We start from the raw sequence: 288,358 nt of genomic DNA on the forward strand, positions 1-288,358 counted from the left end.
CTTGAGTGAACATGTGTCACCTCATGCGACTGGAATGCTCCTCTTCCAGAGCAAAAGCTGAAGCAATGGGAAGCATGCAGCGAGTCACTGCATGACTTAAGCAAGCTGCATATCCCACGTTCATACACAGCAACGTCACTTTCCAATGCTGTACACACACAGCTATGTGTGTTCTCCGACGCGTCCACAAAGGCCATTGGAGTTTAGGCTAAGCTGGCCCCACAGTCCGAACCTACCATTCCTTGGTTGGAATTGTGTGCCGCAGTATTAGCCGTGGAAGTCGCCAAACTCATCCAAGATGAACTGGACCTGAAGCTTGATGCGATCAAGTTCTATTGTGATAGCAAGGTCGTGCTTGGATATATTCACAATCAGACAAAACGCTTCTACGTCTACGTTCACAATCGAGTCCGATGAATTCGTCAGTCCACAAGACCTAACCAATGGTTCTACGTCAACACAGAGGACAACCCGGCTGACCACGCATCCAGGTCAGTTTGTGCGTCCCAACTGACAAAGACTATGTGGTTCACTGGACCAGCTTTTTTGCACAAACCAAATCCATCTGACAGATACAAGCCGGACGTTTGAACTTGTTAACCCAGAATCAGACATGGAAATACGACCTGAAGTCAGTAGTTTTCTTACTCAGACTCAAAACCGAGGCCTTACTGCCACGCGGTTACAGCGCTTTTCATGCATCAGCTCTCTCACCAGGGCTATTGCCCTACTCATCCATATAGCCAGCGCTTACAGACACAACAAGTCCAGTGAATGTAAAGGATGGCACCACTGCAACCTCCCACGCACTCCGGATGAGTTGTCTCAGGCGGGACACATCATTATCAGAGCCGCACAAGTTCTTGAAGGTGATCTGATTTGTGTTGGTGGAAGATTACAACATGCTTGCATTCCTGAGTACTCAGGAAAAAAACCCAATCATCTTGCCCAAGACCAGCCATGTTTCTTTGCTGTTGGTGCGACAGTATCATGAAGCGGTAAAGCATCAAGGCCGCCACCTCACCAAAGGGGCCCTGAGCGCAGCGGGCTTCTGGGTCATAGGTGGGAAACGACTTATTGCCTCTGTCTTGTACAACTGTGTAGTGTGCCGAAAGTTACACCGAAGAACAGAGGAACAACTCATGGCAGACTTACCTCCAGAACGCTTGCACACATGCCCACCTTTGTAGGAGTGGATGTGTTCGGACCATGGCAAATCGTCTCCAAACGTACACGAGGTGGACAGGCCCAAAGCAAAAGATGGGCGATGCTCTTCTGCTGCATGAGCTCCCGTGCCGTGCACATCGAGATCATCGACTCCCTAGACACGTCCAGTTGCATTAATGCATTGAGACGTTTCTTTGCCATACGGGGACCTGCGAAGCAGATAAGATCGGACTGTGGAACAAACTTTGTAGCCGCTGCAAAGGAACTGGGACTAAGCCAACAACAACCTGACATCACAGTGCAGAACTTTTTGAGTCAACAGGGGTACTCATGGGTGTTTAATCCCCCTCATGCGCCCCATATGGGAGGATCATGGGAACGTATGATAGGCCTATCAAGGCGGATCCTCGATCCAATGCAATCCTGCTCCGAGAGAACATCCAACTTACCCACGACGTCTTGTGCACACTCATGATGGAAGTGAAGTGATTGATTGAATCAATGCCAGACCTCTTGTTCCAGTCTCTACTGACCCAGAGTCACCGTTCATATTGTCTCCTGCAATGATACTTACCCAGAAGGTTGGAGTTACCCCACCGCACAGAGACTTCACAGATAAGGATCTTCTCAGCAGACAATGGAAACAAGTCTGCTGAGCCAGAATCTGCTGAGCCAGAATCTGCTGAGCCAGAATCTGTCAGCAAGAGCTTGCTCTTGCTGACAGATTCTGGCGTCGGTGGTGCCAGGAGTTCCTCCCGACTCTGCAAGCCCGCCGGAAATGGAGAGATGCCCAACAGGATCTCAAAGAAGGGGACATCGTGCTCCTGAAGGACAGTCAAGCTGCACGTAACGTGTGGCCTATGGCGAGGATCACAGCTGTCTTCCCTGGGAGAGACAGCAACGTGAGGAAGGTGGAGCTGGTCGGACCAAGGTTCTGCGAATGTGTTCTTGAGACCAGTGTCAGAAGTAGTTCTTCTTCTGCCCGAAGACTGAAGGTTCAGAGACATTTGATAGTTAATAGTGACCTTTAAGGTCAAACGGGGAGTGTTCTGCCCTTCAGGCATTTAAGTTAAATTTGTATGCATTTAATTGGCATACTTTCAGTTTCATGCAGACTCTTATTTTGACGTTCGTTTACTGAGCTAAAACAGGAAGTAGTTCATGCTGACTCTTATTTTGATGATTGTTTACTGAGCTAAAACCGGAAGTAGGAAATCACGTTAGAATTCACCACGTTAGAAACACATTAGAAACGACAGACTGGTTAAAAAATGCAGACGGTCATTGCGCCAGGGAAAATGCCTCCTGCCCGTTGACTCCCCAGCAGAAGCATCGCTTGTATGTATATAATCTTTGTTCTGACTAAGTTAACTTTTAAGCATATTGATTTCATGCTGTAAAAGTAATGATCATAAAGCTAGTTGGCTTAGCTAATTACCGTATTTTTGCTGTTTGTTTCCTAGTTTCACTCTCTCGTCTCTCATCACTCATCTCATGTGTATGGATTCAGCACAATGTGAAGAAAATAAATCTGCATACAAGGAATTCAGGACTTCTTCATGTTCATGAATAGAGAGAGTTTAGCTCACTGTTTAGTTGGAGTTGATACATCTCAGCGAGAACAGTACAAGAGCAATCATTTTATTTTTCACAACTGCCCTCCCCCCCTGCTTCCCTCTCTCCCTCCCTGTCTTTTAGAGCAGGAGATGGATGACCACTGGTGGAGAGGTTCAGGCAGCATGACCCATAGACCTATCCATTGCCAAGGGCGAGGAAATAGCCCAGATTAAAGAGCTTGTAAATAATGGCCTATAAACATCTGCCTGTTAGCCCAGCCAATCAATCTCAGTCTCCCATCTGGTCCTCTCTTTCTCTCGCACTCTCCCGCTTTTGATTTCCTCATTGCGAACGGTCCACAGGGCAAATGCATCATCAGACCAAAGTCAGTCATATTCCAACACAAACAAACACAGCGATTGACCCTCGGGTCGTGTACAGTTCAAATCCCCACCAGTCACTGAACCCATGACTCAACCAAAAGACAACAAAGGAAAGCATTAGCTTTGTTTTCTTTCCTTGGGCTTTCTTCCATTTATTAGAGCCTCGTGTATATTGCTTTGTTAGATTAGCATAAGGCAAACGTGAGTGCGTGTATGTATTTATGTACAACTACAGTCATGAATTTCCCTAATTATTTTTACATGATTACAGTTGTTTTACAGTCCACCCTCCTCTAAGTCGAACCTTAACTGGGGCTCTTATTAGCAGGGCTTCATCAGAACTCCTCCCTAATTAGTCATTAGGCATTGTTAATGTTGGACTCCCAACATCTGCTCCGAGGACTGGCCACTTGCACTCTCTCAGATCTCCTGTGAATAGACCCCTGGCTATTAACCACCTCAGTCATGGCCTGACTGCAGGTGGCAAATTAGACCAAACAAAGGGCCGATTGCAGGCAGACCAGGGCTGTGTTCTCGCCATCAAGCCTCATGTACGGTAAATGCTTTGGCTTTTATGTCACATCCGAGATTCAAACAGCTTCACTGATGATTGATGGCTCAGGCAAAGTTAAGGGATCACCAAAGTTCTTACCGAGGGGAACATTGAGAGATATTTCACTCTGAAACAAAGTAGTCGACCAACCTACATTTTTACCCGCTAGCATGGCAAGAAATGTTGCTTAACGGAGCTTTGAGTGCACATGTTTTTATTGTCTCAGAATCTTCATCCATAAAAATACAAAGCTGTAGATAAATGGTAAGTATGTGTGATGAAATTTACATACAAAGTAAAAATCTATCTATTTATCCTGTCTTCATGTGTATGCTCATACCTTATGCAGTTATGTGCTTACCTTGACAAAGCAGCTCCTTAGGTGTCTGACGGGAGTGGTTTGGAAGTAATTGTTATCTGCAACGCATGCGAAATTGAAAATGAGTGAAATGCAAGCTCAGAGAATCATAAAATAAAGTATTGATCCCATTGAACTTCGTAATTGTAAAACTAGCAATCTTGGCCTTTTTGTAATAGCTGAGCAGACCACTAACGTGTGACTTGGTGTTACAGTATGTCATGTAGACCAAGCATCAACTTGTTATTAGGTCTTTGAAAGAAACAACAACTTTGAATCAAGACCAAAGTCAGCCCCAGGTAAAAACAACACTTGGGGCTGTATTAGTGGTGATGTGTTGCTTTGAGTACTGGTGAAATCAGAAATATGATCCAGAAAGCCCACTTTAATGAACAGATCTGTGAATTTCAAGGCTTCTCATATGACAAAACACTGCACAGCGGTTTATAATACTATGAGACAGGATCTTACAACTCTGAAACATTATCATGGCGGCAATTATTTTATCTTTCGATGTGCCAATCACAAATTAAATTGTAGGAATATGATGTTCACATTACAGTAATCCAGCAGGAATGTGCACTTGCACGTTTTTCATTGGCCAATGCAGTGCCTTGCTGAATGACGTGTTGCTGCAGAAGTTGAGCCAGAGCACACAGACCCAAAGTCGGTCTGAACGGGGCCTGTGACCTGTGACTTGCACATTATACCGAATTTTAGTTGGCTACTTACCAAAAACAGCAATTTGACAAAAGAAATCTATAAAAAATGATTTTACTACAACTTAAAGTAACTTTCAAGCTTCTGCCAAAAAATAGTTAAACAGACAACAAACCAGAAACGTTTATAGCTATGATCTGGGCTACACTGTGGCTCTGACCAGCATTTAAACATATTGCATATTGAGTAAATAACACTGGTAAAAGGTATTAATTGGTGTCATTCACCAGATTACACTGAGTGTAGCCTACTATGGTAATGAGAGAATGCTCTCAATAGTGGGGGAAATATAAGAACTCCGTTCATGATTTTGAAACTCCAACAACACTGTTTGCACATCAAAAGTGGATCTAGAGTAAATATAAAAAACGCCGGCCTGTTTAGTGAAACATTTCATTCATGACTGGACTGAAATGATGAATTTTAGTTCCAAACAAAGTTTCACAAACACTCTTTTGCAACGTAGTGTGTTCAGAGATGGCAGTCAGTCATTCTACTCAGTGACATTCAATGTCACAATAGACCGCACACACAAGAAGACTTATAAGTTTGAATGAGAGGCAGGTGGGTAGATTTTCCAGGCAGGTGAGCTGAAACTAAAGCTTCCTGATCTCACATCACAGAGAGGGACACTGGCCTTCACTTCTTAAATGAGCCCTCTAACCTCACACTGTCAAAATGACTGATATATCATCTTAGCGCTGGATCTCACTCAAGGTAAGGTGTCCAATGATCGCACCTTATGTGTCTTGCTTTTATGCATCTCAAAATTGCACCACATTCTTCTCTAGATTGTTTAACTTTTTTAAAAGCCATCACATTTTTCATTCTGAAACCTTTTCCCACAAAATCACCATTTCCTCACTTCCCTTTTTAAGTCACCCATCAGCCTCAATTTATGAGCTGCCATTTTTGACCTAGTAAGTGACCCCACACCTTAAATACATTCCAATGGAGCCAATGCATTTATATGGTAGATAAATCATTGCTTACGGTACCAAATGCTGGTGGTGTGCAAGGTCAAAGTTGTGGAAGGGGATAAAAATGAAATCCCAGAGACAGTGGGTTGAGCTGAGTGCCTATGAGTTGGTGCTTACACACAATTTAAATAGAGATTTGAGACACCCGTTGTTAGTATGTAGTTATCTAAACCAGGTGCATATGGAGCAGGTCTTGATCAGTATCCTCTTACATGATTGACTATAGTATCTATCATTTGTCCATGAGCAGGGAAATATCTTGACTCAACAAATTTTAGTCAGTTGAAGAAATTTCTCCTGTCTTCTTCCAGTCTCCAGTGTTCAGTAATTAGAGCTACAGTCACACTAGTCTCGCTTTGCCAGACCATCCACACGCTGCGGAGCGGAGGAGAGTTTGGTTAGTCCTCAAAGCATTCCGGGATATGAGAAAAACATGCTCTGGTTTATTGGCATTTCTTTAAACCAATCACAATCATCATGGGCGGCGCTAAGCTCCGCATGGAGGAAACAGACATTGGCCAAAATACATGCATCCGGTGGAATTTCCTGCAGCACCGGAGCAATTCCGGAAGTGGAACGTCAAGGATATAGACTACAGTCGCACTAGTCTGGATCAACGAAAATTAATTTCCAGGATAAGCGCTGCCGGATGTACCGGCGATGTGTGTTACTGCTGTCTAACTCCGTTCTCTTTGGGAAACTAGCTAGCAAGCTACACCCTGAGTCGCACATAACTAACATGTTAATGAACCTAGCACTCTTAGGCCTGTTCATACTAAAGACAAATATAGCTGTACTCCTCATATTAGCAGCAGTAATGATACTTGTGCAAAACAGATACTTCCTTAATAAATTTGCTTGGCTGGACGGGAAGGGGAGATAAAACTGGTACTTTTGTGAGGACCAATATGAGTTTCAGACCTTGAGGTCTTTTGAACAAAAGTAGGAAATATTGGCCTGTCCTTGCTCTTTCAAAGAGTTGTTTGAGGGCTACAGCTTGTTGTTATGGTTCAAATTAAATTTTGTTTAAGGGTTGGGGTAAGGCACATAGTTATGATGGTAAAGGTTAAGGTTGTGGGCTAGTGAATGAATCATACTAAGAAGGGGGACTCACAAGTATAGTAATATCATATTAATAACGGGGACTCACAAATATAGTAACAGTAATGCATGTTTGAGTTTGTGCACATACGTGTGTGCTTTCATGCGTACTTGTCTGTGATTATACTTGGGAGAGGGAGGTTAATGCATTTGGGTACCACTGCACCAGGTAGCTATTTCTCATCTCTATGCACATCATTTTAAAATAAAATGTTTCAAATTACCTTTTCAAATGCTCAGAGTTGGAGTCATGAAGTCAACTTTCTATCTTCAAAGACCGTCAGTAGCTCAAGTAATTTACAATTAACAATTACTCATCATTTCCATCTTCCACATAACGACAAAAATGTAAAAACACACCAGAACTTCACATACTGTGCAAGTGGACACCCCATAGCATTTAAACATGTGAGATCTGAACTGCAAGGTATGCTTTATTGTTAACTTCTCTACATATCCACAGATCAAAAAACACAACGCTGAATCAAATGAAATGTGCAGCCACCTCATCTAATTCTTCATGGGTGGCAGTTTTAAAGGAGATCACCAGGGGATGCTAATTTGATTTGTCTGACCAATCGCCCAATAGGGCGGCTTATCCATAACCTCTGAAACTGTGAGTTTTCCAGTTGGTTGATCAGGGCAAGAACCTTCACTTGACCCCCAGCCTCAGCCTGTATGGTAATGTCATTTACCAGGGGGAGGGGCACAGATAAGAGGAAAAGATGTTGAGTGGTGCGATGCAGCATGAGCTCAAGGCCAGTAGCCTCTCAGCATCTTATCATGTCAAAAATATAACTTATGTCCATGAAAAAGCTATCAAACAGAAATCTGATGAAAACATTTTTACTGTATATAATTTCAAAAATATATGTGCATCAGTAAAAACAAACAAACCACTTAAATCGGTGGAAACGTTTTATTTCTCCGATGCACTGCTTTTATTGCCCCTGGCGCTCCCTCTCTTCAGTCACTCTCTACCTCCCTCGACCACATAATGGTACTGCGCACGCGGGTGCTCGTTGAGCCTCTGTCTAAAGCCGACCAATTGACAGTTTGTGAAAATACAACAGAAACACTACACAGACACACACACAGATGAATGGTGAAGGAAGATTAATTCAACGTAGTGAGTGATGAGTGCTATGTAAAAAATAGTTGTCATTATTTGGGGGTGCTTAGGCTTTAGCCCCCCTAAAATAGGCCTAACAACTTGATAATCCCATGCCAGGTATCGACAATGATATTAGGTAGACAGTAAAGGGAATATCCTGCTCATACTCCAAAGCCCTGTGAAAGCATGCAGGGATTTGCATGGAAGTGCTGCGATCAGAGCACTGGAGCTCAATTAGCTACTGTTGTGGGTGTGGGGGGGACGGGGGGAATGAGCAGAGGTCCAAATCCTCTCTTGCAGGCCCAGCTGGGGGGATTAAGAATGGTTCCTGTCCCATGGCTGACCTCTTCAAAGCCTGCGCAGATGTCCTGATCCCCCTCCAAACACCCACCGATCACCAACACACAATCAAATACCCCCTCTCCTCGAACCCTCTCTTGACCCCATAACCAAAACAAAGCACTCAGGTGACATTTCTTATCACAAGAGCACTCACCCGCTCTTTGATTTGGTATCTCTGGTATCTCCTCTCCTCTGCAGTACATATTTCTTTCTCTTTCTTGGTTCCCTCTGTCTTTTCTCTGGTGCTGAGAGGGTTCCCTCCCAGTATCGGCTGTTGTTTGACACAGAGCATGGTCAGATTTCTGAATGACCTTAGCATGGAAATTAGCCTGTCACGCTCAATACTCTTCCGCCCTTTGGTTGCAGTGGGTTTTCAAATAGGAAGCCAAGGTCAAGAGGTACCGGCAACGACACTGAGCGTGAGATTTTGAATGATGCATCTAAATCAAAATAGGAAATAAACACTTTATATGGATATTGCTAAGAGGTCCTCTGAGGTCGGTGGTGGTCCTTTAAGGTTTTGACCCTTTCTGGGGGCTATAAGTCATGTCTTGATCAAAGTAATGGCCACCCAATTGGAGCTTCATTTAAGGCTAAAAGGGGCACGGTGGACAATGAATGGATTAAATCACTCATAATCCAAGATTACTTTCAATCAGTAAATACCCTCATATGTCTTCTAAGAATAGCCCAAATGTTAGATTAGGTGATTAGATTATTATAATCTGTATTAGTGCCTTTTTTGGTTCGCTGAGGCTTTATGTTTTTCTAAGAAGATGAGATCTGTCGTAAGAGAAGTTTCCACATTAGAGATGACACAAAGTTGTTGATGAGCACTGTAAACCATTATTTAGGTTTCTAAAAAGTCAGTGTCTAAGATTTGTAGACGAATGCTTAGCTCTGTGATTCGTATGTCATGGCAATACATGAGAGGAACAAACTACTGGCAGCTTATACTACTGCCACTTAGGCCCAGCTCAGGCAAAAAGAGAAGCTGTCTTCAAACCATTTACTTTTTAGTTCGTTAGTCATTAAGTCTGTTTTAACAGTGAGAGTTAGCCTAACTTTTAGCACCTGTAGCATAGTTTGCTATGGATGTCTTTAGAGTAGTATATTTGTCAACGATAGATATCGTTAAGTCATATATCTCATTTCGAATTATTTAAAATAAAAAAAAATAAAAATAAAAAATATATATATATATATATATATATATATATATATATACAAAAGGTATAAAAAAAATAAATAAAATGTATAACAAAAAAAAACAAAAAAAAATTTCAACATAAGTCATATATCTCTGAATGTCTCTCTAAGAGCTGTTACACACCAACCAGACGGCCGACCGTTGGCAGAAAAGGCAGTCGGACTGATCAGTCGGGTCCCCGACGCCGATTTGAGCATACTCTCTGGGCAGCCATAGCAGCAGGCGGCGCTTCTCTGTATTGTTTCCCAGAAAATGAAAACCGGCAGCTGATAGGACGAACGCGTCACGTGGTTCTTTTTTCTCCGGAAATTCACAGCCAGACTGTCATGGCGGCTTGTTCAGAATACAATCTCATATTGTACTAAAGTAGTTCACCGAAACGTGTTTCTGAAAACATTTTAAGCGAGAAATAGGCCATGCAGTTGCTGAATCTGTCTTCATTTCAGATCGACAAAGGTCAGTTTAAAAGATTTTCGTCAGATTTTGAGAGGCTCATCCGCTCGCCATTTCCGGTGAGTCCCGACTGCCCTGTCTCCGACTGAGCATGTCGGGTCGGCCAAAATAAAGGCCGACAGCTCCTCTGACGGACGACGGCACCGAACACACTCGAACAGACTCGAGTCACTGACCTCGCCAGACTGTCCGACGGCCGACAATTGGATTGGTGTGTCAGAGCCCTAAGACTGAGCAGATGGTGTCAGAAACACATGGAGCAGAATAAGTATGTTTTGTTTCTTGTGGTCATCAGAACAAAGTGCCAAGATGTAGATGATGTTTGTAGCCTATGTTTTGAGACTCTGTTCTTTAAACCATCTGCTCCAATATCAGCTCCACATCTCTCTTGCTCATCCTCCAATCTGTCCATTTTCAATTTCCACTGTCACTTCTACATTCATCGCCTCCGCCACTCCATCCCTGCGCTCTTCCTCATTCCTTCCATCTCTCCCTCTCCTCCCTCATTACCCCCCACCTCAGCGCAAGGCTGTCAGAGTTTTAGGGATCCGGTGAGCTGTGAAATCGCACAAATTGCTGTTGCTTTGCGTCTGGCCCGGCAACAGAGGGGGGAGATAGACAGAGAGACGGAGAAAGAGAGAGATTTTATGCTTCAACACTTCTGAACCTGAATCACCCCCCTCCCCTCCTTCGCTGCCCCTTCCTCCCCTTATTCACTCAGACATGGACAAGCACATGCACAGCTGCAAGACTGCATATCTACCCCCTACAACCCAAATACTTCCCCCCAGCACACACACACACACACACACACACACACACACACACACCTACCGCTGAACATGTGACCGCACCACCACCCTCGCGATAAAGACACCTCAACCACTTTGCTTCAGTGTGCGGGTCACTTCACAGAACAACTCGACAAGAGCCTGCAGCCCTCGAGAGGGATGAAACCCCTTCTCAACCTGAGGAAAGCTGTTTCAACCACCTCTACTAAAAAGAGCAAAGCCCCCCCCCCCACACACCACACACACCGTGCTCCCGGGAACACCCACTGAGATATGACAAAAATTGGCTAAAGGTCACAAGCATACATGTTGTTTTTGCACTATTTATAATAAATTATTTTTTCAGTTATATTGTTCTACAGTACCTAACAAGTAGGTGCCACACAGTGTGGATTATTGTATAACTTCTACTGGACAACTGTGTCCCTTAATATGTTATGATATTTCTAAAATTTTAAAGCAATGGAATTTTAAAAATGGTAGTCAATGTTCTTGCATATTTATTTATGTGTTTATTTTACATAAGACATATAATTAAGTTCACAGTACTGTGAAGTGCAGGGAAATCCCCCAACACCAACTGGACTTCTCAAGTAGTTTATGATATACATTTAATTTTATGTAAAAGACTTTACAGCAAAGACATGGGACTCATTAATAAAGAAAAATGAGTAGACAACACAAACTGAGACTAGGAGAAAGTAGTTTGACATTGTTTGCCAGTTGAAATGAATTTGAATGTGTGCTGCCTGCATTTAGAACTTTTCGTACTACTCACTAATGATAAGTCATGTGTTAGGTATCCTGTTATTGAAAGCACATTTTTTGCACTGCATTCAATATATCACAGTCACTGACAAAAGCACTGATGCACAGTGCAAATAAACAAACAAACAAAAATAGATAGATAGAGACTAGTAATTCTGCTCTACTACATGTATACAAACAGACATTGGGACACATGAGGCTGTCCAAACACATGGATGTTTTTGCTCTACATGAAGCAAAATCATCTATACTGCCCTCCAGTGGAGCAAGTCATCCACTGTTCCACACTGATATGCTCTGCAGTGCAGCCTCTCACAACTAAAGTTGAAACATCTGCATTTTATTCTGTATTTTTGAAATATTGCAAAGCACTTTTTGCATAGCCTACAGATGACATGTGATGATCCTGGAATTAAAAAAATATGATCTTATGGGGAATTATTACTGATATTTGTTTTTTGAATAACACTTGAGTAAGCTAGATTACTGGAGTAAAGAGGATATGGTATTGATTCACTAACTCTGTTCAGTATTTAGTGTCACTGAAATCCTTTAAACACTTAACATTTACAAAAAATATTTTACCAATTTGTTTTACTTTTTACGACATTTTGTACATGTACAGTGCACTGGCAGTTAACTAAAACATGTTAAGTGTTCTATTTCAAATCTGAAATTGTGATTTATAATTTGTATTATACAAGGAGAGAAGTCAAGCATGTTAGATGAGTAACAAGGATAGCACTGATGACTCAAAGGCATTTGTCAACCCCAGTAAAAATAACTTTCAGCAATAAAAAAAATAGTTGTAGTCGTAAAAGATATAGGGCTACCTTATAATGGCAAACAACTAACTCTTTTCAAGGTCAAAAGGCTATGGCCTACTATTGTAGATAATGTGTAGTAATTTATGAGTGGGTATTATTCATCATACAGAGAAATGCATTATCACATTCTCCAGTGGCTTCTCAGGTTGGCTTTATGTCTTGCAAAGGGATCGTGGCTACTTCTTATTTCCATTATAAAATAAAAGGAAGGAAAATAATAAAAATAAGTATTCAAATTATTTTCTGCTTTAAACGTAAAAGTCCTGCATTACATTTTAACTAAAGAGAAAGAGTTTGCCCTAAAATGCAACGTATCAAAAGTAAAATGACTCATTGTGAATAATGGTTAATTTCAAAGTGTTATTGTTATAGGCCATAATCACTCTGGACACATTTTTAATGCATTAAGTACAGATGCACCTTCAACAATATGTGTTTGTGTTGCATTGCGTTTTGGACTGCTTCTTCACACTCTAAATATACTGTAGGGGTTAATTTGTTTTTACCAGTGATAAAGGTTAACTTGTAACTACATCCTCTGTATGGGATCAGTTCCTGGATTGAACAACAACAGCTTCAGTCAGGAGAACGCTACTCCCTGTGTCATCGATTAAATTGTAAGTAATTTAATGATGTAGCAGGCCTGACCACTCCAAATATTGTGGAGGAATCTAAACTCACATTTTATATGCTTTTTGTATTATATCTGTCAATTTTCACTGCGTATTAAACGTAGGCCTATGATTAAGTTGCACTGTGATTACATCATACGTTGGCAGCGCTGTGGGTTTACAACGTCAAAAAACGTAGCTAGCTACACAAAGAAGTCGTCAAGCCAACGCCGTTAACAACGTTACTGCTGCGGCTGCCTGTAGCAGTTGAGGCTATGGTCCTTTCAGTTTTGATTTGTCTCTTGGTAATTAAAGCAAATTGCCAAAAATAGACATTTAAATGCTCACAAATATCCCGTTTGTTTGGACAAAAGGGCGCTACGTTATCAGTTAGCTACTGTACCTAGCAGTTAGCCAGTAACGGACTTTAAGCTAGCCAGCTGTCATTTGAAAATGAATGAGGGCTCAGTTGAGAACCTAACGTTAAAGTCGAAACGGTTAGCTACATTAACGTTACACAAGAGGAGGATGTTTTAAATAGAAATCAAATAGATTTTTTTTTTTATGGGTGATGCTAAATTGATAAAGGGGATGGTGCTGGCCAAAAGGGACAAGTTGGAGCGAACTCAAAATTAACTGATAAAGGGGGCTATCAGACCGCCGTGCGGTAACTCCCCGCGTCCAGCCATTTCAATGAGGGAAAGCGATTTTGACCACGGCGAATGAAGCGATTGCCGCTCACGTGAACGCGCACAAATGAATTTCTGTCGCCTAGAGTTCACCGCATAGATGGGCCATATGTACGTATTTATATCTATGAGTTCAACCTTGCTGAACTTCTCCCAAAACTTTTAAAAACGCTTTTGTTTTTGGGGAAACGCTCTTGCAGGTAGGCGGTTCAGTTGTCAGGGCGGGTGCGAAATTAGCATACTCTGTTGATCAGAGTCGCAACTGATTCAGATCATGAGAGACCACAATGTGAAAACGAAACGAGACGTCATAACGGAATTCCCCAGTGAGTACACGCTTGGATCATTTTGTGCTTCTACTGTACTGTATATCCCCGTTACATCATTAGAGTTCAACAATAATAATTTTGATGGCCACAGTAGTAATACTGATATTCTCCTTGGGGACTGTTTTTACTCCCCATAATTCCAGAAGATTCCCCCAAATTTAATCTAACGTTAACCACAGGATGCACCCTTTGAACAGCTTGAGCAGCTGTATTTTATTCCACCAAACAACGAATTTATCAGTTTTCACTGATGGTTGTATCACCCTTGAACCTTTTGAATAAAGTGAGTAATATAGAATCATTCACTGTTTGACATCCAGTTTTTACAGAAAGGCTGTTTGGCCTACTTCCCCCTCACATGAAGACATGGTTCTCTCTTTGTTCAGAAACATTATTTGTTCTCTCTCTGTTGAAACAGCAACGCCTCCACAAGTCTCTGCAGATCGAGTGCAAAGATAGCATTTCACATTCATTCAACGCTGTCAATTTATGTGGCGCATCTTCAGCAAGATACATCCACTATCCTCAGTGAACACAATAGTCTTACATGCCAGTAATGTCACCAGCCCTGTGGTAAAAGAGGAGTTACCTGCCAATGGGACACGTGTGAGAAGAGGTAACGTTAGCAGAATCTCAAGAACAAAAAGTAGATAATCACTCCCACAGCAAGATTTTCCCCTTGATTTCCAGAAGCTGTAACTCAGAATGTCCTAATTTGTAGCTAACAATGTGTCTGTCATCATGTATTGCCATAGTGCTTTGATATTGTTGTACGGGTGGTGAGGGCGCAGTGGATGTGACACATACCTTTGGTGTGGGAGAGCTGGGTTCGATTCCCCCTGCGTCACATCAACCATCTACATCAACCAATGTGTCCCTGAGCAAGACACTTAAACCATAGTTGCTCCAGAGGCATGCAACCTCAGACATATATAGCAATTGTAAGTCACTTTGGATAAAAGCGTGAGATAAATGACATGTAATATTGAGTTCCTTCTGCATTTGACAACTTACACAAAGATGTAACTTTTTGAAAAAGTGTGACATTGTGGTTTCATTATACTGCACTCAGTCTGGGTAACGCCTGTATATATAGAGCTTTTACCAAAGCCCACCAAAGAGATGCAAGGCAAAAGATCTAATGCTGGAGGTTTTTAACATTTCAATCAATAGAAAATTGAGGAAAATGTCAGCAATAAAATAGCTTAAATAGGATCTCTAATCAGACCTTCTATATGTTTAATAATAAATATATTAATATAACATACATAGTCACGAGCATTAAAATGGGCAGATGTGTCAAGTCAAGTGGGTTTTATTGTCATTTCAACCATATACACTGTATATAGTGAAACTAAACGTTTCACCATGGATCAAGTGGTGTGACACATTTAAAATATATAAAAACGACATTATATAAAAACGACATTCGAGACTACATTTAGTAGTGCACACACATTATAGACTATACATAAAGTGCAATTACTACTTAAAGTAGAGCATTTTAGACAGACAAGGGACAGGACAGACATCAAAAGACAGGGCATAAGTAGACTTTAACAGAGCACTGATTGTTATAAGTGAGGTGAAGGTAGAATATATAGAATTTAGCAGCAGAAAAAAAAGTGCAGGAGTGCATTTCAGTTCAACGTGAAAAATTTGCATTATGTTTTGTTGTTCAACAGTGTGACAGTTGCACATAATGTGGGTGGTACTGCATCCATCTAAGTAGTAATGAAAATGACCTGGTTCGAAATGACGAGCAATAGAGATGCTCCCTCTGATAGAGATATACTACACATTATGGTCTTAAACTTCAGTTACAGTTAGAAACACAATAGATTTAAGAACAGGTGACAGACACAAAAACTGTGTTCCAGTTTGCATAACAGCAAAAGCGTGCTCCAAAAGGTGGTGTTGTATTCTCAAAACTCTTCATACAATCATCAAAATTACATACTGGTGTCTCATGAGAAACTGCTGTAACAAAAACCTCCTCACTCAAGACAGAAAAAAACATACAACTTTCTTTTTCACACACAGGTCACAAGTTTACATCAAGCAAAACTGAAAACAAAACAAGAACATATTTTAGGCACATGTGTACTTTTCCACATCTCATCTGTCATTTACATTATACCATAGACTTTCATCCACATCACACCACACGTAAGAGACACCCACCTCATTTTCCACATTCCTACATCACAGCTGGATTTTCTGGTCCTTTGGCTTAGCATTTATTTATTTATTTTTTTTACACATTTAAGGTAACCAATGTGGTCTGTTTCTTTACATGTGACTACAATACTGATTATGGCTATAAAGAATGAGCCAACACAACAGTAACCAATTTCTCCTCTTTGGGAACACGGTCTAAGAATATTGTAAGCAGAAGACTGTAATGTGAAATCTGCTCATGTGTTAAATGTTATGCATTCTACTCCATGTGGTAAGTGTGTTAAATAACTGTGCAGAAGTGAACAGTAAACTGCATCAGTTAAAGTTAAACCTAATTTACAATGACCTCTAGTGGCAGTGAAGTGTTTGTACAACATTTAGACCATTGGCACATGCTCTAGGCTCATTTTGGGCATTAACCTTCTATGGAAACAACAATTGGTTTTAGACCACCGGACTTGACTTTAGGCTCTAACCTGCACCTATGCTACTGTATAATGACAGAGCAGCAGCAGACAGATACAACCCTATCAGCACCTTACAAGGCAATGCAATACAAAAGCATGGCATTAAGTTATACTTTATTAATTCCGATGGGAGAATGTATCCTCTTCATTTGACCCATCCTAACCAGCAGACACAATGAAGAAAATAAAACCTCTGGAAACAAATAACTAAAGTCTCGACCTCATGGTGATATCATCAAATGTGTTGTCCAAGACTTACTGTATGTCCAAAACCCCAAACTATGTAATTTAATATAATGTAAGATAAGAAAAGCAGCCAGTTCTTCATTTGAGAAGCTGGAGTTGTCAAATGTTTGGCATTTTTGCTTGATTGAAATAAATGATAAAATATAGTTGCAGATTAATTTCCTGTTGATCAATTAATCGATTAGTGGACTCTACACCTGCACCTGCAGATCAACCAGAGTTTTAAGGCCATTGTCTTGCCACAAAGCAATTGCAAGAAAAGCTTTACAAAATACAGTATTTAGTGTTCAGCTTGTGCTTTTGTTGCGTGCCACTAACCTGGCTCAAAGCACTACAGGTGCTAAGCTTTGGCATGGCATTTGGCTTTGACTAATACTGTTACTGATGACATTAAGTGAGAGGTGTCTGCACACCTACTGGGTGATTTGAATACCACAAAGGCCCACCCATTGTACAAAACAAAAAACTGTCATTGAGTTATAATATAGTTTAGAAGGAACGTTATATAGGCTGCACGTAAATCCTGATTCTTATGCTTCAACTCCTGGAGAAAGTGTACATATAGCTCAACATGCTCGGAGTTAATAACATTAAGAGCTAATTTAATTGATAAAAGTGAGCTCTGAGGGGCTCCACTGCAGGGTTATGACTCATTTAGCTTCAAACATTCATAATTGAGTGGAAACTACTAAAACACCCTGAGAAACTGTTATTGTAGACACGTAGGTGTCTAAAAAGGGTCTTTTGAAAGGCATCATAAGCCATCTCTAGTGTTACTGTTTCGAATCATCTCAGTACTGAAACATATATGTATTAGTCGTGTTGTGAGTAAATGTTGAAAATGATTGGGGCAAGTAGGTGCGTTGAAATAATACATTTTGTGACAGTTTCGTTAGAATACAAACTATTTGGGCAAGAAGAATACAGTATATCTGTATATTTCTGTCATTTTCTTCAACCGAAAATTGATTTTGTCGCTTGTTCTTTTTTTTAAAAATTCTTATTTTATTTGTCTTCCTTTATTTAGGTGACACAAATATGACACAATTATTTTGTAGAAAATAGTTTTAGTTTCCTGTTGACTTTTTTTGTTCTCTGGTTAAGTATTGCATATTCATAGCAGCAGTGTGGATGTGGTGGGAAGGCACCACACAGACACCGCTTAGAAGGTCTGAAACCACATCCTTAGTCACGCCACTGATGATGATGATGATGATGATGCCTTCGCAGTGACAAACCGGAACATTGTTCCACTGAGCGTTCTCACACAGACGTCAGTGCATTAGTGACTTTGTTGGCTTGTCGACTGATTAAGTGGCAGCATTTAAATAAAATAAAAAAGGTAAGATGGTTAATTCTTTAAATGTATTAAACGTGCGATCAAAATATATCTTTTATGACTGTGTATAATTATTGGTGTTCATGCTAATGATGGTGTTCATGGTCGATAGCTTTTTTGAGCCTTTGTGTTTTTAACAATTTAGCAGCAAATCCCAGAGGAAGGCTCAATCTTTTTTTAATTTCTTTTAGACTTGAATACTACTTTCTTTTAACTACAAAAGAAACTTATAACGAGTATGTCTTGATTTAGTTTCAGCTGCTGTGGTTCCTTTTGTCTCACCTGCGGCTGATAACTGGGTTGTTCCCATGGCTCTCAGACCTGTGTTCTTAATGTTGCTGTGGTACCTCACTTTGTCTGTTCATAGAGGTAAGTTGGTTTATCTAATCAGTATCTTTGTTCTTGTATTGATAGGAATTTCTAAAGGTACTTACCCACATTAATGTACTCCACTTAAGATGAACTTAGTATTTGACTCTTATATGTTGTTGTGTGTTTATCTTGATGCTGCGGCCAAGTTTTCCTTGAAAACAAGTTTCTTAACTTCAGTGAGATTTGCCTGTGTAAACAAATCATTTAATGGGTTAGACGTTTGTAGGCCATCATTGTTGAATATAATAAGTGCAGTTAGAATTGACCGCACTTTTCTTTTGCGCTGCAGTCACGTCTTTGTGCAATGTCACCTGCTCGACGGACTACGAGACTTTACTGAACTGTTCCTGCTCAGGCTCTCTACTGACCTATTCATATTCGGTCGAAGTCATATGCAGGTATAAACTGTCTGTTGTGTAGCTGTTAAAATATATATATATATATATATATATATATATATATATATATATATATATATATATATATATATGCTTTATGTTGGTGCATCATACTGTTTGTGGCTTCATCTTAGCACAACTAGCTTTTATTCAAATGGAATTCTGGGACCTAGCTATTGATTTTGCCCTTTGAATTACAGGATCTCCAAGTTGGGTCATTTTGAATATTGTGCTCTTATTATAATATTAGTAACACAAGATCTTGTGTCGTCAGTTGTTATTGGCTTATGGGCAACTTTTAAAAAAATGAGTTGATTTGATAAAATGGAAAAATTGCAAGGTGCCAAATAGATTTTTGACCCCCAGGGTGGTCTTTATTGCACCTTCCTCAGAGCTTTGCCCATCAGAAATTGTCATCAGAATGTTTTCAATAATAACGTCCTTCACTGATGTCATAATATGAAATTGATCTCATGTTTTATTGTCATTGGTGTAAGGAGTAGAGCCCAACTGATATTGATGTTTGAGAGTTCAAATGTTCAATAACTATGGGCTACATTACATGCTGTTAATTGATTATTTTAAACATAAAAGTATGACATTTTTAGAAAAAGGATCCCTTTAATTTGGTTATTTAAGGCTTGCGATCTTACAGTTGAAAACTGAACTCATAAGGGCTGCATACTGTACATGGAGAGGGACTTGTGCTGTTAAGTGAAACACACTAATAAGAAGCATGACCATGAGATATGTAATGTTTTGTCTATGAACAGGTAGACAGGTTAACAATGCTAGGCTTTGCTTTCGCTCTCCGGTGTATTTTTGCTCTAAAGAGACATTTATGAATTGGAGCTTATCATATACCTGTACTGCATCAGTCCAGTTGTTAAAAAATCACGTGGAAACTACAACCTTTGGTGCTGAGACGTCGACTGATGTCACAGGGCATAACAATAATTATAACAAACTGTTTCTCTGTCATAGGGATGAAGAACTTGAGGTTAATGGCAGCTGTGAAGTCAAACCACCTCAATCCTGGTGCATAATGTATCCGGAAAAGCTTGATGAAGTTGCAGGCGTTGAAACCATATGCACTGCGACAGTCAGTCAAGTATTGATGAATACCAGTGAAACATCCAGCTGGTCACTGTGTGATGTGGGTAAGTTAAACTGAGAATAACTGCGTGATTTGACATTCTAGTGTTAGCATAACACAGAAACAAAAAAGAGGTCACAGATGACAGCAGATAGATCGCATATGACGTTTAGTGGCATTAAAATATGTGTGTGAAAATGGTTTGTAAGAAGTTAAATGTTAATTTATCTTAATTCCAGCATTAGGATTATTTTACATATGATAGACGTGTAAAACATGTTCCCTCTGGTTAAATACAGCCATCACATTACTGTAACTTAAACCATTTTCTGTTTTGTTTGAAAGTTCAGAGATGACAAGAATGATACTGGCAACTTTCCTTGTCTTTTTGGCAGCAAACCCCCTCCCACCTGCTTTACCCTCCAGATAAAGACTAGAGCTAAAAATAATGTTCAACTGCCACTCTTGGTGTAGAGCACACACACATTTTCAATTTCATAATATTACCCATGACCCCTTGGGGCTTAACTTTCACAGTGAAGCCTCTGCCTCCTGTCGATGTTAAGGTGACAAACACTGACGAATTCTACAACATCACTTGGGACCACACCAACAAAAAAGACTGTCTCACATACGGAGTGCGCGTAAGAGAAAGCAAAGACTTGTCAAAGGTATTATGTAAGCAAAAACACCTAAAACAAAAACAAGCAGTTTTTGCAGTATATTATTGTCGATAGTCTCTGCTGAGGACTCCCATCCAAATCCGTTTTTATTCCTTTCTTACAGGCTCCAGCTCTTTCCCATTCAGTGACAGTAAGGTACTTTATGATAGACCATAGGAACCTCCAACCACATGTCAACTATACTGTGGATGTTCAGGCCAAATTGTGCCCTAAGAATCTCTATGTTGGTCCATGGAGCGAGTGGAGTTCCACTGCAGGATGGAGGACTAGAGGAACTTCTGCTGAGATTGAAGGTAAAAGAGCATGGACCTTCCAGCCTGGAGCCATGGTCTAGTTGACTTTTGTCACATGCTAAATCAGACTGTTGACGCCAGTCACTGGTGCTATTCTGTTGCGTTTTCATGCTTCAAACCATCATACAAGTGTGTGTTTCTGCATTGATCCTTCATATAGAGAAGATACAGGAAGTGTGAAGTTTATCATATCATTTATTTCAGTACATATTTCATACCCTGTCTCTCCTGTACAGGAATGAATGGCTGGTGGTGGTACATCTCCCTGTCCGTCGTTCTTGTTCTTGTTCTCCTGATGCTGGGTTATTCACAAAAACCGTGAGTATTGGAAACACTGGAGTTACTGTCTTTTTCTCCAAGTATGATACTTTGTTTTTTTGTAAAGCATGTGTAGACCCCAGTGAGATTTGAGCCTTAACCATTGAACCTTGATCCTGTTGGTGCTGAGTTACCTGCAGAACTGTTCTCTTGATTAACAATTCTCAATGGTCCACCTTTTCATATTTCCCAAAATAAAGTTTGCCACTTGATAACGTTTACCATGAAATCTAAAAAGGGAAATGTTTTTAAACTGGTGGTCCTCAATGTTTAGTGATTAATACTGGCTTTTGGAGAAGCTTGCAGAAATGAAAATATATTTAGACTGAACCAACTAGTATCATAATAGAAAGAAAATGTGCAAATCATATTAAAGGTACATTTATTTTGAATTTACACATAACAGAATCTGCATTCATTGCACACAAGAAATATTAGCAAAGTGAAACAAATGAAGTCTTAAGGTCAGCAACACTTTGTCTTCCAGTAAATGATTAGCAAAGCTTTATACTGCTTCACTCTACACTTTCCTGGCATCACCTCCCACATATAGGGAAACCACTGCAGCACTGTACGTGCAGCGACACATTGCACTGAAATGGCTAGCAGACATAGGAAGTCATGCAGAACATCAGTGTCTGAGAACTGAGAGCACCTCACTTATTAAGGGCACACAGTGACAAGAGAAAAACACAAGCTTAGAAAAGTAAATTAAATTAGCACTTCCACTATTTTCTCTATGTTTCTAACCAGTTTAGAGGATGATACAGGATGATATCTTCTGTGAGCCACTTTGGTTTTGGTTCAGTGCATGACTACGCTTGCAAAAGTTTCCAGTGAATCTCATTAGTAATATGCAGTCTGAATATGCTTCGCAGACATTTTGCAGAGCCACGCGCGCTGCATCCGGAGCTTAGCACTGCCTAAAGGGCTTTTCACATGGGGAGCGGGGTCACTGCGCTCCTCATGTGAATTAGTCTCACTTTGCCAGACCATCCTCCACACGCTGCGGAGTAGAAGTGTGAACCTTCACTGATCTCCCGATTCGATTACGATTATCATGTCTTCGATTCGATATCTCGATGCATCGCGATGCGTCAAATACATTTTTCAATTAAAGCCGTATAGGATATTTAATTCATAGCTTTTCAAGCTTCAAAAACAAAACATTCTGCAGTGCTCTAATACTAAATAAATTGGATACATAAAACTACAGCACTGAGCACATGGCACTTCCTGAATGTGCAAAACATAACAGAAAGGATGTTAGGCATACATTAAATTGTAAACATAAATAATTGTGTTTACAATTGCCTGCAAATTTGAATTTCCTGCGGCACTGGAGCAATCCCGGAAGTGGAACGTCAAGGATATAGACTACATGTGAATAGACAGGTGGACAACGCCCTGCGAGTAAACACCAGGCGATCAATGTGTGGTAACCATGGGGATACTGTGCACTACTGTATCCCTGCCGTACAACTGAATGAGATTAGCTGACTGTGGTATCATATTGCCTATCCCTAATCATAGGCCGATTTATAACAAATAGTGGTAACACTAGTCTTTCCTAATCACAGACTGTTATTCAGGGTTCATACGTTTTGAAAAAACCTGGAAAAGTTATGGAATTTAAAAAATGCAAATTCCAGGCCTGGAAAGGTTTTGGAAACATAAAAAGATCCAGAAAGTTTTGGAAAAGTCATGGATTTTTTTTTGTTAACACAGCATAATAATATGTGATTAATAAATGTATTTCACGTCGTCCTAACCTCAAGGTTCTATTCGGGGCGCGATATTACGAATCCCACTATGAACCACATAAATTGTCATTCATTGTATTGTTAAACCTCTGAGGGTAAACTTTAACACAGATTTTTATTCTTATTGTATAATGTCGACTGACATTTTCAGGAATACATAGTCATGGAAATTTGCCAAAAAGTCATGGAAAAGTATTGGTTAAAATGCGTTTGAACCCTGGTTATTGTTGATAGCTAAAGTTAGCTAAATTAGCATAGTCATAATTACAGACGGTACTCAATAAATCCAGTCTTGTGCCGATGCTCTGACAAGCCAAAGCCCCACTGTCTATGTCCTGATAACTGTTTGGAAAACAGTTTTATATTTTAGTGAACTCACAAACAGCAAGAATCAGTCACTTGTTCATTGATTTGCGCTGTGCGTCGCTTGCGTAGGGAAAAGTTCAAGACAATTTTTTTCTCTATTGCCATCTGGGAGGCGCTACAGAGCACTCTACGCCCGCACCAGTAGGCTAAGGAACAGTTTTTATCCACATGCAGTTGCACTGATGAACATACTCCACCTCCTCTACCCCCCACCACACCAACCTGTGTGGTAGTGTTAACACATTGGTCACTGCAAACTATTTTTATGGGTACAAGGGAAGTGCAACTTGCATATCATGTGTAACTATCTATTTATTTAACTTATTTTGTATTTTAGTCTTTTTTAGCTGTGGGCATCTCAGGTTTGTTCCAAACAATGTCTCGTTGTATCTGTGTACAATGACAAATAAAGTATCTATCTATCTATCTATCTATCTATCTATCTATCTATCTTGCAGCGGGTGCGCGTGTGACGAACATGAGCGCAACAGTTGAATTGCACCTGCTCGTCGCGTCACTGCAACAGTTGAATTATAGATGTCATGTTATTTTTTTCCCTTCTATTTCCATTCTTTTTCTGATATCATTTCCATTTCATATTTGTTTCAGGTGGTGGCAGAAAAAACTCCGGCGGATTATATACATCCCCAGGCCGGATGAGTTTTTCAAGCCCCTCGACCTCAACTATGGAGGGAACTTCAAGGTAAGAGAAAGCAAAACAAACGTTGGGCTTTGTGTGTAATTTCCAAATTACCCAGCAGGTGTTGCCCTAGAGGGGACTTTCAGCACATCTGGACCCTGCTTGATGGGACTTTCCCTTCACTTCACATTTAAGGGCCTTCATGATGTGAATGACTCAGTGTGTAGGGGCTTTAAGAAGCCTTTCGTTTTTCATCTGTCTCACAGCCCGTGGGTAGATATTTGTGTATGACAGCCCAACCTGTTCCACCCCATAGGAAAATACCCTCAGCTAAAAACAGCCTGTTAATCACCTAATAGAGGCACAGGGTGAGAATGATGTGGTTAATATTTTTTATCGACTTACTGATGTTTTTATGATTATCTTTTTCATCAACTTTTTACATTTTCCCCTAATGTAAATTCTTCATCCTATCTTTTGACACCCAGGGATAGACTGATTGTTAATTTCACTTATTATTTCACTCTTACCTCACAAAAGAAATCTGAAACAGGCTCAGGTTTTTTTTCTTCACTTTATTAAGCCCTGTGACTGAGCATCTGCTTGGCGTAAGTGTCCATTTACTGCTAAACAGCTGTTTAGCAGTTGAAACCCAGAAAAATAGATCACGTTTTCTAGGTTTCAAACATACTAAAAAGACTTTTCAGCAACTTCAGCCATATATTTGAGTGTTGCCGTCTTATACAGTGAGTCACAATAATATCAGTATCATCAGGGGTGTACTGTAGATGTTGTCTGGTATCCTATTTAACTTAATTGTAAGATTTTTAGGGTAATCTTTTCCTGGTCTTAAATGCCTTAAAGGTGAATTTTGGTATACAAGGACACAAGAACAATGAATGCCTCACCTGTTTTGTCATCAAGTCCCTATTACTGTATATATGATTGCTCTTATAGTTTTGTTGTTTTTAAATACTGTATCTGTTAAAAACACCAATAGTCACCATTACACTATCATCACATTGTCTTTTTTGAAGTATTCTGTCAAAAATATTGGGACATTTGATCATGCAACTATTGCTCCTGAACAGACAGTTACTTGTGAGTGAACCACATCAAGCTCAACCGTCCCCCATAGCTTGAGATCTGCGTGCAGTTGTTTGTCAACAGAGTGCGCTACTGCTGCAAATAACAAAGAGATCATACTTTGAGAGAGGAAGTACTAGAAAGAAAGTGACATAGTTCCTTATTTAGCACTGATTTCCTGTACTTGTTTTTATTATGCTACATGCTGAACTGGGCTAAATGAGGAACATTTTATGCTACGCGATTATATTCAAAATACTTTGTCCCTCAAGTGGCAAGGAAAGCTTGTTTACAACCATAAAAGGACACAGAAATACAATTCGATGAACAGTTTATTCAAAATATGATGAGATAATGTAAGGGTAAACTGACTATCTCTTTTACCTTGGCTGTTAACAAATCTCACGGCTTCTGAAAGGAAATTAAACTTGCTTGTTTTAAATATATATATATATATATATATATATGCAAGCAATATAAAACAAATGCAGAAGCAGACGACATTAGTTTATAGAAGACATAGAGCACATGAGTAGGATTATTGATACAGTATGTGTATGCCTTTTTGAGGACTTCAGTGGATTTAGGACCAATTTGGTAAGTTTGTTAGTTTACAAATGACATCTTGTAAAAATCAATGTTCCAGTTTGACTGCATTATCTTACTCTTGTGGTGCAGACTGCTTACGCTTTCTCAGCCAGTCAGAGATGATGCATTGATGCTGTGAGCGCTGTACCTCAGGATGTGGTAGCATTTGCAAAAAACAAACCTATTCATGCTTATCTGGCCTTATCACCTTGCTGAATGGAGACTATATGTGGCTGCAGAAGGTTTACATTACAGCATGTACTGGATGTGTTGCTGCCATGGAAATCACAAATATAACTTATTTGAGCACAAAACAAAATAATGAATTCCTTTTATTACAGACTGCATACCTACATACTTGTAGTCTGTCCATGGACTGCTGAACTACTCCTGCCTACTACTACTACTGCCTAAAATAGCAGTATTTTCAATCCAAAGTTAGAATGTGTGTCATGTTATGTCTGTATGGAGCTAACTATTAGTTGTGTAAGGACTTTTACAATAGCTTAATGTTCAGATGTATCCTGCTGAACACTGGGAAATTCCCTATTAATATGTTTATGTACTTGCCCGGGTTTCTCACACTTCAAAGCAGTATTAGTGTTTAAAAACGTATGGTAACACTTTACTTGAAGGTATCAACATAATCGTGACATGACACTGTCATAACTATGACATGACACTGTTATGAACGTGTTATAAACAAGCCATAAACGTTTATGACTTCTGTCATTAAGTGTCATTCGGTTTTTGTCATGACAAGTTGACATTCTTTGGGTTGTCTTGATTATGACAAATTGACATTAATCAAAGTGACATTACCAGAAGTTGTCTTAGTCATGACAAGTTGACATTAAGTTTGTTTGGGATGTCTTTGTAATGACAACTTGACATTAACCAGGATGACATTACCAGAAGATGTATTTGTCATGACAACTTGACATTGCATTTCTTTGGAGTGTCTTTATTAAGACAACTTGACATTAAACAGGATGACATTAGGTCAAGTTGTCATGACAAAGACATCCCATGGTAATGTCATCCTGGTTAATATCAAGTTGTCATTACAAAGACATCCCAAACAAACTTAATGTCAACTTGTCATGACCAAGACAACTTCTGGTAATGTCACTTTGATTAATGTCAAGTTGTCATAATCAAGACAACCCAAACAATGTCAACTTGTCATGACAAAAACCGAATGACACTTAATGACAGAAGTCATAAACGTTTCTGACTTGTTTATAACATTTATGACACGTTCATGACAGTGTCATGTCATAGTTATGACAGTGTCATGTCACGATTATGTTGATACCTAAAGTGTTACCAAACATACTAAAAAGAACATTAGATAAGGAGTAGGTTGATGAGGTGTATAATGTTTTTTTTAGAAAAAGCTATTTGTCATTGACACATCCATGTCTGTCATTTGCTTTCTTTCAGAGAGTTCGATGGTAAAACCAATTACCACTCTGCTGCTGCTTAGCTTAGCCTCACTTAGCTTACCTTAAATACTGGAAGCAGGGGGAAACACCTAGCCTTTCCAAAGGCTGAAAGAAACCGGCCTCCCAGCACCTCTAAAGCTCACTAATTAACACATTCTATCTGGCTGGTTTAATCCATACTGAAACCAAAGTGTAAAACAAAAGTTGTGGTTTTACTGTGAGTTGCATGCTAGAACTAATGCTTGATCAGCCCAAGAACCAGGCTAACAGTTCCTCCCTGTCTTTATGCCAAGCTAATGCTGGCTCCAGCTTCATATTTATAGCGGAGAGTGGTTTCAATCGTCTAATGGAACTCTATGCAAGAACACAAATAAGCAACTATTCCTTTAAACTTGTATTGATCAGTTTTACCATTTATTTAGGCCAATACTTCAATTATGTTCCATTTGCTCTGTTGCAGGAGTGGGTGAAGCCTGTATTCAGCGAGTACGATTACCTAAAGGTCAACTTACGTGCTGAGATGATAAGCAAGAAGCAGCATGACGTCCTTCAATGGAACGACGAGAAACAAAGCTACAGCAAGGACAACGAGATGAAACAAAGTGGTCATTTACTCCACATGCTGCAGCCTCACAGCAACTCACTGCTGTTCTTCCACGACGGTGGCAGTTCCCAGGGCACCGGTCACTCCACCGGACACGTCTCCATCCATACTGTGACTCTGTCTGGAGAAGAAGAGTTTGAGGAGGAAGTTGTGTCACAGAGCTCTGCACACACCCTCAGAAGTTACCAAGATGGAGAAAGCTTTGGTTCATATGAAGAAGACAACAGAGAACACGCTGGCTATGACTTAGAGGAACCTCATAGGCAAAGTGGGATATTACCACAAAACCAAATATCGAATGACTTATCAATGGAAAATATAAACTTTCAGCCAAGTGCCCAGCTTTATGAACCAGAGAGGGTATCACTTGACTCGTTCGCTTTAAACGAGCAGTCAGAAGATGGCTACCCTCACGTAGACTTGGACACTATTGACAGTGGTTTTGGAGAGTGCAGCAGCCCTGGAGCCTCAGATTCAAACATAGCACAGCAGATGGACTCTAATTTATTTCATGAGCACACAAGCTCAAATTCTAACTACGTCAAACAGTGGATGATATGTAGCACTATTCAAGAAGACTGTAGCACCTCAGAGAACAAACTCAACAAAACATAGTGATTAGCGCTGCTGATTAGCTGCCACAATCACAGTTTGCAGTGCTGTGGGACACATATTTAACAAATGGACATTATTGTTGACATTTTAAGAAAATACACTTTTATTCGAAGTAAATTGGAAGTATCTGCTCAGCATATATTCCTGTAAATCTTGAAATGTTAGTTGTGCACTTTGTACTATGTAAATGTAAATAGTCTGGTTTCTTTGTTTTCAAAACCTTTATTGTGTTTTTTTTGCTTTTGAAAGACAGTTCAAAGAGGCAGATATTTTGTTGGCGAGAGAGACAGGAATGACTGATTATTGATCATTTAAAGACAGAAAAAAGAAATAGAATTACAATTCACAAATGGAATCTTTTTATGATTTGCGTAATTTGAATGGGAAATTTAATTAATCAAGTTATATTTTGCTTTTTAAAATATATCAATTTATACTCTCACAAAGCACTGAGAAAGTCACTCCAGACGCCATAGACATGCAACAAGGGATACAAATGTTGCGTATTGCTTTGATTTATACTGCTAAAGGATGTTTTTTTTTTGCCATGTGTTATTGTATTCAGCTTAATATTGTCATGGATATGCACGCTTCTTGCTTGTACTGTAGCACCAGCATGCATTCTGCCTTATCATTTTGTCTGATAACATATGCTGTCCTTGCACATGCATTTTCTGAATAACCGCTGTAACCATCTTTCCGTTTTTTTTTGCAATGTCAGTAAAATAGCAAACTTAGAAGAAATTATTATCACCTGTACACAAGAAAACAATTGAGAAACAAAAACTTTTACCTCTTTACCTTCAGTTATATAGAGAATGTTGGGAGTATATTTGTCTTTTTTTTTTTTTTTTTTACCAAATTGCTTGTTTCACATTTATATAGGTTACTGCGCATAAACAAAGTTCTGTGGGAGTGCAGTATTTTACCATTCTACTGGGAAAAACAAACACTGACAACAATACATATTTTTTGTGTTATACTTTTCTGGGCCCATGCTGGTTAATTTTGCTATTGTAGTGCAACTGTAGTTATGACATAACATCCTGATATTAAATTAATTCACAGTTCAGGTTTTTTCCTGGCTCAGAATGAGCCTTGGGCCCCAATTCCTCTATGCAGGAAAAACCCTGGAGTTTGAAGCTACTCATTCACCAGGTTCTGGTAAAGTTCATTAACTGAAAAATATCTAACTGTTAGAGGATTGTTCCCTACTCAAAGGGCAGCTAATGGTAGCTGTAGTGGGAAGGGGAAGCAGGTCTCATTTACTTTAACAAGTCCAGAGTTTCTGTGACAGCTAATGGTCTCACTGTGTTGATTGTTGTTTCAACCTGGACCCTTTTTCCCCATGCATTTGTGTTTAATTAGTCAAAATCCATGACGTTTCACTTCCAGGATTGCTCCGTCAGATTTCACTCTTTTCAGCCGGATGTCCGTTACCTTCCGTTTTGTTTGTGTTGGAATTTTAAACTCTGGTCTATTCATAAGGATTATGATTAACTGCTCCTCAGATCTCTACAGGGTTAACCAAGGGTGTTTCCAGGACTTGAGGAGGTTCAGGGCTTAGCCCGGACCTATTTAAATAAACTGAATGCAATGCAAAACAGCAACTGGCTTGCCCAGCTTTTTACAGTTTTTCTCAGTCGCTTTAGTACATTTCTCGAATCATCCTCGACACTGGCAAAACAGTATGTGCATTTCTCAAAACAATTCGTACAAATAGCAAAACACCATGGATTACCTACAAAAGCCAGTCTCTCGCTCAAAATCCTTAGTTCATCTCTCAAAAGTAAATATCTGTGTCAATGAACATGTCAGTGCCATCAGAATGACAAGTCCTTGTGTCATTGTGTACGGATAAGACAGTCAAATTGCTTAGTCATGTTGTCAATATAACGGTGTACTCTGGAGGGATGTTCTGATGTAAACTATGGCTAAAGTTTTGATGACAATTATTGTAAATTGTAGGTTACACCTTAGTGTATGTGGGAGTTTGATTGCAAGAGACTGGACAAGATTCACATAACGCTTTTACTGTTTGTACTGTAATTTGTTGACAGACCATGTCATTGCGATACAGAAAGGACAAGATAGCACTGCATAGCACAAAGAAAAAAAAAGAAAGAAATGTTAACATAGGACATCTCCTGTACAAACTGTACATGCAGTGCTGTAGGAATTACAGTGCAGTCTTCCTACACCTCCTGACTTTCATTGTAACATATATATATATATATACAGCCTGAGCGCATATATGTTACAATGAAAGTCAGGAGGTGTAGGAAGACTGCACTGTAATATATATATATATATATATATACTTGCCAGTTGATGGTTCATGAGATGCATGTTCGTTAGAGAAAGTCAAGATTCACCTGGGAGCACTTTACCAGTTCAGGACAGATTTAGAAAAAAATTCTAATGGAAATGTATAGAAATATGCTTGAGATATTATGACAAGTTGTTCAACCATTTTGCATGTAAAGACTTATGCTTTGAACTAATGCCTACATGTTGTGGGGGGTGAGACTATTCAACAGAGACCCATTATAATAACTTTTTGATCAACATGACATAAACAATTAATAATGTAGGAAACAGCAGAGAATTGTACATAATCATTTGCATGGATGTACCAAAGCATTTGCAACTTGTTCAAAGAAATGAGAAACGGCTACACATCTATAATTTACTCTTCCCTCCTCTTTTGCGTCTTTTGTTGAGGAAGTAACCTCCTTAAATGTGCACGTGACAATTATTCACCTCAATTATACATTAATTCATTTTAATGAATTAATAAAGCCCTGGACTGTAATATTTCAGATGTGTTTGCGCAAGATTTCTGCTCATGTTCAAAACTTTGTGCACATTCAAAATATAACTCATCCCATCTGTGTTCTCTGAGATTTGGAGGAGTCGTGGAGGAGTACTTAAACTTATGTTGTCCTTTTCTTTCACCTTATACTCAAAACGTATTATTTATACACAAGGTGTAAAGACACATTAGATTCATCCCCAAAACATGTAGGCTAAGCACTGTAATGCAAGGTTAATAGAGCTGAGTCCTTATAGTTGCAATTCCCAAGTTGAACCACTTCTCACACCACTTTAACTTGAATGTAGCCTAATGGTAGAGCGCTTCTTGGCTTCAGCTTGAAAAGTTGCGCTTTCAGCACAGTCTAATCACCGTTGCTTGCAGTCCCTGTGGCGACAACACGTCATGGGGTTTGCTTATGAGCTGCTGGATCATCGAGTCGGTAGCCTACCGCGGCGGCGGTCTTGTAGTCTCTCCTACCCGTGCTGAGCGGGCGAGGTCTCACTGTAGGATAGTCTTGATTTCTCACAGCGAGACACGCGATCAGGCAAACGGAGAGACCGACGGACGGACAGAGACACACACACACACACACACACACACACACAGCCACATATAGGCTACAATTACCACAGTTTTCCCAACTCATCCTGTCTCTTCCTATCGGAGAGAGAGAAAGAAGAAAGAGAGCAGCAGAGAGGGGAGGGGTCGCGTTGCACGTAAAAGTGCTCGTTTTGCCACTGACAGGCTCAGAATAATATTCTAAGTGTCTGACAACATTATGGAAAGGATTTCTAAGGCGGTCGACCTTTCTGTTAAAGATAGGGTGACCAGACGTCCCGGTGTGACCGGGACAGTCCCGATTTTGTATTGCGTGTCCCGAGTCCCGACAAAAGCCTGTCGGGATGCTAAAATGTCCCGGTTTACACCAGGAGCGGCGTCTGCCGATTTTGCCATCATCATAGCCAAATCAGTCTAATACATTGATGCCATCAACACAAAGTTTAGGAGCGCAATACTAATGATTTAGTTTGAAGTTCCTGTGCCGTGACGTTTTCAGTCTATGGTTCAGACTCAAACACACGGAGCTCTGAAGCAGACCTGTGCGTCGCTTAGTGTCCACTCTCGCTGTAAAATGCAGGGCAGCTTCAGGTTTATGGACGCGCTCAGCTGTGTTGCGTTTGTGCTCCGTGTATTTCTGTAGCAGTAGTTTCGGGTTTCCACCTCCGACGTAGAGCAGCGTACAGCCACTTCCCTAGCTAAACTATTTGTCTCATTCAGAGACCAGAGACCCAAACGGGGCTCTGAGTCTGTCAGGAGGTCTGAGATCTACCGTATCAGCAGAGCAATCACGTAATGCACTGCAGACTATGGTGCAGGTAGATTATTTTCTGAAATATAGTGACTTTATTCTTGTAATAGCCTATTATAACTTTATTTTTCTCAAAATATCAGGACTCCTCCAAATCACAGAGAACACATGTATTTTGAATGTGCACAAAGTTTTTATACAAATAGTAAAGTAAATATTACAGTCCAGGGGTTTATTAATACATTAAAATGAATGAATGTATCATTGAGGTGAATCATTGTCATATGCACATTTAAAGAGGTTACTTCCTCAACAAAAGACACAAAACAATTAGTTTAAAGTAAATGATGCATAGGCTACATGTGTGCTGACTCAGATATAATTAGAAAAGTCGATCCAAGGGAGAATAGTTGAATGCAACACAGAAAGCCTGAGACCCTTACTGCAATATATTCCATTATGTTTTTATGTTTGGATTGTAATCTATGTTTCTCTTTACTTGCAGCATACATTGATTCAGAAAAAGGTAGAAATAGGTGGATAAAAATGTATAGAAATTCACCACAATGCAGGAAATTAAGTGTTTAATGCTCAAATTTTCAATAAATCATTTTAATTATTTTGGTGTTATTGGAATAAATAACACTTCAAAAAATAACAACAGAAATTTCACACTAAACTGAAAAAGGCTGTTGCTGCAATTCTGTTAATTTACAGGAAAAACACTGTTATTATTAGATGAGGAGCCTACAATCAAAGTAATGAAGTTACTGTCTGGGTCTATGTCTGACCTGTGCTGGCACATGTTCACATTAAAAAGCGTGTGCGCGCGCAAGCACTACTGCTAAACTGTTAGCAGCATCAGACTTAAGCTAACGTTAGCTATCCATCAATAGTAACTGTCACAGCATCATTTACCATACTGACTGAGAATATTCACGTATCTTATGAGCCTCATATATCAGTGTGAAAGTCTCGATTAACTAGCTACACAACAGCTTTTTCGGCATTTTCCTGTTCCTCTCCTGATGTGACCGATAGGGAACCTTGATGCCGGTCTGGTCTAATAGCCTGGCGCCAAACCCCATCTATCAGGATCTTTTTTAGGACATGGCAAGAGGACAAATCGAAGACCAGGGTTTTTGGATGTATTGTTGGTGCAACAAACTACTCAGCAACTTTTCGGCATAGTTATTAATTGTTTAAAGTAAAAGTTTGGAGCAATTTACATTTCCTCTGTCGTTTACGATGTTGTCTTCTATGGGGAACGTGGGACTGTTTTCCCCAGAAAGGGGCATGGTGATGAGAGCTTCCCTCGGATGATTGCTGGCCTAACATAATAGACTGATGTGAACAAAAATCTTTGAAATTGGTCCAGTATTGAGCGAGAACGCAGTGACCAGTTGTCGCAAACCGCTGCAATGCAAAATGATTGTTTTTGCCACTGAAAGCTCAGATTGCTATTGAAGTGTCTGACAACATTATCGATCTCACGAGGTGACCTCTTGTCCGAAGACAGCGGTGTGGGGTGTGGAACATCAGTCGGGTGGAAGGCGTTCTGTGAATTTGTTGTTTAGAGTAGGTTACAGAAATTATAGGTTGTCAGCCTGGTTCTTCTTACGTTATGCAAACCAACGGTACAGTAAATTATCATTATAACTTTTATTTAATCAGAGTCAGAGTCTCATTGAGATGAAGATTTCTTTTACGAGAGACCTGAGTACAGAAGGAGAATAGAGAGAAGACACAGTCAGTCACACACAATCACATACAAACAGTATCAGTTACAGTTACAGACTTTTCTGCATAGGTCCAAAATTACAACTTCCAATTCATCCAATGGTATGAAACTGAAGTAATCCATTAATATGCATGTGCAAAGTAGTGAAATTCCCTTCCCTTTCCAAGTATTTACATAAGACAACTAGAGTTAAACAGGCCTGAGATCTGGGCTGGTAGTGGCCTTAAATTTAGGAAGAGGTGTGCAATACAGGGGCAGCTTTGAAGACATTTGTAAACTAAAATGATGGGCGCCTGCTTAGTTCACCTGGTAGAGCAGACGCCCAAATATAAATGTTTACTCCTTGACGCAGCGGCCAAGGGTTCGACTCCGACCTGCGGCCTTTTGCTGCATGTCATCCCCATGTATTAAATCTGGTGAAGATCGGATCAACCAAGTTAAGGCCTTCCAGGCATTAGGGGGCACTATGGAGCCCACTTACAGGTTTGGGCCAAATTGCTGGACAGTCTCGCAAAGCTCCCAGGTGTTCATGTGGGCACCAATTTTTGTGAGTTTTCGTATATATTGAGGCCGTCAAAAATTTGCCAAAGGGCTTAAACCAATTTGGGTCCCATAGGCCACGCCCACTTTGACTGTTTTTTTTTAATCACTACACGCAGTTCACAATACACGGTTAGTTAGCATAGTTAACACCACACACAGTGAAATTACGTGTCCTGTTTTTATTTCACGCATAGGCTACTATCTGCTGGAGTGTGTGAAGCTATGGGCTGAGCTCTGTTATCTCAGCGCAGTTTGTTTTGGAGAAGAGATGTCAGGCAAAGTGGAAGAGTGCGTGTCACGGAGGATAATAGCAATGCCAGTAAAATTGTTATAGCACTTTTTTTGAAAATAGTTTAATGAGCTTAAAATTTCACATTGCAACTGTTATTTTGAAAAGCTGGTTATTTATTAATTATTTAAATTTAATATTTAGTGTAATGTGTAGTACAGAGTCTGCACTACAGAGATGTATTAATTATATATTTAAATTTGATATTTAGTGTAGTGTGTAGTACAGAGTCTTTACTACAGACTCTTTTATTTCCTCTGTTTTCTTTGTAAATGTTGAGTTAGGTTTTTTTCCTGTCTGTGTTGTGAGTGTATGCAGGCAGATGACAAATTAAATGAAATACAAATGCTTCCATACAAAGCATAGGGGCTCACTGCATGGTTTGATGACTATGAAATATATGCAAGCGCATATACCAAAGACCAAGAAAAACTGTGACGTAAAGCGTTTGACTTCCTGTGATGCAACCAGTGATAAGTTAAACCTCAGGGCCATCTCTCATTCACTGTCTAAGACATCAACAGCACCAGGACAGCCCCTAGGTAATAGCACTTTTCCATTCACACACATGGCAACTGTGGATGTTCTTGTCTTTTTTAAATAATGTAAACTAATGAAATATTATTCAATTTGTGAATTTGTTATATTCATGTCACCAGTGTATATTACAGAAAGATACATTTCTGTGAATGTTGGTGTAGACTGGAATGATAATGTCTTGCATTACAGAGAGGCAGTAGATTTAATTCGACATTCAAGAATGAGAAGAAATGTTTTATTCATGTCCACAGTGTGATACCTACATCCATGGAGACATGAAGTGTTTGCCGTTCATGTTCGTGTGTTGGTGCTCCAGCATCCTACCAGTGACCAGCTGCATCAAAGGTACAGCTCACATCTTCTGAACTTCTTCTGTGGAAAATGCTTTAATAAGGCAACTTGTGGCATATCTCATCTCATCTCATCAGTATTCACATGATTAAATATTCTCCTTTGTATGATTAACTCTGCCCACATAACTTATTCCAGTCATTAACCACAGTAGGAGGGGGAATTATTAAACTATAGAAAGGTCAATTAGTAATTCATACCATCTCTTTGTCATCATTATCTGTCTGTCATTTGTGATTGACATTTTGATTATGCCGCTGGTGGAAAGTAACTAAGTACATTTACTCAAGTACTGTACCTTAATACTTCTTGCACCACTGGATTATTCTGTATTTGAGTAACTTATTATGTTGTGTTGTACACATGTATGTGATGTATGTGACAGCACGCAATTGTGTAACTTTAATACATTTTGCAATATCATAAATTGTGTCAAAATTTACATCACAATTATCTTTTCTTTCCACTTTCATCCTGTAGTTGATGGATACTCATGTGTGACTGCCTTTTGGAACACAATTACTTGTGTCTTGAACATCACTGGTAATCCCGTGGGACCGTCCAACACCACCTACAGCCTGAAATTCATTGACAAGTAATTGTTCTTCTCGCAGAATTTTATTGAATAAATGAAAATGTTACATTCTTCTTACAGAAATTAATGTTTGTGTTTGTGCCACACAATCACATGTTAATGTTTTGTTATTGTTTATTGAATTGTAGTGAAGAAAATGAAAGGATTTCCTGCCCACTTGTGGTGACGAATCACAGCTACAGCTGTGTCTGTAAGATCCGGAAAGACTTGCACATTTTTTCAAGTTATGATGAATATGACTTGAAACTTTGTTATGAATCTAGCTGTCATCCTTTAACAGAGCATTTTCAACCAACACAGAACAGTAAGTATGAATGAATTTAAATGAATAACTGATTGTATGTGTCTGAGTGACTTACATGTGTTGATGTTTGTGTTTCTTTGTCTGCATGATATTGTACCCATAGAATTACACAAAATGTCATGAAATTAGGATCAATATAAAGCACAGTATCTTCATTAATCAGTTGAGATACTGAACAAATGGGTTATGCTTTGATACTGTAAATGTGTGTGATCAGTTGAGCTGACACCTCCGCATCAAGCTGAGGTCCAAGAAACACCAAAGACTTTCAACATCACTTGGAAAAGTGGATATGAAGACCATCAGTACTTGGACGATTGCCTTGACTACGAACTCTTACTTCAAACATTTCAAAGCACTGAGAAGAAAGTAAGATCCATTGTTATAAATAGCCATACATTTAAATTAAAACTATGTTTTGCTATAATAAGATCAAACAATAATCGTTTGTTTAATTGTTTCAACTTTTCCTCAGATTCTTTGTTACAATTTACTCAAGAGTTATGCATCGATCCAAAGGTCAATACTTAAACCAAATACTATATATTGCATTAAAGTGAGATCTATACCTAATAGTGTTGACTATAAAGCAACTTGGAGTAAATGGAGTCCATTGACATGCTGGAAAAATGAAGCAGCAGAAGGTAAAGTGCCCCTTTTTCTTTTTGTATAAAGGCTTTGTGGCTCTGACAAATAATACATGTAAATGTACTGATATGTACATGTAAAGTCTGCTCTCTGCTGTCTTAAACTGTGTGTGAGGTCTTGTTGTCCCTGAATTGTGTGTCTCTGTGTCATCAAGAACAGTATTGTATGTAAGGGATAATGTAGAGAGAGGTTGTTATAGCGAATACAACCCCGTTGCTCTGCTAAGCATGGCAACGGTATGTTATACTTAGCAATGGTCTGTTATCAAGAAAATAACAGACTGCAGAATGCAATAGAATTCAACCAAGCCATGTAATAAATTGTGTGAACGACTTGAGACTTGAAACAAACCTTTTTTTTGTATCACCACATTCGTAGAATAATATGAGTAACTCATCCCCCACCTAAAAAATGTACCAGTAGTAGTCATCACTGTAGTATGACTTACTAATTCTGTATCATTTCATGAAACTTCTGCAGAACAAGATTATACATTAGTCATTTTGATCAAAACTTTGGGTCCAGTGTGTGTTGCTGTTGGAGTCTTGCTGTTTGTATTCTACAGTCCTGCTGCAAGGTAATTCATCGGTTCGCTGAAACGTTGGTGAAAGGGGAAATTTAAGATTTTCACAATCATTGTAAACTGCTCTTAATAATGGTTGCTTGCCTAAAAATGCAAATGATTTGTTTTGAATGAATTGATTGATCTGATCTGTCATGATTTGTATGACAGACTGAAGATAAAAACTCTGTCCCAGACACCATCGCCTGCCACTTTCTTCCAACCTCTATTTCAACAACACGAAGGCAATCTCCAGGTAAGGTGTTAATGCAATGTCCTCTTGTCCATTCTCTGTCTTGTTGTCTTATTTAAGGCCATCGGCGAAAAGACGCTGACGAGCGATCCCGGAACATGTTATTATGCATCCCACATAACTTCTAGGCAAGTCCCACCCTACGAAGCAGCCCGATTGGTTGGGGTTAGGCATTGACCTTGAGTGGTTAAGGTTAGGATAGCCGATAGGTCAGGGGATAGGACCTTGTATTAGTATATGAATGCTATTGAAGGGCGGGCCTTGCCTCAAAGTTGCGTGGGTTCCATAATAACGCGTCAATAATATATATGAGGCAAAAAACAACAGAGATTGCCAACTAGCATCCTGGTTACCAAAAGAGTTTGTGTAATAATCTGAGAGGAAATTATCATGCATGGTTAAAGAGTCTGTAGCATGCTACAGTGGAAATGAGTCATGCAACTTTATCACACCTAATGTATCTCAATGATTCTGAATTGCAGAAATGGCTTTCACCTCAACACCAATTTGTGCTCACATACAAAACTGAGGAGACCTTGACAACCGATCCCGTGATTGTTGTGCCGAAACCCATTAAAAAGGACCCAGAGGAGAACCAGGACTTCCACAACCCGCCAGTAACACAACTGGCATTCCATCAGTGTCAAGCCCCTTATGTTGGCTTACCCGGGATACACGAGGCCTCCCCGCCCTTAACTATGGTCTGTCCAGGGGACATGCCTTACACTCAGCTCCCTTGCTCTGTCTGGGGTGTTGGCATTAAAGAAGTAAAAGTTGTCTGCACTCCTCCTGAAGATTTCCTCAACATGAGCCGTGGGGACTCTGGCTGCAGCCGTGAGGACCTGACCCAAAGCCCAGAGTGCAGTTTACCGAACAATCCTATTGATGACAGTCCAGCACCATGTTTCTGTAGGGATTACTGCATTCTCAACAAAACCGCAGAAGGTTTTGCGCCTGTGTTAATTGGAGCAACCTAAATGTTCCATCTGATTCCCTGCAAGAGTGCAAGAGCTAAAATTAAGAAGTGATCCTGTCAGTTGGTTTGGAGAAAGCAACATTTATATTATGACTGGTAACAATGGCTGTATATTGCATTGCAGGAAAAGGTCATAATCAGACAATGCTTGCATGCTCACATACACACATACTGTATGTTATGTGTTCCAGATAGCACCTTTTATCACTTGAATTTCCTACAACATCTATAAACCATTTTAATGTACCTCAGTACCTTTCTTTTTATAATATAAACACAACATATTTGCAATACTAACTGCAGAATGTGATGACATGTGAATGTGCGTTTAATGCTTAGCCTAATATTTTTTAGTTATGTACTTTGCCTTCAAGTTTTATATGAAGTAAGTAATTTCTGAGTTGAAAAATCCAACAAAGTCAAATGAGTAGCTTTGCAATTGTTTTACTGGCTTGAGAGAGATGTTTATAGTGATTTGCTGGACCAGCATCCATTTTTGAATTCTTGCACTGCTGGTGTTGATCAACTAAAAACATATTGCCTGGGTGAGGCCTGTTGACAATGTTCTTTAAATGAATAGAATGGGTCAAATGCTCAAAATGTACAGTATTTCTCCAAGAAGATCAATAAAGAATAATCTTAATATGAATGTTTCTCTGTTACTTTCTGCATTGATGTTAGCAAATAAACACATCAGTGTTTCTTCAGGCACTATACTGATAAGGAAGCTGCTCGACTTGTCTTCGACCTCCCCAAGTTCTCTCACACTACAGCGGAGGAGCACACTACACCGCTCCTCCGCTCTCTTCACTGGTTACTAATTGCTGCCCGCATCCGCTTCAAGACACTAGTACTTGCATACAGGGCCGGATCAGCCCCAGCATACATCCAGGACGTGGTCAAACCCTATACTCCAACCCGCCCGCTCCGCTCTGCATCAGCCAACCTGCTTGCTGCGCCCTCACAGCGAGGGAGAACTAATCCCAACTGATGCTGTCCTGGCTCCTAAATGGTGGAATGACCTCCCTATTGACATCAGGATGGCCAAAACCCTGTGCATTTTCCACCAAAGGCTAAAAACACATCTCTTCCGACTACATCTTGAATAAAGAAGGAAAAAAAATAAAAATAAAATATATATAAATATATATATTTTTTATATATATATATATCTTGATGCTGCACTTTCATATTGCTCTTTGTAGCATTACCGATTTAAAGCTAATGTACTTGCACTTACTACTTGTTGGAGTTTGAACCAAAGCCGATTCCAATGACTGCTGTTCCCAGCAGCAGCAGCAGCAGCCATAAGCCCGCCCACTGACTCTATACACAATGTGATTGGCCTGGCCAGAGTTTGGTTTTTCCAGCTCGCAAGCCAACGGAGAGTTGCTAGACTGACCCTGGCTGCAAATTACATTTGCTGCCGCTAGGGTGAGTCTAGATTTCTATATACTTGTTAGATAATGTTTCATAACAGGGTTCTCTGTTGATTTGTGTTTGTGGCTGAATGCTCTTGGTGGAAAATGAATGTAAACAAAGTCATAAATGCAATGCGTCATAACGTAAGTCCCTTTTGGTGTAGGCCTACCGTTGTGTTTAATTTTCAGTTGTAGCTCAAAAGCAAGTTCAGTGAAGTCATTTTTTAACAAAAAACTCATGATTTCCATAAATTGTGTAGTCTTGCCGCTGTAACTTACTGTTAGCTGACACAGGATGGCACCGCCATGTACGTGTGGTTACCATAGTTACGCATCTGGTCTGAGGCATGTGATTGGTGAGATCCAGGTTCAACCTGGCCTCCTTGTTTTTTTTATTTACAATGAATAGACCATTCAATGTCGAGCTCGGTCAAACCTGGCCTCAATCTGATTGACTGAAAATGTTTCTCTTATGGATGCCAGGAAAAGCTGGCCTCCTCTGAGCATTCGTAGCATTTTACTAACCACTAGACAGAGCACAGACAGGACACGCACGCAATGGCAGAGGGGTGCTATTTCGCTCCACAAGCTAAAGAAGAAAATGATAATGGAATGTTTTGATAAGGGAAATGGCAATCAGTAAAACACACAACCGTGGGAATCATAAATTTAGTTTTTATATTTTAAATTATGTTTTATATTAGGACCAGGCTTCCTTTGGCCTTCTAGAGAAACCGTGGCGAACGTTTGCCTGTTATTGGGATAAAAGGTTTTTGAAGTTATGTAGTAGATAGTTAGTTGGTGCCTTCTAGAACGAGAAAAGCCAGAAAATGTATTTTTGGCTCATGTGGATGAAAGACAACAACTCCCAGAATGCACTTCCTTCGCTTCCCTACGAGTCCACTCCCAAGCCACGCCTACTGCTTACAGACATAGACACATAGCATAGACAGGCAGTCAGGTCAACTCAAGTGTGTTTTATTGTCACTTTAACCATATACACGAAACAACGTCTCACTGTGGCTCAAGTGGTGTTACACATTTAAAATATACAAAAACGACATTATATAAAAACGACATACGAAACAGGCTACATTTAGTGCACACACATTATAGGCTCCGTAAAGTTCATTGGTAGCATTGGTAGCATTAGCACTTTAATGGGCTGTAAACAACGAGTATAAACACAGCCGTGAATTTGCGTGGAATGTAGAATGGTCGGCATTTAACAGTCACAAACTCCACCAGCGGTTAGCAGTAGTTGGATAAAAGCACCCCATTTCTGCACCAGTCCGTGTCCGTGTTAACACAGTCTACCTCCACGAGTCTTACCCAACAGAGTAGCATCTCTATCTGCTCGGAAAGCTAGCAGGCCTGGTAGCTGGATAGCGGAGTCCATTACACTGTTGTTCAGCCATGTTTCCACAAAAACACAGCAGTCTCTGAACTCGCGTTGGGAGTTTCGTTGAAGTTGGATGTAGTCCAGTTTGTTGTCTAATGAACGGACACTTGCAAGCAGGATGGATGGGACAGCTGGCCGGGTAGCGTTAGCTTTCCACCTAGGTCGAACTCCTGCCCTCGTCCCGCTTTTCCGCTTTCATGCACACCGCTTTCGATATCCCCTTACCCGGCTAGCGGCATCAAGCATAACCATCAACGCAGGCTGAGGTGCTGGTCTCCGTAGCAGGCGAAGCTTGCGTAGTGTGTGGAGTATTCCGTCTGTAATAAAGTTTCCTGCATATTTTCCAATCTGTACCAATGTATCCAAAGCACAAAATGCAAAAATGCCTCCGCTGACGTTAAATGACGATTTTTGCGTCATCGGAGGCTTTTTTCCAGATCCACAATACAGAGATCTCTCGTCTCAGGGGGACATGAGGGAGGGAAGCACGGTCATTCGTAAATACTACCGGGTTTCTACTGATACAAAGCTTAATGCTAATCGGTGAAGTATCCCTTTAAGGTAAGCTAGGTTAGCTTCCTTGTGCACGCTTCTCAAAGGTACTTTCAAATTCATGGGATTTTTCCCTTTAATAAATTGTCCACATATTTTACCACCTTCCACTGCAAGGTGCTTGCTTTTATCTGACACAGTCATAATCAAATAGGACTCTTTCTTCTGACGTTCGGTACCGCCATGATGCCAGGCGAGGGGCATGGATTATGTTGTGTTCAATTTGACATGGAATGTCGGAATTTCTGGGTTCCCAGTCAGAAACTATATATGTCTATGGCATAGACTGTATAAAACAGGTCTATGGTCGGAAATGTCAACTCTGAAAGATATAACGTTATTTGCTCTATAAAAAAGACATTGACAAAGACGAAAACTAAGGACATTTGCTTGTTAATTTTATTTTATTATTTAGCCGATTTTAGTTAGTTTTGCAAACAGACATTACAGTTTTAGTTAGTTATCGTTTTTTTTTGTAATACCTTGTTTTTATGGTTTTCTTTTTCAGTTAACGACAATGTTTTTTCCTAACCTGACTCTGACCCTGATTTGCTCTGCATATCCATCTGGGAACTTTCCATTGGAGAACTTTTGGGAAGGGGCAAAAATACTGGTTAGCTGATTGGATAAACCATCTGTCTATCACTAACCTGACTCCGCCAGAAAGCTCGCGAGATCAGGACGGTCTCACGAGGCTAATTTTCTTCACGACAAGCGGAGCCAGTTGATATATCAAACTCTTGCTGAAACCAGTCGGGAGAAGAGCAAAAACATCTTTTCCTCCGAGAAAAGCCTCCAGTGCCGTTTTTTGCTCTTCTTTCAATGAAGAAATACTTTCTAATTCAGATAAAACTTGCGCGATAGCTACGCTCATCTCATCCATGGAAGCCGCCATGTTGTCGCTTCTCGTTGCGTCACACCTAAACCCGCCTCAAAACCAACGCTGATTGGTCGGTCGTTTGACAAACGGCTCCAAATTTTCTCTATCTCAAGATGCTAGACTGATCTGCGAGTGGAAAACTGGAGCTCGCGAGATCAGGACGCTCTCACGAGGCTAGTTTTTTCCCACCTAATATTTCGTATGTTTTCGTTAACGATTATAACTTTGGCTGAAACTAATGCAGAGTAGCAATACTTCTTTATATTTCTACCCCATTACAATTCAGAGGGAAATATTTTACTTTTTACTCTTTACATTTAATTGACAGGGGTAGTTACGTGTGTAGTTACATACACGCTTCTAAAAATACACTACAATACATTATTCAAGACATTGTGGTATTACTACTTTCGCTTAAGTAAAGGATCTGAGTACTTCTTCTACCACTGCTAATAAACTGGCAGTTGAAGTAATTTTTTTCTTAAAATCATTATTTTTAAACTTTTTTGTTATCTTACTTTATTATTATTATTATTAATATTATTATTATTATTATTATTATTATTATTATAATTATTATTATTATTATATTATTTGCCTGATGTGATCTCTTCTGTTGCCAGTTGAGGTCATTTTTGTTTTTAAATTAATTGTATTATTGTTTTACTTTTTTATTTATTGTACATTTTTCTAATCTATTATTATTATTATTATTATTTTTATTATTATTATTATTATTATTATTAGCCTAATATGATGGCTCTGCTTATCATCCCCTGCTTACATTTCTGACAACTACAGACACTAAACTGACTGTAGACAATTTCTCCAGAATAATTTTGTGTCGCTCATTGCTCATTACTTCTAACAGAGTACGTGTACACTGTTGTAATTGCTACTTGTACTAGTACAAGATCTGAGTACTTCTTCCTCAACTGCACGCAACACAACATCTCCCCTGAAGAACAACATGTGGGTGTGCTCAGGAAGTCATTTTTCTGTTCATTTATCTGTTCATCAGGTGCAGCAACACCCACACACATTTCCCCCAAGTGCCATGACAAAGCGGCGGCCTTTCCACACCAACATGTCATGGGAAAGTGGAGGAGCAGCTGGAGGACAGCCCTTTGGCTGCATCACCTCCCTGATTAAAGACTTGGAGGCAGTCATTAAATGGGAAGTGTGTAAGGGGAGTTTGTTGAAATAACAGGAAGGGTCATCATGGGGCTGAATGTCATCAGTTTTCAGATTTATTGTACCTAAATTCTGTACCTCAATTGATTCTGAAATGAATAAGCATTACAAGTCAAAAAATAACAGGGGAGACAACCTCGCTCCCACACAGCTACAGGTTTCAGTCACATCGTGTTAATTTACATCAAAGAATAACCTGGGGAAAAGGTGATCTAATTATGCTTCAAACAAAGTCAGATCGTATCGGATAATGCAGCATCTGAAACCCCCGATACAATTCTACATCACGGGAGGGTTTGAACTTCTCACTCAAGCGCTCTTTTTTTCCTTCTTCACACGCCAGGTGTACAAGTATAAACACATTTTACATTGTCAGACGACACATTGTACAACCTAGTTCATTTCAAACATACTAAAACCTTTGCATCCATGACAGCTCTGGGCTTTTCCTCTGTGAAATCAGTATTGTTGCAAGTATTTGCTGCAAGTATTTATGAACACTTTTCAGTCCACAACTCTGCAGATTTAGATGGCGGGATTAACACCCAATGCATAATTGGTTGACAATAAAAAAAACAGTGATCACAGTGGAATTTACAAAGTGTTTAGAAGAAACACAAACAAAATATAAAAGAGGTTGGAAAGACAAAAGTTTTCATTCTATTTTTGTCATTCTATTGCTGTGTCCCGATTCCATACTTCATCCTCATTGTACATAGTATACAGCACAGCACTACAGTGTATACTCAGCTTCAATATAATATACTGTTTTTGCAGTTAGTACAATATACTGTTTTATACTAACAGAAACTTGAAAATGTTGGTACAACTCTATATTATCCTATTGTCAACAAATCCAACCAACATTATTACTGTTGGTTAGTTCATTACCCTGTCTGTGGCTCTCTGCCAGCAGCAGATCTATTTATAAACTTTAACAAAAAAAGGAAGTTATAAATTCTATAGTTTAATTTGAAAAAAAGCTTAAATAGTTTCCTGAAACAGCTGGGCACTAAAGTTTTTAGCAAACATTACTCAAATATGAGTTAATAGTGTCTTTATTAGGAACTATTTCCAGCAGAGGATATATAAACCTTTGGTGCTCTGGAGAGTATTTACAGCAGCAGGATGGTGTGTGGAATTTTTTTAACCAGACAAGTTATTAGACAATAATTACAGTGCCCATGTTTATCATGTAGGAACATGACACCCAGTTCGACGTTGTGGCTCATTCATGTGTTTTTATTAGTTTTTGGACAACAATGGAGCTCTATGGCACAGAGAAATAAGCTATCTGGCTTTGGCTGCACAGATAATACTTAATATTGGATCAATTTAATGTTGGTTATGATATTTTCATGGTATTTGTTGACAATAACAAGAAGAAAAAAATACATATTTGTGTATATATAAATATAATATAGCCAATTTTATCATTTAATGAGCATACAGCTATTGTGTGCTATATGGTTATTACTAGCATCTATTAAATTACTGATACAAAAGTGTTATCACATGTGAAAACAGTGGAAAATAAAGTGTGTGCTACCTGCAACTGATTCATGTAGAAGTCTTCCATCCTTTCTCTGTTTGGTGTTCTTATTAACAACCAAAGACTGCATGCAACAATAAAAACTAGAAGGGTACTTGGAGAGCGCAGACCTCCGCCAAGGCATGCCCTATCTCATGATGTTAATCCGCCCCGTGATTCGGACCCAAAATGTATTGGGTTTAATTGGAAAAAATATCCTCCTTACGGAGGTAATATTTAACCCAGGTATGATGATTATTTTGGATTCTGCTGTATGGAATAATAATAATGGTCTAAAGCAAAGGAACAGTCTGTGTAATGTATTGTACACTTTACATTAAATCCAAACAAGCCATTGTTGTGTGTAGAAAGTAGCCATAATAGTATTTCCTTTTATTATGACTGTGAAGCATTGAACTGCTTCTGTGCATGGCATAAAGAAAAGCTCCAAAACTATGCCTTTACACGTAACCTCACTGGTCTTCAGGATGTGAGGTAACAACTTCCTTCCAGGTTCAGTAAGTTGCTGTTTCCTGTGATTTTCGAAGGAGATACAGATGACTGTTTTAGAAGTTTCTGCTTTTTAGGCAGTGATTTCAGTATCAATACCTGTAATGTAAAACGTGTGGTCATAATGTGTGACATTTTACTCCAATTTGACAGAGATAAAGTATCATGTTGCAGGTCTTGTGGCCATCAGCATTCAGTTGTGAGTAATTAAGAAAGGTCAAACTTTGAATCGTTGTTGACTAAACTCAGTTGTCAATTTTGAGGCTATAGTTAGTTATGGTTTTCGACTGCACAATATAAAGGATGTTTGTGACCGATAATTTTTTTTAAATTACTTAAAAAATAATTAATCCAGTGGGTATTTAAATGGGTTAAGAAGTTTTTATGAAAGTATTATAATCATCATGTTTCAGTAATGTATATAATGTTATGTAAAGGGTGGACACAATATAAGACACACGTTTCAATATAATTTGTTCTAATACAATACCACAAACTACCTCGAAAGGCCAAATTTATTAGTGAAATTAGTGTTGTATTGATATTGTATTACATTGCACAGAAGTTCATATTTTTGTGGTCACTTCAAGTCTATATGATCAGGTGTTAATCAGGATTAGGTATCATTTGGAATTTTTGAGTACCGATGGCCGAAATGGCTTAATTTCTGTATCTACACTAGAGGTGTGAATCTTCACTGATCTCCTGATTCGATTCAATTACGATTATCATGTCAGCGATTCCATTCCATTCGATATCTCGATGCATCACGATGCGTCAAATACATTTTTCTAATAAAGCCATATGGGATATTTAATTAATAGCTTTTCAAGCTTCAAAAACAAAACATTCTGCAGTGCTCTAATACAAAATAAATTGGATGCATAAAACTACAGTCCTGAGCACATGTCACTTCCTGAATGTGCAAAACATAACAGAATATGTAAACAGAAAGGTTGTTAGGCATACATTAAATTGTAAACAGAAATAATCGATTATGGCCCGGCCGATTATCGATGCAGCATCGTCCATGTCCACGATTCGATGCATCGATTATTTGATTAATTTCAACACCTTTAATCTACACCAAAGTGATTACCTGCATGGAGGAATATCAACATGTTTTTTTTTTTTGTCAATAATAGTGCAACTATTATTATTGATTATATGTTATGAAAGAACGGTACACTTTTGTGTTATGTTTATGTCAGATCCTACCTTATCTCCAAGACACTTCATTGACAAAAGAAGAGAAGTGTAGTTTTGTGTGTATGCATGCATCTACATATGGCTGTGGAGGTGTTTGTTAGTGTATTGCACACTAATACAGATCACATGACTGTTAAACATGAGATGATATGACTGAAATCAGTCATGCGGACATTCTTTGAAGGGATTTTTTCTGCAGTGACCCATTGTGTCTATGAGCAAGGGTCAAAATGAATGTGCTCATTTGAAAGATGATCATCCACGGCATCCTTACAGAACAAATTCTGCATGACTGCATCTGCAGGAGTGGAGGGTAAATGCAGGGTAACCTCATTAAATCATCAGTGATAAATGTCCTACTACACTGAGTTTGTCGTCATCGCTCCCTTGGTATTCTTGTCTGAAATAGCCATCAGTTTGTTGCAGCCTGCATACCAAATCAAGTTTTAATGTTCTTACCAAATCATCACTTACAAGTTACTCCTCCATGATGGACGACTCCTCCCACCCCATGCAGCTCCTTCCATGACAGGCTGCTGCACCCCCGCTGCATCACGGAGAGATACCGCAGGTCTTTCCTGCCTGCTGCTGTCAGACTCTACAATCAGCACTGCTCCCACATTGTACACCACATTGACAAAACACACACACACCAGGGCTAAGGATAAAAACCTGCAATAAAAAATGTGATTGTGCAATACTGTAAATATATTTTACTATTTTAACATTTATTCTCTTTAATTATATTTTTCATTGTGTGTTATTCTGTTTTCTACTTTTCCTATTATCCCTTGCTGCTGCAACAGTGTGAATTTCCCCATTGTGGGACTAATAAAGGATTTGAATCTTACAGCATACTCACTGAGGATCATTTTTTTGATGGTAAGGTTCTTGATTTTCAGCTTGTTATTCCTTCCCATCCAGTTAAGTAAGTTATTAAAATTGTTGCTCGCTAGAGTCCATTATTTATTGCACCACATTTGTTTTTTAAAATCTTATTTTGATATCAGTTTATAATGTTGTTAATCCTATGTATTTTTACTCCAAAGAATATGTTTATTGTATTCATTGGATTCATTGGATTCGCTATTCGGCATGCATCATTGCAGGAAATGTATTGCAGAAAATCTGCAAGAGTTACTGTTGAATTAGTGATACCAATAAAAACACATCATCAATCAAAACAGTCAGTCAGATGAGTCAATCATTTTAAAAAGAGAATATTTATTTGCAGCCCAAATACCAATTCTTATTCACTTTTTCAATCACTAATAGGGCCCGTAATGTCATTGAGGTCAAACACCAGGTGGCGCTGTGGCCGCCAGACTAACATCCACTGACAAGCGCTTTCTCCGAAGAAGTGGACGAGTAGGAAGCTTTTACAGTCAGGAAGAAAACCTGCATCTGGTGTTGCAGATTCAACGTTAGCTAGCTAAAGACAAGTTTGTCTAACTCGGTTTTGTTTGCGCTTGTTTTACATTACAGCCTTGGATTCCTCCGGTTAAATATGACTATATTGTTTTTAAGGACAGTGTGCGAGCAGCTGGTGTCTCAGTGAGCCGCGGCTTCTGGTAGCCTAGCATCCTTGTAGCTAACGTTAGCTTGCTACCGTCAAACCTGGTTTGAGTTTGAAGATGAATTTGGTCAAAAACAAAACGTTGCACCCACACTTGCGCGACGAGGAAGCTCTTGTGGTGGAAAACGCCATCCGGCTGGCGATAGACTCGATAATAAACGTGCTTTACGGTGTCAACAGTTCCAGGTCTCATGAGTACCAGCGGATGGTGGCTGACAGGGACAAAGAGATCCAGCGGCTGGAGGACAGGCTGACAGAGATCGAGCACGAGCTGCAGGTGCTGCGCCTACAGGGCTGCACCTGCGGGCTGTTTGGAAAAGAGAACAGCCTCGTTGGATCCCAGCCCTCCGGTGAGCCACAGACGGGAGAGCAGAGCGGGTTTGGACCATGCTGCGTTGACACTGAGATGACAGCGGAGCAGCAGCAGTGTGAAATGAGCATCTCTTGTAAGTAAACATGATTACTAAGAAATTAGAGCAAGAATACATCCTCGCTACTGTAACTTCATAATAAAACATGACATTACATTACATCCACACTGGTCAGTCCCACATACCCTTTTGTTATACATGTGAAAATAATCATATTATTTTAAAAAATCAACTACTCTGACAAAGAGGAAAGAGACATACAATTATTTTACAGAACTGTCATACTATTAATTCTCAAAGCATAGTACACAAGACAAATGTCCTATCTATAGGTGCATCTCATAATCCTTAAATTGCCTCCTTGACTCCTCCACTTGCGTCTCTTCCTTGCGTCTTAGTCCCTCCCACCGAGGAGGTACTGGAGAGAGGCGAGGAAATCATGGGAGGAGAGAGGAACCGAGGAAATATACTTTTAGAGGGTTGAGACGTCCTTCCCTCTGAAGTGTCACATGAATTTGTCAGCTGTATGGATGGAGTTAGCAACTCCTTCCTCTGCACGGCTTCCGGAAAGGCTGCTCTCGTGTATCCTCGCTCATGGCTCCTTGTGATCCCTCCTCGATGCTCGCTCCTCGGTCCTCTGGGCATGAAAAAAAAAAAAGGTTATTTGAGATAGCCTTCACAGAGGAGGGACAAAACAACTTCCGGTTCAGCCGACGAGTCGAGGAGCTATCAAATAAGGTTTATGAGATGCACCTAATGTCCCCTTCTGTTGTGCTCCCTTCGGCCAAGGCTGCTTCCTATCAGTCCTGGCTTCTCTGATGTTGATAATTAAAAGTCCCCTCTGCTTGCTCTCCCAGACAGTCCAAGGTGTTTGACTTCTTGGCTTTAGCAACATTTGTTGACATTCCCACGAGATCAGACAACTTTTCTCAGAGGCATCCTTACACAAGATTCAGAATGATCCAAGCATAGGAACCGTTAAACATTACAGTATACAGTAAATAATTCAAATGTGATTGAGCATGCAATAAGCTGTGTGTAATAAAGATATTCAAACATGATTATGTGCAATTTGTAATTTATCTTGCAGTTTCCTTTAAATACTTTTTCTTTTCCTTGGACCTTATTTACCTTAAAATAAAGTGGCCATAAAGCATTGTTATGGCACTAAAAAAAATGTCTTGTTTATTCGTTTAAGTCATTTATCAAATACGTTTTCTGTTTAACGACTGATTTATCAACTTGTCGTTTCCACTCTACATCTACTACTTGAAAATAACTAATTTAAAATGTACACTGAGTAATGGTTACTGCATTACTTTTAGTCTTTTATCTTTTATCTGTGTGTTATACACTCAAAACGTACAAAAATAACTTTAACCGTTGTAAATGTAATCTTTTACTTCCATCCCTGAGAATTATGTTTTTTTTTGTCTCTTTTCTCCACAGTTGGCCTTTTTGCAACACCCCCCTCAATTGTGTCTTCCAAAAGCCACTCCTCAGCTCTCCCATCATCCCCCAGCAGAATGGCACTGGAAACGTGCACCTCCCACTCCTCAGTGTCCTCAGGTGTATCAGAGGCAGCCAGGAATCAGTCTACATCTCCCAGCAGCCTTGTCATCAAAGAGGAGCCGTGTGACATCGACACAGTTTTAATCAAGTGGGAAATGAGTGAAGAGAGATTCGTGGAGCATCCGGAGAGTACATGCAGCCCGTGTCAGGAAAAAGAGAACCCCAGTGTAAAAAGTAATATAGCCTACCTTTTTAATTCCTATTTCACATGGATATTCATAACATTGCAGGGACTAAAATACTTTTACTTTATACTTTACTGATCGTAGTTTTGCTCATTTTAAACAATTAAATTATTATTAAATATGGAAAGCCCTTGTATGGCTGCTTTGTGCTGTATCAAAACTGATCACTGTTGCATTTGAGAACTTTGGCTTATTTTGTTGAACAGATAAAAAAAAAAAAAAAGCATGTTTATATTTAACAAAGTAAAAATGTAATGTTTTAGATTTAGGCCAAATAGGCTAGCTTGTAACATTTAGGCACCGGTATTAAACATTTTCAAACAATACCCAGGTCTGTGTAACAGCCTGAAAAAGAGAGAGGCATTGGCTAAATGCTGTCCTTGTAAAAAATAAATTAACATGGCAGTGAGGTGGTATGACTTAGAACATGTTCATCTCTTCTGATCCATTTAGAAAAACTGGAGAACAGCGGGAGAAGGAAGTTTAAAGAGAAACCTCATGCAGATCCAGACGAACACAACCCTCATGAAGAACAGCCGAGGTGAGCTACGTCATAAATAGAAATGAGCCAAATTATTGCATGATGCCTACAGTTACCTCATCAGGATTTCTACCTCTTTAAGAGAAAATCCACCCCAAATCCTTGCATTCAATTGAGGGTGGCAAATAAGGATTATTTACATTACTGGTGTATCTGTTTCATTAATCATTTAGTCAATTAAGTTCTCATCACAATTTCTCACACACCAATGTGACTTCTTCAAATTCCTTTTATCATTTTCTTCTTTAAATGTATTTATTTATTGGGCATTATTAGATACAGTAGGACAGTATAGACGTAGACATGTAACAAGAGGAGAGTGAGGAATTGCTAGTTTTGTCCGACCAACAGTCCAGAACCCAAAGATATTCAATTTTTAAATCCAAGAAAACCCTAACATATGAGGAGCCAGAACCAAGATTTTTATTTTTATTTTTATGCATTTTGCTTGATAAATAACTTAAATGATGACTCCATTATTACAGTTGTCGATTCTTTTCCTGTTTATCAACTAATTAGTTAATCTGCTAATCTTTTTAGCTTCATTGAAGACATAGCCTTAATAAACCAGACTGCAATGCTGTCAGAAGTACGGTGGCACTGACAGCTCAATGCACTGCAACTTAAAAATAAAACAAATGCAAATAGACAAAACACAAGCAAATTAAGAAAAAAAAATCCTTACCAATTTGACAACACATGCATGCCGTTGTCATCTCTGCTACTTGCCGCGTTTCTGTATTTGGTTGTGTTTTCTGTATTTGCAACGCTTTGACTAAATGCTGCACGTGTTGTCAAATTGGGGATGTTTCATAATTTGCTTGCGTTTCGTCCATTTGCATCTGTTTTTTTCAGTTGCAGTGCATTGAGCTTTCAGGACCACCGTACAGATCCCATGTATACCCTTACATTCACCTGTGATTGAAAGCATGATTGTTTTCGAGAGATTGTCAAATAATAGGATGGATAATAGTAAGAAAAAAAATAGAGCCCAAATGCTCCCAGGGTGCACTGAAAATCAACTGATAATGTCCAACAGTGCACAGGTGTCTTATATGGGATGTGTTCATGCAGTACTCAGCTAAAATGCTATACTTACAAGCAGCAGCATGTGTCAGTTGGGAACTGTTGCAGTAGTTCAAAAGTATCTATTTTGAAATACTAATCCGATTTTTTTTTCCTTTGATGTCTACTATAATTGCAGACGTTACTCACCTTGTGAAACATATGAATCTGTTTTTGTCAATTTTTCAGTAGATTTAATTGAAAAAGAAACTATGGTATTTGCCCATACTTGCATCAAAACAAAGCCCTCAATAAAACTCCATACCTAATCATTTGTGTGATCCTTTCTTGCCTCTTGACCTCGTCAGGAACAAGAAGAAAGGCGTGCCGATGTCAGAGCTGCCGGATGAGGCTCAGAGACTGAAGAGGGCAGCCTGGAGAGCAGCTTCCAGGCGGTACTACGCCCGAAAAATAGCCCGCCAACAGGCAAACCCCTCACGCTCCGGCCCTTTCCCCTTCCCCTCACGCTCCGGCCCCTTCCCCCCACACTCCGACACCGGGTATTCACAACCCATCTCTTTTGTGGATAAGAAAAGAAGGACACTGGTGTCTGAGTTACCTGAAGAGTCTCAGTCGTTGCAGAGGGAGGCGTGGAGAGCCGCTCGAAAAAGCACTGACCCTCAGACCGGGTCCGCACAGTATGCACACCTGCTCCAGAACATAGAGCTGTCTGGAGAAACACTTGGACCCAACAGAGGAGGCTCCAACACCAACAGTGGAGAAATAATGTGCAGCTGATTGACAGTTATGCTGTTGATGAGATTTTCTATTCTGCATATTGAAAGGTTAATTCCATTGCATTATGTTATGTACCCTAGAACATTGGACTGGATGTGAATGTTTACTATTTTTAGCTGATTTGTACTGATGATGTTGAGATTTACCTCAGATCTTCTCAAATGTCCGAATAGTTTGAACCTAGTGTTTTAAATCAGTCATCTGTGTTTCTTTGTAGTTGAATGATGCAACAAACAATGAGAACAACACTTTGATCATATTACCTTGGTTCTAATTTCTCAGCATTTTATTTTTCTTCATTTCAGCCTTCTTTAGTATACTGCATTGCATGCCTATAGAAAACGCTAACTGCAAATGAAGATTGAATAAATGTATTCTGCAGCAATATGAAGATATTGTAGAGTAGTACTCATGTGACAGCCACTGTATCAATACAGTCCGTCTGTAACTACAATCAAATCATTATTGGTCAATTATGAGATCAACATTTCTGTGTAAATGACAGATGAAAGAAGTAGGGTTTCATTTTACTGGGATGACTGACTTAAAATGTATTTTTGTTCCTTTTTTGGAATCTTTGAAATAAAGATAATTTAATAAAGTTGTGTTAGTGTTGTAATAAATATATATAAATAATAAAGTAAAAAAAAAAGTCATGTCTGTCTAATTTCATTTTTATGACATTTCTATGACTTATGGCATACACCATGACATCTTTTATGACTTATGACATTTTATTACTTTTTTATGACATGATATACTATGACATTTTTATTACTTTGTCGTGACATACTATACTATGACTTTTTTATGACATACTATATGTATGACTTTTGTAAGACTTTTTTATGACATACTGTGACTTTTTATGACATACTATGACTTTTTATGAAATACTGTACTATTACTTTTTATGACATACTATACTATGATTTTCATGACATACTATACTATGCTTTTTATCACATTTTGGAGACATACTATACTATGACATTTTTATGACTTATGACATACTATGACTTTTTTTAATCATATTTTTGTGACATACTATACTATGACTATTTTTACTTTTCTATAACATACTATTATATTACTTTTTCATGGCATACTATACTTTTCGACATAAATACCATGAATGTTTTTCGACATACAATACCATGAATTTTTTTTGACATACTATACTATGACTTTTTTACAACATACAATAGTATGACTTTTTTACGACATACTATACTATGACTATTTCATACTATACTATAACTTTTTGGCTATGACATAATTCATGACTTTTTTATGACATGACATATACTATGCCTTTTTATGACATACACTATGCCTTTTTTATGACTTAAGACATATACTACTTCTACTTTCTATGACATACTATACTATGATTTTTATGACATACTATACTATGACTTTTTTACGACATACTATACTATGACTTTTTCATGACTTCATTTCATACTATACTATAACTTTTTGGCTATGACATAATTTATGACTTTTTTATGACATGACATATACTATGCCTTTTTATGACATATACTATGCCTTTTTTATGACTTAAGACATATACTACTACTACTTTTTATGACATACTGTATTTTTTTCCGACATACTATACTATGACTTTTATGACATTTTATGACATACTATACTATGCCTTTTTTGACTTGTTATGATATACTATACTAGGATTTTTTTATGACTTTTCATTACATACTATACTATAACTTTTTGACTATGACATAATTCATGACTTTTCTATGACTTATGACAAATACTATGCATTTTTTATGACTTATGACATACTGTAATATGACTTTATGACATACTATACTATTAATTTTTATGACATACTATGTTATCATATTTTTGTGACATACTATACTATGACTATTTTTTTTACTTTTCTATAACATACTATAATATTACTTTTTCATGGCGTACTATACTTTTCGACATAAATACCATGAATGTTTTTCGATATACAATACCATGAATTTTTTTTGACATACTATGTCTTTTTAATGACTTTTTTTCAACATGCTATACTATGACTTTTTTACAACATACAATAGTATGACTTTTATTACTTTTTATGACATAATATACTATGACTTTTTTATGACGTTTTATGACATACTATACTATGACTTTTTAATGACTTTTCTATAACACATTATAATATGACTTATATAAGATTACCTTTTTGACTTTTTTACGACATAAATACTATGACTTTTTTTCAACATACTATACTATGACTTTTCGAAATACTTGTACTATAACTTTTTTATGACATTCTATAATATGACTTTTTCATGGCATACTAAACTATGGCTTTTAATGACTTTTTTACGACATACTATACTATAACTTTTTCTGACACACAATACAATGACTTTTTTTTCGACATACTTATACTATGACTTTTTTCAACATTCTATACTATGACTTTTTAATGACTTTTTTCAACATATTATACTTTGATTTTTTACGACATACAATACTATGACTTTTATTTTTATGACATAATATACTATGACTATATTATGACTTTTTTTATACATTCAATACTATGACTTTTATTTTTATGACATAATATACTATGACTATATTATGACTTTTTTTATACATTCAATACTATGACTTTTATTTTTTTCTACATACTTGGCTTTGTCTGTATGCTTTTTTCAACACACTGTACTATGACTTTTTATGACATACTATACTTACTATACTTACAATACAATACTATGACTTTTTTATCATGTTTTTGTGACATACTCATTCTCTAATATGACTTTTTCATGGCATACTAAACTATGGCGTTTTATGACTTTTTTTCGACATACTATACTATGACTTTTTTCAATGTTCTATACTATGACTTTTTTACGACATACAATACTATGACTTTTATTTTTATGACATAATATACTATGACTATATTATTACTTTTTTTTCGACATACAATACTACGACTTTTTTCGACGTACTATATTATGGCTTAAGACTTTTTTTGGACATACAATACTATGACTTTTTTAAATCAAATTTTTGTGACATACTGTACTATGACTTTTATATGACTTTTTTTGACATACTACACTATGACTTTTTTATGACTTTTGTCGACACATTATACTATGACTTTGTGCAACTTTTTGTCTTCAGTTGCATAAACAATAAAGGCAACTCCAAACTATTGCTTTGTTAGCTTCACAAATAGCTCAGTGAGATAAGCTGCTAGAAATAAACTGAAGATTTTAGGTTGCAGGTTCAATTCATTTTTCGACACACTATACTATGACTTTTTTCGACATTATATACTATAACTTTTTTTCGACATACTATACTATGACTTTTGATGACATACTATACTATGACAGTTCAAGACTTTTTACGACATGCTATACTATGCCTTTTTATGACTTTTTTAGACATTCTATACTGTGACTTTTTTTTAATATACTATACTGTGACTTTTATATGACTTTTTTTCAAATTTACTATTCTATGACTTTTTTTCAACATACTATACTATGACTTTTTTTCGACATACTATACTATGACTTTTTTTCGACATACTATACTATGACTTTTTTTCGACATACTATACTATGACTTTTTTCGACATACTATACTATGACTTTTTCCCCGACATACTATACTATGACTTTTTTTCGACATACTATACTATGACTTTGATCCCGACATACTATACTATGACTTTTTTTCGACATACTATACTATGACTTTTTTCCCGACATACTATACTATGACTTTTGATCCCGACATACTATACTATGACTTTTTTCCCGACATACTATACTATGGCTTTTTTTCGACATACTATACTATGACTTTTTTCCCGACATACTATACTATGACTTTTTTCGACATACTATACTATGACTTTTTTCCCGACATACTATACTATGACTTTTTTTTCGACATACTATACTATGACTTTTTTTCGACATACTATACTATAACGTTTTTATGACTTTTTTCGACATACTATACTTTGACTTTTTTTTCGACATGCTATACTATAACTTTGTTATGACTTTTTTTCGACAAACTATACTATGACTTTTTAGACATTTTATACTAGACTTTGTACGACTTTATTGTCTTCAGTCTTATGAACGATAAATACAATTTCGAACCATTGGTTTATGAGCTTCACAAATAGCTCAGTGAGATGAGCTTCTAGAGATGAATTGTTTGTTCTGTTTAACCTGTTTGTTTAACTTATTTTAGAGAATGTGTGACATGCACCTACAACACTAAAACAAATTCCTTGTATGTGTAAAAAACGTACTTGGCAATAAAGCTTTTCTGATTCTGATATTTGAGGTTGCGGGCTCAATTCTTCAACGTACTATGACTTTTTTTTCGACATTCTATACTATGACTTTTTTCCGATATACTATACTGTGACTTTCTTCCGACATACTATACTATGACTTTTTTTGTCATACTATCCTATGACTTTTTTTTTGACATACTAGACTATAGGTTTTTACGACTTTTTTTCGACATACTGTACTATGAGTTTTTTAAGAATTTTTTTGACATTTTATGCTATGACTTTATACAACTATTTTGTCTTCAGTAGTGTGAACGATAAATACAACTCCAAACTATTGGTTAGAGCTTCACACATAGCTCAGTAAGATGAGCTTCTAGAGATGAAAAGAATATTTGAGGTCGCGGGTTCAATCTTTCAATGTACTTTGATTTTTTTTTTTTACATTTTATACTATGACATTTTTTCCAATATACTATACTGTGACTTTTTTATGACTTTTTTCGAAATACTATACAATGACTTTTTTTGAGGTACTATACTTTGACTTTATTATGACTTTTTTTTTGACATACTATGACTTTTTTTTGACATCCTATACTATGACTTTTTTATTACTTTTTTGTGACATACTTTACTATGACTTTTTTATGTCATACAAAACTTTGACTTTTTTAAATTGTATGGCATAATGTACTATGACTTTTCATGATTTTTTTTAAATGACATACTATGACTTTTTATTACTTTTATGACATACTATACTATGTTTTTTTTAAGACATACTATACTATGATTTTTTATCACATTTTTAAGACATACTTTACTGACTATTTTTATTGCATACTATACTATACTATACATTTTTCACATTTTTATAGCATACTATAAGACTTTTTTATCACATTATTGTGACATATTCTATGACTTTTTTATGGCATACAAAACTATGACTTTTTATACTATAAATTTTTTTGGTCTTGGTTTTTTGGTCTTTTTACAGTTTTATGGCATACTATACTGACTTTTTTTTAATCACATTTGTATGACATACTATAACTTTAAAAAAACATTTTATGACATACTGTGCTGACTTTTTAATGGAATACAATACTATGACTTTTTATGACTTGTGTTGCATATTTTACTATGACATTGTTTTATGACATGTATGACTAATATACTATGCCTTTGTTATGGTAGACTACATATTGACTGTTTTATGACTTTTGAACTTACTGACCCCAGAGTAAAGGAAGCTTTCTATGTTCCAAAGTGTCTTATTTTGTTCTGGAAAATCTTCACAATAATAGAAAAACAAGATTTCCATTTATTTTATTTTGTATTTCAGAATATTCACACATTGAATGATGAAATCAAACAACACAGTAACCTGTATGCTCAAATAATTGTTTTATTCAAATAAATAAGCTTTCAATAAGAGAATAGGCAATCCAAATCACATACAATGATTAATACGAAATATTACCGATATTAACAGGGAGTCATTGCAGCTGATTTGTACTAACAGTACTGTGCTTCTTGTTTTGTTCACACTTACTGCCAGACATAATTAATGCGGCTTTCAAACCGTCAACAGAGCGCTCCTCCTGGCCCCCAGCTAAAAAAGCAAGACCGTCTTGCCACAGAAGCTGTTTGTCACCCTGCAGCCTAAATATTACGCATTTTGACCACCAACCGACGCACAGCTGATGTTGCACAAGTGTGGTTATTACAGCATCATATGTAGGCCTATAGGACCTGTGAGTATTCATCGCACTGTGACTTGAGTGTGAAATATGATCTGTTTGACAGCTGCTGCGGCAAATGCACAATGAGGACAGGCGTGCGTCCGTCCGGCTGGAGCTCCGGCTGTGCTTTGGTAGCCTTCTGAATAAAGAGCTACACATGCGTCTGCTTTTTCCAGCAATACTGTCTGAGCGTTGATGTGGACGGTCATTTCTGAGCAGATAAAGAAGGCTTTATTGTTTCCAACGGACACTCGTCTTTATATTTCATTTTTTTCTTCCACTAGGCTACAAACCGAAAATAAGACAGGACTTCTCTTGTGTTGCTGTTGCCTGAGGCTTGGTATCTCAGTGAGGGGATGCGGGGTCTTTAACCTGCTAGAAGCTCAGGTCTGGACACGCAACGAGGCAAACGCCCATCATATTTGTGCCTATGTGCTGTTGTTATGTACGACGTAAACATCACAGGCATCAGTCAGGCTTTGAAGGGAACAGGATTGTCCTTTAACGCTTTGCTGGAAGCTGCCAACATAATTTGCATAGGAGTTTATTTTGGGGAAAACAGCTTCAACTGCCGGCGCAGTCTTTCCCCCACCTAATAATCCATTTTATCTGTCTGCAAGGATTTTAGACCATGTTTCTTTTGTGCTTCAGGACTAAATTGTTGGTTATTCAGGCCTGGATGAAGAACCAGACTAGGGCTTCTTTGGCGCACTGAGTTGGTGCGTTGATAGCTCCGGTTCTAGTCTGTTTGGTTGCTCGGTCATTTCAATTTGTGAGCTATATGCTACAGTGCTGTCAGTATTAACACAAACATATTTAAGCAAGTTATATATTTAAATATGTGAAAATATTTAAATATTTAGAACGTTACGGTCTAAAGTGCCAGCTGCGCCATTTGGTAAGTTTTTCTCGATGCAGTTAGCTTTCAAATGCACTTCAAATTTGACAATCTTTGAGTGTAGCTTTAATGGTTGAGTAATATTGGTCAAATCTAAAGATAATTGCTATCATAATTACCCTTTAAGTCGGACAAACTTCTTCTTTTTTTCTCCTGAAGCCATAAGAGAGTTTTCTGTGCCTTTGGATGCACCTGTGCACTTTTGGAGAGGTCCATTTGGATCCATAGCTCTCTCTTTGCCTGGTTAGATTCTACGCAGATGAACATATTTTCCTTCCGGTTTTTAATGGTCAAGTTCACAAGAAAAGGGTCTCTTTTACTCATAAATACCACCAATGGACTATTTGTAGCCTTCCAAAGATGCTCCAGGGCTTGGCAAACGCACATAAGGCAGCAAAAAGCGCATGAGAGTTCAGCTGCGCACTAACTGACAATTGTTCTTCAGTATCAACTGTATGACTACTGGATGGACCAAAATAAGTTGAAACCATAGGGGTGGGACATCATGTATTTGAGGAGTGGGCTTTACTCTTTTATGTCATTGGCATGCCATTTTAAAATGTCAATTTGGACCTTGATGATATTTGGGGACAAAATGGCAATGTCTGGGTTTTAGGGGCCCTCTGGACTCTTTAGAATTAGTTTAGTCCAATTTGATCACCCCTACATATTCAACATACATGGAAGTGTCCTTTTTTGCAGGGATTGCTGGGAAGAAGAAGGAGGCTGTCGAGGTTGGGACTTTGAAGAGGAAGGCATAGCCACAGACACTGTCAAAAGGTAAGAAATTCTCTCTTCTGCTGTGGCCAATGGTGCCCAATGTTGGCTGGATGGCAGATGGAGAGTATATATTTCACATTTAGACAGAGAAAGTGAGGTTTTGAGGTATTTAGGTGTCATTGCTGTGTGATAGAGCAGGGAGGGTCAGGGCATTATGGTGTGCATTAACAAGGAAATATGGAGGCACGGCTAGGGGGAGCCATAGCTGGGCAGGGAGGCAGCTGTCTGGCCCTGACATGTTAGGAGAGAGAATGTATTGCTTGTTTTAGTACTCACGAACAGAAGAACTCCGTAAAATACTACATTGTCTTATGTTAGTCTACATTTATATAGTTATTGTTTGAACTGCAGTATCCTCAAGGGTGTACACTTCCTTAGAAAAGTGCTCCCAACTGCCCCACATGCTGTGATCTGTAAAGAGAGAGCAAACTGCCAATGTAACATGAAGAATTGGCAGAAAATCAATCAAATAAGTCATGAAAACGTAAACTATGTACTTTAGGGACAATTTCAATAGAATATAACATGTAAATGTGGAATAGCCTAGCATTGCTGCTATCATAGAAAACATTCAAGATGGCCACTCCACTGCAGAGAAACAGGTGAGAGCAGCCTGTCACTTCCTGATTAGACAGACAGAGCTGCTTTGTTTACACCCAACACGTAGTCAAATCTTTCTTCCCAACAATGACTAAAAGTTTAAATTTTCTTATAGCTAGTTTTTGCGTAGATGCACAGTAATGCATAAGCTGAGTCACTGAGCCACAACTTTAGGCCGAGACTCTGTCTGAGATGTGGGTGTACTGTGCTTTCTTTTTTTCTTTAAAGGCCATGCTGCTATGGAGCAGGGATTGGTTAACCCACAAAGAGCTGTTTTAGGTCTCATTTATTGACCCTTAATTAATATTTGTATTAAAATATGAAACCTATATGATTATACATCAATCCTTGTCTTTAGATTGATTATACAATGGCACAAATGAATCAATATCACTCGTTAAGACATGTATTTAAAGGTGAAGAGTCAATTTAGAGATATTTTTTAATTGGACAAAGGCTTAATTGTCTGTTGCAGATTAAAATGCATCTGCAGGAAGCTGCCAGATTCACCAAGAGCATCCAATTTGTGATAAATATAGCTCAGATTATTGTATTACTTCGAAACAATACCACCATAAAATGAAAATAAAAATTCAGAGACCTAATTTTTGTCAAAAAAACTGTAATTAACCCTTTTATTACCTGCATCTCCTCTTGCGGATTGCTGTATTATGTTGAGACATGGAGTGTTTTCTGTTGCAGAACATCCTCTGTGAAAACAAGGACAAAAAAGTAGAAATATAATGCATTTTGAATGTAATTGTTTATTATTTAGTAGCTATCAAGTACAACTATGAGGCAAATAACTCTTTCTCGGCAGTCATAATAGGAAAATGCCACCCAAAAAAGGACATTTCTCGGCAGAGCAGATGGCTTTCAGCTCAAATGCTGATGGATGTGATGAAAACAATTATAAAATGTGGCGACAAAGTGACATTTAACAATCATCTGCTGTAGATTTCTTCTCAATTTACAAGATTTTTCAAGTGTAAATTACACCAGTATTTAAATAAAGTGAAACATTTGCTCATGTTTTTATTGAATTTGTCCATTTAAACACATTATCTACAGTTAATCTGAAGCTAAAGGGTTAAATCCTGCTCCTGAGCGTCACTGCTTTTAGTCCACAGTGATGGTGCTGAAATCAGATGGTGGATATTATGGGTTTCTTTGTCGTCATAGGTAAATTACTGCCCCCTCTGGTGGACACGGGTATTTGATTTGATTTTTAAAAGGGACGAAAGCAAAAACACACAGACCTGTGTTTCTCAGGACCAGTTTGATCTTGCCCAACCTTGTGGCCGTGAGCTGTGTGGGTCCCCATTGTTGTAATCTCAAATTGGTATGTCTCTGTAGTACCAGAGCACCCATGCCGAGCCATAACTGACTTAGGTCTAAGGTGTAGCGGAATATAACAGACACACAAACACTCTTCCTTCCTTTTCTTTTGCCAGTGCTATGAGTCCATGGACCATTTTTAACTCTGTGGCTGATGTCACTGCCTCATATTAGGCTTGTGTTTGTGGGAAAACACCCCTGTATACTGTAATCCTGTTTTTCTAAACACAAGTATCAGATGTCAACAGAGCTTTTACTGCTCCCTCTAGTAGCCTTCAGCAGTCAGTCAGCTCACACACATTTTACTTACTACTATCTAAATCCTGCCCCTAAAGTAGCTTGATATATTTTGTAAAGTAATGCGTTATGTGATAAACAACAGCTCAGGCAGCCATTGCACATTTGTTTTCCCATTGTACTGCAGCTCTCTGTCACGCCCATTAGCTGCTGCTATGGCGTCTCAACATGCCTTCCCACATTTAGCTCGCTGCTGCTGAGGAGCTATCAGCTCGGTCCATAGAAACACACAGAAAGCAGAATGGTGCTGAAAGGCTCGAGTGCCATGCAGAAGCAGAGAGGCTGTTAACTCCTTCACTGCTGAAAACTTCAGCCAGCAAGAGACAAAAATCAGCTCACTTCCTGGTTCACAGAGGCAGAATGAACCAGAATCAGTCCTATGCAACTTCTGTTTGAAATGTCTGAATTGTGTCTTGTGTCTGAATCTCTGTTTGTCTTTTGTTTCAGAAATCATCCTGATTAAAACCAGAGTCCCTTTTCTCACTGTAGCATCTCCAGGAGGAGGTTACTGTGTGAGCTTGAAGATAAGACATTTGATGTAAGAAGCTTTAACTAACTTAACACTTAAACGGCAGATTAATTTCAACATCATATGCCTATCATGGTGGAATCTTCTGTGAAACTACCATTAAAAAAATGCTTGTTGCTGTGCTCTGTGGCTGTCAAAGCACTCAGAAAACATGTCAGGCTGAAAGGAATGAAATAATCAATTAGATTGATTGGATCAATTAGCCAGTGTAGAGCTGAACTGAATATACATTTCTCTGTGTAAAGAGTAAATGTTGTTATTATTATTATTATTATTATTATTATTATTAGTATTATTATCAGTTTTGCTTGTAGGCTTTACGCTGATTTATTGAGCAGCTGATAAGTGATTTAACTGATTTCGAGCTGTCAAGCTTTTAGAAGATAACAACATACTTGTTTCACCTTTTTTAATATTTGGTCTTTGTTCATCAGGCTTTTTAAGGTAAATATTGGGTGGATGTGAAAAATGTTGCTTTAAACAAAGATCAGGGAAGCAAATTAGTTTTTCCAGCGGATGGCGAAGGCATGTCCCGCCCTACTCTGCCTCTGATTGGCTAGTACTCGTTGGTGGAATGCCCCTTTAATACTACACTTTGATACACAAGTAGTAACATATGTCATGTGAACAAACAGAGTGCCTTATTTTGATAAATGTGGCTGCAGCATCCTAAATACCATCAGTTTTAGTAAACTATGCTCTTTCTCGCTTTGTCACAGACGTCCACATCTGCACACAGTGACCATAATCCCTGCACCACCTGGACATCATGATGGATGAGGAGATCATTGAGGACCGGGCCAAGCTGAAGCAGGGCCTGGTCAAAGTGCTCCAGTGTGTGGCCACCATCTCCTCAGCAGCATCTGTGGTCAACCCCATTTTTGGCGTGGCCGGTTCCCTGATCCGGGTGGTGCTGCACCAGATTGATGACGAGGACATCCGCACCCTGAAGCGCGAGTTCGGCTCAGTCAACCGGGCGCTGGACGAGCTCTCTCAGCTGAATCGCAACACGCTGGTACAGATCAAGAAAGAAACGCTGGATGGGCAGTACTGTCGCGTGGAGGAGAACCTGAAGAACCAGTTCAGAAAGTTCATGGAGATGGTGGAGGCACGGCCGGAGCACCGCGAGCGTAAGAAGGACGACTTCGAGGAGAGCTATTCCAATGACTTGGGAGACCAGAACCTGCACACGCTTTATGACGGCGTGGTGGGCAAACCCAAGCTCTTCAGCAGACCCATCCTGGAGGTCTACCTGAAGCACTCGCAAGGCGACCGCCACACCATGGAGCGACTCTGCACACGCCTCACCTACCTGTTCTGCATCGGCCTCATCGCACTCATGGGCTACGCCGCCGTCATCGGAGATGACGAGGAGGGTCTGAGTGAGGAGTGGGCCGAGAAGATGGAGCATGTGCAAGAGAAGATGCAGGAGGCTCTTTCCAGGTGCAAATGAAGACGCAGAAGCCTGAAGATGAGCTTTTTTTCTCCACTGCTGCTTTTCTCTTATAGTCAGGACACACATGTCCACATTCCCTCTTCCTCTTTCCCTTAGCTTCTTCTATCCTTATAAGCACTTTGTGAACATCTACAGTCACTGCGTGAAAGCCCAGTGATAATGAGTAACAATATGGCTCATTCTTTTCAAAACTCCATCTGTCCAAACTTCGGTCACAGAGTCACAGGCGTGTATGTTCTGTCCAGGATGAGGTAAAAGACAACTCAATAATGTTTCACAATATTTTGTATTGGCTTCACACCCCAATTGGCTCAAATTCACAGATTAAGTCGTTCAATTACGTGATGAATCTGGATAAGACTGCAGTGGTTTCAAATAAGACTGAGCACTTTGAGATAAGTCAGCCGTGGGCTCATTACAATTAATCACAAATATACTTTGAAAGCTACATTTTGAGCAATGTAAGGACATTACGTGCTATAAATCATCCGATTTAACATAAATGCACCCAGCTTCAGTTTGTGATATTGCAATGAACTGTGCCCATTTTGCACTTTTGGAAAATATTCGCCATTTATTGTAGTTACACTACAAGTAAATCAGTTGGTTGGAACGAGAACCTCGCCTGTGTAATATCGCAACATGCGAGAAAACTATACAGTTCATCTGGGAGCTTATGCCATTGATGTAATAACTGCTATGAGACAGAATTTCTTTGCCAACAGAGGGATATATCAGTTGAGCTATAACTATAATCTATAATATAAAAAAAGCAAACCAAAACAAGGAACAAACATCCCAAAGTTTCTAGAACTATGAATGTAACTACAGACATACAATAATCATTATCATACTGCAATGTGCAAATTAACTAAATACATGCCACATATATATTGTATGTTGCTCATGCATGGACTTCATGATACACTATGCATACTTGTTGCTGTCGAGCACTAAATGTAATTTTACACTAATTTCAGGTGCTGCTGTACCGAGTTCTTTATTTTTGAACATTTGCAGTTAATTGAAAACACTAACAGCACACATAAAATTTGTTGTAACACTACATCTGGCAAAACCCTTCACCACAGAAGGATACACTAAATATAATTTGCCATTTATGAGGTCAAATTAAACACATTGCGATGTGTGCTTCCATTTTCACTCCCCAGAATTGTTTTACGTTTATACACAACTGAAGAATTTGACTTGTGCAACTCGGCCACTCTTTTATTTTCTATTATATGTGCTGGAGGAGCACCAAGTATGGTTGTAATATGTAGGTAACATTGCCAATGGGTTTCTTTGGTGTACGGCCATTTAGAGCCTATAAAAACATTTAATATCCATTATTTGAGGGTTGCTTTTTTAAACGTAGGCATCAGCATCAAGGTTTTTTAGTTCTTCTAATATACTCCCTCGTCTGACCAACAGTGCCTAAATGTGCCAATACTTTGTATTATTTGTTTTTGAGGGTTTTTGTCTTAATCATTTAGGTATTTTATTGTTTAAGGCATTATGTTTGACTGGTCTACACGCTGCAGTTCAGATTTTAAACTTGTGGTTAAAATAATGTTTTTAAATGTATATTTTTTTTTTTGTTTTAGCAAACTGGTGGTATCAGTTATGTGGGTTTGGATTGCTGCATCAGGACCGTTCAGAGACAGCAGAGCAGTAGTAGACAAAACATGTGATCACAAAACTATCTAATTCGATATTTTTTCCCATTTTACACAGTTCTAGCCCGTTTTACTCTCATGCTTTCAGTACATAACTCTGTCCTAAACTGGATTATAGTTCTGTGGCATTGTGCCATATCTCCTATTGTTACAACAGATTCAGAATACGCTACATAAATATAGTCAAAATGCTGTCAATATGGAGGAATATTATATAAACCTCTTAAGGCTTTTTAAAAAAATGCCATATATGTGAATATGTTGCCTTTTTGTTATGAATCTTTGATGCCTAGTTGTATATGTACCACTACAAATAAACATGAGTAAATAAATACTGACATGGAGTTGTCAATTATTTAAGACTGGCCCGCACAGAGGTCTGACCTCAACTTTTGGGATGAACTGGAACGCCAGCTGCGAGCCAGTCGTCAGTCGCCGACCTCACTAATGCTCTTGTGGCTGAATGGCAGCAAGTCACTGCAGCCAGGTTCCAAAATGTTGTGGAAAGTCAAACAGAATGGAGGGTGTTGGTGCACCGTTTTAGAATCAGATCAGATGAACTATTGCATATGAGGGTAATGTTTGGGTGTCCATATACTTTTGGCCATATAGTGTATTTAGCTATAAATAAATAAATTCTAATGTATCTTCTTGAAAACACAAAGCAATTGTCATTAATACATTGCAAGTATAGGTAGAAAATCAATATAAATATATATATATATATTATTACATGTACAGTATATGTACAAAATAAATAAGTATGGTGGAATAAAAGACAATATTGTATATGCTGTCTTTCCATCAGACTTCCCCTTAGTCGAATAATGGTCACCCTCTACTGCCAAACAGGCTTTAATGTTAAATAACAAAGAATAGGAAAATAAACTAAGAGAAATCTAGAGTAGTGAAATGAAAGTGAATAAAATGTTTGTTTAGTTTCATGGTAGGTGTAGGGGTGATTTTTTGGTTTCAAATTCTTATCAGTCACTCTCAATGTAATGGTTTTTGTTTGATTCTTTGGATATTTTGTTCAATCATATCAGAGCAAATGTAATTCCATTTACAGCAGAATAGTTGTGTGTAAAGCACCTTTATCTCAAAAATCAGTCAAGGAAGTTTTTTCCACAATTTGACAAAGTCATAAATATTTAGTTACCGCTTGTTCCAATAATGTACTGTTACGCCTATTTTATTATGTGATAGTTAGTAGTCAGTAGACGGTAAAATATTAAAACCCAAGACAACTTGTTATTTTTATGACAAATCAAATATTAAATTGAAATATTAAGGGTTGTGTATATTATATTATTTGCCAGGAACATCTATTTGGTATCTTTGGAAAATAAGAGATCTTTATGCAAATGTAAATAATTTAGCATTATGAAAAATGTTCTCAGAGGAGAGGATCATGAGGCCAGTAAGGGCTGTAAAGGTGCAATTTACTGGTTGGTACAGCAGAGGGCGTGAGTACTTCACTTGCTTCAACATTACACCTGTTTTCACGGAACTCCTCGGGGGCCCACAGGACTGAAGCATCACATCTGCGTCTCCAAACTGACGGGCTATTAAATACTTCCTTCTTAATAGGGCCCAAACAGATCTGTTACATGACCTGCGCGAAGGCAATCCAAATTAATTTAGAGGATCAAAAGATGTTTTACCTGAGGTGAAGTAAAATGGGCACATGGCCTAGGTTAATACCTGTGGTATGGCCCTCATGCATCCTTTTCCAGCAGAACAGGTTTGACTAACAGCTCAGAGTTGGGGAACCGAAACAGGAAAATGTGCATTGCTGGCGTTTGAAATGCAGATTATTGAGACACAAAGATTTGTGGTTCTTACCTGCCCCGCAGACTGAATGATGACTGTCTTTGAGCCACCGACGCACGTCGTCTATCATGTGATGGAGCTCGTTTTTCTCTCCATGACAGGAGCTCGTTTCGGAGAATCCATTTCCAGCTGGACAAATTAAATGTGTATTATTTCTAAATTTCAAATACAAGTCTTGGGCATGAAACAAAAACAAATATTCATACATGGCGTTAAGCTCGTCATGGTTTGGAGGAGAAACGATTTGCGTAATGTTTTTTTTTTGGTGAGGGAGGTTCAGCTTGGGAGCTCACAGGGCGCGTCGTGTGCGCTCAGATGAGGATGTCAGGTTTGATTTGATCACCATAAAGTCATCTGACTGATAAAAAACACTTTATTCGTTGTTCATTTCGATTTTAAACGCACGTTTTAACCTGATTTATTTGTGACAAATCGGAGTGGAGAGAGGTGGCGCGCATCTGTAGTTATGAATACTGTGCGGTTGAAACAAATTCGCTCCCTGCACATTCATATCTCCATTAATATGATATAATAGATTCTGAATCTTATTACAAATCCCTGATCACACAGCTGTGTGTGTGTGTGTGTGTGTGTGTGTGTGTGTGTGTGTGTGTGTGTGTGTGTGTACACATGATATGAGATGTGGTAAAAATAAAAAAAAGATGATGATGATGATGATGATGATGATGATGATGATGATGATTACATCAAGTTGGCGCATACAGACACTAAAAAAAGACTAAAACGCAACAATAGTTTCCTGATCGTCTTACCTCAAGTTTGGATCATTTCACATTCAACAAAAGCTGAAGAGCAGAACGATGATGAGACATTTGCACCAAGTGCGCAAAAAAAAAAAACTCTCAGAAAAGCATCTGTCGAAAATATGTTGGAAATGATGAACAGCAAAACATATTTAAATGCAGCTCCGTTTTGTTAAGAAGAGACTGAATCGTCCTTTCATGGTGATATGAAGACTGATAAGAAAATGGAACCGAGCACATTTCACCTCTTGCAGTTTGCGCTCTGTCAGTCAGTCAGTCTCTCTCTCTCTCTCTCTCTCTCTCTCTCTCTCTCTCTCTCTCTCCTTATCTCTCTCTCCTTTGCAGATATTGAGTGCGCATTTCTTCTTTCTCTCTGGGTCCTGCTTTTGGACCCCTCCTCAGCTCCCCAGTGGTGGATGAGATAACCGTGGGAATTTTCTCAAACTTGAAAGGAAAAATAAAACTTGTTTGCAGCTGTTAGAGCTCATCAGCCGTGAAGGAGCAGCAAAGTCGTTTCATTCAGGTAAAGAAAAGCAACGCTGTTATTATAGGAATGTGATGAATGTCCTGATCTTCCATCAGAAGGGGTAAAAATGCTTTAAGGTGTGTCCGATGCTCTCAGGGGATTTGTGCGTAAAAAAAAAGCCTGCCGTTGCGCATTTCTTTTGGGTGCGCATGACAGTTAAACATGGTGCAGTTTGGACACATGACAAACATTTTTTTATTTTATTTAAAGGATGGTTTTGTTCACACACTATTTATTTGGTTTTCAGATATGTGCCCTTCTTTATTATAAATATAGAAAACAGCATTCAGATGCGAATAAACAAAACTAATGTCGATGTTAATGTGTCGAGTAGATGGGTGACGTAGCATCTGTGGTCCATCCACAGAAAAACATCTGAACAGAGAAAAGGTAATTTATGTATGTCAGATTTCAAGCGAGGATGTAAGGGGATTTTTAAACATGGTTTGGCCTTGGTCTGTTCTGACATGAGTCATACGCAGACCCAAGGGCATTTGTGTCATTTTCTCATCCCAAGTAATCTCAGGGCCCCCATTTTGTTTAGATGACATCATTACCTGCATCCTTTTTGGTAGGGAGGTTTTTCTGAATATAATCTTCATGTCACAGCTGACAGGGTCAAGGTAAAGATTCTTACTTTAAAGCCTGCATTTGAGCCTGACATTTTTTACCTTCACATGTATCGCCAGTTAACAGAAAACAGTTTCATGTATTTTTTGCTAGAGGTATTCTAGGGCAGCAACCAACGAGTCGTTTGTTTGGTCTATGAAATGTTAAAAGAAAATAGTGAAATTCCCTTTATAAGTTAGTAGTTTGTCTGCTTCAAATGTCTTGGTTTGTCTGACCAACATTGCTAAATATAAATATATTTATGTAATATATATATAAATATATTTGTGTATTGTCACACAAGACAATGAAAAGCAGAACATCCTCACATTGGAGAAGCAGCAAGCAGAGGTTTTTTGGCATTTCTGCTTGAAAAATGACTCAAAGATTCTTCAATTATCAAAATAATTTCAGATCAATTGTCTGCCGATTGATCGACTACTTGTTTCAGCTCTGGAATATTCAGATTACGGTTCACCAATATATTCTATAACCTTAAAGGAGAAAGCTTATTCATGTTAATACTAGTGAGTTTTATGAAGAAAAAAAAGGAAACAGAGGTCAAGATTCTTTGAAAAGCATTTAACTTCTACTCTCTTTAGTAATTAGCTATGTTAAGTTGCTCTGTAACACAAATATCGTATTCTTTTTCAGGTTTATTTATATCTGACTCCAGATTTTGTCCCTCTGTGTTTCAGAACATGACCACTTCATTGGAGAGTGTTGTGGCCCAGAAGAAGGAGGCCATCGAGGCAGTGATGGATATGTTTGAGAAGGGGGCTGAGGTGTTGGCCAGCGCTGTGGGCGAGCTCTTCCCCCTATGTGAGGCCGCCGCCCCGGTTCTCCGCCTGGCCTTAAACAATGTTCACAGCAAAGAGGTCTTCTACGTTAAAGAGCAGTTCCTGACGGTGAGGAACAAGCTTGACGTGCTCTCCACCCAACTGGAAGACATTGACAGTGAGATCAAGAAGGGGAGACTGGATTCCCAGTACTTCTCAGTGGAAGAGAACATTAGGAACCAGTTTCGGAAGTATATGGACATCTTGGAGGCAAAACAGCAGTTCCGGGAGGTGAAGACCAAACTTTTTGTGGAGCACTTTGCCAAAACTGGAGGAGAGAAGAACCTATTTGTGCTGTATGATGCTCTGATGGGAACAAACAGCTTTGGAGAGTCAGTTTTAGAGGTGGTCGAAAGGTAAACGGTTATATTTCATCACATTTATGTTTCTGGATTCATTGCAGCTTTCATTTATTGCTTCTGTGCAGGTTTTTGACACCATTATCACTGCAGTTCCTCTGGATTGGAGCACCAGATAAACTCCTTCCTCTGTTTTGCAGGTATGTAGCGAGGAACCGTCGTCTCCTTGAAGATTTCTGTGTCCGGATGAAGGAGCTCTTCTGTTTGGGCCTGATTGCTCTGCTGGGCCACTGTGCCTTAACCCAGGGCCAAGAGGAAGAAGACGACAAAATCCTAGAGTGGAGCAGAAAAATTGAAGAAGTTGAGTCCAGGATGAAGACAACCATCGAGTCCTGTATCGCTGCCTTCCCGGAGCAAGCAAAATTAGATGCCAAGCACCTCCTGCAAGAGAAAGAAGAAGCGACTCTGCAAGATACGACTCAGCAGCTTCTTGAGTTTTTGGTGAAAAAGTATGATTGGGTCAGCTGGTCAGTGCGGCTAATCAACCATTCAGGGAGCACATACCGGAACTGGCGAGCAGGGGAGCACTTTCACCACGTGGCGGGACAGAACTGGTTCGAGGTGCTGCAGGTAAACAACATCAACCTGGTGGTGTCGTACAGCACTAAACCGCAGCCGGTGCCTCGCGACTGCATCCAGCAGGTGATGGAGGGCCAGGGGAAGAAGGGAAACGCCCCGGTGGTGGTGGAGGTGTTGGAGAAGCAGCTGTGCGGGTTTGTTGTTCACGCCGTAAGTCGCCACAAGGAGTCTGCAGCCGCATGGAGCTTTCCGGAAGACTGTCACTACTGGGAGAGACACAAGAATGTGGCAGTGTGTGTGCACTCAGAGTAAAGGTGACACGTGTTTCAGATTTTAGGATTTTATCGCAGAGGGGTGTATTTCAGTTGAGATACTGTATATGTATCTTGCTTGTCCAGAGAATATCAGTATGTAAGTTTACCTTAAATGAAAATAATGAACCTCAGAAACTGGGGATGCACCAATCCAATAGGCTTGATGGGTGAATGTTCAGCACCACAACAATCCCATGTGCACAATGTTATCTTATTCATCAATACTTGTCGGCAGTTTTCACTCTAGTCACCCAAATAGCATTCTTACAGCAGGGTGCCTGATCACTTTATGTTCTGCTCCTTCATTTTTTTCACATAGATCCCACTTATAGTTAAGAAGTAATGTACAGTCAGTGAAGAAATAATCTGATCCTTTACTTACTAAACGTGTCAATACAACAATGTAAGAATAGTCCATTACAAGTAAAAGTCCTGTCTTGAAAATCTTCATAAGTACAGAAGTATTATATCAGCAACATTTTAAACTGACCCGATGTGTGCAAATATTATATATGACATTACTAGATTGTTACAATTGAATACATGCAAAGCATTTTACTGTTGTAGCTGTTTGAGGCAGAGCTTTAACTACTTTTTTTTTTAATATAAAGTGAGGTCATTTAGTCCAGTGGTTCCCAATTTAGGAGTCTGGCCCCTTTTGAAGAGTCTCCAGATAAATCTGAGGGGTCATGAGTGTTATTGGGAGAGGAGTGAAGAAAATACAGAGTTTTGCTACACAAATTTGTAATAATTGTTTCTTCAAAACCTTTATTTCTTTACTGGATAAGTGTACCTCTTTGAGCATCTTTGGTTGAACAGCTAACAACTACAGACATCTAAAACATGACACAGGGCCATAGACAGTAGACACTGCTTGTCTGTAAAGGGTCACAAGACAAGCCAAAAAGGTTGGGAGCCACTGCTTTAATCTTGAGCAATACAATGTATTTTATAAGCTTATATCATTTTTTTTAATACAGTTATATCCTTACGTTACTTGTACTGTAGATGCAAGAATGGCTACCATCAGGTCCATGCAGTAAGGCATAAAGATTTTAAATTGGGGGGGGGGGGAAATTGGTGCATCCCTATCAGAAACATTGTATTTCAGATTGTTTGTTACAATTATTTTATCACAAATGCACTTTTATTAGCTTTCTGGGTTGTGTGAACTTTGTAAACATGTAGATATTGGATTTACAGACATTTGATGTAAATGTATTTTATGTTGTAGCTCTTTAAATATTAACTGCTTGCATAACTGTGTATCTTTTTATTTGTAATTTATGAGTTACTAACCACTTTGTTTATAACTATAAGACACCTTATAAGACTAACACTGTATAATGGGACATGTCTTGTGCTTTTACCTCAGCTGCATACAGTATTAATCCAGTCTCCCATGAGAAATGGCTTCTGCACCTACAGCTCTAAAGAGATGGTTTTGCTGAGGCTGCATCCACCGAGCTGTGCTCCCATTTTGTCTCTGCTCAGCAGGCTGGCCTACATAACTCTGACGGGGGGACACTTTTTCAGGCGTGAAAAACAAGAGGCTTGGAGTTTGGCACTGGAGATGCGACAATGTGCCTTGTGTTTTAAACACATTCGAACCCCCGAACCAAAACAACCAAACCTCAGTGCTTACCAAGTGCTGTGCCTATAATTATGTAATGGATTAGCAGTGATTTCGTCTGTAAGATTCTTCATTTGTGCATTTTATTTTTGTAACGTTCGGTGATAAAACCGCTGCGTTGTTTTGCATTTCCCAGCCAAATTTGATGCATTTTTTATGACTTATGTTTGCTTTTCTGTCTATGTGTGAGGCATTTTTCTTAGTTACCGCCGCGAAGGAGGTTATGTTTTCTGAATAATCTCAAAAATTAGTTCCCCGACTGGGAATATTCACACTGCATTAACATTGTGAGATAGGGCATGCCTTAGCGGAGGTCTGGTCTATCCAAATGTCCTTCTAGTTTGTTATGATATCCTGCTCATACTAAACACTCACACTTCCATTTTGGTTATTTCAAACAAACCACTGTGACTTTTGCCAGAAACTTTAAATCATTTCACTCCCTGTGCTCAAAAGTTCTTCCCTAGGGAAGAGGAATCTATGTCATGTCCACAACAGCTTCTTTCTTCAAAGAAATAAAATCAATGCATGATCAATGTTCATCATACTCTTTATGCTTTATGACAATTAATGACCAAGTACAAATAGTTAATGGATGTGTAAACAAGTATAATCTAATATCTGCCTCTCTTTTCTTGTACAAATGTGATTTACGCAGCACTGTTCACGTCTGTGCCCATTAAAACCAGGCAGTGCACCCTCAGCAACAGGCACTCCGACTAATTTAATTGATATTTACACATAAGTCAGCATTTCCTGACCGCAGCTCTGGTTTGATAGTCTATGAATAACCTTTGGCTGAGCTAATATTCTGCAGACGAGCAGCAAAGTGCTTGGCTTAGCAGGATGGTATCAGTCATAATGCTCGGTGTAGGTGCAGAGCGGGTAGAGATGGCCATCATTTCATATCTCAGTGGATCTGGAGGGTCTTAAATCCAGCCTGTCAGAATCCATCAAGTGCTATCTGTAATATGCAACGCAGTGCAGGAGAAGTGCACTGTGTTGAATCATCTGAGAGGTTTCTGTGTCTGCGGTGGGAAATAGCTGCTGGTGGGAAGATGAGGTTGTTATGGGGATAAAATGTGTCCATATAACCAATTTTAAGCCAAAATTATCAATTAGATTATTGATTGATAGCCTGGCTCTGTCTAAAGATATAAAATACGCCTACCAGCACTTCTAAAAGCTCAGCATATCATCATGATGCATTTAGTTTGTTTATTTTGTACAAAATGGTATGAGAAACAACAAATGGCCATTTCCCAGACAAGAAATAGTCTGGCACAAACCCCTCATAAAACCTCTAATTGTCCCTTTTACACATTTCTGTAAATATTAAACAAATTAAATGTTAATTGGGGTGCTGATGGACTGATTTTTATTACATTTGGACAGAGCCAGACCAGCTAAGCTAACCACCTGCTGGTAGTATATAGCTTCATATTTAGCATACAGATATGAGAGTTTTCTCATCTTCCTCTCAATAAGAAAGCAAATTGGTGAGCTTAAGCTGTGTTGGCAGGTGTATTTCTGCACTGTATAGAGCTAGGCTAGCTGTTTCCCACTGCTTGCAGTCTTTATGCTAAGCTAAGCTAATCATTTCCTGACTCCAGCGCTGCACTTAACAGACATTAAATGGTATCAATGTTGTCATTTAACTCTCTAAAAGAAAGGTCCTCGAAATGTTGACCTATTCCTTTTTTAAGGGTGTTTACACCCATAGGTGAACAGTGTAGAAATTGCAACTTTGTTGTAACACCTTGAACTGTATTAAAGTTTAACTCTGATGTGAACAACATAAAAACATCCTTATTTCTAAAATGCTTGTCACACTCGTCATTGTTTCATTCTAAATCAAATATGCTGGAGTACAAAACCAAAACAAAGGAAAATGCGTCATTGTCCAACTACTTATGGACTGTAACACGCAAAACTGCACCTGCTACCTTTTTTGGCACAAAGCCTTTTTATAATTAAAAATCCCAGACAGGTGACTAACACTCTTTACCACCTTTGATTTGTGTCAGTACTTTAATCCTACGTTGAAAAAACAGAAAATGTGGAGCAGACAGAGAGATGGGTGTGCCAGACAACAGTTCCATCTTCAAACACACCATAGAACCAGTCCGAGGGAACAGACCACTGAGATGTTGCGACACAACAAACAAAACCGGAAAACTCGCTGCAACAATAGGCCAGTTCACCTACTATGATCTGTTTATGGTTTATCTAAATAAAACTCATCCTAATTGCTTCACTTTTATCTTTTATTTCAATGTGCTAGATGGATTTAGATGCTAATTTCTACATTTCTACCAGGAGTGTTAAGTATTTTTTAGGTTTTTCTCCTGCGTAGACATAAAGAGCAGCAGCTGCCTATACTGTAAGCCACTGGATTCATTAGTGGTCATGTGGGCTTTGCCTAGGTAACAACTATTGATCCAAGAGGCTCTTCCCCTGCATAAAAGGCTTTGGCTGTGGTAGCCCGTCAATCCTGACTGTCATTATGGGAAGACTAAAGCATCTGTTTACTGACATGATCGACTGCATCCATCTCGTGCCACAGGAGCCAAAGATAGCTTGTCTTGTGGTTGAGGGAAGGTTAAAGTTAAGTTTTTACGGATGAAAGAGTGAGATCTGGTGAGGGAATGGTACTAGTGGTAGTTTGCAGACAGAGGGCGCTATCAACATACAGATCTAACAGGCAATCATGTTTTTAACAAAACCAATAAATCATCTGTCAGGCTGTTGCTATGGGCCATCTTGATACACAGAAGAGTGTGCATTGCTTTTGGGGCTGTTTCATGTTTTGGTTAATTTATTTAGAGTTAAAAGATCTAAGTCACTCTCACACTGGAGCTTCTATACACAGTTAAAGTGCAAATGGTCGCAATGTCATATGAGAGTGTTGATCACTGATTTTTACCATTTACTAGAAAACTTAAAAGAAAGCAGGTACAGATGTTTCCCTTTTCTCTGCTGGGACTGGATAAATAAGGCTGTTTTTACAAAGGAAGTATGACACAGAAAGCAAAAGCTATCATGATGTAATTCTGCATATAATGAACTGATTACATCCCTGCAAGAAAACAAACTACTTTCAGTTCACAAAATCGTTTTCCAGCATTTCTAAACTCTTTCCTTTCCATCAAGCCGAGATAGAAAGCCAATATCAATATTTCATAAACAAATGAAAGATTGGATGGAGGCTAGCATCAGAGTGGCCCTGGAGGGGAGAGTCGATCAATGGTAGGATAGCTCTGTCCGCTGCTGTCTGCCAATCCACAGGCCCACACAGGATAATGCTATTACCCATCAGTCCGAGTGGACCATCGACCAGCCGGCTGCTCTTTGAGTGGACTAATCCAATAAAAAGCATTAAAACATTTGTTCAGTGACACACTGAGCCCAGAACTCAGGACTGACGATCCCACCTGGCTGACTGTTTTAGACATAAAGGCAGCGGGGAAGAGTAACAAAGTACATTTACTCAAGTACTGTACTTGAGTACAATTTTGAGGTACTTGAGTATTTCCATTTTATGGTACTTTTCCACTAAACTTCAGAGGGAAATAATGTACTATTATTACTAACTATTAGTAATGATGTATTATTATTGATAATGATAAGACTTAATTGATTCCTTGCTGAAAATTTGCAAGCTACATAGTAATATGTTTTGTATTTATATATATATATATATATATATATTATTCCGAAATGGGCCATTTCAGGCAATTTAGTTAATTAAACGGGCAACTATGAGCCACTATTAGCTTCTGTGCATTTTGGCCAGGATCATAAGCTGAGCTGCTAGCAGCTAACTAGCATAACGTGGTTTAACTTAGAAGCTGTATATCTCAAGAAAAATGTATCAGATGAGGGCTCAGTTTTGAAATAAAAATGTTGTCAGTCTCTAAAATCAAAAACAGGACAGGAAGTTGTGGTGCCTATACTGACTAGTGTGTTGAAAAAAATTACTATTTCACCTTTGGAGATGCGTTCAGAAGTACAAAGCTGAAGTCTTCCAATATGGCCGCCACATGGTCAGACATTATAGAAAGAGTGTGTTGACTTCACCTCTCAACTAGGTGCTCAGGTAACCCACATTTGGTCCTTCCTCAGGGTGTTTCAGAGAAGATTAAACAAAACAGATGGCTGAACCTTTGTCAATTATCCAATGAGAATTAAGCACATAGAGGGCCAGCCCCTAAAGGATGCAGACATTTTTCAAACTAAAAGCACACAACAAAATGTTACATAAACATACAGATGTATCACACGGTCATAAGATATATCATAGAAATTACGTTTCTAAAATTCTAATTTTGATTTTTACCTAGGTTGTAAATATGATCCTTATTTGCTAGTATTAGACTCTTCCATATGGTCACATATCATATGCACATTACCTACCTTTATTTACCATCACAATTGGTGTAGGTGCAGGTTTTTATGTGTTGCCTGAATACAATTCCTCTTCTTGACAGGGTTAAGCTGAATTCTGTAAATGTATACGCATTCCAGTGGTGGAATGTAACTAAGTGCATTTACTCAAGTACTGTACTTAAGTACAATTTTGAGGTACTGTTCATTTACTTGAATATTTCCATTTTATGTTACTTTATACTTCTATTTCTACAATAGGGAAATATTGTGCTTTTTACATCGCTACATTTATTTGATCACTTTAGTTAGTAGTTTTTTTGCAAATTTAGATTGTGAATACAACACATAAATAAGTAATGATTTATGATATATTATTATAAATTACTGTAAGCTACTGAGCAGTAGGTTACATAAAGTAGTTGAAATCAGCCCAACCTTTGCCAGCTGCAACAGTAAAGTGATGCTTACATATAATAAATATAACTTTTGTGAAATGGACGACTGTGCATTATGATCTTTTTTGGTAGCTTTTACTTCTGGTGCTTCAAGATGCTGATACTTTTGTAATGTTTACTTAAGTAACATGTTGGAATTCCAGCTTTAACAGCAGTTTTACCTGCTGTATATATCTGTAGAGGACCTACATGTGTCTGAACGCAGCTGGAATATCTGAAAAATCCATTTGTCAGTAAAGCTTTTAAGTGGAAATCCACCGGGTGGTAAACACGTGTCTTGGCCATCTGCAGCGCCTCGAAATTTCCCTCATGTTTTCCAACACTTCCCTTTCTCCTCCGATGCCATGTTTGTCTGGCTTCCCTCTTCAAGGCCCCATGTTGCTTCACTCAAACCCCCAGCACTGTTGCAGTCTAAACCCCCCCCCCTAACACACACAAAGTCAGATTCTTCTCTCCCTCATTTGCAGCAGGTTGTCGGCCCTGTCAGCATTGAAGAATCTCACAATATTAATCTGTGTTCTTGTTCACCCTGACCTTCACTTACCCCACTCTCTGTTTCTGCTGCTAACCTATCTGTCTCTCCTCATTTGTAGTCCTGCAGCTCTTTACCTGTCTATCTGTCTTCTCTCATTCTGTCATTGTTTCTTAAACAGGTAGGATAAAAGACACCTAAAATCCTCTATGTTCTGAAAAAAAATCCCCAAAAAACATATTTTTGTGATCTGGGAATAATAAGTAAACATTGCCAGACTGTCATTATTTTACTGGTTTCATCTGGTAACTGAAAGAAGGAATGCTTCAATATTTTAAAACAAACTTCATTAGATAAGAAAAAAAACACTATTTTGGTTTCATCAGTAGGCTAAAAGAAACAAATCAGCTAGGTGAGTCTGGTTGTGCAACACAGATGGGGGAGGTGACGTTGTGGATAAAGACCCCGAGGGAGTGGGAGGTGAATAAGTAAAAGCGTGAGAAAGAGGAAATGAAAGAGAGGAGAACCAGGAAATGCCACGTCACAGAGAGTCATTGCCTTCAGTTAATCCCTCACAGTCTGCATCAAATCCTCATGAGAACATCAACAAATACAGAGGATCAGATGCAGGAGCGGACTAAATGATTTAAAGGCGCAAGGCAAATACCAACATGGGCCCCCCCTAGAGTCTGAACTCTACTTCTGAAAACAAAGACAAAGAGTGATGCTGGAGCTGACATATCTTGACTAAGAAAAGTGGAACTCTGTCTCCTAGAAATTACAATTATACAGCCTACTGCTCATCTTTTTTGCCAAATACATTTTAAGGGAAATATAATTGTTTCCCAGATTGTTCAGTGGGTGCACAAAGGGTAGGACTTTGACTCAAACTTACCCTAACTTTAAATGTAACCGTAGCGGTGTGATATTAAAAAAACATGTCTATTTTTGATAGGTGAAGCGTTCTGTCGATAGTAGTGTTTTTATTTAACTGTTGTTACTGTTTATGGTGAACATTTTGCAGATAGCTTACATCCCGGATGCGTCTTCCTCTTAAAAAGAATAGACTCTAATAAAAACTAATGACAGTGCTTTGCATTTATAATCGCAAGGCCTATTCTGCCCTCTGCTGTACAACACTGAAACACCTCTTTACTTTGTTTTCTGTGTTGTATTGTATAATCAGCAGATTCATCGATAATGAAAATAATTGTTACTTGCAGCCCTATTCTTAATCTCTTAACAAGTCATAGATATGTGTGGGCATGTGCCTTGGAGGAGTGTAGAAGTATGGCTGTGAAAATGTGCACTCGTACTTGTGAAATGCTGTATTGTCAACACATCCGCTACCAAGGTGTGTTTGGGGAGGGTTGGTGAGGGGAATCGGGTAAGGGTGAGGGTTTTGTAATGCAATGTGTAAACTGTATTATACCACTCCTTTAATAAAAAGGATTGTAAAAAAAGTAATGGCGAACAAGTTTTTTTTGGACAAAGTTTACTGTGCATGTCTTTTGCAACAGTTCGAGCAGGATGCTGTTACAGCGCATGTCAGCGGCAAGTACAAACTGACACACAGATATTTATTTCAGATTTTTATGAGTCTCTTCTTGATTGTTTGATTCATTGTCCATTTGCTGTATCAAGGTTCAGTTAGGCCTTGAAGGGGTTATCCTTGGCCATTTTTACACATAGCTGGATCTCTCTACAGTCACAATGTAAAACAATTAATTTAGTAATTAAAGACAAAAGGCTTAATAATTGTCATGTAACATGTGTTTTTCATGTAATTGTTACACAGTTAATGCATGTATACAGAGCAAAACACTTTATTTCTGTGTTGGATTTTAGTTTTTATTTAGACATTAGAAATCTTCCATATTTTCTTATCAGTTTGTGCATTATTTGCCTTTGGCCCTCACCAACAGTTCAAACAGAGCCAACGTTTGTTTAGTAGGACTTTATTTTATAGCAGTCATAGTAATAGTTAAGGCAGTGGATGTACAGCAGTGGACTCTGTGTTGAAAACAAATTTGAACACAACTGAGAGTGTTTATTCAGTTGAGACTTAGGGCTGATATCTGACGTGGATGTCAGAGGAAATCGAGGTTAGTTTAAGCAAGGAGCTCCAACATCAGATCTTTTTAATTAGAATTTTTGTGTAGGAGTCCACTCTGTAACTAGCAGTGTGGTTTCCTGAAGAAGCAATGGTATAATTTTAGAAGGAGGCTGAGATGACGATGTGTGACTTCAACATTCAGGAAGGTTCTGGGAGATTTCCCCCCCCCCCCAAGCGGGAGTTTAATAGTCCTCCAGGCATATTTGTCTGTCCACAAAAGCATTAGTGAGATACAGATGTAATTGCTGTATTGATCGGCGAACATGTTCTATCCCCTAAATCAGTATCTTTACATGCCACAATAGGCTCTGTGAATAACTGTATGATAGAGCTGATTCCTCTACATAAAGGACAGACATGGGATCATGTAGCAGCCACACATTTTATTGTGGAATGTAACAGATCTAAAATAATATATAATATAATATAATATAATATCTTTAAGCTTGTTAATATAATTAGACAATATTTAATTAATTTAACTTCTGTAATATTTATGTGCAGCAGTCTGACCTAAAATTTGAGCTTAGAGGCCTTTTTGTAGGTTCTCGGTGAATTAGGAGTACAACAATATGATTAACCAAAGGTTGCCAGCAAGAGTAAATAGATTTTCAATTTACATGGAGCTTAAAGGTGGTTTGTGTAAGGGCAAGGATGGACTCGATGGGGGGGGAATTGCCTGCAATCAATAAGTCGCCTTCTCCCAGCCTCTGAGCCTTTATCTGTTTCGTCCGATCTAACCCAAGTTTATATTGATCTGCGTGAGTGACAGATGGGCCTTTCGCTGCTGGAGTCACTGTTGCGCATACAGATCGTTGGTGCGTGACTCAGACTGGTCAAAGTTCAGTTGTGTTATAGATCATAAGCAAACTGTAGCCTACACAGCAACTCAAGAAAAGGAGGGTAAAGAGAGGAAGAGAAAGTGTTGGTCCATGATACTGTAAATGTAACAATGATAAAACTTATAGTGGTAATCTTTGTCTGCCATTGTGTGTAAAACAGTTTCTTTTACGGAGGGAATAACTTGTGAAAATCTCTCTGCCCTTAAAAGTGCCTCCTTAATCATTCCCAACTGAAACATGTTGTCATTCAAACAAGGACCTTCGACCCAGTGCTCAAGGTACAGCAGATAAGCAGAGAACAGTCAGCGAAGAGGAACTGAAAGCAGTTCTGTCACTTTTATTTTCCATGAAACCATCCTTGAAATGAACTCCCTTGACTTCTTTAGCCCAAGTGATGCTTTAGTCTGTCACCAAACGCCATGTTCTCTGTGACCTGGAAACATCTGGAGGGGGGACGGGGAAGGCCGGCGATACTGAAAACACCACCTTCACAACAAAACTAGAGACTGTTAAAGTACAGTGTATGCGGAGGTTCTGGGTTGTGTTACTTCATCACAAAAAATCCCTGAAGGCCAAATTGAGACACAAAGAATAACTGACATTGCTGAAATTTCAGTCTCAGCATGAAGAGTATGTGTTGGCGAAGTGATGGATGGCAGGATGCAGCCTTCGGCCCTTTTGGTTGTTCCACGAGCCAGGCTCAAGAATAAATATGACTGTGCTTCTGGATATAATCGTTTTGATGCTGATATTGTTTTAAAGACTTGTAACATAATCACTCTGTGATGTGAGCATTTGTCATGACTGCAATGTTCACCTTCACCCAATCTTAGGCTGTGGCAGCCAAAGCAGAAATGCATTCATGCACTATTCACAACTTCAAAAGGAAAAGGAGGCACACTCTTACTCTTACTCTTTAAAGACACAGATTATTTTGTAGACGTATTGGAGAGAAAACTGGCTATGAGATTCCCAAAAAATAGATCTTCACGCTGCACCGAGCAAATCTTCATCAGGTTATAATTGTATCAAGCACGTGTAAACACACCCCATCCTGACATTCAAATCAATGCAGTTTCGAGGGAAATTTTAATAGGTGATAACATGGGCACGCACCAACTTTCTGTCTGCTGTTTGGGGCCTCTGGCAATATCCCATGATCAAGCACCCATTACACAAGGAAAACATTTGTCAATCCTGCCCACATTCATTTTCCCATGGGAGTCAAATCCGGCATGACGGGTACTAAACCCTGTATCTCCCACTAACAGCTTTCTCTTTATGAAGCAATCCTTCATTACACTGATGTAATACTGAGGTGTGGATATACAGAAAATGAGAGCAAATGTCTGTAAGCACATACAACCCTTTTTCTTTATGTGACTACTTACAACTAAAATGGTTCCCAAAACTAACTATGTTGTACAGCTTGTGCAATTAAATAATTGGCATTAAATCCTGGTCTAGGCAGGTCATCAACATTTTTCCTGGCTTTGTTTAAAGCTCTGCCAAAAATAAGTTTTGTATTTCAGGCTGAGCGTCTTTATTTTCCTCTGTAAAGTTCTGTCTTATGAACATGTCTCTGCATCTCTTTTATTATAATGATCTGTCTTTTCTTAGTTTCTGATATACAGCTATACAAATATTCTCTTATGTAGAAGTGTGAAGTTTCTCTTTTTTTTCTGTCTCAATTAGTGCCATTGATGTTTTCAAACACCGACCCTTTTCGAAAATGCTTTGTATATATTCTACCATGGGATGAGCCACCGGTGGCTTTTCCTGTGAGCTGAAGAGACATCTTGTGGTGAGGAGGAAACATTAGCCCTTGGCTAAGGTCAAAAAGATAAAACACGGTCAATAGCTTCCTCCAACCAGGAAGTCCTTTATCATTTCAGCTTCTAGACACAAACAACAAAGACGGCACAACCTCAGTTACTGGATTTTGTTATTAGATTTAGTGCCATGAGACGAAACAGTCAAGAACTTCACATAAAATGACATCAATGTCAAAAAAACAACCATTAAAAGGTATCGTTTTATAATTTTTTACAGAATATAGATTTAAGACGCAGCTGCAATTCACAGATAATGCTTGACGTTTTACTTTCTTGCGTTGAAAAGAAAACATTTAGTTACATTTAGATCCAGAACATCTTACAATGAGTGCATATATTTATACTATTGGTGATATTGTAGGAATCAAAGCTCCTGATACTGGAATTATTAGTGCCCGTTCTATCCTAATAAATGAGTGCATCAAAAAGCAGACATAGTACTCTGTATAACACAAAATCATGAAAAAGATCAGTTCAGCTTGTCCAACATGCTGAGTGGATGCATGCTGAGTAAAGCCAGACAAAACAGCTTGATGCACACAAAGCTTTCCTCAGCTGGCTGTCATTATCTCAAATATTTTACCCATGTTTCTACCTGGCGAGTCTGAAACCACAAACAACAAAGGCAAAACTTTTCGACAAATTCAACACTTTTCCATTGATGCTGGAGCCAGAGCTTCTTCAAAGACCGTGTTGTTTGCTTGTTTCCAATCTCCAAATGTCAGGGCACTGATGCGTGTTCATTTTCTCTGCCAACATAAAAGAAATCCAGCTCTTTAGAAAGATTTGTCTGGAAAACAAACACCCAAAGAAAACAAAGCGAGGTCCTCCAGCTGAGTGACGTCACGTTCAGGCCTCTACAGTGTGTGTTTACCAGCATCGGCCTGTACCACCCATCACGCCACATACTGTTGAGTCCCTGCGAAAGCTACTCTCAACTTTCTGATGGTTATAAGTGTGAGATCTGACAGAGGGACGACACAGGAACAAGGCGGTGGCGGACGTGCTCGCCTAACCCTCCTCTGCTCGGCTGACCAGTATCAATTTTCTGCAGACATCCTTCCCTCCTCTTCCTGTTCCCGCCTCTTTATGCTCCATTAAGGAGCACAGTTGACAGTGGCATCGGGCTGCATGTGTCACGGCCTGCTTAATAAAGCACAAAGGCCATGAGTGAGCTCTGACTGTCATGGTGTGTACTCCAAACACAGACTGTCTTTCACTGGGTGCCACTGTGACGGACTGAGTGCTGCCCCTGCAGGGCAAATGTCATCCCAATTTGCAATGCTTGAATCCAGCAACCAATAGGTTTCCATCACTAATTATCAGCTTCTGCGTGAAGTAGGTCAACATTCACAAAATCCTCTCAAAAGCATTTTCTTAAAAAAGTATTTTTCAGAAAACAAGTCTCAGCATGCATGTCTAAATAATGTTTTATTTTGTTATTTAGGGTACTAACTTGCTGTGAATCCCAACTTGTTGCAAACAGAGGGACCTGAATTAGGCTTTCGAGCATGCACAGTGTCACAGAAGTTAGAGGAACCAGTGCAGTGGCCATGGCAACCTTATTCGAGCCACAACAAGAGGGGTTTTGTCTTCATGGGTCGCTTTGCTGAACCCTACTGCGATTGGTCTCCTTATTATTCTCTTTCTCCCTCTCCTTGTCTGTCTGTTTCTCTTTCTCACACATATATACACACACACACACACACACACACACACACACACACACACACACACACACACAGAAACCAATCTTTTAAAAAAAGTTTTCCCAGGGTGCATGGTGTCCCTGCATGGGGAGTGTTTACAGGATTTTATCTGTGTCAGTGCCGGCCCCTCATCCCTCTGAGTGGGTTTCTGAGGAATGCTGGAACAGGATGGAGGAGTTCCAAAGGGGGAGTGACGAGAGACAGACAGATACCGGGAGAGAGAAAGGGAGCGAGAGAGAGAGAGAGAGAGAGAGAGAGAGGGAGAGAGAGGGAGAGAGAGAGAGAGAGGGAGGGAGAGAGTAGAGAGAGAGCGAGTCTATATATACATCCCAAGGAGGCTGGTGCTCACTGGCACAGCTGGACTACTGGATAACTGGACTGCAGCCTGGACTGCAGCCTGCTGGATATTTAGCTACAAAGGTGAGTTATTTTTCTGCTCTAATTCTTTATTCAGCATCTCCATCATCTATTTCACCACTTTAGCATCATGTTTAACGTTATTTTTATGAAAAATAAGGAAGGAAAAAAAGAAAGAAAGAAAGAAAGAAAAACTCAATATTCAGTTTTGTTTGTTCAGTTCTTCTCACTATTAATAAAGCTGGTCCTCTTTAGAAACTATGAAAAACTGGATTTTCCTATTCTTTAAAAAAAAAGTCATGTATTTCCTAAAAATGTTCTTTCTGCGGAAAAATGAATTTAAGTGACGTGAAGAGGTAGAGATGAGTTATTTGGGGAAGTGGTCTTGTTAAGGACTTACGTATGTGGTTCCTATAAAAGCTCTGTAGCTGTTGACCGTTGTTTGATCAAGACTCCTTTTTTCCTTTCCCAAAAATATATTTCACTTTTTGTTGCTAAAGGAAGACAAACTTTTTCTATTATTTTTTTTTTGTTTAACAAGGGAAGATATTTTCAAACACAAACCAAGATAATTACTCAGTAAGTATAACAGTTATTTTGTCTCTTTCAATTGGAGTGGAATTTTAAATCTGTTATGTAATTACAAATTCAAATTTTGAATGGTGCACTTTTTTGTTATTTTCAACACATAGAAATGTGGGGGGGGGGGAATGTAAAAACACTGATGGCATGTGGCTGAATAAAGTAATTCTAATTAGCTCAGTGATAGGAAAAGCTGTAAAATGACACCACTGATCTCATCACTGCAGCAATTGGTGAGCCTATTTTCTGTGGTTACACATATAAACCTGTATTTGTTTGTTTTTTTCATACCAAACAAGAAAGCCACATTTGTATGTTTTTGGTTTTAATTACATTGAGGCTGTAATGATTAGGGAAGTGTGATTGCATTATTTGACAAGTGCATTGGTGGGGATTTTCTTCTCTCAGACCTGGGTGTGCCTTTTTTCTAAACTGGATATGGGCTCCAGGGAATGAGTTAGATCATCTCTCTGGTGTATTTTACATTGAAAACCATACTATCGTTACCAAAGTAAATCCCCCTCTTTTACCATGTTGTGAACATCTGTGTTTGCTTTGGGTCTTGGCTATTGTTAAAGCAGTTTAAAAAAAAAGACATCCCAAATGGCCAATACTGCAATGTTGCACAATACTCCACGTCATAATTCATGAGTACACACATCATGTTTGATATTTATTCTGAATTGCCATCCATGTGTGCCTCGTTTGTGTACTTTCATGAGCTTTTTCCTAAAATGTGTCAATGCCACCAAGGCTTAAAAACGAGTCCCTGTCATTAGCTGAGGCTCTGAGGGTGTGGTTTGAAACAGGATGCCTACATGTGCAGACATGACCTGCTGTTTTTTTTCTATTGTAGGGTTATGTTTGTCAGGGAAATGTCCTGTTAGAAAAAAAAATACTAAATGTCAGCTCATTACATTTGCTTTGCCAAATGTAACTGAAAAAAAGAAAAAGGAGCAGCCATATTTTTTTCCTGAAATGTCTTTAAATCCCACTATAATGAACAATGAACTTTCGTGTGAATGAAGGGTTTCATGTTTCTTCTTCTTTCAGGCACCAGCAAAGCCTCTGGCAGTGGAAAACACATTCAGTTAGTTAGTCTGAAATAAATAATACAAAGATGAACAGTGTGGCAGATTGGCTCGTGCAGAACAGGGACAAGATCGAGAAAGGTGTGGAGATCATGGGGCAAGCCTCTGAGGTGCTTGCTGCCACCGTGGGCCAGCTTCACCCTGTCTTGGAGGCTGTGTTCATGGCTTCAGCCGAGATACTCAGCAACCCGGACAGCAAAGAGGCTCGCTACCTGACTCAGCAGTTCGAACTGGTCAACCAGAAACTCGAAGGAATCCAAGATGAGATTGATCAAATTGCCCGGGAGCTGCAGAGGACATCGATGAACAAACAGAACTTTGATCGAGAGGCACAGATGCTGAGCCAGTACGAAAAGTTCCAGGACTTTGTCAATGCCAAGCCAAAGTTCAAAGAGAAGAAGATGGAGAAGTTCATTAGCCATTACGAGAACACCGATGCCGACTTGAACTTGGACGCACTCTACAATGCTGTCACCGGGGAAAGCACCTCAGGAGACCCGATGCTGAAAACGGTATTGGCCACAGAGCAGAGAAGCAGAAGGGCCGTTGAGGATTTCTGCGCCCGGCTGAAGAAGCTTTTTGTGGTGGGCATTATCGCCGTCATGGGCCATTCTGCCCTCAAGGAAGGAGTGGTGGGGGAGGATATGGTGAAGAAGTGGCAGGGCCGGATGGAGGATGTGGAGAATCGAATGAAAGCAGCTGTGGATGACTGTACAGAGAACTTTGCCGATCAAGCCAAGTTAGACATGGAGCACCTGCTTCAGGAGAATCCCGGCACAGTCGACCGTGAGTTCACCAAATCCCTTCTGGATTCGCTCGTTAAGAAATACGACTGGGTGAACTGGTCCATCAGGGCCTTCGGCAACAGGGAGCGCATTTTCTTTTTCAACTGGCTGGCAGGAAAGAAGTGCCATGGAAGTGGAGGAGCCAATTGGTTTGACATTTTGACCAAGAGCAAGATCAAAGTGGTGGTCTCTTTCTGTGTCGACCCCAAGCCCATTAACAAGAGTCAGATCCAGGAGCAGATTGAGAGTCAGAAGATGAAGGGGGACATGATGGCAGTGGCTCTGGCTTTGAATAAGAGCTTCCCCAACTGCCTGGTCCATGCTGTCAGCCATTACAAGGAGGTGGTGGAGACCAACAACTTCCATGAGGATTGTTACTACTATGGAAAACACAAAAGAGCCTACCTGTGCATCCACTCCGAGTAGGCTCACAGAAAAAATGAAGCCGCATGCATCCGCAAGAAATGAGCTACACATAAATTCATGAATGTCTTTACCAGAGACCTACGAAATTGTTTTTCATTAAATATAGAAATGTATTCATAAATAGTGTCTGTATCAATGCATAATCTGCTCTTTAAGAGATCTGGTATGTGATTTATTGTCTTACTTGTAATGATTTTTATGCTTTTACATATATATCTTTCATCTCTTGATGATACAGCTGCTTCTGGGTGTTTTTTCAGAGTCGTTCATCTCCATGCCAGCTTTGACTTAATGTTATGAAACTTATAATGATTCTGTCCTCATTGGATTATTATTAGGGTTGGGCAATATGAGGATATTAGTCTGTTATAGCAGCCAGAGACTTTACCATACCAAGGCACCCTTCCCCTTTAATCTCTTTAACATCTCGGACCATTGTGGGCAGTGCTCAACATTTAAAGGAACATTTCGACATTTTGGGAAAAACAATCACTCACTCGCTTTCTTGCCAAGAGTAAGATAAGAAAATCGATACCACTCTCAGCTCTATCTGTAAAGTTTGAGACTACAGCCAGGATACAATTAGCTTAACTTAAGCATAACTTGAAACAGGAAGTGTAAAAACATCAATTTGCAGGTTGTGCCGGACCGTTTTTGGCGGGGAACAGTGACTTTCTGGATCTTGACTGTAAAACCGCAAAGTACACTTAGCTTTATATGGCAAACAAGAATTAACATGTCAATTAGTAGGATTTTATCACCTTTGGATGGAGCCAGGCTAGCTGCTTTCTGACTTTATGCTAAGCTAAGCACACCGTCTCCAGGCTGGAGCTTCATGTTTAGCATACAGACATGATAGTGGTATCATTCTTCTCATAACTCATTTGATATGGTCAAAAGCCCCAGCATGTATATCACAAAGAAATAAATGAGTTATACTGTGGTGGCGGATTATATCAATATATATTCTAGATTTTTTGCTGCTTTTGGTGCAATATATTGCTGCAGGGCAAACGTCCAAAAATACTTATTCCACAATCAATTCAACACGATACTTGTGTATATTTTACTTTATTTTGTAATAAACAAAAAAATATGAATGATTTTGTCATCATTGGCCAACATTAGTTATTTAAAAGCACTTTTTGAGTTACTACAATAATTGAAAATCATGACTAATTATGAAGCATAGTGTTCTGCTGACTCAGAACAAATCTCCTTCAACAGTAGGCTAATAACGTTTTAATAACAAGTCATTGTTTATCAAATGGGTGGAGGTTGATCTGTAATAATATTGCCACCTCAGCAACCTATTATGTACTATTTTTTCTGTCTGGTATGACTGGGTGTGCCTCTCCTCTGTAACATGAGAGCCACATGACCAATAGGAAGACAAACAGTCTGGAAGTTAGTGTATTTCTTCCGCAAACTTTTTAAGGTGAGTCCATTTCTGTTCAGAATGTTTCATAGTGGACAGGATTATATAGGTTAACTGTTATATGTAATAGGAATGATCGATTCAAATGTATCGACTCCAGTCGATAGACATTCCAGTGTCTCGTTACATAATGGAGCATTTCTTCCTCTTTGACGCACCGTAGTGCTGTAAAGGGTCAAATACGCATATTTTGTTAACGCAGCTTTCATTTAATAAAGTGAAGTGGGTGATTAGATGAATCTGCGAAATTTAATGCAGTTTAAACAGAAAAAAAGTTTCGACTTTTATGGGCGTTGGTTGCCAGATCTGCCGCTTCACTTCTTCCAGGAAGTGTCAAACTTTTTAAACGCGTTATCCACTTGTGTTGCGCTGTAACAAAAAACAACAACCTAATCTGTGGTGTTAACCTGCGATGTTTGTTTGGCTCTCTGTCCTTCGGCTGTAAAATGATACAATTAGAGAGCCTGTACACGGACTGATCAATACATTCTCCATTAAGAGGGCGCATTAACAGAGCGTTTAGTTCTCTCAGTGGTCACACTACTGTAAGTGGTCAGCTGTAAGAGGGCTTGGTCATCTTTGTGTTCAGCAGGAAGCTCTGCCACATAACATACATGAATCATGAACTATTTGAACAGTAGTAGTAGTAGTAACTATATAGCTGTTAAAGAAATGCAGTGGAGTAAAGAGTACAATGTTTCCCTCTGAAATAAAGTAGCATAACATGGAAATACTCAGGTTAAGTGCCTCAAGGTTGTACTTCAGTAGAGTAAACATACTTTGTTACTTTCCATCACTGTATATTACTGAGCATAGGTGGAAAAATGACTTGTTATGCTTGTCTGTAGCCTGGACTTCATATCTCTGGTGAGATGCACCTCCAGCTCTCTGTCTCTGAAAATGTGATTTCTTTAAGCACTTTTATGTTTAAATCGTGTGTGTGATGGTGCTTCACATGCACTCAGACTGCAGTAACAACCCCAGGGACCCTGAGAGAGAGAGAGAGAGAGAGAGAGAGAGAGAGAGAGAGAGAGAGAGATCATCAGTGGAAAACAGGAATCACAGTTTTAGCTCAGTCAAATCAAATCAGATACAGTAACTGTAAATGTTCTAACATCCTGCTGGAATATCCTTTTATTCGTGGTGTTTATTGTCAAGTCTAGTCTAAGGTAATTATGCAGATACATGCTGGTATTTATAACACAATTGTACTTATTGGCTTTCTTCCCAAGAGAAGATGAAAAGATTGCTACCACTCTCAGGCTGAGAAGTGACTGTTATCTTCTCACTGCAATCTTCTGCAGTCTAGCTAGATAAAGATAAACCCCACAGAGCAGACCTCAGCAGAGGGACGAACAAGCTGACAGATTATTTTCCATTGTCTTGTTGCCGTGGTAACTTGCTGAGTTTCACTGGAAAACGCACCCTTGCCCAGCAAGTTTAACCTCTTACACTTAATCACTTCCCACGCCTGCTGCTCCATTATCGACTGGGCTGGCTGAGGGAGAAACAGGACTGCTGCTTCTCCTCCAGCCACAACTAAAAAGAAAAACAACTAAACATGAACAACTCTCAGAAAGCCAGAAACATGAATTAAAACATGTGATGATGACAGCTAAAGCTGCTGCGTAGACAATGAATGTGAGACTGAGTTTGTGAAGCCAGTGGATGACCAAAATTGGATTTTCTCCCAAATTACACATTTCCATTTTTGCAAAAGGGCATGTCTGAACATGCCCAGAGAATAAATCTGGGTTGCTCTTACAGTCAGCTTTTTCTCTGTTTCCTGGCCTTCAGGACGAGGTGTTTGTGTGAAATAAGATTTTCCAAATCCAGTGGACCTCTTGTTTTTTAAGTGCAGCAGGAATTCATTTCCTTCATAGCAATAATCACTTAGAATCACGTAAGACTTGCTTTTTAACCTTTAGTGTTATTATGTTATATGATTTTGAAAACATTAAATTACAGTCCAAGTGAAAAAATGTAGCAGATTTATTTAATGGCAGAATAACAACAGACTGTTTAAGAAAATAATTCTAATCCTAACTCAAGATCCACTTAATCATTTTTCCCAGACCTTTCAACCATTCGACATGGTTGTCATCTTTGGATGGAGTTTGCTCAGTTGTCATGAAAATAAATCTGTTGATGCGAGCTCAGTAGCTGTTATGACCATGATCATCCATAGCATAGGCGTTGTCTTAAAGTTAAAGCAAAGGTTTGACATTTTGACATATGCTTATTCACTTTCTTGCAGAGAGTTAGATGTTTCCAGTCTTCATGCTAAGCTAAGCTAACTGGCTTGCTACTGGCTGTAGCTTCATATTGTAAGAATGGAAATTATAGTGGTATTGATTTTCTCATCTAACTTTGGTCAAGAAAGCAAATAAGTGCATTTCCCAAAATGTCAAACTATTCCTTTAAGCATAACATTTCCTTATTGAGCTTGAGAATAATAGGCAGAGTGGCTGACAGGGAGTTAGGAGAGAAAATGGAATTTATAATTCCAAGCACATTTAGTTTTTCCCACACATTATTTTAATGTGTGTCTTTGCGAGTTGTCTATATTCAATGTGAGCCTTGTTCATGTCTTTACATTCTAACACTTGACATTGTATGAGATAAATTACGCATTGCTTGTTTGAGATAAATAACAGCTAATCGCCTTTAGCTATTCTCATAATGCCCACAAAGAAGAGTTAAAAATGTCATTCCGTCTTTTAATGAAACTGTTGATTTTCCAGCTGTAAACTTACAAAAAAAAACATACACAATTCAACCCCTACCAGCCTTTCGTCACTGCTGAATTCTCTTTACATTGTTGACTCATTGCTCACTGGGTGTGGCTAGCAGCCAGCACTGAACTCACTTGGCTGTTTCCTTCTTTCCTTATCAGTTTTTGCTGTGTTGTAAGAGGAGCAAGAGAGCAGGCCGCAGTCCAACAACACTGGAACAGAACTGTAAGTACATCAAGAAAACCCAACATTTGTTTCTATCGGTAAAACTGAAATGTCTGATACTTTCTGCCTCATTTGTGTTCAGTTTTTCACCTGTATGCTTGTTCCTAGAATATCTTTTCTTGCTTAAATATATCACAACAGACTGTTTCTGACCATGTCAATATTTTTTCTCTTGTTAGAATCAGTCTGAGAAACAGCATCAGCAAAGATGGCAAGCCAGCTACAGCAGCTTGTAGCGGACAAAAAGGATATGGTGGAGACTGTGATGGAATTGTTTGAACAGGGAGCTGAAGTGGTGGCCAGTATCGCCGGCGACCTTTTCCCCATTTTCTCCATCGCTGCTCCAATTGTTAAACTGGCTCTGGATAATGTGGAAAGCAAAGAGGCTGCGTTCATGAAGGAGCAGTTTCAGAAGGTGCGAGAGCGTCTGGAGGTGGTCTCAGAGGAGATTCAGCGGATCAACGATGAGATCAAGAAGAGCGGGTTGGATGCTGTGTATTTCCCAGTGGAGGAGAACATCACTAACCAGTTCAGGAAGTACATGGACATCCTCAACGCCAAACCCAAGTTCCGGGAGGTCAAGAAGAAACTTTTCCTGGAGCATTTTGCCAAGACCGGCGGTGACAAAAACCTTATCACCCTCTACAACTCTGTGACGGGAGAGAACTTCTCTGGGGAATCTGTGCTGGAGATCACCCTGAACTATGAAGAGAAAAGTCGCCGGCCGGTGGAGGACTTCTGCGCCAGGCTGAAGAAGCTCTTCTGCATCGGGCTCATCGCACTTTTGGGCCACGCTGCTCTGAAGGGATATGATGAGGAGGACGCGCTTCTGAAAGACTGGGGTGAGAAGATGAACACTGTCCAGAATAAAATGAATGTTGTCATTGAAGACTGCATCGTCAGCTTCCCCAAGCAGGCCGAGATAGATTCCCGTCGTCTGGTGAGAGACGAGTCAAACTTAACCAACCAGCAGCTAGCTGATGCTATCATAGAGAAACTCAAGAAGAAGTATGACTGGGTTGGCTGGTCCGTGCGTATATTTAGGACCCCTTCAGGCCTGTTCACCAACAAGAAGGATTACCACTGCCCGACAGGGAAGAGTCGCTTCCAGGTCCCTTCGTCAGATGAGAAACTCAATGTCTGGGTGTCCTACAGCTCCTCGCCTGAGCCTGTGGATAAGAATCACATCCAGCAGCTGATCCAGAGTCAGAAGAAAATCTCGGTGGTCGGTGTAGCTGAGGACCTGTTTGAGAAGTTGCCTGGTCACTGCATGGTCCACACGGTCAAAACCAGCAAAGACCTGGCCTGCTCCTGGAGCTTCACAGATGAGCTCCACTACTGGGAGGAGCACAAAAACATCTATGTCTGCGCTCACTCTGCTTGAAGTTTTAAGACGCTGAAAAAACTCTCAAAAGTCAGTCATTCTATGATTGTAGGTTGCTTCATATTTACACGGATAATCACAGAGTTGATTGCTGCCTCCCTGCTTGGCCTTAGCAGTGAAATACTACACAGTATGTTCCTTAATTGAACCTCTCCAGTAGTCGTTTTTTACAGAATTATTCCCTTTTTCTAAGAGTGTTTACTGTTACAGTAGTTTCTTGCCGATGTGAAGGTGCATCATGTCAAGTACATTTTATTTAAATAGCCCAATATCACAAATCACAAAGTTGCCTTAAGGGGCTTTGCAATCTGTGCAGCATACCCCTCTGTCCTTAGACCCTCAATTTGGATAAGCGACCCCCCCCCCCCATTAAAAAACTTTAATGGGATAAAAAAAGCAAGACATCTCAGAAGGGATCCCTCTTCCAGGATGGACAGACATGCAATAAATGGTGTGTGTGTGTGTGTGTGTGTGTGTGTGTGTGTGTGTGTGTGTGTGTGTGTGTGTGTGTGTGTGTGTGTGTGTGTACTTTCCACAAGAAAGTAGCATAAACTACATTCTTTAACTAAGAATAATGACCTTTTTCATCCCATGCAGCTGGGTTTTGTTTATTTCTCGGAAGAGACAGAAGAGCTTTGCCCTTTTGTTTAGGCTTTATTATATCACAGTGTCTCCTCTTTTTGTAATGAAATTGGTAAATAGTGTAACGTAATTTGTTGCTGAAAAATTGTGGTATAAGATCAACAAATGTGTTGTTTTTTTACATTTGCTGTAAATGTCAGGAGGACAGGGTTGTTTTGTTTTGGGAAAGTTGTTGATTAAGAATTCAGCTGTCATACGGAGATTATGTGCTACTGGTAGAGATAAGCGGTGACCTCGCCCTGTTGAGGACATATACACCAAAGCTATGAGAGAAAAATGCCTGACTCCAGAGTCTGTGACAGAAACCTTCATTTTGATTTCACTTCTTTTACTCATCTGACAAAAATAACAAATCTTGTTACTGGCTGCTGTACAGCATGAACACAGCACAAAAGACAAGGCCTCAAACAACATTTGCTGTGGTGACACTGCCCTGAACATGCCGAGGCGTAGTGACAGCAGCACTTTGTTTACATACAGATGCCTAGCACCACTATTTCTGTCACGTCTTCACCTGTGTGGTTGTGCAACACATACTGGAAAGTTGTACCCGCTCAGTGGTTGAGGATTTACTTCTATATAGAAATAAATAGTTGAATTTTGGACAATGTAAATCATGGGTCTGGGATCTTTTGTTTTTTTCTAGAGATTTTGATCAAAATTTGTATAATTTGACCATGATCAACTACAGTATGTCATGGAGACACTGCTGAAAGACACCACTGACCTGTTTTAATAGTTTTAGATCATTTGTTCTTTATCGTAAACCGCTGTAATTTATGTTTCTTCTTTGTGCTGTGTTGTTTAAATGTTATCTCTTTTAAGTTAAATACATTTCCTTCTTTCTTTTATTATTTGACCAAAACAAGCAACATATTTACTGTAGAATTATTGATAAAAAAACATTTCTTACACTCTTTTAGATATTTCTATTTCCATACTTTATATATGGGTTTTCAGTGTCTTAGATTCAAAATCCTGTTGGTAAACCAAAGCAATGATTGTATTACATCTTCCAAATAAACTCAGTTATACATCATTTTCTTGTGATGTTTTGTGAATGACTTACAGTTTGTCTGGTTGTTATAAAACACACATCGCTGACTGTTTGGTTACAGGACTGACTGAAAAAATGAAGCAAATCTGCTTTGTATTTTCTGGGATAATTGGTTTTGTGGTGGGCATACTATGATATCTGCTAGAAGTAAAACAAGACCTGTGAAATTGCTCAACAGCAGTGTTATTCATGAATGTATTGTTCAAAACAAGAACAATTACTCCACTGAAATGTCATTGAGCGAGGAATTCAACACCCAGCTGTTCTGTAGAGAAATCTTACATCTTAGTAAAAACAAAAAGAGAAAAAGGATATTATGGTTAGCTAGTTTGGAAACACCCATAGTGCTCTATAATTATGTGGTTGTGGCTTTTCTATCTTCGGTGTATGAAGACTCATGGCCCTGCAGTGCATCACCCTGACGGGTCAAGTGCTCTTACCGAAATGAACAAGTGCAAAGGAAAACAAGTGGGTCAAAGATTGTTGTCTAGATGTATTTTTACTGAGATCAAATTTAAACAAAAGAAAATTCTGATTAAAGAAGTGAAGAAAAGTCACTAAAGGCTTTTCAAAAAGCATGGATGACATTTTATAACAAAATATATAAACCTAGATTCAAAATTGTAATATTTTGATTTTACGATGTTGAATTATTGATGGAGATGTACAGTATGTCTAAACAACACACAATATAATCACAACACCTGCTACCTGTAAGGAGATCTGATCATTTAATCCTCTATAAAGGCCAACCCAGTGAACTCAAGCTAAATGTGACCTCTGACGTTTCATGATAAAAATAAATAAAACTCAAACAACAACAACAAAAGACGTATTCTTCATCATTCTTCAAGCTTCATCACATAATGACACAGAGGTAGTACAAGTTTTGTGTTACAAGATGATGATTTCTCCTGTTCACCAGAGATAACTGCTGCTGGTTTTCCCAACAGGTTAAAGAGATGTCAGTTTGCTACACTGGTTTCCAACTCAACCCCCGCCTGGGGGTCTGCCCCCAAACAGAGATAAATCTGAGGTGTCAAAAATCAGGTAACAAGTTAGGAAAGAATAGAAAAAAAACTGCTTCATCTCGTCTTTGCTCTTTTCTTGTGAATATTGTATGGTTCCACTTCTTCGGGCCTCTAGAAAATGTGATGAATATGATCATGCTTGAAATGCTCCCAGCTCATATGTAACCTCTAGCCTGTATATGCGAGGGGTTGTGAGATGGGTGTTAAGCCAAAAAGTTTGGGAAACTGTGGTCTAGTCCTCTCTATCTGCATCTACTCCACCACAAGTTCATGTTCAGGGTCATTTAATTTATTTGTATACAGCAAGTCACAAGCAAGTCTCAACAGAAGCCAAAGAGATAAGAAACTACAAAACAGAGAAAAGAGAACAGAATAGAAAGAAAAGAAAAACCTACTATGCTACCCTGGAATACCCTGAAAGACATGCAATAGCTGCAGAACAAAATGTACAATTGCATGGATAATGACAGTGAAAGAGTTAAAGCATGAACCTAAAAGACAGATGGGCCTCTGTCCAGTGCCAGCATAAGAAATCAAAGAAATTCTAACAGCAGGAACTCTGCCATACATTTTGGGGGCTCAGACTGTCTTTTGATGTCTGGAAAAATACTCAAATTACTAGACCTGGCTTGCAGTTACATTTCGGCCATTTGGGGAACTGGAAAATAGATAATCATTTAAGTTAAGTAGCAACAATATAAATCATTTGAATTTGTATTTTCTGGCTGTCTGATGAATGTTAGTCCAATACTCTCTCTCTTTTAGCTCTGTTTTTGGTCTCCACCAACACCTGAGGCGAACATTTGGCTCTTTAGCTGCTAAATGCTCAACTATGTTCACCAGCTAGCTGCTAACTGTGTCTGTCTGCTGTTTGGTGCTGATCAGGTAGTGTACAGTGGATTTTTAGACTTTTTGCTCAGAAAACAGCTGCCTGCTGCGGCAGAAAATTACGTTATGAGAGCGGTGACGTTAATAAGTAGGTTTAAAATGTCAATGATTTTACATTTTGACCTAGACCTTGAAGAGTCAATAAGAAGAAGAATGCACAACACCAAGAATTTGACTTGCTCAAAAGAAGCAGCGAATAACAAAAAGCTAACATAAAAACACAGAAATGAGGGAAAAAAATCCATAAATCGCTAATGAGCCAATGCGGATTTTAACCCATAAATATCTAAATGTAGGCAACTAAAAAATTGTGAATCTAAATAAGACCTCTCTGCAGGAGTAAAATAATCAAATAGAACTAATTTGTTCAAGTTTTTGGCGTGATCCTTCAGCTGTTCTCCCTCTGTTTGGAGGCCACTACAGGCCGGTTTCTGTCTACGGCCAGGTGGGTTAAAGGGGCTGCTGATACAAAACATTTGAATAGGGGATGTGATGCTTTTAATCAGACTAGAATTACTCTTCCATGAATATGATTTGGCTACACAGCCCTGCATTGAGGGCGGCCCATCAGGTGACCTCAGGAACGCAGAAAAACATCACGTGGCAACGAAAAGATTCGCCCGCTTTGCAGGATTACATTGTGCTGCCACCCGTCACCTCAGTGTAACCCTCAACGCTGCCTTAATTCAGTCTCAATGGAAATAGCAGTCATTTTGGTAAAAGAAAAAGTGGTCACATATTTTAATCAGGTGGTGCAGGTCATATGGAGCGTGGGAGGGGCTAGTTTTCTGAGAGGCATCATCTGCTCAGGGCTCTGAATGCAGCTTACTTTAAAATTGAAAACCAAATATGTTTGGGTTCTAGGAAGCTGAAATAGTCTGTTGATGCTGAACGAAGTAAAGGAGACATCAAAGAAGACACAATGAAGTTAGTCGGTTACTAATATGCTCCCACGCAGAGCCAATGTTTGAATCCTTAATCTTCTTTGAAGGACTTCTTTATGGCTCAGCTACTGTGTTTTACATCCGAACTTAGTCATATTTAATATATTTCAGTTAAGTATTCAAGCAGTGGTACTGTTGCTTGTCTTTACTAATTATTTTATTCCAAAAGGTATGGGAGACCAATAAATGCTGTATCCATTTGTAATTGTTTTATCAGTTGTATTTCATATTCTTGAAGACTTGCTTTCCAAAGCGTGCATTATCTGAGAAATGTTCACTTCTGTGGATATATTCCTAAAATATATATACATATAAGTTATTACAATAACAAACAGTAATAAAGTAAATTAGCTGTTGTGTAATTCATCTCTGCAGCTCTTGTATTGCTTGACAGTGAAAACGTGGAGTATATGAGAAGTTTGCTTCTAGCTTTATAGGATTGTACTACTCTTGAGTAGTCAAATATGTAGTAATCAACATTAAAAATGTTTCTTTCAACACATTTAAATTTCCAAATAGTCATAAAGCTGCAATGACTAGTTATGGACTATACCTTTATCACACGATGCCAACAATTTGATTATTTTTTAAACCGGCTACATTTAAAGCTGCTCTAGTCAATATATTTATATTACCAGTGGATCAAATGTGTAACGTGAAAAGAGAATTATCACCCGACTCTGCAGTTCCTCGCAGCTCTACGGAGCATTTCAGTGTTTTTCATCTCATTGGTTTGGGTATTTAGGTAATATGTCAGTTTGCAACGTATCCTCATATATAGCATTTGCAAATGGACTCAAAGCATACAGAGATTAGGGTTCTCTACAGCAAAGAGAAAAAAAGTCTGTTACCTGCTGCTTGCCTTGACCACAGGTCTTTGGTATTGAAAGGGCAACAGTTTCTGAGATGTCAGAGGAGATCAGACGATACTTTTGCTGTCTAGCACCTGTGACCTTTTTTTTTATCTCACTTCATGCATATTCTGAATGTATTTTTCCACTACAATAGTCCTATGTTTGTTAGACCCATCCATCCACCTGACTGCCTCCCTGCAGACTATGTCTGCTCTTTATACTACATCGCCTGACTTCCTCTTTAGAGGCATCCCTCCAGGCCCTGGCTCCTGATTAAGTAACAAACAGTGAATGTGAACAGCCTATAGTTGGCTGCCCTTCCCCCATGTTGAAATCAATTGATTCAGGTTAGAATTAATGCATAGGTGTCAATGCTTTATGACTTCGGCATCAAGTTAACTAATAGCCTTGAATAATTTGTGGGGAATCACCCTCTAAAATCACAAACTTCTTGACTTACAATCCCTGTCCTCAAACACCAGGTTTTCACTCTCTGTCCCCCTTGTTACTGTGATCCTCTGTCCTCCCTGCTCACATACCAATGTCAAGGCAAGACCCAACAAGCTTATACAGCACTGCTATCTATGTGTCAAAGAAAATCCTCTACTATGGAGCTTTAGAGATGGTATCAACCCTAACCCATAACGTAACCTAAAGGCATCTTTCAGATCCTTTCGTACCTCTTGCCTTTTTAAACATTGTATATGCAGTGACTCCAATGTCTGTTTTGCAATATTATAAAAAACAATGACACTAGCACAACATATCCTTCAGCCATCATCATCCACCTCTTCAGTATTTAAAATAGCTCCTGACTGGTTTCTCTCCCATTACGCAGCAAACCAAAAGGTTAGAAAAGAGACACTGACTTAAGCAGAGCACATAGTCCCCAATTGTGGTGCAGGAAATCTGTGGCAAACAGTTAAATAACATTGATCTGGTCCGTTAAGTAAGTAATGTTTAATGGAAGCAGAGAATTATTGCTCAGAGCAAAGCTTTCTTTTATGGTAAAAATGTTAACACATTTGATACCCCTTAAAAAAGCACATGTATCACATATGAAAAACATTTAACATGTTTATCACATGTTGAACACCATTTTAATCATATAGGTTTTTTGTACATTTCAAACGTGATAAATTCACATCATGTTGGTGCTTGTGATTTCCGAACATTTCACAAGTAAAATGTAAGAAAATACATGTGAAATCAACAATTATACAAATATGCATGTGAAGTATTTGGACAATTTATATAGTACAAATGGTATGTATTTCACATGAATATTGTATATTTAATGTATGAAAACAAAACATGAATTCAACATGAACTTTTTCTTAAGGGAGTTGGGGGTTGTGGTCTGCTCAAGGGCAGCTATGTGGTAATAATAAGGGTACTCCTCAGTGAGCGATATCAGCCTCCAATCCTGCGTTTTGATTTTGGCCCTGGAACCTTTAAACAGGTTAGGTAGACTTTTTATACCTCATCATTTAGGATCAATAATACTTTCAAAAACACAGACATACCTGTGGCTCTGCCTTAAGCCACTCTGTGTCTTTGTACTGTAACTATGTTGTGCAACAGGAATTTAACATGAATCAACAAGAACATTCGAGGCACCTGCTGCAATTTTAATGAGAACAGAATAGTGTAGACACAAAAATAGGACAGGTGCCTTCGTCATGTTCAGATATTTGGGAGTCTAGACTAAAGCTTCCTAGAATAAAGCTCCTGTTCTGACAAAAGTATGTATCTGCTTAAAAAAGAGCTTGCATTGTTATGTGTTGCAGTAAAGATAAAGTGCCAAATAGCTTCCCAGAATACCATAATTTCTGCTCAGCTTTGTGTTGCTATTTTAAAACAACACAGATTTTAAAGTGTTATTTGGGAGGGAATTTGGATTTCAGGGCTATAAAAAAATAAAAAAATAAATTAAAAAAATCAGGGATTGTATCTTTAAAACTCAAAATATAATGTTACTTGGGTGTGTTGTTAGTTGGATGCATTGTGCTATTTAGGGATATTAAGAGTGCTTTACAGGTTTCTAAATTCACCTATTACAATACAGGCCAGCTACAGTAACCTATGATTGACTCACATTGTCAGCTCAGCTCTGAATGAGGTCAGAAACACTTTATTTTAATCAATCTTGCACCAGATCTGTAAAATAAATGCATTTCAAACCAGATTATGGCTCAATTTTGAATCTTAAAGCAATGATTCAGTTTTGTCATGGTATTATCTATCAAAAATGAGTAAAAACACAAAAAAGTGCAACAGAAATACACGGAAGGCTTGTATCGTGTGACCAACAGTTTTGTTGTCATTACTTAGAATTCCCAGCAGAAACTACAAACTATAGCTTTAAAACATATATCATCAATATTAAAATACTCTATATTCCTATTGGGATCTGTTTGTTCACTGTAATCACTGTTCCTTTCTCAAGAAAATGAAACACTGTACATGCACAAATAAGGAAAAACCCAGCAGGTAACGTATGTGTGTATATTTTAGGGCATGACCACCACCTAGTGGCAAACAGTGTCATCACAGATTGAGGAAATGAATGAAATAAACACATGCAGCCTCTCATTGAAGAAAACACTTAAACCATTAGCTCAACCATTACCTTAGCATTCAGCTTTAAGACAGTAAGGTGTAGTTCATATAAACCCTCTTATTGCTACCAGCACAGCTTTACATGTGGCGACATATGTAACAATGTAAAAAACACATGGAACACAGCCACCAGATTGTTTCGAGGATTATTTCTTTCATTTTGTATTTGCCCACATAGTGGAGTTATCAGTATCAGTTGGTCTGAGTTTTTTTTTTTTTATTTACAAGTAGATTTCAGGTAAAATATTGTGCATGAGTTTAATCCAGATGACTGACTTGTATTATATTTTCTGATATACATTCCAGGCATTGCAGACTGGCTGCCCTCTAAATTGGAGAGGTCCTCCTTATACTCTCCAATCACCGAAAAAACATTACACTTAATCTCCAATCCGTCAAATCAACCAGAATGGAACATTTTTACATTGTTACATTTCGCCACATGTAAATCTATGCTGGCAGTACTTTAAATCTTTAATTCACTTCAATAACAAAATATATCTCACTAATCAAAACAAATAATCTAATTGTATCTAGTGAAATGAGTGATTTGGCAGGGGAGTTTAACTCTTTTGCAAGGCACTATATGCATGTCACATTCTCATGAGAGGCTGAGCCCCCCTAAAAGGTCTGATCGCTGAAGTGACCCTGTGGATAAATTACTATTTCCCCAGTAAAGGTTATGGTGGAATGCCAATTCTTTCAGCCTTTTCTGGTAATTGTGTTTGTTTGGTAAAACATCAGGAAAATTCTTGCTTTTGACATCGTAATCTTTAGTACAAAAGAAATAAATATGCTCTCAAGGTAATATCAACAACAATATTAGTTTACCAAGGCACCAAGCCAGTAAGCAGCTCCCAAATTGGCAAAATCCCCAGGATATAGGCTTGTTCGTCCTGGCCCGAGTCCGATGTTGAACCATTATCTGTATAGTCTGAAAAAGATTCCAAACAGTGAAATCTGTGTTTTATTTAAAATCTTAAGACCACTAGTTAACACTGTACATAAATGAATAGATTTTAGTTTCTCTCCCCCTAAGAACTAAAATGTCATTGCTCTGCATCAGCAACGTACACTGAGCAGCAGATGGGACGGTAGCAAAAAGCCTTGAGGATCTGACACAGCGGCAGTAACATGCTCTTACTACCACAGTCACTCCTTTGTCTTTGAAAGAAGTGATGTTCATCTGTCACACCTGCAACATGACATGGAGATGGTTTAATAGACGGAGTACTTATTCATCCAATTGGGGAAATTGCAGTGTTACAGGGCAGCAAAGTAAGAGACTAGATTAAATTAGACACAAAACTAAAAAGCGATGCAATACAACTACAAAGAGACACAACACTACAGAAAGACAAAAGAGACAAAAAAACAACTACAGACAGGATTATTAATAAATAAATAAATAATTAAAAACTAGGGCTGTCAAACGATTCAAAAATGTAATCTAATCAATTACATACTCTGTGATTAATTAATCGAAATTAATCGCATACATAATTAACGGTGCCTGAACCGATACTTTTTAAGAAAGTAAAAAAAGAAAAGAAAAAAAAGGGTACTAAACAACAGTTGGTGATATTAAAGAACGGCTTGTTTATTGCTAAGGCCATATGGTCAAAATGAAATGATTTAATAATAATGTATAACAATAACTAATTTCAGTAGTAAATTGCTGTTGAACCATCAGATGGGAAAAGGACATTTACAATAACTTCAAATGCACCACGAGGCTGTAGTTTACCAGTTTCAGTTGTTTCTCCGACGGCAGCTGCAGATTGTTACATACCGGTGTTGAATCCTCTACAGTAAAACACAGTCAAACTTTACACCGTTTAGCATTAGCTGTCAGCATTTTAACCGTGTTTAATCCAGCTACTAGCTAGCGGTAAGCTAACGTTAGCTGCTGTCGAGTATAGTGTTAACTAGCGTCATGTGCAGCGGTGTTTGTGTTTCAGAGCATCAGAGAGAAGTGCAGACATATCAGTGGCACCAGATTTCGGTAGCCAGGGTTGGCAGGAAGAAGATGTTTACAAGTAAATGTTCCAATTAATAATCCAGGCAGAACATTCTCGTCTCCCTTCTTCATTTTACAGTCCAATGGTGGCTAGAACGGTCCAGGTCAAACGTCAATATGGAATGGATTAATCTGCGTTATTTTTTAACGCGTTATTTGTTCTCAGATTAATTAATCGAAATTAACGCGTTGTTTTGACAGCCCTAGTACAAACATGTTTGATTATCCGACAAGAACAATCAGTCTGAATTATATAACTGATATTTACGGTCCACACCTAAAATTTTACAGATAACCGAGCGTATAAGTGATGGGTTTTTGTTGAGCCATCCACATTCTGACTATTGGAGTGGTTTGCTGTGAAATCTTCCTGGCTATATCGTACAAAAATCAATTCCTTTGACCTCATTCTGGTAATAAAAACCTTCCAAGTGTATGCTTACCTTGGATAATGTATTAATAATGTATCCATGCATGAGGGATTTTAATGTGACATACAGAATTCTTTTTTAGATTTCTCATCTTTCTGCAAGAATGATGGCTGGTCACAAGTGTCTCCTTTCCCACTACATTTTGCTGTCTGTTGTGTAAGTATAATAAAGTTTTGAAAGTAAAATACAAGAATATATTGATGGTTTTTAGGATGCCAATTTCAATTTGTGGCTTTGGAGTTATTATAACATCACAAAATCATGCTCTAAATCATCAGTGGTTTATGCCGTGGAAAAGACCTGTTCTTCAGTGACGATGGAAATCTCATACTCCCGGGGTCCTACAATATTCCATGGATGGCAGGCATCGAGAATTTCCGCACCCTCTCTCTCATCACCCTCCCCGGTGCCCATGACAGCATGGCCCTGTACGGAGGTCCAGAGGCTGAATGCCAGGCCTTGTCCCTGAAGGATCAGCTCAGGGCTGGCATTCGTTTCCTGGATCTCAAAGTGTTCGGACTGGGTGACACCCTCTATGTCATGCATGGGGTCATGTACCAGCACAGCACTCTCAAGGATGTCCTAGCCACTGTCCGAGCCTTCCTGACAGAGTTTCCGACTGAAGCTGTGCTCATTAGAATCCAACCAGAGTCTTTTGAGAAAAATACTGTCAATCAAATGGTGCATAGTCTGATTGGCAACGACCAGCATGTCTGGGTGACTTCTGGTATGCCAAATATGGGTCAGGTCAGGGGGAAAATAGTCTTTTTGCAGAAGAGCACCTTCACACTAGGAATTCCACTCATAGATACAGACGGGAAAGGTCAAACCAAGGTTAGCAACGTTAAAGATAAAGACAACAGAATTATAAAGCAGCTGAACCAAGCCACTGAAGCCTGTGGGGGCGATAATGCGGTTCTGACTTACACTAGCGGCACTGGCTTTGGTACTTTCTGGGGAATGTTTCTGACTCCAAAGAGAGTGGCTGAAAAGGTAAACCCATGGCTCAATCAATACCTGAGACAGTTTTACCCCAATCAGCCCAGGCCATGCTTTGGTATCATCGCTATGGACTTTCCCGGCATTGACCTCATTCAAACTGTTATCAATTTAAACTGGTGGTAATTGTGTACAATGCCCCATCATGTGTTTGAGAGGTTGAGTATTTGAATCTGATGGATGACTATGAAGTCTTTCCTGTATTGTCATGGTTCACACTTTATCGATATATCTAATAATAAAAAATGTAATCTGAAAAGTGATACTCTGCTTGTCTTTGTCAGTTGTATCATGAACTGTGTAATTTTGGAAACAATGGCATTTATGACAAAAATAAATTTAATTTCATTACCTCCTCATTGATGTGAATGGTTACTCACTGATTTTGCATCTCACTGGCTTTGTATTTAGTTTAATGCTGCCTTAATGTGCTCCTTATCAATACATTGTTGGAATAAGTACACAGATTTATTAGTTTAGGTAAAGTACCAATACAACAACACATCAAAATCCTCCAGTAAAAATACCGCATTTAAAATCTTACTTCAGTAAAAGTACTATTATTAGTAGATATATATTATGCTACTTGATATTCTGAATGCTTCTTAGACATGTATGAAGCTGTGATGATAGCAATATTATAGCACAGATAGAATCGTTTGCATTTTTTTTTAGGTCGTAAAAATACTATAAATAAAAGCAATCAACGCGGAGTATTCACATTTATCATTGTTTAACGAAACAAAGGGTTAAGTTTCTTTATATTTTCCAGATAAGGGGAGGTACTTCTGGTAACAGCTCTGTCTCTTCTTCCGGATTTCACTACAATAATAACTGCGCAACAGCCTTATAATCGGCCAGACTTTGTCAGGCAGAGTACATTTGTTCAGATTTTTTTTCTACTCTAACAGACACAAACATGTAAGTCTTTTTGTCATGTTTGATTACGATTGTAAAGGACTCTATTCAATTATAGCCAATCCTTATTATGGTCCTGTACTGCTATGTAAGTGAACCTATACCCCTACGCTACAGTTAGGCCTACGATATTAGTGCTCATAAAGTGTGTTTTTGGAAACTTAACAGGAGAGAAAACGTGTATCTCAGGCGAATATTAACTATTAAAAGTACGCTTTAATCGGATGGCGTACGGCAGATGTGTATTAAAATCAATGCAAGCCATGTAAAAACCAAGATGGCATAACTTCTTCTTCGCTCACGGATTGCAGGGCTCAGTGCTGCCAATGGAGCATACTAAACTGTTGCAATATTGGACAAAAACATTTTGTTGGAGCCATTATGTAGCCTAACTTAGTTTTTTATTTATTTATTTTTTTATGGCACGCTGGTGACTAGAATGCATATGATGCAGTTTTGTGTTTTATCACTGGGTGGAGCATTGACACAGGGAATGCATTTAGGCTAATCAACAGCGTCAGTACAGGTGTGTGGCAAAGGGGAGCGCAAACAGTTTTTTTACTGTGTCCGCGTGGCTTGACAGTCGTATTGTTTGATTGTATTTAATTGGAAAGACGAATGAAACTTACCTGAAATGAAATGGACAAAATATAGCCTACCCTACGGTGAATGCACCGTCATTAAAATAAATGGGTCAACGATGAAAGATTAAAAGATATTTAATGCAAGCCTATTGGACATTGGTTTATTGACAGAACACGCGTCCGAACAACTTCTCCCGTTCTTGTACCGCATTAGCCTAATGTAGGTCATTAATGTATGTTTCTGTCAAATAAAGATCAACGTCGAGATTAACCTTGCTGGACTTTACAGACTCCCCGGGACATGATTTGTTTGTGTATTTACTTTGTAGTTGTGTGTATGTGTACTTGTATGTGTTGTTTGTAACTGCAAATGCTTTCAATAAATTAATCGAAGGAAAAAAAGATCAACGTTGACGCTATAGCTCAGTAGCTAGCTATAGCTTCCGACCACCGGTGGCAGCACTGAGCATAATTGCTGCTGAGTGAGCAGCACTTCGTGTGCACACCATGGATGTATTGAGAGAACGTCCAAAGTCGGTTGCCATTGTTTTTTTTTATACAATTATCTAAAACTAATGCAGACTTATCGAACAGCCATGCAGATCCTCCCTTCATGAAGGGTATTCATTTAATGGTCAGTTTTTGTTTAAACTATTTTAGAGATGTTTTGAATCAACTAATGGTTAGTTTGGAGGATGTGGTGCGATGAACTGGATTGCATCCTACAGAGAGGTGTTTCTGTTATTTAGCCTATACCAGAAACCCACCAGCTAGCCTGCCAGTGTCTCCTGCACATAGATACTCTAGACCAGAGATCTTCAACAGGGGGTCCTCCAAATAATTGTCAATTTTTGTCAATTTTTTTCATCAATTTAAATGTCTTTACATAATTCTAACATATTAGCAAATATAGATCCCCAGTGATGATAGGCATAGTGGCCTATAGGTAAGGTAGTCACTAAAGTAGCCATCTACGGATACAGATAATCCTAAAATTTACAGTGCCACATGTATGTGTAACATTAAAAGATGATTTATAAAATCATGGCAACAATTATTGTTTTAATAGCTTGGTATTCTATGCAAAAAAGGTATATATAAAGGCTTTAGTTTAATATGCAACTTCATCTGCTACAATATATGTAGTAGGGGGTTGCTGCTCCGTCTCTCTTTCAGTTAAGGGGTCCTTGGCTTAAAAACGTAGAAGACCCCTGCTCTAGACATTCAGTATTGTACTTCCCTAAAGTTTGGTGAATCAAAAGAGACGGATGTAAAAAAGTAAAGGGACAATCAAAACCGCAGAGCTCGTGATATCCTGAGTTCTTAGTATGGGTCAAGCTCTAAAAATGCTGAATCGTGCAATTTCTAAAATGCAACTTGATACATAGGCTACTTTATTAGATCTTTCCTGCCTGGTAAATGTCACTTCCATAGTTTATCATGAGGGCTTTGTGTTAGAAACTTTAAACCTTGAGCCTAATCAGACATAGCCCTGATGAGGTAGTTTTTCAGACTTTAGAAAACTCCCTCCAGAGCCATATGACATTATAGGCTCTGCAGCACTCCTCCTGCTAACTAAACTGATCTTTTTGTGCAGAATTTGTGGGGTGCCCCTTTAACTTCACTCACTATCACACCTCTTAACATAAGTCTGCAAAGCCTAAGGTGCGATGCTGCTAAAAAAGCCCACACATGGATTAAAACAAAGCCTAGGAAGCACTAAAATAGGGCTGTCAGATCATTCAAAAAATCACTACTTAATTTTGTAATTAATTAATAATAATAATCGTTTAGATTTTTTTCAGGCTTTTGATTCACATCAACCCCCAATTTATCAACACAAATGACGTTTTTGTAAGTAACGAGAACATTTCATATCGTTTTTAAACAATATATTACTATAATAGTTACCATCAATCATCCCCAATCATTATGTGTTGTGTACATCAAGTTTAACAGCCCGAGTTGTAACAGTTAGAGATTTGGAAAGTGAACTTACCATAAAAATCCCTCCCAGCTTCAGGACCAAATCGTCCGTTTTACACAGCCGTGGAACAGCGGGTCTGGGGGAATAGAAGACAAATCAGCACACATCCTTTAACGTTAAGATGCAGCACATAGTTATTTAAAGGTCAAAGAATCAGCAACATCAACCATGACCTGATACAGTAACATTTAAAGTTTCTTTACTCTCTTGTTTCTTTCAGTCTACAGGAGCAGGCAGGATGTCTGTGACCATGACCAAGGCCGATGGGATCACGGTGTTCACTGTGACCTCTGACCCCCAAAGTGTTTATCCTCCTCTGTGCCAAATCCTCAAAAGCCTTTGCTACAGCCCTGTGTGCTGCTCTGTGTCTCAGCACCTGAGAAGGGTCCAGAGAACTTCTCAGTCAGTACTGGGGGTGAGTTACAACCTTTATATGTGTTTAAGTTGTCCTGTGAACTTCAGCTTTAAAAGCTTGTGTATGCTTGCTATGTACTTTGTCTTTCCCCACTCAATTCTGATTTCATCTTAGAGTAAATCATCTATTTTTGATCTACTTTCGGTAAAGCCAACACGGAAGTGCCAAAAACTGCAGTTCCTGGAATGGCTACTTGAGGCTGGCTCCAAAAGGGAGTCAGTCTCCATAGACCCCCATGTTAAAATGCTCAACTTCACAGCACAAATGAACATTTGCCTGGTACAAAAAACGGTTTTGGTCTCTATAGCTAATTTCCCTTTATGACAACTGTACAAGGAGTGAATTTAATTATAAAACTCAACCGTTTAAATTATATTCAGGCTTAAAGTTATGCATAATTAAGGGCGCTTTGAGTGACAGGTGGCTGCCGTCACAAGAGGCGAGCATAGACTAAAGGCTTTATTTGGCCGCCTCAGCTCCATCCACGATCCACCTCTTTGGCCATTTTTGGCGACAGCCAGAGTCACCGGGAGCCGCCCACTTTGAGCTTTCTTTTGACTCTTCAGAAACCTATGGGTGATGCCATGTGGACCACTCTACTACTCCATGTTTCATACAGTCTATGAATTAAACTAAAACAAATTCTTGATCTCTGCCAAAAACGTTATTGTCAAATTTTTCAAACATTTTTCCATTACACACCCACGGCTCTGTACCTGCCTTGGAGCTCCAGGTAATGTTATGTTTATATAGGAAAGCTTCATTTAAAAAAGAAAAAACACTAGGAAACTATGGGGGAAAGTGATCCAATATAACAATAACAATTGCAGCACATGGGTGCTCTCCAATGACCACCTGGTAACTGCAGTTATACTGTACATGTGTTAGCTGTTCATGCTGTGTTTCCTCCTGCACAGGCTCTGCACATTATGGTTGGATTGCTCAACATCTGCCTTGGAACGATAATCATTTGCGGTGTACGTGCATGGTCTCTGTTGGAGTCAACCGGATTTCCTTTTTGGCTTGGAGGATTGGTAAGAGAGATACTGTTGAGATACTTGTATTTGTTCTTTTGTGTCATAACTAATGTCCAATATAATTTTTCTTACAAAATGTACATCTGTAAACTCACAAGTCTCTCCCAAAGTTAGAGTGAAGACTAATACAACTTTACAACTTGGGGCTGTTCAGTTGATTCCAAGGAGAACCACCTAACAGCTGTCTCATACAGTACAGTGTAAATTAAGACTGATCTCACTTTGTAATGCCAAATTATATTAAATACATAAAATTCACTACAGAGTTCCGAGTCCAATCCAAGCATATTTTAACTGATCGGTATTAGCTACGCTTTTTTGATGTTGGACTACCTTACAGAATTCAGAATATTGTTATTGGACATCTTAATCTCTTAGTTCTAAGATGACATTGAACAGTACCGGTTGCTTTGCCTCTTGTCTGCCATTGTGATTGATGATGAGGGTTACCTAGTTTCCCTCTTGATATTAATAATTTTATAATAATAATATTCTTCTGTATGAGTACTAAACATCTCAAACAGCTGCTTTTTGTCCTCTCATACAACTAACGTTAGTTACAAGACCTTAATACACTGGCCCAAATGCTGTTCACTCGACATTTATGAATTTTAGTGTTTGTTCGGAAGAATGGAAGTTTAAATATTTTGTTTTCTTTTGTTTGTTCCTCTAGTTTATTTTGTTTGGCACCATTGGCATTTTGTCTGAGAAGTACCCCAGTCCATGTCTGGTGAGTAGTTCAGCCTTATAACATCCTCATGCTATCTTAAAATTACTTCTTTCATTTTTATTGTCAACTTACATTTTTTGATTTAGATCAAGACAGATAAATATTAATATAATAATTTTGTTCTTGGTACAGAATATACACACCCACATTGACTCACATTGATACAGTATGTATATTAATTGGAAAGGGCAGAATATAGGTTCAGTGTCTTCCACACCATAATTATTATACTGGCCTGTATGTGTGTATATTGGCATATATACATATTTTTGTATGTATATATAAACATTATTATTATTTTATTTTGATTTCCTTTTTCTACCCATTTAGGTATGTATTTACTTATGTGTACATGTAGGTAGGAATAAATGTGTATATTTGTGTATCAGTAGGTATATTTGTATTTACTTTTTATTTTATATTTATTTATTTTTCATAAATACTCAAAATATAGAACGAGGAGTATTGAGGTAATGTTGGTTTTGGATAGTGTTAATCATATAAAATGTAATGTTATTACTCTGTGTCATGAACAACAAGAAATAACTGGAAATGTCATGGACATACATGCAATAATCTGAAAAAAAGTAACCAGCCACACAGCTGTTATTAGTGTAAAGGGTAAGATAGTCAGTGACTTTTAAATTCCATGAATATTTATTCTAATATTGTCTTTTATTTTAGGTCATCATCAATGTGATCCTGAATCTAGCAGGAGTTGCTTTTGCCATTACAGGCATCATCATCTACAGCATAGATATGGCAAACATTTATATGTGGTGGATGTGTCGCAATTACGACGATAATTACTATTCAGGCTACAGCAGACAGACTACAACTCCTACTCCTGGGGAGGACATCATGAGGGAGAAATGCTTGGAGGGCAAAGAACTGGTTCTGGTAAGTGTGGAAAATGTCTTCCAGCCGTCAAGATACAAGTTGTACAAACTCATGAGTGGAAAGTAGAGGGCTTTAATTATTATTGTTGATGAATTAATTAGTCCACCGACAAAAATCAATCACCAACAATTTTGATGATCAATTATTGTTAATTTGTCACTATCAAACAAAAATGCCAAACACAAGCTGGTTTCAGCTTGTGAAATGTGAGGATTTGCAGCTTTTCTCTGTTTTTATGATTGTAAACTGAATATTTACAATATTTTTTTTTTTTTTACTTTTGTGAACATGATGCACTTCTGTAATAGTTGGTCGCAGCCCAAAATAAAAGTCTATTAAAAATTTAAAAAATAAGCCACACTTGAATGTAGTGGGTCAAGTAAGAACCAATTACAGTATACTAATTTTATTAAAGTGCTCATATTATGCTTTTTGGCTTTTTCCCTTTCCTTTATTGTGTTATATATCTTTTTTGTGCATGTTATAGGTTTACAAAGTGAAAAAGCCCAATGTCCACTCCAAAGGGACTTACCATCTCCAACAGAAAACACTGTTCACAAACTGCTCCAAACAGCTCTATTGTAGTCCAGCCTTTACTTCTGTGACGAACGTGCGTCCCTTTGCAACACGTTATAATGCTCGCCTAGCTGCCAGAGCACGCCCTCATACGCAACTGACTAGCTAGCAGTGCTTATCTAGCTACTGCGCATGTGCGACTCCCAACAAAGATGGAACAGAAGTGAGATGTCTCACTCTGTAGCTAAAACAGAGAGCTCAACACACAGGGTGAAAAGAGGAGCTGCAGCAATGTGTAGTACAACAAAAAGATGGTGTTTTTTGAAAATTAAACCATGTAAACCTGTTATGATATAACCTCTAAATACAATTATAAACCTGAAGATGAGCATAATATGAGCACTTTAAATCTATACAGAACAAACAAATGTGTTTCTTTGTGTCCAACCAGATGCTTTTGAGAAGCATGTATGCTGTGCTGATTGTCCTGTCAGCCCTGGAGCTCTGCCTCACCATCAGCTCTGCCGTCATGGCGATCAAGGCTCTAAAGAGCAGTGAGAAGGGAGAAAAGGAGGTAGAGTTTAGTAAAATCACATTTCACTGTTAAACCTGTTCATCCAGGTTGACTGAACACAACCACTTTATTTCTTTTCTTTTTAAGTCCTTTTATTGTTTAAATGTTGTATGTGTCAACAGAGCTAACTTTCAAATGGTGCCCCATTTGTAAGGAACATATGCATTTATGGAGTTGTAATGGAAGTTTCTGGTCCAGCAGGGGTAGAGGTTTCAAAGTTTAGTGAATGTAACAAATAAGACAGTCGGAGAACTGAACCAAGTTAGGGTTTCGTATTTATTAGGATATATTTGCAAATATAGGAAGAATAACAGAGTCACAAAAGCACAAGCAGCTCAGTGAGTACCGATTCTTCAAATGAGTCAAGGAAACACTGAGCTTAAATGCACATTGGGAAAAGGGGAGTGACAATTCAAACATGATCTACCTACAACAATGGTTTACATTTTCTCACAGTGTCCAGATAAGGTTAACAGGTTATAGGTTAACATGCACCTAAAGATAAAGATCCTGCCAGATACTTTTCTAAATCTCCCAAGGTGTCATAAACCCACTTCACTTTATCCCGTCCCCCACTTTCACATCTGGGGTCACATTCCCCGGACATCGTAACTGTCTAGGGAGGAACGGATCTGGGAAGGAAGATGGTTTATAGTGTCCTTGTAGTTTATCAGTTTAAACAAAGGGCCTATGCTTCGTCTCCCAGACTTTCTGTCTCAGCAGTTTAAGCAGGATCAAATCAACATGATAAGGGGAGACAAACTGTTCTTTCAATAGTGCTGAGAGAAGGCTATGTGTTAATAAAAACATAAGAATTAAAAGGAACAGTGCTCAAGTGTAATTTTTGCCATTAAAGGATGAGCAGCAGCGCTGAGTATGTGGGTTGCGGCCATGAAAAAATTGCCAAATCTTCTCTGTCAATGCCAAACAGCTTATTCTGCCATAGACTCGTTTGGTGGATTGGATGATTGAAGTTTGAAGAAACAAGACATATTGGCAATTTAACAATTTATTCATTTCACAAACAGGAGCCTCAGTAGCGTGTGGAAGAACCATACACAGCCACAACAGCGTGGCACCTCCTCCTCATGCTGGTCACCAGCCTGGTCACACACTGCTGTGGGATGGCATCCCATTCTTCAACCAGCATAAGTCAGCCAACGTGGTTGTGTTGGTCACTCTGGCACGAACAGCACGCCCAAGCTGATCCCACAAGTGTTCAACGGGGTTGAGGTCAGGACTGCTGGCAGGCCATTCCATCCTCTCCACTCCCACATTCTGGAGGTAGTCTCTGATAAACCCCGCCCTGTGGGGGCGAGTGTTGTCATCTTGGAGGATAGAGTTCGGTCCCAGACTGTGGAGATATGGGATTGCCACTGGTTTCAGAATCCCATCTATAAAGTGTCAATAGCAACAGCAAAATAACCTGTTTGGCATTGGCAGAGAAGATTTGGCAATTTTTTCATGGGCGCAACCTACATACTCAGCGCTGCTGCTCATCCCACAAATGCATGTTCCTTACAAATGGGGCACCATTTGAAAGGGAACTAAACAGGCTTTCCAACGGTATAAGACTTATTGCCAAAAAGCATTGTTACCACAGAGAAATAATCTACCAAACATAAATTTCCGTACTTTTTGTGCTAAGTTTATTTAGTGTGCAGACACTAGATTGGTATTGATCCTCTCATCTAACTCTCAGTAAGAAAGTCAATACGCTTATTATGTTAAATGTTGAACTTTAAGAACTGCCAAGTTGTATTTTTTTCCACATTCTGAATTTCACAATAGTAAAAAGAGTGGTAACAGAAACGTAAACAAAAATAAGTATTCAACAGTGTATCTCTGCAGGACATAGGACAGCAGTACAGTTCATGAGTGTATGTAATGTGTAAATATGTTGTTAAAGATTTGAGAATGTTCACACCTTTTTATCGACCTTACGATGTTATTTTTCATTTTTTAGAAGACTGGTGACCCAGAACTCTACAAACCACTGCTGGAGGAAGTCACCTGTAACCCCACAGTCTGAATGAAAATGTAATCTATGTTCTATATCTATATCACTTATATTTTGATGAGTATGATTTTCTATCGAATAATGTGCCTTACAATCAGCTTGTGTAGGTAAAAGGGAGGTTCATGAATGTGAGTGTGTGACATTGATGGACAGATACGTTTTTTATTTGCTATTTTACAATATTAAGTCATGTTAAAAAAAAAAAACTGACGTTTTGTTGTTTGTGCTTCTGCTGTGTACTTTATAATAAACCTTAAAGCCTGACAAAGATGGAACAGAAGTGAGATGTCTCACTCTGTAGCTAAAACAGAGAGTTCAACACACAGGGTGAAAAGAGGAGCTGCAGCAATGTGTAGTACAACAAAAAGATGGTGTTTTTTGAAATTTAAATCATGTAAACCTATTCTGGTACAACCTCTAAATACAATTATGAACCTGAAAATGAGCATTTCATGAGCACTTTAAGGGAAGTGTATTAATTAAAAAATAACTGCTATTTAAGGAGCAAAGAAGGCATATCATTTCTAGATCTGATTTTATTATAGTGGGGAAACTGTACTTAATGTTACAACTTTTTAAACAGACTGATTTGAATTCATAATTTCCAGACTAATGTTATATGTAATATAAAACTGTTTTTTCATGGACTACTGGGATGTATGTGTATGATTGTGTGTATGTAATGTTATGTATGTACTGGTGCGCCTTTTTGCGTGCATCTACTTATCTTCATCTGTGGTAATTGTGTATTCTATAGTCTGTACCACTACCCTTTCATGAATCATGGGCCCCCACCTATAAGCTTTTCTAGCTTCTTTGGGGGACCCATTCACTCTACTCTACTACTCTACTCTATATTCTAGCGCCATATACTAGGTGTTAATTTATGTTACTAACCCTCGTAGTTGTGGACCTAACTTGATATGTCCCACTTCAAACCCTGATGGGTGCAGGTGAAAGTGCGTCTACCATTCTGTGCACATTGTTGACATATAGTAATAATAAAGCGATGGACGGCGCGGGTAAATAAACTCGGTTACAGAGCAGCCGCCCGCAACAGACGTTCTAACGTAAAGCAAACGCACCCTCAACAGGCAGGGATCATTTCATTGGTCAACACTACACCTGGTATTCTATTGGTTGGGGAATTTTGATAGGATTGTAACCATAGGCTGTTAATCCTGCTGTTAATACAGTCTATGATTGTAACACAAAAAAAATCCGCAGGAGAAATCCGAGAGTAGAAGATTTGCAAGAGTGCGAGGAGAAGGGCCGAAGCTGAGAGCAAACACACTACACTGTCAAAGTGTAGCAGAGTTAATAATTCCACTTCCACTTAAAAGGTAACTTTTCATTTGGCTAGTAGTTTCCATTTGAGACAGGCTTTTTCTGTAACATGAGCGCCATCTATTGATGCTATTCTGCAGACTTTAGGGTAAATTCTTACACACCATCACCAGTCTGCAGTAGCCTGTTTCATGGTAAGTCATAATACTGAGCTCCACAGTTATAGTTAGGTAAATGTGTTCATTGTGATAACATGTTAGTATGCATGTAGTATATCCACACGAAAGGTCTCAAATTTTATAATAGAGACCAGTTTTGTTTTGTTTCTTTTGTTTTAGCTTAAATGAAAAAGCTCACCACGTTGTGCTAGCTTGCTAGTCTGGTTAGCCTAGCTTGATAACCTAACTTTTATGATACAACCGTGGCAACAGTAAACTGAATAATTTCTGTTTTAATTTTAGCTAACTGGAGCTCTTTATAGTGACGAATGTTATTGTGAAACACTGTTCTGCTATTTATCAGGTACAGTTGTCTACTTTTGTGATTTCATACTGGTATTTTGTTAATGTCATGTGTAATACTGTTAACCAGTCTGCAGTAGCCTGTTTCATGCTAACTGGAGCTCTTTATAGCGACGAATGTGATTGTGAAACACTGTTCTGCTATTTATCAGAATAAACGGCTGTCATAGCCAACGAAGAGCGACGGCTTTGTCTGTAACACAACACAACGCAAGAGAGAGAGTACACACTCGCTACACAAGCAACAACATATGAGTCCAAGCAGAAAGTTTGAGCACAAGCAGAGCAAATCAAAGCGCGAGCAGTGACTATTTGAGTGTGAGAGCAAGGTTTTGAAGGAAATTATTACAAAATCTGAACATAATATCAGTGAGAAATGCTCTCAAACTGAAAGAATGCACTCTTGAATAAAGATAGGAATATAACCCCATAATAAGTAACATACATCATATACCAAATTTTTTTTTTAGCATTTCTAAAATTGCTCCCTTTATCTTAAAAAAGAGAAACGTCAAAACTGGATACCTACTCTTGCCAGAAAACATTAAAAAACATGTATTCATTTTTTATCTCTGCATATTGAAGTCTTGTTTCTTGTAATATGGGCTTACTTGCAGGTACAGAAAATCATGAAGGAGACGAGGGAATCCAAGGGAAGTCCAACAGACATTAAAACAGGCAGGTAACACATTTCAGAATCCATGTTTCAGGTAACAGACAACGGATTGCAAAAAGCACAGACATGAAGAGCATGTCAACTTTGACAAAATTGCCGTGAAAGAGTGAGAATGGCCCGGCTGAATATCTGCAGGGCTGATGAGGAAGGAGAGAACAGGTGTGTAGATGGAGGGGGGGGGGTTAGGCAAGTTAGGTGATGGGGAAAGGAGTCCGAGGGCATCTGGTGGATGGGTGGGAAATGGCAATGGAGGGACCTGGGGAAGAGAGAATGTGGCTCGAGAGGAGGGACATACGGGGACAGTTTCTAGTGGAGTCAGTCCACCATAATGATTCTTGATGTCAGGACTGCTGCTCAGTGTGTTTGAGGATGTGGAAAGCACAGCTTATACATCCATCCTGTGCAGTTAGGTCACTTCTTCCTTGAACTTGAACAGTCATAAAAACGCTGGTACAGATTGTGGTGCTTTAATTGAGCAATACACTAAAAACCTACACTTTCAGTTACCTCTTGTGGTAAATATGCACATAGTTATCTGCTGAGATTTTAAAATATCTGGCTTTACCAATACAGCTGAAAACTGTCTTTGTTTTTTTTTTTTAGCATGTTTTATTAAATCAAGTTTACTTCAAAAAGTTATTGACAAGCAGAAAGAACAAACGTGTCCTTATGTTATATAAATCAGTTTGATTACTTTCAGAAAGTGAGTGTAAAAGCACAAGTATTACAATGCCTCATAGTCATGCTTCCATGTGCTTAGTTGAGTTTATTTTAGGCACAAGGATTGGTCAGGAGGACTGCATTCAACTGTTGCTGCTGATCTTCAACATCACCCTGTTTGCACAGACACAAAAATGACATTTCATGAAGCAAAAACAAATTCAAGTTGAGATTTTTGACAGTGTGACTCTACTGAATTTAAAAATGTGAATATACTGCCCCAGAAATGCAGCAAAATGTAATCCCCACTACAACAACTACAGCTGTTATTGTAGCTCGTACTACTAATACTTTGCTTCTTCAGCTTTCTGAATATACCACCCAGCTGTCCTCTAATTCATGTGGACTGTGTACATTGTGTGCATTGTCTTCTTGGTTCTTACCTCTTCCCTCTGTCTGTTGACCACAGCCTTGATGCCCAGAACAGCAAAGCTGATGCAGACACACAGCTGAAGAACAGCCAGGACGATCATAGTAATGTCCATGGTTGTCAACAAGCGCTGACATAGACAAGAAATAAAGAAAGAGGTCAGATTCGTTCAAAAAGGATTTTCTAGTAGTAGTTTCTAGTAGTAGTTTATTTTGAACATATAAAAAAAAAATTCCCATGTTCAAAAAGGAGTAGGAAGAAGTTCATAATCAAACTTTTCTAGTCCTACCCCCTTTCTCTATTTTGATCCTTTAGTTAAATTTCACACACACACGCACACACACACACACACACAGACACACACAGTAGTTTATTGTGACTTAATCCCACATACAGCATCCTGCTGCAGTAAAAACTCACTAAAGCTCCAATTGTGTATTAATCCGCAGCTGTAAAATAAATGTATTAGTGCACCATTTATTTATTTATAAATGTATGTCTTCAGTAGGAACGAATGAGCTTGGGGATGATGAGAGCCACAGACAGGGAAGAGAAGTTGGAAGGTATTGAGAAACTGACTTAAACATTGGTTTTCTTTGTTGACAATAAGAAGACTGTAGCATAAAACCAGCCTTATCTTTTAAAAGCATGCTTACCTGCACATAATATGCCACATGTTCACAGTCGCCATAATAACTGTGACCAATGTACAGGTCACACATCCTGATGGCAGGGGCATCTACCAGGTCTTTGGCATTCAGCGCGATGTCAACAATGGCGAAGACGGATCCGACTATGTTCACAAAAGCAGCAAAGCCCACCTGAAAGAAAAGAGTCCATTTTTTTGATTATTTTGACTTCATAGTGTACATTTTAGTCTAAAGCCCTTTTCATAGATGAAATACATAACATTGCTGGCTACACATCTGTTAAGTATGATTCTTTTTTTGTCATTCAGACATCAGTGTCTTTTGCATTAATGTTCCTTACAGCTTTCAGACATCAGAGGAAATTTACAGAAAGAGCCACAGTGCTCGCGTGATCTTTGGCACCTGGTGCGCAAGAGGGAGCCGGGAGGAACTGTTAGGATAGTGAGGAGGAACCATGTTCTTTCAGGCCTGTAGCCAGCCTAGTGGCAGGGGGGGGGGGGGGGTTCTTTTTGTTCAAAAAGTGGACATTTTGCAGTTTTTCCCTCATTTTGTATTTAATTATGAGGTTCAAATACTTCATTTTGATGTCCTTGGCCTCACATATTTTGCTATGTGTGCATAAAGTTAGTTGTGTGGATTGTTGATACGTTAGACATTAGATTGTTACTTGTCGCGTGCCAGTTAACACATGAACAGAAGTGGTGCTTTAAACGAGATTAGGGCTTTGGTTTAGATTATTTTTATTTCGTGGGGATTCAAATTATCGACAGACGTTATTTAATAAGACACTTTAAAAAAAAAGGACTAAAATGATAGACGTTTGGCAGTGGGGAGGGGAGGTTAAACCACCCAAAACCCCCATGCCTACGGGCCTGTCTTTGTTCTTTCACAAGCTGCATCACTAACAGATTTAACATAGAGGTGTAAGTGATGCTCAGCCACACTTCTCGCAGTGAATACACACATATCAAGTTAAAAAAGAATAAAAAGTAAAAAATATAAGAAGAAATTGTTGGTCAGATTATTACTGTTGTACAGGGTTCTTTTTTTTAACCAGACTGCGAGGGGATAATTTGGTTTTACCGATTGATTCATTCAAGTAAACAGCTCTTTCACAGTGTGTCATGGGTTATTCAACTGATGATGAGATATTAAATTCATTACAGTGATTTAAGAAGGCGGTATGTTACTGTAAAGGGTGCTTATTCAGACATGAGACCAGCAGCCATAACATAAGGGGGTGCATTTCTGAGAGGGCCTTTACTAGTCTTTACTTACCAAGCAAATAGAGGAGAACCGGCCGGCAAGAATGGACATGATTCCAGCTATGGTGAACTGAGAAAGAGGGGACAGCTCAGTTAAAATAATTACAATTATTAACACAGTTTTTACTTGTTTCTTTTTAAATATATTATAAGAAAGAGAAATAAACAAAAATCTATGTAAAAAACAGTAATACTTCCATGAACAGAACCAGAAGATGTTGTTATATCTTATAGGAAATCCTAAATCATTTCAATCCATTTGAAAAAGTTATGGCAATTGAAAAAGACATCAGGAAATTATATATATATATATATATATATATATATATATTGTTTACTATTTAGTGTGGCTTTAGTACTGTTGAGCAAAATAAATAAATATGCTCTCAAAGTAAACAAAAACAACAATGTTATTTTACCACAGCACCCAGCCAGTAAGCAACTCCCAGGCTGGTCAGATCCTTGGGATACATGTATGTTCGTCCTGGCACCAGTCCAATGTTGAACAGGCCCACCATGATCTGTATAGTCTGTAAAAAAAAAAATCAAAACAATTAAATCTCTCTGTCTTAACATCTTAAGACCACCAGTTAATACTGCACACAAATAAATCAGTTGTTGAAACGGTTGATTGTTGGAGCAGACGATGCAAGAAGAAAATTCTGTGTGAACAGACAATAAAGTTTGATCTTATCTTAATTTTAGTTTATCTCACCCCAAGAGCTGCAGTCACGTTGCTCTGCATCAGCCCCTTGTACACTGAGCAGCACATGGGACTGTAGCAAAGAGACTTGAGTATCTGACACAGCGGCAGTAACATGCTCTTACTGTCAGCCGCCACAGTCGCCACAGTCACTCCTTTGTCTTTGAAAGAAGAGATGGTCATCTCTCACACCTGCAACATGACACGGAGATTTAGAGATGTAAAGTTGGACAGATTGAAAGATACAGTACTGTATTAGTCCCAACTGCAGTGTTACAGCAGCCAAGTGAACCAGCCTAAATAAAGTCTAATGGAAACATAGCCTAAATAACAAATATGTTAACTACAAACTGAACTAAAACTAGGACAGGATCTAAATATACACATTGATACTGCCTAGCAATATTCTGTACATGATCAGTGCTAGGGGTGGGAATCACCAGAGGCCTCACCATACGATATCATCACAATACTTATGTCACGATACAATATTATTGAGATTTTCGACATTTTGCAATATTCTGCGATATATTGCAATTTATTAACTTATTTATTCCAACTTCAAATGTTTCCCAATTTCAAATTATGTCCCCAAAAGGAAACTTTGTCAACATCTGTTTGATCTAAAAAGATAAATTTCTCTGTTTGTTCAGGTGTTTGGTGTTTTAAGCCCCCAACGTTGTAGGCACTAGGATTAGGCAATGGTTAGGGTTAGGTTTGGGTTAAAACGCAACGCAGGGTTGGGGCACGGGCACAAGGGGCCCACTCGTGTGAAAAACACTTAAAAACCTCCTTAAAAAAACGGGTTCGGTTATATAAAAGCTGTTTAAAAGAATGCCAGATATTAAAAGCAGGTTAAAAGAACCACTGGACAGGACGGACAGCGGGAGATTAAAACTTTAAATAACAGGTCACCTCCACACCTGCCCTGGTCTCCCTTCTGGAGACATTACAAAATAAATAATTGAAATAAATAAAATATATATATATATATATATATATATATATATATATATATATATAGTTATGAAAATAAATAGCCCGGCATCACAATACAAAATAATTTCTATCCCAATATTAAAGACATTATTTAATCTCAAAAAATAAAATAAAAACATATAAAGAGTCTAAAATACTGTCTGAATTACTTGCCCTTGAGGTTAAGGTTAGGGTTAGGGTTAAGGTTAGGTGCCTTGAAGTCAACGTTGGGGGCTTAAAACACCATTGAGCGTTTGTTCATCTCACTTCAATTTTATTGCTGCAAAATGGGATTGTCAAGCAGACAAACTGACCAACACACTCACTATCACGTATATAATAATAGATCGATATTTGGTGTCTGTGTATCGATACAGTATTGCCATGGAAAATATTCGCGATACTATACCCCCCTACCCCTAATCAGTGCAAGTCTAGTATAACCAACCTTACCTTGTATTGGTACAGCAAGGTAGCAACACACGTGTGTGTTTGTTGAACTAATGGTTAGTGTATCTGTCTCAAAACTGTATAAGTCACTTGTATCTGTGGAAGGAATGTTTTGTTGAAGAAAACTTTACTTTTCAAATGGAAGAAAAGAAAACAGATGATTATGGTGGTGGAGCATTTCATGCGGCAGTCAGAAACACACACACACACACACACACACACATTCAAACACAAGCGATAACTGCACTTTTCTACTCTTTGTGGGGATTTTATACATGTTGTCCGAGGTGACCAAAAGGCGGGGGGATTATACACGTCGGTTTCACAAAGACAAAAGGTGACGTAAGTTTGGGGCTTACTATAGATAAGAAAAAATTACACCTCAGTGTTACTTTTGTTACTATTGTAAGTGTATTGTAATAGAGTCCCTTGATAGTTGGTAGTAGGGTTGACTCCCTGCTAGCCTGAGCTCTCTTCACAACAACTCACTACACAGGGGTCTGATAACCAATGTAGGCATGGTTATTAGAGGTTATTACAGAAATGCAGGCAAATAATTCACAACACACAAAAACAATATCAGGGTAAAATAATAAAATAACTGTATGATAGGCTATATTTTCTTCTACATTTTGATTAACCAGGGGCGGGGCTGGAGGGGTGGAATCTGATGCTGGTGGTGGCCACACCTTTTGTTGTTGGAATGTCAATCAAACGACAAAAACAGATAACAACTAAAAGGAGACATAAAACAACTCAATGGAGACACGTGACAACTAAAAGGAGACATAAAATGAACACAAAGACACTCAAAACGACTAAAGACACAACTGAAAAAAAGACTACTGATTACAGTAAATGAGAACAAGTGAAAGTTATGGACTCACTGAATAACATTCACATCTATACCAGTTGTTATTCGAGTTATTTGATAGGCCACCTGTGATAAGGTTCACAGCAAGTAGGCCATGGCATCTATCATGATGTTAAAAGTAAATTTTACAGGTTTAGGCACAACGGGTTTTGTGATTTGGACGGAGGGAAGTTTAGTTTACAGTATTGCACTTCGTTGTGTTTGACATCTCAACCTCTTGTCCTAAAGCTAACACAAAAAAGGATGCAACAGAAACTTTCACAAAAATGAAGAATCAGGGTCTTGAATGTCGACCAACACACACACACACACGTGTTAAAAATGTATATAAATAAATAAATAAAATAAATCAAGTTTATAACATCTTTCTTTCCATAACTCCCCTCTCTCTTGCAGACCGTAAAAACATGATAACCATTAACAAAATATACATATCACCCAGTTCAGCGCTCAATAAACAGGTTGTCTTATTGTGAAGTTCAAGTTACTGTCAATGAGGCTATGTGTTTGTTTGTGTGTGTGCAGAGAACTCACCTGGGTCCGTGGCTACAGAGTTATAACTGTGACCGTCTGGTTTGTCGATGATGATTTCAGGTAGAAGCAAACAAACTGATAGGCAACTTCCTGTCGCACGTTTGGTTTCTTCAAAATAAAAGCGTCCGTACCAACATATCTCTTCAAATGTAATTTGCACACACAAATCAAAATAAGTAAATCCTATGGTATAGGCTAATTAACAGACCCATGCACATAGTTTGGATTTTATTGAGATTTTGAGATATCTGGCCTTTGACATGAATAGAATTTCATTAGTGAAACATTACAAAGGAAGTAGTCAACAGCAGTGTCTTTTTAGACAGTTTTCACCATTTTACATGTTTTAATTTAAGCAATTTTACTTTAAAAATAGATAGAAAAAAACATATGCTGACTAAAAAAACATGTCCTTGTGACATAAAGCAGTTTTGATTACTTTCAGCAGTTGAGTGTGTCAAAGCACAAGCAGTACAAGTATTCAAAGTCAGTAATGTGTTTAGTTGAGTTGATTTTGAGCACCAGGACCGGTCAGGAGGACTTCATTCAACTGTGGATGCTGGTCTTCAACATCCCCCTGTTTGAACAGAAAAAAAATGACTTAATAAAAACAGAATACAGTACAAGACGTGGCTAAATGGTATCCCTACTACAACAACTGCTGCTGTTATTCCTGCAACTACAGCTGGTATTACTGCTCCTACACTTGCTTTACATTCCTGAATATAATTCAAGTCAAGTTCATTTTATTACAGCCCAATATCACAAATTACAAATTTGCCTCAGAGGGCTCTCTTAATCCTTTGACCCTTGCATCGGATAAGGAAAAACTCCCTAAAAAAAGAAAAATGGAAGACACCTCAGGGAGAGCAACTGAGGAGGGATCCCTCTCCCAGGACAGATATACCACCCAGGTGTACGCTACTCCATGTGTACTGTGTGCAGTTTGTGTATTGTCTTCTTGGTTCATACCTCTTCCTTTTTCATGTCACTGCTCAGAGACTTGATGCCCAGAATAGCATATCTTATACTGACAAAGAGCTGAAGAGCTGCCATGGCGATCAGTGTGTTGTCCATGGATGTCAACACAGTCTGATGGATGAGAAAACAAAAAAATACATATATATATATATATATATATATATATATATATATATATTAATAAGGGTGGGAAACACCAGAGGCCTCACGATACAATATCATCACAATACAATATTATTGCAATTTTAAACATAATGAAATATTCTGTGATATATTGCAATTTATTACATTTTTTTCCAATTTCAAATTATGTCCCCAAAAGGAAACCTTGTCAACATCTGTTTTATCTAAAAAGATAAATTTCTCTGTTTGTTCATCTCACTTCAATTTTATTGCTGCAAAATGGGATTGTCAAGCAGACAAACTGAACAACACGTATATATAATAATAGATCGATATTCGACGTCCATGTATTGCCATGGAAAATATTGCGATACTATGCTGTATCGATTTTTTTCCCCCCACCCCTAATATTGAATTAGATTGTGTTTTGGAGTTTAACTTTAGAAGTCTGCTTACCTGGGCAAAGAGCGCAACTTTTCTGCAGTTGTCACCAATTTGATCAGCATTGTTGCTGCTGCTCCCACACATCCAGAGGAGAGAGACATTTCCCAGGTCCATGGCATACAGCACAATGCCAGTAATTGCAAAGATCGCTCCAACAATGTTCATAAACACAGTGAAGCCCATCTGCAGAGGAAAGATCCTGTCACTTAAAAGTACAATTTAAGCAGTATTTGATAATATTCTATTTACAGGGCAGTGCATATTTTATTTTATTAGTCAGTGGAGTCACTCTACTTACCAAGACGGGAGAAGGGAACTGTCCCGCCACAATGGACATGATTCCAGTTACGATGAACTGATGAGAAGTCATGCAACAGACAGCTCATATCAGTGACAATCAAGCAGAAACTATTGTATTTGCTTTCCAGTAGGCGTTGTTATATCATAAAACAATCTTGCTCCATTGTGTACCTCAGCAATTTCATTGATGAGGTAATCCTCTGACAACAAATTTTAAACGGTGTGGAACTCCCTGCATGTGTAAAAGTTTCTCATAACACAGCTAACTCCAATATTGTAAACAAGAGACATTACAGTAATATGCTCTAATATTAACAATATTTTTTTTACCACAGCACCCAGCCAGTACGCAGCACCTAAACTGGTCAAATCTCCTGGATTTGTACTGGTTCGTCCTGGCCCCAGTCCGATGTTGAACAGGCCCACCATGATCTGCATAGTCTGTGAAAGATTCAAAACAATTGTCTTATACTTGATCAACTTAAGACCACCAGTTAATAGCTGTATGTGAATACATCTATTTTAATTCCTCTCACCCCAAATGCTGTAGTGACACTAGTCTGCATCAGCCCGTGGTACACCGACCCGTAGAATAGACTGGAGCAAGGAGTCTTCAGGATTTGGCACGATGATGGAAATATGCTTTTACTGTCAGCCGCCACAGTGATGACAGTCATCTTCACAGTCCTGCACACACAACTGGAACACAAAATGGGAAGATTTTTCTCCATTCCTCTTAACCAATTCTGTTCTTGGTTGAAGCTCTTAAGTCACTCATTTTGTTTTGCTTGTGTGTGTGTGTGTGTGTGTGTGTGTGTGTGTGTGTGTGTGTGTGTGTGTGTGTGTGTGTGTGTGTGTGAGAGAGAGAGGGGTGGGTGTTTGTAGAGGAGAATGGAGAATGTCTTAGAGTCTTTAGCAACTGCCAAAGTAAACAGAAAGTCACTGGTATCTATCAACAGCCCTATCAAATCCAAATAAAAAAAATATGCAGGTGTATTACGGCTGTGGTTCTGCTATAAAGCAGCAAGATTACACTTATTGTCCCTCGCTGGAAGTTCTTTATTTAGTAACTGAAATATGCTGCAGAGGGTTTAGCTGGAAAAGTAAAAGCACAGTGTGTCTCACTTTTATAACTGCTTATTAAGCTTTCTCTAAGGAGGTGTCTTAGCTACAAACAGTAGTTATTTTAAGTATTTGTCACATTGTTGTAGGGTGTACTTCTATGACATTTAAATGTAGCGCTAAATCTATTGAACCTTTTGCAAAGACATACAAACTATGAAAGTTTCATTATCTGGAGGCTGGTTGGTTTGTTTTTCTTTTTCTTCTTTTAAGCAAAAGCTCACCATCTCAGAAAATCCTGCACTTTCTGTTTTACTTAAAAGTGTTTTTTTCAAAACCACTTTCTGAGATATCCCACCACCATATCGCACCTCTTTCTCACCACAGAAACAATATAACATAATTCAATTTTGGCAAACTAACCAAACTTAAAAAAAAAAAAAAAATCATTTCAGAGCTCACTTAACATGTTGTCTCCTTTAAGCTATTGTCAGTCATGAGTGTCTTTGTGTCAAGAACTCACCTGTTTAGGGTTTGATGCTGTACCTGTGACGGTCTGGTTATTCTGCCAGCAGCCCATGTTCATTATCAGCAACAACAATGTTATTTTCCATCCACTAGAACATTTCTTCAAAAATAAAAGCCTCATTTCCACAAACTGCAAGCAATAAGCAGTGCTGGAAGAAGCTTAAGAAAAAGTTGCAATGCCACAATTAAATAATACCGTGAAAGACCTGCAGTGGAAATTAGACTTCTTTCACCGCAAAGTGGCATTAAAAGTTGCCGAGACAATGCCACAGAGGCTGAACTATTTTCATGGATTCACTCCCCAATCTGCATGTTAACACCAATTTAATGTAGAGGAACATTAGGTCAGGGGGTGAGTCAGTAAAGGTTTTTAATTTAGTTCAGTGTTTTTATTAAAGCTTTAGTACGTAACTTTTTGATATTAAAGCTATAGTGCTTACTTTCTGTCGCCCCCATGAGGAATTCTAAGTAATGACAACAACACTGTCAGCTTAAATGTAACGGACGTTCATCAAAGCTTTAGTGCGTAACCTTTTTATAATAATAAACGTCTGTTACATTCAAGCCATCGCCAAATGAGTTGCTACAAAGCTAATTAAGACTTTCAGCTCCACACAACTCTCTCTGTATTTCTCAGGATGGCTGTGTTGACGCGCCAACAGTTTTGTTGTCATTACTTACATTTCCTCATGGAGGCGACAGAAGCTACGCACTATAGCTTTAAGCGGGCTTTTAGAATTAAAATTAATTTACGGCTCAAGCAGCCTACGGTCAATTAACAGGAATTCCAGTTAATGTAAACATAATGACTTTCTCTAATTGGAATTTCTAAAGATCGAAAACCAGTTGAATTCAATTAATTTCAATTCAATTCAATTCAACTTTATTGTCATTGACACAATGTACAGGCACATTATGTAACGAAATATAGGTCGTCACTCTCTGCACATACACAGCAAGATTAAAAGACACATTTCAACAACACAGACTTATTTACAGGCTCAGACATAGTACTTGTGCAATGGCATAGTCAAAATAAGATACATTAAAGCCCAAATAGCATATTGAAGTGATTATGATGCAATGTTCTCCATACTAGCAAATAAACTGATTTCTGTTTAAATGTGAATTTACTGAATTAGTATAAAATTGATCCAAAATCACTCCAGATAAATGGATTCAAACGGCTCAGTGGGCATTAACATTGCTAAAGAAAATATGAGGCAGAATAAACAGCCTTCCAGTAAATGTTTTTAGCACGAAGATAAAACAGGCCTGGTGTGATTGTGCAATTTACCAAAGAACAAGCAGGAAATTCCTGGCCAGATTACACAAGACACCAACCACAACAGACTGAGGGGATGATGAGTGCAATGTTCCTCCAGACGAAGAAACTGAGAAATGTGAACTTAGGTAGCGCATACTACCAAACCCACAAGACAAAATATTAAGTTGTCGCTTCCCAGTGTGGATGTCAGGGCTGGATTATTCTTCATCAGATGTAAAACACAATTTAACCCTTGTGTGGACTTCGGGTCACATTGACCCGTTTAAAATTTTTGTTTTATATCAGAAAATATGGGACGTAGAAATAAGCGCTGAAAATGTGTACAAGAAAAATAAAAAAATGTAAAACGTTGGAAAAAGCAAAAACAAGGGTTAATAACACTGTACTTGTATGTAAACACAGGTGCCTACATTGAAGAAATTGGTTAGTTCAATATGAGGGATAGATGCAGTATGCAGAAGGCCATTTTAAAATATTAAATTTGAGGTCATCTTTTTTGAATAAACCACTTCTGCATTTCCAACTAGTCATTACACCCAAACTGCCCCAAAACTTTCTTGGACTTTTAATTAAAAGTGACTAATTTGGCATGCATTGTAGCTGCTTTGGAGTCATTTATTTGCATATGAAACTATCAAAGCAACACCAAAAGACACAGATCATTAGGCAGGGACAGTGAGACAGGCCAATGTCCTCTACACGGTGGTTTGGCTGATTTGTTTCTGTTGACAGTTTCAGTTCCTGCTGACAAGAAAAATGACTGCGTCTACAATTTCTCTGCACTTTATTGGCTAGAATTTGTACTCTGTGATTAAAACCCAGATCTAAAAATAAATTAAAAAAAATAAACTTTAAAAATACATTGAAAAGAGTGTCTGTATCTTGAAGCATGAAAAAAAATAAGGCAGGTTGCTGCACCAGTTGTTGTTGTTGTTGTTGTTGTCGTCGTCATCTTGAAACAAGATGATTCACAATTAAAACATATTATAATGTTCCTATACACACTTTTATCAGAAAATACAAGTTTATTCCAGACTAAAATAACTATTTGTAGTGAAACAGAAGTATAAAGTAGCCTAAGAAAACTTCACAACTGTACTGTTCAGTTACTATGACTCCGGAGTATCCACGCATACAGTAGGCTATATTACATGTACTACTGGTTAGCTTAAATACTATACCAAACATTTGCATGCCCTATTTTAGATTATGTGTCAGGAATATGGGGTTACAAAATGTTCAAGAAAGATGAACTTGTCCATAATCAGGCTTAGATTCTTTATGGGACATAAATATATGCTGTTTTGAGCTGCTGGGTTACCAACAAGGTGGCTATTGGGTATCTGAAATATTTGATTTACTAGAAGAGTGTATACTTGCAACCCAGTAAATCCATCGAATTTAAATAAAATAAAAAATAAAAAATTAATAAAATTTAAACTGATTGAATTTTCATGTCAGGCTTTAAGGTTTATTATAAAGTACACAGCAGAAGCACAAATAACACGTTTGAACAGTTTTGATGATTTTTTTCAACATGACTTAATATTGTAAAATAGCAAACAAAAAAACCTATCTGTCCATCAATGTCACACACTCACATTCATGAACCTCCCTTTTACCTACACAAGCTGACTGTAAGGCACATTATTCGATAGAAAATCATACTCATCAAAATATAAGTGCAAGTATTTTTAAGCATACCACCTGAATTTGACTAAATAATTGACTTTACATAGATATACAGTCAATGGTATAAATGCACAGGATTATACCTGGTAACTTAGAGTACAAAGCAGATATTTTCATTCAGACTGTGGGGTTACAGGTGACTTCCTCCAGCAGTGGTTTGTAGAGTTCTGGGTCACCAGTCTTCTAAAAAATGAAAAATAACATTGTAAGGTCGATAAAAAGGTGTGAACATTCTCAAATCTTTAACAACATATTTACACATTACATACACTCATGAACTGTACTGCTGTCCTATGTCCTGCAGAGATACACTGTTGAATACTTATTTTTGTTTACGTTTCTGTTACCACTCTTTTTACTATTGTGAAATTCAGAATGTGGAAAAAAATACAACTTGGCAGTTCTTAAAGTTCAACATTTAACATAATAAGCGTATTGACTTTCTTACTGAGAGTTAGATGAGAGGATCAATACCAATCTAGTGTCTACACACTAAATATGTAGCTACAGCCAGCAGGTGATTAGCTTAGCATTAAGACTGGAAACAGGGGGAAAAAAACAGCTAGCCTAGCTCCCTCCAAAGGTAACAAAATCCACCAGGCAGCACTTCTATCCCAAAATGTTGAACTGTTCCTTTTATTGACATGCACTAAGGAGACGATTTCAGGTCGACAATTTGAAAGGTGGCATCCTAAAAGTTAGCAATGTGAGACCAGAGATTCAGAACCTTGTGGCCCTGTTGACACAACATTTAAACAACAAAAGAACTTAAAAAGAAAATAAATAAAGTGGTTGTGTTCAGTCAACCTGGATGAACAGGTTTAACAGTGAAATGTGATTTTACTAAACTCTACCTCCTTTTCTCCCTTCTCACTGCTCTTTAGAGCCTTGATCGCCATGACGGCAGAGCTGATGGTGAGGCAGAGCTCCAGGGCTGACAGGACAATCAGCACAGCATACATGCTTCTCAAAAGCATCTGGTTGGACACAAAGAAACAGAGCTAGCTTTAAAATCTGTAAAGACATTAGTTTTTTCTGTATAGATTTAATAAAACTAGTAGAATTGGTTTTTACTTGACCCACTTCATTCAAGTGTGGCTTATGTTTTTGGTACACATTTTGATAGCTTGGATGCATTTCTGATGTATGACTTTGTATCTATAAAGCATCCCATACTGGTTTAGCTGCTCCTGAACGAACAGACTCGTATTGTATTGTCACTCTTAAAGTAGACTAAAGCTTTAACATCTCTGAGGGTCAATTTGGCTTCCAGACAACAGCCAATTAATAAATACTAAAATAATACAACAGTGTCTAATATATAAAACTCTACACAGTAATGACGTGCAGGATACTACTGCTTTATTTCACGTCCATCTACATACCATTATAATGGCATTAAGTCATCAGGATATCTGATTGGTTATTTAGTCAAGGCACGGAATAGCATACTAATAATACCACCATATATATTACTCTGAAATAGCAATGATTGATAACCACACTTCCAACCACTTTCAGAAATATTCTATTACTATGTATTTTTCATATTCTTTGTCAAACCAATAAATAATTTTTTTAATAAAATTTCTGAAATTGTAAAAATATATAAATTGGGGGTGGCAGTAGCTCAGTCCGTAGGGAGTTAGGTTGGGAACCGGAAAGTCACCAGTTCAAGTCCCAGTACGGGCCAAAGTACACAGTGTGGATTGGTAGCTGGAGAAATGCCAGTTCACCCACCCCTGAGCCCTAGGTAACGTCATTAAATTGCTTGTTTTGTCCAACCAAGAGTTAAAATATTCAGTTTACAGTTATATAAAACAGAGCAAAGCTGCAAATCCTCACGTTTCAGAAGATGAAACCAGCTTGTGTTTGGCATTTTTGTTTGATAGTGACAAATTAACAATAATTGATCATCAAAATTGTTGGTGATTGATTTTTGTCGGTGGACTAATTAATTCATCAACAATAATAATTAAAGCCCTCTACTTTCCACTCATGAGTTTGTACAACTTGTATCTTGACGGCTGGAAGACATTTTCCACACTTACCAGAACCAGTTCTTTGCCCTCCAAGCATTTCTCCCTCATGATGTCCTCCCCAGGAGTAGGAGTTGTAGTCTGTCTGCTGTAGCCTGAATAGTAATTATCGTCGTAATTGCGACACATCCACCACATATAAATGTTTGCCATATCTATGCTGTAGATGATGATGCCTGTAATGGCAAAAGCAACTCCTGCTAGATTCAGGATCACATTGATGATGACCTAAAATAAAAGACAATATTAGAATAAATATTCATGGAATTTAAAAGTCACTGACTATCTTACCCTTTACACTAATAACAGCTGTGTGGCTGGTTACTTTTTTCAGATTATTGCATGTATGTCCATGACATTTCCAGTTATTTCTTGTTGTTCATGACACAGAGTAATAACATTACACTTTATATGATTAACACTATCCAAAACCAACATTACCTCAATACTCCTCGTTCTATATTTTGTCCCTTTCCAATTAATATACATACTGTATCAATGTGAGACAATGTGGGTGTGTATACTCTGTACCAAGAACAAAATGAGCCTCCATTTTATCTGTCTTGAACTAAAACCAAAGTGTAAGTTGACAATAAAAATGAAAGAAGTAATTTTAAGATAGCATGAGGATGTTATAAGGCTGAACTACTCACCAGACATGGACTGGGGTACTTCTCAGACAAAATGCCAATGGTGCCAAACAAAATAAACTAGAGAAAAAACAAAAGAAAAATATTTAAACTTCCATTCTTCCAAACAAACACTAAAATTCATAAATGTCATTCACAGTATCTTTGATTTAGTGAACAGCATTTGGAGCACGAAGAGGGAAACTAGGTAACCCTCATCATGTCAAGTCCTGCATCAGCCTGAAAGGGTTCACGTAACGTTAGTCGCTGTGGGCCAGTGTATTAAGGTCTTGTAACTAACGTTAGTTGTATGAGAGGACAAAAAGCAGCTGTTTGAGATGTTTAGTACTCATACAGAAGAATATTATTATTATAAAATTATTAATATCAAGAGGGAAACTAGGTAACCCTCATCATCAATCACAATGGCAGACAAGAGGCAAAGCAACCGGTACTGTTCAATGTCATCTTAGAACTAAGAGATTAAGATGTCCAATAACAATATTCTGAATTCTGTAAGGTAGTCCAACATCAAAAAAGCGTAGCTAATACCGATCAGTTAAAATATGCTTGGATTGGACTCGGAACTCTGTAGTGAATTTTATGTATTTAATATAATTTGGCATTACAAAGTGAGATCAGTCTTAATTTACACTGTACTGTATGAGACAGCTGTTAGGTGGTTCTCCTTGGAATCAACTGAACAGCCCCAAGTTGTAAAGTTGTATTAGTCTTCACTCTAACTTTGGGAGAGACTTGTGAGTTTACAGATGTACATTTTGTAAGAAAAATTATATTGGACATTAGTTATGACACAAAAGAACAAATACAAGTATCTCAACAGTATCTCTCTTACCAATCCTCCAAGCCAAAAAGGATATCCGGTTGACTCCAGAGACCATGCATGTATACTGCAAATGATTATCGTTCCAAGGCAGATGTTGAGCAACCCAACCATAATGTGCAGAGCCTGTGCAGGAGGAAACACAGCATGAACAGCTAACACATGTACAGTATAACTGCAGTTACCAGGTGGTCATTGGAGAGCACCCATGTGCTGCAATTGTTATTGTTATATTGGATCACTTTCCCCCATAGTTTCCTAGTGTTTTTTCTTTTTTAAATGAAGCTTTCCTATATAAACATAACATTACCTGGAGCTCCAAGGCAGGTACAGAGCCGTGGGTGTGTAATGGAAAAATGTTTGAAAAATTTGACAATAACGTTTTTGGCAGAGATCAAGAATTTGTTTTAGTTTAATTCATAGACTGTATGAAACATGGAGTAGTAGAGTGGTCCACATGGCATCACCCATAGGTTTCTGAAGAGTCAAAAGAAAGCTCAAAGTGGGCGGCTCCCGGTGACTCTGGCTGTCGCCAAAAATGGCCAAAGAGGTGGATCGTGGATGGAGCTGAGGCGGCCAAATAAAGCCTTTAGTCTATGCTCGCCTCTTGTGACGGCAGCCACCTGTCACTCAAAGCGCCCTTAATTATGCATAACTTTAAGCCTGAATATAATTTAAACGGTTGAGTTTTATAATTAAATTCACTCCTTGTACAGTTGTCATAAAGGGAAATTAGCTATAGAGACCAAAACCGTTTTTTGTACCAGGCCGTAAACATGTTCATTTGTGCTGTGAAGTTGAGCATTTTAACATGGGGGTCTATGGAGACTGACTCCCTTTTGGAGCCAGCCTCAAGTAGCCATTCCAGGAACTGCAGTTTTTGGCACTTCCGTGTTGGCTTTACCGAAAGTAGATCAAAAATAGATGATTTACTCTAAGATGAAATCAGAATTGAGTGGGGAAAGACAAAGTACAGAGCAAGCATACACAAGCTTTTAAAGCTGAAGTTCACAGGACAACTTAAACACATATAAAGGTTGTAACTCACCCCCAGTACTGACTGAGAAGTTCTCTGGACCCTTCTCAGGTGCTGAGACACAGAGCAGCACACAGGGCTGTAGCAAAGGCTTTTGAGGATTTGGCACAGAGGAGGATAAACACTTTGGGGGTCAGAGGTCACAGTGAACACCGTGATCCCATCGGCCTTGGTCATGGTCACAGACATCCTGCCTGCTCCTGTAGACTGAAAGAAACAAGAGAGTAAAGAAACTTTAAATGTTACTGTATCAGGTCATGGTTGATGTTGCTGATTCTTTGACCTTTAAATAACTATGTGCTGCATCTTAACGTTAAAGGATGTGTGCTGATTTGTCTTCTATTCCCCCAGACCCGCTGTTCCACGGCTGTGTAAAACGGACGATTTGGTCCTGAAGCTGGGAGGGATTTTTATGGTAAGTTCACTTTCCAAATCTCTAACTGTTACAACTCGGGCTGTTAAACTTGATGTACACAACACATAATGATTGGGGATGATTGATGGTAACTATTATAGTAATATATTGTTTAAAAACGATATGAAATGTTCTCGTTACTTACAAAAACGTCATTTGTGTTGATAAATTGGGGGTTGATGTGAATCAAAAGCCTGAAAAAAATCTAAACGATTATTATTATTAATTAATTACAAAATTAAGTAGTGTTTTTTGAATGATCTGACAGCCCTATTTTAGTGCTTCCTAGGCTTTGTTTTAATCCATGTGTGGGCTTTTTTAGCAGCATCGCACCTTAGGCTTTGCAGACTTATGTTAAGAGGTGTGATAGTGAGTGAAGTTAAAGGGGCACCCCACAAATTCTGCACAAAAAGATCAGTTTAGTTAGCAGGAGGAGTGCTGCAGAGCCTATAATGTCATATGGCTCTGGAGGGAGTTTTCTAAAGTCTGAAAAACTACCTCATCAGGGCTATGTCTGATTAGGCTCAAGGTTTAAAGTTTCTAACACAAAGCCCTCATGATAAACTATGGAAGTGACATTTACCAGGCAGGAAAGATCTAATAAAGTAGCCTATGTATCAAGTTGCATTTTAGAAATTGCACGATTCAGCATTTTTAGAGCTTGACCCATACTAAGAACTCAGGATATCACGAGCTCTGCGGTTTTGATTGTCCCTTTACTTTTTTTACATCCGTCTCTTTTGATTCACCAAACTTTAGGGAAGTACAATACTGAATGTCTAGAGCAGGGGTCTTCTACGTTTTTAAGCCAAGGACCCCTTAACTGAAAGAGAGACGGAGCAGCAACCCCCTACTACATATATTGTAGCAGATGAAGTTGCATATTAAACTAAAGCCTTTATATATATACACACCTTTTTTTCATCGAATACCAAGCTATTAAAACAATAATTGTTGCCATGATTTTATAAATCATCTTTTAATGTTACACATACATGTGGCACTGTAAATTTTAGGATTATCTGTATCCGTAGATGGCTACTTTAGTGACTACCTTACCTACAGTGGTGTGAAAAAGTGTTTGCCCCCTTCCTCATTTCCTGTTCCTTTGCACGTTTGTCACACTTAAGTGTTTCGGAACATCAAACCAATTTAAACAATAGTCAAGGACAACACAAGTAAACACAAAATGCAATTTGTAAATGAAGGTGTTAATTATTAAAGGTGAAAAAAAATCCAAACTATCATGGCCCTGTGTGAAAAAGTGATTGCCCCCTAAACCTAATAACTGGTTGGGCCACCCTTAGCAGCAACAACTGCAACCAAGCGTTTGCGATAACGTGCAATGAGGCTTTTACAGCGTCCTGGAGGAATTTTGGCCCACTCATCTTTGCAGAATTGTCCTAATTCAGTTACATTAGAGGGTTTTCGAGCATGAACGGCCTTTTTAAGGTCATACCACAACATCTCAATAGGATTCAGGTCAGGACTTTGGCTAGGCCACTCCAAAGTCTTCATTTAGTTTTTCTTCAGCCATTCGGTGGTGGACTTGCTGGTGTGTTTAGGATCATTGTCCTGCTGCAGAACCCAAGTTCGTTTCAGCTTGAGTACACGAACAGATGGTCGGACATTCTCCTTCAGGATCTCTTGGTAGACAGCAGAATTCATAGTTCCTTTTATCACGGCAAGTCTTCCAGGTCCTGAAGCAGCAAAACAGCCCCAGACCATCACACTACCACCACCATATTTTACAGTTGGTATAATGTTCTTTTTATGAAATGCAGTGTTCCTTCTACGCCAGATATACTTGGACACACACCTTCCAAAGAGTTCCACTTTTTGTCTCATCGGTCCACAGAATGTTGTCCCAAAAGTCTTGGGGATCATCAAGATGTGTTCTGGAGAAATTGAGACAAGCTTTGATGTTCTTTTTTGCTCAGCAGTGGTTTTCTCCTTGGAACTCTGCCATGCAGGCCATTTTTGCCCAGTCTTTTTCCTGATGGTGGAGGCATGAACGCTGACCTTAACTGAGGCAAGTGAGGCCTGCAGTTCTTTGGACGTTGTTGTGGGGTCTTTTGTGACCTCTTGATGAGTCGTCGCTGCGCTCTTGGGGGTAATTTTTGGGCGGCCGGCCACTCCTGGGAAGGTTCACCACTGTTCCATGTCTTCGCCATTTGTGGATAATGGCTCTCACTGTGGTTCGCTGGATTCCCAAAGCTTTGGAAATGGCTTTATAACCCTTTCCAGACTGATAGATCTCAATTACTTTCTTTCTCAATTGTTCCTGAATTTCTTTGGGTCTCGGCATGATGTGTAGCTTTTAAGGATCTTCTGGTGGACCTTACTGTGTCAAGCAGCTCCTATTTAAGTGATGCCTTGATTGTGAACAGGTGTGGCAATAATCAGGCCTGGGTGTGGCTAGAGAAATTGAACTCAGGTGTGGACAACCACAGTTATAGTATGTTTTAACAAGGGGGGCAATCACTTTTTCACACAGGGCCATGATGGTTTGGATTTTTTTTCTCCTTTAATAATAAACACCTTCATTTACAAATTGCATTTTGTGTTTACTTGTGTTGTCCTTGACTTTTGTTTAAATTGGTTTGATGTTCCGAAACACTTAAGTGTGACAAACATGCAAAGGAACAGGAAATGAGGAAGGGGGCAAACACTTTTTCACACCACTGTATAGGCCACTATGCCTATCATCACTGGGGATCTATATTTGCTAATAATATGTTAGAATTATGTAAAGACATTTAAATTGATGAAAAACCTTGACAAAAATTGACAATTATTTGGAGGACCCCCTGTTGAAGATCAGGGGGTCCTTAAAATATCTTTTAATCTTTCATCGTTGACCCATTTATTTTAATGACGGTGCATTCACCGTAGGGTAGGCTATATTTTGTCCATTTCATTTCAGGTAAGTTTCATTCGTCTTTCCAATTAAATACAATCAAACAATACGACTGTCAAGCCACGCGGACACAGTAAAAAAACTGTTTGCGCTCCCCTTTGCCACACACCTGTACTGACGCTGTTGATTAGCCTAAATGCATTCCCTGTGTCAATGCTCCACCCAGTGATAAAACACAAAACTGCATCATATGCATTCTAGTCACCAGCGTGCCATTAAAAAAATAAATAAATAAAAAACTAAGTTAGGCTACATAATGGCTCCAACAAAATGTTTTTGTCCAATATTGCAACAGTTTAGTATGCTCCATTGGCAGCACTGAGCCCTGCAATCCGTGAGCGAAGAAGAAGTTATGCCATCTTGGTTTTTACATGGCTTGCATTGATTTTAATACACATCTGCCGTACGCCATCCGGATTAAAGCGTACTTTTAATAGCTAATATTCGCCTGAGATAATGTTTTCTCTCCTGTTAAGTTTCCAAAAACACACTTGCGAGCACTAATATCGTAGGCCTAACTGTAGCGTAGGGGTATAGGTTCACTTACATAGCAGTACAGGACCATAATAAGGATTGGCTATAATTGAATAGAGTCCTTTACAATCGTAATCAAACATGACAAAAAGACTTACATGTTTGTGTCTGTTAGAGTAGAAAAAAATCTGAACAATGTACTCTGCCTGACAAAGTCTGGCCGATTATAAGGCTGTTGCGCAGTTATTATTGTAGTGAAACTGGAAGAAGAGACAGAGCTGTTACCAGAAGTACTCTCCCCTATCTGGAAAATATAAAGAAACTTAACCCTTTGTTTCGTTAAACAATGATAATGTAGAATACTCCGCGTTGATTGCTTTTATTTATAAAGTATTTTACGACCTAAAAAAATGCAAACGATTCTATCTGTGCTATAATATTGTTATCATCACAGCTTCACATTGTCTACATAGGCCATTCAGAAATATCAAGTAGCATAATATATATCTACTAATAATAGTACTTTTACTGAAGTAAGATTTTAAATGCGGTATTTTACTGAGGATTTTGATGTGTTGTTGTATTGGTACTTTACCTAAACTAATAAATCTGTGTACTTATTCCAACAATGTATTGATATGAGCACATTAAGGCAGCATTAAACTAAATACAAAAGCCAGTGAGATGCAAATCAGTGAGTAACCATTCACATCAATGAGGAGGTAATGAAATTGTCTATTTTTGTCATAAATTTCATTGTTTCCAAAATTACACAGTTCATGATACAACTGACAAAGACAAGCAGAGTATCACTTTTTCAGATTACATTTTATTATTAGATATATCGATAAAGTGTGAACCATAGGACAATACAGGAAAGACTTCATAGTCATCCATCAGATTCAAATACTCAACCTCTCAAACACATGATGGGGGCATTGTACACAATTACCACCAGTTTAAATTGATAACAGTTTGAATGAGGTCAATGCCGGGAAAGTCCATAGCGATGATACCAAAGCATGGCCTGGGCTGATTGGGGTAAAACTGTCTCAGGTATTGATTGAGCCATGGGTTTACCTTTTCAGCCACTCTCTTTGGAGTCAGAAACATTCCCCAGAAAGTACCAAAGCCAGTGCCGCTAGTGTAAGTCAGAACCGCATTATCGCCCCCACAGGCTTCAGTGGCTTGGTTCAGCTGCTTTATAATTCTGTTGTCTTTATCTTTAACGTTGCTAACCTTGGTTTGACCTTTCCCGTCTGTATCTATGAGTGGAATTCCTAGTGTGAAGGTGCTCTTCTGCAAAAAGACTATTTTCCCCCTGACCTGACCCATATTTGGCATACCAGAAGTCACCCAGACATGCTGGTCGTTGCCAATCAGACTATGCACCATTTGATTGACAGTATTTTTCTCAAAAGACTCTGGTTGGATTCTAATGAGCACAGCTTCAGTCGGAAACTCTGTCAGGAAGGCTCGGACAGTGGCTAGGACATCCTTGAGAGTGCTGTGCTGGTACATGACCCCATGCATGACATAGAGGGTGTCACCCAGTCCGAACACTTTGAGATCCAGGAAACGAATGCCAGCCCTGAGCTGATCCTTCAGGGACAAGGCCTGGCATTCAGCCTCTGGACCTCCTTACAGGGCCATGCTGTCATGGGCACCGGGGAGGGTGATGAGAGAGAGGGTGCGGAAATTCTCGATGCCTGCCATCCATGGAATATTGTAGGACCCCGGGAGTATGAGATTTCCATCGTCACTGAAGAACAGGTCTTTTCCACGGCATAAACCACTGATGATTTAGAGCATGATTTTGTGATGTTATAATAACTCCAAAGCCACAAATTGAAATTGGCATCCTAAAAACCATCAATATATTCTTGTATTTTACTTTCAAAACTTTATTATACTTACACAACAGACAGCAAAATGTAGTGGGAAAGGAGACACTTGTGACCAGCCATCATTCTTGCAGAAAGATGAGAAATCTAAAAAAGAATTCTGTATGTCACATTAAAATCCCTCATGCATGGATACATTATTAATACATTATCCAAGGTAAGCATACACTTGGAAGGTTTTTATTACCAGAATGAGGTCAAAGGAATTGATTTTTGTACTATACCTTATAGCCAGGAAGATTTCACAGCAAACCACTCCAATAGTCAGAATGTGGATGGCTCAACAAAAACCCATCACTTATACGCTCGGTTATCTGTAAAATTTTAGGTGTGGACCATAAATATCAGTGATATAATTCAGACTGATTGTTCTTGTCGGATAATCAAACATGTTTGTACAGACTGTGGTGTTTGTTTCCAGAATGTTTAAGAAGGCGACTCCCTAAAAAACAACAACAATTGGATCAGATTAGATTTGATTCCTAACAGGAATTATCTCAAATGCAAGCAGCCACACCAGTGCAACAAAAAACACAATGACTAAGCCATGGAATATATCATCTTTACAGCATATGTGGTGATATTATTGAACATTTGCCAGTAAAATAACTAAAAGCTTATCACATATTTTGGAAGTGCCAAAAGATGAAAGATTATTGGGAAGAAGTATGGGGAGTATTAAAGGAGATGTTAGGTTATGGGATGCCTAACACCGGCTCTGTGTTATATCTGGGGAATCTGGCACAGGAAAACACACAGGGTGGGGACAGATACCTGATCTAAGCACTGCTGGCAGCCAGCAAGAAAACTATAGAGCATGGTGCAAAGCAGACCCACCTATGAAGGAACAATGGCTGGGTGGAGTAGAAGAAATATTTGACATGGAAAGATTCACACACATATTGAGGCTCCAGAGGAGAAATTTGAGTCAAAGTAGGAAAAGTGGGTTGAAGAAAGCTGAATGACACCACAAATTACGAGGCTTGGAATCAGATCATGATGTTGCATTTGAAATAAAGGAGAAAGCTCACATCACTTTGTTGATTTGATTTTAGATTTTTTTGATTGCCAATTTTTATTTTTTATTTTTACTTCAATTTAATTTTGTAATTAAAAATATCCATACATGCAAGACATTATTATTATTTTACTATATGCTGGCTTTATTCAAAGCTTTTTGTTATGGGTCTTCAACTCAGTTGTAATTTTGGCTGTATGCAGTTTTGTATGTGTACAACATTTTCAATAAAAAATTAAGTTACAAAAAATAGCTTATCACATAATGAAAACAGGGCAAAACTGAGAAATTGTTATGAAATAGGCTTAATGTATACTGTATGTCAGCTAGCAGTGGTGGAGTTGTAACTAAGTAGGCAAAACGTAAGTACTGCAGTACTGCCTAGATTATAAAAAGAGTCGCGTTCTCGTATACAGGCGGCCGCCGTCTTGGGAGCTACGGTCTTTATTATCTATCTTTTTAATAAACTGTCTGTACATTTACAATGTTCTTAATGCTTCGGTTAACACGTAGGGACCCTCATTATGCTACCGTTGAAGTGTGGTGATATTTTGAGCCTTTTTAGTGGTATAAATAGCGATTTGTTTTTACTTTCCCTGTGCCCCGTATAGTAGCGTTGTAAGCTAATCAGTGGTCCGCGCTAGCTTCTTTCAAGCTACAAACACATTCGATTAGCATGAAAAAATGTCCTTACATGTATTATTGTTATTGTCTATTTAATCTCAGCTGAGAGTGGTGGAGGAAGTATTCAGATCCTTTAGAAAGTAAATAAGTACTCATGTAAAAAGTACGAACCAAAATGTAAAGCTGTTGTTTAACTAATGACCGCTGGGTGGCGGCAACACGCCGATGGACCAGACCTTATTGTTTATCTCTGCCGGAAGTAACACAGAAGAAGAAGAAGCAGCAGAAGAAGAAGAAGAAGAAGAAGACGAAGAAGAAGGAGTAAAGCAGTAAAGATGGCGGAAAATAACAGCACGGAGCGTACGGAGGATACCAAAATGGATAAAAATGTTGCTCCTGGAGAATCTGCGATGGTGATCACCGTCAAAACCCCCAATGGAAAAGAGGAAATTTCTATTTCGGAGGATTCTTCTGTCTCCCAGGTGTGGTAACTGACGTTTCAACATCCGGCAGCAGAACTCACGCTATCATCATCATGATGCGTTTCCTATCAAACATTAGGGGAAAGGTCGAAACGTTGTTGTTTTTTTGCCTGTTGTCCAGCAGCGGGTTGCGTCTTCGATGGTATTTTCGTGGTCTGACAGATGTCTACTGTCTGCCCGCAATATTCCAATATTTGCTTGGTGCGAATTTAACGTTTAAATCCAATATTTCCTGAGGCGGCAGACATCTGTGTGATTACGGAAATAACCGGAAAATGTAGCGTCACGTTATTAGAGCTAACGTTAACATTGCAGTTAGCTGAAACAGTAAATATGTATTTAAAAGAACACAAGTGACGTTAGCTACATCATCAGTATGAACACACATAACCGTTCATACCAGAGGTGCATATACAAAGAAAATAAAAAATAATAGAAAACGTCATACGAATTTAAATCAATCCTATCATCGGTCCATGAGAAATTTAAAAACACAAAATGAGTCTTTACTTGTTTAAGGTCTCCTAAAACTTAGTGTCGCCATAATGATGCAGTTGTGGATTAAAATGTTTAAAGTTTGGTTTGGAGTCCGCCGATATTTTCTTGTGAATGTGGAATTATCCCAATAACAAAAATTGAACTGTACAAAAAACAACATATTTTCCATCTTATTACCTTCAAACATATAAGAATGTCTTCATCCTGAAATTGAATTGTTTGCTCAGTTTCCTTTTTATATATGTATATAAAGGAAACTGAGCTATATATAGCTCAGTTTTTATATATATAAAATGAAAATAATAAAATATAAAATATAAATTGAAAATCAGCCCAACATATGCTGGTACAGTGATAAAACAAATGATTGATCGTTTCTACTTTTAGTTCACAGAACGTGCAAGACATTTTCAATATCTAATATCGGCATTGAAGCTAACTAACTATTACATCATTCTAACGGGGAAACTGCAGTGAAATTAGTGTCGTTTCAGTTTGGGTAGAGTGATAACGAATTAACGTTATCTTATATTATCCGTAGGGACAGGTCGCTGATAGAATGTGGGTGGGATGCTGTTGACCAAGTTACAACATTATTAAACAAGTCGAAGTAACGTCACTAATGATATCACCCACTCTTTGATACTTATCTGTGAAGCTAAGCCTATTCGCTGATTTCACGGCAACAACCATGCTTGTGCATTAACCTGTTTAACCTGTCAGGTGCTACTGAAACAAAACAGAAAATGTTTTAGTTTCATTATTACTTTGTGTGTGTAGCAACAAAATACATTACAGTTAAAGACAGACATCAGACAGCAAAGTGATCCACAACAACATCACCAAATAAATGCAAGTGGCATCTGTCATATCACAAGGAATAGAGTGAGATACATCAGAACCTCTCGCGGTGTGAGGATTGCCAAGCAAGAAATACCAAGCAATAAAACAAAGTTTGAATACCCTCCAACGATGGAAGATAACCAGTATCTGTCTGTCCACTCCAAACGGTCAAAATATAATCATTGTAACATCTTCTCCTGTGAATGACGCCTTTTTGTTTAAGTTCCATGATCATTTTAAATTAATAATTAGATATTTTATTCATTTACAGCTTCTATAAAGGCACCATCAATAACTACATGTTGGTGTGTCTTTCTACTTTGAAAAAAAAAAAAAAAAAATCTGGTTCAGGATATACAATCCTCTATTCCAGACTCAAGCATCACAAAACAAGTATATTCACATTTTAACATGTTGTTTTCATAAAACGCATTCATTTCATGATTGAAATTTTCTAACAATTCATAAAAAAGTTACATAAATTACTGACAAGCTTTATAATTATACAGTAGACCTTTTGACAGGCAAAATGCATCCAACCTATTCTTGAAAGAATTAATTGAAGGGGAACGCACAACTTCTTCTGGAAGGTCATTCCATGATTTTACCGCACGGCGTGTGAAAACATTCTTTCTCTTTTCAGACAGGCATGTTCTAGGGTCAAGTTTTAAAGAATTTCCTCGTGTCTCATACCTATATTGCTCCAAAACTGAAAGGCTCAACTGTTACATCATATATTCCCTGTACAAGCTCATACACCCGAATCAAATCACCTCTGTATCTCCTAAATATGACAGTCGGTAAACTTAATTTTCTCAATCTATCTCTAGACATATTTTTCATTCCTGGAATTAATTTAGTAGCTCTTCTCTGGACCCTTTTCAATTTTTGTTCTACATTTGATGAAATACACTTAGGAATAAACACCATGTGGGCACATTATAAACTAAAGTAATTACGTTCCAGAACTAGATTCTGACACGGCACCCCTCTTCAAAAGAGGGCCACAAGATGACATAATAATGCAGGACCCAGTTGATATTATATTTATCTTAACAACCACTCAAGTTACCACCTCTTCTGGGGACCTCCGAGCAGTTGCTCACTTGCTCTTGTCTCATTTGTCCAGTTCAAACAGGAGGTGTCCAAAAAGTTCGAGGCCCCGCAGGACCAGCTGGTGTTGATATTTGCTGGAAAGATTCTGAAGGATGAGGATTCTTTAAACCAGCACAAAATCAGAGATGGCATGACCGTTCATCTTGTCATCAAGACTGCACCGAAGTAAGTACAATGCATGAAATGTGTTTTGTAGGTAAAGAGGCAAAGCTCAAGCCTGGTGAGATTTTTATTTTATGGTTGCTTTCTCTTCAAAGATCAACAGGTGATGGTACATCTCAGACAAGTTCCAGTTCTGCAACGCCTCAAAATAGCAGCAGCAGCAGCAACGCCACTGTAGCAGACAGAGCAGGAAGTGGCACGAGTCAGACACCAACAGAGCCTGCTAATGCAATGAGTAAGAATTCTATATATTTTAAATGACTCGCTTCCTTTTTGCTCTACATTGAGTTTAATTCTTGTGATCCTATCGCAGAGATCAGTGGTTCCCAAAGTTGGGTCCAGGAAACCCCCGGGGATCCTTGGTTCACCATAATTCCATCCATAAGCTAGCCTGACAAGTCAGACCCACATCAAGATGTTTGGTCTGGGAACTCACCATTGACAGGGCTCAATCAGAGGGGGGGGATAAACGGTTGTCTTTCAGATTCCCTCTGCACGCAATAGGATAGCGCTACAACCAGGCAGAGCAACAAAGAAGGTAGCAACGCTAGTTGATAGATTAAACTTTTGCCGTATCCAGTCGGCAAAACTCCGAACACATCTTCCTTTTTTAAGAATGACTTCAGTGCCGTTCTTTGTTCTTTTCTCAAAGAAAAGCTCAACTCCAAGTCTTCCAGAGTCGCGGCCAAAACCGATTCGAAAGACAGCTGTTCGCCAGCAGCAGCAGCCATCTGCTTTGTTTTCAAGTAGCAGGGAATTCACGCGGAACCGTCGCAACTCTGCCGTCATTATATTAAGCCCGTCCACCGACTCTGTACACGATGTGATTGGCCTGACCAGAGTTTGGTTTTTCCAGCTCGCAAGCCAACGGAGAGTTGCTAGACTGACCCTGGCCGCAAACAACATTTGCTGCCGCTAGGCTGCGTCTAGATTTCTAGGCTGTCCATAAACAACACAATGACAGAATGTGTAACTATTTTGGTCATGGGGTTCATACACTTTCCGTAATAAAATCCTCTCAGACTGGGGACCCTTTGACAAAATCTTATCAAATGGGGGACTGGGTCTAATTCATGTCAGTTTTGGGGGGGTCCTTCACATAAAAACGTTTGGGAACCACTGGCATAGATTATGTAGCTGTAATTAGGGTTGCGAAGAGGATTAACAACCTATCCCCATGGTGCAAAGACAACATCTGGACCCATATGCCTCTCGTTGTCTCAGCGAGACATTCCAAACTTTTAACTACATTTCCACTCAGACTTTGAACAAGAAACCATCACGAATTTAGTCATTTAAAAAACTTCTTGGGCGACAGCACGTACGTTTTGGGGCGACTTACACAATTAATGAAATTCTATAGCAAAAATCTCACAATGGTGTTCCCTGTCAACACGTCCACTTACCTGAAAGCAGAGATGGTTTAGAAGCGAGACCACCCAACTCTGAGTCATTTCCTGCATCTGTGTCACGTGGGCTCTGCCACGGCCACGCCTCTTTAGGAGACCAGCGGCAGGTCACGAGTGTATTGATTTAAACTAATAATATTACGGCCATTTTTTTTCCACAAGCATTATATCTCACGGACATTCTGACACTAAAATGGCATTTTTCAGATGGACATATACAAATATAACGTTTCATCTATACATCTATCCACACGAAATTCCCATTTTCAAACGAGGCCACGCCCATTTAGGAGACAGGACGTGTGTACCGTTTTTAGGGGTGTCACTATTCTCCAAATCTTCGATTAAATTTTTGATTCTAAGGTCACGGTTCGATTTTTACGTTTTATTTATTTTTTTAAAGCACAGGTTGCTATGCCATTTTTAGACTAGACCTTTATGCAATATAATATCTGACCCTTGTTTGCAATGTACCACACTACATTGTCAAATTTTAAAACATTTATTAACAACATAATGTAACAATAACTTATGTCTTCAGTCAATTGGAAACTTAAGCAAAATAACCGGCCATTTAGTTTCTCTTTCGTAACTGCGGTCTTCTTCACAGAAGACGACTTTCAAGTTCACAACAACAACAAAAAACCCAATAAAACCGCCATGTCCATAGTCTTCTCTGAACAATTAAGTGTCTTAACAAACTATTTTAATATGGTACACGCACATAGCAGAGCTTGCAAACTGTGGCTTTTTTTTATGCGAACGTTGTCAACATAACTCACTGGAAATCCAAAATACTTCCACACCGGCGACTTCAGTGAAAGAGGAGGGGGTTCAAGTTCTGTCGATGGGTCTCTTGCATCTGCAGTTGCCATGCTATCTTTTGACTGGCTGTAGCTAAGTTAGAGGAGGTTGACTGACTCGCAACACTTCAACACGTATGTGTTTTTTTTTTTTGTTTTTTTTCACTTGGCAAGCCGACCGGACGTGGCAGCATCGACGATTCAATTTTTTAATTCGCAGTTCGAGATTGTGACTTCATTTCGGTCGATTTCGAAATCATGACACCCTTAACCGTTTCATACCATTGGCGCTGCGTGTAATTCACTATCTTTAGTAAAAGAAAATCTTTGCTGCATGGAAGTATTCTCCAGCTTTCCTCCTCCTCCTCCTCAGGTGGACTCGGTGACCTGTCCGGCTTGTTAGGCATGGGCATGCGTTCATCCAGCTTCATGGAGATGCAGCAGCAGGTGCAGAGTCAGCTGATGTCCAACCCACAGATGATGTCGCAGATGATGGGCAGCCCCCTGGTCCAGAACATGATGTCCAACCCAGACCTGATGAGACAGATGCTCGCGGGCAATCCCCAGATGCAGCAGCTCGTGGAACGGACCCCGGACGTCTCCAGCATGTTCAGCAACCCTGACCTCATGAGACAGGTCGGTGCAGAGTTGCTCTTTGACAGTGCCCTGAAACGCCAGGTCAACCTCAGAGAGCTAGCACGGATTAATGAAACGTCTTGTGTGTCCTGATACAGAGGTTTCCCCCACCTTGCTTGTTTATTCATTTTTTTTTCTCTCACAGCTGCAAACTCATCACCTTTTGGCAAATTCACCGCTTTGAATGGAAACGATGGTACCCGCATGATTTGTGTACAACCTAAGTTTTTATTTGGGGTGGTCCACGTCTGTGCGAATCACGGGGGGGGTGCTTTTCCCTTTATTTCATAGTGACAGTGGATAGACAGGAAAGGTGGGAGAGAGATGGGGGATGACGCACAGAAAAGGACCGCAGGTGGGACTCGAACCCGGGCCGCTGCAAAGGACTCAACCTACATGGAGCACACGCTCTTGCTGGGTGAGCTAGAGGTTGCCCCAGAGACACCTGCTTTTGATGCTGGCCCGAGCTTGGCCATGTGTTTGGGATACAAGCGTTTTTTTTGCGGTTGCTGTTACTAGAAATGTTGCTGTTCATCTGAGCAAGAACGTTAGCTAGTCCAAGTACTGTCACCTTTTTCTACCCACTTAGAGTTTGCAGCTATGTTTTTTTACATCACAGTTGTTATTTCTCTAACTGTCCCCTACTCCTTGATGCTGATCTAGTTCCTTTCTTGTTCACTCCTGCAACTTGGAGCGTCCGTGAATGTCCCAACAAGTTTAGGATTGACACTGATGGCCACCGTTCCAGCCAGAAGCTTGCTTCTTCTTCTAGGCCACCTCAGCTCTCACTGTTCGTTTTTGTTGTCTGAATCCTCTCGTCCCTTGACGGACCATAGAGTTGGCAAACATCCAGCAATGATGCAAGACATGATGTATAACCAGAACTGGGTGCTTGGTAACCGTGAGAGCATCCTCTGGGTTTATAATGCTCTATGGAGAGTGTATGCAGACAGACATCCAAATTGTTATCTTGTGTGCACAAGATTTTATTTTTTATTTTTGAAGTGTCATCTTTCTGGACGTTGGGGGCTCTGTTGGGTTTTAGAGTTGACTTGTGTCATGTTTGTCATTGAGCAGATGCAGAATCCTGAAACACTGTCTATGCTGACCAACCCCAGAGCCATGCAGGCCCTCATACAGATCCAACAGGGCCTGCAGACCTTACAGACAGAAGCCCCGGGATTCATGTCCAGGTACCGACTGTTATATACTATATATTTCAACCCTGTGTAATTGTCCTTATCTGGCGGTCAACTCGGAATTAATCTGAATTCCTTCTGTTATTTGAATCATGAAAAGAAAAAGATCCCAAATTCTTAGAATAAGTCATCGAAATGTTGTTTTTGTAAAAGAACGCAATATGTAAACCCAACAGATTGACGTATACTGTATGAATTCTGTTTAAGTGAGCAATTGGTAGTGGTCATTTGAAGTACCAGTTTAACAGGATGACGATAGAGAAGCGACCAAGCAGCTTTTTGTTTACATTCAACATGGCGGCCACAGAAACGCAGCAACCCGTTGATGCCGCTGTCGCTGCTACGTTGGTCTGATTGGTTGAAGGACTATCCAATTGCGTACAGAGTCATTTGAACTAAGCCCGTTGATCACGCCTCTTGTGCAGCAGAAAACACAGCGCAGACGCCCCAGACTAATGTTCAATCTTAAAAGAATGAGCTTGGTCTGGTGATAGCCAGACTAACAGTTTTCTTGATTGTTGACATTTCTTTCTCCTCTAGATTGTCTCCCGGAGGTCTCGCGGTTCCTGCAGCCACAGGGGGCAGCATATCCCCAGAGATCCCTCAGCCGCCTGCCATGGCAACCGGATCCAGTCCCCTCTCAGCCAGCAGTTCCTCTCAGCAACAGCTCATGCAGCAGATGTTACAGATGTTTGCAGGCGGAGGGCCATCAGTATGTTTTATCTAATTGCCTAAATTTGTTGCGTTTTCTAAAATCAGAGCAACATTTTAAAATATTAACACAAAATGTTGAAATATTCTGGTGGAAGCAGCCAGGTGGCTGCTCTCCTGTCTCTGGACATATCGCGGCGCTTTCATCCCCAATGTAAACCCGCTGTAAAGCTTACAATATGAAATTGCGTGAGAGGATGAGTTTGTCTATATTTTGTATAAGTGGGTATAGGTAGAATTAGTGCTAAAGTGCTTAAAGTCAGTTTGATTATATGTGAAAAAGCAAATGTGTCAAAATCAGCTGGTATAAGTATAAAGAAACATTTGGTGGAATATCTTAACTCACTAAATAATCAGAATCTGAAAAAGGAGGTCCACTGTAAAAAGCAGTAGCTAACCTAATGCGTGGTCTCCTCCCTCCCAGCTCCAGACCCCAGAGGTTCGTTTCCAGCAGCAGCTTGACCAGCTCAACACCATGGGCTTCATCGACCGCCAAGCCAACCTGCAGGCACTCATCGCTACGGGAGGGGACGTCAACGCCGCCATCGAAAGACTGTTGGCCTAACCCACTCGTTTCATTCTGGGGGTTGAGGGTGGAAGACGGGGTAGAGTTGGGGACTGGCGTGGGCGATTTGAAATAAGTTAATACATAAACACCATCCTACATCAAATAAATAAGTCTGACCTGACACCCAGATAGACGCAGTGGTATTCCAATCACTTGTTATCTCTTCAGCTGATCTGTAAATCATAGGAAGGATAAACGGGGGAGGATGGGAAATCCTAGTGGAAGGATGTTGTTGGTTTCTAACAGAATTGGTCCTATGCTAAAGCTAAAAGCCATGGCAGATGAGATATGATAAGCCTTTATTGATCCAAAAGGGGAAATTCAGGTGTTGCAACAGCACAAAGACCGAAACAAGTACATATAAATAGAGAAGTAAAAAAAATAAAGCAATTAAGAGGTATATACAACTAGTAAACTGTGACATGTGAATTTCCGTCCGGGGATAAATAAATGTATATATAAATGTATCTATCTAAAAGTTATGAGGTAACTAAGTGACAAATTAAAGTGACAAGTTACGAGGTGAAGTGACACGGTTGATTAATAGCAGCCTGTCTAGTATATATGTAAACAATGTACACCAGAATAATATATACTGTGATTAAGTGACGGAGTGTATGTAGTACTGCTACAGAGAAATAACGCCACAACTCTCCTTGTCGCGACCAATGAGTTACTCCTGCCAGGCCAGTCGGAGATGATTTCAGACACGACAAGTGCTCATTCACTGGATGTCTGCACAAGGAATTAATTCTAATAGTTACTAATTTTACATCCATTTTAACAGATTGTATTTGGTGGTTAGGTTGTTGTACTAGGTTGGATGATGGTCTTCTGTGCGCTCAGCTTGTTTTTACATGTTTTTTTTTTTTTCTTTCAATCCTCTTGCCTGGTATTTATTTAAGTTCTCTTCATGGAAGTTTTTCACCCTGGCAGGTTTGTGACACCTTGTATTTCTCCCCCAAAATGTTTCTCAGTACTGATTCTTGTGGTGGTTTGCACTGCTGCCTAAATGTTTAGGAGGAGGACAAAGTCAAAGTTTTTTGATTTTAGGACCAAGTGTGTGTAATGTGTGTGTGTGTGGATGAGGGTTGGACAATGTGACATTTAAACATAGTGAGAAGATAGACTTTTCAACTGGTAGGACATTTGCTACATTGAGATAAACTAGCGCTGTGACGTTGGAACGGGTTGATTGCTCGGCCTGTGCTATTGGACCCCAAACTGCTATAGATTTATTACGATGTTTAGATAGGAAACCTATTAAATTACTATTCTAACCCATACCCTGAAATAACTAACAAAAGGCCCCAAAGCACTTAAAACATGTTCATCTCAACTGTACACTACTCATTTTGTACATCTACTTCAGAGGAGAACATTGTACTGCTACATTTATCTGACAGAGAAATGTAACTGGTTACATTGCAGATTCAGATTTTACTCACAAAGTAATTAATTCAAATATGATGCATTATTATTAATTAAGCTATCCAGCATTATATTAGAACTGAAAGCTTGAAATTTTGATTTTCAGTTGATCTGTTTAATATCTCTAGTTGTATTGCCGATAGTGTTTCCAGACTGTGATACTGGATTTACAGAATTTTCCTTGAATACATTTATTAGGTTTTTCATTTGCAGAATTAGCCAAAACAGTCATTTCCATCTGATTGTTTTAATCTATAAAATGTTCTACAATCACAATATAGCCTTAAAATGTACGTATGCCATGTCAGAGGTTCATATCACCCACCACTAGTATAGACCGTCATTGAAATTTACTTTCTTAGCCGACAGGTGTGGTTCAAGTTGATTTCCTGTAGACGAACTGTGTAAAAGTAAATAAAGTAAATACACTTGCACCCAGTTTGATTCTTTGTTTTCAACTACTGTATGAAATGGTCTCTATGAAGTGTCAGTGCCCTGGTGATACTATGATTTATTGTGGTTATGGTAACTTGTTAAGAAAGCCATAAGTGGATTTGTTTTTGAAGTCATTCACAAATGAACCAAACCCTTTCACAATAACTGTTGTCCACACAATAAGCAGTATAGTGCCTGAAGATAATGATGCGTTCTACAATATATTGTAAAATAATCTGAAATCTATTCTTCGTCTCCCTTTGGACAGATAAGTAGCCATTTTCTTTTTATCTAATAAATGAATTGTGAATAATTTACTTTGGCAATGCAGTTTTGACAGCTGTGTTATGTTGACTTTGCCCTTGATTGATATTTTCACTTGTCCTGGCAGTGTTTTAGCCTATCGTCTATAACGGGTTGTTTGATGGGTGCAGTGACATCTAAAAAGTTGTACAAGTATATTAAGAAATCAAATACATTTAAATAATGTATTTGTCGATCAATAACAGTCATCCCTACAGCTATTTGCAGTGGCAGAGGAAGATGGGAATTAACTGTAGCAATACCAGAAATATATATTATTACAGTTACAATAAAAGTCTTTATTCTGCCTTTATCGAATCTAAATACACAATTTTTTTAATTATTAGAAGATAAATGACCTATTTCTTTATGTTGCTCCTTTTTAATGTGTTTTTGTATTTAATGTATTCTGAAAGGTTGGGTAATTTATACATACTAATCTTATGAAAGTTTCAAATCAAATCTTAAACTGCAAACTAGTAGCTACAGACATCAGATAAATGCAATGCAGTACACATTAAATCTTTACCTCTGAAATATTAGGTTCAAGTTATTGTATTGTCATGTACACGACAATTACAGTGAAACAAGTCATTGGCAATGAAAGTCTTACTGTAGATCTCAGGCTCCCTCCCACTCTGCTTCTACAGATATATAAAATGTATAAACTAATGGGCAGTATGTATATACATAATGAGAGCAGATTATACATATAATAATATATACATTATCTGCAGGTATGCATATATATATATATATATACATATGTATATATATATATATATATGTATATATACATACTGTAATGTGTATGGGTATAAGCAGGTACTAAATAAATAAATATACCATATACTGTAATTTGTACATAAGCAGGTAGTAATAAAAGTGAACAAAAAGTGTAAAGTCTCAAAAATGTACCCCGTATTTACTCTAGACAAGTAGGCTACTGTACTACAGTTACAAGTGACAATTTCCATTTTATAGTAAATATTAAGTAAACGGAATTAGTAAAGGCATTATCGAAGCTGAGAAATGAAGAAATGGTGCAAAAGGAACTGGAGTATTACAAGATCAGAGTTTCTGCATGGACAAAAAGGTGTTTTTGCATTATTTCCATGGTAATACCAGGGTAATACATTGTGCTGTCAAGATACATGGATATCAGTAAGAATCAAGATGGTGCTGGACGCTGCTAGGAGATTTCTGAACATATGGGGACATATCGGGTGAAGACCTAGAAACTACACTGGGGAGGGATTTGCATAAACTCAGACGTATGTGTAGTATGGTGAATGTCATGAATGGGATCCATTTAGGTGGTCACTGTGAATAAAACTTACTAGCAGAAGGTAGCACAGTAAGGACATTAAAGAGATTCAAACTTGATATTGAATATTCTTGTACTTTCTGTGAACTAGAAAAAGAAACAATCTGTCATTTGTTCTTTCACTATATGTATACTAAAATATTTTGGGTTGATGTTCAACATCTTATAAGACGGAATACTGGGCAATTAATTCAATTTAAGGATAAAGCTATTTTTATTTGTTTTGAAGGCAATGAGATGGACAATGGTGTTGTTTATTTTGTTCAATTAATCTCGTTATTGGGAAACAATAAGAAATGGGCGGACTCCAAACCAAACTTTGAACTCTTTTTTTCAAGAACTGCACCAATACGGCAACACTGTAAGAGACATGAAAAATAAGAAGGCAATTAAGACTGGAATTATGTTTGATACATTTCTCATGTATCGGTGATACATTTGTTTTAATATGTAGGCTACTACAATTTGCTTTTCTACTTTTTTATATATTTTCTACACATTTTTTTCTGTATATGCACCTCCGGTATTGACTTTTTGTATGTGTACATACTGGCGATGTACCTATGTTGCACAGTAAAAGACTAGATCCAGAAGGTGGCAGCAATGCAACGGATACCGACTGCCTTAAAAAAAGAAGAAAAAAGATGACTTCTAAGCCTACAATTCCCACAATGCATTGAGAAGACACCCGGAAAAGGACGAAAACATCAGCTGACGCCACTGTGGATGAGTAGTTTTTGACATTTTAAAGGCAGTTATTTATTCGTTTAAAATATAGTTGTTTTTTTATTTTTGCATTAGCATATGTTAGTGAGTAAGTAGCTATGTTACGACCAAAGGCGTTAACGCAGGTTCTGAGCCAAGCGAACACAAACGGAGTCCAAAGCACACTGTGAGTAACGTTAGCTAGCTAGTTAGCAGCATGCTAACGAGGTAATATGGTTTTTGAACATTATACAGTATGTTGTTGTTGTTGTTGTTGTTGGAAAGGGTACAATGGTGGGCTTTTTGACATACACGGAAATATAATACTAGCTAAATATCAAGAGTCTGCCAAATATCGGAATACTGCGGTACAGGTAGACTAAGATTAGTAACATCAAACTGCATGTTTTACATCTCTGTGCAATATGATATTTAAGGAATACTGTGGGCAGGGCAAACCTTAACCTTACAAGTTGTTTGCAATAGTTATAGTTAGTAATAGTCTAAAATGTAGGGCTGCAACTTAATCTAATCGTCTCTCTCTATTGAAATTCTCTCTCTACTGAAATTCTGTCTAAATTCACTAAGTAACGTAAGGTCATTTTGAAATTCCTGCATTTCTACACATGCTTTCATTTGTAGTTCCTTTATGGTAACAATATGATCTTATTGCCAATTCAAATTACCATTACAAATGTTCCTTAAGAGTCTTAAAAACTGGCAGTATTTGGATTAACTTTGATAAATTGCAACACGATTCATAACAATTTACATATTTGTACATAGTTCAGACTGTTTCATATTACTTTATAAACAGTATATATACTATGATTATTAGGTTTGTAGATATGGCCAACATTGTTGGGTAGCTTCATGGAGATACCCTGAGTAAAATCCATTCGTTGACAGTCTATAGTAAAAATCATTTCAGGTGTTCATGTGCTGGATACTGAAACTTCAATGTTTACATTTTCACCAGCTTACTGAACAATGAAGGTTCACTTCTGGCTTACTCTGGATACGGGGACACTGACGCCCGAGTGACAGCTGCCATCGCTAGCAACATCTGGGCGGCCTACGACAAGAACGGCCACCAAGCCTTTAACGAAGACAAACTTAAATTCATACTCATGGATTGTATGGTAAGAAGTGCAGTTCTTCTAAAACCATTGCGGTTGTTCTCGGGTTCTCATATGATGAGTGATTTTGATATGAACAGTTTGAACTGGGGCACTTTGTCACTTTCTCTCCTTTTATCTCTCAGGAGGGAAGGGTGGCCATTACTCGTGTAGCCAACCTACTACTGTGTATGTACGCCAAAGAGACGGTGGGTTTTGGAATGCTTAAAGCCAAGGTGAGAGTTTTTGCAGTCAAAGCTGATTGTCAGTCATTGGTTTCCCATCAAACAATGTCCTGCTTTTCAGGCTCATTTGTATATTCAGGGTTAAAGCACAACAACACAGAGAATAATCAATACTATCATAAAAATAACAGAAAGCTATTAAAGCTGTCTGATTTGGGGAAATTATTTGATCAATAAATTAGAATAATAAGGATGTAAAAGAAAATATAGTTATGTAAAACAATCACAAGGAGAGGTTGTGAGATTTAAAATCACATTCCTTAAATGTCCAAAAGGTACATTTCAATTGATCTAAAGTAGGTGCTGTATTTTGGTGCACTAAAATTAACTTAACAGACCATAAAACTGTTTATAAAACATCAGAAAACTATGAAAATATCATCACAATTTTTTAGAGTAAGTATTCAAATGCCTTGTTTTGTCCAACCAACCGTCCAAAACCCAAAGATATTTAACTCCGATGTAAGACGAGGAAAAGCAGCAAATACTCACATTAGAGACCAAATATTTGGCATTTTTGCTTGAAAAATGACTTCTACAATGACTTGATAATCCAAACAGTTCCTGTAGCAGCCCTAAACTGAACTGTACGATGTAGTGTTCAGCTTGAAGTCATTTAAAACCGATCCTGTCTTATTGAGGAACACTTATAGGACAGCTTGTATACTACATCACAACACATAAGGCAGTAGCTTGAAGCTAATCCTTATTTGTCACTCTGAATAAAGCCTTTGTTAACACTGTTCTGTGTATGTTGTGTTTATAGGCAGAAGCCCTGGTACAGTACCTGGAGGAACCATTAACCCAAGTGGCAGCGTCATAGTGGAGATGTGATGTGACTGAAGCTCTACCTGTCGCTTCTGTCTGCCTGGAAAAAAAACATCACATGTTCCCGGTCATTTATGGACTACTGAGTGATCTGTGAGTGGGTGGGGTGTATTTATAATCATGGTATTGAAACTAATAACTGGTATGTTTTTTTGCCCTCGCTTGTGACTTATGTGTTCATCTAATGGTCTGCTCTAAAAGGCCACATAACTGTCAAAAGGAAGCCTGAGTGTACAACTGCTGAAATGATTCCTTTACATTACTGTTTCCACGGCCGATTCATTCATTTGCAGTTTTAGTTCAGGCATGCAGATCACAGTTAAGCAGCAAATTTAACATTTTTGACTCCTGTCAGAGAAGTAAAATGGTTTGTGAAAACATTCATAAAAATGTCTGTCGGATAAAATACAGGGAAGATTTTTTTGCTGCGTTTTGTTTCAAAGCTGTCAAATAAACAATTTTTGGATTAATATTCACTTTTTCTATTTTGTGTTTATGCTCTAAACTGAGTGCTTTGTGAGTGGGCTATTATATTATTCTAAACTAAAATACGAGGTTTACCAGGATCGAGATTAAAAGTAGCCATAGTTTCAGTATTCTTTGATACAAATTCTATTCAAGCAGTGTTTTTAGAATCAAATTAGAAAGTCCTGTGAAATAATCTTAAATCAATATGATGCAGTGTAGATGTATTTTGTATTGGCTACATTATTACCCTTTTACAAAGCTTTGCATTGTTTGCAATTAATGTTTTTTTTTCAGGTGCATTCTATCCAACATGGAAATCCTCATGTTATTTTGCCCTTATTTTAATTCTTATTTAATTTCCATGACTCTGTTGAAAGGATGGCTTTTTAACATTACAAGTATTTCTGGTTTCCTGCAGACAATCACAGTATATACAGTACGAGTTCCATTATATCAGACTGTCTACTCTTTGCATGCTCACTTGCCTTTAAAACCTGAAATGTTTTAGAAAATCCTTTTGAGTAGTGTAATGGATGGAAAACAAAAAAAACAACCTTGGTTAGTCATTCTAAGTGCACTTTAATCACATCCTGCATGTCCGTGTTTAGACATCAGCAGAGGAAAATGAAAGACATCTGATTAAATAAATCAAAATATGAGGTTTTAAAGGTATAGAAACAAAAAAAAGAAGGCATCTATTGAAACAGAGATGACTAGAATTACCACGTACAATACATGTACAGGACCTAGTCTTTGTGACCACAGAGGATCAAATAGGAACAGCAAACCTGTTCAGCTTAGAAGAGACTTGATGAAAATTCACAAATCAAAACTTTGCTGTACAATATTATAGAAATGCCACATCAACTCTGTTACAGGGCGTAGCATTGTAGTGATGAAGCAATAAGATTTGCTTCCTGCATGCAGTAATGTGATCGATCCAGGAGAAGGCGCCTGCCAGTCCCTCTCAGCTGTACCTGCCAGTCGCCCCACCTGTCCAACCTGCCCTGCACTGACTCCTATTACTAAACACACCTCCACAGCTGCCCCACCACTCCCTGACACAAGCCCCGCCTGCTGCAGTAGAACAAGCTGGGTACATTCAGCATGTCTTGTTCAAACAAGCCAGCTTTCTATTAACTCAGATTGGGAAGGGTAGCGAAGGGCAGAAAACTGGCTACTGGCATTCTTGTGTCAAAACATCTTTGCAGCTGTCTTCCTTCCTGAAGCCTGAGGATCTGAGGGGCAGGCTGGTTTGTGGTGTGAGTCAGTGTCAGCTTACATCTTGCAATCGGTCTGAGTGTTGGAGACACGGCAGTTATAAACTGAGGGGCGGCAACACTGAATGAACAGAATATGGGGTCAGATGAGGCCTACAACTTTGTCTTTAAGGGTGAGTGCATGTTCTTCTGTTTACTTGGTTCAATCTTTAGAAACATTCCTAAAGTTTTAGTTTCATTCTATAATGTTTCTTTGTCCTTCAAATTATACTTCGTTGTTTATTAATAACTTATGACAAGGATATGTGTTGTCTTAACAGTGCAATCCATTCTTATTAATGAACAGCTAAGTATAATAAACAATACATGGTAATACACAGCACAGACAACTACTAGCCTGAGTGAGGTGTGAGCAGTTCACTCCACTGTTTAGCTAAATATTGGATGTTGGTATTTTGCAAGTCTCAAAACACTTCAGGTGAGCGTCATTCCTACAAAGTTGAGTGCTACTACAATCGCATTGCCAGTTCAGCACATGGGTGAGTAAGCAGTAAGCTTGCACAGTGCAGGTTATTGTTGAAACCAGGATGTGTACTTTAATTCCTGCTTATCTACAGAACAACATTGTAGTTGCAAAAGACAAGGTGCGTCACTCATATAGTAGTTTTCCCAAAAACTATAAAATAAAACCGTGTGACTTGTATAAGAATCAGAATCAGAAAGGGTTTTATTGCCAAGTACGTTTTTTAACACATACAAGGAATTTGTTTTGGTGTTGTTGGTGCACGTCACACATTCTTTAGATGGAATATTAAACAATATAAGTATAGGTATAAACAATATAAGTATATGTACACAGTATGTATTAAATTAAAAAATCAAGAATAAATAAAGAGATAAATAAAAAATAAAGAGCAAAGAGCATTACAGCAGAGAGAGAACAGTGGCATGAAGGTGGAGAGTCAGGATGGTTTCTGGGCCTTGTTAATAAGGCTAGTGGCGGAGGGGAAAAAGCTGTTCAGGTGACGTGAGGTTTTGGTCCTGATGGACCTCAGCCTCCTGCCAGAGGGGAGTGTCTCAAAGAGTTTGTGTCTGGGGTGGGAGGGGTCGGCCACAATCTTTCCAGCACGCTTCAGAGTCCTGGTGGCGTTTAGGTCCTGGAACGACGGCAGATTGCAGCCAATCACCTTCTCTGCTGACCGAATGACACGCTGCAGTCTGCCCTTGTCCTTGGCTCTGCTAGCAGCGTACCAGATGGTGATGGAGGATGTGAGGATGGACTCAATGATGGTTGTGTAGAAGTGCACCATCGTTGTCTCTGGCAGGTTGAATTTCTTCAGCTGCCTCAGGAAGTACATCCTCTGTTGTGCTTTCTTCACGAGGGAGCTGATGTTCAGCTCCCACTTGAGGTCCTGGGAGATGGTAGTTCCCAGGAAGCGGAATGACTCTACAGTGTCAATTGCGGAGCCACAGAGGGTGATGGGGGCAGGGGGCAAGCTATACTCAGCAGCTTGTGCCACTCACTCTATTCATGCTGCACTCAACATGGCACAGTAATCATTTCTTATATGGAGCTGGTTAAGGTACCATGGCTCTTAACAGGTGCATGATAGAAGTGAAAGTCATTCAGAGAGGTAATTTGTTCCATGTAGCCTACGGTAATTTGACATGTGGGTACAAAGTGCCATGTTGATAAAAGGAACTGCAGGTAAATGGTAAATCCAAAGTAACTGTGTCCGAAAGATCAAATAGCATCACTTACAGTATTTACGAGCTCCTCCTGTATTCATATTGCACAGAATCACACTTAACAGATTTGCCTTGAAGGGCTTTGGGGCCAAGAGCCTAATGGTTACGGTGCATAATGACAACATGCCTGGTTTGATTTGTTGCATGTCATATCTGGAGTGTAAAAATGAAATCAAAATATTGAACTGTTCCTTGCTCCTCATCTAATATATATGGGGAAAAGGAATAAACGTTGGGGCCAGTAACAGAGGAGGGATCCCTCCTCTAGCCGGTGATTTGTAAAAAATGATTAGCCTATCACTGAAAAAACTCCCTCACTACTGCAGTGCTCCTAAGCAGTGTGTGCTAATAGTATCTCGAATTTATGAGCACGTTGTCATTCCACCCAGCGATTCACAAATAACTCGGAGAAACTAATCAGTAAAATCAGATTCTATAGAGTTTGTTTGGAATGTAAGCCTCGACCCTCCGCATACTGTAAACATGAATGAATATATAGCATGTTAGAATGAAGCTTTGCTGTCAAATACACAACTAAATTATTTTAAGTTTCCACCAGGATCTTTCAGGGCAATACTGTGTACCGTACAGTAGCTACATTTCCAGTCCCGAAGGTCATGAAAACAAACAAAAAGAGATTTTAATCCTCACTGCATCGCATCAAGTTCTTCCCAGCTTCCTTAGAATCAACAAACTTGAAGGCCTCTTGTCCTATATCACCATAGAAACCAGGGGTGGGTAATTGTTTGGATAAGAAGTTACTGAGTAGAGTAGTGGAGGAGAACAGGCATTCTCACCTCTCCTACTAGAAGACAAAGCAGTACAGTGATGTGGCTGCAGAGTGAACAATGACCTAAAACAGGCAAAGGGGGAACAACTGGTAAAACATTCTTTGCAATGACCTTAGACTTCAGGTTAAACATACTGTTAGCCAAGAACTGGGGCCAAGTGCCAAGTTCAGAGCGCCAGCATTTTTAAATCCGTTGTTCTGACTGGTGAATCGTGAGCAAGGGATTTTTAACATCCAACTGTAGTTTGTTCATTCCTTGGAGACAGGGGGTTGAACAATCTCACCATAAGGTCCATTTAGTAGCTGTTCTTGTACTTTCAATTACACAATTGTTGATTTGAAGGATTTTTGTTTGCCCATGTAGGCTATGGTACGGCTCTGCTTGACATGACTCACTTTTTTGGGATCAGTACTTCTTTTTTTTTTTTTTTTTTTTTGTGTGTGTGTGTGTGTGTGTTTTTCCACTGCGGATAGTTGTAGTGATACTCAGGCGGGATACTCAGCTGATCGCCATAGCGCAGCCGTGTGAAACTGCTGTGACATCATCTTCAACGCGACACTCGCTGACACTTTTCACATACCTTTCATCTCAGTGCCGTTCATCGGCAACCAAACAGAGACACTTCGTCAATTGTAAAGCGTAGTGTATAGTACAGTGTAGTGTACAGTGCAGCGTAGTGTACGCCGTAGTGTATGTAATTTACGGCGTAGTTTTGCAGGCTGCCCTTTTATTTAAATCTCGGTCTGGTGAATTAAAAAAATTCAGAGGCTATTGACGGTAGCTTGGCTATTTCAAAATCGCAGGTTTGTGCAGGATGTTCCGTGTCGCGCTAGTGACAATTCTCTGACCAATCAGTGGTCTGCAGTGTTTTAACTCGGCCTTCTAGAATGGTCTCAGCTCGCTAAGAACGAGGTAGTACCACACAAATACAAGGTACTATCCACAACTTTATGCTTTAGAGTCGAGTAGAGTTGAGTCGAGCTGTAACATGCGGTGAAAAAGCGATATTAGTGACTGTTCTGTTCTGTTGTTCAAGAAAGTGAATAGGCTAAGCATGTTTCCCAAAATGTCCACCAGCTCCCATCACACCTTAAAGCCGCCTACACATAGCTGTGGAGATGTCACAAGATCTTGCATTATTATCAGAGTATTCACAAGCTCGCACCCCTCAGCAATACACTGTGACTGTTTCTTAATCAGTTGTGCAGAGATCCCAGTGTTTTCATGGTGTGGTCCTATTTTCCAATCTGTGCCAAGTAAGCCAAGCCTTTTTTCTTTCTGAGTCGGGCCCTAACAACTGAAACCCAAAAATTAGTCACAGAAACATACAGAGTGGTATTTCTCGTCCTGTTTACCCAGTAGTTATAGGTTCCTTTGACCAAGCTAAAAGGCAGTAACGGCTTAACTTGTTCCACCTGATTTGGAATCAACTTACACTCCTAGAGACTTTTTTTATTTCCTGAAACAAAGGTCCACTTGTGAGAGGTTTTTGCCTCCAAAGGTTTTCAGTTTTGTCAACTTTTGTAGAGGGGAAGGACACACTTCCTCCTCTAGAAAAGTTGACAACTAGATTTTTCCCTGTTTTGCCAAAATAGGTGTCTTAAACATCAATAACTCATACCATGAGTGAGGCATGACTGATGATTGTGCTGCACAGTAATACATGAAAACAATGCTCTAAGCAAATTTGGGGAAAATTACAAACGTAGGAAAGAACACTAAAAGAAAATGTTGATTTTAAAGTCCTCCACTTTTGCAACTACATCTTTGCCCCAACTGGTTTAATTCCTGCATGTGCTTTGCTTCCTGGTCATCCTCACTCATTATCTAAAAAAACAAACATAACAAACAGCATATTTTAGAATTGGCATCTCACGAGTCCATTGTGGGACAGCCTACAGCCCTACAAGATCCTTGGTTATCTCCTTACTGATCAATAATCTGGTGTATTATGTAACAGGTCAACATCCCACCTTGTTTCCCAGTATTTTACTCAACATGTCCACAACAATTATCTCATTTACCCTAAGGGTGTGGTGCTGCTTTTAAAATATGACATAATATCACAATTGGTGTAATTACCCCCAGTCTTAGACAGCTAAGAATGAGGATTTACAGTACACCCAACAAAGACACACCTAGATTAAGGCTTCAGTTAAGTAGGGCTGTAAAGGATTAAGTGGACATACAGGATTCATATTAGGCTATGTGTCTCCTTTATCCAAGAAATACTGATATCCACAAAACTGAACTCTAATTAAGACACTTGCGTTTACTGTGTTTTATGTCCTCTGCAGTGGTTCTAATAGGAGAATCTGGTGTAGGGAAGAGCAATCTGCTGTCCCGCTTCACCAAAAACGAGTTCAACCATGACAGTCGCACGACCATCGGGGTGGAGTTCAGCACACGGACGGTGCAGCTTAGTGGCTTCACCATCAAAGCCCAGATCTGGGACACGGCCGGGCTGGAGCGATACCGGGCCATCACTTCTGCGTAAGTGTCAAGATCCATCACAGCTTTTATAGATCTATTAGTACTGTATGTACATGTGTACTCATTCTCACATTAGTCCATCCACTTTTTGTTAAACTGTCTCCACTATTTGCTGAACCCAAAGAGAGGGGTTGTCACTTTGTCCCTTTCAGTCCAATTGGGACATATGAGCATGTAAAGAGCCAGAGAGCTCCCTTATTTCAACTGCAACATGTATTGTGGTTGCATTATGTCATGGTCTAACTGTCAGTAAAGAAATCGACATCATTGACATTGACATCAATGATTTCTTGCTGCATCAATGTTGAGCATCAGTGCATAATGCCATTAAGTTGCATTTTGGCTGGCTGTGTTGGACAAACAGGTACTGCAAAGACAAAAAACTCATAGAAAAGAATTTCCATAACTATAACACATTAAAGGCATATACACATTTAGGAAAATACTCTTATTCGCTTTCCTGCCGAGAGTTAGATGAGAAGATCGAAACCACTCTCAGGTCTGTACACTAAATATATTAGGTACAGCCAGCAGCCACTTAGCTTAGCTTAGCATAAAGCCTGAAAACAGGGAGAAACAGCTAGCCTAGGTACAGGTACAGCCATCATTGCCCCTGAGAACACTTCTCTGGTTAGCCATCATTGGCAAATCTCTGTACGCACAACAGTTTTTAATGGGCGAATGCAACACTAAGTAACTCAGCCTAAAAGTCTTAACTAGTGGAGATGATGATGGTTCACACTGCATCACTCCTTTGTGACTAATACAAGTGTTGTGTTTGTTCTAGGGCTGTCAAAATAACGCGTTAATTTCGATTAATTAATCTGAGAACAAATAACGCGTTAAAAAAAATAACGCAGATTAATCCATTCCATATTGACGTTTGACCTGGACCGTTCTAGCCACCATTGGACTGTAAAATGAAGAAGGGAGACGAGAATGTTCTGCCTGGATCATTAATTGGAACATTTACTTGTAAACATCTTCTTCCTGCCAACCCTGGCTACCGAAATCTGGTGCTACTGATATGTCTGCGCTTCTCTCTGATGCTCTGAAACACAAGCACCGCTGCACATGACGCTAGTTAACACTATACTCGACAGCAGCTAACGTTAGCCTACCGCTAGCTAGTAGCTGGATTAAACACGGTTAAAATGCTGACAGCTAACGCTAAACGGTGTAAAGTTTGACTGTGTTTTACTGTAGAGGATTCAACACCGGTATGTAACAATCTGCAGCTGCCGTCAGAGAAACAACACAGACGGTGCGTTCAATGAAACTGGTAAACTACTGCCTCGTGGTGCATTTGAAGTTAATTGTAAATGTCCTTTTCCCATCTGATGGTTCAACAGCAATTTACTACTGAAATTAGTTATTGTTATACATTATTATTAAATCTTTTCATTTTGACCATATGGCCGTTCTTTAATGCCACCAACTGTTGTTTAGTACCCTTTTTTTCCTTTTCTTTTTTTACTTTCTTAAAAAGTATCGGTTCAGGCACCGTTAATTATGTATGCGATTAATTTTGATTAATTAATCACAGAGTATGTAATTAATTAGATTACATTTTTTAATCAATTGACAGCCCTAGTTTGTTCATAAAGAACCTGTCTACAGCAACTTTCAGGAACAAGGTGTGTATTTCCCTTACGTGTTGTGAGTTAGTACTGAAGTTACATAAATGTATGTTGTGCTAGCAGATGCACTATGTAGACAACTGCACTTCTTTTTAAATATTCACACTTTTTAAGCAGGCACTCTGAAATTAAGATTTCAGAGATTTTTTGGTTTCATCTTACTTGAAGGTATCTACAAAACAGTAACATGACACTGTCATCAATGTGTCATAAACATTATAAACAAGTCATAAACGTTTATGACAGAATGCTTCTTTTAGTAAGTGTCATTCGTTTTTTTGTCATGAGAAGTTAGGGTTAGAGTTAGGGTTAGGGTTCATGTGTCATGGCTGACAGCGTCATGTGTTCATGACAGTGTCATGTCACTCTTCTGTAGATACCTTCAAGTAAAGTGTTACCGATTAAAAAAAAAAAAAAAAAAAATCAAGTTTCATGCTTGCTTTCTTGCTCTATAGTTGAGCAACCTGTATGTCAGCATCTTAATGTGTTGCTGTTATCAGCCAAAACACAGAAAGACAGACACTTAACAACCAGCACATTATTGTCTCCTGTCAGTTCCCAACTGGCACACTTGGGTCCCAAAATGCAATTGGTTAGAGCAGAGATCTTTGTGTCTCTGTTCTATCTGAGGGTGCTCCTGATTCATTCTTTTTTAAATTAAACTAGAAGGATTACCAGTGTGAAAACTGGTTTTAAAACAATAGAACCATGTCAATTTTATTTTTAAGACATGGAAGAATCTGAGGATATGCTACACCACTGGATTAGCTCTTTTCTGACGGCTTGGCTTTTTGAGTAATTACTTGCCGACTTATTCCAGTTCGCAAATTTTCAATCCCAAGGAATTTCCCATTTGTGCTGTAACAAGCAGCTAAAACCTATTAAAGCGGAATTAATTATATTGCTGGAAGAGGGGAGCAGAGATGTAATTGTGAAGGAAGTATTGATCGGTAATGACTTCAGAGCAATTTTCAGACATTTCAGTTTTTTCAGTTGACAGCAGGAGCAACTGCTTATTCTCAATGAAGATAGGGCAATGCTTAAAGCATGCATAATCAATATTTTTCATTTTAACAATGCATCAAATGATGTGTATTATGAAAGCAGCCACTCTCAGCTGTGAAGAGCTTTATGGCATCTTTTATTTTGGTTTTCCGGCCTACAACTTACCCGTATTGTTCCACTGTCACTGCTCTCATAGAGTTGTTTTTGGCAGCTAAAACCCCGCTGTATTCCAGCTACCCAGTACCAAACGGCAGACTGACAAAGTTAGTGTGTAACTGGTGAGCATTTAGCAGCTATAGAGCCAGATACTTAGCTCAGGAGTTGGTGGAGACCAAAAACAGAGCTATAAGGACGATAATTATTGGACTTACATCAGTTGACCAAGAACATGACACCAAATGAAGGATGATGCTGCTCTGTAACTTCTGAAAGTGTAAATAGGCAACATGTTTGCCATATCAATTTAAAAAGGTGATGATATGTAAATGTTGTGTTTGAAGCTTTTTCCGCTGCCCCCAAGTGGCCAAAGAAATTGGTTATTACAGGTTTTAGTGGGAGTAGATTGTTAATGTTTAGCTTCATTAAAGTATTTTCCCTTTTCTTATATTATATCACCTTCATTTAACTACACAGGCAGTGCCACACTGTCCCTAAAAGTAACAGAAAAAGGACTAATTGTCACATAAGGATTAACTGTACCGTCAATCTCCTCCGAACAGGTATTACAGAGGTGCTGTTGGAGCCCTGCTGGTCTATGACATCACCAAACACCTCACCTATGAAAGTGTTGAGCGCTGGCTGAAGGAGCTGTACGATCACGCTGACCCCCACATCGTGGTCATGCTGGTGGGCAACAAGACTGACCTGGAGTCAGAGAGATCTGTGCCCAACGAGGAGGCTAAAGACTATGCAGGTACAACGTCAATAACTTTTACCTCTGAAAACCATAGGGTTTGTATGTTCATTGTTCATCAGTAGTTAATGGAAACTGAACTTGATTGTAGAGAATGGAAATTAGTATGCTCACCAAACTGTACGTTCAATTTCTATTCATTGATTGAAGATCAACAGTAACATTTTGTGATTTGGGGAATGCAGCTTTAAAGTGACACTAGCAACCAAATGACCACAAATGTGAATTTAATAAATGTATAAAATGACTAACATAGCTGATTTGTATTATCTAGAAAAGAATGGTCTTTTGTATCTGGAGACGTCAGCTTTGGCGTCAACTAATGTGGAGGCAGCATTCAACAGTGTCCTATCAGGTAATTCATCGTAATGTATTTAACGTCTACTTTGTTAAAAGCCATTATGCAGGTGTGTTGTTCATGTCCAAATACAGAGATACATAGCGAAGCATATTCTGTGTGGGTGGCACGGTTGACTGCCTCACAGCATCCCCCCGGCCTCGGTTCTTTCTGTGTGCATGTGGGTTCTTTCTAATTTGGTCCCTTGAATGTCTTCCCCCCCCACCAAAAACATATTATGATGTGGACAGGATCACACATTTTCCCATAAACATGCTAGAACAAGGCAATCCCGTGACCCTGGATTTAACCTCACATAGGCAGACCTTCATCTCCTCAGCTCCTGGAGGTTTGGAAAAAAGTCTAGGACTGAAAAAGTTCAGGATAAATTGGCCTTTAGTAGTGCTGAGACAGACATTTTTTACTTGACTGCTTTTGGAGGAAATACCTCCTTTGGTTGTAAATGAAAAACAATGCCGGTTTATTTATTTTTTTGAAGTGTTGCTGTCCTTTTTTAATCAACCTTTGTGCATCATGAAAGTCTGGCTATTTTTTTGGTGCAATGGTACTTTTTCCTCTCAAAACCTGTGGACACACTGCAGCTTCTTTCTATTCTAGCACACTGTCAATGTATAATACATGTTAAATTTCTGCCACAGAGATTCATAGGAAGGTAAGCAGTAAGGAAGTGGTTCGGGGCTCTATCAGTGCAGTGTCCCTGAACAGCTCCAGCGCAGAAAACACAGAGGAGAAGAGGACCTGCTGCAAGAACATCTGATCACAAGGTCCTCCAGGAGCCCAGGGGCCTCAGGGGGCTGGGGGGTGACAGGTGACCTTCACCCACAACCCTGTGCTAGAGCTCAACGAGAGGCGGGCGACACGGCAACCATGGTTGCCAATATACACGGTCCTTGCTTAAGCGATGCCACTTTGAAAATGGCTGTTTTACAAGTTGTACAAGCTGCATGATGGTGTGTTGTATTCAAAAGATGATTCATATATGTGAATGAATGTAGCTGGAGGCCAACATCAATCTTAAATAGGTCAAGAGTAAAACACCTAACCATGTTACCTGTAAGATGATATATTTACAATCCATGCACAGAATTGGAGTGACGTAGAAGCATCATGTTCACGTGTAATTGCAAATGTTTTATGTTGGTTGGTTGGCGGCACTGTGGGTCTTGCTGTCACTGCTGTGCATGTGCTCCAGCTGATGATCGCAGATCGGGCTGATTGCAAAATGTTGAGAAATAAATGATTTATGGAGCCAGCTGGACTGCTGCGTGTTATTTGTGTCTTATAACAAAATATATAGGTCTTGTTCACAGAAGACATTTTGACATTTACCAGTATGGAAAAGCCCAGATGTAAATAATAATACAAATGATGACTGAATGCCGTTTAGCTGCTTCAGTTTCAGCCTTTCAGGGTCCTGATATTGTGCATGTTGGCTCATGAGTTACTGGAATACTTGAACTAGAATTCAAGTAGTTATTAGGAATACCAGATTAGTAAGATTTACCACCTCAGCCGTGATTCAATTCAAGTGAAATGCTAGTTTCAAATCAAAATAACACACACTATATTTGGCCATGGTCTCTTTCTGATCCAGGCATCACACACATCAAATGCTTGGCTGCAGCAGAGGTTCATAACCTTACAAAAAATCCATACTGAGGTCTAAAGATTTTGGAGACTTCCAACATATGTAGATGTAGATGTAGAAACAAAAATGAATTTGACGTACAGTAGCATCTCCATTTGAAAGCAACCTTTGCAAGCATATTTATTTTTTCTTGCGATAATTAACTGGCCCAATTAATGGTGTTAAACCCTGCCAGAATGTTGATGCATGCAATTAATGAGTGCACAGCCCTCTTTATAGGAGTATGGTAGATTCATTTTCTTCTTCCTGCTGCAAATGTAAAACCAGTAAAACCAAACCACCTGTCAGTTTTATGGGGAATTAGTGGATTGCCTGATAAGAGAGAGAAAAAAATTGAGTTTAACTAATATAATGGACTTCTATCAAACACAAGATATCAGCCGGTCTGTGTTATCCATGTCTGATATGATTCAAAAAGGTTCCTCCCTGAGCACAACATGAAAACAGTGTGTAAAAAAACCTGCAGTGAAATCTCATTTTGTTGATGAGATACACACTGACTCATTAAAAGCTGGAAGCTGTTTCAGGGACACTTCTGCCAAATGTGGGAAATACCAAACACTGTCCAATAATGTATACAATTACTGTTTAGACTACGTTTTATTATCAACTTTTTATTCTATAATCAATTTAACGCATATCATTGTTTATCTAGATAATACATAGTACATGGCTTTATATCTAATGCTTTTATATCCCACATTTCAGGATCCATATCTTAGATTGTAATTAAAATAATGCATAGATGTTGCATTGACAATATTTGTATCTAAGTAAGTAAGTTGGACTTTGTGAGATACTTGGTGTGCTTTTTTCAAAAGATGTGATGAAACGCTTTGTGCTGTTGGGAGTAGGAAAGGTCAATTTCAATGACTGTGATATTGTCAACCTGTTTTAATTATTTAGGAAGCACCAAATCCATTCAAGCTAATTCTTAAACCAAAAGCCAAACTTCAATGTATTCAATGACACTTTAAGTATCCATCTGGATACCACGAAAGTTTGTCAGAGTTACAAGTTTTTTTTAATAAGTTTTAAAGTCTGCTTTGGATACCTTTAAATTCTGTTTTCTCTTTACCTTTGTCATAAATTGTATCAATAAAGTTTTACTTGACAAATAAATAAACACTTACTATTTCAAGTTGAAATGGGAATATCTTTATTTTATATTGGCAGAGAATGTTTTCTTTCAGGAATGTATATTACACGTACATATTTGCCCCCCCATATAGGCCTACTGTAAGAAGAAAAAACAAGAGGGGAAAAACAAAAAAAACCTACATCATTCTTCTATAAAGAGTTTCTTGTACAGTTTGACAGTTTTTAGGCAAGGCAAGGCAGCTTTATTTGTATAGCACATTTCAGCAACAGGGCAATTCAAAGTGCTTTACATGAAATTTAAGACATTAAAGAGCAGTTAAAAACAATTATTTATCTTCTTTCTCTCCCACACAATTCACACAATACTTTTTCTTTTACCTTATTTTTAAAACGCCAGTATGGTATGTTAGTGTTTATAGATTCTGGATCATCTTGGCAAACATATATTTGTTTTCAATCTCTAAGAATTAGATGCTATATGTGTAGGATATACTGTATAGGCCTATTGTGTAAAATGTTAAACCTTAATCCTATTGGTAATACAGAATTGATATTGGAATGGCCATGCCAGTACCACAATACCACACATATCAGTACCACTGAAAATATTGTCCCCAAAAGCTTTTCCTCTAGGAGTAATTTTCGTTCTGTAAAAAATGTGTGACGTGTTTATTGTTGCATTTGTTGAGGCTCGATTACCTGTTGAGTCTTGGGGCCGCATACGTCATCCAAAAAAGGCACAAATCATGACCGACAGCACAGCGGACCAATCACGTTGACGTTAGTGACAGGTGTCGATCAGCTACTGACCATTAGGAGGAAGTAAGGGGCGGGACAAAGAAACTGACGTTACGTCTGAGCCTCGGTAATGGCAAGTGACAGAGGGTGAGGAAGACGAGGCGAAACTTTTTCAGCTACTAGTTGCTATTGGTTGTTTATATGCTTGACAACAACGGTAGTCACTTTCTTCTACTTTGACTGTAAGTCAGCGTTATTGTCGGTTGAGTGATAATTGACCGTCTTCCGTGTGAGGCTAACTAACATTAAAGTCGTGAACGGTGGTCTGTCGGTCACGAAGTAGCTGAATTACACAGAAGTTTGTTCGACTTCGAGTTAGTTAAATACGTAGAGACGCCGAAGAAAAGAAGCTATGACCAACAGAGAAGACGAATATGACTATCTTTTTAAAGGTGAGTAGCTGTTATCTTCTGGCTAGCTAGTTAGCTAAACTTCGACACCAAGCCTTCACCTGTGAGCAGCTGTCATTTGATGCCGAGTTGTTAGATGTGTTGTTGACCTCCTAACAACAAGGTGTAAGACGACATTAGACCTAGAGACAAAGGCACCTGCTGTTAGCTGTAACTTGGACATAAGACATAGCTAGATTACGACATCGTGTTTCAGCCGTTTACCCATATTATTATAACATACAGGTAGCTTATAAATACTTGTATGTATTAAGCAGCATCTGCAGTAGAGTCATAATTTTGCAGGCCGATGACGCAATCATGTTAGGATGCGGAGTTGGTCAACAAGGGGGTCATAATCTGTGGCAGGGCAAGAAATCAAAACAGCCCTCATCCAGACGTACTCAGAGAAAAAAATGGAGTTTGGTCCAGTAGTTTTGTACCTGTACTTCATGGTGTACTTGTAGTTTGAGTATACATACAGGTCATGGCACTTGTCAGTAACAGCTATGACCTGCTTCAATTCTTATACAACCTTAACTCTAACATACATTATTAGCATAATTTATAGATATCCACAGTCTTGCCTGTTGACAAGTTAATTTTAACATTCTCCATAATATGCAGAAGCACTATCCCACAATGTGTCATCCGGTATAAAAGAAACTGTAACTGTATACTGTTGGGGGGGTTAGCTATCTGGTACAAACAGTAGTTCCTAGTTGTACCTTGTCATAAGAAAAGGGGAAATGAAGTGTTCATGGTCTGTTCAAATATAGAACACCAAACAAGCATTTGTGGTCAAACTGGAAATATGTGTGTGTGTGTGTGTGTGTGTGTGTGTGTGTGTGTGTGTGTGTGTGTGTGTGTCTCCACGGAGAAGCTCTGTCCTTTAGCATAGAGAAGATGAGCTTTACTTACTCACTTGCTCACTAATAAAATGCCTATAGGCCCCTATCTGAATATCTGAATCACGTGCAGCAGCACAAGGGCACCGATAAGGTATCGGCTCTCTTTTAGGCTTTTGGTTAAACCAGGAAAGAGCTAACATGGTTGTGGCTTTCCTTTGTTACTACAACCTCTTTTTGTTCCTCGCTGTTAGATGGCATGAGTCAAGTTGTATGAGCTGTTAGTGAGTCACATACACCTTTTCTCTACTGAAGGAAGTCGTCCTGCTGAAGCTTTCCTTGTACTCCTCATGTTCATTTTAGACATTTCCTACTAACAGCTTCACTTCTTGTCTTCCTTACAAAGCATCTCTATTTGGATTAAAAGCCTGTTTCACCCAACAGAGTAAAATATGTGTATATATATATATATATATATATATATATATATATATATATATATAATACATTAGCACTAATAAGAAAATAATTATCCTACTTTAATAGAAGGTATCTATTTTTAATTGCCACCCTTAGCCAGAATTATACACTGCTTTAATTTCACATAAATGGAAGTGATGTAATTGAACATGTAATGGTGACATTTTATTCCATTTACAGCAATTCAGGATATATCATTTTATCAATTAATCTGACTTAACAGATGGACAGACTCAGATTCTCAGTTATTATTTTGTTCCATTCTTCAGTTGTACTTTTAGACAGTCACAGACTAGGCTACATCACTGGGTGCAGTGCTTCTTTCTTTCTTTTTTAGATGAAGAATGCAAACCGTACAATAGTTTAGGGAATGGGTGTGTAATGCAACCATGATATTACCCGTCTGATGGCAGAGGATCTGATAATGGTTGCATAATGTTTTTTGTCCTCCGCCCAAGATCTTTTGTCTTTGACGAAATGGAGTATGACAATGTTACCTTTTTAGGTATGAAGGAGAGCCACACTGTTGGTATGTGTAGACCCATAGTTTCCCCATATTTGAATTATTTCAAACTCTAAATAAGCCAGCCCTTAATGTGAACAGGTTTTTACTTGTGTCTGTTACACCATAGTACCACGGACCATCTTACAGGGTTTTCCTTTAGAATGAGCAGTATTGCTTAAATCCAAGTGTAGACACAGTGGTCCGTTTGTTAATGCAATTTCAACATTCCACAACAAGTTCCTATTTCATAATAGCAGGGTGGTGTGTGCTGGTGGTGAGTTGGTATGGATGGTTCCTTTTGACACACTGACTCACCTGACAATTGTGGAAGTATTTTTCTGACAAACACACACCCTAATAATGTCTGTCTGTTTTATCATCTTGATTACACTCTAAGCATTACAAGAATAGCTCACTGCTACATGTACTTATTTCACCCCATGTCAGTAACAACTCTCACTTAAATATAAAGCAAAGCAAGGCCTTTTCCCTAGTGTCGTCATTGATAGGGATGTTAGCAGATCTCATGGGTTTTTATGCTTTGTTTGGGAAGTGTAAAATGGTGGCCATACTAAAGCAATTTGAAGGAAGTGCTTGGCATTTGCACAAACCTCAGCAGAGTTTGAGCTGAGATAAGAGTGAGTGCTCAGTTTTAGCAGTTGATATCTAAATGTTTTTTTTTTTTTAGATTATATAGGCTACAGGCTTTAAAACAGCAGGACAGCTTTACTTGGGCTATGCATCATGGGCATCGTGTGGTATAATCTATGTCTCAGGTCTCTTAAAATCTGCAGCGAATCATTGGTTTCACCTGTTCTCAGTCTGCGGGTATTTCCTAAAAAGAGCAGGTGGTTGTAATATTGTGTATGCTCAGTGGGAGTCCCCTGAGTTTCTGCTCAACCTCAGTTGGGAGCAACACGCATGCGTCATTGATGAGGCAGGCTATCTAATAAAAACAAATTTAATTAAAAAAAAGTTAATTCATCTTGTTCACTGTAACTTCTCTGTGGTTTAATGAACTGTTACACCAAAGGTCTGCCATGAATGTTCCTTTACAGCTGCAGCCATAAAGTATGCTCTGCTGCTCAAACACAGATATGTGTAGTCTATTCTCCATATGAGGTAGTTTTGTACCAATCAGTCAAAAGAATTAAAGTAGAAAGAAGGTAGAGTGTACAATACACAGCGTGAACGATGAGGACTGACCTTTCTTTATTTATCTGAAATCCTCTTCTTTTTTTTTTTCCTCCCTGTAGTGGTGCTGATCGGAGATTCAGGTGTGGGGAAGAGTAACCTACTGTCTCGCTTCACCCGAAATGAGTTCAACCTGGAGAGCAAGAGCACCATCGGGGTGGAGTTTGCTACGCGCAGCATCCAGGTAGAAGGCAAGACCATCAAGGCTCAGATCTGGGACACAGCGGGACAGGAGCGATACCGAGCTATCACTTCTGCGTGAGTACTGTACATCTTTGAAGGCTTCGTGGAAGCACCGTAACACTGACTCGCTTCTACACATAGGCACATATACCCACTTCCCACAAGTACACACTCACTTGATTACAATATTGGGGTCTTTTAATCAATTATGTCCAGCATACATGCAGACACACACAGTTCCACATGCACTGGTTAAAAAAACATTCACACATGTATAGTATGTTGTTGATATGGATGCATAGGAACTTCAAAGTGCCTCTTTTGCTTCCTCATGCACGTGCATTGTGCCATTTTTTTGTCAAAACTGTTATTCACAGTCACAGGAAGTTAGGGTGCATTAGGAATGGCTGGGGTTGTAAACCTCCAACCAAGAGTCATCCTTTGTCCATGAATTTAGTTTAGTGTTATCATTCCTAAAGTAGTTAGAAAGAGATATTCTGAAGTGATTAACACTACAAATTGCTCAATGAGGTAACCTCCCCTGAGGCATTGGCATGTATTGTATCAAGCCCCCACAGGCACTGAGGAAGCAGACAAGCAAGAGCAGCCAGTCTTTAATTTAAAAAAAAAAAAAGTCAGTCAATGTTCACTTGTGTTTTGAGTTTTGTCTGCAGTTCTTTTGGCTTTACCGTTTCATGTCTCGTGTTTCTTAGCTTCAAAGCTGGCCGAGCCCATGTGACACACCTGCAAAGAATCCTGAAATCAACAGGCTTTGACAAGAAAAGGTTGTCTACTCCAATTGATATCATGTTCAACTCCTCTTTGTCCAGGTACTACCGTGGAGCAGTTGGAGCTCTCTTGGTTTATGACATTGCCAAGCACCTGACGTATGAAAATGCTGAGCGCTGGCTGAAGGAGCTGCAGGACCACGCAGACAGCAACATAGTTATCATGCTAGTGGGCAACAAAAGTGATCTACGCCACCTAAGAGCGGTGCCAACAGAGGAGGCCAAGGCCCTTGCAGGTAGTGTGTGTGTGTGTGTGTGTGTGGCGTGAGCGTGTCAGCTGCGTGGCGTGTCCGTTTTTATTTTGGCTCCCATGTTAACAGGTTAGAGCTTGCACACTGCCTGCGTGACACGCATTCTCAGGCGCGGCTCAAGCTAGAATAGGAAAATATGTTTATATGTCATTTTGACACAAATACATATTAATAAATGACATGTTGATGTTTGAAAGTCTCTAGGTTTTGACATAAATGCAGATATAAATGTAATTTAAAAAAATAATAATAAATAATTATCGATTTTCAAATATTGCACCTGTCAATACAGAACGAGACATTCTGTAGCCTATTTTGCCGTCAATACTGCCGACGTTGTCTTTGCTGTAATCAAATCAGTATACAGTATATTTATGTTTAACATGAGGTATACTACTGCTTGAGTGCAGTAAATCAATGGGAAACATACATGTGTACAGACAAGGCTAGCAGCAGCAGCGCCGCGTCAGACACGTTTCTGGTGTGCAAAGACATAGAAAAATCCACGCAGCTGACACGCAACAGAAACGCCACGCTCACGCCACGCAGCCAGTGTGTGGCCGGCATAAGAGAATAGCAGGGTGTGTGTGTGTGTGTGTGTGTGTGTGTGTGTGTGTGTGTGTGTTATAGCGAGTGAGAAAGTGACGGTAATTAGCTTCGGAGCGAGTACCAACTCTGAAGGCATGGTGGTGCTTTCTGACCACGGTTGGAAAGCTGTAGCAGGAAAGGTTAACCCTCTCCTTGATGTTGTTTCTGGAGAAGGAGAACCTGGAAATGTGAAGCTTCCAAGCCACGGCCAAGTGGACCAATCACAGTTGTTGTGGTCTGCGTCGCCACAACGTGTAGTTATATATCTTTTGAGGGGTGCACGTCAGGCTACGACGTGGAGTCCGGCGTGAGGTCCGTATCGCCACGTACCTACTTAACGTACCCACGCTGTCGATTTAACGCAGCAGCATGAATTGGCCTTCGAAAAGGACTATATGTAAATTAAACGGACTTTATGTAAATTAAATAAACCTCCATTTATCTTGGTCCTCTGAGAATTGCAAGGCTTTGTTTCAGAGCAGGTTTATTTTTTACAGTCAGCCTTGCAATATAATGTCATCATTTTGACACTCGCACTATTATTTTCGAGCGTTTTTACTCTTGACCTTGAGTTTATTGGCTTGTGTCAGATTCAGTGTTGCACCTGCTTTGACTGGTAAATGACTCTTGGTAGGACTGCCTGTTAAGAACGTGTGTCCTGTTGACCCATTTTATTCGTAAAGAAATTGGTTTTCGATGTGCTAAATAAATAACGTTTGTACCTGCCAGTGCATTCTGTTTTTCTGTACCACAAACCTAATTTATGATGCCTCATTTACATAGAGACCATGTGGTGGACACGTCCATGCAAGGTGTATTGTAATGCCGCGAATGATGAGTTCTCCTGATGATGTCTTACTTGCTCCACTGTGTGGATCCCACCTCACCTGTGATACTAATAATTTTATACTAAATAATATTTTTGGTCATAATCTTCTTTTATATACTCAAATTGGATTGTACAGATTCCAAAGAAAGATCAAATCTGGAAAGTTACAGTGATATATAATTGGTACTGAAAGACGTTGTCAATTGATAGATCTATTGATTTCATTTTTTTAATGGCTATTATCATTTAGGGCTGAAATGAACAATTATTTTTATTATCAATGAATCTGTTGATTCTTGATTTAATCGCTTGATTAAAAGTATCAGAACACCTACAGCACCAGCAGTCTAAAACTCAAACCTCAATTTACTAGAAAGGTAAGATAAGGAAAGGCAGCAAATTCTCACATTTAAGAAGCTTAAAAATCGGCAATTAATATTCTCTTGATGGATTTATCAATTCATCGACCAGTCGTTGCAGCTTTCTTATCATTTACTAAGTAAAAGTGTAACACGCCAAATACTTACTGGTTACGTCTTCACAAATGGGAAATGTCTCTCAGTTCCATGTCCAACATTTTTGGGTGTTTTTGGTTGTTAGTCAGATCAAGTAAGCATAAAAACATTTTTGACTTTTTGATAGGAATTTGTCCTTTACTGTTTGTTGTAGGCCTTTTTTAATGGAATATATTTTGACATTTCACACAAGAAAAAGCACAGGTGGAAATGATAAAAATTAATGATTGCTGAATTCCATTTCCAGTCCTGGCTCACTGTCCTGACATACTGGGACACATGAATGGAACAAAATCAGTGTTAATAGTGACATCTGAGCGTGCTCTACTATGACAAGTTAAAATGTCTGCTGTGAAAAAGGACTATTTTATAGAGTTAAAATTGAGTTAGTCTATATATGTATTACAGTAGTATAACCTTTTTCTTTATGGAATGTGTATAGCCCAGCAAAGTTTTATTTATTTTTTTATCAGAATGTAAACCATTCTAGTCTTCTTTCTAACATTATTGCATTTCATCAGATTCTAAATATACTTTACAGAGCAGACCAGTCAGCTGTCACACAAGCTATTAGATTTTCTATAATTACAAAGCAGTTCACACAGTGAGCAATCAAACACGAAGCAGTTGAAATGAATGGGGAGAACCCTGGAGTGAGCGCATTATGCAGAAGAAGAAATCAATCCCTGAATCAGTGCAGTGTTAATGCAATGTACAATGCACCTCAGCTCAATGTAGTTATGAAAGCTTCAAAACATTGCAGGCCTTTAACATATTGTTGCATTATGCGCATTTGTGTTTTACAGAGAAGCATGGCTTGTCTTTCCTGGAGACATCAGCGTTAGACTCCTCTAATGTGGAGCTGGCTTTCCAGACTATTCTCACAGGTGAGTTTCACATTGTTTATTTCTTTCCTTTTTTGTTTGTTTTAATCAAGTTATAGTATAAAAGTGCATTTCATCCTGATGGGCACTGATGTCTGAAGCTCCTAAGCCATCTAATGATAATGCTGTGTATGTAAACTGTATATTGATTTGTCTGAAAATGTTACATTTCCACCTTGACTGTGACCCCATCATCTGCCACTAGATGGCAGCAAAGTCGAACATATCAGTTCTCCATTCCCATAGCTGATGTGCAGTCTTTGGCAAGAACACCACCTTGATCTTTTCTAAGGTCAAAAATATGAGTAATTGGCACAATGAAAGGCCACTCAGCCAATCAGTCCTAGTGAGAGCCACTTTTAAGATGGCCAAACCACTAATGGTCTTTGTTCATGGTCACAAATCCACTTTGATCCACTGTACCAGATGTATCTGTTCAAGAAAGAAAGGAAAAAAATTCTGATACTGGTTCACAGATATGTTTTCTCAAGTAAATGTCTATGAGCAGTGTGCCCTGGAGGCATATAGCCACACCAACAAGTGCATTTGATGTTGGAGATTTGGTAACATGGAGAAAAAAAGCAATTGTTGTGACTGAGTCATCCCCTGGAGTGACTAAAGGGGCAATCCAACAGTGAGTGGTGCTTCCACTTCAATTGCTCCAATTGCTCCAGGGGCTATCGGTCTGCAAGTATGCGCCACTTACTGTTTATATTCTGCTTCTACTCCATGTTCAATTCCCAGACGCAGCAGCTTGAGCCGTTTGAGACATTCTGCCCACACCACAGCTTTATCAGTCATTTCAAATTCATAAAAACTTCAAACCAGCAAGCCTCATTGAGCTAACGTAGCTAATTAGCTAATTAAGGGAGGAGAACAGAGGAAGTATGCAGTGCATTAGCCGGCCAGTAAAAGCTGAACTTTAAACCTTGTGGAGCAGAGAAGATGTCACATGTATAGATATCAGCAGCAGACAGATTTTAGTTCCGAGAGGGTCATCCTGGTGAATTATATATGTGCAGCAGTTGGTGCTGTGTAGGGTTTGTAGTAATGAGTCATAGTTTCACCACCTGACGTGTCACTTCACAGTCAACCAGGAGTCTTGTTTTGCTTTAAACCTACTTGCTTCATAAGCAGTTTTTAATTCAGGGCTGTTTTTTTACACATCTGGCTGTAGTTTAGAGTTAAAGTGGCAGTATACAACAGGAAATCAGAGGGGTATTTGCATTAGACCTGCTTTGCTCTCTCTCAGGTTGATCAGCTGACCACCGCAATAGCATCTTCTAAGCCATGTTAGTGACAGATCAACTGTAGTTAAAAAAAATAAAAAAAACACACCTAAGTTCACCTGTGTGTTTGAACAGTTCTTGTCTGCCGAATATGTAACTTCATTGTATTTTCTTACCAGCATGAGCATGCAGGGTCACAGATGCAAGTCCCACAATGTATAATATTTATTTATTTGCAAGTTCAATTTAAACTGCATTGCATACTATAGCAATGGGGAATGCCTGAAATGAGACTTGGTACTGCCACATGACATAATGATGCAAGTTTAGGATGGAAAGAATCCTTAACTGCTGCCAGGAGTCTGGATAGAACAATTGTTGTTCAGTTTTGACATGCCGTTTGTCCTTATCACAATATGTCCCACTGTTGACTGGATTTTATAGGCATCTACACATAACTCATTCCCTTTCACCCTTCTCTCCATCACAGCCATCTACAACATCGTATCACAGAGGCAGATGTCAGGGCGAAGCGACTCGGACTTCTCACCAGCCTCCAACGTAGTGCCCATCACGGTTGAGCCCACCCAAAACTCAGCCACTAAGGGTGTCTGCTGCCAGAGCAACTGAGACCTTACCACTAACCTCCTCCTTCACCTCCAGGCATTTTGGAGAAACAGCCAGATAGACAAACAGAGACAGGCAGATGGACAGGTAGAGATAACCATTTCACACAAGGACACTTGTACAGGGGTTTATTTGTCTGGTTAAGAAAACTTAATACAGATGAAGAGGGAGACCAGTGAACAAGGGATCGTAAAGAAGGGGGGGGGTCACGATCAGAACTGATTTACAATCTAATGAAAAATGTAACACATTATGAGGTCCCTTTTGTATCTCATCACCATTTCTGTCTTTGAAAGCTGTCCTCTATTTTGAAAGCTCTATTTTACAAGCCAGTAAATGCTTTTTCTCAGTTTTCCACCACCAGGATATTGGGCAATAAAAATCCACATCCAAAAGACTGAACTGCAACCCCTCTGTGGCCACCGTCATTCCCATTTTCCCTAAATGTATAATATTCAGAAAATAACCTCCCTTACTATATTTATTGAACACTAGATTAAGGTCTTGCTTGGCCAAAGGGTTTGCGATTAAACACTATTTGGATTAGATTTTCCACACGCATCGCTTTGCAGCAAAGGTAGCTCTTGCCCAAAATCATATATCTACTGTATGTGAAGAAGCTAGTAAGGGCAACTACCCGTCACTAATGGAGGAACAAAGGCTTCAAGTCATGTTTCCTAAACGCACATGCTGGAATTTGGTCGAAGTTGGTTGGTTCAAGTTGTGTTCCACCGGGCCACACAGAGCAATAACATCGCTCCCTACCAGTGACATGTAATTTCTTTTTGATTGCTTTTGATCTTTGTTTGGAAGGCTTTCCTGCTCTGAGCACACTTTGTACTCTACAGATGAGTCATGCTCTTGCAGCTATCCCATCCCATTTAGAGTTAACGCTTTGCAAAGCTTGCATTACTAGTTAATGGTTTAACTGCATCACAAGTCAGTTGGATGGCAGTATTGGCTCTTTTGATGACCGTTTCACCCCTGCCCTGAACCTTTGGGTGAAGTGGGAGAGATTAGGGAATTGGTTTAAATGCATGGGCAACCTTGTGCTGCGGCTGCTGCTTCTGCTTGCTGGGATAGATAGATGGATAATGTTTCAGGGGATGAGGTAGTGAGGGCACTCAGCCCTGCCCTGCTCCTGTGGTCTCTGATGCACCCGAGATGGCTTGTTTTACTGTAAGTGAAATCCTCCACTGCCTGCTACCTACTCCTCTCTCTCTCTCTCTCTCTCTACACTGTATGTAACTGGAACAGGACTCTGCCTTCTGGGATCTCCCTGAGGTCTGCCCTCGCTCTCACTTGTCTGTATTTCCTGTGGAGGGGGCGGCGGTTGTATTCAGGAGCCAGGATTGGGTTTGTTAGGATCTAATAGTTTAATAGATGAGGAAAAGGTGAAAGGATGGTAGTGTTAGGAGGGGCTTAATTATTTCCAAAGGTTATGCCCACAAATGGTGTTTATCTTGGTTAATGTTTCCACATCAACACTGACTTCTGTTGACTTCACAGGTCTTAAACTGGGTGGTGTAGGTTAGGGCTTTTTAAACATTTATTCTAATATATGTATATTTGGACTGCATATGTATAAATAAATATCATTTGTTATAGCCTGCCTCTTATGTCTCTTTTAAGATGTTTTTAAGCACTAAAGGCTGCAAGTAGCTGGCTTTTTCATTAATGAATCTGGGAAAGGGCAGGATTAAATTATTTATTCTGAATGTAATTTAATAATGATAGTTCCTCTGATCACTGGGATTAAAATATGAATAGGCATTGTCATCAAAGGATCAATTTAGCCATATTTGTATGGCTAAATTGATCCTTTTAAACAAAAAATGCAATTGGTTTCAATTGGAGATCATTTCATTTTTGTTTTATTAGAAACATTTACAATACATCTTGAATCTTGGAAAAATAACAAAGAACCAGAACTAACATGGCGCAGATACAATAATAATAATAAAAATGTCTCCAAAAAATGTATTTCACAAAAAAAAAAACATGTGCTATAACAAATAAACCTGCAATATCACATGCCTCGTAAGGGCATGGCATACTGTAACAGAGTTCAAAGACTTTTTTTTTTTTTCCTTATTTTTTAAATTTTTTTTTCATCCATCAAAGTTGACGGTCAGCCACTGAGGGCCACATTGGCAACCCTCTTTCACTGTTCACAGAGAAACCAGAAACTAACGCCAGCTGATGCTGGCCCAAAAGCTAATGCACTACAACCACTATTAGACCGGTATGAAACACCTCTACTGTGCTGGAAAAAATTGGAAACGCTACCAAAGACAAACTGTCAGACTGTAGTGGCCTCTTTGGAAAAGGTTGCGAGTTTCACCAGCGAGCGCCACTTCAGTCCCCATCCTTTACGTGCAGCAGAAAATGTGCCATTGTAGTGTTTTTGTCAAGTTTTTCTTATCTGTATCAACTCGTACACAAACTAGGAACTTCAAGTTAATTCATATGAGGTGCAAACAGTCTTTCATCATTTCAACAGGTAACTGAGAATACAAAATCCAACTTTAATGTGGGGACTGAAATGGTCGCTTTGCCTGGCTCCAAACTCATGTCAACTTTTTCAGTTTCCAAAGAGACTCCCAACTATGAAAATCTACAGAGGAGAAACAAGTGCACTGATGTTAAAGGATAACACAGGGCCTGCACCATTTCTCCTGTCTAAGTGACCATACAACATACATGCAAGCTAGTACGGTAATGAACCTGTTGTGTGTATATGTGTGCATCAAGTTACATAGATCTACTACACGGTGCGCTGTTCTCTCCCAGGTGCCTTCGCTCGATTTGCACATTTCGCCTAATTAACACATTAGGGAAAGTCTCTCATAAAAGGCTTCCTCTAAGCTGATTAGGCTCTGTCACTATTGATCACAAACTGTCCCGAGTAGTAGATGTAGAAAATGTGTGAATGAAAGTGTGTACAAGTTATGTGTGGCCCCATTGGCGAGAGGGTCACAGCTGCCTCATTCATTCCAAGCATTGCAGTCGTAACATGTTTTATACGTTTGATAAGTAAAAGCGAGTTTAGATTACAGAGGAAATGAGTTATGCGTTTCAGTCAGTAACATGGGGTTAGTTGAAGTGTGGGGGGGGGCGGGGGGGGGGGGAGGGGTTACAGCAAGCAGCACTGCACAAAGAATGCTGATGCAGGAAAAATATATAATTGAGGCACAAAATTGATGCTCTGTGACTAAAATATCTCCAAATTCTAAAAAATATTATATTATTTTCTGTAATTATTCCATTGTGAATGCACGGATGTTAAAGTAGTGCATGTGTGAAGTTAAAATTTCAGCTATGGAGAACTCTCGTTCCATGTACATCATTTAGCATGAAGTACATGGGAAGGTGAGTGTCCATAACTTTCATAAATAAAACTTCTAAACTTCTTTTCTCATTTTACTTAGTAGAAACTGACCTCCCTGTGTTTAGAAATATATTAACTTCTTGTCATTTTAATTAAAAAACAAAATGTCTTGAGGTTACTCATAAATATGTTGCTTCATTTTTTTTTTTTTTACTTTTCATAAATAACATCCAGATACTGACTTTTTTTTTTCCTCTGCTTTCTATGAAATAATAACCCATGTTAGCAAAATAGATTTGAGAAACTGTAATATTTTTTTTAATTCATTTTAAGTTACTTTCTATAAATGTATGTGGAAGAACTCAAATATAGTCTACGTTGAAAACCGCAAATTCTCTCCATAAAACAAACAAAAACTTAAAGCTCACTTGTAAATTGACAAAACAATAAGCATAAGGAGTGCATTGAGTTGAGTGTTTTTTTTTTGTTTGTTTTTTTTCCGTTTTTCTTTTTTTTTTTTAAACATTCAAATGCATTACTTGCTCAATGTGTGATTTAGACAGGTTGGTGCAATTGCTTAAGTGCATCCATTGAAAATAAGGATTTCCTATCACTCCTTAAAAGGGATTCTACATAAATGCATAAAGACCTTTTCATATCAAGAGAAGAAAAAACATCAACAGTTTCTACCATTACTATAATAGTAAGCTTAATACAATATCGTAAATAATACTAACAAGAACTTAATGAATCAAATGTCACTGAGTCACTCCACCCCTTTGTTGCTCCACTGAATTAAAACCTTTTTCATATTGGGTGTGCTGGACAAATGAAACTTACACCTTAGCATATTCTTAAGAATCATAATTAAACTTAATGTATCAATTAGTTAAACTACACAGTAAATATATGATTTTAAACCGATGTTCACTTAAAGGTCTTAAAGCTTTTTATACACTTCAGGTATCAGGCTGATGAATTCTTTATGAGATCTTAACTTTTTTTCCTGATACATCTTACTATATTTTACTAACATGCAGTTAAACTTAAGGATACAGTTAATGGCTCTCTAAACGATATTAACTAAAACCACAGTGCTATTTTGTTTGCTATCACACTGCCACCTTGTTAACATCTAATCCCTCACGGTTTACTCTGAGGGTCTTAAAAATTAGGAATTCAGCTTGAATTTTCACTGGCTTGTCATTGTCATTACAGTCAGTATACGTGGGCAGTCCTTTTTTTTTTTATTTTTTTTTTAGCTCAAATCAACCAGATCAGGCAAGTTTTTCAGAACGATTAAGCCATTCACTAGACTGTTTTTCTCCCATTGACCTAACCGTGACAATAGGAAAACTACTCAAAGGACTGTGTAAGTGCCAGGATGTGCTTTAAGCTGATCTCTTTGGGGAGAAGTAAGTCTGTTACCGGCGCCTCTGTAGTATTAAACTAATCTTACAACACTGAAACATGATATGCCTTCATTTCACAGATATCGATTGAGTGGCCTCTAAGACTTTTGGGTAAACAGAGTAATTCTAGCTATGAGATTATTTCTTAATAATCCTGATTCGATAAACTCTTTAACCAAGTTGATTTTGATGCTAAAATAAGTTAACTCAAGTGATAAGTCCTCTTCATGTGTTTTGTTCTTTGGCTATGTCTGACCTTTTTCTTTCAAAAACAATACAGATGAAAGAAAAAAAGTAGATGCAAAACAAATATAAAATAGAGTCATGAAACATATTATGTAAACAGAAATCATCTTAAGATATGCTAGAAGTAACACCTCTGCCCTTGTGTGCAACTTAAGGACTAATGAGGGTAAAGAATCAACATGAGTGACTGGTACAGCACATCACATCATGTCTGTCTTACCCTCTTCTTCTCACTGCTGTGTTTCTGACCAAAGCCTTTGAGACATCAGTCTGCCATAAGCAAAATCACCAGCTCCTGCTTTTTAACAAACAGGACAGACCTCGGTGCTTATGCTCTGCTCTTGTTGTTTGTTTACACTTGACAGATCACTTTTACAGCGCGATAAGATTTCCTCTAAGTCACAGAAATTGCAGTTTTATCATTTCAGGAGAAGGAATCCTTAACCCACCCTGGGACCTGATTGATATTAAACGTAAAAAAAAATAATAATTAAGCAATCAAAATGACTTAAGACCCTGATGAACACAACAAGAACAATTACTTATCCTGAAACTGTTACTAATTAATTATATCTCTGTTTCTACACTGGCATGAATCCATAATGAATTTTAAGCAGATATGAGACAGAAATGCAATGGTATCATCCTAATAATCAAGGTCAATTTCTGAATAGAATATTATTTAAAGAACTGACTAAGCAGGCTCCTCTGTTTATTGTCCCAGTATAGTCCTATTATTGCTTTTCATCCTAATATACATAGAAACTGATTTATTCATTAGGGGTTATTACACATACTATTCATTCCAGTTTTTATTTGAGATTTGATTTATACATCAGCGGCATCATAAAGGATATTCATTATTACAGTTTATAATAGTGTCTGGTTAATTTATTATCTATATATTTGGATGAAATACTAAGTTAATCAGTTTAAATAATTTTTCTTAAATGTATGGATCTATCTAATATACTATTATAGTCAAAACGGATGATGGGACGCATATATAAAAGATTTACTCTCCCTAAAACTCAGAGACATTTTGAATTCCATATGCTAAAACATTGACAATGACACCCTTAGCTTGTAAAAAATAATCAAAACCTCACTTCAAGCAGGCCTTTGGATGTTCATAACTGATACACTTAATGTATTTACATAGATGCTCAGAGTGCTTTCCATAAAGTACAATACTTATTAACTTATACAGCGTCTAAACAGGGAGAATCTCCAATAAGCCCTCTCTTCATTAAGCCGGTGCAAAACCCAACCAAGTCATTAGCACTGACTAAATGGATGAGAGGTCTCCCACATGACCACTAGTACTACTGTAGTATTAAGAATAACAAGAACCACCATAATACAAAAAAATGATAGGGAATCCTTATGTGCATGTCTTTCAAATTCTATGAAATGTACTTCACCATCAGTGGTCGGTTTGGTATTAATCAAATGCGCATGTTTTGTAATAAGGTGCTTTACTCTATAATTTAATTGTTTTAAGAGCCTAATTTCCTGAATCCCTCTTATCCCCACCCAAGCAGTTTGATTCACATTCTTTTCTCCAAAAATAAGAACTTTAAAAGTTGTTTAAGTGGGCGGTTCTATCAAAAGGCCAAAGTTGCTACCTTGTATGCCAAAGTAATGGCAATATTTGAATAAAAAATATATAGGCAGAAAACAAAATAACAAAAATACAAAAGTTCAAAGAACAGTGTCATACTGCCTTGAATTTGATGTTGAAAGCTTAGGCCAAACCACTGTGCAATTTCTCCATCCATAAAATCATAACTATTCTTTATTTCTACATTTGATAGATTTCAGGATACGTTCTGCAAGTACGGTGCTCTCCCTGCAGTCCACACATAATGCGAGTGGTCTGCTTTATATCTTTGTTTTTTGAAACCAGTGGCTTTTGTGTCCTGGAAGACACAATCTGTAATGGTTGATGCATTTTTTTTTGAGACAGAAGCCGAGTTGAAAAGTTCTCCAATACAACACAAGAAAGGTTTCCTGTCATCAGCACTGGCCCACATGAGACAACTCAGAACTTGCTGCAGGACTTGAATGATCAATACAATTTCTAGATCTGCACGGTTTAATTTTTTTTTGGAGCATACTTCTCTCTTTCTCACCCCCACTACCTTCCCTCCTATCACTCAACAGCTTTAATCCCTACCCCCATCCGCTCTCCTCCAGCCCTCAGAAATCCCCAGGCTGGGGCTAAGGCAGACGCAGAGGGTGTGTAATTTGATTCAGCATGAGTGCTGGTTAAATGGGGCGTTTCCTCTGCTTTCCTGTCAATTACAATTGTCTGATTTCATTCTGGAAGCTCAAAGCGAGGGGGGCTGCCATTGGCTGAAGCCCGGGTGTCCATAGTGAAGGGGCAGCTGCAGGATGTGTCCCATACAGTAGCGAGCTGACATGATCTGCACTGGTGCTGTCACACAAACAGGACCCCTATCCAAATTTCAGGGCGGTGCTGTTGGGGAGTGGAGGGGGAGTTAATGCTGCACCCCGTCTGATGAGATCACGCAATCTCTCTTTTGTATGTGACATGTACATTTTCAGAATTTGGAAAAGAATCAATGGCAAATTAACGTTGAAAACAGGTAACTGGGGTGTCTCCTGATAACTGTAGATAATTTATTTTGCTCCTAAGCCTCCCCTCATTTCACAGGCGCTGCCAAATTCAGCTAGTGTCTTTCAAATTCTGTGTGTGTGTGTGTGTGTGTGTTTTGGGACAAAAGAGGCCCCCTCTCCCCAGTAGGGATAGCTCAGAGCAGCAGAAAAGGAGAGGAAAAGGGGGGAGGAAGGGGCAAGAGGGGGCATGAGGGAGTGGAAGGAGGGGGTCCTATTCGCCCAGCTGCATCCCAACCATCCAGCCCCCTCTGTGCTTGTAACAGTGAGGTGGGGAAGTATGGGGCTCGCTGCGGGACCCTGTCGTACCCCTCATACAGCTCCAGAGTCCCCACACGGTCCGCACCTGGACCAACCCATTTGCCTAATTATCAATGAGTAGATCCAGGCCGTGTCCGAGCACTCTGCAGCCCACGCCGCTACCGGGCCCAGACAATACGCCCCAGTCAGAGAGGCCTTCGAAAGCAAACGATCAAAATGTAAGCAAGGGAAGACATAAAAGCCACTCCCAAAGAAAAGAGAGAAAGAAAGGGTGCTAGGCGAGACCTCCAACTTGGGGTCACAGCTACAGTGTGCCATGAAACACCTGCTCCTGTACAGCTTTGCTAATTGCAGGGGAGACAGCTGGCCCCTCGGAGCTCACACATAATGGGAGACGTGGAGTAAGGATTACTGATTTGGGACTCTGTATTTTACAGTGTAAACTTTTAATCGGAGTCCGCTGCTGATTCAGGAAACATTTTACATTTTATTCGGCTTCTGTCCACATACCAATTCTCCTCTTTATTTACACTGTCTACGTTGAAATGCTTGTTGACTGGAGCTCTTGCAGTGTCCTATATCGTTCAGCGACTGTGGCCAAATGACCACACAAGACAATAAAGCATGGTTAAGGTGGCTTTGAAACAAGTCCATTGGGGAGACAGATATCGAGAACTAGCCAACTGGATGAATTCCAAGGCTTTCGGCCTCAAATTAAATCAGTGCTTTAAGCCAACCACATGCTTTTCAAGTGCCACGAGGAGCAAGCATTACTGAATCTTTTCAACAAACTGCAGTGACCAAAGTGTAACCAATGGTTACTGGAAACTGGTTACTGATACTTCTTACAACTTTCATCTATCCCTGTGAATGATGATACCAACAAAATGTAACCAATTAGCATAAATAAATGATGCAATGTCCTATTTGTAGCATCAATCTGGTGTATAAGACTTTAAGGTGTAAAAATGAAATAAGGGGGCTGTCTTTTGTTTTCTTGTAAAGATTACAAGGCTCTGACTCGAACCAATCTATTCACATTTTCATTAAGCTAAAATGAATATCTATTTGGGCCAATTATATCAAACCACAATCACAGTAAAAACTGAAAAAGCAGAATTCACCTTCACATCAGCTCCCAAAATTTCAAGGTATGATTACAAATCCTATTTTAGACCAAGATGATTGTAAGGTGCAATGGAAATTCTGTTTTTTTCCTTCTGATAACAACATGAACTTTCTGGGTCAGTCAGGTGCAGATTAGGTACCTCAACAATCATCTTCTTCCTTCCATATAAACCCACTTCATGGTAAAATAAAAAATTTGAATAATAAAATGTTCACATTACTGTCTACCTCTGCCTACACTGTGATTCATGAATGAAAAACAGCAGCAGTCAAAAAACTGAAAATGCAAGGTACTATACTTCTCTTATAAACAAAACTTTTATAAAATATATATGCATATATATATATAAAAGAAAAACTTAAAAATATTTCTTATACTTTTTAGTAAAGCAAGCAGTGCCTTCTAAAATATCTGCTTGATTGTTTGTAAATTTTCTGAAAAACAAAAATGTGTTTTATAATAATAATAATCATAATAACAGTAAATAATTATTGAACGAACACTGACAAAACTAATGATAAAAACTGATGTGGTTCCTTAAGAGAATATTCGGATGGCCTGTGTGACCTGGGTGTGGCACACTGGGCACTCCGGGTGGTTGAGCTCACAGATTCGGATGGCACACTCCATGCAGAAGAGGTTATGGCCACAGGGCACCAAGGCAGCCGTCACTTTGCTTTCAAAGCAGGTCATGCAGTCCCGCACAGTGGCCGGTGGCGAGTCCGGCACTGGCAGACGGCCTGGGAAACCCTCGCCGGCTGAGGTGGGCTCACTGTGGGCGCGGCGGGCCTGGGCATGAGGTGAGCCGGATACGGGCACAATGCTGGTGACTGAAGAGTTGTTGTTACTTCCACCTCCACAGGACTCGGATAAGCCAGGGGAGAGTCTGGTCAGGGGGAGTGGGAGGCCTCCAAAGCTCTTGGACCGCTGCTGGGCGTAGAAGGCCACCTGTTTGGGGTAGTCGGGATCGCCCCAGCTCTGGGTACCCTCTGATCCAAAATAAGAGCAAGGCTTCTCCCCGGAGCTGGAGAAGTTGCTCTTGTTGTAGATTCCCCCTCCCTCACCTCCTCCTCCCCCTCCAACCATGGCATCTGAGAAGTTCTGGCGGTAGCTGCTGGTGAGAGGCTTGCGCTGGCCCCCCTGCAGCCCCCACACCTGCTGTAGCCGGCTCTCCAGACCACCGCTGCTGCCCACTGGGCTGCTTCCACCATTCGGCCCCAGACAGTCATTCTCATTATTGTGGTCATGCAGGCCTCCTGTTCGGAAGGCGATGTGTGCTTCAATCTCCTCTCGGGCCCGCTCGGCGTTGCTGGGTGACCCTGTGATTTCAAAGACAGGGTCGCGGTCTCGACTGGGAGTGACGATGTAAGTACAGGTTTGCTGCTGGATGCGTTTGATGGTGGAGCCTTTAGGCCCCACTACCAGCCCCACGACACGGTATGGCACTCTCACCTGAATGGTGGTCTGACCTGGCAAAGGTGTGGGCGGGGAGCCGCTAAAGGACACTCCCAGCTTGTTGCGGGATGCCCGGAGCATGGAGAAGTGCTCTGCAGCAGAGATGATTTCACGGCGGGCCAGTGCAACATCCTCCTTCCGGCCAGTGATTAAGAACACAGGCTCCTCTCCTCTAACGGGGGTTTTGATGTAGGTGTTGGTCTTGGCCCGCAGGGCTTTGATCTTGCAACCTGCAAAGTCAACAACATACATTTTAAAATAAGTAAATATGATACATCAGTTAAATTTTGTGACACACTTTGTTATCAACCTGAGCTATCATAAATCCTCTAAATTCTGATTTATTTACCAATTGTGAGCAGTTTAACTTAATATGTTGCAGGTTTCTACTGGCAAATGATACACAGTAATTACCATGATTTATGAGGTTTCCAGCACTTAAGCATTAGTGTACTTATTCAGTGCACTTATTTATTAGCTCTAAATCAGACACACATCCTACTGAGATACATGGATGGTGCAGAGGTATTGGCCAGCATCGACGTGACTGTTTTGGAGGGCTGTAAGAGCTACAGCAGATGCAATCACTTCCTGACCTCTCCTTGAACTTACAATACAATACAGTACAGTCAACTCACACATGCTTTGTTTTGGGTCCATTTATTGCTCTACATCTGCCCTGTTTTTTTTTTTTTAATCAGAGAGCAATATTTTACTCTGTTAAATGCTTTTAAGGCAGAGTCTTGATGTGAGAGAGTGCAGGTTAATGTTATTTCATGACAAAATGCCCAATATTGTAATGAAACAGAACAGGACATACAGTACATTAGTAACTGTTTAGGACAATTTTCAGGTACATTTGAGGGTAAGAGGACCATATTACACTCCATGAAGAATGCATCGAGCATTCCTCGGGTCAATTGTCATTCAGAAATTCAGGCAGCTCCCATATTAAGATATCCACATTTATTGACGGCTCCAACGTACCTAGACTCTTTGGGCATTCAGTGAACAAATCACTATTCAGTGAACAAATCTGAGCACATCTTACCAGACTCCAGGTGCTTCAGATCACACAAATCATTGCATTACCTATCTGAAAATCACAGCAGCGGGTATCAAAAGATTCAAAGACACCTTAAGTGTGAAGACAAATGTCGCTTCTGCTACCAAATAGGCCTACTTTGTTCAGGAACACTTACTTCTCAGGGACCAGAGGTACAGACAGAAGGATAGTTATCCTGTGACGGTTTAGAATTGCTCATACCCAGAATCTTAAAATGCCCTTTGTGGCCATTGCTTGGTATTAGGCCAATAGACCGGTTTGTGCCACGGGGATCAAAAAGCAATTGCCAAATTCCTTTTCTCAAACTACACTGCACCTTTTTATTAGTCCAAATTAATGTCTCAATTAAAGAATTATCTGCAAGCAAAATAGGCAAAGATTAATTCATCGCTACCAGAAATTAAGGCCGCTGGAGGTGCATTTAATTTTGCAACTGTTGAACTGTGTTGCAAGAGGTGCCTGTGATTCAAAACAAAGCCACCCTTGATCCGTGGAGCTCAGGAGGAAGGTACAAGAGCATCCTTGGGAATCAATGCCCGTGACTTTGACAGGCGAAAACAATCATATCCAACCCTTTCTTCATGGCAGGATGCTCTGTTTGCCAGATTCACCAGGCGGGCTGTGATGCACGGTGCCGAGAAGAAGGGGGTGTGTACGTAGCGCCAACAAACGAAGGGCCTGAATCAAAAGCAGCTCATCTCAAATCCCCCCAAATCAGCACTTCTTCTCAGGCCAATGCAAAAGGGCCCTCTCGCTGTACTTGTGCTCACTGGATCCACCCTCCGGCTGTCTTCAGTTACCCCATTAAAATTCAAAACTTACACTTCGGAGTAAAGAACAGGATCCGCAATGGGAGACAAGTCGCACTTAGCAGCACAAACTAAATCCACATTACCACAGCAGAAAAGAAAAAGAAACCATCTCAACTCATCTTAACCATTGTGTCACATTATTCAAACCTGTTTGTTTTCGTTGCAAGATAAATTAGGATTTGCTGATGCTACCTTACCCACCCTGCAGTCTTTGTACTTCTCTCAATCCAACCCCCCCCCCCCAATTTCTCCCTCTCCTGACAGGCAACCATGTGGTATTGAGAGTGTGCAGTGAAGTGGCGCTCGTGAGGAGCCCCTTGTGTTGAGCTCCAAGGCGTGACTCCCATTCAGCTTTTAGATGCTATACTGCCCTTCCGTCCCTGTCTGTTTTGCCCCTTTCACCCATGCATTCATCACAACAGTTAATGGGTGCAGCCTCATAAACACCACCACCAAGCTCAAGATGAAAAATCTACTTCTGGCTTTAAAACCAACTTAGGTTCAAGCTCGACTGTGCATAAATATTGTCACCTGACTACATCTTTACTGCAAATATGTTTTTTTTTTTTCTTTAAAAAAAAAAAAAAAAAGGACTCCCACCTCCTGGTGCAACTTCTCGCTGAGTCACCCTTTAAGGCCATCCCGTGTGCCGAGCAGCAACACTGTCTTAAATGCGCCCCTCCCCTCCCCCCCCCCGACTTTCACACCTTTGTTTGACAGCTGCTGTCATTCAACTTCAGGTCTTTGTTCAATAAATAAAAAAAACTCCAACTGTAGGAAAAACGGGCATAATCTGAACCGTGTCTGGAATTGAACTTTCCAACTCCCCTCATTTGAAGAAAAAAACAAGTGGACCACGCTTGCTCTATTGTGTCACTGGGGCAGTGCGCAACATAAACAACGAGCTGAATAAACCTGGAAAGAGGCAAAACATCGTCCACCGTTGAGACCAAATGTGTATGTTTGGTTATATTCTTAGCCATGAATTCAAAGTGTAAGACATTCCTCTCTTCGCCAGCTGCACGTTGCCTTTTTTGAACAGTCTGGCGCGTCTCAGACGACAAAGGAAGCAAGTGCTCTCCCTGCTCCAGTGTGTGTGTGTGTCTGTGCGCTGACATTGATGGCGTGGATGTAGAATAATTCGCCCAGGGGAAAACGGGGCTCTCTCGTGCCTCTGTGCAAATTCACTCAAAGGCTAAATAAACACCAACAAGCGACCGACTTGTTTCAATGTATGAGTGTAATGATGAGTGCACGAGAACTTGCTAGCTGAAAAAAAGTGGGAGGCTGATGTCTCGGGGGAGTAAAAACACGCGAGCACACACACACCACTCCCTTTTCTTTGTCAAATAGCACCAGGTAACAGTTAGAGAACAAAAAACAAAGCACACGGGAAACCACGGCGGGATAATGCAGCACTGTTAGCGGGATAAAAGCACAAGTTTGGAGGGAAATAATTTGCAAGCCAGCGGTTTACCTTGTCTCCCCACTATTTCGGCCACATGTTCAGAGCTGGGCACTGGGACGCATTCTGTTATGTTGCAGCCTCGTCCTTTCGTCTCACTTGAGGAGCTCTCATACAGGGCGCACAACTTGCTTTTCCCTTGCAGAATCGCCGTGTCTCCGCCACCTCCGACGTTGTTCGTGTGGTTGTGGTGGTTGTTGTTATTGTTACTCCGGTCCTGTACTCCTGTTGTTGGGGCTCCGCCGCCGTCCTCGCCTTCCCCAAGCCCCAGCAGAGACAACTGGCCCAGCGCGACCCTGAGGGCACGGGAGTCGTCTTCCTCCTCGTCGGGCGGCACAAGGAGACCTTCGCCTCCGAAGCCGGAGCCGGCCAGATCCCCGGCGTAGCCCCCATTTTTCTCCATGATCCCTGCTAGAACCAGCAGGCTAGGCATGGCTAACAAAAGAGTGTGTGAGACAAAGACAGGGGAAAGAGACTGGAGAAACAGCACCCGTGCCGCCTCCTCCTCGCCCCCTCCTCCTTCCAAATCCCCCCTTTGCGCTAGTCCCTCCCATAGACCGGCCCCCTCTCTCTCTGTCCGCCAGACTTTCAGTACAGTAGTCTCTCTCCGAGCTCCAGGCAAACGGGACACAAGGCCGTCTGCACGATAGATGGGGCGGGCGATGTGTTGCTCCACCCAGTCTGGTTTACACAGCTCCCCTCCTCACCGAGACAAAACGAGCCGCCCTCCCGTTGTAGCCTACCATTCCGTCTCAGGTTCCCGTGCCCGTGGCATCCCAAATCAGGCTGCCTGCCGTCACCTATAGAAAAGAAGAAAATACCTCATCGTTTACCTCCCGCGCCGCACTCGTGTTAACGCAGACTCGTTCACAGCTCTAGAGCTGCAGTGTAGCCTGAAAACCGCATTTCGGCGAGTTATGTAAGAATAGCCATCCAGGATGTAAACAGTTGCGTATCAAAAGATGCAAGTAGGCTACAGTGCGCACATGGTCGTCTAGTTGTGCTGCTGAAATGATGATGTCAACTTTATCATTAAGATATATATATAAAAAAAAAAAAAAAAAGCAGCAACAACAAAAACAGCGAACAGCTCCTGCATTTTATGAGGGGGATCGTGGACCATCTGATATGATTTTTTGGGTGTAAAGGAGTTTATGACATTTTTTTTCTTTTGGGGGTTCCGCCCACCTCTGTGTAGCCGTGCTTTGCGGCAGGTCACCGCGTTTTTGTCTCCGGCGCCGTTGCGCATGAGGATGTTATGTATAGGGGGGAAAGAGGGTGTCTGGTGGGGCGGGTGGGTGGGTGGGGGGGGGGGGGGGGCCTGTATACGAGGAGGAGAAGAGAAAGGGAGTTGTCAGACAGGCGTTGCAGAACCTATGCAGCGGGGGAACATCAGAAAAGCCTTCGCACATTTCCCGTTAAAAAAAACAAAAACAAGGGTTTTGCAGCAGCCCCGGTGAACAAAGAACCGTTTGTTTCGCTTATAGACTCCCCAAGATGTCCTCGACAGAAACCACGCCTGACGGCATGGTTGTAGTAGGCTACTACACAAAGACTCAAACTGCAGCAATGATAATAATAATAATAATCATAATAATATTAATAAAATATACTGATAGTTATTTTTTTAGGTTTCAAACAGGTAGCAAAGTACCTGCAACTTCCATTAATTGTCATTCAAATCTGGAAATGTAGCCTACGTTTATCTACAATACATAAATAAGATCAGAAGGAAATATAGTGGGATTTTTTTTTATATGAAATAGGCCTACTGATTTTCTGACTGACTTTTTAAATGATTACACGTGGGTCACCACCATGAATAAAGCTTTGAGGAAACATCGGACCTGGTATATATAAATTGCCACACATTGCTGAGCAAAAGATGATGTCCATGTTTTCAGCTTCCTTAAAGTGTCAGTCTAACTCAAGCTTAGCCTGTCGTTACCATCTGTGCATATGCATGAAGGGATGTACAGTGAGCATGTGTTGCGTAAGGCTACCTGAATGACAAGGTGAACTCTAAGGATGTTTGAGAAAACATAAGATGCTCCACTGCTTTACTATTCGTTTGTTTTTATGTCTCCACCCAACCAGAAAATGCACATCTTTACACATCCTACATGTGTTTAGGGAAACACTGAACTTTATATTCACTGATATCTAAATTGCTGTTAGATGAAATTGATGTGAAATCTCTTGATGTGTTTGCTTTGTGATCCCAAGGGAGGTGTTTAATTCACTCTGTAGATAACTTATGCATTTTAACCCCCTTCATTAAATTCAATATATTATTCCCCATCATGTGTGGTGTTTTCCTACACTGTAACTGTGTTACAACTATAATGACAAAAACAAAAACACACACAGTCTTCCATTTTGGCTTATATGACAGACTGAGCATGGCATGTGAGATTCAGTATGAATATTTTAGCATTTCTTGTGAGAAGGCCTTCTGCCTTTTAATAACACAGAATGGAGCAACAATTCAATCACAAATCAAACACCAGGTTCTGAAAATAGAAACGTGATAAAATGGTACCAGAAAGATAGAGCAAGTGTATTTCCATGCATAATCACAGTCTAGACGCACTCTCTGGGTGCCAGTCAGAAAGGGGTTCGTTCCCTAAGGGTGTGTTGCAGATGAGAACTCACCGGGAGACTCCTGGTATGAGTCCAGGATTAAAACATCCCCACTCCACCCAATAACATGGATACAAAACAGCAGCAGGAGGAGAACAGGATTGCGTGATGCATAAAGGACCAGAGGGTGGGCTTAGGAGGTCTGCCCCCAATCCCCCCACCCCAACCAGTGGAGAGGCATGAGGATTGGGTGAGAGCGTGGTTGGGATGGGGACAAGCGACCCATAAGGGCCAGCCTCTCAGTGGTGCACTGAGTATGCCAGTGTGTCCAGAGGCCGTCTGGATTTCCATTAAACGGGGTCCGGTGGGAGTCCAGAGCCCCAATCAATAAAAAGCATGGATCTGGGGTAGTGTTTTTCACCCTTCGACACACCCCTCTCTGCTTGGATGTGTGAGTGTGGTGATAGGTGATGCTGTTGTACCACATAACTTTTGTGACCCTGAACTAAACCGTCTCTGTGCTCTGAATGGACCACAGCAGGTCTGGTTTCCATTCAGACCTCGCTGTCTATAGCTGTGGGCTACAATTGTCATTTGCACACTTGTGTGCATGTGTGTGTTAGCTGCGGGATACTTGTGAAACGCAGAGTGCTGAGGTCATGTTACTTGTACATAAAAAACCCTCAATGATCTTGACCATCTGCTCGTCACAGTAGTGCTGTTTCTCTTCTTTTTTTTCCCCCCGATGAAAGGCTGAGTGGCATCTTTGGGGAGATGCTGTGGTTTACTGTGCCGCAGAGACACATACCAACCTCTTTGTCCAAAGAGCCCATGCAAATATCGCTTTCACCTATGGACAGTATTTGTCTCTCTCAAAGAGGACAGGCTTAATCATCTGTACAGACATGTCTAAAAATCCCTAAAGGACATCCCTTTGACTTCCATGGCCAGATGTCCTTTTCAAGACTTTTCTGGTGCCCCGCTGTCACTTGAATGAGGCTTCTGCGAGCACAAAGGGACATGTTGGCTAAGCACCACGTGCTGATGCCATAGTGAGCGACTCTCTGGGATGATGTAAGACCTCATGCAAATGATAGCACATCTTGTGCTCATATTCTGACGAGAGCCCTGAAGTGGATCAGCTGACCAGATAGAAGATTAAATCCAGAGGCCACTTTTTGTGTGGGGTTTTCCCTCCTCTATTTTATTTCTACTTTTATTTGTTTGTTTATTTGTGTTTGTTTTTATTTGTTGTATCCCTTCCCCACTGTTAAGAGAACAGGCTAGGGCAGCAGCAACACAAGTACTTACAGACAGACGGCACAAAATGATGATATAATCAAACAAAAGAACAAGCAAACAATAGTTTAATAAAAGAGAGATAAAGGGGGTTAGGAGAGGTGGTGGTGGCAGAATGCAATTAAAATGCAAAAACCTTATCATACTTGAAGCAACTGAGTGTTTCTTTATGATTTTTCTTTCTCTCCAGGTTGAATATCATGCAGGGAGCCAGATAATGAGGCCTTTTGGTCCCAAACTCTGTTCCATCTTTGGGGTAAGTCAGCAAAAATCAACACACTAAGCTCCAGTTTTAAAACCAAAACAAAATGAAGCTCAATGTGTATGGTATGCTCACAGATTTAAAACTCCTATTGGGTATGCTTATTCACTTTTTACAATGCTTTGGGATTTTTTAGAAAATGGTTTGTGTGTGTGAGTGAGACAGCTAAAAGTGTTGTTGTATCACCAACTTTGGCTGTTTTTTTAGGGCTACAATGATTACACTACAGCGATTATTTTCATCATGTATTCATCTTAGTTTTTTTTCTTCAAATTAGTCAATACATATACATTTTAGTCTATAAATGGTGAACAATAGTGATACATGTTAATCACAGTTTCCCAGAGCCAAGGGGACATGTTTAAATTTCTTGTTTTGTCCAGAACGCAAAGACGTTCAATTTCAAAATGATGAAACGGAAAAAAACACACACACACACACACACACACACACACACACACACACACACACACACACACACACACACACACACACACACACACACACACACACACACACACACACACACACACACACACACACACCCTCTAACAACAAACATGCACTGGGATGTTGTGATTGGGAGTGCTGGTGTCAGCTGGGAATATGAGTCAGGTAGTATGACTTCATTGCTTTTTACAGGGTATTAGGTCATCTCTTTCACTCTCTGCCCCTCCTCCTCCTCTCCCCATCTCTCTAATCACATTGATGCTGTACAGCAGTGACACGCCTAGTGATGAGTAAGGCTCACCTCACCGCTTGCTTCCCGTATGGTGGTGATCTCACACGCGTCACACAAAGCTTTGAACTCAAGAGTCCTGCTTGGTCGTTGCTTTAATCTTGGCATTCTTTTCTCATTTACAAACAATGTGTCAGTCAATTGATTTGGATGTTGCTTTTACTGTACAGAATGAAAGATTGCATTTTTTTTAATCTGCTAAAGGATAAGGTCACAGGGTCTGTATCACACTGTAAAAGGACTCATGGGTCACATTTGAATTAAGGACAAGTTGCCACTGAATTATGATGGCTTGTTAGAAACCAACTCGACACCTGATGACTCATGATGTAACTTTTATGCACTTTAAGATTTAAGTTTTTTTCATATCAGATAAAAGCTCAAATGCGTCGATTAGCTGAAGTGGATGAGCTTTAGAACCATTAATGTCATTGTAACACATTTATCATCAGAGATGGAAAGTAACTAAATACATTTACTCAAGTGTATATACTTCAGTACAATTCTGAGGTATTTGTATTTTCATTTAATTCTTCTTTTCACTTCATGTGAACTTCTGGGTACTTTTGATACTTTATGTGCATTTTGCTTAGTGTTTACTTAAGTAAACCTTTGAATAGAGGATTTTTTTTACATTGTGGTATTTCTACTTTCACTGACTGTACTTGCTTCTTCCACCACTGCTTAGCACTTTAACTCCGATACCTTTCTGAGGGAGGTTTGGTGCTTTATTCTCCACTACATTTATCTGATGGCTATATTTAACAGTTACTTTGCAGATTAAGATTTGAAATTAAAACACATACATACAAATCTAATTTAATTAATTGTTATCAATTTAATTTTCCAATAGTATATAAAGGAAAACAAGGGTTGTTTTGGGTTGTTTTTAATGCTTTGCGATGAAGCCAGAGACAATTTTGTACAGTACATGTACAAGAAAAGGGTCTTTAAAAGTCATATGTAATGAGTTACAGCTTATAGGCACATATATGTTGTTAATTTCATCCAGTATTTTACGTACGTAATCAGATCTAAGTTTTAAGGTAAAGGTCAGTTTCTCCATACCGTTTGTTTCATTTACAATTGCACTCCATTCGTCCTTGTAGTATTTTAAAGAGATATTTATCTTGAGCCATGACTTTGTCTGGGATTTTGCCCAGGTATAATGTGACAAATGAGAAATCAATTTCTATTCCAAAAATCTTCCATTTTTTCTTGAGTGATCTCTTGCTAATAAGAGAAACATAAAGGGCAAGCCCAGAAAATATGAAAATGGGTAGACATTTTTAACCACACTGCCTCCGCCATTCATCCTACCCCTGATAGCCCCTTTGAATAAACTGAACTAAAGTAAATTCAATTAAAATCAGCTAACTAAATGAATAAAAGTAGCTCCAGCTTGACCAGCTAAAACATAAAAATGCTGATAAATATATATAAATATATATAAAATATATATGATAACGTAACACTCTGAAAGGGTCAATTCAACATAATGAGAACTTTTACTTTGTATACTGGTGCCTTGGCCGATGGTACTTTTAATTTTGAATGTGGCACTTTTGTTTGTATTTGAAAATGATGGTGTTGCTACTTTTATTTAATGATCTAAGTACTTCTTTCACAACTGTATTTCATTCAGAGATTGGTCTTTTTGAATACACAACTATTATTATTACTACCACAATGTCAGAATCATATACTGTTGTGGTTCTTAAGGTACTTTTGGTGGGTTTGGTCATCCTAACAGGACACTTTGAAAAGGTTCAGTTTTTTACAAAAGCATCAACATATGAACATCTTTGTTAGTTGGGTTATGCAATCATTTCAGCGTTACAGATGACAAACTAATACTGCCCAGAAGGTCTGTACCTTCTTTTTAGGCTACAATCACAGCACATTCTCAGGCCTTGTTTTCTCAGCAATCACCCTGCCTCCAAGTGACCCACAGTCCTGTTCCATAATTTATGAACATTATGAATGTAAACAAACCATTTAGAGCTCAGTAACATAGGCCATGAAACAATCATGTTCAGCTGTTACATAATGATAAGCAGATCTGCGAAAAAGCTCTGTAAAATATCTCCAGCAGCACACTTTAGTTGTTTTTAATTTGTCGTTTTTCTGTTTGCGTTTAGAATGAGTTTGGGATTGCAGGGAATTAAACTGACTACACTATTCAACTGGGCCATCTGTACAGCTTGATAGAGGCAGTCATGCTGGTATAGTTGCCTTGAGGAATAGTAGTTTGGTGCTTCCTGGCTGCTGGTTTAATTAAATTATGAATTAATGTGAAATCCAGCACAGGTCAGTATATCAGTCATTACCAAAGTAGGATTCACAGAGTCACAGGGGCCCCCAAGAGCTCCTCGGGGGTCCCCGAACAAAATGAATACCACTGTTATTGTAGGCTACTCACTTCAAGGTGTATCGATAATGTTGTGATAACAGGTATCTGAATTGGGATGTGAAAAAAAAAGTTTCCTCTAGCAAAGAAGACTAAAATTAGGATCTGTGGCAAATTTGCTCAGATTTCTGTAAATTTGAGATTACTCTTACTCCAAGGCCTACATATATATATACATATATATATATATATATATATATATATATATATGTATATATATATATATGTGTATATAGTGTTAGTTAGTTAGTTAATTTATATGTCATGCCAAACATCTGGCCCATCCCACCTGGGATTACAAGACAGACAATTACATTACAATTTTAAAAAACATCAGGCTATACAAAAAAACAAAAGAGCAAAAAATAAATAGCCTAAATAAATTACCACATTATAAAGTACTATGGTGTTTTAAATAAAAAAAGAACTGCTACATACAGTAGCTATACATGTGTATCCTGGTAGAGAGCTTTATTTCAAATCTAATTGTTTCATATGTGAACAGCCAACTCTATCTTTGTGCATCATCCATATTTACAAAATCATATCAATATCTTTTATATTGCTATTATTTCTACAAATTTCACCTGCCCTTACTGACAATCCCCACCAGCTAAACACATATTTACAATATGACGCGGACCAAAGCGTTAATTGTGGTCGCCAGGTGGCGCCTATAGGCTGCACTGTAATTAGCAGAGATTGGCAGTCTAATCAAGTGTGTTGATTTGCAGGTGGCTGTCGGCTGCCTGCTCAGCTCAGAGGAGTTCCTTCACGGATTTGTTTAAAGAAAAACCGGCCCAGGGGCTGATATCATGATTAACTCGACTGTCGACATTTTGAAAGGTCAACAGTGACCGTGGAAAGGAGGGGAAGTGTTTTTAAACGACTGAAGAAAAGCGTTTCCAAAGAGACACGGTAAGACTGATGAGTCAAAATATGTCGCAGTGTAAACAGCTGTAAGCTAATAGGCCATGTTGTGCTTCGGGGTCTTATTTTTTTTAAAGGAGACGAGCAGACAGGGTGTTGAACTAACTCTTGAACTCAGTGACCGACGTTGAGAGATATCACCCACTAGGAAGCATACGTTTCCATTCAGTATGTCAGCCAGTGGATGGCGCTTAGTATCTTCCCTGTGCTTGTGAATGACTTGAGGTAAAAGACACACAGCAGGGAAGACAGGGGGCGCCAAAGAGGCGCAGTGGGAGAAAGCTGCAGCATCATTCATGAGAAGGGGAGCATAGAGGATGGACCCCCAGTAGTGGAAGTATTCAGATCCTTTTACTTAAGTAAAAATACTAATACCACACTGTAAAAATACTCTGTTACCAGTAAAAGTTCGGCATTGAAATTGTTACGTAAGTAAAAGTATGTAAGTATCATCAGGGAAAGTAAAAGTACTCAATGCAGAAAAATCCTCACATTTTAGAAACTGGAAACGATCCAAACAGTTCGGTCAGTCAACTAAGTGTTTAATTGTCTAATCATTTTAGTTAGGCCTGTATATTGTTGGGTAGTTTAATTTATAATAAAACATTGTATCTTATAAACTATTTTGATGTGCAAAAGTCTTAATTTGTAAAGTAACTAGTAACTAAAGCTGTCAGATTAATGTAGTGGAGAAAAAGTACAATATTTCTCTCTGAAATGTACCTCAAATGTGTTCTTAAGTACACTACTGGAGTACATTTACTTAATTACATTCCACCACTGATGGACACCAAGTGGTGGAAGAAAAAGTATTCAGATCCTTTACAAAAGTACTAATACCACACTAAAAATACTCCACTACATATACAAGTTCTGCATGTAAAGCCTAACTTAAGTGAAAGTATGTATCAGGAAAATGGACTTAAAGTATCAGAGTAAATGTTCCCTGTCAGTGTTTTACTATTACATATGATGTTTCTGGATTATTTTTACAGCTGTAGATGTTTAAGTTTGTGCTAATTTCAACTCCTTTATGTACAGTTTGGTAGTTTAATCTACAGCAATGCATCTTATTATATAAGATCATATGTTTGTAGCATTTACAGCAGTCAAATGTAAACGCATACACATTAATGCAGCAGTAATAATTAATTCAAAAACATATATAATATTAAACACTGACCGGGAACATTTATACTGCACAATCAATACTTTTACTTTTGATACTTTAAGTAGATAGATAGATAGATAGATAGATAGATAGATAGATAGATAGACTTGAAAACATGTGAACCTGTCCTTTAAGTGAAGAAATACCCTTACCTTACAGGTGCTTTACAGATGACTGACATGCTGACAATGAGACAATACAAATATAAACCGTAAAAACAACTGGAGACTAATGCACAAAATAAAGTACATGATACATAATACAATAAAATAAATTAAATTTTTTTTTAAATAAATTTAAAATTTAAAATAAATAGATGAAAAGATTAAAATAGATTTTAAAAAAAACAGCCTATTCTACACATTTTAACTATACTGTTGGGTGGTTGAATCATTTGTATGTTCATTATATGTTTTATAAAAATCTTAATCTGAAAAGTAATTGTAGCTGTCAAATAAACAGAGCAGAGTAAAAAGTACTGCATTTTATCTCTGAAAGGTAATGGAGTAGAAGTATAAAGTAACATTCAGATATTTAAGTGAAGTACAAGTACTTCAGAGTTGTACATCCTGATGTAAATTAGTTACTTTCCGCCACTGATTGTGTTATTGACACAACTGGAGATACAGAGTGGATGAGACAAAAGGTGCTGGTGGAAACAGGTGGCTCCAGTGGTGAGATTGTTCACCACTGCAACATCACACACATTTTTACACCCGCAGTAGTAGGATTATTTGACCTGGGTGTGGGTATTCTGTCCCGTGTACAGTTTCCTCAATTTCCTCCTGGGACAGTTACTTCCTCATGTTGCTGATTGAAGTAACGAGACAAGCTTCTAATCCTTCCTCCGTCATGGTTCCTATCTGTTTAGACGCGCGTACCCAAGAAAACATCAAAGATGAAGCAATATTTATTCCACATCTTCTCCTGCACATTATGCAAAATGATAAATAAATAAAAAAAAAAAAAGGATTTACATAGGTCACAGGCTGCAAAGCAACAATTGTGATACAATAGAAAAGGACAGAATGTCAAAGGTATTATTTAGTTTTACTTTGAAAAGCAAAGAAAGAACAGTCAGAAGTCTGAAGAACAGACTTGTGTGTTGGGAAGAGATATGGTTATTAATGATTAATGCACATTGTGTGAACAATGGTCTCCTGAACAGCAGAGATAACGGAGTGGGAGACTGCTTTACAATCGAAGCTGGTGTTGAGATACGAAGCCCAGTTGACGTGTTTCTAAGTAACTGACTGTGGTGGTTTGTCAAATGTGGTTTGCGTCTGTGAACTGTTAAATTGTACAAATCATCCATCTTTGTTTTACAACGTTATCTGAAAACTAATCAAGACATGAGATACACTGTACGTCTGTGCAGGAAATGGAAATGAGGTGATAAGGTATGAAAAAGAGGAGCTGTTGCTTAGGTTTTGAAACTGGAATGGGTGTTTACAGTAGCCTAGAGATTAGGCTACGTTCACACCGCAAGTCTTAATGCTTAATTCGGATTTTTTTTGCTCAGATCCGATTTTTTTTCTTTTCTTTGGCTGTTCACATTAGCTTTTAAAATGTGGCCTATATCAGATTCCAGGGTGAACTGTTTGTGGTTTCGAACTGACCCTCATGCGCAAAAGAACAATAACAATGACATCAGACAGCACGCTGTTGCACTAAAGTTTGGGAGGTTATGGAGGAAGCAAGCATTTTCGCTTTTATTTCAAAATGTTTGTGTAATGGCAGCCGTAACATTAATGAGCAGCTGCTAACCCTTTCTTTTACACTGCAGCCACGTTCTCCTGTGTCCCCGTTCTTCCATTTCGTTTGCTATTTTTTTTTAAACGGAGCGGTTACGGTATGATCCTTCAAGTTTTGATTGAATTGAAGTATCTCCCCATACACTAATTAGGTCTAACACCTCACTCTCTCCCTCCATTGACTTGCTCCATCACTGTTCTCCATTTTGTAGGCCTAGTCAAGTTTTTAATTTTACTGTCTGTGTCTATAGGGCTAACTCCCGCCGGTGCATAATTGTGACAAACGTTGATGTAGATTGACATAAAAGTCGCATCAAATCCGCCTTGGTTGTTCACACTGCGGCCACATTGGAAAAAAAATCAGACCTGGGTCTGATTCAGGACCACACATGGAGATCTGGCAAGATTTGAGTGTTCACACTACTTCTGAAGAAGTCTGACCTGGTCACTTGACCCCAAAGAAATCAGATTTGGGCCACTTTTGCCTGCAGTCTGAACGTAGAGTCCCCTTTCACACCAAATATTCTCATGCTGACATCCTCATTTGTCAGTGCTCTTTTTTTTTTCCCCAGGAGAGCAGCGAGTAAGTGGCTAATAATGGAGAAATAAAACCTCTAGATTGCACAATGAGCACGCCTTGTTTTTGTGCTCCCGCATGGAATGCCATGAGGGCAGAAAAAAAAGATGGAGTAAAACAGGGACAGCCAGAGATCTGACTGCAAACGCATTGTTCAGTACTTGTTTGTGTGAGTTGCATCACAGTCTGTCATGCCTGCTCCTGTCTAACAACTTGAAGAGTGCTTCTGGGATTCAGACTCCAAGCGTGTGTCAGACAGGCGGCTGAAAACTTGAATGCATCAGTAGTAGTTTATTGATAGTTGCAAAGTCATGGTTTATTTTTTTGAATTTGCCACATCTCATCATTTAAAGCAGCATCCAAATAATCTACAAACAATTATGAAGCTTTTTATTTTTGTATCTTATTTCAAAAACGTTCTCTCGTTGTAATAACGGTAACAATGACAGTAATAATAGCAGAGATCCAACAGTTGGAAATACATCACAGTGCAAATTACAGGAACATTTGACAGCTGAATCGATTAGTTTACAACAGCAGAAAAGTTGTTGGCAAAACATTAATTGGCAACTATTTTTCATAATCAATGAATCATTCTGCACTTTAGAAGTTAATTTTTTTTTGCTGGTGCCAGCTTCTTAAGTTGTGATTTCTTTTTCTTCTGCTTTTTCAGTGATATAAACTGAAATCTTTGGGTACCATTTGTTTTACAATTTTAGCTGCAGCCATATAAATATATCTTTGTCTTATTTTGTCTGTATTGTTTGTGAACCAAGTTTTTTTTTGCCTTGTAATGTTTTTCCTTGTTAGTCCCTTCTTGTAGAAATGGCAAACTGACAAGTATATAGGCGTAATAAAGGCATACAATGCATCTTCAGATGCTAATAAGCAGAGTTTTGAAAGCACAAGTTCATTATTGCAGATTTGTTCTATAATCTGGGCAACATGTCAATTATCGCACCTTTCTGCTTCAGGGGTCCACCTTGCGTCATACCTGATTTTCCCCGTTTCAACGCGATAACATTTGTGATGCAATAGAATTATGTTTGTGCACACAGATGGCACAAGAAAAGGCCAGAAGGTTTGGAGAGCCGTAGAAAAGCATGTGGAAGAGAGACGTTTGGCCTGCATTCCAGGCATTCTTGTCCTAGTGTGACTTTCATGGAAACCCAAAATGTACAAAAAGAAAAAAGAGACGGAGCGAGTGAGAGAGGTGGAGAGGACATGGTGAAGAAGTGAGCTGTTTGTATAGGGCTGTGTGACTCAGAGGCAGCTTCAGAGGCTGACGGCTCCTTTCCACTGGAAGGCCACGCTGAAGCCAGGATACTCCCTTAGCCACTGGACCTGCCCCATGCCCAAAAACAGAGATGCTGTCTTGCCCCTTGTTTAAACACACACACACAAACACACACACACACACACACACACACACACACACACACACACACACACACACTAACCTCCATTTCCATGGTGAGGAGACACATACACACACAGAAAACGTCTTTTTCCCCTGCATCAGAACTTGATTGGACCTGTGACTCCATTAACTCCACCCCGAGGAAATAAATATATAAGACCAGAATCAACTTGGGTTTGAGTGTCAGACCTTTAGACTTTCAAGATGACTTGTGGGAATTATTCTATCACTCACTGGGAATATGGTGCAAAGGATTTGTGGACTTTTCCCTCTTTGGATTCAGTGGACGAGCTTGCTGCCAGGTTATTTTTCTGCCATGGATAACAACAAAACAGCTCTTTAAGGTGATGAATGATTTCCATGTACTTCTGAACTAGTTTCATTACCTTGCAATGTTGTGTGATGTGTGTGCCAAGGTCATCTCTGCTCCCTTCCGAAGCGGAGAGGATTTTATTTGCTCTATAAAATTGAAACAGAAATTCTTCCTTTTATGAATTTGCTTTAGAGTTCACTGTTACAGCTGTTTTCAACCAGGAAAGTGCACTAGGAATGTATTCTTCATAGCAGCAGCAGGGAGGAGAAGGGGGAGATCCGCACACTCACACACTTTCACCCACCTGGGAGCTGTTCAGTATCATCAGTGTCACTGTGTTTTATTGACAGACCACTTGCACCAGTCGCTGAGGACAGTCTGTCTGCGAGGGCTCTGTCTGACTGAAATGAGAAAGGAAAAGATAGGGCCAGTGCAGGGAGAGATAAAGCTCTGCAGCTGCTCTGTGTGAGTGCGCACACAGTCTGTCTAGCCTGACTCCTCCTCACCGCCCCACCCTCCTCCGCTCTCTTGTGCTCCCGCCCTCTCTCTCCCTCTTCAGCAGTAGGTACAGTGTGCAGTGAGCGACAGCTAGGAGAGCAGTTCAGGGCACGAGCCAAAGGCGCACACACCCACTAGCAGAGAGCAAGACTGCATTATTCAACGGATCCTCTTCTCTACACTCCTCTGGGGTATGGCACACACTCACAGCAGCTCACACACACACACACACACACACACACACACACTCAAACCAGCAGATAAACTTCTAGAAAGGTCCTGTACTCTCACTTTTAGTCCCTTCAGCAGGCTGAAGTCAAGAGGTTCCCACACAGCCGAGGTAAGGTTCTACTCAGATTTCTGTTTGTTACACTGTTAGACCGTGCTGCTGTTGTGTAAATAGTGTGCTCATAATATAGTGCTTGTTGAGCTTGTTTAGTCAGCTCATAGTTTCATTTTGTCAGGGAGTGGTTTGGAAGGACTTTGTAACTTTAAAAACTGTAGCTCATTTTACTGCCTGCTGTTATAGAAGAGTGGAACATCAGACAGCACCTGGTAGTGCACGCCACATTTTGGAGTGTGAGTGGATGCTTCATTTATTCAAAGTTGGGCCAGAGAGTACTTGTGTGAGTGTATGGGTTTGATCCTGTGGGCGTGTGCACGCGTCATGTGCATGCATGTGTGCGCCATCCCACCCACAGGGCGTGCATGTCCTTCTGTGTACTTTAGATAATGGGGGTGGAGGGATGGATGGTAAAGTCCACCCACTGATGAACCAAAATTGGAGTAGGCTTTCCCGCCGTTCAGTGGGAAAGGGCTGTTAGGTTGTGTGTGTGGTTAGCTGCTGAGAAATATGATTTAAGTTTTAAAACCTGTTCAGCCACAGTTGCAGTTGATGATAACAATACTGGCACATTTATTAATATTGTTGAAGGCCTCATCCATCCATAATTGTTGTATAGAGCTCTCTGACACGGGGAAAAACTTAGTCCTATTGCACATGTTTTTTTCCAAGTGATTTATAGGATTTACAGATTGAAATGTTTAGATTGTTTTCTTATTTCCCCCTCAATTTCAAATCTACCCCTGTGCTCTTTTATTCATTATTCTGTTAGCACACATCTAAAGCAGATGTATGTCTCTTCATCAGGGCATCTTGTAGCTTTTTTCTTGATATTATGAGTCAACACTTTGGTATAACAATCTGTGCTGGTGCAAGTGGTTGTGTGCGAGATGATCACTGCAGATCACGCTGTGGAAGCAATTAAAAGCTTTCTTTTGTGTGGTGTGCCTCTATTTTACCAAAACGTCTGTGGAGGGCAGAGCAGAAGGGAAGTGTTTTCATTTATTTTTGTGTCCCTGGCTACTGCTGCATGAGTGAGCCTAAGGTAGGAGTTGATGTTTGTGGGAAATATGTTTGCTTAGGAGTGCACTGCATAAAGTGGCATAACGGCTCCTACAACAATTTAATGGAGCTGGAGGAGAGAATAGCAAGGCGTGTGTTATGACAGTCTGTCACACTTGGCAGTGGAAATACCAGTGTGACTGAGGGTTGTTATCAGGAGCACTAAAAGCAGTAAAAGGGAAGGAAAGCTCTAGCACCTTCTTTTGTAAAATAATAGGGATTTTTGTATCCAAAAGATCTGAGGTCTAAAATAACAAGAACCGAGGAAAACCAAATCACACTCCTGTAAAAGAGCTCTGCATCTGCAAATTACTTTGAACCCCACACAATTTAAATACTGAAGAGGTATTAAATGAAGTTTTATAGATGTGCTGACTGTGGAAAATGGATCCTGGAATACATTATCATGCAGATCACTGAGCAGACCCAGCATTGAAGGCGGGTTGCCCAGACAAGGATCATGGTTACGCAAGACTGGAACATTTCTTCAGAATAAACTCTGTTGAAGTTTAACGTGTGATTCAACCCGTGATTAGGTGCACTGTGTTTCCAGGCAAGGCAGCCTTGATACTGTAGTTTTCATTAACTCTTCTTTCCTCACCCTCCTCCCCCGCAGCCAGTGACTCACCCCCTCTGCACCTCTTGCTGAGCCATTATTGCCATGGAAACCCCAAGCCAGAAACGCACCAGCCGTGGTGCTGCCTCCCCGACCCGCATCAGCAGGCTGCAGGAGAAGGAAGACCTGTGCAACCTCAATGACCGGCTGGCTGTCTACATCGACAAGGTGCGCTCGCTGGAGTCTGAGAACGCCGGACTCCGAATGCGCATCACCGAGTCGGAGTCCACGATCACCAGGGATGTGTCGGGCATAAAGGCGGCCTATGAGGCAGAGCTGGCCGATGCCCGCAAGACCCTGGACCAGGTGGCCAAGGAGCGAGCTCGCATGCAGCTGGAGCTGAGCAAGATCAGGGAGGAGCACAAGGAGCTCAAAGCCAGGTAGGAGGAGCATGTGGGGGGTGGAGCTTGAAAGGGAGTGGCTTTGTTACAAGAGGAATGTCACAAAGTGCACACATGTAGTTAGTATTTTGTGCATCTCTTATTTCTCTGTCAAATGCATTAGAATAAAACAGGCTTTCATGCAGTTGTACTTCAAAGTCAGCGCAACCACCAGGAGCTGTCCGTAAAGCTTTCAAGTTGTGTTGCAGTATTGATAACATAACATTTATGTGCTGTTGTCTGGTTGCTATGTGGGGGAATTCCCTGCCTTTTTGGCAACTGAGCCCACAGTAACTTGGGAATGTCCCTGTAGCTCTGGTACATGAGAATTTAATTCTATTGTAGCACAGTACAAGATAATTCAGATACATCATTCTTTTGGAAAACAAAGTTAAGCCACAAAGGTAAAATGAGAATAAGTTATATGTGACATAATTTATGGTTATGATTATTTTGATCACTGTTATTGTGTCACTGTACTTGCTTTTGCACATTAGCTGGAGCAGGTTTGTTCTTGCATTTGTTTTTGTTTTAAATAAGCGTTATTCATGATGCTACAGAGCCATCTGCATTTCAGCTCAGGTTTTTGAGGCTTTGTTTTATGTTCCGAAAACATAGTAGTGGTTAAGACAGCGCTGCAGTCAATGCAACTGAACGTGTGGATCTGAATGTTGTAATTTTACCTTTTTTGTGCTGTTATGCCTCCAGTTCACACCTGCTATTCAGTACAACTGAGGTGGTGCAACCCCCTTATTTTCTACCTGGAATGCAGTGTGGAGCATGCAGCCATACCCAACATCATACCGTAGATTACATTCCTGGTGGTGAAGTTTGTATGACTTATCAGTTGGCAAGTGTTGTGTCACTTTAAGCCCCCGGGGAAGTTGGAAATGACACACCTTCAGCCAAATGGGCTGCACCTTTAAAACACAGCCTGCTCTGTGAAGGTAGAATTACTGCCCTAATGACAGAATGTCTGTCTTTCATTACAGTGTTTGACACAACTCTGCTTTAAAAGCTCTACGTTGCACATTTATTGGAGTTAGATCAGTATTAACATATTTCTAATCATTTCTATTCATTTTAAACAAACTGTGAAGTGCCACAGAAGTCTTGAAGTTTAGCGTGGTACTCTTGGTATATTGCATTAATCACATTTAAAAGATAAAGTTTTACTAGGGAAAAGTCAAATAGAAGTCACATAAAAGTGACTGTGTGTGTGTGGCGGGTAATAAATGATTAACTACAGGTGTAGTGGTGTACAATTTATATTATTCCTTCTATCCCTTGGTGCAGCAGTAGCTCAGTCTGTGTGGACTTGGCTTGGTTAAAGTACGGAGTGTGGTTCCAGTTTGCCTCCTGGGCACTGCTGAGGGGTCCTTGAGCAAGGCACCGAACCCCCAACTGCTCGAGGCAGCCCCCTCGCTCTGACAGTATCTCCTTACATAATGCATATGTCTATGTCATGTTTGTGTATGTGAGTATTTGGGCCTGTGTGTGTTTTTGTTATATATATATATATATATATATATATATATATATATATATATATATATATATATATATATATATATATATATATATATATAACAACAACAGAGTGAAATCCCTTGTGGGATTAATACAGTATACCTGAGGAGTGGTGTTGAGCAGCAGGTTAACAGTGTTTTCCTCAGCTGTTTCAGCTACTTAGGCGAATGTGTTCAGATGAGAATACTGCCGTAGGCCTCAGTGGCTGTGGCTGTTGAGGAATGTGTCACCGTCTTGGCAAAGTGCACCTCGGGTTAGAGGGGTCTGAGAAAATGACACTACTAAATAGAAAGTATTCGTACTCCCCCAGTGCATTTACTCACATGTCAGACTGCATGTGCTCCGTCACAGAAGGATCCCCTTTTTAGAGTGACAGAATATAGAGAAAGAAACATTCAACACATGCCTTTTTTTTAAAAAAACAAACAGAAGACATATTTTTAGTGTTGAAAGAGCAGCGTGTGTGTACAAGGGGAACACAATTAGCACCATTGTGATTTTTCACGAAGTTGACATTATTCACTGAATGTGAACTGTGAAGCGTGTCCATGTGAATGTACACACAACTCAGTGGGTGTGGCTCAGCGCAGCGTTTGGAAAGACGAATAAAAATGTAAAAGTTCTTTTCAGTGTGGCTCATTTGTGGTTTTGGGGTTTTGACTTTCAATGTGGTGTCACTGCCCCAAGCTTATCAATCTATGGTTTGTTAGTTTGCAAATACTGTAGGTGGGTGAGGATGTTGACTTTGTTGTGCACTCCGGATAAAAGTGTGTGTGTGTCCGTCCTGAAAGTGTTGAGAGAGAAGTATTATTAAATTATTCACTTCCAGAATATCCCCTATGTCATGTAATTCTTCAGATACTTGGCAGGAGAAGCACCAGCTCTCCAGCAGCAACACTGTTTCTAAGGAAGCAGATCTTTTGACGCATGTGTGGTGGAAGAGAATCACTCAATCCAGCCTGGGCCGGCTTTATCTGTTATACTTCAGCCAGTGTGTTTGGTGTTTGGTTGCCATGGAGCTCAGGGAGTCTTGGCTCCACTGTGTGACGGGGTGGTAATGGTGACTCAGAGTTTATTCATGGCCTCTGGAGTGGGACTGTGGACTCACTGTAACTGGAAGTCAGGTTTATTAATACACACTGTGACGGGCTCTACTTTGCCCGGCCCGCGGAGCTCAGCTTCAGGTGGCAGCAGCAGACGGCGGCGCAACAAACACTGGACATCTACGTCTCACAATATGTTGACTTTTTGTTGGTGTCCTTGGTTATTCCCCTCAAGGTTGACAGAACACAGAGCAACAGGTGGGGCCGTCACTGCAGTTCAGTTGACTGGACACACCTGCTTAGCCCAAAGGCATGACACTGCGTCTCTTCACACACGTCTTTGTTTGCATAACTACTACTGCACGGGAACACATGCTGTCTTCCCCCCCATGAGGCAAAACCTCAAGCTGTTGCGCCAGAATGTCAACCATTCTCCCTACAGCACTATTTGACTTGTAAATAATTCAAAACTGTTTAAAAACTTTGCAAAAGCATGTGTGGTTGGAATGTAGTGCTGTAAAATGAAGTGTAAAGCTTGGAGCCAGGTATGCAAGGGAGGACAACAACCGGTCAGAAAACAGTGAATATGAGTCCCTGAGCTACAGAACAGGTTTGTTAAGACCTTGTTCAGTTATCTTTCCTTTTAATAGTGAAACAGTGTGTCTGGCTGGTGTTTCATGCCCAGTCCGACCTTCCAGTAGTGCTGCTGGCAGTGAAACATGAGCCTTTGTGAGGGAACTGGCTCATCAGTGTCACTGGCGGGACTCTTCCTCTAAATCCTTAGTTAATGCTTCACCCAGGCAAAGTAGAGTAGGGAGTATTTACGATCTACACATGTATATTTTATGTAACAGTTTGCCTTATCGATACTATTTTTTGCAAAAGATGTGCGCTCATATGTGAACAATAGAGCTGAAACGACTACATGATTAATTTGGCAGCTATTTTGACAATCACTTAATCAACTATTTTTTTAATAAAAAATGCCAAAAAATTCACCGGTTCCAGCTTGTCAAATTTAAACATTTGCTGGTTTTCTGTGATCTTAAACTAAATCTCTTTAGGTCAAGCCATTTGAATATGACAACTTGGGCTTTAGGACATAGTGATGGGCACTTTTTACCATTTAATTGAGAGATGAAAATAATCGTTAGTTGTAGCCCGAGTTAACTGTATTAATGATAATGTAGTTTGTGGCGTGCATGTGTCTGTGAATCTGCTGCACTGTCTCTGTCTGAAATCAAAGGCGACGCCCCTTTTTGATAGTAAAACACTAATCTTTGAACTGCTCCTTTTCGGGCATGGTGTGTCTGATAAGGACGAGACTCTGCTGCAAGGGTTGAACATTAAACTGCCAAATCCTTACCGGATCAGATTTGCTTTGAATACATAAGAGCAGGGATTTACCTTGTCTGAGTCTGCCCCACCTGTTGGCACAGTGTGGTTTAGGGTGTGGCAGCAGCAGGTAGATGAAGCTCTTAGACAGTCTGTTGGAACAATGTTTTAAAAAAATTGATTAAATAAGTGCTGTGGTGGAACGTGTCCAGGCGCAGCAAAGACTCTGAAACTCAACATAATACAAAGATTCAGTGCTACAATGTACATGTACTTGTGCTGTATTCGTTGACTGATATGCAATGTTGAAGCCGACTAACCCAGCAGGAAGTGCTCTTATCTTGTAGCACATTCCCATTTCCTTTCTTTGGAATATTTGCTTTCTATTAAATATGACCCATATGTTTTTGCAGCTTATTGTTGCTCATGATCACCCACAATTCTCTTTGATTCAGTTAAGTGTTTGTTCTACTGTGAACTACATTTCCTCATAATAGCCCATTTAGATGTAAAGCTGTATTCTGACCTTTTACTCGTTACGATCTGGAGACTTCATTTGCCTCGTCAAACACTTCACATAGTTTTTATTGTCATCTCCGAGCTACGCCTCTGATATTTATGGTACAAAGGAAACAGACCTCACACACTAAGCAACGTATACAATGCGACAAACAAAAGCTTTGTAATATTGAGCCACCCTTCATCCTGAGAGGAAAAAGAGGAAGTAAAAGGGGGAGAGCGTGATGGAGCGGTGACAGAGGTCGACGTCATAAAAGGTGGTCTAATATTAGTCACAGCTTGAGTTTTAGTGAGTAAAGTTTCTATATTTAGCTTGAGGAAAACTTTACATACATCTCTAAGGTGACACATTATACATCCGTTCCATTATTCGGGCCATGTTGTGGATATCAGGAGGAGTCATTCATGCTGCTTATGTTAAGTCTGTTGAGATAAAATGTTTGCTTTCAAAGCCTCTTCCTAAAATGGACAAGAGCAAGCCTGCACTCCACTTGTGATCAGGCTGTTAAGCCTTTCAAATGCCTCGGCTGTTTTTTTTTTTTTTTTTAAGTGAAGCTTTCTTTCAAGAGTCTGGTGGCAACAGTTTCTGTATTTGTTAGTAGTTTGTTTGTATTACTTCATTCTTTTAAATATAATTTATATATAAAATTGCCTTTTTATTGGTAGTTACAAAAAAAAAATCTGATTCGTTACAGAAACAAGAAACTAGGGCTCTGTCTGACAATTACTTTTATTATTATATAATCTGCAGGATATAGTTTCAATGAATCGCTTGGTCCAATAGTGAAAAATGCTCATCCCAATTTTCTTATCCAACCAACAGTCCAAACCCCAAAGAGATTCAATTTGCTAACACCAAAGACAGCAAACCTTCACATTTTAGAAGCTAAAACTAGAGATTTGGCATATATATATATATATATATATAAAAAAAAGATTTAGACCAAAAAAGTTGCAGATTAATTTTCTGCTGACATCTCTACAAGAAATGACTAAAACAAAAGATTCTTTAGTACTGCGGATAAATGGTATAGCTTCAGTGGAAACTATGGCACATTATACTCTATGCACCTTCCTTCCAACACCTAAAAGACTTGATTATGCAGACTTGGTAAAAAATGTATGACTGTAACGTTGCGGTTATTAGCAGAGTAATCAGTGGGATGAAAAATGAAGGTTGCCAGGTTCTTCCAACTCTGTGTTGTCAAATACCAACCATGACAGGTATTTCTCTATTAACACTAATGTGTGGAAACGTCTGTCCACTTCATTCATAATTGACAACATCACCATAATACAAAGCCAGCGGTAGCCATTAGGAAACATCTCCTGGCTTCTTTCATCCTTCAGATTCAATAATTATTCCACCAATAGACCTTTTTCACAGCAGACATGTTGACTTTTCATATCAGGAAAAGCACAGGTAGAACTAATTAAATTAACAATGGATTAATTCCCAGTAAGTGTCCCAGGAACTCATGCTAGTGGGGCAGCATGCACAATACCAGGAGCCTGGAACTGCCCCCCCCCTTAGATTTAAATGTGAAACAAAATTAAACATACTCCAGAACACATAGCATTTCATGGATTAAATGCAAGCTCAGCGTCATGAGTCGTGCTCCCTGAGGCCAGAAACGGGCTGCAAACCACTGTCAAACCACCAGCGGCAGAGTTTATTTGGCTGCTATACATCTTTCCTTTGCTGTTTGATCACACTTCTCCTCTGTTCTTGTGGCTGCCTCGGGGAGGGGGCGGGGAACCCTGTGTTCGCCTACGATGATCTCAGCTTGTGTGATGTGACAGCAGACAATTGTCTGTCTTATTGAGTCATGCGAGGGCAGATAAAGAGCGCAGAGGAGAGCCCGGCGTGATTTTGGGTGTTAAATGGTGGTAAATTGAATCATTCGTTCTAAGCGTCACAACATTTAAGACACTTCAAAAATACAACAACTGTGCTTTGCATATGAGAGTGATAATAATTTAGACTTGAATTATCTTAAAGAGATATATTAATATTGATGTTTTTTCACATTTGTTATTAAGTTTCTCTACAGTGTGACATCACACAGCAGCAGTAGCTAAACCACAGATACTGAAAGCGAAAGTGAAATATAAAGGTATTTGCTCTTAAACAAATGGTCACAATTTCAAGTCCAAAACCCAAAGATTCAACTGACAATGATATAAAACAGAAAATGCAGCAAATTTGAGAAGCTAGAGACAGATTTCTTTTTTTGCTTAAAGAATTACTTAAATGATTAACTGTCTGATTATCTAAGTAATTGCAAATTATGAATTAACCGTCTCAGCTCTGGAACTGATTATTGTATTTTACAGAATTCTTATTCTTTACTCACCTTCTTTTCTGATACGGCGGATTTATTTCGCAGAGGTATTGTAGGTATTTGTTTATGATGATTTCTTACAGTTTAGTTTTGTAAACGTTACTATATCCTCCAGATAATGCCAGTATGGTATGGCTGGCTGGTCTGATGACTATTTGTTCTCTTGGGCCCCTAACAGAGTGCTTTGTAATGGAGGACAGATGTGGCAGGCCTGTAAATGTACTGAATGGCTGCTGTATGGAGCCGTCTCTGTTTGGTTTATTCGTATGCGAGTAATGAGGGAGTTGGACTTGGACCAGGAGGGAGGGGGGGAGAGAGAGAGAGAGAGAGAGAGAGAGAGAGAGAGAGAGAGAGAGAGAGAGAGAGAGAATCAGACTTTCCATAGAGCCTTCAGAGTCAGCCAAGCCCTCGATGACTCACTCGCACGTGGACAGGGTAAATCACTTTAAGATGGCGGGACCCCAGTCTTTCTGCCCAAAGACTAGCCCACTGGGGGAGTGGGCAAGGTTGGGTGGATCTGCAAAACGCTCATTTGCTCTGAAATGAATTAAAGTTAAATGGGATGTTTAGAGCAGTTCTACTATATACAGGACACTGAGTTTTTGAGGGAGCTCTTTCAACTTTGAAACAATCGGAGATGTCTCAGATGTTCTCCATTAACTGTTGTCTATTAGGACCCACACAAGCACGCAAACACATTCACACTCCCCTGGCATCTTGAGACATAGTTTGCATGTTTTTTTTTTTTTTTTAACTTGTCAGCTGGGTGGGGTTTGCCAAAGGAAAAAAAAGGACACAGAGTGCCAGAGTTAAGACAATCACAGGAAAGCCAACACAGCGCAATTTTCTGTGTTTTACAGCTCACCTGGCACTACACAAACTCCACCGTTTGTCTTGGATGTGTGCTGCCAGAACACATTTGTGTTTCTGTTTAATCTGTTGAGTACTCACCAGTGAGCTCTCCTGCGTTTCCTGTATGTCTGTAGGTCGCGTGAGAGCACCGGTCGCCAGGCTCGTCCCACAACCACAACTTGGTTGCACTCCAGGCATCAAATCCTTCTTTTTTTCTCCCTCATACGCTACCAAAAGCTAAATAATGCTGACCAAAGCTCATCACGGTCTCATAAATGCCACATGGGTTTAGCGTAAAGCTAACATTAGCCACTCTTTCTTCCCGTGGAGTTTTCATTATAACCCAGTGCAGCTGGAAAGAGTGCCGTGCCTCATTGGAGGGGAGGCTAAACACAATCTGTTGTTACTACGTGGAGCATAAGTAAGCGTGGTGATACACCGGGGAGTTCTCTTGTTAATGCAAATGAGAATTAAACTCTAGGATGCTAATTGAGCCACTGTTCCAATCAGAATGATGCAAATTGCCAATTTAAGAAGTACAACTAATGTGCAGTACATATGTGCGGAGCGTCAATGTTTATAAAGTCTCTTCTGGCAGTGAGATATTCCTGTATACTTGAAGCAAAAATGTTGAAGCAATGCAGCTGAACCTGTTATCAAAAGGATGCAACATTTGTTTTTTAAAGTGACTGCAGGCTCAGCAAGTCATCTTTACTCATAATTGTCATCTACTCATTGTCATCACAATTGTACACATGGGCGTTTTTCAGGTCAGATTTTTTTCAAGGACGATTAACAGGAAACCCTTAGTCGACATAGTAACTATTAACAATTCTTATCTTGATTTATCACTAGCATTCCTTATCTTTGATCCCCTGTGTACTCTTGCTTGTTTTATGACACTGTAAAATGGAAAGTGAAATGGTGAGTCCTTGCAGATAATGGGATTCAGTACCAGTAAAAAGTAGCTTATAAACTTAACACAAAGACCGGGCAGCCGGCATCTGACTCACTCTCAGATGAATCATCAACTAATCATGCAGGGAAGAACAAGGGCTGTTTCATATGTCTTTTGGCTTAGCCTTTTTCTAAAAGGCAGGACACCTCTTCTTTTATCACTTGTTGATGGACGCTGTGTTTGAGGAACCTTATTAAAAAAAATGCAAAATGTCGCAGGCATGAATGGCACAAAGGGAGAACATTCTTTTCAGTGTACAGAGTTTGCTTTGCAGACAGCTTAAACAAAAACCATGTTTGACATGAGAGAACATTGCATGTCCTCCCTCTCTGTCTGTCCCCTCCCTCTTGTCAGAAGTTCGCTCCCTGAAATCAGACACGGTGGACATGTGCTCTGTTTTAAGACTGAAAACACTAGCAACTCTGTTCCCATCTGCCACATGTGGATGTGTACGGGTGGCCCCTGGCAAAGGCTGCGTTGTTGTCGGTTTCTGGTGATTAATCTCTCACACACACACACACACACACACACACACAATCCCTGTTATTGTGTTTTCATCCCTAAAGAGACACAGGAAACCATCATGTGCCAGCTTGTGTTTACTTTAAAGCATTTTTTGGGAGAGGGTTGCAAAACGTACTTGGAAAAGCGCAGTTGACTTGAGCTAACAGGCCTGCACGGCTCGTTTTGCAGTGTGTGCTTGAGATCCTGGTTGGCACTCCTCCCATCTGTTTATCTTAGTGTGTGTGGATCAACTCTTACCTGCTGTACTACATGTATGTATTCATTTAGTTTGCACTTACTACAGCAGTGCATCTTTGAGGTTGTGTACTTCGGTTTTTGCCGTTATTCAACAACCTTCCTCTTAGTCACCTTTTCCCCTCCAGTGTTCTCCACATAAAGCCACTTTGTGAATGTTGAAACTAATTGTAGTGAGGATGGGAAAAATGAAAGAGGGGCTATAATTGGAGAAGGGAACATTTTTCGACAATCTATAGGGAATTTAGGAGAACCCCTTTTTTTCCTCTCCTCAGTGTTTGAGCAGCGAGTCATCGGGAAACCCCACCCACACGTTTCCACACATGCTTGCCAGACGGGCGTGTGACTGTTTACATAGTAACATACAATATGGATCAATGGACACACTGCATGTCAGAGGAATTATTTGAATAGGACTACAGGAAATGAGCAAGGTGATGAATTGTTGCAGCCTCTTACAGAGAGAAACTCGCTAAAACACACTTGCAGGGAAAAACCTCATGGGTGAAATGAATGCGATGCCCCCCCCTGTTCCTCCACAGCTTCAACAGATGTGCCCATGTGCAAAGCGCTAAACCCCCCCATCGCTGCAGGGGAGCTGCTCTGTGGTAAACAGCACAAGGTAGTGGGCAGCTCCCAGGTGTCGGTGTGCATGTAGGTATCTCAATCCCTTGCAGCTACTTTGCTTTTTCCATGCAACTGCCATAAATGGGAATGCTAATCAAATTCCTTTAAAAGATAAGAAAATAAAAAATCTCACTTCTCTAGTGGTTACTACTGTAACCATACAGATACAACTGGTTTTATTTACCGCCTCAGTAAAATGTATGTGAATTAAATTTCATTTGTGGTGCTTACAAACAGTGAAAATGGATTTAACCAGAGAGCATACTATCAGTGTCTATTCGTCGCTAAGAAAACTGTTGACAGTGAGGTCTGTGAATTATCCAGACAGAGTAATGAGGACACTGTTTCCAGAAAGATATGTTAAATTTAAATTACAAATGAAACAAATTTGCCATTCGCTTTAATTATATTGGGGTGGCAGCAGAAATCTCTGAGACAATTATATTAAAGCCTGGGCAAAAATGTATGTACAGTGGCACTCATAAGTTTATGAACCCATGCTAAAGTTGACTAAAAAGAGGAATAAAAAAAATCATCTTTTGGAAATTGATCTTAATGCCTTAATACAAAAAAAAAAAGAGGAAAAATCCAATCTTTAAGGACACCACTTTTCTTTGTGAATGAATAATGTATCGTAAATAAATAAATGTTCTTCCTTAATATACAGGGGGCATAAGTAAGTACACCCCTATGTTAAATTCCCATAGAGGCAGTCTCTAGGTATGGTGAAGGGTATGTGATGATGTGGAACTATTTTAATTCCAAAGGCCAAGGGAACTTTATCAGGATGCATAGTATCCTGGATCCATGAAATAACTGGCCTTTAAAAATAAAAATCTGCCTGCCTCTATGGGAATTTAACATAGGGATGTACTGACTTATGCCGCCTCTATATTAAGGAAGAACATTTATTTATTTACGATACATTATTCATTCACAAAGAAAATTGGTGTCCTTAAAGATTGGATTTTTCCTCTTTTTTTTTTTTTTGTATTAAAGCATTAAGATCAATTTCCAAAAGATGATTTTTTTTATTCCTCTTTTTAGTCAACTTTAGCATGGGTTCATAAACTTATGAGTGCCACTGTTTCAATTCAACTCAATTTTATTTATAGTGTCAAATCATAACAGGAATTATCTCAGGACACTTTACAGATAATATAATTTACAAGGACCCAACAATTCCAGTGATTCCCCCAAGAGCATGCATGAATGCGTAAGTGCGACAGTGGCGAGGAAAAACTCCCTTTTAGGAAGAAACCTCGGACAGACCCAGGCTCTTGGTAGGCGGTGTCTGACGGTGCCGGTTGGGGGTATATGTATATGTATGTGTAGATAGCAGTAGAGGGGAGGAAGGAAATGTGTTTTATTGTAACTTGGGTGAACTACTTTTTAAACGGGATCCAGTGCAGCCAAGTGCAGGACAGACTAAGCTGACCTATAGTAGCAAGAGCATGGATTTGGTTTGCAAAGTTGGAAAACCAGGGGAAGCAGCTCCTTTAGTGCAAAGTTTAGATGATGAACTTTAACTTCTGCTGTTGTTGTTTTAGAAATGCAGAGTAGTACATTAATAGTGCTTCTTGTAAATTGTAAAAAATTGTACACGAAAATATATAATGTCCTTTTCTTTTTTTCTTAATTTAAATTCGGATCTGCTCTAAAATTGCTAAATTTATATTTAAAATTGAGGTTAAGTTGTAGTTCCATCTCCAAGCATCAGTGTCTCATAATGTCCTGTTTTTTGGCCGTGTGGCTGGCTGCAATTATTCTGCGGCCACATCTTGTAGAAATTATAGGTTAGACTTTCTTTCCGGAGTGTAAAAAAAGAACACCCTCTGTCTTGAGTTTTTTTTTGTATTAAAGCATTAAGATCAATTTCCAAAAGATGATTTTTTTTATTCCTCTTTTTAGTCAACTTTAGCATGGGTTCATAAACTTATGAGTGCCACTGTTTCAATTCAACTCAATTTTATTTATAGTGTCAAATCATAACAGGAATTATCTCAGGACACTTTACAGATAATATAATTTACAAGGACCCAACAATTCCAGTGATTCCCCCAAGAGCATGCATGAATGCGTAAGTGCGACAGTGGCGAGAAAAACTCCCTTTTAGGAAGAAACCTCGGACAGACCCAGGCTCTTGGTAGGCGGTGTCTGACGGTGCCGGTTGGGGGGTATATGTATATGTATGTGTAGATAGCAGTAGAGGGGAGGAAGGAAATGTGTTTTATTGTAACTTGGGTGAACTACTTTTTAAACGGGATCCAGTGCAGCCAAGTGCAGGACAGACTAAGCTGACCTATAGTAGCAAGAGCATGGATTTGGTTTGCAAAGTTGGAAAACCAGGGGAAGCAGCTCCTTTAGTGCAAAGTTTAGATGATGAACTTTAACTTCTGCTGTTGTTGTTTTAGAAATGCAGAGTAGTACATTAATAGTGCTTCTTGTAAATTGTAAAAAATTGTACACGAAAATATATAATGTCCTTTTCTTTTTTTCTTAATTTAAATTCGGATCTGCTCTAAAATTGCTAAATTTATATTTAAAATTGAGGTTAAGTTGTAGTTCCATCTCCAAGCATCAGTGTCTCATAATGTCCTGTTTTTGGCCGTGTGGCTGGCTGCAATTATTCTGCGGCCACATCTTGTAGAAATTATAGGTTAGACTTTCTTTCCGGAGTGTAAAAAAAGAACACCCTCTGTCTTGAGTTTTTTTTTTTTTAAGATAATTTTTTTGGGGCTTTTCGCCTTTTAATTTTGACAGGACAGCTAGGTGAGAAAGGGGAGAGAGAGGGGGGGAGACATGCAGGAAATCGCCACAGGTCGGACTCGAACCCTGGACCTCTGTGTCAAGGCATAAACCTCTCAGTATAAGGTTTAGGCATAAACCTCTCAGTATTGCTCTACCCACTGAGTCTTGAGGTATTTTTAAAACCTGCACAGAAAAGTCTACAGCTTTTTTATTCCATTGCGTCCACAGCGTGGTAGAAACGGCATACTAGGAGGCCTGATGGCAAGACCCTGGTTGCCACGGCAACGGCATAGCAAAACAGGGGGGAGTGGGCTTTTTTCTCTCTTTCACTCTACGAGGCGGGGTTCGTTTCTCGTTACTGGGATGGACAAAGATAGCTGTGAGTCATCCTTGAGGCTGGGAGCCGAGCCAACACATTCCTCCTCCTCCTCCTCCTCCTCAGATTTCTCGTCTCCATTATTCCCCTCTTTCAGTTTTTCTTTTTGTCTCTTTCTTTCTGGCATTTCCATTTCACACTCCCCCCACCAACCTCTCTTCTCCTCCTCTCCCCCGTCTCACACGGTCTCCGTCCAATAGCTCCCATTTTGTCTGTGTACCTCAAAATGTGTCATTTACTCTATTTTCTCTAAGAAAATGCATAAAAAGCTTTCATATTGCAGCTTAAAGAGTGGAATAATTATTTTTTTGTAATTTTTTTTGTTTTTTGAGTGCAGACATTAGTGTGTAGGAGGACAAGTGGTCTACACTTACAAATAAAAAGTTGCAGAAATTACACTTCTGTTTCTGATTTAAATTCTTTAACAGCAGAATACAAATTGTGCAGCGCTGACTTTTTGCACAAAGGTCTGTTTTTAGTTTGCAAGCTTACAAACAACTCTGCCGCCTTGTTTGACTTGCAACAGATTTTCCTTATCTTGATGGAAAAAGGCTGGTATTTTTGGGCTTTATTTACCTAATTCCCCAAATGTAATCTGCTTTTGTTTGCTCATCTGTTGGCTCGCAGCCATTTTTGGTACCACATTTGTTAGTCTCATGCTGACTGTGTATTGTTTTGTAAATGTTAATAGTGTGATTCCTAAAAAATAACTGTAGAGTTTCTCTACACGTGTGTTCAGAGCACAGACTGTGAGGCTTTGATGGAACAGAATGTAAACAGAAAGTCGGAGGATATTTATGCTGAGGCTCTCTAATGACACACTACATACTGGATTATATAAACAGGTAGTCCCAAGCAAATGCCTGCATGAAGAACTCAGACAAACCCTGCACTGGCTAATGTAAATAGTATATACGAATCCCACATGCACAGGGACATACAACGCAGGGACATACACACTACACACCGTTTTTGCAGCCAACACTCCCACACAGTGCAGAATAGACTCAAACATGCCCAAATACACACACACACACACACACACACACACACACACACACACACACACACACACACACACACACACACACACACACACGGTTTTCCAGTGTCCTTCTGTTGCCACACACTGTTTTAGCCAACATCCTGGAGCCAGAAGCAAAGGCAACATTGTTTTAAATATGTTGAACAAAGCCAATGGTTGGAATGTTTTTTCACTGTTCATCTGCTGATTTCTGTTTCAATCTATTTAAATATTTGCTAGCAGACCAGGTTTTGATGTGGTCTCCTAGGAGCCATCAAGGCTAAATGGTCCTAAACTAGTACCTGCAAATAAAAAAACAAAACAAATCTTTATTACATTATTTAAAATTGTGGCTTCAAATCGGTATTAAATCCACAGATCTTACTACAATAGAACATGGTCACATTATAAGGAGTCATTTTACAAGCCAGAGTCCCACGGTTTGGTCAGAAAATGAATGAAAGTACTTAGAAAGAAAAAATAAAATGCCTCACTTTTAATTTGCCACCAATTTGAAAATGTTGAAAACTCACCCTGTTATTATAAAAATGCTGTCACAGCACAGTGTTGTTGAGACACAAAAATGCACAGGAGTTCCTTGCTAGATTTTGAAAATCTCTTCGCTACTTCCTGTGATATTAATTTACGGCGCTATGTACCAACATAGAGTTGGTTTTAGGCTTTTGAATTGTTCGGTACTGCCATGCGGTAACTCATGCTGGCCTCTGAAGAAGGCAACCTAACTATACTCTAGATTTAATTGAATTTGTTTTATTCAATCAGAAAGAAATCCCGTATTTGTCACCTGAAAATGAGTGTCCCTTTTTTAGTGCTAATTAACAAATGTTAGCATGCTAACACACTAAACTAAGATGGTGAACATAAACGTTATACCTGCTAAACATTTGCATACTAGCATTGTCATTGTTGTCATGTTAGCATACTGACGTATGCATTTAGCTTAAAGCACCACTGTGTCTAACTACCACCCCACAGAGCCGCTAGCATGGTAGAACACTCAAAGTCTTGTTATTCTCACAGAACAAGTCATGTAATTGGTACATCTCATAGGGAGCACTTGTACTGAAGCCACGTTAGTATACAGTAAGACGTTTCTATTAAGCGCATTCATGAAATTGTTACACTGCATGACTTTCTGCTGTAAGGAACCCTCTCTTTATTTCTGTATGAAGAGAATACAAAGCATGTCAATATACCAAAACCCACTTCTGTCAAATAATTCACTGTTCGACCGGAGCCGCTGGGCCCATCAGCACTAATGAGCGTCGCAGCAGCCACCTCCGCACACTCGCAAGCATTCATCACACTGGTAAAATAGAAAAAAGAATTAGCGTCTAGACAAAGAGCTATAAAGTATTAAGTAATGTTTATCTCAAGTTGTAAACAAATATGAAAAAAAGTGTGTGCACACATCCCTAATGCATCCCTATCCCTAATGTAATCTTTGTCTCAGACCTGTTCTGGTTGATCGGGGTTTATTATTCCATACTATGTTAATGAGCAGTATTGTGGTTAAAATGTTCCACAATAACAGCAGCAGCCTTGAACAATGAGTTTGCAAAACGCCTAGAGTTATACAAGTCTTAGAGAGCATGGCCCAGCCAGAGGTGGTTAAACTGTTTTGTTATAGTCACAACAAGATAATAGTCATTACAACATTTTAAAAGCAGTTACAAGTCTAATTTTACCCCAGCTACTAATTTCCCTATCTTACAGGCATCTTGACACTGATTGAAGACTCGCATGTTCATATGGGACGGATGACTGTGTCACCGTAGGCTCCAGTCTTTGTAGGTTCAAGAATTGAGGGAGTGTTTTAGGTGTTAAGTGTGTGTGTGTGTACGTGCTAGTCTTGAGTACTAGTACACCTGGGTCGTAAAGAGTCACAGTCTTGTGTCTTGTTGTAGTATGTTGACTGGAAACAAAACTTCCCAATCTGTGTGATCTACTCAGAATTCCTCTAATGTTTTCAGCTAGTTTGTACAGCAGAGAGAGGTGTTTCTGTTATTGAGCCTACACTTATTGATATAAATGGGGTGGACAATAAACTGGAAACTGACTGTATGCTATCCATTGTAACATTTGGAGAAAATGTCTGATCAGGTGTGATGTTGACTGCGAAACAGGTAATCAATGCAGGAAGTCTGTGCTTCCTTTTTAGAGAGAGAGAGTGTGTGTGTGTGTGTGCGCGCATGTACATGATGGTTAAACACTGAGCTGTGCTTCCTCTTTTTATTCTTTATTTTTTTTAAATCTGAACAATGAGCGTCTGAGAGGCTTATATAATAATTAGCCTTTCAAGTTCTCCAAGCTTGATTGTACATCTGTAAAGCATCATGGATATGTTTTCTCTGGATTTAATTTGAGACTTTTTGCTGGACATAAAAGACAGCTTTTTCCACTTTCTGCTTTTTTTCCATTTCTCCCTGAAGCAGGCAGCCACAGTGCTGTGCTGTTTTTCTGCCACTTCATCTTGGGTCTTTGTCCCGGCTCTTTTCAGCAAGCATTTTACAAGCTCCTCTAAAGCTCTTCCTATTGGTGTTTATTGCATGCAGTAATATATATTAATTGCTGTATCATGAACCCACAAATTACAGTTTCACTTCTGAGGTAATAGCTTGTGAATCAACTCAATCTTTGTTGTAAGTCATTATTCTGCCGTGGAGGGTATCTGTAGCTCACTCTGCCTGCTCATCCTTCCACTGGCTGTCCTAACGCCTGTGGCAGTGACCGGAGGACTTAAAAGCCATCTCCCCCAGCAGATGGCCATTATTAGTGACAGTGAAGACTAGCCTACAGGGCTAAATAGAATAACAGGGAGCCCATTTCCTTCTTGGCTGTGCATGAACCACCTATACTGCTAACAATCTCTCTCTCTCTCTCTCTCTCTCTCTCTCTCTCTCTCTCTCTCTCTCTCTCTCTCTCTCTCTCTCTCTCTCTCTCTCTCTCTCTCTCTCTCTCTCTCTCTCTCTCTCTCTCTCTCTCTCTCTCTCTCTCTCTCTCCCCTCTGCTCTATTTATCTTCTCCTGGGAATGTATTGTTTTTTCCATGGCTGTATCCAATTTTTTTCTTTCCAACCAGAACTCTAAATTGGTTCCTGTAGAGATGTAAGTGGAGAGGCGGTGAACACATGCACATGAGTTTAATAGGCTCTTACTCAGTACAGAAGGCTAATACCAGTACGTTGATGTGTTGGCAATTCACATCAACAGTGGACAACTGCTGCTCTCACTGCACAGTACAATGGCAGTTTGTGTCGTCCACAACTTCTGTCACTGCAGCACAGTTGTCCACTGCTCATTAAGTTTCACTTTAAGCAGAAATGAAGGAACGGGTAGCATTATCGTTAACTTAGCAGATGTGACACCTAATGGGAGCTAAAAGTACATGACTCAAAGTTGCCAAAGAAACAAATTAACTGGGCAAAGAGAAAACATGTCATGTAAACCTTTCACAGAAAACCTTTAGTGCATTATGTGAAAACTTTGCGGCAAAGGCAACTTTATTTGTATGGCTTTTTTGAAACATGGAAGCAGTTCAAAGTCAGTTAGAGAAAAAAGAAAAGGAGAATGAAATTTCAAATTAGTATCAAGTAATGTCTTAGGTTCAATGCCACTAAACTATAACAGAGTTTTTAGAGCAACATGAGATGATTCACAGAGCTCCAAAGAAGCCAAATCTTCTGTATCCAAACTGCAACGTCATTAACAGCAAAATAATGTAATATGTAAAAAAAAAAATAATACAGCTGCATTTCCAGAGAGAAAGAGATGCTCACCAACACTGATATGATGGAAGTATAAAGCAGGGGGTGATAATGACACAGTGTCGAAGGGTCACAGCAAACTAACGTCTACATCTTGTCTCTCTCATGTCTACAGGAACAGTAAGAAGGAGTCTGACCTGGAGGCAGCGCTGGCCAGGCTGAGGGACCTGGAGGCCCTGCTGAACTCTAAAGATGCTTCCCTCTCCACTGCCTTGGGAGAGAAGCGGACCCTGGAGGCTGAAGTGAAGGACCTCAAGGCCCAACTGGCCAAGGTAAAAACATCTTTATTCATGGTGGTGGTTGTTGTTGTTGTTGTTGGCAGGAGGGGCACGTTTCAAGGGTCAGAGCAAATAAAAACCTGTTCAGAAACCCTGAAGAAATGTCAGAAGTAGGGCTGGGCAATATATCATGATATGAGACTAGATATCGTCTTAGATTTTGGATATCGTAATATCATGATATGACATAAGTGTTGTCTTTTACTGGTTTTAAAGGCTGCATTACAGTAAAGTGATGTACTGTTGTGAACTTACCAGACTGTTCTAGCTGTTCTATTATTTGCATTTTCCCCAATTAGACATTATGTCCACATTACTGATGATTATTTATCTAAAATCTAAGGGTGAAGATATTTTGTTAAAGCACCAATTGTCAACCCCAGAATATCGCCACAATATCGATAGTGAGGTATTTGGTCAAGAATATCGTGATATCTGATTTTCTCCATATCACCCAGCCCTAGTCAGAAATGCATGCTTATTTATATCGCTGCATCTACACTAATATCAAGATGATTTCAGCTTACGCTGGATGTCTTTTCCATTCACTCTAATTCGTAAACACAAAGCATTGTGGTCCCGTTACCATTTAAATTAACAGTCTGTTAACCCCTAAAGACCTGCATTGATTTAAATGGGGGGGGGGGGGGGTTAAAATCCTTGATTGCCATCTGTTAGAAGAAGCAGTCAGTTGTTGGAGTGCAAAGCTGCAGTGGCTGACATTTGAAATCAACTGCCCAAATACCTGCTGGAAGTAGTAATTTAATGTAAACCCTCCAGGCAGTTGATTATGAATGAGGACAAGGTGGTGAGCCAGACAAGGTTGCATTCTCTGCTGTTTGTTTTATCAATGAAGTTTACCTAAGGACTGATGTAGATACAGTTGTGGCCCTGCTCCACCTACTGGCCACACTCAGGAACTACATGGTATTCTCTTAAAAGAATAGTTCACAGCTCAAACAATGCTGCACCGATTACATTTTTTTCCTACTTGCATGCCTCCATTAAAGAAACATTTCTCTTTCCTCCTCCTCCCTCCCAGTTGGACGGGAGCTTAGCCGATGCCAAGAGGCAGCTGCAGGATGAGATGCTGAGGAGAGTGGACGCCGAGAACCGCCTGCAGACCGTGAAGGAGGAACTGGAGTTCCAGAAGAACATCTACAGCGAGGTTCCCACTCTTCACCTGAACCCTTCTATTTTTATTCAGCTGTCTAAGTCATCTGTCCTACTTTTCATCTTTTCTACAGGATATTGATTCGCTTCCAACCTCCTGCTTGTTTGTTTTGCATTTCCCCTTCAGATATGTCTCTTCTTTTTGCCTCTCACCGCTCCTTTATTTTAATCTCAGTTTATTTTCACATACATGATAAAACACACAGTACAAGTAGAAATATATACAAATTGTAAAAGTATTTAAATGTTTAGATTTGACCGTAATGAAGGCACAGTTTTCACAATGTTGTGGTCGTAGTCGAGTCCTGACCACAACTGGCAACAGAGGTGTTTTCCAAATTTAAACGTAATGATTAGAAGTTGCTTAAAGGTCACCAGCGAGGTGGACTTCTCTGCTGGAGCTTTTTACTATGTAAACAAGTAATTACTGCACAGCGACTAAATAATCAATGCAATTAAGCTCATTGACCGTAACAGGTTTCTACAGGTGGAGTCTTTTAGTGTTTATAGTGCCTAATAGAAAAGCAAGCAAACATCAATACAAATTACTCTTTTACTAGTTTAAGAGTGGAGAAAGTCAAATAGACTTCTAATCAACAAAAGTCTAAGTTAGTCTTCATGTGAGAAAAGCGACTCTAAAAAACGAAGTGCTCTTAAGACTGATGCCATCCACAACCTGTCTGTGTCCGTAGGAGCTGCGCGAGTCCAAGCGTCGGCACGAGTTAAGCGTCGTGCAGATAGACAGCGGGCGGCAGCAGGAATTTGAGAGCAAGCTGGCCGAGGCCTTGGTCGAGATGAGAGCCCAACAGGAGGAGCAGGTCCGCCTCTACAGGGAGGAGATCGAGAAGACCTACAACTCTAAGGTACGTCCGGATGCTGCAGGAGACACTTTCGCCACCTAGAGTGCAAGTAGAGGCTGTTGCTCCTAATTGTAGTTCAGCTTCATGTGTAGATGGTTTGCTAATCGCTTTAGTGAGCTACGAGCAGTCCAACATCCACAGCTCAGGTAATGCATATTGATTCACACCCTTTCTACACTCAGTGTCAGTGTATAAATTCCTTCTTTAGCTTGTCTCTTATCTACATACAGGAGGGAAATGAATTTAACAGCCATAATCACTGTCTTGTGGGAGGAATGTGGATACGCACAGCATCAGTTTTTGTCATTGGAATTTACTTGATGTAAACCATACCTTTTTGTTTTATTAGACCACTTGAGACATCTTTTACTGTTTCAAAATTAGTTACCTTAACAGTAGAAATTGCAAGAGACTAAAGAGTCATATATACTGTAGCTTTAAGGCAGTCCCCTGAAATACAGTAAAGAAACAACAGCACCGTTTTAGTCAGGTGGTTCAGTGCAGGAAGCCACTGTTGATCACTGACTCTCTCTCTCTCTCTCTCTCTCTCTCTCTCTCTCTCTCTCTCTCTCTCTCTCTCTCTGTATGTCAGCTGGAAAACGCTCGTCATTCAGCTGACAGGAACAGCCACTTGGTGGGAGCCGCTCATGAAGAGCTTCAGCAGACCCGTGTGCGATTGGAGGGCATGTCAGGCCAGCTCACCCTGCTGCAGAAACAGGTATATACACACACACACACACACACTCTCTCTGCTGTCAGTCACATTATCTGTCAGGGGTTTGTTATCTGTCTGCTGGTTTTACCAGCTACGCTGCTTTGTGGCTGACTGAGCACCATTGATTAATTTAACGTTAAGCTTCACCTGACTCATCAAGCAGACTTTGCAATGTTACTGTTACAAGGAGTGTACAGACTGCTTAATTGGCTTAATTGGTCTTAATTGACTAACCTTTGTATGTGTGTTCTCTCTAAATCAGCTGGCAGCGAGCGAGTCCAAGGTGCGGGAGCTGGAGGAGGCCCTGTCGAGGGAGCGGGACATGAGTCGGCGGCGGCTGGAGGATAAAGAGCGGGAGATGGCCGATATCCGAGCTCGGCTGATGCTGCAGCTGGAGGAGTACCAGGAGCTGCTGGACATCAAACTGGCCCTGGACATGGAGATTAACGCTTACAGGAAGCTGCTGGAGGGAGAGGAGGAGAGGTGAGATTGTTGTAAAACAGTAGCTAGACCATTGCTAAACATAGACACCTTTAAGGCAAATTAAGGTGTACAGGTTGTTAAAGGAAATAACAAATCAGTAACAAGTCAGAATACAGTAAACAGTAAAAAAACGGTAAAGTCATTATAATCTCTACTGACTTTGCGTCAAGAACAGATCGGCTTCGCAAAGTTTAGCGCAAACTATTTAGAATCCCCATAACCCTACATGCAGACATACCTGTCCACATGCTTATTTACTTTTGGTTTTTCATGGTTTGGACCCCTTAATTTTAATAAAGGAAAATCGTATTGTTACAGCATACAATGATATATAGACAATAGCATGCTTTCAACTTTGTTTGGGGGAAGTTCCCCCATGTACAAAGTCAGGTCTAAAAAGAAATGTTTTTTTCCCAGCTGGTGTGAAGAACTTGACTGGTCTGCACAAAGACCTGACTGTGGGAGCAAATCCCTGCAGCCAGGTTCTGGTGGAAAGCTTAAACCCAGAAGAGTGGAGGCTGTTATAGCAGCAGATTATGCCCATGGTTTTAGAATGAGATGGTCAACAATCGCATACGGGTGTAATGTTCAGTTGTCCATATATATTTTTGGCCATGATGTGTATGTAAGACATGGTTATAAAGTCAAAGTGACTGAGCCAAGCTTGTTTTCAGTCACACATGCCTGCATGAAGGATAAAGCTCAAGTTCTACTTTCTGTCAGTGCAGCCGACGGGGTTCTATGAGCCTGCTGCAGTAACAGCAAAAGCAGTTCTTCTTAGATCACTTCTGGTTCTGGGCTCTTGGAGCATCAACCAATTACTGGAGCATGTTGGATACAGTAGCTGTGGGTAGAGTACTAGAGTACTGGAACAGTAAGGATGTAAGGAAGAGCTATAAAAAGACACTTAACCAACAGTGAGGCTCAAGGTCAAGGTACACTTTATTATCCACAAGTATGAAATTCATGTGGTCACCATTACACGCTCCATTGTTATCATAGACTGTATAATTTTAATGGACAAAGCATCCGGTTCGGCGAAGTGCTGCACATGCGGAAGTGCCTTAAACCTGCATTCTATCTGAATTCCAGCAGGGGGTGACACGTGCGGTTGCAAAAGGAGTTTGGTTTCTTTAGAAGTCTATGAGAAAGTGACCCACTTCTCACTTGATTTATTACCTCAGTAAACATATTCATAAGTTTATGGTCTCAATCGCTAGTTTGAAGTCTTCTGCAACACAGAATGATGTTCATTTTTTGAATTTTGGTCTCGTTGATTTTAAAATCGGTGATAGAGCAGGGGGTGTTTTAGGGCGTGGCTATGATGTGATTGCCAGTGAAAGTGTGTAACGTGACGTAGAGCGTAAGCGCTCCTCCCTCACTCCTCCCTCTCGTCTAAAATCGTCACATCCACAACCAGGACGGCTGCGCCCGTAACGGCCAACTCAACAACTCATAGCAGATCTCCACAAACCAATGGATGACGTCACACATGCTCTGTCCATTAATATTATACAGTCTATGATTGTTATACAGCCTACTGCATAACATTAAAAACATAAATACAAAACATTAAAAGAAAGAAAGAAAAACAAGGACAAGACAGACAAAGCTGTATGTTGCACTGACTGCTTTGTTCTAAATCTATCATCTAAATCTCTTCTTTCCTTTTTTAGGCTGCGTCTGTCACCTGGCGGCACCACAAAGGTCACAGTGGCACGGACCTCCGGCTCAGCCCACAGCCACACCAGCCGCGTGCTCTCCGGCTCAGGCCACAGCACCCGCGTGGTCCACTCCTCCGGCACTGGCACCCCCGCTGCAGCTGCCACGGTGGCGCTCACTGCCTCCAGCAGCCGCAACTCCTCCGGAACAGCCAGCGCCAAGAAGCGGCGCCTCAATGACAACGACAGCGAGAGCTCCAGCATGGTGGGGGGCACTGTGACCAAGACTCGCATTAGTCAGAACGCCTCAGCCAGCGGCCGCGTCACAGTGGATGAGGTTGACCTGGAGGGCAAGTTCGTCCGTCTCAGCAACAAGGCTGACGAGGTTAGTGAGTGCTTCTATCAGTTGGCTTTTCCAACCCTTTTAACCTGGCTTAAGATGATTTCACAGCACTGAGACTGCACTTTAAAAGGTGGTAAAATATTGAAATGGACTGTTCTGGTTACATAATAATACGTAACTAACATTTTTTTGATAATCTAATTGACCAATGTTTGATCAAAAGTAGTGTTCTGGTATTACTTTTAATAGCAGAGTATGTATTCTAAAAGGGATAACTGTAAATATCTGTATCTTCAGCCTTCCAGGTCTGTGAAAACTTTCACGGGCCGAAAGTCAATTTTGTTTTTAAATGTTCTGTCCCACCGTCCATCTCCCTTCCCATTACTCTCATGCAGGACCAATCTCTGGGCAACTGGCAGGTGAAGAGACAAGTAGGTAATGCCAACGCCATCGTCTACAAGTTTCCCAACAAGTTCATTCTGAAGGCCGGAGAAACTGTCACTGTAAGTTTTTTTTTAAGTTTTTTTTTAACCTTTATTTAACCAGGAAATGATCCCATTGAGATTCAGAATCTCTTTTACAAAGTCTCAACATACAGAAAACGACAACAAGCAACAGACTTAATACAAAACAGAAAAATGACATTAAACGCTAAGAAAATCTGAATTCTGTGGACATGTGCATTCAGCGGTCAGGAAATCCTATTTTGAAATCTTCCATGTTAATAAAATAATCTAGATTAAGGTGACTTTGTAGCTAACACCAAAATGACGAAGCAGAAACTTTAAAAGCACTTTCACCAAACACAGTACAGGTTCGAGGAATGACGTACATCATTTGTCCATGTGACCGAAGGGTGACCAAAGTTACACCAAGATTACTAGATTTGTCCGTTTGTTGATCTTTCCATTGTTGATTTGATTATCTACACATAAAGGTACTTTGTCTTTGCCCACTAGTAGTGCTGGGGAACAATATTTTGATGAGTGGGTCCTCATTTTGTTTGTATTGGTGCATGCGCAAAGGCAAGCGGGTGACATAATACACATCCCTGCCAATGACGCTTTTCACTTATCAATAGGTTGCAGTAATGCGGCAAGAAAAGTATCAATGTGTGAAAACGCAGGGAAGTAGACTGCAAACTTCTGAACCTGGACATAAAAATACATTCAGCAGGCCCACAGAATACACACCATGATTTGTATGAATGTAAACAAAGGGATTTTTTAGAATATTGAATCCTTTGCTTCTTCTTTCTGTATGTCAGTAGCAGCTTAAGAGTTATTAGTTAAGTTCATGATCTCTTGCAAGCTCTGACCTTTGACCTTTGCAGATCTGGGCTGCATCTGGCGGTGGAACCCACAACCCCCCCTCTCACCTGGTGTGGAAGAACCAGAGCTCCTGGGGCACCGGTGACCTCCTGCAGACCACCCTCATTAGCGCCAACGGAGAGGTCGGACTTCACCTGTATTTGTTTGAGCTTGTCATATACAACTATTTATTTTTAACTGCAATTACTTAATCACTTTGTCACTTTATTCACCATCAGGAAATGGCCATGAGGAAAGTGACACGCACCCTGTTCCATGAAGATGAAGATGATGACATGGTAAGTTCCTCTTCAGTTGAGTCAACTCCTGCCGCGTCACCCAGTTGAACAGCAGTGTCAAGTTACTCGCCCTGTTGTGTGTCGCCCCCTGCAGGGAGCCCACAGCACGAGCGGTGCAGACAACGAGTACAACCTGCGGAGCCGCACAGTGATCTGCGACTCCTGTGGGCAGACGCAGGACCGCTCGGGTGTTTGCAGCAGCGGGGGTCTACCTGAAGGCCTCGTGGGACATTCCTTTTTCATGGGGACCAACGAGCCCAGACAGGTACTCTACAGTTATTGTGTTACAACATGGACAGCAGTAATTACACAGCATAAAGCAGAACTGCATTGTACTATATATTTTATGAGAAAATATTACTTTATATGATTTTATTACTGGGTAACATAGTTTGCAAGATTCCACCGGTAAACGATAAAAGTATAGAATGATTTGAAACTGAGTTTTGGCCTAGGGCCTCTGTAGTTAATTACATAATAAATCCAGTTGAAAGTGCAAATCACCAAAACAAAGAAATCTTCCCTAGAATGCTAATGCTTCCTTTGTCTCTTTGGAGAACAAGAACATTTGCATAGAAACTTTACAGTTTAAACTTACAAGAAACTTGATTTAGAAATAGGTTTCTTCCATGTTGGCATACATTTAATGAAAACATATTAACAAATAACAAATGACCATTGTTTATTTTTGTTTTTTTGCGGAAGTGTACACACTATGACAGCATAAATGGGCATTTCAATTAGATGCAAATAAAAACTACTATGACCGTGGAAACTACAAAGCCAGGTTGCATAGGTTTCTATAGAAATACACAAACGACTTAGCATATTTGGTGTAAAGGTAACAGAGGTCCCTCACAGCCATAAACTGTAAATTTGATTAAGACGAGCCCCCAACAACCAGAGCTGAAAACACCACAGAGCAGCTTTCACTCAACAAGAAACCAAATGAAAAATTGAGAGAGTTTCAATAAACCTGCCGATTTAGACCAGTTTGTGCCTCGTACATCAAACAATTAAATATGTTTTTAAATAAAAATGACAAAACAAGCTGCATATTGAACTATGTTAAGCGTATTTGCAGCAGAGAGAGAGCGAGAGAGAGAGAGGGACGAGCTGTTTAGCGTTACGTTTGTGCTCAAAGCTGCAGCTGTAACAGTAAAACGTGTAGCTGCCATTTCACAGTTAACATTGGAAAACCCCTGTTGCTCTGCCGCACAAAATTCCAGCAACAGAGCCGCACATGACATAGATAACACACATATTAACACTTATTTAACTCACTGGTGTTCCAGATGTTTTAGCAAGTTATGTGAGATCTTTGCACTCTTAGATAATGTGTATCAACAACCAAGAAGTGCAACTAGTGATTCTGCAAGATCCCCAGTCTTTAAAATGGTATAGTCTGTGAATAAGAACTCCATGACACAATGTCTTTAGATGTGAGTGGGTGTCACACTTTAGTCAAAGTCTTCTAGTTTATGGTCGGCATAGCCAGGAACCTGACTGTGTTCTATTCATAGATCTAAATCCTTCCACGTTTCCTATTTTCGCCACGTTAAACGCTGCACTGTGTCACTTCCTCCTTCAGGGTCGGGCTAAGCCGGAGAACTGCTCCGTCATGTAAAAACCAGACGGCACCTCACCTGAACCCACCACCTCCTGCAACCCACAAAGGAGAAACATAATTTTCTACTGTTGGGTTGTTTGTTTTTTTTTTTATATATATATTTTTTTTTATATGGTCTTATTTTGTATTCAGATTAATCTGCAGGTTATAATTGCTTCGAGGTTTTTGGGCAAAGGGCACAGGATTGTCATATTCAGCTTTTGAGTTTGTATATTCAAGTTATGTTATTGCATGTGTGCTATGCTAATGCTCGTCCTGCTTTTCTTGCACATTCTCTCCACACACACACACACACACACACACACACACACACACACACACACACACAGCTCTATTGACCAGTGCTTGTGCGTTGATCCGAGCCGGGGTTTCACATTTAATGGCCATGCTGTCATCACTCAACACGCACAGCTAGTGAACCCTGTCAGGAATTAGTCTCCATACAGACGAGAGGAAGATGAATCCTGTGGGGTTTGTTTATCATGTTTATCGCCCATCAAATTGATCCAATCTTTACTTAAGGTGATGTTTACATTTGAAATGTGGACAGTATTGTGCTATCTTAATATGCTCTAGAGAAAATACATTTAATTGAGTTTTTGTTTTGATAAACTATGTTGGAAAGGTCTCCAAAGAAAGCGTAAGTACTGGAAGCTCAGGGTGTTCAGCAGTTGTTTTTTTACCTTTAGCCTTAGACAAACTTGTCGTATTACATTTTCTATGTGGATTTACAGTAGATCGTACAGTTAGGCTGCTATGGTGCAAACGGAGAAAATAATTATTCAAAATAAATATTTTTTCTGCAATTCACAGCTGGACCCCAGAGAGATGTATTTGGTTAGGCTTTTGAACATGTGGGGAAATAAGGAATTTAATTATAATTATTGTTTGCTGGATAAGTTGAATGTACCCAGTTACATGTGCATCTCAGTTTGATGTACATTTAAATACGTTGCCCTATTAGGTAACTCCAAAGATGTTTTGTCAAGATGAAAGGAAAATTTAGGATTAGTTTTTTACCTGGGGAAATGCCAGGTTTTGAGTCTTTACTGGTGCCATATATACAGTATATATTTGTAGGATGTTTCAGCTTATTGAACCAAATGAACATTGTTATAATAGAAAGATGTTGCTGCTATTTACAGAATGCAACAGTAGTTTTTGGAAACATTTTAGCAAGCTTTTTTATTATTTTTTTTTATTATTATTTTTTTTACAGATTAAATAAAACAAAAGTGCCTTTTAGGACCGAACAAGCAATCACTGTACTTTGGGCACATGCCTGGTATAACAGTCTTGTGACTGTCAGCTGTCTGATTTGTGTTGCTCCTAAAAACTGGTCATAAGGGCTTTTTTTCTATTTCCTCATAAAATTACTGGCTTTGCAAATCCCCAAGCATGATTTTGGGATCTAAGTAGGATTGTGTGGTTTCTATACTTTTTGATTTTGGCTTTATGCACTGCTTTTATTGAGGGCCTCGCTAAATATGCACAGCAGGTAGACTTGTACTGTAGTCTGGCAGCTTAAGTCATTTATACTCCAGCGAAAAAGTATATCAAAGAATTTATGGAAAATACTTGATAGCTGTTTTGGACTTTGTTTTTTTTGTGCCACATTGATTATTATTTTTTTTGGCTTAAGTAGATGTCTGATTTTTACACTATGATCCCCAAAGTGCCTTAAAAAGTCCATGACAATCTTTAGTTAAAGAAATGGCCATCTCCAAAGATGAGTGGTGTTTAATTAACAGACTCTCATATCTTATCTCATATGTGCATGTAAATATGAGACATGAGTACTGTATGTACTTGTGAAATATATGCAACTATTAACTGAATCATCCCACTCAGAACAGATCATTTAAAGGGTGTGGTCAGTGTTTTTCAGAGGCCTGTTTGACGGAGTTTAAGCCAGAAAGAAACCTCTTCCTGTACAGTGCTTCCTGTTTAAGTGTTTTCCTAAGAAACCGACAGCTACTCTTTAACATTTATATGTAATGCTAGTTTAAGGTAAAGAACCAAGACACTACCAAAATGAGATTTAAACCACAGATGTGCTTTATGTGAAAAGTCTAGAAAGGCCTTTGTGAAATCCTGAACCCTCCCTGTTCAAGTCTTGATTGAGGCCTCATGAATCCTTATGAAGGACTTGAGGATTTAAAATGTTACTGAAAGGGAATCGTTGTTGTGAGCCTTTAATGCCAAGTTGTAATTAGCTTGACGTAGTATTTGTCTATCATAATGATGCTGTTAACATTATAGAAAAGCCATTCAGTCGATGTAATGAATTGTTTTTTTTTGTTTTGTTTTTTTGTTGTTTTTTTTGCTTTTCTAAAATAATGCTGAGTAAAAAAAATGTTTTCACAGTGACTGGCTGTTGTAGATATTTCCTTGATATAGAACATTGTCATTCAAAAGTGCAGCTATTTTTATTTACATTATTTACACGTTTCCATGGTTACATTCAAAAATATATGTCCATATGTATAAAAAAAAGAAAGCTGAAGCTCTACCCAAAACTATAGCATTTAAAGCTCAATGTACATTCTTTCGGTGCACAGGGTTTCTATTATCTGATTGACTGACCAATTAACTTCATTTGATACAAAACAAAACACTTTATAGCATTTCTAAAATGATTTAGAGGCAACCCAAGACAAAAAAAAATACATTAATACTTATTGTGGAATTTTGGGTGAACTGGCCCTTTTTTAAATACCACACAAAGACAAAAGATGCCATAAGACACTGCATTGACATTCATAATGCTGCTTTGATCTGGCTTGTAATTCCCCATTTAATGATGGTTTATTATTCACAACAAACGGTGTTTGTGCTTATGAGCTTTTGGTATCTATTGAGCATACATGTGCGATCTTTGGTCACAAACCCCTTAAAACATCTTAAAATAGGGCTGGTCTTCTACATTACTGTGGAACTAACAATATATTCATTTCTATATTTACAAAGTTTTCATCTGACAGCAACAATAAGTGAGCCACATTTGTTTAAACAAACAGGAGACACGTGTGTCAATTGTTGGAGAAGAAACTGCTGTTCATCTTGGAAATCTTTGGTACTTTGATGAAACAACCTGACTTCTCCAGATTTCAGAAACCTGAATATCAGCAATAAAAACATTTTTTTTGAATAATGTGTCTCAGACCAAAGCCTGGCAGGATTTATTTTGCCTAACAAAACAAACTTGTATGTATCAGAGGACATCTTTATATGACCTTTGTCTCGTTCCTTTTTTGAGGTCAACAAGGTTTTTCGATGAGCAAATCAAAAAGAACTCCAGCTGTGATGAGTTCATCCAAAGCTGCCTGTTAAAAAAAAGTTTGGATTTAAAATAAATGTAAAATACCTACATTTAAAAATCTTCAATGTGGTCATTAGATGTTTTTGATGATGAAGACAGGAAAAAAAAATGAATTCTGATTTTTGGGGCCTTTTGAACATGCAAAATGTCTGGAAAACTTTAATTACAGCCTGTTTAGATGAGTTCAAAGACATAAACATTCCCAAGTTTCTGCTTTTAAAAGTGAAGTCTTCTGGCTTATTTTTCCCATGGGAGGTGAATGCAGCTGAAGCCCCGCTGGCGTTGCCACAGTCCAACCTTCCTCCCCGCAGCCTGCTGGCTCCCCAGTCTGGATGACAGGTCTGTCACGGTGAAGTGAGTACCACTTAAGCCCACAGAGGGGCAGTGTTGAGTTGACAGGAGGGCATCCAGTAAACAATAGTTCTTTCGTGGGACTAGGTGCCGGTCTGCAGCTCTGATTATCAAAGAAGAGCGTACAGGTTTGCTCTGTCTTTGCGAGCACAGGCCTGAAATCATCCCCAGAGTGAGGAGGAGGAGGGAAACTTGCTCTGCTGCTGTGACTGTCACTGAGGTGCTCTCCTGGGGGAGGGGGGGCGGCGGACAGGCGGCAGGTCGTAGTGTCCCGGGATGTGGCTGTTCACGGGGAGGTCGTAGTGGCTCTGGGGGTCCTCATGTGGAGCGTGACCGAGGGAACTCTGACGTTCTGGGGGGGAAAAGATGAACACATTGAGATAAACAGACACATGAGGGTGTCATTTTTTTGGTTTTAGTCGGAGTGAAAATGTTGACTTGTCTGAAATGATCACATTTTCATGTTTTAACAACTGGTTTGATTATGTGTCGTCCTGGTACTGAATATAGATTACACCTGTGTACTGCATGATAATAGTATTGAGACTTCTTTGAACTACAGGGTGGCACAGAGCACATGCTGAAAAATCTTTTTTTCATGCTTCTAATCCGATCTTGACCCAGACTCGACTGGTCTTGAGCTTTACTTAAAGCCACTGGAAACCCAAATCCACAATAGCCTAACTATGTCATTTAGGATCTTAAATACGTAATACATATCTAAAAGTATTACTAATTAGTTTCAATCCAAATTCGAAATATTGTCATTTAAGTTTCTCATAACTTTCCTGGTATTGGGTTTTAATTGGGCGTGTTTACGCTCAGATATTTACTATGTATTTTACATAATAAATTCTGCGAACCAATCATAGAAAAATGTACGAGTCACGTCACTTGTACCATGCAACAAAACCACTGCTCCCGCTTAATCTGTCTCTTTTTGAGTCAACTCATCTCTCTTCAATATCAAGCCTTTCGTACATTACCTAGCTATCTATCTATTTCTTTGCGCCATCATGCTTGTGTGTGCTGTCCCTGGGTGCACATCCACCAGTTGTCTAAATCACAAAAGCTCTCTAACAAAGGGTTTATTATAGAAGGATTGTACTATCTAATTGTATTATATAGTAAAAGTAGTACAAAATGTGGCCGTTGAAGAATAAATAAAAGTATACAGAGTATGTTTTGAACTTTGCTCTGCTTAAAGCAAATATTCTTTTTCCTTTTATAAAAAGAATGAATTGTCTGCTCAACACACAGATGGTACGAAACGTGTACATTACTGTACATTAAAGTTAATGATTATATAAATAAAACTTATCCTTACATAAATCCTTAAATCTGCTACATTATAGTGTGTTAGAGTTTATTACTACACAGACTTTGTACCCTTTATTCATTGACAGGCAAAGCTGTTGTAAAATGTTTTTCTATCATTAACCATAATCTTCTGCTTCTAATAGAGCGAGAGTAAATAACAGTTATTTATGAAGGGAAGTGCTATTTTTCTCAATTTTCCTCACTCAAATTGCTCCAGACTACGGGTGTTAATCTATTTCAGTAGAGGAAAACAGATTGATATTGAGGCTTTCCCTCCTTACCTACGACAACACAACATCATCATTGATTAGTCACACTTTATATTGATGTATGACTGGTGTCTACAATAAAATGCAGGACTAATAAAAGGACATCCTCTCTCCCGCTCTTCCTCTTTCTGGTTGTTCAGTTATCATCCTCTGCCTTCAGGAAGCCCATCCTCCATCTGCAGAGCACAAGTCTAGTTCTAATGTTTGGCCTATCGGGACCCTAAAAGAAACTTAATAGTTTTCATCATTATTTTAAGTCTGAAAATGGGTTGACAAATGTGTGCACAGTCTTGATTTTGATTAAAGGAGGATGGATGATGAATGTTTGTATTGAAGTTATGCTGTCCAAAAGAATTGCACTAATTGACCTGACAGGAATTAGAGCTAAAACAATTAGTCTATTGGTTGATTAGTCAATTGATTAGTTAGTTTCAATTACAAGTTACACTGTTTGAAAAGCAAAATGTCTTCAAATAATAATAAAGATCACTAAAAACACAAGTATCAACCAAATGTTTTGTGAAAAAGTCAAACTCAACGGTCGCAGTGCAAGTCGATTTAGGCAATGGTTAGGGTTATGGTTAAGGTTAGGGTTAGGTGCCTTGAAGTCAACGGTCGCAGCGCTGCCTGGAAGGAGACGTTGGGGGCTTAAAACACCATCGAGCAAAATTGTTGAAGGAGGTCTAAAGTGCTCACCTCTGCGTAAGGTGGCGGTGTTGAACGGCGGCGGGCTGATCTCAGTGTACGCTCGCTCTCTGGGCATGGCTGACTTCATCTCCATGTAGCTGCTCTCTGGGGGGCAGAAGGGCAGGCCCGGCAGGTCTTTGATGGTAGCGTAAGGATTCTCGCTGTTCAGAGAGCTGCTGCTCACCGCCACTGCGTCCTTCAGCTCTGTCACCACACAGGACGCAAAGAGAGGGAAGTTAAAACACAACCAAAGTACATGTGGAGAGTCAGAAACGCGTGGCACAACCAGTCTTGTATAAAGTACTTGAAAGCAATACTTTAGTAAAAGTACAAGTATCTTACCAGAAAAAGACTGGTAGAAGTTAAAGTCTCCTTTTAGAATATTACTTGAGTAAAAGTGTTAAAGTATCTAATATTTACTGTACTTAAGTATCAAAAGTAATTTTCTGATATTAGATTAGATAGTACTTAATTATTAGAAGTAAAAGTAAAAAAAAACTTTGGTTATGAACTTTATGACCAAAGGGGTATAACGTTATCTTCGGGGGGGTCGTCCTCTGTTACAGCAGGTGCTTCCATGACACTATCAGTTATTATGCAACATATTATGCAACAAACAGGCATTACGTCACCAACTGGAATGGAGCATGCATTAACTTGCAATCTAGGAGCAATGATACGCCAAACCTGCTGTTTCCATTGTAACAAATGTCTTGGGATTTTATTTTGTAGTAACAAGTAACTAAGATGCATTTAGGAAATGTAGTGGAGTAAGAGTAAAAGTTTCCGGAAATATAAATAACGAACTAAAGTACAGATACTTGAAAATCCTACTTAAGTACAGTAACAAAGTAATTGTACTTCGTTACATTACAACACTGGGCACAATAGCAGGATCGAGGTCAGTGAGTCTTTAGTCCGTACACTATACTCTGTGGGTGCACAACGAAGAACAAAATTGCTCAAAATCATACTTTGAAACATTTGTGTGGCTAATTTTCATGCAAATTTCAAGCATCCTCTTGCTGATATAGTTTTGGTATTCATACTCTCTTGCGAAGGTAATAGAAGAGAGAAAAAGGCTGAAAATAAGGTGATGAACTACCTTTGTTGTAATATTTTCCGAGGCTGGCACTGTAGCTGTAGCTCCGATCGATTCCAAAAGCTCCTGTAAACAATAAAAGACAAATCTGGCATCTTCATCTTCATTTATGGCAAACTAATCAAAAGCAGATAATCCGCTTTGGAAACCTGCAAAATCAATACCAGGTGAGTGAACGCTGGCAATGCAACTACCACTTTTTTTATGAAGTCCTTATTGTTTTTATAGTCTCATATCAAACGTACACTGTTACTGACTAAAATGATTTTCTGTCCAAAAGGAAATGTGACGGACAATAAACTTTGGTGTATGAAAGAGAACTTTCTTCTCAGCTGTTTGTGTCTGTCTCTGCCCTGAACTTACGCTGCTGTCATTTTCTAACGTGTGGTATTAAAGGCCGTTTTCTATATAGGTATCTTTTACACTGATAGCTGATATTTTCTGCTGGTGCTCAATGTCTTTAAGAATGTTTATTCTATTGTTAAAGACAAACAAATTCAATGTTTTCCCCTGAATGATTCTTCTGTCCTGGTGAAAAACCTTTGACTACTATTGGACATTAAGCTTTCCACTAACACCCATAATAAGGAAATACTGAATTATGTTGGCTGAAGGTTATATTAGCAGTAAATTGGAGGTTTTACAGATAATTGCTTATGTAGCTGCGGTCAGGAGGTCAGGAAACCAACTCCTTATTATTAATAGCTTGTAAATGTTAATCCACTCATTTCCTTTTACTCTACTGCTGCAGGTCTATCTGCACAAGTGTCTGCTCTAAATGGATTACGTAACTGATCCTGAATGTGAATCACACAGTGGAGAGTCACCCTGACGGACCTGAGTCTTTGCGAGGCCCGTGGTGTTTCCAGTCTGCAGGTAGGGTGGCGTTGCTCTCAACCCCAAACAGGCCTCGTCTCTCCCTCTCCATGTTTTTCACACTGCAGAACAGCTGGTTATTGGTGTTCTGTATGACAGACAGGATAATAAACCAATCAGACGTCATCAATGCAAAGAAAATGTACCGAGTTAAATGTAGGCTTTTGACATAAAAACTAAAGAGTTTTGACTTACTGGGTCAACATTTTATGATTTCATGGCCCTGAAAACACGACCAGCTGTTGTTGACTGGATAAATTACACATTTCTCGCGGTGCTGCACTACAGTTGCTATGAGGTCTGAAAACTGCCTAAAGTATCGGATCACTGCGCTGATGTAACGGAGGTGACATTCACCTTGATGGTGCGGTCGTGGTTGTTGGGGAGGTGTGGCAGCGGAGGCCTGTTCTGGCTCAGTGTGTGGTAGCTGGGGTTGGAGTAGTAGTGGTGGTAACTGTGAGGAACATCTGTGGGCCAAAATAAACACATGGACTCACGTCTGCTGCAATGAAATTACCTCAAGGTCAATAAAATGCATCTTTCCACACACGTGTTACAAAAACACAAGTGAGATACAACTAAAACCACATTATGACCAAGAACAACTATAACAACGTAAAAAAATATATAAACGTATAGGGCCAAAGAGGTCACATGATCCAATATTAGACAAAAAGCAAAGAATAGAGAAAAGTCTCTATGTAGCAGAATAGTTTTCTCTTCTTTACTTCCCCATTAATCATCTCATGAATCCTCTGATTTATCTTGTGACCCTTTGCGAGTTTGGTAACCACTTGAATAAACCACCTATCTGTATTATAAAGTAGTTTAAACAAGCTCCACCTTGACCAGCTACAACAGTGAAATGCAGCTTACACATCAATGTACCAGCAATAATAACTTTAATTATATCAGTAACAGGGCCCAATTTCTGCAAAACAAGTACATTTAGTTGATAATACTGCTGTACTTTTCCTTCAGTAAGATTTAAACACCAAACTTAGTATTTTTACATTGTTGTGTTGGTACTTTTATTTAAAGTGCTCATATTATGCTCATTTTCAGGTTCATAATTGTATTAAGAGGTTATATCAGAATAGGTTTACATGGTTTAATTTTCAATAAACACCATCTTTTTGTTGTACTACACATTGCTGCAGCTCCTCTTTTCACCCTGTGTGTTGAGCTCTCTGTTTTAGCTACAGAGTGTGGCATCTCACTTCTGTTCCATCTTTGTTGGGAGTCGCACATGCGTAGTAGCTAGGTAAGGACTACTAGCCAGTCAGAAGCAGAGTATGAGGGCGTGCCATGCTAGCAGCTAGGCGAGCATTATAACGTGTGTTACAAAGTGATGCACGTTTGTCATGGAAGTAAAAGATGGACTACAGTAGAGCTGTTTGGAGCAGTTTGTGAACAGTGGTTTCTGTTGGAGATGGTAAGTCCCTTTGGGGTGGACTTTGGGCTTTTTCACTTTGTAAACCTATAACATGCACAAAAAGATATATAACACAATAAAGGAAAGGGAAAAAAGCCAAAAAGCATAATATGAGCTTTATATGAGATAATATAAAGCATCTCAGTACTTCCTCCACCACTGTACTAATAAGGTATATGACATTGACATACCTGGAACAGCGTATTCAGAGTTGACTGTGCGGCTGGTGGAGAAGGACACGGTCGGCGTGTTGTTCTGTTTGTCCTTCTGCCTGCGGCGGTAGAGCAGCAGCAGAGCCAGCAGCAAGACCACCAGGATGACGAGCACGACGATGCCGCCAATGGCTCCCCACGACTCCCTCTCACCAGGAGGAAGGGGGACCATAACGCTCCCCGACTGCTCAGACGAGTCTGTCAAACAGGAGGTGGAAAGAAAAATCAAGAACAGCAACTAAAGCAACTTTCATTAACTTTCAACCTCTGAGATGGAAAGAGGACAGTCATAGAAGCCACTGACTTTACATATGGAATATCATGTTTCTATCCACTACTTTTTAAGAAAAAATATTTAAAAAACCTGTTTGTTTCTATACCTTGTTTACAGTCTTCTGCTTCACTTTCACACACACAGTCTCCAGTGTATCGGTCACAGATGAGGTTGGTCGGACAGGAGCAGGTCTGAGTGCAGAACGGACCAAAACGGCCTGGACTGCAGGCTGGAAAACACAAGGTACATGTCACATCCATACATTAGATATGTGTAACAAGTATTTACCTATGATGCAAAGATAATAATGCTCCACTTGTTTGGTCATATTTCACCTAGTCTATATCCTTGACGTTCCACTTCCGGGATTGCCGCCAGATTTCACTCATTTAGGCCGGATATCCGTTGCCTTGGGCTACCTTTGTGTTGGCATTTTAAACTCCGGTCGATATATGTGGACTATGGTTAACCTTTTCTCAGCTAGCTAGACTGTCCAATCTGAGTTTTCTGTTGCAAGACTAAAAACACTTTTAAATGTACACGTTCCACCAAAACAAGTTCCTTCCGAACCTATTTTGCAGGAACACCGCGGCTTTTCTCCGGTGCTTAGCACCGCCCAAGACGATTGTGATTGGTTTAAAGAAATGCCAATAAACCAGAACACGTTTTCATTTTTTTCAATTCTTAGTACAATTAGAACTTGTTTCTTAATTTTTTATTCCATTTCATCTTTGTCATATAGGATAGTAACCTGAATATCTTTGGGGTTTGGACTGTATAACAAGCAATATGTGAAAAAATATGACGGGAACTTTACTCTTGTCTGACATTTTACAGATTCAATGCTTAATTGAGAAAACAATCAGCAGATTGATCGATGATAAATAACAATTGCTGTTGACTATACATATTTTAAGCAAAACAATAACACTTAACAGGGAATGTATTACAACTGTCAATATTTTGGTGACAACAGATGCTTTTGCACCCATAATACCAGTAAGTTAATAACGCTAAAGGCCCCTCTTGGATGTGATGTTGTGATTGATGCAACAATCAGCTGTATTCCTCTCTCAGCAGTCATATTTCATGTTTGACTTTTCTAGTTGCTATATGATGTTGCACTCACGTATGGAGCAGTCAGTAGCAGTCCAGCCAGGCAAACATTCACAGTGACCGTCCCGGTGGTCGCATGTGGAGTTGTTGGCACAGTTAACACACACTTCAGAGCACTGTTTGCCGTAGTAGCCAGCTGGACAAACTGTAAAACACACAATGTCATATATAACCTTACCTGCGCTAGATTATATTGATATGAATGTAGGAGAATTCTGTAACTATCTATGCCATGTGCTTATGTATTAAATGAGTTTGGATGATTTGCACGTGTGGATGATTATTGGTGTCAATGTCAACCTTGATCACAGTTGGGTCCAGTGTATCCAGGTAGGCAATCACACTCTCCTGTCACATGGTGGCAGCGGTACGACTGGCCACAGGATGGGCATGACATGCTGCACAGGTCACCATACATACCAGCTCTGCATTCTGGGAGACAAAGCAATAAAGAGTGAGCCAAGCCAGATATTACACAGTCAATCCAGTACACTTCTGGTCTTGATCTGATCTGATTTTTGCTGGCTGACAACAACACTCACTGTTCTGACAGGTGTCTCCCCAGTAGCCAGGGCGACACACACACGCTCCAGTTTCCCTCAAGCATGTGTCACTGTTGGGGCAATGCTTGAAACAGGACTGGTTACAGTGGCGCCCCCACAGGCCCTTTAAACATGGCTCGTTACAGCGAGAACCTTGAGGGAAAAAAATGGAGAGCGGATGAAAGAAGCAGTGCAAGCCCACTCTTACGGTGTTATAAGAAGTATTCCTATCCAAGTAAATTGGCAGTACCTTGATGGAGATAATTTACTCCATCCAAGTAAAAGTATTCAAAAATGTACCTTTGTAGAAATAAGCACATATAACAAGTAAAATATATTCAACTATCAAATGGAAAAGTATTCAAGACGAGTTTAAAGTATTGATACAATAATCTGTAAGTGCATGTTTCAGTCCATTAATTACACATTGTGTATACTTAATACTGCTGACTGATGTATAGCGTAGCATAAGTTTGATTTCCTTCCATCCACAAAGACACTGGTTCATTTTAGAACTGTATGAAAAGTCTGAAAAAAAAAAAAAGTCATATTTGTTTTTTCTATTATAATCAGAAGGAATATGACATTACAATTTTACTTGTACTTAACTTGGGTAATTTTATTTTATGCTACTCTATAATACTAGTACTTTATAAAATATGATGCATTGTTATAAAGTAAAATATCTAGGTAGATCTAAGTAGTTACAATTTACTCCACCTTAACAAACTATAGCAGTAAGATTATACTTTAATGCATCAGTATTAATAACATAATAATACAATATATAATAATACAACACTTGGGGAAAATTCTTTTCTGGATAATGAGTACTATTAATACTATTAATACTTTAAGTACTTTAAGCTGATCGTACTTCTGTACCTTAATTTAAGTGAGATTTTGGATGCAGGACTTTTACTTATGTAAAGGATCTGAATACTTCCTCCAACACTAAATGTGATAATAATAATATAAAAAAAAAGAACATAAAAATTAACAAGCTTTTTCTCTGTGATGTATTGCCTACACTATACAGCTTTTTAAATGAAAACAAAAAGCTGCAGGGAGATCGGAAAACTGTTAGTATAACAAATGGTATTAGTAATGTAAAGTAGGGGTGATTAAAATGAATGGGCAAATATACATAGCATTCCTGGTGGTCCTTTAGTTCAGAGAACAGCACAATCAGAATCAAAGTGAGACAAAGTGGTTTAAAACCTGTGGCTCATTTAGGTCTGTTGGACCAGACTTATCTGTGGTACCAAAGCCAAGCTGGCAGCGACACCAAGAGGACGTCATCACTTACCCGACCAACCTGGCAGACAGTGGCATTTCCCGGTGGTAGCTTGGCAACCGTCATCATGAACACAATCACACCTCTTCAGGCAGCCTGGTCCAAACGTGCCCATCTGCACATGTGAGCAAATGCCAACGGGCAAAGAAATGTCAGGGGAATCTCTTCAACGTTAGGCCAGCTCAGTCAGAGTCAGACAAAATACTACACTGGCAATGTGTTGTTGTATAGACAGCCTGGTGGTTTGGCATGGCACAGACAGGAGGCACACACATCCAAAACACAGATTAAAGCATACAGAGGGTGAGGTAAGGGATGAAAAGCTGGACGTTTCTACAGACAGTCCAATCAGAACTGACATGTTCTGTACAGTTTAATTATCACCCTTATGATTTGTGTATCAGTCTTATCAAAGATAGCGGCTCATTTTTCTACTCTGCTTGACATAGAATAAACATATAGTGCATTTGTCTTATCTTCTACAGTTGGTATTATTTTACAAAGTGGCATGTGTTTTCATGCAATGCTGTAGCTTGAGTCCAGAACCTTTTCTGTTGCTTTGGGAGTCCAACAGAGAAGAAGGGTTCACACGTTAAAACTGATCTTTTCATTAAAACATGACACCCGAATTTTTACTTTGCACCTCCCTTTATTTCATATTATTTCAACTTTTATTTTATTATATTTCAGTTAATGCATGTTATTTTACTATGTATGTAAAGTATATTTATTTTTTCCTGTGTATAGTGATTGTCTATCTTATTTTAGCTACCTTTTATTTGCCCATTTTTGACTGAAAGAAGTCTTTATGACCTAAGATCTTACTGTACTACACATCAAAGTGATGCACGTTTCATTAAATAATTATTTTTTTCATTATTCAGATAATTGTCTGTATTAGTGGCTGTTTGAATATCGTAATTCAAAGATCACTGGCTAGAGGCTAGAGTTTAACTACCTTTTCATTTAACAAAGTGGTGGTATAATCTGCTCCCTGTGCAGAATGATGTGTGTACAATTAGTAGGTTTGTGGAAATATATATTTTTTTGTATTTGTATTCAAATTTACTTTTATTGTCTCCTAAAAGAGAATACTGTCTTGGATTAAAGAACTCGCTGCATAAAAACAAGTCATAAAAAGACACTTTTTGTCTGGTTTGAGATTATCTGATGCCCACCTCTGTACCACTTCATTAACAAAAGTAGGTCAAGCAAGCCTCATATCCAGGCATTTACCTGGCACGGTTGGTCACAGTGCACCCTCTGCCAGCCCGCTGTGCAGGTGCAGGATCCATCTGCAGGATTACATTTTGCCCCGTTGGCGCAGTGGCAGGTGGCGTTGCATCCTGGGCCCCAGGTTCCCTCAGAGCAGGGGGTGGAACAGTCCGGCCCACGCCAGCCTGCAGACACACAGAGAACCGACAGCCATGTTACATAGAAGGTTATTTCACCATTTGTGCTCCAGTCATGCATTCATGGGTCTGTCAATAGGTCAAGCATTGACTGTCAGGCAATCAAACATTTCACAATCATAACATTTATGTGTGAATATTTTTTTACCCTCCTTGCAGAAGCAAGTCCCGTCAATTGGTGAGCAGTCGACAAAGTTTTCACAGGAGCATTCCAGAGAGCAGTTCTTGCCATAGGTGCCACTTTTACACTGACTCTCACAGTGAACCCCCTGCAATAATAAATAATATTAACTTTAATAAACCTAGAAGGCAGATGAAAGGTGACATAAACATACAATAACAATAGGTCATTAGATGTGAGAGCTACCAGCACAGAAATTAGTAAGAAAATATAAAAGATTCACAAACTTAATTTATTAATTCATCAATTGATTACTAACTTAATCATTCTAAACTGCACCACTCACCGTATACCCAGGGGCACAGTGGCATTGTCCGGTGGCACTATCACACACCCCACCATTCACACACAGACACGGCTCTAGGCAACCATGACCATAGAAACCGTGAGCGCAGGTCTCGTTACAAAACAGTCCTGCCCACCCTGGCTGGCATGTGCATTCTCCTTTCATTGGGTGGCAGCTGGACAATGAAATATAAGTAAATATGGTGAAGTTGCTACAAAATACAAATGAACAGTGAGAAAGTGCTGACTCTGCCAAAGAACCCACTTTCTTCCCTCATTTTTATTATTATTAGGATATGTGTATTTACTTCTACCACATATTTTTGTATTGATACACTCATTTCTGACAGGCAGGTCTGTTCTGAAATCAGAAATAATCTCTTTTGGTTGAAAAAACATCTCAGCTGCTGGAGCCAGTGAACCTGATGACAGTTAAGCTAAGTTAATTAGCAAACATGCACACCCACACAGGTGTTTTCAATTATTCTGGTTAATTAGTTGCCCCACCTCCACAGGTGCAACAGGAGTGTTTGGGAGATGTCAGTCAAGCACAGTCTGCATACGCCCTCACAGTCCTAAGGTCTAATCAGGTAACATTTAAACATCTGTGTGGGTTTGACTCATTGACATATATATAATGGACCAACAGATCCCGTTGCTCTGGACGGAGATCAGTGAAGGCCATTAGAAGCACTTTTCCGGTGAGCGCTAAGCGTTACTGCGCAGCCTCCAACTGAGAGAGACGACGTAAATGTGCCGTGAGCAACCTGTCTGAAAGGTGGAAGTCTTCTGGTAGCTGTGCCAAGAGAAATTTCAATCGTTCCCAATCTTGCAGAGACGGAGAGCGTAGATATGTAAGTAGATAACATAGGCACAGGCTAATCATTGCTAACTAAAATGCTAGTTAACATTAGTAATTACACTTAAACAGCTAATGTGAGACGAAACGGCCTGCGAGCTTCTCCTGTACTATACGGTAATTCCTCTACTGTGCGACAGTAAGTCGCGTGGTTATGACACAATCGTTAGCCTATTTTTACAAAAACGCCTGCTACGGAGCCATAACGTGAGGTACAAGGTAATGGAGCCTTTTATAAGATTTGCTTTATGCTTTTTTTGCGAGGGAAAAAGTCTTGATGAGGACTGAGTTTGTAAAATACCTCAAGTAAACTTTCACCTTCAAAGCAGCACAAATCTGACATTACACTGTGTTACCAACCACAGCTGAGGAGTGGATGAGCTAAGGTCTAAATAAGGCTACCACTGGCTAGATAACTTGTCCAAAATTGTGTCTTTGACTGTGCTCACTGAGGTTTCGCTCAACCAAAGTTGGGTTATTTCTGCCTCCAGAGTAGCACTTCCTCAGAGAAATGTTTATTAAGCTTAAATCCCCTCTTCTTCTCCTGACAACTCCACTCACCTGAGTGTGTGTTTGTCCTGGCAGAGACACGTGCGTTCACAGAGCATGCCGTATTTACCGGGTGCACACATCCTTTCTCTGCAGTGTGGACCACGGAAGCCTGGCTCGCACAGGCAGCCTCCATCGATGTTGTAGCAGCGTGCGCCGTTAGCACAGTCACACACACCTTTACAGTCCTGACCATAAGTGCCTGCAGCACACTCCTCATTACACCTGATGGCAGTAACAAGTTTAGAAGGTTATTGATACACAGGAGAGCTGGACAAAATGGAAATTAATGCACAAGTCTGTTGATTTGCACATGAACCACAACCTAATCTAAACTTCCATTTTGCATTGTGGTTAGCCGGTCATGATGTTAACCAAGGCTGTATTTGTTTTTATGGAAAATTTGGATCATGCAACAAGGCGGGCCTGCTTGGTTCATTAGGGGAATGATTGTAAAGATTTACAACGAATATGTTTATGGCATTTACTCTCTAGCTGGGACGTTTTGGGAACTATTGGCGAGGATTTGCTATGGACAAAATACACACGGGGATACACTGCTAAGAGCAAATTACGTTTAACCATTTATCCAGCTAATCCTGCTTAAATAGCTCACGTTACTGTATTGTGTGAACAGTTAACTTCATTTAATATTGTTATGTGGCGTTTTCTTTTGCAGGGTGCAAATGTTCCACCAAAACAAGAGCTTTCCCGAGACTATTTTGCAGGTCCACACTTGCTGCGTCTGGAGCTTAGCGCTTCCTAAGATGATTGTGATTGGTTTAAAGAAATGCAAACAACCCCTGACCGTTTATTTTCCTATCCAGGAATGTTGTGTGGACTAGCCAGACCTTCCTCCGCAGCGTTGTGGAGATAGGTCTGGCAATGTGAGACTAACCGTTCGATGACTAGATATCATGCAATCAGTATCTGCACACAGCATGCTCGTATTAACCAACCTGATGCTTTAATACCAAAGGACATCAAGTGTATGACGAAGACAAAATACAAGCATTCACTTACAGTCTTAGAAAGTTTTGTGTTTTGGTTCTTTAAGAAAGAAGCTGTCCCTTGGGTTAAATGGACCTATAGGAAGGCCCCATGCACAAGAACAGTCAAAAGCAGCCACATAAAACACTTCCACATACACACCTGTTACCAGTAAAACCTTTAGCACACTGGCACTGTCCAAATTCGGGGTCACATTTGCCCCTGTTGTGGCAGACACACTCTTCAGCACAGTTTGGTCCAAACCTTCCCTCCGAACATCGCTCCGTGCAAAATGCACCCTGCAGTGTAATAAGGGAAATAAACTTTGATGAGGTAGAAAGAAATGCCAAGATGCATTGTTGCAAAAACTGTAAGGAGAACCAACATAGCCACTTTACAATTTATGCAGTTACTCAGAAAATAATCGTCTAGCTTGCTTTCTGATGGAATCACAATCATGTCTCTTCTCATGCATGGCTTCCAAAGACAAATAAACTTCCATGAGGACATAAGTGGAAAACCTTGCATCTACATGTCTCCAGACAGAGATAGGTTGGTTACTAAATATCTCTAGAAATAACTGGACTGGTCGTCCAAAGTTTGGAGCCAGCTGGAATATTACACATAAGGCTAATTCAAAATCTGGCAACCTCCACGGATAACATAAAGGTTAGTGTCAGTGCAAGTTTTAACTTTAAAACCTACCGTCCATCCAGGTGGGCAATCGCAGATCCCTTTGCCTTTACAAATACCACCATTCTGGCAGGAGCATCGTGCCTGGCATTTCCTTTGACACGCCTTCTCACAGCTGGGGGCAGAGGATGGAGTTGATGCTTAATAACAACTTAATGAACCACTTTAGTCAAAAACACTTCATGTGTCCTGGGACATTCCTGAGGACTTAACTAAATGTTCTGTTCTACAGTAAAAATAAACAAAATTGAGTTTTTTTTAATTGGTTATTCAAGCAGCTGCACGGTGGTGTACTGTACTTAAAGGGTAACTACCATTTTTTTCAACCTGGGCCCTATTTTCCTATGTTTTTGTGTCTAAGTGACTGATGGGAACAACAATCTTTGACAATTGTCCAGTATTAAGCAAGATCACTGCAGTCTTCAGCGGCGAAACAAGCTACAATGTAAGTTAAAAGGTCAATTGTCCAGCTTGTATTTACCTTCACAAAAGTGCTTGTTTTGCCACTGACAGGCTCAGATTAATATTCGAAGTGTCTGACAACATTATGGAAAGAATTTCTAAGGAGGTCGACCTTTCTGTTAAAGAGTAAGATCCTTTTTTTTAAACATCAAAACATCCGTGAAATTGCGTTCGCTAAACCCACCAGACTCCATATAAAATAAACAGTAATTTTAGCATCGTAAAATACACTTCATTCAAAGTCGATAGAAACAAAATAAAACTATGAAAAGCCGTTTTGGGTCGTCTTTCCACTTTTCCAACCATCACAACTCTAATTTTGGTTGAAATAAATACATAGTTTACCGATTTACATGTGAAAATATGTTGGCTCTATACACGCTAAAGGTATTGCTTTTTTAAGTGGAGTCTGGTGGGATTAGCGCTAGCAACTTCAGAGCTGTTTCTGGTTAAACAAAAAGGTCTCTAAGAGGTTTTAAAGGTATATCTCTGAAGGGATCCTTTCCATAATGTTGTCAGACACTTAGGGACCGTTCGGTATTTATGGAGTGGACCACCGGAGGAAAATAGGGGAGGGTCAGCCAACATTTTTTTAGTCTGGGCAGGGCGGGGGGGTCACCCAACTTTTTTGTTCATGAAAAGAGCAACATTTCAAGTGGCTTGTTTGGTGCATATTTATCCATGTAGCACTCAGTCTCGGCCCCCTAGCAGATGGGTCTGATGGGTTTGCTGAGGGGGCAGGAGGAGCACTGCCCCCCTGGTGGCTCAAACAGCTAATTGGATTGTTTAAAAAATGAGTGGAATAATTACATCTGGCATGACCAGATATTTTATAAATATCTTAAATAACACAAAACAACTAAATGGTGGTAGGTAATACATCTGATTTCATATACTGCTTCAGTTAAAAAAAAATATTACCTGGCTGACGATGGGAGCAGCAGGACGCAAAAAACGAAAGTTACTGTTGCACTAGTCTGGACATCTTGCCGTGCCAACCTTGCAATAAAGGTTTCCTAAATGCCATGTATATAAATGTGATGTCAGTTTACTAATTGATTGTGGGTTTGGTTTAGATTTGGACTTTTATACGTTTATTCCACTTTGTTTAAACGGCGAAGTGGAGAGGCCTCATTCACCTGTTTGGAGCTGGCTGGTGAATGTGACGCTCGTATAGGCCTTGCTGGATACACCGTGTCATTTACCTTTTTGTGGATCTACTGATCGCTGTGGATTACTTTTTTTCCTGTGTCATTGGATTACGGCAAAATACGGATCTTTTTTCTCAACGTGTCTTAACGTTTAATGGTGTGACTGCGCTTCGTTTCTGCATTTGGAGAGGCATCTCAACAGACTGGAGGTCCAACACTGATTGTTCACTGTTACATTTTAGTTGAATTTAAGCGTAAAATAAACATATGTGTTTTGGAATATAGCCTAATGTTCAGCTTCGGCAGCTTTACCTATGTGCTAAAATATACAATGACGAAGCCTAGTGACAAGTCCATAGCAACCAGTGTTGAATTGGTTATTTCCCAGTGTCCTTTGCTGAATGGTCTCAATGTTTTATTGTTTTATTTCATGTGAATACTAGTTTACTAAGAGGAGTAACTTAGTATTTGAAGTAATGCAGTAATGCATGAAGTGTGCATTTAGTTTCCATGCTTATTGTGTTTCCACAACAATGTTAGTGAGTAAATCTACTGAAATGGCCACCACACCATAACAGAGGAGTGGGATGTATAAGATGAGAATGCAGAGGTTAACTCCTGTATGTCAGGGTTTTAAAAATCAAATGGTATCTGTACTTCTTTGCTAAGTGCACAATTGCATGCAAGGGGAGGGTCGTGCCTCTTTTTCAAATCATTTTGGAGGGTCATAGGAAAATTATTACTGACGAGGGGAGGGTCAAGTCGTTTTAGGTTAGAGGCCACAAAATTCCTCTGGTGGCCCCTTAATTAAATAACGATGAGCCTGTCAGTGGCAAAATGAGCACTTTTGTGAAGGTAAATACAAGGTGGACAATTGCCCTATTAACTTACATTGTAGCTTGTTTTGCCACTGCCGACTGCAGTGATCTTGCTTAATACTGGACCAATGTCAAAGATTGTTGTTCCCATCAGTCACTTAGACACAAAAACATAGGAAAATAGGTTGAAAGAAAAGGTAGTTACCCTTTAAGTACAATTTTGAAGTCCTTCTACTTTACTTGAGTATTTCCTTTTCTGCTATTTTATACTTCTACTCGACTACAATTAAAAGGCAAATATTGTACCTTTTACTCCTTTTTAACTGATAACTTTAGTCGCTAGTTTTTTATTGATCCCTGCAGGAAATTCACAGTACATAAAGTAATTAAAATATGTCCTAACTTTACCAGCTGCAACATTAAATGGATGCAAACATTAATGCATCAATAATAATTACAATATTAAAATACAATATTATAATATACATGTTTTCAAATGGGCCATTCTGCATAATGACTGTTTACTTTTCATACTTTATATTTTGATGCTCATACTTGTACTTTTACTAAGTAAAATGTTGAATGCATGACTTTTACTTGTAACAAAATAAGTAAAATGAGTACTTAAGTACCTAAAAATGTTAAAATCTTGTTACTCTAGAGAAGTTGTCTACAGACATAATGACCTTATACACGGCATTTAACATTTAATGTTAACTCATTATTATATTCTCCTTAACTGCTCTGAAGAAAAGTTAAAAAAGCATGAAGCAATAAAAAGAAAACAGTAGCTCTCTGATTACAATAAAAGTTGGCATTTCAACAGCTTTGTGGAAATCAGCAGCAGAGTTGGAACGTGTCTTCGACCAATCAGATTACTTGGCTGAAACTGCCTGTTGTACAATTCAATGTGGGAACATTATATTTTCTTATACACCCTTGATGTGAAATAATATGGATAGACTTCAAATATACACAATTCATTAAGGAGCTTTATCCCATAATTATTGTTGCCAAGCCCCCATTCCTATTTAGCTCAAAGTGTATTGTGTGTTCACATTGGCAGAGTAAAGAGTTTCCACTCATATTTAGTGGATAAGAATTTTCATTGCTTACTCATCCTCAGGGGCATCTAAAAACAGGGCGTACAAATGACTCATGGATTATAGCATAGTACACCAGGGTCTTTTTTCCATCTTAAAATGAAATTGTGGAAACAAATAACTTGGTAATAACTGACAAATCTTTTTTTTAAAAGATAATTTTGGGGGCATTTTATGCCTTTATTTATTAGGACATGAAAGGGGAGAGAGAGAGAGGGGGAACCACACGCAGCAAAGGGCCCCAGGTTGGATTCAAACCCACAGCTGCTGCGTCGAGGAGTACACCTCTATATATTGGCGTGCGCTCTACCAACTGAGCTACCCGGGCGCCCAGAACTGACAGACCTGTCTGACAGACCTCCTGAGAAAATTAAAATAATGAAGTCAAGTGTAATAAAGTGATGTGTAATAAAGTTATGTATCAAGTATCTCCTAAATGAAATAGTTAACTGTACATACTCTTAAAATGACAGTACATAGTGTAAACTTTTTGCTAAGCTAGCGTCAGATTGGTTCCGACTTAAAATCTCAACAACTACTAAATGGATTGCCATGACATTTTGTTCAGAAATCCATGGTCCCCAGAGAAACAATCCTACTGACTTTCATCTTGTTTCCACCAACAAGATGTTAACATATTTTGCTGTTTAGTCAAATATCTAAACTATTGGATGGATTGCCATGACATTTGGTTCAGACATTCATGTTCCTCTCAGGATGAATTGAAACACCGTTGATCCTCTGACTTTCCGTTTCCTATCAGCCTTACTTTGTGTTTGGTGCTAATTAGCAAATGTTTGCATGCTTACATCCTAACTTTAGGTGAACAGGGTAAACATACCCACTATACATTAGAACATAAGTTACATTAGCTGTGTTCGAAACCATTCCCTATCACGGAAATAGTGCACCATATAGTGTGTTCGCCATTTTGTAGTGGTGTTTGAATTCTCTGCGGTAAATTTCATTCACTATATAGTCCACTATAAAATACCCACAATGCACTGTTAATTTGAGTGTACATCCGATGTACCCTACATTTTACTCCCGTATACCACAATGCAATGCAGCCGTGTTTTCCCGGAGGAGAACAAGAAGCAGAAATCACTGCGAAAACTGAAAAGAAAAAATGGACCGGACTTTCGTTTCTAAACAGTGGAAATGTAACATGCAACATATACACAACATTTTACTATCCTCCTGGGAGCTCGGTTTGTTTCAAGAACATAGAAGTATTTTAGTTCTGGTTTGTTTATGATGCTGGGCGCCTCCGTCACAAACAACAGGCGCATCTCCTGGCGCAAGTCTCGCAACGATGTGTTTTCAGTGAGTGTCCAAAATCTCGTTTGGTCGTTCCCAATATAGTTCACTATTTAATAAACACTATATAGGGAATAGTGAGTGAATGAGTGAATGAGGGAGCGGTTTCGAACACAGCTATTGTCATTGTAAGCATGTTAGCATGCTGATGTTAGCATTTAGCTCAAAGCGCCACTGTCTAAGTACAGCTGCGCATTGCTGTTGACTCTTAGTCCTGCTGACAGATAACGTATTTGTGTGTTTGTAAACCTAGTTGCCTCAAATTGTTCCTTGTAAGAGGAATAAAGTATTTTGACTTTGGAAATCTGTATGTAATCTAAATTTCAGAAATTTTTAAACCCAAGGGGGGGAACCATTCTAAATTGCTATATTTATTTTGGAATCAGAGAAAAACAGACCATGTAAATGTTGAAAGTGAACAATGTTTGTGTTTCTGTCTCTTTACAAAATCAATATAGCATTTTGCAATGACTCTCCTGATATGCAATGCTCCTATTTAAAATATATTTAATATTTATTTTTGTTCACTTACAAAGTCCCAGTGAATCCGTCCCGACATACGCACTCTCCAGTTGCTTTATCACAGGATCCTCCGGTCCCACACTTGCACCTCTGCAGACAGCCCTTCCCAAAGGTGCCTGCTGGACAGGACTCCTCGCAGTCGTATCCTATGAACCCTGGAGGACACTGACACTTCCCCTTGAAGGGATCGCAGAGAGCTCCGTTCTCACACTTGCACTGCTGACTGCAGCCTGGCCCCCAGTGTTTGTCATCACAGGCTGAAAGGTAACAGGACAAACTTATTTATTGATTATGTTGTTTAGCCAAGATATTGAAGCACACCTCTTCTGGTTTATTCATGCAAAATTGTCCTAAAAATGAATTGTGACTTTAGACTTTTGCTTTGTGGGATTTGCTTTGTTGTTTTTGTTTAATCTTAATCTCCAAATTTGACATACAGTATTTAATGATACAGTTGATGTTAAAAACAAAATTAAAGACTACCTGGGAAAAATGGATCCATTTAAAATCAAACACTACCACCTTCACATTGTGCATCGCCTCACTTTTTAAAACTTATTTACCCAGAAAAAGTTTTTTTTTTATTATTTTATTTTTTTTAATACCATCACTACTGCAGTTACAACATTCTCACCAGGGTGGTTCTTACTTTCATTGCCCACATTTTCCAACGATTTAAACCAGTCAGCTTCCAGTAATAGGCCTCCTACTCTAAACATTAAGTCAAACCTACTCTACATTGCTGGAAATGAAATAAAAACACTGAAGTAAAATAAGATTACTCATGATTATTGTAACTTGCACACAATGCAACTGTGATCATTTTGTGTCAGTCTTGTTTTTCCTCATTCAGTTTTCCTCCCATACACCAACATACACTGTGGTGTACACTCAGTTACATATGATGTAATGAAAAACAAACAGAAACAAATCTGATTAAATTTAACAGCACAGAGATGAATAACAGAATAGAAACAAGAAAGGAAGAGTGCTTGGGGATGACATAAAGTGCTGACTCTTCCACATGTTACTGTGGATCTCCCTAATGCTTCCACATCCAAATCTCCCCCTTTAGCCCTGGAGTGTTATATTACCAACAAATAATTTCGAATTGGCAGGGAGATTTGCATGGAGCTCACAAGAGGGACAAGTTTTAAATGGTTAATTTTACAGAAGCCTGAGGATCAGCTCCGGTGGGGTTAGCGTGCAGTGGAGATTCACACAAGGTTTGGATTTCAATACATGATGAAGAGATCTCAGTCCACTGGGTTGGGTTATGAGAACCCCTATTGGTCATGGGTGCATTCTTTAAATTTCTCACCAATACCTTAAACTGTCTTTGACATTGAACATCGTTGAGAAAAGGTGATATTCAATTGCACTGACGTAACACATGGATGGGTGTCAGTTATCTTCTCACAAGCTAAAAACAATTCCAACAATTTCACACTGACCTCTGTGAATCATCTTTCTTTATGTGAGCAGCAGACATTTATCATGGCCTGAGCTACACGTCCATGTTCCCAGTATCCCCCCTCTACATTTGCCTCTGCTGCACATATGGCCTGCCACAGCTCTGAAAAATACAAGGACTGCTTTAACAATAATTACACAGAGGTACAGAGTACAGCCAAATTTGGTCTGGAGCAAAGCGCGCAGCCATGGACTGTAGAGTTTATTGCACTAACGCAGAGCAGGACCCTTGCCTCTTTCTGTTTAAATGAATCATACCTTCACTTTTTCTGTGTGGGCATTGGGGAGGGGTTCTGCTGGAGTGTGTCACGTTGACTAATGAGAAACTCAGCTGGACCAGCGATTATGTTTACAAAGACATTCTTCAGGACAGCAGGGGAGATTTACTAAAGAGTCTGCAGAACTGTCGACATAAGAACTGAGAGGCTGATGCATCCAGACAGTTGATGAACCAATGGGTTAAATTTACCAGATTGGACGTGCGATTTTTAAGCAACCAGGTGGCAAAGTCCCAGGCCTCAGTGACTAAAACTCTTCCCATGTGTTTGTTTATCTGCATGTAAACATACGTCCTCAAGTGCAAGGCTTTCAACAGTGTTGCTGAGTTTGTTTACCTTGATCAAATACACTTAGCTTAGCTTAAGTGTGTCTAACTTTGATTTAATCATTCTAATGACAAACACTAATCAATCAAAAATTGCATTCATGGCCAATTTTCCTTCCAAGCGTTTTCATCTGTCCATGATAGTTCAATGACCTACAGCATGTTTGATTATTTATCACAGTGACACAACAAAAAACTGACAACCACACATATTCACTAAACTTGTGCTCTCAGGTCTTGATCTTAATAAGACTTCCAAAATAATAAAAGCTTAAGTTAATGGCAGTGATGGAGATATAAATATGTATCCATACAGATTATCATTAACATGACCTGTACAGTGATACAAACCAGTATCTGTAATACCATGTGCATGTATACCCACTGATTGACACACACTTCAGAACTGGCATCTCTTGACCGTCTTTTATTAGGAATGCACACTGATATGGTGGGAAAATTCTTCCTTTTCCCCTGGGAATTGTCCAAGTGGTGTTTTTTTCTTTTTTGCTTGCCTACAAAGTCCACAAAATGCCTAAACAGCCCCCGCTGCTCATTTTTTATTTCAGTCCCTCTATCAAAATCTGCCCTCAGACTAGGCTTGCGTAAAGCAATAAATACTTTGACATTTTTCATTCTCTCCCACGCCTCTTTTTGTTAGTGGTGGAATGTAACTGAGTACAGTACTGTAATTATTGTGAGATATACTGAGATATTTTTCTGATTTTAATCCAGCTCTGTGTCATCTTTGTGTGGGTAGTGTTTTTAAATGAATGGTGTTTGGCTTCCCATGGTAGGGCCAGTGCACAGGTCTCTCCGTGGAGCAGAGCAGTAGAGGTTGTAACGCGTTGTGGAGGTCCTCCAAGATCTCTGCAGACCTCAGCTGCTCTTCTGCTCTGTGCACTGGCGCCACGGAGGGAAGCCAAACCCTGTTCATCTAAACACACTGCCCACACAAAGATGACACAGAGCTGAAATTCGCAAAGTTTCCCTTTAAATACAGATTTGAGGCACTTGTACTTTAATTTCCAAGTTATGCTACTTTATACTTCTACTCCACTACACCTCAGGAGGTAAATTATTTTTTCCTTCATTACTTTTGTCTGACAGCTTTAGTTACTTTTCAGATTACAGTTTTTGATACCCCTAGTGAAAACCATGCATCTCCAAATTTCGTGATCTTTAGAATGTTTCTGATAAACTGAAGGATGAAGTGTTCCTTTATTTGATGAGAAAATGTGCCTACTTCTTAAGCTAAATTAACTCTTTACAAAGCCTCTTGGATCAGCTTAAAGATGTATCGTCACAAAGCTGAAAACAGAGCTGTTTTTAATGAAAAGTTGACTTTTTAGAGATACGTGGTTCTCACAGGACAACGACGCTGCAAACACATGATGATCTTATAGAATGTGATGCATTTCTGTAGATTAAACTACCCTACAGTATATAAAGGAGTTAAATTAGCACAACCATACGCATCTACAGCAGTAAAATGCCACATACACATTAATGCAGCAGTAATATTAATCTAGAAATATCATATATAATATAAAACACTAACAGGGAACATTTTACTGCACAATCAATGTTTCTTTCATGTATGGAATGAAAAGTATTGAGTGTACTTTGCCTCCTCCTTTATTTTCTCCATATTCATGGGCAAACCGTGAGTGTTCAGTATAAAACCCCAGTCCCCTCTCCTTTTTCCCATACTTTGATAGCTCAACACACAGGCATCCAGGAAGTGTCAGGGGCTCATTCTGCCAAAAAGACTCCATTATAGGAAGATACAGTGGAGCCAGGTCTGAAGAGAGGAGGAGGAGGAGTGGAAGAAGAGAAAATAGCAGAGTGAAAGCAAAGAAAGAATATTGAAGTGGAGGGAGGAGTGTAAGGAGAGTCGGAGAGAACTAGGCCACGCAAGAGAGAGTGGGGTAACATTTTCCATTTCCCCTTCCCATCATCCCCCTGTCAAGGCATCAACCACTACCCGTTAAAGCTAATTCCTTCTTTCTGTAGAGGAATAGGGGGGAGTAAGTGGAGGAGGGCTGTGTACTATTGACCCAGCTGACTGCGATGAAACGGGCTGAAGGTAGTGGAAAACTTAATTTTAGTGAGGGGGACAGCAGCCCCGCGAAATGTGGTTCTGGTTTCACACTCCACGTTGTTTGAACGAAATTTAAGGAGATTTTTAGACAAGACAAACTGGGTTAGACTCACTGTTCTGAGTTGGTGCCTTGAATAACTATTATATAATAATTTCGGCTGACTTTAGTTTTGTAACAACATTTCATAACAGGTAAACAGAGCAATTTTAATGTCTTAACTTTTTTTATGGACTATGGCTACTTCCAATACAGTACTTAACTCATAACTTATTTCTTCTTCTATTTTGTTACATGTTTGTTAAAGTAGGAAGAGAAAAGCTGCTCAAAAGTTGAGGTATTTATTTAAGAGTAACTGTGTGAGAGGTGGAGTTGCAGCTCCTCCTGCTCTAGTAAACTGGTTTCTGAACTGAAGCTGACAATAATGACTCATTGCTGTGGATGCAGTAATGCTCCCTTGCTGTTTCCATTGGAAAGGCCTTTTGTCTGTGATGCAGTGGTGTATGTGAATATCAGCCATTTGAATAATGGCCAGTTGTCATTTCCTGTTATGCATGTCAACTTTATTTGTGTGTGCACCTGAAGCTAGAGGGGGAAAGAGAGAAAGTGATGGGAGAAAAAGCAAATGAGAGCATGAGGAAATGTCTGTGAGCGAAGGGAAAAATGTAGATTCATACCGCTGGAACAGTCGTCGCCACGCCAGCCTCCCTCACACTGGCAACGGTCTGGAGCGACGCAACGACCGTGGACACACTCCTTGGTGCAGCGAGCTGTCGATAAGAAACACACTTTATAACAGACCCAGCTAGGTGGAGAACAGTCACTGCAATGGGTGACATACAGCAAGGTGTGCAGTTATCTGAGATTACACATCAGACTGTTAGGACAGTGGTTCCCAACTTTATTTTATCTGATATATCCCCACAGCCCAATAAGATGAGCTTAAGAACTGTTTCATCAACAGAACCCGTCATGTTCCAACTGTGTTCATTTGAATAGATCTGGATGTTATTTACCACTAATAATTATATTACAGTGGATATTGTTACATTAATGGTTTTTCACACAAGATATACTGTTTAGATTGTCTCTTTTTTTTGTCCATTTTCCAACAAATCCTCTAAATTAAAAAGTTTTTCAATGCCATAAACAATGTCAATGATGAGCCTCCAGCCAGTGTTAGATGCCATTAATGCTGTAAAGAAGGTTCCTCTTAGACAGAGTTGTGTTCTCGCCAGCTTCATAAACGATTCTGCTATTAATTAGGTTAATTCAATCATGCATTTATGACTAAAACTCTTGATTCTTTGTAGACAAGTGTTTTCTAACCACACTGAGTACCACAGGCTGTATTACCGTATGCACACAGTGTTTTTCTTTCAATAAACAATAATTTCACTGATTATTTTCTGCTTTGGTTGAAGGTGTATGAATACTGGAAGCTGGAGATTTGGGGGACCTAAGAAAAAGGCTACCGCATCAAATGAAGGAGGTAAGCATAATTATATCTAATTATATGTATTTAGAAAAATAAAAAATACAGTGTACATTGTACAGATAGTGGGTTTAGGAGGAGTCATGGATGACACGCTGAAAGCTGAGATATTTCAATTATAAAGCTTAAAATGGCAGAAGGCTCCAGTCTTTTCTTTTCTGATGTCAATCAGTAAAATCAAAGGCTTTTGTGTTTGGCAACAAAACACACACACACACACACACACACACACACACACACGACTGCTGTGAAAGGTGGCTCATCAATAAGGAACCAAAATGCATATTATTTCTGCTGAATGAAAAACATTTATCTCCAAAATGTCAGTTTTTGAAGCACAAAGCACAGAAACCTTGTTATTACAATCATGCCCTTCTGAGATCATCCAGTGATGTATGAGGTTTGTAAAGCTAAGGTAGAATTTTCTCAAACCATGCTCCCATGTATGGTTTTGCTTTATTTATATATGTCACTGCTGACTGTCTGCTATAACAGCGTTTCAGCAAACTGTTGACAGCTGCATCAGTTTGGTATTTTCAGACGACAACAATTAACTACCTGTTTATTTTAACTACTGCACCCAAACTTATAACTTACCAAGTTATTGTGCAACACAACTTTCTTAAACTGACAATGAACTTTACAGTACAGTACTTAAAGTTAAGATTAAGATTGAGGTTAGGTTTATGGTTACTTAAATCACATAAAAACTCAGTTTGTTAGGGAGATATCATGGTAACTGAGTCACGAATCAAATCCATATGTAGGAATGTTTTCCCCCTTCAAACATTTTAGATTTTTGTTTTGTTTATGGATCTACAAAACATACTGAATCCAAAGAATAACATGTAAAGTGCGTTTGTTTCCACCAGGGTCCCAAGCTGTCAGAAGACAGACTCAAAACATATAACATGAAATTAAACAATAAAATCCGTACAAACTAAACCAAAACTAAATAAATATCCACTTCAAAACAACTAAAATGCAACTAAAATGCAACTAAAAAAATGGACGGATTGAGTTTAAATTTTATTACAAACCTGTAACAGTACTCCATAAATAAGTTCTGACCTGATGTCTAAAAGTCCCTTGTGTTTTGGACAACTTTTACTTATTTATTAAAAGGCTTCCAGTTTGGCTACATCATTTTTTTCAAGCACATTGGCCCTTGTGTTGTCAAGTTGAGTGAGTTTGCCCACTGATGATTCTGTTCACATTCACAGTTTCTGTTGTTCTACCCTGAGCTGTGCATGCAGCATAGTGCCACACCTCTGAATTAATCAGTAACAGATGCTTAGTTTATGAAATAACAGTTGCTGAAATTATGTGAAATCCTTAAACTGAAATTAAAATGTGAAAATGATGAAGAGGGTTTTCATGGTGTCAGCATCACATAGTTTAGTTTAGTTTAAAATTCCAGTTAGTACAGCCAGTATCAGCATGAGAAGCCTCAGTGGGAAGAGAACCCATAATTGTGGTAATTCCAGTTTCATGTGCTACTCTTATTAACTTTGCATGTTGCATGGAAAAAAGACAAAAAAGAAATGTTGGTATTGTGCTGGATTAATACCAAAAGTATTCACCCAACATCAGGTTACTTTGTTTATTCAGGCTCCCGTTTAAATGTCTATTTTATTGCATTACAGAAATCTTTCAAGCCTAAGTTGTTTCTTTGGCATTAACAAAGGGATCACATCTTAAATCTGGCCTGAATATATTTTGAATGTATTTGTTGATTGTGAAAGGACTTTTATAATTCTGTTTATTTACAATGTTAGTTTGCACAATACTACTGATGTTGCACACCCATGGGTGGGACCAGAAGGGTAGCTATCATTGAGGACACTGAGGTCAGGTCCTCAGTATTTTTTCTGGGATTTGGGGCTTTTTAGGAACCAAGGAGACGTGTACATTGTATAAATAAAAAGTAACAGTCATGACCTCGGATCTTCTAAAATGCTGGGTACGGCACAGGGTGGGACAAGACCTGCTTGCACTTGAAACCTACTTTTTCTAATGTAGGGTTAGGGTAAGTAGGGTTCAAATGAAATAAAATAGACATTTTAAGGAGAACATTCAACCGTGTTTCAGTCCTTGGGAGGCTTTTGGACAGAAGACAGAGGTGTGGGTATTTTGCAGACTGATTGTCTGAAATAATCAGATTAATTCAGTACATGTGAACATTCAGATTGTTTACCTGGCTTTTCAAGATCTCTACAAGGCGGGCATGAAAGCAGCCAAGGGCCTGTTGATCAATGTGCTTTGGTGTTTATTGTGGTGATGGTTAATACAACCACAGATCAAAACCTCTCTAAAATCTGGCGATTGCCTGCTGGCTAAGGACTTGTCTTCTTCTCTGTTTCATGTTTTAGCATTCCTACTGTTTGTCTCAGTGATAAAAAGTATGTAGGTGAGTGGATTGTTTAAAAGTTTCCATAATTACTTACGGACACATTTGTCTCTGCTCTCGTAATAGCCTGGACAGCACTGGTACCTCTTACGGTAGTCTGTCTTCACCGCCTGCCTGTAGGCCGTCTTGTAGGTGATCCTAAAAGAATAACACAGTCAAACAGGACGCTTTGACCCTCCACAGACAGGAACAGGAAGTCAGCTCCAACAGGAAATAAGTCATTGCGCTGCTGCTACCTGTGGCGCATGCATCTGTAGGAGGTCCGAGGGTCGGAGCAGGGCTCCTCCGTCACGTGGTCATAAGGATGCGAGTAGGACTCTTTCACTGAGGTGGTGAAGCTGAAAAGCAGAACATTACACATACTGTAAATCATTTACAGTCAGAAGAAATGGAAAAGCTATCCAGCTCCATTTGAAACAAAATATATCAGCCTAATTTTTGAACAAATTTGCCTGAAAAGATGGGATTTTTTTTAACCATGCTAGCTGTATAGTGGCTTTGAGGAAGGCAATGTCTGTCAGCCGGTCCAACACTTTGGTCCAAGCAACTAGTGACTGCCCAGTTTGTACACAGTCAGTCCCTGTCAACAATTAATCGATTAATCAGTTGATCATCAGAAAGTTAATCGGCCTCTATTTTCATCTGTTAATTATTTAAGTCATTTTTTAAGCAAAAATGTGAAACATTTGCTGGTTCCAGCTTCACTGGATTTAGGTGAACTGTTGCAAGCAATTTGAAAGCTATGGATCCATGTAAAGAGCTACATAACGCTTGTTGGAAAATAGCAATGTCCACTAGCAGTTTTGAATTTTGATTTTGTTGGATGTGATAGTTTACTAAGATAAGCAGGTAACCAATCTTAGATATCTATGCTGCAAACCAATTACTGTGGTAAAACGGTAGAAGTGGCTCTAAGGTGAAAGATAAAGTTAGTTTTCTGCCTCCACAGAGCAAGTATATAACACAATGCTGCTTTTTCTTTTGTCATTTATGTGATGAATGAATGTCTTGACCAACCATTGACTGCTGAAGTAAACCTTCGTATGCAGCACTGTTTGAGAAAATATGTTTAATTGGATATAACAACAGTGACATTTATTTGTTTGTCACAGTCAAACAGGCCTCACCTCTCCCACAGGCTGCACACATTGGGGTCTCCTGGGTTCAGAGAGTAGCTCAGACCAATCAGGAAGCTCAAAAGCAGCAGGACGGAGGAGCTATGTAGAGTCGGCATGGTCCTGAGGGAAAAGAGGACAGACATTTACAGAGCGATGCAAAAACCCAAACATTTCAGCAAGGATGGCACTGGGGCAAAACATATTTATTTTGTTATTAGGGGAAACAACAGAAGGCGGACATAATAAAAGTAACATTTATACAATGCAAAACAATCTGATTCTGCAACAAATACATTCGCTTGTAATGTGTATTATATATTTAGTCCATGTCGTAGAGGTGATGTCTTGAGTGGTTTTAAATGGTAATTTCTGAGGTTGTTTAATTGTATTTCATTATTTTCAAAATTATTAATAGTCCTCATTTATATGCCATAATAATATCAATTTGAAAAACAGAAATTCAAAGAGAAGTAATATGTAATTTACTGAAACAAATCTGAGCAGCCATTTAACAGCAATATCTCTGTAGCACTCTGTGAGTCAAATGTACAGTGGAAACACAGATGAATACAAAAGGCCCATTCCTCTCAACTAGAGATTTACAATCATTGGTTTTGTTTTTCATTTACTACAATTAACATTTCACAGCGTGGCGGATAGAAAGATTCATTGAAAGCTGGTTCTCGGTACCTATAAATTGTGGTTAAGATTTAGCCTCTGAAAGAGTTCGTTAAATGCTCAGCAGAGGTGAGGCAAAGTGCCAGACTTGGAGCGTACCGCTGTCTGCTCCCCGTCGAGCTCCACACCGTCTCAACAGGGTCTATAAAACACAGGCATCAGGAGACAACCTGACAGCAGACAGGATAGATTAGAGCAGAGTGAGAGCATAAGAAAAAATGAGAGAGGGGGGTATCAGGGTCAAGACATGTGACTCCCAACTTCATCCAGACCCCTATCAATCAGTGCGGCAGTGAGGCCTCCACACTCCTCTGCTGTCCCCTTCCACACTCCGGCAGCATCTGGATCCAATCAGTGCATCGGCCCAAGAGAGCGCATCGGCACGGGGACCCTGTTGGGCTCTCAGGGAGCAAAAGGGAGGCAATTTTTTCCTCTTACAAATATCCCATGGAAATGAACAGAAGTTCAGCAGGCCAGTGGTGTGAGCCTTCTGGTAAAAGCATCATGGGAATGCAACGGCATTTCTAGAGAACGGGAACATCATGTTGACATAGGATCAGTCAGGCATGTTCCCCCTCTTGTGTTTTCAACAAGTCCCGACTGACAGAATTACAGTACCACGACATCTCATGTCATCTACTCATGGCCTTAGGGAGATTTCTTAGGGTGAGTGACATTGCAGCCAGTCATCAAGATCATCTTCATTAAAAAAAAGATCTCAGATCTATAAAGAAGGAGTAACAACAAAACTCTCTGTGTTAAAACTTCCTCAACAAAGGATCATGACATTTCACAGATTGTCTTTTGAGAATTGTATGATCACTATTACCTGGCTCTCATCACATGGAGTTAAGTTTAGGCGACTAAAATTTGACCAAAATGTTACCCTCAGAATTGGTCTAAGATTTCAGTCAAATAAGATAAACTCTAAACTAAATCAACAGTCTACAGTCATGCTAACAGCTGTGTGAGGTGCTAATGTCTCTATGCTAAATGCGCACAATTACAATGCAAATGTTTCCTATGTTTGCCATCTTAGAACATTTTCTAGTTAGCACAAAACACAAAGTACAGCTGAGGCTGATGGGGATGTCATTGGTTTTGACACACGCACAAAAAAAAGATGTCTTTTGTTAAAAATGAGGATGAATTCTCCAACGCACATTGTGTCTTTTGTGAATTGTATCACCTTTTTCACCGGACTGTTGTGTCACACAAAAAGGATGGTAAGGGTTAAGTTTAGGTGACTAACTTTGGTAAGATTTTGGTCAAGGTAAGATAAACTCAAAAGTAAATCTGTAAGAAAACTATGTATGATTTAGAGATTTGACCCTGGTTTTTGGCAGTTGTTTCCACTGCATCATTTCACTGTCAAACTACTTCCTAGCTCTGTCTCCTTCATGTCATCTATTTGTGGGGGGAAAACATATTTCTCTCACGGTTCATGCACATATTTGCATTTTAATGCTGTGGACATTTGGGGAAATTTCCCGAGATGAGGAAAAGATTTGCCTGTGGCTTGGTGAATAATACATGCCTCTAATAGTGCCAAGGTCAGCGGTTCAATTCCTATTAGAGCCAGTCATGTATGTTTACAAAAGTTCTTCTTTATGGTGCTTTTCAGAAGAAGAAAAAACATCAGAATATGGATTATTTAATGTGTTTGTAGAAACAGTCCACCATAAACACCTCTGCAATCAATCAGAAGCTCATTTAACAGATTTAATTCTACATTAACTCTGTCCAGTGGCTGGTTATCACTGCTGGAGATTTGGCATGGTGAGGGCTGCAGCATAAATCTATGTGAGTGCACAGATCTTCTGCTTCTGATAAACTGCCTCTTACTGCTCTCCTACCCACTGTCAGGAGTTAATTCACTCGCACAAACGCTCACGCCTCAGAAATCTGTGCCACAAAAACAGAGTTTTATGAGAATAGGCATATGGCTTTTATTAAGAGGAGTCATCAACTTCACCAGCCACTTCATTGGACTGGGGGTAAATATTTTTCATTACCTTCTTTTCATTTTAATTGTGCTTCATTAGAAAAGCCTTCAAACCGCATGGGAATTCTTAAACACTGAGAAAGAGAGCTTAATGAGTGCAGACAAAGTTGTTTTGAAGTCAAGCTCAGACGTCGGTTGCATTGCATGTTTGGGTTACCTACAGTGGGGAGGGGAAGGCAGGTAGATGTCTGGAGCTCCAGGTGGTAGTATCATCATCTGGAAACTGGACTCTTCGAGGAGGCTACCCTGCTTTTTAGTGAAATAAAGGAGGGCAGGTACTCTATAAGTTGAGTTTTACACGAAACTGCACCACAACTGGGGACTGACTGATTCTTCCCCTTACCTCCTTTTCACATAATAGCCTTCTACTCCATTACATTCAACCCTGAGCTATCATTATTTCCTTTGAGCTTTTTCCAACTGCAGCTCTGAATCTTTTCACTCGGACAAGCTTGGCTACGCAGCAGAAAAACATGTAGTAGCATGATGTATCGAAACAGTTTTTCCATTCATTTTTGATACGTTTAGTTAGCAGTTACCTGGCCTAATGTATGCACACCTCCACAGTTCACATCCACTGGTCAAAGAGGTAAAGTCTGGACCAAGATCTGTGAAACACCACAGTAGTAGACTTGAGAAGTAGACAAGAGTCTTGTTTGTAATGAAAAAAACAGACAATGTCATCCAGTGCAAAGAAACTTTCATGTGGCTCTATAAACCAATATAAAATAGGCAAAATACCACACAAACACACAGGCATACGTGCATACACTTACACCGCACACATAACGTCCACATGTATGCACATGCACACTCCAACACACTACACAGTTTGTAACGCTTTCAAGGACTGATCATGTGTTTTTTATGTTGTGGAGACATTATACACACACACACACACACACACACACACATCAAATGAGTCCCATACGCTGAAACGAGTTCAGAGAGAAACTATTTTTAGTATCTGAGGACATTTTGCTAATTCACTGAGCTTCTCTTACTGACTCATTCTGTCAAGGCCCAAAACAGCGGCCCACGCGTGTACACATCATACCAACTGAGGAATGCGGAAAACAGTGAACTGTTTAAGGGACCCGCCATGCACTTAACAGAACTGCACATGGGGTGAAAACAAAGCCCAAATGAAAACAGATACACTGGTTTTATATTAATCTCGCTAGAAACTCGTACCCATGTTATTACCATATTCTACTTCAATCAAGGGGACTTCAGGATGCATAAGCGCTGACAACTAGAAAATTATTTTGATTTGATTTCATGCAAGAGAGCCATTTTCTTGACAGATGAGTATTCCCATCGGACTGCATGTTCGCATTAATTTACAGCCAGGACTGAGGCTACACCCATGTAGAAACAGGACCTAGCATGAAGTAACAACAACCTGTTTAAGGAATAGTTAGGATATAGTTGTCATATTTGCTTTCTTGCTGAAAAGGATTGATATCACTCTGCTGTCTGCCCATTAAATGTTAGCTTAGCTTCAAGGCCAGAAATGGTGGGGCGCCTGGATAGCTCACCTGGTTGAGCGTGCACCCCATGTACAAAAGGCTCAGTCATTACCGCGGCGGCCGCAGATTCGGTTCCGAGCTGCGGCCCTTTGCTGCTACGTCATTCCCCCCCCCTCTTAGACAGGATAGCTATCCCTTCTAATGAAGGCCTAAAATGCCCAAAAATCAAATGGGGATAGCAGGTGGTTATGTGCAGGATTATTTCTTGGCAGATCACAGTGACTTCCTAAAGTATTGTTGCTGGTTGATGTATGCTAAGCTTAAATAACCTGCTGCTGGTTCCAGTTTCATATTGAGACATGACACATATAAGAATGATATCAATTTTCTCATTAAACTCTTGCCAAGAAAGTTAATATTTCCAAAAATGTCAAACTATCCCTTTAATAACAAAAGTTTGACGAGTAGTCACTTTCAGTATTTCAACAGCAATTCATGATTGATCTGATAGTTGTTAAAAAATCTGTAAAGAATTCCATGGCAATCCAGGTCATAGGAGTGGTGGACCGACTCAAAATAAATTATACTGCACATTTATCAAACATTTTCATTCTGGTCTAATTTGAAGCAAAGCACATGGCACTGATCAAACTGTTTGCTTCCCTGTTTACTTTCCTTCTAACCTCACTATTTCTGTCTCTATTTATTTCTATGCAATTGCAGTTCTAATTGAGGTAGAAAATATTAGTCACCCGCTGGAAGGTAAAGCCATGGGGGGAAAAAAAATAAAAGATGCAATGACACATTAGTTGGGGTGTTATGAGAGAGAGAGAGAGAATGAGAGAATGAGAGAGAGAGAGAGAGAGAGAGAGAGAGAGAGAGAGAGAGTGTCTTGCCAAAGTTCATTTTCATGTCAAGCTGCTCTGCTTTTTTTTCAAACTGTTTTTGGGCTTATCTTGGCATTACAAACTCCAGCATGTTCTTCCAGAATTAATAGCATAAAAACTTAAAATGTCTTTATTCTGTGCACTATTTAAAACTCCAACCAATGTCAACGAGGCTACAAAAGAAAGGCAACATGGTGAAATACTGTAGCTCTAGAGTTATGACACACGATCCTGCAGGTGCAGTGCATTCTTGTGTGGCAAGTTAATTAATGGCTTGTTTCATGCTTTCTTGGTAATAAGTCACTATATCAACCCCAAATCTGCTCTACAGTTTGTATGATGTAAAAAAAATAAAATAAAAAAAATAAAAGTTCATAATAAGGTCCCTAATAAAACAGGCTAACTTGATGATTATGGATGCAAAGTTAGAGCAGAAATTGTGTTTTCTATTGAGAGAGTATTTAAGAAAACTGAACTGGATATTTTTGTATAATGTAAAATAAGATGCATTCAATTATACATGTTTTGAAAAACAAAGGATTCCCCCTGGAGTACTTTTCAAATAAAATAAAGAAACTCGTAAGGCCGTTTAAATAAAGACAGGTGTTCTTTGTAAAATTGTATTTTAAACATATACATTTCCTGAACTTTGTCATAGCAGTGCAAATAGAAAAAGTAAGTAAATTATACTAATCTGGATGCATTTTTGAGTTTTTGTAATCCCTTACTGATTAAGGTTTTGATGAGGTAATCAGTCAATGCAATAAAAGTAGCCTGCCCAACCCATCAGCAGACAGCTAAGGGGGGGGGGTTTAATCGACCGGTGGTTCCTAAAGGGAGGAATAAGGAGTGGTTAAACTCTATTGAATCGTTTTTGTATCAGCCTTTACTCCGAAGTGCTCTGCCCACCCAAAGTGAGCTCTGTACAAAGTAATATCCTCAAATTAAGCTCCCTGAGTCCAAATCAGAGCGAACAGGAGTATGTGGCTAACTGCAGGCCTTTTAAGGGGTCCTTGACATGAAAAAGTAAATGGGAATCCAGTGCACTCTGCAAAATGTTGTGCATTATAAATTGGCAAAACCTCGATCAACTGACAAAGACAGGAAGACCAAAGGACAAACATCAACTCAAATGTTTCCTGGCAACACGATGGTCACACTGCACATGATTAAAGCATTGCTGTGCACCATTCCACTTAAAAGTTGGCCTATAAAGTTGCGGTGTGTATCATAGCCTTAAGGAGATTTAAATGATCACCCTCTGATTGTGATCATTACTGGTATCAAAAAATACCCTCCACAGGAGAGAAGAGCTAAATGTTTGCATCACAAATTTACAGTTCAGCTCTTAGAAAAACAAATCTATAAAACTGCTCGAGGGCAGAAACTGGAATATATTAGCCAGAGTCCTCCATGTGACACACCGACCGCAGTCCCCTCTCCCCTTCTCCCCCCACCCCACCCTCACATTAAACCAGAGTTACTGTAAACTGAATATAAAACCCATAATCCTTTGCATCTGGGTTCTCATCTTGGTGCGCAGGACGGGTTCGGCTGCTAGACCGCAGTGAGGCTGGCACACGCTCCCCAGTTGCTGCTATGCCTCATGTTGAGTGGGTGGCTGGTCTGGAAGAGGGGGTGGGGGATGAGCAGAGACCCTTAACAACACACTGGGGCTCGGAGAAACAATTACATGGCACACCCAAAAATGTAATGCGAGAACCCGTATGAAACTTACAAAAACACACCCACATGTTTCACGGTGTTCATCAATTTTGCTACATTATCAACCTTCAATCCAGAGAAAATTCACAATGCCTACATCAACACGTTTCCCTCTGTTTACAGTAAAGACATCATTTACGGTAAAAGGTGGTATTCTGCCACAAAAGCTGAACCCCCACACTGGAAAAAGCTTTTCAGTGGAAAACTCTTGGCAGCTCAAATGCAGTTGACGGTTCTCGGGGGAGTTGCGTGACAAAAAGATGATCTAGCGAGGGAGAGAGGAGGGGGAGGCCTTGTACAGATCTTGGAAGTCCGAATTTCGCTGAGTGAGCTCTGCAGTGTTTGCTATCTGCAAGACTGAAGCAAGTGAAGTGGGAATTCTTGAACGTTTGACCTTTTGAACTTTAGGCAACACTACACACCTTTGCAAAGTCGGTTTCTTTTGTCTCCTTTTTCAGTCAGTTAAATTCTCTTAATTTGACCCTTCATTCTGCAACTGTATCTTATAATTATGTCAGCAGATCTGCCCTACAGTTTTGCTAGAGTTTCCAGTAATAAGGCAATAAATAATTTGGATCCTCCTCATCAAAAGACTTCTTACCAACAGGCTCTTAAATACAACGACAGATGCCTTGTGTGGCCTGCCAATATGTTCTTGGGTTCGAGTCATTTTAAAACTGATAATTAAGGGAGCTGCAATGGAAAAACTAACAAAATCACCTAAAATCACCCCAAGTCATCTCTAAAGCAACGTCAGACCAGCTTTCATTTGGCAAGCTCAGTCTCTGTGGTCTGGGATCCTTTATTTAAGTGAGAAAAACAGGATGCAGTATGTGTCCCTATTTACTGCTCCCCCTGTTACATTCATTCAAGTTTAGGTTCCAGGGGCAACCAATGACAGATTCATCAGGCAGCAGATCTGAGGTCAGTTGTTTGTCTTGAACATCACTTCACTTTAGTGTCCCTTTCATGTCACCTCGCAGCAGCCAATAAAAACTAAACTTAAGACATGCAACAACCCGTTATCTACATTCACATCTATATGTGAAATGTATACTTGTAGACAAAACCCCAAAACACAGAAAACATTAACATACCAAAGATTTTGAGGTAGGAGATAAACTGAAAAATGAACTCTTACTACATAAACATGAGAGCAGAAACTGATTTAAGATGACAGGATTTCAAGAGGATGCAATGTGCGATGACCACACCTTTTCCTGTAGTGTTAAATAGCTAGTAGTACGATAAGCTAGACTGTGTGTGTGTTTATGTTGGAGAGTATCTTTATGGAGTGAGGTCAGAAGGTACTGGAGCTCATGTGAAAGCCTCTGTCCCACAGTGATGGAGAACAGAGCCTGTGGATAGCAGTGGTTAGAGTGATAAGGTCACCATGGTAACGCTGTTGTTTTGGAGCACATGAGGACAACATGAGTGGAGCAGTGGCCGGAGCCGATTTTCTGTTGACTCCTATCTGCAACCAGTATGAACTGAAACATTAGAACTTGAACTGAAAAAAAAAAAAAAAAAAAGTTGCAAAAAACTGAAATACTTTTTGCCTTAGGCACCAGCAGTTTTACCTTCACCAATTCAGTATAACACTAGCAAACCAATGTATTTTCTGTGTTGGGTGTTAGTCTGGAAAATATCCAAGTAGGCCCATTAGTGAGCTATGGGGAGGGGTTTGGACACTAAACAGTGCTGTATTTTGTATTTAATTTTGTGATGATCTATTTCAAATACAGTATGACATTGCAGATCTAAAATGATGCACGATTCAGCAGTTGAATGACCTGTTTTTCACCCAACAAGTCCTCCAAATTACCTGACAAAATACAGTACATTTGTCACGGTGTAGAGAAGGCTTGGACCCAAATGCAGTTCAAACAAGATTTATTCCAACCAAGAAAAGCATTTACAATGAATCGTCCACAGGTCAGCACACAACACGACATAAACCACACCAACAGAAAGCAAGAATCCGACAAGAGACAAGGGAAAACAGAGAGACTAAGGGTAATGAACACTAACAAGGGACAGGTGATACAACAGGTGGAACAAATCCGGGTGGGACAGAACAATCAAAAAAGGCGGGAAACAAACAAAGACAGGAAGAAAAACCAGACAAAACAAGACAGAAAACCAGACTATCAAAATAAAAACAGGAAACAGAGCAAAACAGAAAAACAAGACTACCACAATAAGACAGAACACGGAACAAAATTCCAAAACCATGACAACATTTGTAATTTGTAATTGCCTTTTAAAGCAACACATACAAGTGTTTTCAAAAACATACAAATCACTGTTGAAAAATAAATCTGTTTTATGATGGTTAATTAAGATTTGGTAAGGTTTAGGCACAAAAACAACTTGGTTAGGGAAACATTGTGATTTTGGTTAAAATTGCTACTGCGTTAAGGTTAGAGGTTCATGGTCATGCTTTACAAAAAAACGAACAGTGGTTTCCTGTGCTAAAGTCTGATGGTTTTGTTTTTTTACCACTGATTCTGTCGTTTTATCTCTTTTATTTGGTTGATAATTTAAGTGAAATTTGACAATGTTTCCCAAACAGCTGTGAGAGTTGTCTACTTTGAAAACCTTAAGCAAAACCAAGGACAGCTCTGTGCCTGGTGTTACTCCAATCAGGTGCAGAATGATCCCTGTTCAATAATCTGTCATTTACTTAAAGCTTGATCCAGTCGCCTGCAGTCTACACTTACTCTACACCCACTAATAAAAAATGCAATCTTTGGGGACATTGATGAGAAAGCAAATAAATAATGCTTGTTTTCTTCATTCATGAAATGTTTACTTTGTGCAGATGTTTGTGTGATCTGATGTGGTTTACACAGAATTCTCCCTGTTGCGTTACTCCAACACGTTTTAGGCTCGTGCGCTCTCCTACACAGACCCACAGTGCAAACTGCTGCCTGGTCCTCCACACTCCAGACCAAAACCACAGGCAGGATGACTGTGGCTTCAATGGTCAGAGAAAGCAACAGGTCCACAAAACAAACTTAAACACTAAGACACTGTAATAAATACAACAGTTCACCTCTATGGAGCAGAATAAACAAAAACACAGACTTACACACCTTGGATTGAAATCATGTCTGGTCTCTTTAAACAAGTGTTTTATCCAAACTTTAGTGAGTGAAATGGTGGAAAACCCAAAATGGAGGCCCTGGCTGAGGTTTCATAGGGACATGACCATACAGAGCCGTAATTATATGTGCTGTAATGCTCTGTGGATCACACTGGTGCAGACACATAGAGTCCTTGTTAAAAAAACAGCCTTTTCCACAGACCGTGACCAGAAAACATAGCTTTGCATTGTAAACTCTCACAGAACACAGGCGAAAAACCTCTAAGTCCACAACAGGCTGCAGCACGTAAGAAACATAAGTGTTTCAAAATGCACAAAGTTTTATGTTAGATATTTGTCACATGAACCATCTGCATCCACAATGTGGCTTCATCACATAGTGTCAAACTTGTCACCTCTACTGTGATTAGCAGCAAATTAGCTTTTCACACGGTGGTTTTTGTGACAAGGTGGTTAGACAAGCTATGAAAAGTTAAATGGTTACACTCCCAGGTTAGACTACAGATTCAGACTCAGAGATTCATCCTGGTAAAGGTCTAGTGTGTGAGCTGCTGTCAGTCAGGTAGTTAAGATTCATCGTCTGTGCACCTTGAATGTCTGTACAGGATTTCATGGCAATCTATCCAATAGTTGTTGAGATATTTCAGCCTGAGCCAAAGTGGTGTATCGACCTAACGGACATTGCCATCCCCAGAGCCACTCTGCTAACGTGGCTAAAACACAAGAGCCAAGTTTTAATGAACTGCATGTATTCTTGAACGAAAACACATTGAAGCCTATACAGCACAAGAATTTCAAATGTTGCTGAATCGTATTCTAACTATTTGAAAAGATCTCTGCCATAATGATTCTATGAGCAGGATATTTTTAATGGCTGTGACGCTTGATTGATCAGTTGGAATGTCCTCTGTGCCATTGTTTCAGCATGAATCACAGACGAGTTGCTGATTCAGACACACACTTCCTTCTCATCTCTTCCTGTGCTTCACTGTCTAACTAATTCTCCACTGCCATTCAGGAAGCGGTCTACTCTCTGCCTATGAATGTCTGTGTGAGTCAAGTTATTCTCTTCAATTTACATTCAGTCATTGTATGACTTTAGGCCACAGTGCTTTTCATCTGACTAAAATAATGCTATGATGCTGTTCTATTACTTCCTAATCTCAAACTGAAGTGAGTAGTAATGGTATTAAAAATATTCATGTCTGCTGTGCTGTGTTTTTATATGGCAGGTGAAAATTCTCCCATTTAGGGTGATTACTTTCATTATAAATTAATTAAGATTATTTTCTTGATTATTCAGTTCATTGTTTGGTCTATAAAACAGTGAAAAATCCTATAAATATCCTATAGCCCACGATAACGTCATCAAGTGTCTTGTTTTCACCGACCAACAGTCCAAAACTTTAAAATATAACCTTTTTTTGGAATGTAAGACCAAGAAAAGCAGCAAATTTCAACACTTGACAACATGGAACCATCTGACGTTTAAAGCTTTTTGCATTGACTAAAACAATGAATCCATTATCAAAATAGTTTCAGACTTATTTTCTGTCAAATGACTAATCAATTAAACAACAAAGCATTGCAGAACTCACCAAACTCTAAACTAATAAAATGTTATGGTCTTTGTTGAGAAAGCGGGTGTTTATATATATATATATATATATGCTGTATATTTTAAACTTACATTTCATCTTGTACCTACTGTATGCTATTGATTTGCTAATCTGGACATTTTGAAAGTCTTTTGCATCTTTGCAAATAAAAATATTAAAAACTAAAACTAATTGCTTGTTCTTTGCAGTCAAACAACACATCTAAACTTTATTGTGTACAGTACAGTAACAAACCTTAAAAATAAATCAAATTCTTTAACAGTTTGTATGAAACATGATACATAGAGCTGCAGCTGCACAGTGACATTTTCCTGAGCCTGTAGTCTGTCCTTCAACATGTCAGTAACTTTTAATGACACCATTGTCCCCTCTGATGTTTAGGTCCTAATTCCATTTACACATCAGAGCATTATCCTCGTGCCCCTTTCCCACCATGCCAAGCTAATTTCTTTTAATAATAATGTCTTTCTCTTTGCTTAATATCCCCTCAAAAACAAATTATTTCTGTCCTCCTCTTTCAGGGTCAAAAAGTTGTGGGAAACGCTGCTTTAAAAAAGGATTCATAAGGCACTTTAGTCCCTGTGTCTTTAGCTGATCTTCCCATGATAAAACTATCCAAAGGCCAACACTTATTCATTCATATTTATTAGTACGCAGAGTTCCCTTAACAAATACAGAACAGGCCACGAGGTCAAGAGCCTTTGAAATCTTCAGAGGAGCTTAAAAAAACAGAGACAACCTCCACTGAACTCTTGCAACAATCATGTTAGTGTCTCTGGGCAAAATAACTCTTTGTTAAGAGGAAATAGTAATTGTGTTAAGCGAGCAAACAAGCGAATATTGAATTGGGTGCAAGACCAGGTTTCTGCAGTCTTGGTTCTTTCTCTTGGACATGTATTGATCTGGGTCTGTATTGGGCTTTGTCTTGACTGTTTGCTTTCCGAATTGCAATAGCATATTGGGCCACACATTGGTATTTAATCTATTTTCTACCCATTAATGCAAACCTGCAGAAACCCCTGACTGCAATAAGGTTGTATAGAGCTGATAGGCAGCTACATCAACATCTCTGTTCAGGCTGAATAAACCCCAAAATCATTACTTTTTACTAATGGAAACTGTTCATGCTGTCTTATTTTTTATCATTTGTTTGCTTCAGTCAGAATAGCTCATACTGACTAATTCTGGTTTTGGTCTCAAATTGATCTCGAAACTGTCAGTAACTCTACTTGGACAAGGTTTTGAAGTTGACACGCTTACAGCTTGCACTGAATGTTTGTAGCTTAGCCAGGGGGAAACTAAATTATCGTTGGCTGAGGGGTTTCTATCATATTTCTAGCTGCAAAATCTGCAAACAGTAGATAAAGCAGTCTTTATCTAGCAGCAGTCTTATTTTTCTTATTGCCACCAAATCCTATGAAAAGACCAAAACCACCAAACTGATCCTACAACAATGTTTCCTGTGTAGTCAAAGCATGATATATCTTATTCCTCTGTTCCATAGAGCTTTGTTGTTGTTCAGAAATATTAAAAATACATCAATCAGTCACACTTATGCAGTGAGTCAATCCCACATACACTGTCCTGCTGCTGTAAATACTCACTAGGCCATCACATTTGTATTAATCCACAGCAGAAATCTAACACTGAGAAGTAAAGAATCCTTTAGTCACATTATGATTCTATATTGACTGTCATTGGTGCAAAGACACATATATACTGTATTAATGGCTGTAGTGTGTCATATGCCATGTGCACATCTGGATGTACTTCGAGAAACGTATGCAAAAGCAATCTGAATCTTCAGCTTTGCCAAACTTCACAGCCTGTCCGTCGCAGGCTAGTTGATCACCAGTGTGAACTTCTCCAATCGCTTGTTTGACTTGTAGTTTCTTACGAGGGGAAACAGGCGATCAGACTGCAGCCACTGAAGGGAAACGATGAACCACTGCAAGCAGCCAAAACTGCAAAGTCATCACAAAACTCTGTATCGAACATTGACATAAACACAGATGTGCACACACAGACCTTGCCATGTACCTCAAAACACAGGCACACAGCTCTCTTTTCTTTCCATTATGACCTTTGTTTTTGGCTGAAGACCGTGCAGATTGCTTACTCTTGTGGTTTTGACCCTCGTGGTGGGGGAGCTGCTGTCCAAACTCAGTTGGAGAGGTGTGAAATCAAATCCCATTTGCTTTGGCAAAAACCCACCACGAGCACAGAAGCTGAATGTGTCTGCGAAACCCAATTATACACTTATTTTAATTCATTTATGCTGCACTTAATAGGAATCTTCTTTTCTGAACTGAACCGGGCCTACTGTATAAAAGCAGTTCAGTGTTTTGTAAAATATGGGCTTCCTGGGGGGTCTATGGCGACTGACAACATTATGTTGATCCCTCTGAGTGTCTGCGGTGTCTGAATAATATCACGGGAAGCAACGTCCTTTACTGAAACACAAAGTTTAAGAACGACATATTTCATACTGCGGATAAAGTTCCCATGCAACATCTTTAATGTCAGTCTTTGAGTCATGCTTGTATGAAAGCGAGAGAGAAAGAGCAATTTACAGTAAGAGACTTTAACCACGCTGCATCTGGTTTCGATTAAGACAACACTTCTAATGTGACTGGATGGCAGCTTTTTTCTCTCTCTCTCTCTCTTTGCAGCTGCTATGGTGCAGTACGCTGGGAACCACTGGAGCTGGTGTGGTCATATTTTTTCTGTTGTTGTTGATTATGTTTTTTCTGCCACTTGTTTGCAGGATCAACCCATAGTACTATTTCGTCTACAAGTAAAAAATAAATAAAAACAAAATAGCTGATTTACCAAAGGCTCAAGTGTTGCTGCCTATAAAATGGTACAGAGATTATGCAAGGAGAGTGGAAGCTGCACACTGGGAGACATGCATTTTCAATTAATGCCATGTGATCAAGCGTCTGCCTAAACTGAGGTACCTAGATAACATGGGGAAAGGTTTGGTCAAACATTAACACAAGCAGCAGCAGAGTACTGTTAAGGCAGGTAGAGTTCACCAGAATAGTTATCAGTTATTTTTTTTTTTTATCTCTACTGGCTTTCCTTCTATATCTCTATTTCCAGGAAGTGTAGCCTGGGCCAGTAAATTCCTAAAAGTTAAACCCCATTGATTTACAGGCCTACCTCAGGCACATGGTGTGCTGCCTTTCTGGAGGACAAGGTGGGAACCTGCAACTAATTAAAGTGATCATTTTAGAGGGTTTTTTTTAGCCCAAAAAGCTCCTTCTCCCTCCCTCTCTCCAGATGGGCCCCATTCTGCAAGCATCTGGAAGTTAAAGCCTTATTTTCTTCACTCAAAAACTTCAGCCACGTGTACTACCCTGAAGGTGAACCCTCATAGATGTTCCTTTACTTAGTCTTATCCTCCATGCTTTTCCCAGCAGTGTCACTAGACTGAAACAATTTCAAACCCCACAGGTGGTGCCATTAATTCACTTTGTTGGAGCGCCTCATGGCTTAAGAAAGATGAAAGTAAGGCACAGCAGAATGTGCTTTAGTTAATTGAAAGCCCTAGCATGGTCATCGGCATTGTGGAACACATTAGTCTCTAGGGGCTTTTTGGTATGTCACCTGCATTTCTGTCCAACACAACAGGAAGACAGCGGGGGGGGGGCAAAGAGGAGACAAGAGCCAGATACAAGCCACCACACAGGACATCCTGGGCAACACTGTGGGAGGGAGAGGGTCCAGGAGCCTGTCATCTTGATTGGGTATGATGTTCCAACTCAAGGAAACCAAGTGGAGGGGAAACTCTTAACACTTTTCTTTTTCTGGATGCCCAGAGGCAAACAGAAGCAACGGTAAACACAGCAGGTCTTCTGTGAGTCATGGAGGAATATTTTGTTATTGCAGGGAGGCTTCTCCCGGCTTTTCAAAAAGTTCTACAAATTAGTTTCAGCTATTTACCAGTTAATGAGCAAGTAAGCTATTTTGTTGTTAACACATTGCAAAAGCAAGTTGCCCTAGAGTATCTTGTCAGCACTTTATTAACAATGTCTTCGAAGATTACATGCTTTTCTCATTACTTTTTAATTGACTACAACTCCCTGGTTCATTATCATCTGTCTCCAACTAATAATTTCATCTCTTCAGCTGAGTTTCTTTTCAACAAAATCTGACATTGTCCCCACAGTCCCTCAGGTCCATGCTCTTTATTCTGTCTTTAATCATCTTTGCAGCAGGCGGCACCAGGGTAATGAAAACTAGGACAAACAATAGGAAGCTGATCTAGGAAACATCTTGCATGTACATCCAGGTCTGCATCTCAACATTATCTTCCTCTGACATGTAAACAAAAGAGAGTTGGGAATAAAATCAGGCGCGCAAAAGAAAAAGTCCTTGAAAGATGCACTCAGATACTGGCTCTACTACTGCCACCTTTTTCCAACAGCAACCCTTTTTCTGGCTTCTGTGTCCATTTATGACAAATAATCGCTTTTTTCCAAACAGAGCTTGTGTTTTTTTGAGTAATGGGGTCGCTGACAAATAGTGAAAATCTGTCATCCTGCCTTTTCCTGAGCCTAGGTTAGTCTTTCAAAAGTGGCCTGGAAAATGGAATAAAAAAGAAACAACAAGTCCTCTCATAAAATACAAGATGGACGACTGCGAGAGTCATAGCTTAATGCAGCTGGTGGAGTGGATCTGGGTATGAGCTCAAGAAAAACATCAAGAGTTCTAGCAGTTCATGTTTGCCTGGTGCCAAGCATGACACAAAGGCCATTTGTTTTTCACATGCAGAGCTCACATCTTGTTTGGTAAACTCATAATATTTCATCTCACAACAACAT

At 39.4% G+C, this 288,358-nt stretch overlaps 19 protein-coding genes, 2 long non-coding RNA genes and 1 pseudogene across 28 annotated transcripts in view; 15 read left to right on the top strand and 7 right to left on the bottom strand.

The window, feature by feature from the left end:
* Positions 1-18,086: 18,086 nt before the first annotated feature.
* On the top strand, positions 18,087-29,526 carry il21r.1 (interleukin 21 receptor, tandem duplicate 1). Its single transcript, XM_078252255.1, has 9 exons — positions 18,087-18,189; positions 18,439-18,555; positions 18,848-18,956; positions 19,941-20,116; positions 20,590-20,723; positions 20,839-21,028; positions 21,265-21,346; positions 24,085-24,178; positions 27,698-29,526. Exons 2-9 carry the CDS (start codon positions 18,495-18,497, stop codon positions 28,454-28,456), a joined length of 1,605 nt encoding a protein of 534 aa, XP_078108381.1. The 5' UTR covers positions 18,087-18,189; positions 18,439-18,494; the 3' UTR covers positions 28,457-29,526.
* Positions 29,527-35,644: 6,118 nt separating this feature from the next.
* On the top strand, positions 35,645-40,028 carry il21r.2 (interleukin 21 receptor, tandem duplicate 2). The gene is made up of 9 exons (XM_078252256.1): positions 35,645-35,698; positions 35,948-36,041; positions 36,528-36,642; positions 36,771-36,946; positions 37,164-37,315; positions 37,422-37,590; positions 38,075-38,171; positions 38,328-38,412; positions 38,892-40,028. The coding sequence occupies exons 2-9, from the start codon at positions 35,972-35,974 to the stop codon at positions 39,384-39,386; spliced, it is 1,359 nt and encodes a 452-aa protein (XP_078108382.1). The 5' UTR covers positions 35,645-35,698; positions 35,948-35,971; the 3' UTR covers positions 39,387-40,028.
* Positions 40,029-49,420: 9,392 nt separating this feature from the next.
* LOC144519247 (uncharacterized) lies at positions 49,421-54,788 on the top strand. Its single transcript, XM_078252257.1, has 4 exons — positions 49,421-50,106; positions 51,481-51,777; positions 52,242-52,329; positions 53,703-54,788. The coding sequence occupies exons 1-4, from the start codon at positions 49,719-49,721 to the stop codon at positions 54,130-54,132; spliced, it is 1,203 nt and encodes a 400-aa protein (XP_078108383.1). The 5' UTR covers positions 49,421-49,718; the 3' UTR covers positions 54,133-54,788.
* A 4,987-nt stretch (positions 54,789-59,775) lies between these two features.
* LOC144519250 (uncharacterized) lies at positions 59,776-70,648 on the bottom strand. Its single transcript, XR_013502093.1, has 4 exons — positions 70,391-70,648; positions 69,630-69,746; positions 63,128-63,195; positions 59,776-62,296 (listed from the first exon to the last, which is right to left on the bottom strand). It is a non-coding gene; the product is annotated as an uncharacterized LOC144519250 (long non-coding RNA).
* rpz (rapunzel) lies at positions 61,796-68,118 on the top strand. Its single transcript, XM_078252261.1, has 3 exons — positions 61,796-61,885; positions 64,568-64,658; positions 65,369-68,118. The coding sequence occupies exon 3, from the start codon at positions 65,419-65,421 to the stop codon at positions 66,100-66,102; it is 684 nt and encodes a 227-aa protein (XP_078108387.1). The 5' UTR covers positions 61,796-61,885; positions 64,568-64,658; positions 65,369-65,418; the 3' UTR covers positions 66,103-68,118.
* Positions 70,649-70,812: 164 nt separating the features above from the next.
* rpz3 (rapunzel 3) lies at positions 70,813-75,884 on the top strand. 2 transcript variants are annotated; one of them, XM_078252259.1, is made up of 4 exons: positions 70,813-70,904; positions 72,215-72,711; positions 72,855-73,547; positions 74,923-75,884. In XM_078252259.1, exons 2-3 carry the CDS (start codon positions 72,218-72,220, stop codon positions 73,543-73,545), a joined length of 1,185 nt encoding a protein of 394 aa, XP_078108385.1. In that variant the 5' UTR covers positions 70,813-70,904; positions 72,215-72,217; the 3' UTR covers positions 73,546-73,547; positions 74,923-75,884. The 2 variants fall into 2 exon arrangements, with proteins under 2 accessions (XP_078108385.1, XP_078108384.1); XM_078252258.1 differs by having other exon boundaries at positions 72,855-75,884.
* An 11,412-nt stretch (positions 75,885-87,296) lies between these two features.
* Positions 87,297-91,339, top strand: rpz5 (rapunzel 5). The gene is made up of 2 exons (XM_078252262.1): positions 87,297-87,418; positions 88,991-91,339. The coding sequence occupies exon 2, from the start codon at positions 89,058-89,060 to the stop codon at positions 90,237-90,239; it is 1,182 nt and encodes a 393-aa protein (XP_078108388.1). The 5' UTR covers positions 87,297-87,418; positions 88,991-89,057; the 3' UTR covers positions 90,240-91,339.
* A 231-nt stretch (positions 91,340-91,570) lies between these two features.
* rpz4 (rapunzel 4) lies at positions 91,571-96,549 on the top strand. The gene is made up of 3 exons (XM_078252263.1): positions 91,571-91,677; positions 94,574-94,637; positions 94,817-96,549. The coding sequence occupies exon 3, from the start codon at positions 94,846-94,848 to the stop codon at positions 96,019-96,021; it is 1,176 nt and encodes a 391-aa protein (XP_078108389.1). The 5' UTR covers positions 91,571-91,677; positions 94,574-94,637; positions 94,817-94,845; the 3' UTR covers positions 96,022-96,549.
* Positions 96,550-106,560: 10,011 nt separating this feature from the next.
* LOC144518920 (1-phosphatidylinositol phosphodiesterase-like) lies at positions 106,561-107,868 on the top strand. The gene is made up of 2 exons (XM_078251800.1): positions 106,561-106,666; positions 106,789-107,868. Exons 1-2 carry the CDS (start codon positions 106,614-106,616, stop codon positions 107,633-107,635), a joined length of 900 nt encoding a protein of 299 aa, XP_078107926.1. The 5' UTR covers positions 106,561-106,613; the 3' UTR covers positions 107,636-107,868.
* Positions 107,869-108,301: 433 nt separating this feature from the next.
* Positions 108,302-117,837, top strand: LOC144519253 (uncharacterized). 3 transcript variants are annotated; one of them, XR_013502094.1, is made up of 8 exons: positions 108,483-108,515; positions 111,219-111,413; positions 112,331-112,447; positions 113,124-113,180; positions 113,865-114,080; positions 115,048-115,170; positions 116,199-116,454; positions 117,137-117,837. XR_013502094.1 is itself a non-coding variant. In XM_078252265.1 (7 exons), the coding sequence occupies exons 2-7, from the start codon at positions 111,237-111,239 to the stop codon at positions 117,200-117,202; spliced, it is 756 nt and encodes a 251-aa protein (XP_078108391.1). In that variant the 5' UTR covers positions 108,302-108,430; positions 111,219-111,236; the 3' UTR covers positions 117,203-117,837. The 3 variants fall into 3 exon arrangements, 2 of the variants coding, with proteins under 2 accessions (XP_078108391.1, XP_078108390.1); XM_078252265.1 differs by lacking the exons at positions 108,483-108,515; positions 116,199-116,454 and adding an exon at positions 108,302-108,430; XM_078252264.1 differs by lacking the exon at positions 116,199-116,454.
* Positions 117,838-120,422: 2,585 nt separating this feature from the next.
* Positions 120,423-126,285, bottom strand: LOC144519254 (uncharacterized). The gene is made up of 8 exons (XM_078252266.1): positions 126,219-126,285; positions 124,814-124,906; positions 123,395-123,574; positions 123,099-123,209; positions 122,693-122,749; positions 121,421-121,585; positions 120,778-120,894; positions 120,423-120,508 (listed from the first exon to the last, which is right to left on the bottom strand). The coding sequence occupies exons 3-8, from the start codon at positions 123,563-123,565 to the stop codon at positions 120,446-120,448; spliced, it is 684 nt and encodes a 227-aa protein (XP_078108392.1). The 5' UTR covers positions 123,566-123,574; positions 124,814-124,906; positions 126,219-126,285; the 3' UTR covers positions 120,423-120,445.
* Positions 120,830-121,691, top strand: LOC144519255 (uncharacterized). Its single transcript, XR_013502095.1, has 3 exons — positions 120,830-120,922; positions 121,270-121,327; positions 121,478-121,691. It is a non-coding gene; the product is annotated as an uncharacterized LOC144519255 (long non-coding RNA).
* Positions 126,286-126,433: 148 nt separating the features above from the next.
* On the bottom strand, positions 126,434-129,709 carry LOC144518921 (uncharacterized). Its single transcript, XM_078251801.1, has 7 exons — positions 129,652-129,709; positions 128,603-128,765; positions 128,397-128,507; positions 128,065-128,121; positions 127,779-127,949; positions 127,191-127,310; positions 126,434-126,795 (listed from the first exon to the last, which is right to left on the bottom strand). Exons 2-7 carry the CDS (start codon positions 128,741-128,743, stop codon positions 126,718-126,720), a joined length of 678 nt encoding a protein of 225 aa, XP_078107927.1. The 5' UTR covers positions 128,744-128,765; positions 129,652-129,709; the 3' UTR covers positions 126,434-126,717.
* A 2,679-nt stretch (positions 129,710-132,388) lies between these two features.
* tmem176l.4 (transmembrane protein 176l.4) lies at positions 132,389-141,241 on the bottom strand. 3 transcript variants are annotated; one of them, XM_078252269.1, is made up of 7 exons: positions 141,152-141,241; positions 137,197-137,391; positions 136,161-136,274; positions 135,329-135,385; positions 134,688-134,903; positions 133,491-133,613; positions 132,389-132,819 (listed from the first exon to the last, which is right to left on the bottom strand). In XM_078252269.1, the coding sequence occupies exons 2-7, from the start codon at positions 137,371-137,373 to the stop codon at positions 132,754-132,756; spliced, it is 753 nt and encodes a 250-aa protein (XP_078108395.1). In that variant the 5' UTR covers positions 137,374-137,391; positions 141,152-141,241; the 3' UTR covers positions 132,389-132,753. The 3 variants fall into 3 exon arrangements, with proteins under 3 accessions (XP_078108395.1, XP_078108394.1, XP_078108393.1); XM_078252268.1 differs by lacking the exon at positions 141,152-141,241 and adding an exon at positions 141,067-141,099 and having other exon boundaries at positions 132,389-132,816; XM_078252267.1 differs by lacking the exon at positions 141,152-141,241 and adding an exon at positions 141,067-141,099.
* A 690-nt stretch (positions 141,242-141,931) lies between these two features.
* Positions 141,932-143,323, bottom strand: LOC144519259 (1-phosphatidylinositol phosphodiesterase-like; annotated as a pseudogene). Its single transcript, XR_013502096.1, has 3 exons — positions 143,122-143,323; positions 142,911-142,984; positions 141,932-142,788 (listed from the first exon to the last, which is right to left on the bottom strand). The product of XR_013502096.1 is annotated as a 1-phosphatidylinositol phosphodiesterase-like (transcript).
* A 1,485-nt stretch (positions 143,324-144,808) lies between these two features.
* On the top strand, positions 144,809-154,831 carry LOC144519258 (ubiquilin-1-like). The gene is made up of 7 exons (XM_078252270.1): positions 144,809-145,021; positions 147,492-147,643; positions 147,736-147,875; positions 150,226-150,488; positions 151,566-151,681; positions 152,228-152,399; positions 152,823-154,831. The coding sequence occupies exons 1-7, from the start codon at positions 144,875-144,877 to the stop codon at positions 152,961-152,963; spliced, it is 1,131 nt and encodes a 376-aa protein (XP_078108396.1). The 5' UTR covers positions 144,809-144,874; the 3' UTR covers positions 152,964-154,831.
* Positions 154,832-157,122: 2,291 nt separating this feature from the next.
* Positions 157,123-159,830, top strand: lamtor2 (late endosomal/lysosomal adaptor, MAPK and MTOR activator 2). The gene is made up of 4 exons (XM_078252272.1): positions 157,123-157,354; positions 158,147-158,309; positions 158,432-158,521; positions 159,297-159,830. The coding sequence occupies exons 1-4, from the start codon at positions 157,287-157,289 to the stop codon at positions 159,351-159,353; spliced, it is 378 nt and encodes a 125-aa protein (XP_078108398.1). The 5' UTR covers positions 157,123-157,286; the 3' UTR covers positions 159,354-159,830.
* Positions 159,831-160,908: 1,078 nt separating this feature from the next.
* On the top strand, positions 160,909-171,247 carry rab25b (RAB25, member RAS oncogene family b). Its single transcript, XM_078252273.1, has 5 exons — positions 160,909-161,219; positions 165,884-166,079; positions 169,444-169,637; positions 169,912-169,992; positions 170,634-171,247. The coding sequence occupies exons 1-5, from the start codon at positions 161,183-161,185 to the stop codon at positions 170,750-170,752; spliced, it is 627 nt and encodes a 208-aa protein (XP_078108399.1). The 5' UTR covers positions 160,909-161,182; the 3' UTR covers positions 170,753-171,247.
* Positions 171,248-173,588: 2,341 nt separating this feature from the next.
* rab11al (RAB11a, member RAS oncogene family, like) lies at positions 173,589-184,459 on the top strand. Its single transcript, XM_078252275.1, has 5 exons — positions 173,589-173,934; positions 177,021-177,216; positions 177,972-178,165; positions 180,919-180,999; positions 182,716-184,459. The coding sequence occupies exons 1-5, from the start codon at positions 173,895-173,897 to the stop codon at positions 182,853-182,855; spliced, it is 651 nt and encodes a 216-aa protein (XP_078108401.1). The 5' UTR covers positions 173,589-173,894; the 3' UTR covers positions 182,856-184,459.
* Positions 184,460-187,405: 2,946 nt separating this feature from the next.
* Positions 187,406-197,200, bottom strand: mex3a (mex-3 RNA binding family member A). The gene is made up of 2 exons (XM_078252274.1): positions 196,682-197,200; positions 187,406-193,556 (listed from the first exon to the last, which is right to left on the bottom strand). The coding sequence occupies exons 1-2, from the start codon at positions 197,100-197,102 to the stop codon at positions 192,409-192,411; spliced, it is 1,569 nt and encodes a 522-aa protein (XP_078108400.1). The 5' UTR covers positions 197,103-197,200; the 3' UTR covers positions 187,406-192,408.
* Positions 197,201-210,686: 13,486 nt separating this feature from the next.
* On the top strand, positions 210,687-242,054 carry LOC144519265 (lamin-A-like). Of its 2 annotated transcripts, none has more exons than XM_078252277.1 (13): positions 210,687-210,816; positions 212,647-213,026; positions 231,048-231,204; positions 232,253-232,378; positions 233,076-233,246; positions 233,836-233,961; positions 234,221-234,441; positions 236,118-236,487; positions 236,841-236,948; positions 237,779-237,898; positions 237,995-238,054; positions 238,149-238,319; positions 239,646-242,054. In XM_078252277.1, exons 2-13 carry the CDS (start codon positions 212,692-212,694, stop codon positions 239,679-239,681), a joined length of 2,001 nt encoding a protein of 666 aa, XP_078108403.1. In that variant the 5' UTR covers positions 210,687-210,816; positions 212,647-212,691; the 3' UTR covers positions 239,682-242,054. The 2 variants fall into 2 exon arrangements, with proteins under 2 accessions (XP_078108403.1, XP_078108404.1); XM_078252278.1 differs by lacking the exon at positions 210,687-210,816 and adding an exon at positions 210,834-210,965.
* pear1 (platelet endothelial aggregation receptor 1) overlaps positions 239,758-288,358 on the bottom strand; it is a 54,294-nt gene continuing 5,693 nt past the window's right edge. Inside the window, exons 2-23 of the mRNA XM_078252276.1 lie at positions 272,044-272,154; positions 271,153-271,254; positions 270,954-271,054; positions 267,689-267,781; positions 262,843-263,089; positions 257,469-257,571; positions 256,926-257,062; positions 255,786-255,998; positions 254,367-254,541; positions 254,048-254,168; positions 253,724-253,887; positions 252,500-252,602; positions 251,191-251,343; positions 250,949-251,080; positions 250,662-250,793; positions 249,639-249,761; positions 249,238-249,456; positions 247,969-248,078; positions 247,573-247,699; positions 246,739-246,801; positions 245,643-245,837; positions 239,758-243,709 (exon numbers count right to left, since the gene is read on the bottom strand). Of these exons, the coding sequence (XP_078108402.1) occupies positions 243,570-243,709; positions 245,643-245,837; positions 246,739-246,801; positions 247,573-247,699; positions 247,969-248,078; positions 249,238-249,456; positions 249,639-249,761; positions 250,662-250,793; positions 250,949-251,080; positions 251,191-251,343; positions 252,500-252,602; positions 253,724-253,887; positions 254,048-254,168; positions 254,367-254,541; positions 255,786-255,998; positions 256,926-257,062; positions 257,469-257,571; positions 262,843-263,089; positions 267,689-267,781; positions 270,954-271,054; positions 271,153-271,254; positions 272,044-272,150 (3,060 nt within the window). The 5' untranslated portion in view covers positions 272,151-272,154 and the 3' untranslated portion in view covers positions 239,758-243,569. The remainder of the gene's footprint in view (positions 243,710-245,642; positions 245,838-246,738; positions 246,802-247,572; positions 247,700-247,968; positions 248,079-249,237; positions 249,457-249,638; positions 249,762-250,661; positions 250,794-250,948; positions 251,081-251,190; positions 251,344-252,499; positions 252,603-253,723; positions 253,888-254,047; positions 254,169-254,366; positions 254,542-255,785; positions 255,999-256,925; positions 257,063-257,468; positions 257,572-262,842; positions 263,090-267,688; positions 267,782-270,953; positions 271,055-271,152; positions 271,255-272,043; positions 272,155-288,358) is intronic.

Source organism: Sander vitreus, chromosome 6 (genome assembly GCF_031162955.1).
Source record: "Sander vitreus isolate 19-12246 chromosome 6, sanVit1, whole genome shotgun sequence".
In the NCBI taxonomy this organism is placed as follows: Eukaryota; Metazoa; Chordata; class Actinopteri; order Perciformes; family Percidae; genus Sander; species Sander vitreus.

Excerpts from the sequence above, each read along its gene's own strand:
- il21r.1 (XM_078252255.1), top strand. The coding sequence starts at position 18,495 with ATGGCTCTCAGACCTGTGTTCTTAATGTTGCTGTGGTACCTCACTTTG. Across the intron at positions 18,957-19,940 it reads TCGGTCGAAGTCATATGCAG|GGATGAAGAACTTGAGGTTA; the intron begins GTATAAACTGTC and ends TCTCTGTCATAG. Across the intron at positions 21,347-24,084 it reads CTGGGTTATTCACAAAAACC|GTGGTGGCAGAAAAAACTCC; the intron begins GTGAGTATTGGA and ends TATTTGTTTCAG.
- il21r.2 (XM_078252256.1), top strand. The coding sequence starts at position 35,972 with ATGAAGTGTTTGCCGTTCATGTTCGTGTGTTGGTGCTCCAGCATCCTA. Across the intron at positions 36,042-36,527 it reads AGTGACCAGCTGCATCAAAG|TTGATGGATACTCATGTGTG; the intron begins GTACAGCTCACA and ends TTCATCCTGTAG. Across the intron at positions 36,643-36,770 it reads AGCCTGAAATTCATTGACAA|TGAAGAAAATGAAAGGATTT; the intron begins GTAATTGTTCTT and ends ATTGAATTGTAG.
- LOC144519247 (XM_078252257.1), top strand. The coding sequence starts at position 49,719 with ATGAATTTGGTCAAAAACAAAACGTTGCACCCACACTTGCGCGACGAG. Across the intron at positions 51,778-52,241 it reads AGAGAACCCCAGTGTAAAAA|AAAAACTGGAGAACAGCGGG; the intron begins GTAATATAGCCT and ends TGATCCATTTAG. Across the intron at positions 52,330-53,702 it reads CCTCATGAAGAACAGCCGAG|GAACAAGAAGAAAGGCGTGC; the intron begins GTGAGCTACGTC and ends TGACCTCGTCAG.
- rpz (XM_078252261.1), top strand. The coding sequence starts at position 65,419 with ATGATGGATGAGGAGATCATTGAGGACCGGGCCAAGCTGAAGCAGGGC.
- rpz3 (XM_078252258.1), top strand. The coding sequence starts at position 72,218 with ATGACCACTTCATTGGAGAGTGTTGTGGCCCAGAAGAAGGAGGCCATC. Across the intron at positions 72,712-72,854 it reads GTTTTAGAGGTGGTCGAAAG|GTATGTAGCGAGGAACCGTC; the intron begins GTAAACGGTTAT and ends TCTGTTTTGCAG.
- rpz5 (XM_078252262.1), top strand. The coding sequence starts at position 89,058 with ATGAACAGTGTGGCAGATTGGCTCGTGCAGAACAGGGACAAGATCGAG.
- rpz4 (XM_078252263.1), top strand. The coding sequence starts at position 94,846 with ATGGCAAGCCAGCTACAGCAGCTTGTAGCGGACAAAAAGGATATGGTG.
- LOC144518920 (XM_078251800.1), top strand. The coding sequence starts at position 106,614 with ATGATGGCTGGTCACAAGTGTCTCCTTTCCCACTACATTTTGCTGTCT. Across the intron at positions 106,667-106,788 it reads TACATTTTGCTGTCTGTTGT|TGGTTTATGCCGTGGAAAAG; the intron begins GTAAGTATAATA and ends CTAAATCATCAG.
- LOC144519253 (XM_078252264.1), top strand. Across the intron at positions 112,448-113,123 it reads CTTTTTGGCTTGGAGGATTG|TTTATTTTGTTTGGCACCAT; the intron begins GTAAGAGAGATA and ends TTGTTCCTCTAG. Across the intron at positions 114,081-115,047 it reads AGGGCAAAGAACTGGTTCTG|ATGCTTTTGAGAAGCATGTA; the intron begins GTAAGTGTGGAA and ends GTGTCCAACCAG.
- LOC144519254 (XM_078252266.1), bottom strand. The coding sequence starts at position 123,565 with ATGACCATCTCTTCTTTCAAAGACAAAGGAGTGACTGTGGCGACTGTG. Across the intron at positions 121,586-122,692 it reads GGTTCTCCTCTATTTGCTTG|GTGGGCTTTGCTGCTTTTGT; the intron begins GTAAGTAAAGAC and ends CTTTTCTTTCAG. Across the intron at positions 120,509-120,777 it reads TCAACAGACAGAGGGAAGAG|GGTGATGTTGAAGATCAGCA; the intron begins GTAAGAACCAAG and ends CTGTGCAAACAG.
- LOC144518921 (XM_078251801.1), bottom strand. The coding sequence starts at position 128,743 with ATGACTGTCATCACTGTGGCGGCTGACAGTAAAAGCATATTTCCATCA. Across the intron at positions 128,508-128,602 it reads GTGTCACTACAGCATTTGGG|ACTATGCAGATCATGGTGGG; the intron begins GTGAGAGGAATT and ends AATCTTTCACAG. Across the intron at positions 126,796-127,190 it reads GTGACATGAAAAAGGAAGAG|GGGGATGTTGAAGACCAGCA; the intron begins GTATGAACCAAG and ends CTGTTCAAACAG.
- tmem176l.4 (XM_078252267.1), bottom strand. Across the intron at positions 136,275-137,196 it reads CTTCTCAGTCAGTACTGGGG|GCTCTGCACATTATGGTTGG; the intron begins GTGAGTTACAAC and ends CCTCCTGCACAG. Across the intron at positions 132,820-133,490 it reads GTGAGAAGGGAGAAAAGGAG|AAGACTGGTGACCCAGAACT; the intron begins GTAGAGTTTAGT and ends TTCATTTTTTAG.
- LOC144519258 (XM_078252270.1), top strand. The coding sequence starts at position 144,875 with ATGGCGGAAAATAACAGCACGGAGCGTACGGAGGATACCAAAATGGAT. Across the intron at positions 145,022-147,491 it reads AGGATTCTTCTGTCTCCCAG|TTCAAACAGGAGGTGTCCAA; the intron begins GTGTGGTAACTG and ends TCATTTGTCCAG. Across the intron at positions 152,400-152,822 it reads TTGCAGGCGGAGGGCCATCA|CTCCAGACCCCAGAGGTTCG; the intron begins GTATGTTTTATC and ends CCTCCCTCCCAG.
- lamtor2 (XM_078252272.1), top strand. The coding sequence starts at position 157,287 with ATGTTACGACCAAAGGCGTTAACGCAGGTTCTGAGCCAAGCGAACACA. Across the intron at positions 157,355-158,146 it reads AACGGAGTCCAAAGCACACT|CTTACTGAACAATGAAGGTT; the intron begins GTGAGTAACGTT and ends CATTTTCACCAG. Across the intron at positions 158,310-158,431 it reads TCATACTCATGGATTGTATG|GAGGGAAGGGTGGCCATTAC; the intron begins GTAAGAAGTGCA and ends TTTATCTCTCAG.
- rab25b (XM_078252273.1), top strand. The coding sequence starts at position 161,183 with ATGGGGTCAGATGAGGCCTACAACTTTGTCTTTAAGG. Across the intron at positions 161,220-165,883 it reads CTACAACTTTGTCTTTAAGG|TGGTTCTAATAGGAGAATCT; the intron begins GTGAGTGCATGT and ends TGTCCTCTGCAG. Across the intron at positions 169,993-170,633 it reads ATTCAACAGTGTCCTATCAG|AGATTCATAGGAAGGTAAGC; the intron begins GTAATTCATCGT and ends TTTCTGCCACAG.
- rab11al (XM_078252275.1), top strand. The coding sequence starts at position 173,895 with ATGACCAACAGAGAAGACGAATATGACTATCTTTTTAAAG. Across the intron at positions 177,217-177,971 it reads TACCGAGCTATCACTTCTGC|GTACTACCGTGGAGCAGTTG; the intron begins GTGAGTACTGTA and ends CTCTTTGTCCAG. Across the intron at positions 178,166-180,918 it reads GGAGGCCAAGGCCCTTGCAG|AGAAGCATGGCTTGTCTTTC; the intron begins GTAGTGTGTGTG and ends TGTGTTTTACAG.
- mex3a (XM_078252274.1), bottom strand. The coding sequence starts at position 197,102 with ATGCCTAGCCTGCTGGTTCTAGCAGGGATCATGGAGAAAAATGGGGGC. Across the intron at positions 193,557-196,681 it reads CGAAATAGTGGGGAGACAAG|GTTGCAAGATCAAAGCCCTG; the intron begins GTAAACCGCTGG and ends TTGACTTTGCAG.
- LOC144519265 (XM_078252277.1), top strand. The coding sequence starts at position 212,692 with ATGGAAACCCCAAGCCAGAAACGCACCAGCCGTGGTGCTGCCTCCCCG. Across the intron at positions 234,442-236,117 it reads CTGGAGGGAGAGGAGGAGAG|GCTGCGTCTGTCACCTGGCG; the intron begins GTGAGATTGTTG and ends TTCCTTTTTTAG. Across the intron at positions 236,949-237,778 it reads AGGCCGGAGAAACTGTCACT|ATCTGGGCTGCATCTGGCGG; the intron begins GTAAGTTTTTTT and ends TGACCTTTGCAG.